Consider the following 288358-nt stretch of genomic DNA (forward strand, 5'->3'; position numbering starts at 1 on the left):
TTTGCAAAATAGCAGAAAAGCACAGTGTGTCAGGCCTTCCAGCTTACATTATAGGGAAGAAGACCCCTCTGCAGCATCTTGACAGCAGGACCTCTGTGATTTTAGCATTTCTCCAGGAAGGGAGAGATGTCCATATAGCATGACAGTAACCAAATCATGCTGTAAGTTGAGTGGTATAGCAAATGACCTTAAAGGAGGAGAGCCCACTTCACTGTGTGGCTTACACCGCCCTGGAATGCAGAGGGCTGCAACTGAAGTAATGTGGTCTGAAGTGAAATTACCCAATAATGGCTTGTAATAAACAGCAGACTCCATGTGTGAAATCTAATGCGATATTCGCCCTCAAATAAAGTGTTAACTTTAAAAATCAGACACAAAAAAGGTTTTGCTTTTTCAGAACACATTCTTGCTGTCATTTAAGGGCCAATACTGGAGTCACACATCTCGTTATGGCTGCATTACAACCAGGAAGCTTCCAGTCTACAGCCTCCAAGCAGATTCTCTTTAGGGTTCCAAAAGTTTTCTCAGCTCTTTGAGCAGTCCTGTTGTGGATTACAGGCTCAGACTTTGCCCTGTGTGTTAGAATGTTACCCTGAAATTGCACAACACGTTTGGAACTTTATTCGCCATTTAGAATGGCTGTAAAGTAAATACAAAACCTTAAAATTCATAATTGGAAATCTGTAAGTCCTTTAAACCTTTTTCATGCTTGAAGCTACTAAATTGCCTTTGCAATAATAGCTCCTTAATTTTCAGCATTTATAAGTAACTTCAGTTTGGTTGTATTATATGTACACCTCTCCCAGCTTCAGTCAATGGAAAATCATTGTTCTCTGAAGGATAGACACACATTGTAAACTCAAACATTCGTTTAAGGTAATTAATAACGACCAGAAAAAGGAAAGGAGTTATGTGCCATGAAAGCTATAACTCTCTGTAAGAATTCACAGGTCAACGTACTGGATTTACTTGTTTTCAATACCAGCTGTGCACTAAGGAAAGCCATGACTACTTTGCTACTTTGGTAGTTAGTCTGATAGGTGCGTTTGAAAACCATTATGTATAGGAAAGTGGAAGACTCTGCAATAAAAATAGAATCTTAAAGGACTATTATGTGGAAGTGATTATTTAGAATATACATAAATTTTTCTGGTGTTGTTAAAGTGTCCAGATTATCGAAACATCCCCTGAGCACCAATAGTTAAAAGTGGAATACTTTTTTATTTAAGTTTATTTGTTTGAGAGAGAGAGAGAGAGAGAGAGAGCACGTGCCCAAGCGGGGGAGGGGCAGAAACAGAGGGAGAGAGAGAATCCCAAACAGGCTCTGTGCTGCCAGTACAGAGTCTGACGTGGGGCTTGTTCCCACAAACCGTGAGATCATGACCTAAGCTGAAATCAAGAGTCAGATGCTTAGCTGACTGAGACACCCAGGCACCCCAAAAGTAGAATACTTTTGATAGACATTAATTAAAATGGATTTGCATACTCCTTGTATGTTGAATATAATTCAACTTTTTAAAACAAATTTTTTTTAAATGTTTATTTTTGACAGAGAGAAAGAGAGCAGGAGCAGGGGAGAAGCAGAGAGAGAAGGAGACACAGAATCTGAAGCAGGATCCAGGCTCTGAGTTACGAGCGCGGAACCCAACATGGGGCTCAAACTCACAAACCGTGAGATCATGACCTGAGCCAGAGTGGGATGCTCAACTGACTGAGCCACCCAGGCACCCCTATAATTTAACTTTTTAATGAACCAGCTTGAATGTCAAAATTGTGGGGCTGGGTGTTAAGTGGCATAAAAAGAAACAAGGAAATAATATCTTCTTTCCCCACAAAAAAACCTCCTCTTCCTTTTGATGCCATGCATCATGTTTTCTAGGGAAGGTATATATGTGGGTGCTATCTTTAATCCTCTCCCCTGCCATCCAATCAACTCTGCTATCTGAACGCCTCTTGAAATGCCTGCTGGTGATCTTCACCAATACCACTACCGTAGTTCAGGCCATTAATATCTCTTGGCTAGATGGTAGAATGAGTTTTCTAAATGGCCTTCCTGCCTTTATGCAGTCTGACCACCCTGAAGTCCACTCTCCCTTTTATAGCCAGAGTGATCCTTCTAAAAATGCACATCTGATCTAATCATTCCCTCGTTTAAAACCCTTTAATGGCTTCCTATTGCTCTCAGAATAAAACCCGGCTCCTTAATGTGGCCTCCTTAGAGGCCCTTCATGATACAATCTCTATTACCTCTGTTTTTTGTCTGCTTGATGTAGCTGTGTCTGATAGATCGTTAAAATCTCCCACTCAGACAGTGGGCTTGTCAATTTCTCTTTGTACTTCTGGTGGTTTTGCTTTCTGTAATTGAAAGCTATGTTATTAGGTACATTCAACTTCTTGGTAGCGACCCTCTTTATTTCGTTTGGTTTAGAAGACTTTTTTGTCTGATATTATTAATGCTTCATCAGCTTTCTTTTTGATAGCATTTTGATAATTTATCTTTTTTATCCTTTTATGTCCCGTATTTCTGTGGTTTAGTTTGGGGAGTCATTTGCTATCATCAAACCAGCTTGATACCCTATCTGTCTTTAATAAGTAATTTAAATCTGTTTAGTTATTCTCCTTGCTGATGTATTTGTATGTAATCTTACTATTCCATTTTGTGTGTTTTGTCATGCCTTTCTTTTCTTTTTTTTTCTCCTTCTTTTCCTTCTTTTGAATGATCGGTTTTCTGTATTAAATTTCCCTAATCCTTGGCCATTCTTTTCTCTCTGCAGATTTAGAAGTTCTAGATCAGCTTTTTATTAATATAAAATATCCTATTCAGACAAAGTCATTATGTTTATACCTCTCCCAAACATGACAAGGGATTGAACATGCTTGAACCATCCATTGTACATTTTCTTCCTTCTTGTTATTTTTTTTTAACACTAAAGTAGTTATTTTTAATTTTACCATCACCTTTTTTTTTTTTTTTTTAATTTTTTTTTTCAACGTTTATTTATTTTTGGGGACAGAGACAGAGCATGAACGGGCGAGGGCCAGAGAGAGAGGGAGACACAGAATGGAAACAGGCTCCAGGCTCTGAGCTATCAGCCCAGAGCCCGACGCGGGGCTCGAACTCAGGGACCGCGAGATCGTGACCTGGCTGATGTCGGAGGCTTAACCGACTGCGCCACCCAGGCGCCCCACCATCACCTTTTATTAATTCCTTCCCTCACCAGTATCTCTTGAACCCAGTGCTTTCCCTCTGGGCTTATTTTTTTCTCACCGGGAAAGGGGAAAGGACATTCTTCAGTTCTTTTGGTACAGGTCTGTGGGTGGTAGATTCTGTTAGTCTTTTACAATTGAAAATGTCTTTGTCTTGACGTGTCCCTTAAATGGAAATCTAATTCTTGCATGATAGTATTCCATTTAACTTTTTTTTTTAATTTTTTTTTAACGTTTATTTATTTTTTGGGGGACAGAGAGACACAGAGCATGAACGGGGGAGGGGCAGAGAGAGAGGGAGACACAGAATCAGAAACAGGCTCCAGGCTCTGAGCCAGCAGCCCAGAGCCCGACGCGGGGCTCGAACCCACGGACCGCGAGATCGTGACCTGGCTGAAGTCGGACGCTTAACCGACTGCGCCACCCAGGCGCCCCATAACTTTTAAGATATTTCATTGTTTTCTTGTTTCTGTTGCTTTTGAGAAGTCTAGTTATATTCTCTTTGTAGATAACCAATGTTTTCCCTTTGGTAATTTGAGATTATATCTTCATCCTTATTGCTCTGTAGTTTCACTCTAATGCGACAGAAGTATGAGTTTACTTTCATTTATCTTGAGCGGTACACACGGTATTCTGATGTTTTGATTAGAAAATCTTCAATCATTTCTTCTTCTTCTTCTTTTTAATAGCAGTTTCTCCACTCTGCCCTTCAGTTTTCAGTTTTTCCTTCTGGAACTCCTATTAGACATATGTTGGAGCCACACCATAGAAAACCCATGAATCTTAATTTTTTTTGGTTCACATTTCAAAATCTCTTTATATTTCTATACTGTGTTCTGGGTGAATTATTCAGTACATGCCTTTAATTCATTACTTTTTCTCTTCAACTCTGACCAGCTCCAGACTTAATGTCATCTATTGATTTTCTTATTTCAGTAACCATACTTTTATATTTAAGATTTCTATTTGTTCTATTTCACATTTATCTGTTATTTATTCAGCTTGCATTTGTTCCCTAATTTCTTGTCCTTTAAAAATGTCCCTAATTTCTGGGCACCTGACTGGCTCAGTCAGTTAAGAGTCTGACTTCAGCTCTGGTCATGATCTTGCAGTTCCTGAGTTTGAGCCCCGTGGTAGGTTCTGTGCTGACAGCTCAGAGCCTGGAGCTGCTTCGCATTCTGTGTCTCCTTCTCTCTGCACCTCCCCGGTTCATGCTCTGTCTCTCAATAATAAATAAGCATTAAAAAAATAAAAATAAAATAAAAAATAAAATGTCCCTAATTTCTTGTCATTTATCTCTTTGAGAATGCAAAAAAAGTAATATTTTAATATTGTATTTATTTTATTAATATTTATTTTAATATTTACTATTTCAATAATTAAGTTCCATAGAGTTAATTTTATCTAGCGTAAATTCATGTTCTGAGTGGGGCGCCTGGGTGGCTCAGTCGGTTAAGCGGCCGACTTCGGCACAGGTCATGATCTCGCGGTCTGTGAGTTCAAGCCCTGCGTTGGGCTCTGTGCTGACAGCTCAGAGCCTGGAGCCTGCTTTGGATTCTGTGTCTCCCTCTCTCTCTGCCCCTCCCCTGCTCATGCACTGTCTCTTTCTCTCTCTGTCAAAAATAAATAAACATTAAAAAAAAATTCATGTTCTGAGTGTTCATTCTTTTGGTCATTTTTCTCAGTGTTAGATATGGATATGTGCTTGGAACTTGGTGGTCAGGCTCATATTGAGTGGGAAGTTTTTATTTGCTGTTTTCTGTTTTAGTTTAGTGTCGGGTTCCCCTCCCCCCCCCCCTTCACTTACCCTGTGCTCACCCCTCTATGTTCAGTGACTTTTGCCTCCACCTGCCTCCCTGGATCTCCATTCTAGAAACGGGTCTACTGCTGGCATTTTGATGTTTCTACCCAACAGTGATATTGGGGCTATTGCAGAACCAGTCCCTTGGCCACCTGCTTGGCTTGGTTCCTGATTCCAAGGCTGTGTCTTTGTCCTTCTGCTTCCCCAGGCCGTGGGTTGGCAGCAGTTTATTTTCAGCCTTCTTTCATGAGCTCCTGATTTCAAGAACCAAGCCTGGCTTCTGTCTTCCACCTTGTTTGGAGCATCTTTAATTCCTGTCACCTTGCAGGAGACAAAAATCTTGGCTTTCAGACCTGAGACCCCAGTAGGCCTGTGGCTTCAGACTTGCTAAGTGCTTTCTGCAGACATTTTTATTCCATTTCTGATCTATGAAAGGGGTTATTTGTTTCTGAGCCTGGTTATACCTTTCCGGTTTTCTCTTTCTATGTTTTAATTATCATTGCTATTTGTGTGGAGTAAAGGGAATGGATCAAAGCATGACCTTACTGCACCAACTTGAACAGAAGTCCTTCTGCGTTTACCTCTCTGGATTTGTCTCTCACCATCCCTCACTCTATGTTCTAGCCATAAATTCATTACTTTAGAGGATCAATAAATTGCATACCCTTTCTCCCCACCCCGCCTCCCCGACTTTTGGATGAAGTAAGACATAGGGGACGGTCAAGTGGAGATTGAAAAAAAAAAATGCCACCTTTATTACAAGATAAAGCTAATAAAGAGCAAGGTTCTCGATCTGTAACCCAAAAGGGCTTGCTGACATTCTGTACCAGCTTCCAGCTCCCACAGAATTTAGCCTCCAAACACCATACCAAAGGTGAAAGTTGGGTCTGCAAAGCAGACACATTTACCCAAGATCACTGTCTGCACTGTCTGTGGCAGGAGAACAAGAGAACGAGTCCTCAGTAATTGAGGCCTTTTAATAGATTAGCTCCATCCAGTAAAGAACTATATACAAGCCACAGAACGTAATGGTACTCGCCAATCAAGAAACTCACTCCTGAGTGTGAAGGATAGCTATGTAAGGAGCCAAAAGTCATATTCTAATGGAACACTCTCCTACCCACCCCCTGTAAAGATATGCCTCTAAAACATGCCATGTTCTTCTTCCTTCCCTTCATGTCTTTTTACAGGCTCTTCCCACTTCTTCCATCTGCCAACTCCTTCTTCTCCTGATGCCTATGGTAAAACCATAGGTAATATTTACTGAATCCCCACTATGGAGAAGTACAACCTTATGAGGTTTGTGTTTTAAATGTAATCTTATAGATGGAGAAACTAAGCATAAGGAAGGATTCCAATGTTTCCAAGATCACGCAGGTAGGATGGCGGAAGCAGGATTGGGCCCAAGATTCTTTTAGTTACAGAACCTATATGCCTTTCATTATATGCAGCTGCCCTCCATTTTATTCATCTTGGGATATTTAGAACACAGCATAGCACCAGTAGAGAGTGGATGCTCAATAATATTTAATGAATGAATGTATAAATCAATGAAACATAGTCTCAAGTTAACTGCCTTGAGTGGATTAAAAACAACTTTAATATGAGGATTTATAAAGAATGCTTAACTTCCTTTGGCATCAGACTGCGTTTTATCAAGGTGGATGAGAGCATCCACTTGGAAGGCTTCTGTAGTGGCTGCGAGGCTCTGCTGTCACTCCTGTCCACCCCTTTCAATTTTAGGTCTTCTCCTCCAGCTCTTCAAGAAGACAGTTTTTGTCTCTTGGTTCTATCTCACTTTTGTCCCTGGCCCAAGTCTGCTGGCCTCCTGAAAGAGTGATCCTTTACACTGGCAAAACTACTGATGCTTCGTCATGTACAGCCTCCATATGGTACCTCCATGCAGACATGCTGTGTATTAGCCAAGACTCTACACTGCAAGCCACAGACACTAATTCTGATGAGAAAAGAAATGTGTAAGCAATGAGAAAAGCTTGGGTAACTGAGAAGTTCAAAGGATGAACTAGCCTTAGATATGGCTGGATACAGAGCAGAAGTAATTTGTATGAGCCCAGTGAAGCTTAGGCTTCTGGGTTCCTCCTTGCTTGGCCCTTTCTTGGGCTCTGGGAGAGGTCCCAGCAACGTGTTTAAATAGTCATAGGTTTTTCTAAAATTAGAAAATCTCACTTTCCCAGTTCAAGAGTACTGAGGGATTAGGGCCAGGCAGCTAAGCTATTGATTGGAAGAGTAGGCAGGGAAGGGGTCTGGATAAGTGGCAGGAAAAAGCAGCAACTATTGCATATTCTGCTCCCTAGGTTGGAACACCACCCTTCTCTCCTCCTGGTTACTTAAAGGCTCACTTCAGGTGGCACTTGATTCAGGAGCCTTCCCTGATGCACTCCCAATCTCTCCTCCCCCCCCCCGCCCCCACTCTGGTGCCCTTTGAGTGATCCCACAAACCCTTGGGGCTTTATTCTAATATAATTCTCCCCGGTTTGTAATTGTCAGTGTTCAGCTATCTCCCCATACCAGACTGGGAGCTCACTGAAATAGGGATTCTGATTTAATTTTCCAAATCTCTAGCACCTCGTAGGGGATGTCACACAGTAGTCCTTCAACAAATGTGTCTTTTATAAACAGATGAGCCACAAAGACTTTGGCTCTGGTGAGGCAGCTGAAGCTTTTATGGCTTTGCTGATTTTTCATAGAGCTAACTTGAGAGTTTCGTAACATTGAACTTGAGTTTATCCCTACCCTCCGAGGAAAAAAAGCTTCACAGAACAATGCAAGAGCAGAAAGAACAGGCTCTCTATGCATTTAGTGGTCATATCTGATGATTTCCTCTCTAACATCTTTCTTGGATACTTTGGGAACCAGGTGAAACTAGGAAGGAACAGGTTATTTAAGTAAACCAAAAACCTCTTTTTTGCATATCAGGTATATGCATTTTTTTTCTTTTTTTTTTTTTTCTCTAGCATATAACCTCAATTTCAATGAAAACAGAGCTAGATGGTATTTGTGTGTGTGTGTGTCTGTGTATAATAGGTGTTAAAATTGTTTTGATAATGGAAAACTTAACAGATGACTGAACAAAGACAAATAATTTTTACAGTGTAATATGTAGGTAGATCTTAGCAATGGTCCTATAAATCCGAAATACGTATGGATAAATTTTGTTTCACTAGGAATTTAAGAAGTCATATTTACTAAAATATCAATTAATGTATATGGATTTATAAAAGGGAAATCACCACTTTATCTGACACTTTGGAATCTCGTCTATATCTCTGATCAAAGTATAACTACTCTTTGAAAATAAGATATTCTGTTTGCACTCTCTAGACTGAAATCCTTCCCTGTAACATATATTTACATATATTTCATGTATTCTCTGCTTTCTGTTGATTTCCCCCAGATGTGTTTTAACCTTGATACAACGGAGTCCATCTATTTGAAACCTGACCTCAACTTTCTCAAGTACCAGTTTCTTTAACATTATTTATTTAATAATAAAAGCAACACAAACAGAACACAGGGGGAAAATCATATGTAATACCAACATCCTAACACAACAGCTATAATTATTTTTCAAATCTTACCTTTTAATCTTTTATTTTATATACTTGTAATTATAATGTATGAATTAAATTTGCAACTTGCTTTAAAAATCCCCACAAAACAGTCCTGCTGCTTTTATAACTTATTGAAAGGGACCTAGTCTCTAGAAGAGAATACACGCACACACTAAATATATATATCTAATTTTTTTACACACTATTTTTTGATGCTTGTAATTATAATAACTGATAGTATTCTCAATGCCTTCAGAATTGCAGACTGCGTTTAGACATCTGTAATGACCCCTAATTTATTTTATTATTTTTTAATTTTAGGGAGAGAGTGAGAGAGTGTGCTAGTTGGGCAGGGGCGGGGTCGGAGAGGGAGAGAGAGAATCTCAAGCAGGCTCCATGCGCAGTGCAGAGTCTGATGGAGGTTCCCATCCCACAACCCTGGGATCATGACCTGAGACAAAATCAAGAGTTGGACGCTCAACTTACTGAGCCACCCAGGTGCCCCTAACCCTGAATTTAAATAATGACATTTTTACTTTCCTGAAGGAAAAATGGATTTTGCAAAAAAGGCAAGGGCAAGAAAGAGGAAGGGGGACATATAACCCTTTTCCAGAAGCTATAGCCTTTTCCAGGTTGAACCTGCCTAAGTCACATTAGATTATGGCGTGTTTCCTGATTGATCTCTCCAGTGTTAATGATTTGGTGTCAACTTAAAAGATACTCACTTTTCAAGATTCACATAACTTGCTACATCATTCACAGCTCAATATTTATTTCCCCTCATCTTTTCATGGAAAAGAATGACCTCATCAGTAGGAAACTCATGTTTCTTCTCCTTTGGCTTCCAGACAGGCTCAGCTTTAGAAACTTATTCATAACATTGTAGGGCCTTTCTTAAACCTACTCTTTACAAGTGTCCCAACACGGACCTCACTTTGGATTCAGCACACTTAACTACCAGCCTGACTCGGTGAAATCGTGAGGGGGGGGGGGGCTCCCTTAACATTTTTATCTCTTTGATACAGTGAAGCATGGCAAGTGACAATGACTTCTTTTGTCATATTGTAGGTAGTTAGATATGCAGGGCTTCTGAAAATAGTGCAGACTGGAATGTACTTTGACTTGTGCCAATGAACATGAGGATTCTTTTGCTTGATTTTTGAGCTAAGACTGTCCTTTTCTCCCCTGCCATTTAAGGGCCTCCTCTCTAATCCCCAGCTACCAGTGAGGATGTGCCCAGAAAGAATGACAATTTATCTTAATAGAATAAAACTCAACGTGAAAGTAAGTTGCAAGCGACAGTATACATAGTATAATTTTTTTTTTTATTTTTTTTATTTAATCACAACATGGTTCTTCTCAACGCTACGGATGAAGGGATTGCTTTTAGGCCTGGATTTCAACAATATCGCCCTTTTGGGTTTTAGCACCTCCTCGTTCGTACTTGCCTTTTTTTTTTTTTTTTTAACGTTTATTTTTGAGACAGAGAGAGACAGAGCATGAGTGGGGGAGGGTCAGAGAGAGAGAGGGAGACACAGAATCTGAAACAGGCTCCAGGCTCTGCACTGTCAGCACAGAGCCCGACACGGGTCTCGAACCCAGGGACAGTAAGATCATGACCTGAGCCGAAGTCGGACGCTTAACCGACTGAGCCAACCAGGCGCCCCCCACCCCTTTTTTTAAATGGGAGTGGAGGTGCTCAGGAGTGTGAAGAGATCACGGGAGAACAATGTATTGCCGAAATTGAACCCCGAGGGGACTGAGGTCATATGGGGTCATACGGGCTGGGGTCACACGTTCCTCAGAATGGAAGCCCTAAGGAATGGGCAAGGTCGCCATTCTTAACACGGAGCCAGGCACACGGCCCGAGCTCAGTATTGATGAGCGAGCCTAGGGTGCCCAGCAGTGTGTACATCGGCTGCATGGAAGAAGTTTGAGAGCCGGCCGTTGAGCCCTAGGTATGGACGGTCTATACCACAAGACTCCCCGCGAAGCAAGATTAAACGCCAGAGCCCGTTAATTCTGGTAAGCCTTAACTGAGGTGAAACCTTCGCGACCTGAGCCCTCCTCCCGCTCCCCAAAGCCGGGTCAGGGCCACGAACCGGCGATGGCAAAGCGCCTGCCAGCGGCGAAGTTGGCAGCGAGGCGCAGCCGGCGACCCTCGCCCACCGCGCGCCCAGACGACGGAGGCAGGACGCTTCCGGGGGGGCGCGCGGGCGGCGGGCGGCGGGCGGCGGGCGGGCGCTGGAGCCCGCAGCGGCGCGAGGCCAGAGCGCGGGCCGGGCGGGGCGGGGCCGGGAGCGTGCGCGCGCACCTCACACTCCGGCGCCCGGGGACGCCCACTCGCGAGTCGGGGCGGCAGGCCGGCCCGCGCCATCCGATCCCTCGCACGCCGGGTCCCTCGCAGGCGTGTGCCCAACGGGTGTCGGCCTCCTGCTGTCTGCGCTCTCCGGGCCTCAGAGGCAGGGGCCGAGGACCGGGCCGCAGCCCCGCACCGCGTGGACGCGCCGCCTCTCCCGCAGCCGCCGCCGCTGCGAGCGACCGGAGGCGGCGCCGAGGAGGCCCCCACGGCGGCCGGCGAGGACGGAGACGGGGCCGACCTCTGCCCGCCCGAGGCGCGGCCGCTCCCGCGCGCCCGGGGCCGCCGCCTCCCCAGCGCCGAGCGAGGAATGAGCAGGCGCCTGCCCCTGGCTTTCGGACCGAGGGGCCGAGGCTCGGCTTCTTCCCACGCCGCAGAGCCGCGGGGGCCCGGTCACCGCGGCGGGGCGCGGCGGGGTCAGCGGCGGCCTCGTCCGGGGAGCAGGCGCCGGGGTTAACTTCGGCGGCGGCGGCGGCGGCGGCGAGCGGGAGGCGGAGCCGGGCGGGGGCGGCCGCCGCGCCTCCCCTCCCCCCGCACACGCCGGGGCTTCTCAGTGGCCGCCCGAGGAGGAAGTTCCGCTCCCCGCCAGACCCGTGCGCTAGCAACAGCGGCGGCGGCGGCTGCGAGGGCGCAGGCTTTTGGGGGCGCGAATGCCCTTCGTGCCGGCCGTCGAGGGGGCAGCGTCGGAGCTCTCCCCGGAGCCGGGAGCCTGGGGGCGGCGTCGGGAGGCGCGGGCGTGCGAGACCCCCTCCCTGCGACTTCGCCCGGCGCCGCTGCTTCGCCTTCCCGGCGAGGCGGGAGACCTCCCTCCCCGTTGGCAGACTTCCGAGGAGCCCCTTATTTTTCCACCACCGAGGTGAAGAGATTCTGAAATCGAAGCATCAGGGGTGGTTAAAGTGAACCTTCTGCAACTCCTCGGATCTGGTCAGGCTCCCGTTTGGGGCGGCAGACCACATTGGAGCATCTCACTGGGGTGCCGGAATGGAAGACCCCACCTTGCATCCTTTCTGCAGCGTTGCTTGCCTCGTCCGCCGTTAGGAATGAAGAGGAGACTTGTGATAACCCGAGGAGGTACTGAAAGCCAAATGGCAGAGAAAATATCACAGGACACAAACTAGTGATCGTGTGGGGGCCACACACGTTTTTGAATGTAATTGGACGAGCGTGAAAGAGGTGCCCTATTAAAAAGCACAACAGTCCTTTAAGAGGAGCAAAATTGAGTTTCTCCATTTTTGCCAAGATTTTGAAGACTGTTCAATGTATTGTCCATTTGATATAAGATGATAACTTTATAAAATATTCTGCCCGAGAGCGTAAACGATGACTACCCCGGCCCTGCTCCCTTTATCTGGACGAAGGATACCACCTCTGAACCTGGGGCCGCCTTCCTTTCCGCACCACAGGGCTACCTTGAGACTTTCTGAGAAGTTTATCCTCCTCCTTATTCTAAGTGCCTTCATCACCCTGTGTTTTGGGGCATTCTTCTTCCTTCCAGACTCTTCAAAACACAAACGCTTTGATCTGGGTTTGGAAGATGTGTTAATTCCCCATGTAGATGCCAGCAAAGGGGCCAAAAACCCTGGAGTCTTCCTGATCCATGGACCTGATGAACATAGACACAGGTTTGTTTATTTCAGGAGTTCTGATATTAACATTTGGCAGAGCAAGGTATGGTTTATTGCATCAGGCGGGTCTTAAAATTTTTCCTTGTTGTTGTTGCAGTAAAATGTAATTTTCCTCCAGTCGTTAGAGTTGTAGTTATTTCAGAACTGATAGAATGGAACCACAGACGGGAAGGGCTCCTAGAGCCTAGTCCTCCAGCTCCTTTGTTTTATAGAGGAGAAACGTTTGTGCTCAGAGATGTAGTGCCTCATATGAACGTTTGGGAATGGAGGTATGAAAATTTAATCTAAAGAAATGATGACCTATGCTGCGCCTTCATTTATTAAGAATGTGTTGCATTCAGTCTTAGTGCCACCCTGTGAAATAGACCCATTGAATCCTGACCGCTTCTGTGAGTTTGTTCTCTCCCAGAGGGCTCTTATTCTCTGGCTTGTAGTTAAAGCTTAGTAGTGAATCTTAGCTTTTTAGGAAGGCAAACTATGGGCAGAATATACCTGTGGTGTCTTAGCCTACAGAAATAGACTGATTCCTGTTATTGTCAGGGACCTGTTTTGGTGCTCCATATGGAATTAGTTACGTTAAAAATATCATTGAATCTTACACTTTGTGTTTTGTAACAAGATTTGGTTATATATTTTAATTTATTTTTTATAATGTGTGAGATGGAGTGTGTCAGGGAACTGTTGCAGTTTATTTGGTTAAAGGGATCACATTCTTTCAGATCACCGAATTGAGGGGAGCGCTCGGTGATTATAGCCAAATTGGGGTAAAATGGGAGCTCTAGTGACTGTCTCTTTAAATCATTTATGCAATTTGTGTCAGAAGAAGAGTTCGGGAAAGTAGTTTATTTTTCTCAAACCTACATTTTTTTTTTAACTGTTAAATTCCCTCTTTTCCCTGTTTCTTAAAATAATTTTTGAGTGTGTGAAAAAAACTATGTGTTTGAATGCTGTTTTCAACTGACACTAGTTTTAACTTTTTATTAAGTAGGAGGTTTTTGGAAAAGCTGAGGTTCAAATGTGAGCCTAAGTTAAATACTTGGGATAATGCAGTGTTGTAATGACAGCTGGTTTTCCCTTATTCTCAATCTTGTTAATTCATTATTTTCTTCCTGATTCTTTGACTTTTGGCTGAACCTTATGGAGTAGTTACTTCTAAAACTGTTTCATGCCATTATTCTGTAACTAAATTTGGACCTTTTGCCATCATTTTCATCTTCTGTACTCTTTTGCATCAGTTCCTTCTATTTTGCCCTTTGCCCTTCGCGACTTCGAGAAAATCTGATGTGATCTGTGAAATATGTTGCTGAAAAATTAGCACTGAAACTACTATTTTCCTGGAGGAACCTTAGTTCCCATGATTTTTATAGAAGCTCTGATAAATATTTGAAAATAAAGGGTGTTAAGACTGGCTTCAGATTTTTTTTTTGACAACCACGCATAAACATTGTTTAACTCTATAATTATACTAATCCGTCACATACTGAGCAGTTTTCTTAACATTTTAAGTGTGGTCTGAAGGTTAAAATATATACAGTATATGGCAACATCCTAGTTTAGAAATATTCACATAGAAAGATTCTCAGTTAAGTGGAGTTAAAATTTAAGATTTGAATGAGAATAGGTATGTCCATCTTATTCATGTTTTAAAAAGCCCACTTAAATCTCTCAAACAAAAATTCTTAAATTAATAGGACCTGTGAATGCATATGCTTGTGTATTGCTATCCCAAATTCTTGGGTTCCTGAGTTTGGAATTAGAGGGTTGGTTATTGAGTTCTCATAGTAAGGGATGGTGGGTGAGCCAGATCCTGAGTTTTGGATAGTAAGAGTCCAGGTAGCAAATGATACTTGTGAGAGTTTACTCCAGTCTATTTAGTTCCTGAATTTAGGAAAACAAGAATTCACATAGTGAGGGTTCGGGTGAAGAGGGATCCCTGTATTACCTCTATACATATTTCTGTGCTTATATCAGTTTGTTTTTATCTTTGTTTTGTATGTCATTGATTGTTGCTTACCATATCTTAAAGCACAGTCTACCAATTTCTAATTTGAGCAATGAAATCCATTTCAAAGCAGAGATCATTCAAATAACAAGTTTAAAATGTGAGACATAAAACATCAAGCTAATGCAGACACATTATAAAAATCATGCAGAAAGATAGTATTTTAACAGAGTTAGTTGGTGCTAAAATCATACGTATTTTGGGTGTGGGTCAAAAAAACATCTTGCTTAATTTGAAAAGTACAAGTTGATAATTTATCTTAATTTTGTGTATGTGTAGAAGGGTGCAGGGTAGAGGGATGAGGAACCTTACTTTAATGGATAAGTAATGGAAAATAAATCATGGCCATTATTTCTTATTCACAGTATTTAAGGGGTACTTGTTGCATTGACTTTTCTTTATTAATGAGTTAGCTTAGTATTGTAGTTAGGTGCTTAAGTTCTGAGTCTTGACTACATAGATTCATGCCCTAGTTTGTCACTGATTTAGATGTATGATCTTGAATAAATTTTCATACTCTGTGCCTAAGTTGCTTCCTCTGGGTGACGGCATTTACTTTACAGATTGTTATATTGAATGAGATAGTAACATACAAAGTACTCAAAATAGTTCTTAGTATTTAGTAAGTGGTCAATAAATATTAGGAATTATTATCAATAATTATTGTTTTAATTGAATTACTTTAATATTGAGGCCACTTTAAATACCATACATGTTTCTGAAAAGTTAGAATCAGATTAATATTTTAAAAGCATACCAGAATCTTGTTGTCTAAAGGAACATTTAAAAAAAAATTTTTTTTTCAATGTTTATTTATTTTGAGACAGAGAGAGACAGAGCATGAAGGGGGGAAGGTCAGAGAGGGAGACACAGAATCCAAAGCAGGCTCCAGGCTCTGAGCTGTCAGCACAGAGCCCAACGTGGGGCTCGAACTCACGACTTGAGCCGAAGTCCGACGCTCAACCAGCTGAGCCACCCAGGCGCCCCAAAGGAACATTTTATAACCTAAGTAGTTAGTGACAAATGTGTATTGTGTGTCTACTGTGTGTCAGGCCCTGCTTTAATGGAGCTTCCCATCTAGGAGGATGATGGGCATTAAATAAGTAAATTTATTGTTGAAGTATGAGGAATGTTATGAAGTTGTACTCAGTGCTGTCAGAGTACATAATGGTGCGATTTATCCCTGTGGATTGGGGTCGTGGGACAGGCAGTGCCAATAGGGAAGGCTTCGTTGAGGAAGCAGTGACTGGCTCAGAGACTTAGAACTAGTAGATTGCTAAGTGAACTAGAGATGTGGGAAAAAGTGGTCAAAGCAGAGGATACAACATGTGTGAGAACCCTAAGAAAAAAGCCTGGCACCATTGAGGACCTGAGAAATGTTCGGTATGGCTGGTGTGGGCTAGGTGAAGACTACATGAGAGGTCAGATTTGGCCTTCTTGTTGTTCAAAAAGTATGGGTTAGTTGCCAGCTTTCACATATCAGGAGATTTCCCACGAAAGTCTAGATTTCTGATTTCTCTTGAAAAAATTAGAGGCTATGGTATTTTCAGATGGCAATTTTCAGATTCAGATCAGAATCCCTGGGCAGGCTCCTGGAGAGTCTGCAGTTAAGTATTTTGGTCTTTATCTTGAGTACTGTAGGAAACCAATAAAGGGTTTTCATGAAAGCAGGGCAATGCCATAATCATTTTTTAAAAATTTAAATAATCACTATGATTGCAGTGTAAACACTGGATTGGAGAGGAGGAGGAAGAAATGTAAAATTAGGAGAGTCTAGGTCACAGAGGAGATTGGCTTAGACCACACTGGTGATAGTGGAGGAGAGAAATTCGTGGAGAAAAGTGGTTGATTCACAAGATGTTGAAGTGTTAAGTTTCACAGAAGTTGATTGTCAATTGAATATGGGGGCTAAGGGAGGAGGAGGAGGCAGTCCAGGATAACTCCCAGTTTCTGGGTGACATGGCTATGGATTACTAAGACGTATATACTATGTGGAATGAATAATTTATATGATTGATATTATATAAGAATTTAAGATAAAGCATTTTCATGGAAAAACCTGTATGTTCCCTTCTATTAAGTGGTTCACAAACAGTCCATAGTTTTCAGATGATAATAACGTAAAACGCATAGTTTGATGTTGCTGATAGTTTTAACATCTGTGATTTCAAGGTAACTAAAACAGGGGTCAGTTATCACACAACATGAATGTTGTTATAAATATACACTGGATATACATAAAGTATCATGTTCATAATTTGTGTACATAATAGATCTATCTAATTAAAATTTTACTTATTACCTTCATTTTTGAAACTGACATTTTATATAATGGCATTGTATAAATGGGCTTTGTGGTTTTGTTTTGTTTTTTAAATATTTATTTGAATTGCCAATGTGTTTCATCCTCTAGTCAGGATTTTGTTAGTATGAATTGAATACTTGAAGGTATGTTAACTTCTGATAGTTTCCTCAAACAGAAAGAACAAACAGGCTTTGGAGTTAAAGGGACCTAAAGTTGCATCTTGGTTTTACTAACTAGCTGTGAGACATTTTACTAGACATAATCACTATTGACCCTGTGCTGGCCAATGTGGTAGTCACTAATGGCATGTTGTTTTTGAACTTGAAATGTATCTAGTCCAGATTGCAGTGTGCTTTAGTGAGAGTTTCTTAAGATTTTCATGTCATGATTTGTATTTTTTGCTTGATTGAGTTTTGCTTTTTATTGCATGAGTAGAGATTTAAAATCTCACTATTGTCATTTTAATTTTAATATCCTTCCTTATTTCATCCCTCTTCCATGCCTTTCCCCCCTTATCCTGTTCTTAGGGCATTCTGCTCCTGTTTGGGGGAGGTTACATCATTTAAGTCTGCTGGACTTTCCCTTGTAATGTATTTACCCCTTTTGGCTGGTGGTTCTTTTTACCACTTCCCTTTAATCAGAGTCTGTTTAAAGGAACGTCTGTATATACTTGATATTTACCAACAGTCTGATATAGATGCCTTTATTGTGTGGGTGTGTGTGTGTACATGTATATGTGTATTTGTGTGTGTATGTATATGTGTGTGTGTGTATGTCTATTTTTATTGAGTGAATACCCTTTTCACCTGGGTAGTTGGAGGACAAGTTGATCTGTGCAGCTCTCAGTGTAATTTCCTCTATTCTGCTGTGATACTAGCATCTTTAGTCCTCTCACTGTTTTGGTGCTAGAGAACATTTTTATGTAATTCCTGAAATGAGAGTAAGTTGGCTGCATGGACAGCTACTGAGGTTTTTGTTGTCTTGTCCCTTATCACCTAGAAATCAGTTTTTCATTCTATTTCCCATGCACTTCTCCCATCTCTAGGAGTTGCTCTCTAACTAACTAGTTCGATAATAAGGTAAGAATTGGGAAGAGACTGTGGGGAAAGACCAGTTAAACAGTGAGTGCTCTGACTGGAGGACTCTGTCCCATTTTTCCATTGGGACAGACCCTTTTACAATTGGGGTAGGGTAGTAGTTTGGTCATTTTTTTTTTTTTTTCAACGTTTATTTATTTTTGGGACAGAGAGACAGAGCATGAACGGGGGAGGGGCAGAGAGAGAGGGAGACACAGAATCGGAAACAGGCTCCAGGCTCTGAGCCATCAGCCCAGAGCCTGACGCGGGGCTCAAACTCACGGACCGCGAGATCGTGACCCGGCTGAAGTTGGACGCTTAACCGACTGCACCACCCAGGCGCCCCGAGTAGTTTGGTCATTTTTTGTTGCATGAGGTGAGGCTTGATTCTGGACACTCCAAGTGTGGTTATAAGTTAGTAAAGAATTCTTCCAAATTCTGATATGATGGCTCTTATTTCTTTGGTAATCTGAGGTTTTGTCATTTTCTGCATCTTTCATAGGTATTGATAGTGATTTGGAAGAGGCTGTGTTTGGGGCTGCTCATCAGATGACATTTTGTATATTACTTAAAGTCTAATTCTGATCCTAAGCCAAATGACAGTGACCTTGCTTTTATTAGTTCAGCATTACAAAATCACTGAATATGTTAGTATATTTTTCATTTTTCTCCAAAATGAATAAAATATCAGTATGGTTTGGTTAAAATGCAGAATGCCAAGGTATAAATGCTGATTTTCATGTTGGTCAGTGAGTGTTGGAAATTCCAGGAGATGACCTACTGTACAGTGCTCCACAAGTTGAATGTTAATATGTTAACGGTATTTATTGGTTGAAGTTAAATGTTTTAAGGAAATCAGATTTGTTCAAGCATTAGTTTATTTTTTTTTTAAAAGCTATGGCAGCCTTTCCAGAATTTCTCTTGGGTTTTATAAAAAGTGTTCTAGGGCTATGAAATGTTTATTTACTCTTATTAATATTTCTTGGATTTTCTTATTTTAAAGGATCAAACATAATCTAAGAATATTCCTTCCAAATTATTAACATTGTCTTATGTATGTTACATGTAGCCTCTAGAACATGTAGTTTAAAATTCGATTTTATTTTTTATCAGCATCGCTTGTTGTAAATCTATGCTTCAGTTACTTTCAGTGATTTGCATTTAATCTTATTTCCTGATAGTGTTTTCTGATCTACAGGGTTCTTGTTAATATTAACTAATCATCACAGCTGAGATTGCCCAAATCCACTTACGGGTTTATTCCCTTACCTCCCCTGCCTGTGGGTAGTGTTTTTCCCGTGTACTTTATCTTTCTCACGTATGTCTGTGATTGCATATTTACAGTCATTTGCTTACTTCTCGGTCTCTCCTAAAAGAGCATGGGCTCCTTGAGGGAAAATGACTGTCTTTTATTTATCTTTATATCTCCAATGCTTGAAGTACACTTGGTCCTTAATAAAAGTATATACCTATTGAATAAATGATGTTTCATGGCAAGGTGACAAATTCCCCAAGAGAAGGTATAAACAAAACACCAGGAAGAATTGAAAAGTAAGAAGCAAAAGTAGGAGGAATGATGTCTTAAAGTGAGAAGCATATAGTCGTTAATAAAGGCCCTTTATAAAAAATAATTTAAAAAATTAGGGAAGAATTCCTGTTGACCCTATCTACAACATACTTATTCCTATCAACGTACCTAAGGTATTTTACATGCCCTCAAATTGAATTTCTCCTTTTTTTTAAAAAAAAATTTTTTTTTAACGTTTATTTATTTTTGAGACAGAGACAGAGCATGAATGGGGGAGGGGCAGAGAGAGAGGGAGACACAGAATCCAAAGCAGGCTCCAGGCTCTGAGCCATCAGCCCAGAGCCCAATGCGGGGCTCGAACTCACAGACCGCGAGATCGTGACCTGAGCTGAAGTCGGATGCTTAACTGACTGAGCCACCCAGGCGCCCCTGAATTTCTCCTTTTTTAGGAAAAAAGGAGGAAAACAATGGAGAGCCTGCGATCAGTGTTTTCACATGTTTAACCTTTAGTTTTCACATCAGACCTGTTAAGTTAGGTATTACTAACCTAATTTTTACAAATATAGATATTATAAAATTGGATCATGCTGAAAGTTGGCACGTCAGAAACTAAACATGTTCCCCCCCTCCACCCCCCAATCTGTGGTTTCTCTGTCCTCCGTTCAGTTACCTGCAGTCAACTGTGGTCTGGGGGCAGATGATTCTCCTTCTGACGTGTAAGGTCAGTAGCAGCCTAACACTAGGTCATCTCATCTCATCACACAAGTATCTTATCATCGTACATCATCATCATAAGAAGTATGAGTGTGCTACAGTAAGGTATTTTGAGACAGAGAGGGTGACCACATTCATATAACTTTTTATTACAATATATTGTTATTCTAGTTTGTTATGAGTTATTGTTGTTAATCTTTTACTGTGCCTAATTTATAAATTAAACTTTATCATAGGTATGTATAGGAAAACAATGGTGTATATAGGGTTTGTTACTATCTGTGGTTTCAGGCATCCTTTAGGGGTCTTGGAACTTATCCCCCACAGAGAAGGGGGACTACTGTTTTCAAAATCGGTAGTACATGGTAAACATGAATTGATTAGCTGGGCAAATGTTCTGTTTACTACTGTTTGAAAATGCTAAAAAATTTTAGATTATGGTTTGGGTTGACACTACACATTCATTGGCCAGAACAATCATTTACTATTTTTATTTTCCATTTAACTGTGTACATTCTTTGAGAAAAGTTTATTTATTAAAAGAAATTTTTTTTGAATGTTTATTTTTGAGAGAGAGAGAGAGCGAGAGCACCAGAGAGAGAGAGACAGAGTGTGAGCAGGGGAGGGGCAGAGACAGGGAGACCCAGAATTCAAAGCAGGCTCCAGGCTTTGAGCTTTCAGCACAGAGCCTGACGTGGGGCTCAAAATCATGAGCCATGAGATCACGACCTGAGCTGAAGTTGGACGCTTAACCCACTGAGCCACCAGGCACCCCAGAAAAGTTTATTTTGATTGCCATTGAACTTTGCTGGAACATGTTTTCCTTTTAGAACATGGCTGTAGTGAAGAATTTACAGATTAGGTTTTAGGATTTATTATAAGAAAAATCTCCTTTAAAGATTATTGATTTCAGTGATTTATCTTGGAATTTTTGTAATCCAGGAGAAAGGCATTATTGTATATTTAAAAGAACATTGGGCTTGGCGTGCTGGGTGGCTCAGTTGGTTGTGTCTGACTTCGGCTCAGGTCATGATCTCATGATGTGTGAATTCGAGCCCCACACGGGCTCTCTGCTGTCAGCACAGAGCTGGCTTTGGATCCTCTGTCCCTGTCTCTCTGCCTCTACCCCATTTGTTCTCTCTCTCAAAAATAAACAAACATAAAACAAACAAACACCCCTTCGGCTCAGTGTTAAGAGATAGGAGCTCTAGTTTCAGCATCGTCCTTACTTGTTAGAATGTATTTAGATAAGCTGTTTAATTTCCCTGTGCCTATTTATGAAATAAGGGAATTGATTGAATCTTTAGATTGCTTCCAGCTCATACATACGAAATGCTAATAATTTCATGAAGTATGGAACTGAAGAATGTGCAGTAATTTAAGATATCACAAATACTATGAAAACAAAATGTGTTCTAAATAGGAATTAGCAGTGTCATTTTTATATATAAAAATTAAGGTTAAAAATCATTTTATATGTGACTATAATTCATTTATATATTCTATAATGAAATTTGTGCCAATTTAAAAAGTGTAAATGAATGAAATGCTATTTTATACATTCTTGATTCTCTTATGTTTGAAAAGTATTTATTGAACTTTTTTTTTTTTTTACATTTTATATGCTGGCCTGAATGAAGGTAATAGGTATATTTACAGAAGTATTTCCAGGTGTCATTTTTGAGCCCAGTTAACAATCCCATCTCTTAATTTGGTATCTAAGTCTTTAGGATAGATGCTGTGGAAAACAAGCATCCCTGAGTAAGTCAGGCCTCAGACCTGTGAAGGCTCTTATTACCCTTGATGGAAAATTTTCCTTGATTTTCTAACATTAATACTGAGAGATGCCTTTGAAAGTGTCCATTCTCTTTTATTTCCCATATCTAAACAAGAACTTTAAGGACAAGTTATGTAAAGAGTTAAAGAAACAAAAGGACATGAAGTAATCTGGAGACTACAAAGAACAATGTGTATATTGTTTTTCCTTTTGCATTTTTGACATTTACATATTTATAAAATCAACCTTTATTACCTATGCAGATCTCTTGGCCTCTCCTTAGTGATAACGAGGTTACTGTTAAAAAAACACTGGTCACACTCATTTATTCAGCAAGGGTTTTTGAGTATTTATTATGTGCTAAGCATTATACTAAGTATTGGGGATTATGGAAGATTAATTTTGACTTGGACACTACTCAGAAATTTAAATCTTAGATTCAAATCTTAACATCATTCTTAGAGTATATATTATCGATACCTTTTCACCTAGGTGAGCCTCTGGCGCATGCATTTAGGTCATTGGCATTTTTTTTGAGAGGTCAGATAAGTTGCCGTCTTCTCTTTCCTCCCCTTTGTTTTTTCCTAGTGAATTTATGTCATTAATTTATCCATTTCTGGAATATGGACTGTGTTATCTGGAAATAAGGTGCAGTTCTTTTTCAGTCAAGAACTAGGCACTGGCATCTGAAAAAAATATGCCAGCCACTTGAGATGTGGCACAATTGCGTATATTTAGGTGTCTAAAACTGTCTATATAACTATATATATTTTATTTGTAAAGTTCTGTGTGCCATACATGACCTTTTAAATTACTTGGCAGTAAGGTGGCATCAGATACAAGGACATATTTGTTGGTATGTATCTGTAATGCATGTAATAATAAATGTGAATAATTTTTCTCTTAATGAGTGATGCCATTAATAAACATTTATCTTTTCATGACCTGGATTTTTCCCTCTACTTAAAAAGATTGGTAATAACCTTGAACATTGAGTGGCTGGTCCTTCTTGCACTTGCACTGTTTGTAAGTCTAAATTAATAGAATTTTTATGAGGAACAACTTGATAGTATTAGCTAATTTAAAGTGCATATCTTTGGTTCAGTACTTCTGAGAACTTATTCTTGGGAAATCTTCACATCACTGCACAAAAAGATGTTCCAATGTGTATGTAAACCACAATTTCTTTATCCATTCATTGAGGAAAGCACCTGTTGAGATGAGCACTGGGTGTTGTATGGAAACCAATTTGACAATAAATTTCATATTAAAGAAAAAAAAAGATGTTCCAAGAATATCCCTTGAAGCTATAACATGACATTTTTAAATGATTTAAATGTCTGTCAACAGGGGATTACTTACGTAAATGGTAATAGATCCCAGTATGTGCATAGTTCTTTTTTTTTTTTTTTCTTTTTTTAACCCCCTCTGGATCTTTCTGGTTATTCCTGAAAGCACCACACTGTTCTAATTTCATAGTTTTATAATAGTATGTTTTGATATCTGGTATGAGTTCTCTGTAATGTTGTTTTTTAAAGAGTTATAAGCATAAATAAAAGTCTTCATAATATTACTGTCACTGTAGGTGCTATTTAAAATGTTAACATTTTCCTTTTTTAGCTGAAAATTACCCTTCTTGAGGCAAACCTCTAGTCTGAGTTTGACATTGTCTTAAGTACATGGTTTTATACTTCTACAGCATATATATTGATATAAACTATCTCTATAAATAAGTATAAATATATAATTATAATATAGTTTTGCATGTTCTTAAACACAGTGTATATCATTCTGCAAGTTTTCTTTTTGCTCGTCATTCTTTTAACAATTTATGTATGTTTCTAATTGGGCTGTGGCTCAATTATTTTATTTACTTAGTCCATTTTATGAGTAAACCTCAAATTGTTTGTATATTCCCCTGTTGATAGATTCTTTGGTTAATTTCATACTATTGCTGCAGAAACCTTCTTGTACATGTATTCTTGGGCACGTATTTTTTCTCCAAGGTAGAAACTTAGTAATAGAACTGAGTTGTAAAGTTGGTATATCATTGACTCAAAATTGTTTTGTTAAATTGTCTCAAAAGTGAGTGTACCAATTTAAACTCCTACCTGCATCTTCGTAAATGATGGTATTGTTAGATTTTAAAAAATCTTTACCAATATGATGCCAATTTTAGTTTTTATTTCCAATTACTAGTAAGGTAGAACTGTTTTTTTTTCTTGTTTTTTTTTTTTTTTTTTTTTTTTTTTTTTAACGTTGTTGGCTGGATTTCCTAGTCTTTAAGTTGCTGGTTTACATTTTTTTTGCCAATTTTTCTTTTGGGTTTTTTTCCTTTTTCTTTGTATGAATTATACATTCTGAGTGAATTCTTTGTTAGTTATATGCATTATACATATCTTCTTGTAATGGATGCCTTAGTTTTATACTTTGTTGATGGTGTCTTTGATTTTACAGAAGTGGAAAATTTTAATGTAATTGAAATTGTTAATATTTTTCTTTATGGTATTGCCTTTTGAATTTTGCTTAAGGAATACTTTTATACCCTGAAGTTATAGTGACCTATATTTTCAGTTGTGGCAGTTTTAAAGTTTTGTTTTTTACATCTAGGGATTTAACCTACATGGTTTTGACTTTTGTGTATGAATGATGAGGTAGGGATTGAGTTTAGATTTTTCCATACAGGTGTCCGATTTTCCCTCTGCTACTTATTGAAGAATCTGTCCTTTCCCACAGATTTGTAATGTCATTTCTTCTGTAAAGCTACTTTTCATATTTTCATAGGTTTGTTTCTGGCTTCTCTGTGTCCTTTTGCATATTTCTTTTGCATTAGCATGGCTTGCTGTTTTAAGAAGTATAAAAATGAATGTGGCATTATGTAAGCCTTGATATCAGATAATGCTATGGGCCGAATGTTTGTGTCCTCCCAAAAATCGCATGTTGAAATCCTGATTCTCAGTGTGATGGTATGAGGAGGGTGGGGCCTTTGGGAGGTAATTAGGTTATGAGAGTGAAACCCTCATGAACGGGATTAGTGCCCTTATGAAAAGATAGGAGAGAGCTTGCTTTGTCTTTTGCTCATTCCACCATGTGAGGAGTTGGCAGTCAGCAGCCTGGAAGAGGGTTCTTACCAGAACCTGACATACTGGCACCCTGATTATGAGGTGGGTTTTACCTTGGTTTGAGTCTAAACTCTTCTGTAAGTATGTATTTCTTCAAGCAAGGTAACCTTTGCATAACGTAAAATTAATCATCTTAAAAGTGAACAATTTGCTGGCATTTAATACATGCACAGTGTCGTGCAATCACCACCTCTAATTCCAAAACATTTTCGTTCCCCAAAAGGAAGCTCCATATCCATTAAGCAGTTACTCCTCACTCTGTCCTCTCCACCAGTCCCTAGCAGATTACCAGTCTGCTTTCTGTCTCTAAGGATCTATCTTTTTTTTTTTTAAGTTGATTTATTTATTTTGAGAGAGAGTGAGAGAGCACGTGCTGGCTCATGTAGGCTCAGGACCTGAGCCAAAATCAGGAGTCAGCCGCTTAACTGACTGAGCCATTCAAGTACCCCAGGATTTATCTCTTCTGGTAAATGTTACGACCGATGTGGTATATGGTTCACATAAACACAGTCATGCTATATATAAGACCCCTTGTGTCTGGCTTCTTCGTGTAGCATAATGTTTTTGAGACTAATCCACATTTTAGCTTCATTCCTTTTTATGGCTAAGTGATACTCCATTGTTTTTATAGGTGATTTGTATATGCGGTTACCTGGTGATGGACATTTGGATTGTTCCCACCCTTTGGCTGTTGTGAATAGGACAGCTGTGAACATGTGTGTACATGCATTTGAGTACCTGTTTTTAATTCTCTTGGGTATATCGCAAGGAGTGGACTTTCTGGGTCATATGGTAATTATATGTTTCACATTTTGAGGAACTGCCAAACTGTTTTCCATGGCAGCTGAATCATTTTACATTACCATTAGCAATGTCTGCAGGTTCCAATTTCTCCACACATATGCCAACATTTAAAAAAAATTCTGTCCATCCTAGTGTGTAAAGTGGTATCTCATTGTAGTTTTCATTTCCATTTCCCTAATGACTACTGATACTGAACATCTTTTCATGTGCTTTTTGGCCATTTGCATATCTTTTTAGAGGAATGTCCACCCAAGTCCTTGGTCTTTAAATTTAAAAAAATTGGGTGGTTTGTCTTTTTTGTTACTGAGTGGTAAGACATCTTTGTATCTTTTGGATACTAGACCCTTATCAGATTGATGGTTTGTAAATATTTTTGCCTTTTGTGTAGATTATCTTTCACTTAAAAACATTCTTTCATGTAAATAGTTTTTAATTTTCATGAAGCTCAGAGGTTTTTGTTGCTTGATGCTTTTCATGTCATATTTAAGAATCCATTATCAAACCAAGGTCATGAAGATCTATTCTTGTTTTCTTAAGACTTTTATGATTATAACTTTTTAAAAAAAGTTTATTTATTTATTTTGAGGGAGAGAGGGAGAGAGAAAGAATCCCAAGCAGGCTGTGTACTGTCAGCACAGAGCCTGATATGGGGCTTGATTTCACAAACAGTGAGATCATGACCTGAGCCAAAATCAAGAGTTGGGTGCTTAATTGACTGAGCCACCCAGGTGCCCCCATTTTAACTTTTATATTTAGGTTGTGGATTTTGAATTTTTGTGTATGGTGTGAGAAAGGGGTCCAACTTCATTATTTTGTATGTGGCTCTTCAGTTTTCCTTGCACCATTTGCTGAAGAGACTGTTTTATTGGCCTCTTTTTTAAAGATCATTTGGCTGTACTAGTAGGAGTCTATTTCTGTACACTGTTCTATTCCTTTCATCTATATATGTTTGTCCTTATGCCAGTACCATACTGATTTGATTACTGAACCTTTGTAGCAAGTTTTGAAATTAGGAATGTGAATGCTCCAATGTTGTTACTCTTTTTCAGAATTGTTTTGATGATTGTTGGACCACTTGTAATTCCTTATGAATTTGAGGATCAGCTTTTCAGTTTCTGCAAAAACAGCTCTTGTAGTTTTGATAGGGATTTTGTTGAATCTGTAGATTGCTCATTTTAACAATAGTAAGTCTTCCAGTCCGTGACTGTGATACATCTTTCCATTGTTTATATGTTCTTCATTTTCTTTCAGCAATATGTGTAGTTTTCAGTGCACAAGTATTTCAGCTCCTTAGTTAAATTTATTCCTAGGTATTCTTTTATGTGCTATTATGAGTGGAATTGTTTTCTTAATTTCCTCTTGGATTTTTCCTTTGTGATGTATAGAAACATAACTGACTTTTGTGTGTTGAGCTTGTGGTCTCAATTTTACTGAATTCATTTATTATCCATAGTAGTCATTTTGTGGATTCTTTGAAATTTTCTGTTTTTTATATGTCATCTGTGAATAGAGATAGTTTTACTTCTTCCTTTCCAATTTGGATGCCTTTAATTTCTTTTTTCTTGCCTGATTGCTCTGGCTAGAACTTAAGAGTTCAGTGTTGATGAGCAGTGGTGAAAGTGGGCATCTTTGCCTTATTCTTGATCTTGGGAAAGCTTTTAGTCTTTCACCCGTTGAGTATGATAATAGCTGTGAAGTTTTCATAAGTGCCCTGTATCTATCATGTTGAGGAAGTTTCTTCATATTCTTAGTTTGCTGTATGTTTATCAGGAAAGGGTGTTGGGTTTTGTCAAATGCTTTTTCTGTATCAGTTGAGATGCTTATGTATTTTATTCCCTTTGTTCCACTAATGTGGTATATTACATTTTGTGATTTTCTTTTTTTATTAAAAAAATTTTTTTAATGTTTATTTCTGAGACAGAGAGAGACAGAGCATGAGTGGGGGAGGGGCAGAGAGAGAAGGAGACACAGAATCAGAAGCAGGCTCCAGGCTCTGAGCTGTCAGCACAGAGCCCGACGCGGGGCTCGAACTCACAGACTGCAAGATCATGACCTGAGCTGAAGTCGGACACTCAACTGACTGAGCCACCTAGGCGCCCCCATTTTGCGATTTTCTTAGTTGAACCATCTTTGCATTTCTGGATAAAGTCCACTTGCTCATGGTTTATATAGCCATTTTAATATGCTGTTGGGATTAGTTTGCTAGTCTTTTGTAGAGGTTATTTGCATTTATATTTATAAAGGGTGTTGATCTGTAGTTTTCTTGTGGTGTCTTTGGCTTTGATAAACAGAGTAACACTAGCTTAATGGAACAAGTTAAGAAGTGTTCTTGCCTCTATTTTTTGAAAGAGTTTAAGGAGGATTGGTGTTAATTCTTTATTTAAAAAAAATTTTTTTTTAAATGTTTATTTATTTTTGAGACAGAGCACGAACGGGAGAGGGTCAGAGAGAGAGGGAGAGACAGAATCTGAAGCAGGCTCCAGGCTCTGAGCTGTCAGCCCAGAGCCCGATGCGGGGCTCTAACTCACAGACCGCGAGATCATGACCTGAGCCGAAGTCGGACGCTTAACCAGCTGAGCCATCCAGGCGCCCCTGGTGTTAATTCTTTAAACATGGTGGAATTCACTTCTGAAACCATCTGGTCCTGGGCCTTTCTTTGTTGGGAGGTCCTGGCCTTTCTTGATTCCTGATTCAAGCTCCTTACCTGTTCCAGGTCTATTTCGATTTTGTTTCTGCTTGAGTCACTTTTTGCAGTTTGGTGTTTCTAGGAATGTGTCCAGCTCATCCAGGTTTTCTGATCTGGTGGTGTACACTTGTTTATAGTACTGTCTTTTAATCTTTTTTATTTCTGTAAGGCCAGCAGTAATGTTTTCATTTTTATTTCGGATTTTAGTTACTTACATCATCTATGCTTTTTTGTCATTTGGTGAAGGGATTGTCAGATTTGTCCGTCTTTTTTCAAAGAACTAACTGGATTTTATTGATTCTCTTTGTTTTTCTATTTTCTATTTTATTTATCTCTAATCTTTATTGATTTTTTTTTCTGCTAGCTTTGTGTTTAGTGTGCTTTTTTCCTAGTTTTTAAGTTGTAAAGTTACATTTTTACTTTGAAATCTTCTTTTAAGTGTAGGCATTTTATTGCTGTTAATTTTTCTCTGAGGACTGCTTTTTTTGTATCCCATAACTTTGGTATGTTGTATTTTTGTTTTCATTTGTCTCCTATTTTCTAACTTGCTGTGTGATTTCTTTTTTGACCAGTTGATTGTTTCAGTGTGTTGTTTAATTTCCACATATTTTTGAACTGTCATTTTCCTTCTGTTACTGATTTCTAACTTCATTATGGTCAGTGAAGATACTTTGTATGATTTAATCTCTTTACATTTATTGAGAATTATTTTGTGGTCTAACGTATGGTTTACCTAGGAGAATGTTCCATGTGCACCTGAGAAGAATGCACATTTTGTTGTTGTTGGGTAGTGTTTTATATATGTTTGTTAGGTCTAGTGGTTTTATAGTGTTGTTCAACTCTCCTCTAGATGTTCTAGCTGTTGTTGAAAGTGGAGTATGGAAATCTCCAACAATTGTAAAATTGCCTTTTACTTTCTTCAGTCCTATCAATGCTTGCTTCATATATTATGGGGTTCTGCTGTTTGGTGTTTATAAGTGTTACATATATGTTTATAATTGCTACATCTTGCTGATGAATTGATTTCCGTAAGTATTTTAGAATTAGGTTATCAAGATCTCATCCTTCTGCTTTCCAGTCTCTTTTTGTACTCCTCTTGGTTGAACCTAATAGGAGACCAGTTGAGAGATAATTTGCAGAGTCTAAGCCCCAGGATCATGAGGCAGAGTATAGAGGAGTAGATTTAGAATTTAAGATTTAGGTTTACTCACTGGTGTTATCTGGCTTCCCTGTTTTTAGTGTATGGACTTTAATCAGATCCAGATGAGCAGTCAGTGAAGCAGTCTATGAGGGGCCTCTTTTTGTAGAATTGGAGTTGAATGGCCAGCAGCTCACCTGAGGCAAAGTGGATCCCTGTTGGGTTGGGCCTTTTCTCCGGAGAGCCTAGTAGTCTCCGTCAGGTGATGCTTTTAGATTGGGCAGGTGATCAGGAGGACCTCTTCGCAGGAGTGACTGAGGCAGGCCCTCTCAGCCTTTGCTGGAAGTTAGAGCAGTTCTCAACTCAGGCACGTGAATAGCTTTGCAGGAGAGCAGGCTGTGTAGGTTCGTGCCAGGTCTCAGGTCTCTTCCCACATTCCTGAAAGTAATTTCTATATCAGTGAGTAATAGTAAATAGAAATTCTGCGTTGGTTGACTGCCTTGTTGCTTTTTGCCTTGTTCTCATTTATGCCATATTCAGAATAACTTGGAGTTTATTTATTTATTAAAAAAAAATTTTTTTTTTCAACATTTTTTATTTATTTTGGGGACAGAGAGAGACAGAGCATGAATGGGGGAGGGGCAGAGAGAGAGGGAGACACAGAATCGGAAACAGGCTCCAGGCTCCGAGCCATCAGCCCAGAGCCTGACGCGGGGCTCGAACTCACCGACCGCGAGATCATGACCTGGCTGAAGTCGGACGCTTAACCGACTGCGCCACCCAGGCGCCCCAAGAATAACTTGGAGTTTAAAGCATTAGGTGGGACTCGTCTGTTTTTCAGTGGTGTTGGTGCGTCAGAATATTTCATTCTACGCTGGTTAGAATTGCCTTAGCAACATTTGAGAGTGAGTCAAAGGCATGAGCTTAGGTCATAGTCCCAGAATACCTGTTCCGTTTGCATTAAAAATATTGCAGGAGAGGAATTTTGGATACAAACAGTAGAAACCAGGTGTAATGCATGTCAAAAAAGATATTAATTAGAAGGATATTGGTTGGCTTTCAGAATTGGCATAAAGGCTGGAGAACGAGGTTTGGAAAATAGGCATTAAAGGAAGCTGGGTATGCAGAACCATAGTGAGGGCGAAGAAGCAGTTAGTGTACCACTGTCAGTGCTGCTGGTCACTGAGCATGGGTTATGGCTTTGCTACCTTTTGACCTTGGATTCCTCTGCTTCCTGAGTTCTTATTTTTAAAATTGAGTCCTTGCTTTTTTATGTCCGTTACTTCAGCTCTGTAGTCCCAGCCAGAGAATCTGATTGCCTAAGTGTAGGTCATGGGCTTTTGTCTTGCTGTTAGATGATAGACAAACTATCTTCAACGTTCTGACTTTTATGTGAAGAGAAGGGATTCTGCTTCCAATATACTGGTGAATCATTTAATTTAGATAAGGGGTTGCATATTGACATCTTAAGCATAGAGTAAATTGAAAAGAACTGTAAGTTTTACTACAGTGACTTGTGTTATAGTTGAGGATGACGTTCTTACTTGTGCTGCTTAGAAATGTGGATATAAATAGACTTTCTAGACTGTACCCTTTCAGTATTTTCTGTGCAGGGGTTTAAAACAAGGGCCAGTACTGCTCCCCTTAGAGGGTTTTTGGAAACATGGGGACATTTTTTTACTGGTCACACTGATGGGAAGGGTAGCATTATTGGCAGTTAGTGAATGGGGACCAAGAATCCTAACCACTGCACAGTGCCCTGGTAGTCCACACAACAAACACTTGAATTCTTGCCCCAAATGCCCATAGTGCATTTGAGAAACACTGAATTGTATGGATTATCTTAATGAAGGGCTGCAAATTATTACCCATCTCATTTACTTCACTGTATACACCCTCTAGTTTGAACTTTATTTCTTGCTTCCTTGCTTTGTTTCTTGGTACTTTTCCTTAGTTCAAAGGACTTTATTCCTTTTTCAAGCCAAAAAAAAAAAAATATCTGGCTTCAGCACTTATATAAAAAATAAATCAAAATGGATCAAAGACCTAATGTAAGAGCTAAAACTATAAAACTCTTAGAAGAAAACTTACGGGAAAAGCTTCATGACATTGGATTTGGCAGTGATTTCTTGGATATGATAGCAAAAGCACAGGCAACAAAAGAAAAACATAGGTAAGTGGGACTTCATGAAAATTAAGACCGTTTGTGCGATCATTAGTTAGTGGACTGCAGGGTTTGGAGCTGAGGATGGGGAGCTGTCTATATCTACTTGGGCTGCCATAACAAAATACCGGAGAGTGGATGGCTTAAATAACAGAGACTTATTTCTCACAGTTTTAGAGGCTGGACATTCTAAGGTTAAGATCTAGCAGTGTTTGGTTTCAGGGGAAGTCTCTTTTCCTGGCTTGCAGGTGGCCGCTTTCTTTCTGTGTCCTCATGTGACCTTTCTTCTGTGCTTAGGGTGGGACAGGAGGGGTCCATGGAGGGGAAGAGAGAGAGAGAGAGAGAGAGCAAAAGATTTCTCTTCTTAGAAGGCCACTGATCCCATCATGAGGGCCTTTACTCTTACAATGCCGTCTAACCCTGATTACGTCCCAAAGGCCCCATTTCCAAATACCATCGTGTTCGGAGTTAGTTTCAACATTAGAGTTTTTAGTGATGTGAACATTCAGTCTATGAATTTTTAGGGACACATTCATTGTAAGACATAATGTCCAAATAATTTAGGCAGGCCACAGAAACAAGTTGTCAGTTTGAAGAGGCTAGGTGGAGAAGGAGGATGTCAGCCAAGAATTAGAGAAACAAGAGAGAAGGAAGGTTCAAAACTAGAAAATGGGAATGCAGAGCTTAGAGAAATGATCTGGAACAAAGAGGGATGGCTACAGCTTTTGTTCCTGAATCTTACTGTTTCCAGTGTAGGTAAGGGTACTTGGTAAAGATGCTTTTGGTGAATATAGTGGCTTTGGACCAGGGGCTGCGATAAAACCTGAATGGATAATGAATGTTTTGCTCCATAGGAAAAAAATGAATAACTTAATAAAAACTTTTGATTTTTATTTATTTTAAAAATTCTATTTTAAGTTTTTGTTTTTGTTTTATTTTGGGGGGAGCAGAAAGAGGAAGAGAGAATCCCAAGCAGGCTCTGTGCTGTCAGTGCAGAGCCTGATTCAGGGCTTGATCTCAGAAACCTTGAGACCATGACCTGAGCTGGAATCAGGAGTTGGGGGCTTAACTGACTTAGCCACCCAGGCGCCCCACAAAACCTTTTTAGAAAGAACATTTAGAGGGGCTCCTGGGTGGGTCAGTTGAGCATCTGACTTCAGCTCAGGTCATGATCTCACAGTTTGTGAGTTTGAGCCCCGCATTAGTCTCTCTGCTGTCAGCACAGAGCCTGCTTTGGATCCTCTGTCCCCATCTCTCTCTGCCCCTCCCCCCCTCAAAAATAAGTAAGACATTAAAAAAAGTACTAAAAAATAACACTTAGGGTAAACTTTTTATGTCTTCACAGATGACCGACCGATAGTGACGTTTTGAACCAATGATTTCTGTCTTCCTGTTTTTTTTGCTGATTTTTTTTTTTAATTGAAATGTAGTGGACACACACGGTGTTAACTTTAGTTTCAGGTGTACAGCACAGTTATTCGACCAGAGGAGTCTGTATACATATGCTTTGCTCACCACCAGCGTAGTTGCTGTCTGTCACCATGCGGTGCTATTACAGTACCATCGACTGTAGGCCCTGTGCCTTACCTTTCACCCTGGTGACTTATTCCTTCCATGACTGGGAGCCTGTACCTCCCACTCCCTCTCATCTGTTTTGTCCGTCCCCCACCACCCTCCCCTCTGACGGTCACCAGTTCTTTGCATTTATGGGTCTGTTTCTGTGCATTTTGTTTGTTCATTAGTTTTGTTTTTAGATTACATATCTAAGTGAAATCATATAGTATTTGACTTTGTCTGACTTATTTCTCTTAGCATAATACCTTCTAGGCCTGTCCATGTTGTTGCAAGTGGCAAAAACTCATTTTTTTAATGGCCAAGTAATATTGTGTTGTGTATTTATCCCACATTCATACATTTATTGATGGATACTTAGGTTTCTTTCATATATTGATACTGGAAATAATGCTGCAATAAACACAGGCTTGCATGTGTGACTTGATGATTATAGTATATTAGTGTTGCTTCTGGTCTCTCTCCACTTATGGTTACTTTTTGATGACTATGATTTTGGTGGGAGAGTATCTTTATAATAATCAGAAAACCATCAACATTTTTTCTTTATACTTTTTTTTATTAAAAAATATTTTTTCAAGTTTATTTTGAGAGAGGGAGAGAGAGAGAGAGACAAAGGGAGACATTGCTCAAGCAAGGGAGCAGAAGGAAGAAAGAGAGAGAGGGAGAAAGAGAAAGAATCCCAGCAGGCTCCACACTGTCAACACAGAGCCCAGTGTGGGGCTTGATCTCACAAACTGAGATCGTGACCTGAGCTAAAATCAAGAGTCTGATGCTTAACCATCTGAGCCACCCAGGCGCCCCTGTTCTTTATACATTTTTAGCTAATCGAAAGGACTACTTACAATACTAAATCACCTACACGGTGCTTGGGTGACTCAGTCAGTTAAGTGCCCGACTTTGGCTCAGGTCATGATCTCACGGATTGTGAGTTAGAGCCCCGCATCGGGCTCTGTGCCGACAGCTCAGAACCTGGTGCCTGCATCAGATCCTGTGTCTCCCTCTCTGTCCCTCCGCAGCTCGCGCTGTGTCTTTTTCTGTCTCTCAAATGAATAAACATTAAAAAAATTAAAAAAAAATAACTGAGTCAACTTCTAAGACAAATAACATTATGAAATAAAAGTCTATATTGAAGCTGAAAGAAACAAAAGGGTGGGAGTTACTGGGTGCATGCTTAGTTCCTTCTTTTTCTTTTGAGATTTATGTCCATTTTTAGTTTTTGATTCATTGAGGATAGCCAGGCTTTGTTTTATTTAGAATCTCCATTCTGGGGTAGAGATTTTACTATTGCCTTATTACATATTTTTAAATGGTAAGAAAACACTTTGCATTTCTTATAAGGTTTGTTTTATAATGGGTTTTTGCATATATGATCTAGTTATATGTATGTCTGCATTATCTGTGCTTAGATTTTAATCTCAGGCTCTAGCAAAACCTGAAGGAAGAGAAGTAAATTGACAAAATGTGTTTTTTGCCTTCAAAATAAACCGTAAAAATTGAAACCAATTTTAAGCAGAGAGCTTAAAAATAAGACACATGAGAGAGTTAAGCAAAAACAGTAACAAGACAAAGCAGGTCATTATATAATGATAAAACTGTCAATTCATCAAGAAGATAAAACAATTATATATGTATCCAACATCACAGCACTTAAATGAAGCAAACTAAAATATCTGAAAGGGGAAGTAGAAACCTATACTATAATAGTAGGAGACTTCAATATCCCATTTTAACTATGGGTAGATGATCCAGACAGAATTAACAAGGAAACTTGCATTTGAACCGTACTTGAGACCAGTGGATGTAACATACACAGAGCATTCCATCCAGCAGCAGTAGAGTACCCATCCATCTCAAGTGTACACAGAACATTTTCCAGGATAGATTGTATGATAAATCACACAACAAGTCAATAAATTTAAGAATATTAAAATCATACCAAATATCTTTTTTTTTTTAATAACAATGGTATGAAACTAGAAATCAATTATAAAACAAAAGCTGGAGAATTCATAAATATGTTGAAATTCAACAAAATACTCTTGAACAATCAGTGGGTTGAAGAAGAAATCCAAAGGGAAATCAAAAAAATACCTTGAAACATAAAATGGAAACACAACATACCAAAACTTACAGGATGCTGTAAAGGCAGTTCTGGGAGGGAAGTTTATGGTGATAAACTCCTACATTAAATAAAAAAAAAGATCTTATATAGCCTAACTTTAAACCTCAAGAAACTAAGAAAAGGGGAAACAAAGCCTAAAGTTAAAAGAAGGAAATAAAAAGATCAGAACAAAAAGAAATGGAGATCAGAAAACCAATAGAAAAACTCAGCCAAACTAAAAGCTGTTTTTTTGAAAATATGAAATGGACAAACCTTTAGCTAGACTACTAAAGTGAAGACTCAAATAAATTCAGAAATTAAAGAGTACACAACTGATACTGCTGATATGCAAAGGATTGTAAGGGAGTACTGAGAACAATTAAATGCCAACAAATTGGATAGCCTAGAAGATTTGATACATCATGGAAACCTACAACCTGTCAAGTCTGGATCATGAAGAAGGAGGAAATTAAATCAGTAATAAAACAAACAAGGAAAAGTCCAGGACCAGAGGGTTTCATGGGTGAAATCTACCACAGACTTTTAAGGAAAAATTAACATCAGTCCTTCTCAAACTTTTCAGAATTTTGAAAAGGAGGGAATACTCCCAAACTCATTTAATAAGGCCAGCATTATTCTGATTTCAAAGCCAGGCAGGGACACTTCAAGTAAAGAAAATTGCAGGTCACTATGCCTGAGGAAAGAACTGCAGAAATCTCAAGAAAGTATTAGCAAACCACATTCAGCCTCACATTGAAAAGATCATACACCATGATCACCTGGGATTTGTTCCTGGAATGCAAGGGTGGCCCCAAATATGCAAATCAATATATGTGATACACCACATTAACAGAATGAAAGATAAAAGTCATATGATCATCTCAGTAGATGCAGAAGAAGCATTTGACAAAATACAACATCCTTTCATGATAAAAACTTGCAATAAATTGGGTATAGAAGGAACATACCACAACATAATAAAAGCCATGTATTATAAGCTCACAGCTAACATCATATTCAACAGTGAAAAATGAAATCTTTTCCTCTAAGATCAGGAATAAGGCAGTAGTGTTCAATCTAACCACCTGTATTCAACATAGTACCGGAAATCCTAGCCAGGGTGAGCAGGCAAAATAAATAAAAGGCATCCAAATTGGAAAGGAAGAAGTATAATTGGTCTTTGCAGATGATATGATCGTATGTATAGAAAATCCTAAAGACTCCATCATAAAAAACTGTGAGGACTAATCAATGAATTCAGTAAAGTTGCAGGATATAAAATCAATATATAGAAATCAGTCATGTTTCTATACACTAACAACAAAGTATCTAAAAATGAAGTAAAGCAATCCCATTCACAATAGCATCAAAAAGAATAAAATACTCAGGGATAAATTTAACCAAGGAGGTGAAAGATCTGTCAATGAGAACTATTAAGACTTTGATAAAAGAACTTGGAGAGACACAAATAAATGGGAAGATATACCTGCTCATGGATTGCAAGAGTTAATATAGTTAAAATGTCTTGTGCTACCTGAAGCTATCCATAGACATTTGGTGCAGTCCCTATCAAAGTTCAAATGGCATTTTTTCACAGAATTAGAAGAAAAAAAATCCTAAGATTCATATGGAGTCACAAAAGACCCTAAATAGCCAAAGCACTCTTGAGAAAGAGCGACAAAGCTGGAGGCATCACACTTACTGACTTCAGACTATACTTGAGAGCTGTAGTAATCAAAACAGTATGGTCCTGGCATAAAAATAGACACATAGACCGATGGAACAGAATCAAGAGAAATAAACCATTACAGTATTTGAGAAGGGAGTCAGAAATATTCAATGGAAAGAATAGTGTCCTCAATAAATGGTGTTGGGGGGTGCCTGGGTGGCGCAGTCGGTTAAGCGTCCGACTTCAGCCAGGTCACGATCTTGCGGTCCGTGAGTTCGAACCCCGCATCGGGCTCTGGGCTGATGGCTCAGAGCCTGGAGCCTATTTCCGATTCTGTGTCTCCCTCTCTCTCTGCCCCTCCCCCGTTCATGCTCTGTCTCTCTCTGTCCCCAAAATAAATAAACGTTGAAAAAAAAATTAAAAAAAAAATAAAAAAAATAAATGGTGTTGGGAAAACTGGATAACCACATACAGAAGAGTGGACTTATGCCACTCAAAAAAATTTACTCCAAGTGGACTATAGCCTTAAACATAAGACCTGAAACAGTCAGACTTACAGAAGAAAACAGGGGGAAAGATCCTTGACATTTTTGCCTTTTTCAGTGATTTTTTTGGGAAATGACATTAAAAGCACAAACAAAAGCAAAAATTAATAACTGGACTACATCAAACTAAAAAGCTTCTGTGCAGCAGAAGAAACATTCAACAAAATGAAAAGGTGACCTACAGAATGGGCAAAAATATTTGGAAATCATATTGTTGATAAGGGGTTAATATCCAAAGTACATAAAGAACTCATACAACTCAGTAGCAAAAAACCCAAACAATACAACTAAAAAATGGACAGGGGAACTGAATAGATTTTTCCAAAGAAGACATACAAATGGCCAAAAGATATGTGAAAAGATACCTAATATCACTAATCATCAGAGAAATGCAAATCAAAAGCACAGTGAAATACCATTTCAGGTGCTAGAGGTTTGTTGTCAAAAAGACAAGAGATATAACAAGTGTTAGGATGTGGAGAAAAGGGACCCCTTGTACACTATGGTAGGAGTGTGAATTGATAATGACACTAAGGAACGTGGTATGAAGGTTCCTCCAAAAGTTAGAACTGACGCACCGTAAGATCCAGCAGTCCCGCTTCTGGGTATATGTTGAAAGGGAATGGAAACAGGATCTTGACAGGATATTGGCACTGTCATGTTTACTGCAGCATCATTCACGATAGCCAGGATATGGTGACAATCTACGTGTTTGTCAGTTTGGATACATGGATAAAGAAGATGTATGTATACATATGGCAGAATATTTTTTTCCCATGTGAAAGAAGTACATGCTGTCATTTGTGACAGCGTGGATGGACTTTGAGGGCCTTACGCTCAGTGAAATAAGTCAGAGAAAGGCAAATGTATCACTTGTAAGTAGAATATAAAAAGGCCCAAATCGTAGAAACAGAGATTTAGAATTGTGGTTTTCAGGGGTGGGGGAAATGGGGAGATGTTGGTTAGAGGGTACAAACTTCCAATTGTAAAAGGAAGAAGTTCTGGGGATCTAATATACAGCAGTATATACTTGGAAGTTATTAAGAGGGTGGGTCTTAAATGTTCCTACCACAAATAAGAAATGGTGATTCTGTGACATGATAGAGATGTTAGGTAATGCTCTGGTGGTTATCATGTTGCCACATATAAATCTGTCAAATCAACATGTATTCCTGAAATTTAATTTACAGTGCTCTGTGTCAGTTATATCTCAAAGGGGAATATGGAGAATGCTGGATTTTCTGTGCTGGATAGCGATAACTTGTGAGTGGGATTTTGATGACTGAGTATGACTCATCAGGGACAGAATAGGGAAGATTCCAGAAGGAGGGGTTACCATGTGTATAGTCCGAAAGGTGCAAAATCGCAAAATATGATTAGGCCTTGGGTTATGGATTTTCTACAGTCCTGTCTGCATTAATACAGTTTTATTTCCTCCTTTCTTAACTAATTGCCTATTTTTTCTTGGCCTTTTGCACTGACTAGAATCTCTCATACATTTTTGAATAGAAATAGAGTGGGCATCGTTCCCCTTGTTCCTCAACTTCTAGGGGGGAAAGCATTTAGATTTTCACCATTAAGGATGATGTTAGCTGTAGGTTTTTCATAGATGCCCTTTATCAGATTAGGAAGTTCCCTTACATTGTTAGTTTGCTGAGAGTTTTTTGTTTTTGTTTTTTTAATCAGGAATAGGAATTGGGATTTGGCCAAATGTCTTTTCTGTATCTATTGAGATGATCGATCATGCAGTCATTTCTTAAAAGTCTGTTAATATGGTAAATTGCATCTTTTGGTTTTTGAATTTAATGCCATTTAGTCATTACGTATTTTTTAAATCATAGAAGTGTTTTTCTATGTTCACAAGGAGCAATTATTTATTTATTATTTCTGTCTGGTTTGGTATCAAGGTAATGTTGCCCTCATGAAATGAGAAGTATCCCCTCTTCTGTTTCCTGAGTTTCTGTGGAGCTGAGACTAATTCTTCCCTAAATACTTGGTAGAGTTCACTGTTGAAATCATCTGAACTGGAGTTTTCTGTAGAAAGGTTTAAGTATACATTCAGTTCCTTTAACAGATACTTGCTTTTCAGGTAATCTAGGTCCTCTTGACTCCACTTAAGTATTATTATTTTTTTTAAAAAACAAGAAATGTAGATTGTTGACTTTTTGATGTAACTTAGTAAAAAAATAGTCCCTTACGATAACTTTAATATTTGTAGTATTATAGTTTTGCTGGTGCTTTCATTCTAGTTTTTATAATTTGTGGCTTCTCTTTTTACCCTTTCTTAATGGTATTGTCAGAAGTTTATTTTTTTTTAATTTTTTATATGTTTATTTCTGAGACAGAGCATGAGTGGGGGAGGGGCAGAGAGAGAGGGAGACACAGAATCAGAAGCAGGCTCCAGGCTTTGAGCTGTCAGCACAGAGCTCAACGCGGGGCTCGAACTCACAAATCGTGAGATCATGACCTGAGCTGAAGTCCGTCGCTCAACCGACTGAGCCACCCGGGCGCCCCAGAAATTTATTTTTTTAAATCTCAGCGTGAGCTTTTTGCTTCATTGGTTTTGCTCAATGTTCAGTTTTCTGTTTTCTTTTTCATTTTTATTACTCCCTTTCTTCTGCTGACTTTAGGTTTAATTTTCTCTTTTTCTGTTAAGTAGAACCTGAGGCCCTTTATGTAAGATCTTTCTAATATGGATTGGTTGTGTTGTAACTGTCCCTCTAACCTTTCTTCTTTTCTTCATACTTGCATTTTCGTGCTGTGAATTTTCTGTAAGGATTCCTGTAGCTTCATTTACAAATTTTGATGTTTCTATTATCTTTTAGTTGAAGGCACTTTCTAATTTAAAATTTTAAAAAATAGCTTTATTGAGATCTGATTCACATACCATACAGTTCAACCCCTGAAAGTGTACAATTCAGTGGTGGTTAGTATATGAGCTCTTACGTGCATCCATCACTATAGTCATCTCGTATCCCTTTTTTTAAAAGTGTTTTTACATGTTTATTTTGAGAGTGCAAGTGAGCGAGTGTGTGTGAGTGGGGTCGGGGCAGAGAGAGAGAGAGAGAGAGGGAGAGAGGCTGTCCACACTGAGCACAGAGCTGGATGTGGGGCTTGATCCCACCAACCATGAGATCATGACCTGAGCTGAAATCAGGAGTTGGAGGCCTAACTGACTGACCCATCCAGGTGCCCCCGTCTGGTATCACTTTTCATTTTTTTTAGAATCTTGATTATTGAGAGATGTATTACTCTATTCTTTAAATATTTGGAGATGCTCTGGATACCTTCATGTTATTGATTGCCACTTTAATTCTAGTGAGGGCAAAAAACATACTCTGTATGGGTTGACTCGTTTTAAATGTATTGAGACTTGTTTTACAGCCCAGAAAATGGTCTGTGTTGGTAAATGTTCTGTTTGCATTTGAACAGAATGTGTGTTTTGCTGTTGTTCGGTAGTGTGTTTTCTAAATGTCAGTTAGGTTAGGTTGGTTGATGGTGTGTTGTCTGCCTTTCATGGCCTTACTGACTTTCCTTCTACTTCTTTTATGAATCATTGAATGAAAGGTGTTGAATTTGCCTAATATGCTATGGATTTGTCTACTTCTTTTATTTCTGTCAGTTTCGCTTCACATATTTCGAAACCCTTTGATTAGGTATATAATGTTTACATTGTTATATTCTCTTGCTATATTCTCATGATGTATTGACCCTGTTATTATAAAACCCTCTTCTTCCCTGCTCTGAAAACTGCTGTCTGGTAGCAGAATAACTGCTCCTGGTTTTTAATAAACATCTTTATGAGGTTTACTTTACATACCATAAAGTTCACCCATGTGAGTGAGCAGTTAGGTGGGAGCTTCAGCTCCTCTGGAGGCTGATGATTTCCAAATCCATGTCTTCAGCCCTGGACATCTGCTTGCTCTGTTGACTTTTTAAACATAGCATGTGTAGAACCATACCTACTCGTTTTTTTCTCATCTTTCCCTTTACTCAAGGTCACTGTAGTTAGTTAATGCTAGTTAACTACCCCTTTCTATCCAGTCACTATAGTAAAAAAACCTATCATTTAATTTTTTCCCATTCATGTTTAATCACTTATCTAAATATTATTGGCCTTGCCTTTCTAAGATTTCTGATATTTGGTCCCGCTTCTGCATATCTACTTTAGATGGATTTTTATTAGGTCCTTATCTTTTTTTTTTTTTTTTTTTTGCTTGAGAGGCTGTTGTGATCTCTTAACTCCCATTTCCTGTATCATCTTCCTCCCTAACCCCCTACCCCCAAGTAGTCAGTCCTCAACAGGCAGGTTTTTGTTTTTGTTTTTGTTTTTGTTTTTTTAAGATTTAAGTACAGGTGTGTCATCAGGATGCAGTGCAAGCTCTGTTCATGATTGAGCTTTTGTCTTCTCTGGCTTCCTTGTTATGTCCGGTCTGTTTTATTCTACCCTCTCTCACCACACACACTATCATTTAGCATCCAAAGCAATTTATTTGCTAACTGGTGTGTTGTGTCACTTCTTCTCTATCTTTATACACTATCCCGTCTATACCTCTCTTGCCTTTATTTTCTTCATCTGCCTGGCAAACTCATGTTTTTCCTTTTAATTTGTATTTGAAGATCATGCATTTCTTTTTAAAAATTTTTTAATGTTTATTTATTTTGGGGGGTTGGCAAGAGAGGAGAGAGAGAATCCCAAGCAGGCTCTGTGCTGACAGCCTGGGCTCCATCCCACGAGCCATAAGATCATAACTTGAGTTGATACCAAGAGTTGGATGCTTAACTGACTGAGCCACGCAGGCACCCCGAAGATCATGCATTAGAAATGCTATTGTGCTATGTAAATCTTCTCAAGGCATACTTGTGTGCTTAGAAAATACCTTTTCTGTGGATATCTTACTTCTTCTGTCTAGCCTACAGTACCTCTCCTGTCTACAACCTACAATACCTGTAGTTACTTACTTCCTTTGTTGTGATCCACTCATCTTATATTTACTTTGTTTACATATTTATTGGATTATTAGCTCCCTCACATTTGGTAGCTGTTTGTTGATTATCACTGAATTAAGCTGAACTTAATTCATTGACTGATAACTATTGACTTAATCTGAAATTACCATGAATGCAACCCCAAATTCCCTAAAATGTAGGTTTCTCCTGTTTCTACTGAATGATTTGTATAATTTTTATTCTTTAATAATAGGTAAATTACATGGATTGAATTTTCTCATGTTAAGCTGTTCTTATTTCTGGGATGAGTCCAATTAGTTATGATGAATTATTTTTTTTCTATGTTTTATTATTGCTGATTAACTTTGCTAATATTTTAATTAAAAAGAATCTGTGTTCGTGAATGAACCTAGCCTGTGAGTGTCCCTTTTTCATAGTAATCATTCAGTTCTGTTTTGGACATGTTGAATTGGAGGTGTTTGGCATGGTGTCTTACATGCTGTTAGAAATTTGGATTTGGAGTACTTAGTAACCTGGTAAAGGCTGACCGTGTGTTTTTGTTTTTCATATAATAGTTGAGAAAACGGTTGGTGTTGAATAGGAGGAATACATAGAGTGAGAACAGAATTGAGAATGGAATACAACATTTTGGGGCGGATTGATGGTGGTAAAGCCAGTGTGTGATCAACAGTTTGAAAGGCAAGTATGAGGAAGAGGTAGTTTCAAAGGAGAACTCCGTTGTTGGTTTTTAACTGTCATGGATAGACGAATGATGTGAGGTTAAGGAAAATGGAAACAGCAAGTGTGGTACTTTTTGAAAAAGTATAGTGGGTAGAAGGAAGGGAGACACCAATGAATGTGGAGACAGGCACTTCTTTGAGGGAAGGTTTTAGTTTTTTTTAAGGGTGGATGGAACTTCATGTTTGTTAGGTGAAGAGTAGAGAGGAAGAGAATGAGCATAAAGGGGAAGTATTTGTATATCTGCTTAAATCTTTGCCAAATAAGATTTCAGTGTGATCTTAGGTATCCTCATGTAATTGAAGCTGTATTTGCCCTTTACAATGTTTCCAAACATGACTTATTTTAATACTCTAATTGGAGACTGAAATTTATCACCTGGTTAGTTTCTTTCTGGCAGATCACCCCTCAGATACTAATGAAAGCCTGAGGGAAAGAGAACATGTAGGTTGGAGAGTGGCTCAGTTAATATTAGGTCATTTTACCAAACATAAAAGTCACAAAACAACAGTGGCTTAAGCAAGATAAAAGTTTATTTCTGATCATACAAATTCTGTAGGGCAGCTTCAGTAAGGGAGGCTGAGAAGTAGAGTTTTATTTAGCAGGAGCATGTGCTTAGCTAAAAATTGAGGGCTCTAGGATGAAAGAAGAAGGGAGAAAAGATTGAGAAATAGTGTTTGTATCTGCACAGTAAGAGACAAACCCTTTAATACAATTCATCTCTTCTATGAAAGGCACTATTTGCATAAATACATATGTCAAAATGCCTATGTTTGTGTCTACTCTACTTACTAGCTTTATGACCCTGAACAGATTACTTAATTTTTCTCTTTGTGCCTTAGTATTTTCCTAACAAGATGGAGTACAGTGCTTAATAGAGGGTGCCTCATAAATTGGTGTCAGAATTAAATAAGTAACCGACTAAGCCAGTATCTTGTATATCTAAGCCACAACAATTATTAGTTTTTTGTCATTCGCCTTTGCCTTTCAAGGATCGAGGATATATGGAAGGACAAAACAAAACAAGACAATAGTAGCAAAGAAACCAAACCTTACGTTAGGTGTCAAGTATCAAAGAGTGAGTTAAATATTACACATTAAATATAATTGAAAAAAGCAATTTCAGATCTCATGAGAACCTATAGATGTAAGGCCAAATTTTGTTGGAAGCCTTGGAAGGTATTCAGAGTTAGTCAAATGGCAAAGTTCTCCACAAGACAACCTCAGTTCTGCCAGGACCTGCAATTTCAGGGGTCTCCTACCACCGCCCTCAGGCCTGATCATTTGCTAGCACTCACAGAACTTACTGAAAGCTGTTACATTCATGAGAGAGTTATAGATTACAGGGGAAGGATAGAGTTTATAGTCAGACTTCACATTGGGTGAAGTCCAGGAAGGTTCCAAACATGGGGCTTCTGGTATCCTGTCCTTGTGAAGTCAGGACGTTAGTCTCTCCCCATCAGTGTGTGCCAGTACATATGCCAGCCAGTAAGCTTGCCTGAGCTTTGGTGTCCAGAGTTTTTATTAAGGCTTTGTTATGGCATGATTAATTGATTGTCCACATGACTTAAGTCAGTCTCCGTGAAACTGTTTGACCCAGAACCCTCACCCTAAGTCATACTGTTGGTGTTTCTAGAGTGGCCAGCCCTGCCTCTGGGACTGTCTGATGTGGCCGGCCCCACCCTGTGATCAAGTGTGGCCAGCACCCACTATACACAAGGACGTTTTCATCAGGTATGCGAGAAATTGAGGACAAAGGCCAGACTTCCCTTTAGACAAGGCTGGATTCTTTACTAAACAAAAAGATACAAGTCACTGATGGAAAGGTACAGACATACACAGGTGGAGGTTCACATGGTTATCTGTTGAAGATATCAAAGTTAAAAAAATCTTGAAAATATGTGAGTAAAAGATCAAGTAGGTGAAAATAAACACCCGAAAGAGTTGATTCAGCTGGTATAAACATCTAGAGATTTGGCCACTAAAAATTTGAGGTGCCCCTTGAAAGGACACTGATGAAATGAAAATAAAAAATGGAAGAAAACTAGCAGAGAGGTTAGGATGTTGGATATTATTAATGGAATACTTTTACTTACCTTGGATATCACTAGCCGAGTGGTGTAGTCAGGGTAGTATTAATATGTGTTTTCCCCAAAAATACTGATCTCGGAGGTTTTTAGTGATTTGTGCCAGATTGCAGAGTAAGTTGGGGCAGAGCTGGAAAGAGAATTGTCTCCTGACTTTTGGATTAAGTACTTTTACTCTGAGTATTTTTTCTCCCCAACTATAAAACAGTTCTTCTTGCCACCCCATTGACAAGAGGTCTGACTCAATTCCTTGGACTCTGGAGTTCCTCTTAGGGACTAGACTGGTCTTTCTTTGCACTTCAGTTCATGGTGTTTATTCTGTGGTGACTATACTCACTAAATTGCTAAACAAATAATTATTTGGGACAAATGCAAATTTATAGGTCTTTTAGATTTTCAAAATGTTTTTGAATAAAGCTCTGCACAATGTTGCAGCACTGTAGGTTCTGGTGAACACCGTTTGGATGCCATTAACAATGAACTGGAATAATGTGACTGGGGCTTTTGTACAGAGTACTGAAATTTAGAGGGTTCAAATTTTTATTTTTATTTTATTATTTTTTAAATGTTTATTTTTGAGATAGAGAGCGAGCAAGCAAGGGAAGGGCAGAGAGAGAGAGAGAGAGAGAGAGAGTCAGCGCAGAGCCTGATGTGGGACTAGAACTCACAACCATGAGATCATGACCTGAGCCACAATCAAGAAGCAGATGCTTAACTGACTGAGTCACGCAGGCGTCCCCAATTTTTATTTTTAAAAATAACTTTTAAAGTATAATTTGAAAATTGTTCACATATGTTGCTATCAAATATCTTCTTCACTTTCAGAGAAATAATAGATATTAGCATTTAAATAATAGTAAATGAAAATAAGTTTCTCTACACTCATGCCCACTATTATTTCTAAGGTAATCCTGAAGACCCCAACTGGTATTATGGACATATAGGCAAAGGAGTCAGGGCTGGAAGAGAAAGGGCACAGCCCTCTCCTAGTTCTGCAGGAGGCTGGCCCCATTTTAAGAGCATTTGGTGCCCTCTAAGTCCTTGTAGGTTTGCCCAGAAGCTGTTGTGTCATTCAGTGGAGGGAAGCCGAGAAGTTGCAGGATGTCTCTGGGTGTTGGTCCTGGTACCTGAGAGTGCTGATGTTAGCCCAAATCATTAAATGGCTCGGGGGGGGGGGGGGTAGGGTAGGTAGTAAAGGAAGGAAGAAAACTGAGTTGATAAAGACTTTTCTATACTCTTAGACTCCTGTGTCATCTCATCTACTCCTGACAACAGTCTTGGGAGGTTGGTGGGGAAAAGGAGGCTCAGAGAGGTGACATCCATCTAATGCCACACAGCAAAAAAATGGCAGGGTTCTCCCAAGGGCTTGTTTGGTTGATGGCATAGTTGGAGGGTTATCTTCTGTGGCGGCGTGTTTCATGGCATGCTAAAAGTGGTGTGTGAAGAAAATGGGGACTGTGACTAAATAAAGTTAGGAGGTGTTAGGCACCTTTATTGCGGGACTTCTCAGAGCCTTTAAAATAACCCTGTGCATTGTGAAGCTTTGGAGAGGAACATAGAATGTATTGTGGCCCGTATTTCTCCCTTGCTCCCAGGGTAGGCTCTAGAAAGTGGCATGTAATACCCAACTTTGTGGAGGTGCACTGGTGGGAGAAGATGCTTTCCTCAGTGATGTCACAGATGAGCCACTGCAAACATGGTGGGGGCTTCCGTGGTGACATGGTGCTTGGAGCTAGAGGCGGAAAGTGTAGTTCCCTATAGAGACTCTCCCACTTGTCATCAGGACAGAAACTGCCCTTGAAAGAACTGGTCTTCTCTGTTTGATGTGCTTCTTTGTTGGTGCTTAGTCCTAGGCCTTTGCCTTCCTGGCCATGTACCTGTCTGCTCACTGAGTGAGTGACTTGGAAAAATTCTTAGATGGAAGTGACAGAACACCCCACTGTTTCAACCCCCCTGTCTGAAATTAGGGGACTGACCGGTAAAGGCCCTGGCAGCAACCCAGTGATATCAGTAGGCACTTTACCTCTTTGTTGTCTTTTCTCAGCCGTGTTGGCCGTTTGTCCCCAGGCTTCCTGCGTTTTGACTATCATAGCTTTAGGCGTCACAGCCACATTTGGAGACTGGAATCTGTGTTCAGGTAGATTTGGTCTTAGTAGCTAACAGGCTCTTTTCTCAAATGGTTCTGTCCGTTTTTTAATCCCAAAAGGAAAATATTTCCCAGTAGTCCTCTTTTGTCTCTGTAGTTGGAAAAAGGTTATGCGACCACCTCTAGCTACAGGGGCGTGTGAGAAAGACTTGGTTGGCATAGACACATCATGGTCTCTTCTCTGGGGCTAGGCACAGGGTTTCTGTGTCGTAAGGGGAGGGAGAGGGACTGGAAGGCTGTTGGGCGGTGCTTGCCTGTGTCTGCCTTGTTATCTGAGACTCTGTTTGGCTCCCCCCTGCTGCATTCTTCTCACCTCCAGTCTGTCTGCAGGCCCCATGGCTGCTTTCTCCCTGCCCTCAAGTTCCCTTGTGTTGCCCTGACTGTCTGTGTTGCTCTCTCCCCTCTTTTCTCTCTCATGTTTTCCTCATCACCCCTTCTTACTGCTAGCAATCCAGTTTTTTCTCTAAACATTTAACAATTTAATTTTTTTTTTTAATTTTTTTTTCAACGTTTATTTATTTTTGGGACAGAGAGAGACAGAGCATGAATGGGGGAGGGGCAGAGAGAGAGGGAGACACAGAATCGGAAATAGGCTCCAGGCTCTGAGCCATCAGCCCAGAGCCTGACGCAGGGCTCGAACTCCCAGACCGCGAGATCGTGACCTGGCTGAAGTCGGACGCTCACCCGACTGCGCCACCCAGGCGCCCCAACAATTTAATTTTTAATATTAGACTGTAAATTGATATTTTTCTCGATGTACACTTCTGTGATTTTTAAACACACGTACATATTCCCATAGTCACTATAATTGGGATACGTAACAATGCTATCATCCCAAAAAACTCTCGTGTTATTCCTTTATAGCCAACCCTTCCCCCATCTGTAACTCCTGGCAACCACTGATTTATTCACCATCCTTACATTTTTGTCTTTTTGAGAATGTCACGTTAAAAAAAAAAAAATCTAGAATGTAACCTTTTGAGACTGGCTTCTTTCACTCACATAGTAATACCTTTGAAATTCATTCAAGTGTAGATGAATTGTTTATTTCTTTTTATTGCAAGTAGTATTCCATATTGTGGCTATACCAAGTAGAAACACTGGTTTGTTTATTTACTTGTTGGAGGACACCTGGGTTGTTTCCAGTTTTTGCCTATTATGGGTAAAGCCGTCACCAACTTTCCTGTATAGGATCCCCCCCCCCCCCCCCCCCGCCAATTTTTAGCAATTGTGGTAAAATACATGTAACATCTATCACGTTAGCTATTTTTAAGCATACGGTGCAGTGGTAGTAAATGCTGTCATATTGTTGAGCCGCCATCTCCAGAACTCTCTCATCTTGTAGGAGCTGCAGCTGTACCCATTAACCAGGAACTTCCCATTTCCCTTTCCCCTGTCCTTCGGCAGCCACCATTCTCCTTTCTAGGATTTTGACTACTCTGAGTGTCTCATATGGGTGGAATCATACAGTTCTTGTCTTTCTGCCATGGGCTGTGTATAGGTTTTTGTGTCAACATAAGCCTTCGCTTCTCCAGGATAAGTGTCCAGTGCAGTTGCCGAATTTTGTGATAGTCGCGTGTTTAGTTTCTTAAGAAACCACTAACCTTTTCCAGAGTGGCTGTACCATTTTATATTCCCACCAGCAATGTTGTGGATCCAGCTGTGTGCAGAGTTTGAATTAAATTTCTGGAGAGGGGACTCTGCTGACTGTGGAGTTAGATATTTACCCTTAGAGGAGTCATCATTGGCTGATTTGGAAAATAGTAACTACCACTCTTGTATTCATTCGTGTGGATTGGGGCAGATGTGTGGAGAGATCGAGCTCTCACAAAACTAGGGCTGGGTGAAAGACCCTGTAGGCGTCCCCTGCGGTAGTGGTTTCCAAATCTGTGTGCATACCAGAATTCCTCAGAGGATTTCTTAATAATACACATTCATGGGTTTCATACAGACCTACCGAATTGGAATCTGTATTTTTAACGAGGGCTCAAGGGAGTTTTAAGCATTCTGCCCACATCAGTTGGGAATTGTGTTTTCAGATCTATGGTATTTCCAAAATGTGAAAGTTTTAGAAGCATGTCTTGTACTATGTAACAAATGAAAAATTTCCTGAGCTCTTATCTTTTCCGCTTATCTCTTTCCTTGACCCCATATTTATATTTTTGTCCCCTCTTCATACTTAATTCTGTTACTAATTTTCTCTCCCCCATCTAGTTTTCTCTCTGGGTTGTCTCTCTGCCCCTCTCCCCCTCCCTTCTCTCCTTCTCCCACTTTTCCTTTTTCATGTGTCTCCTGACAAGTTACCAATTGCTCTTTTGGTCCTGCAATTATAACTTTCTTTCTAGGTTCCCTCTTCTCCAGGCTTGTAGAGTGTTTACTGTTTAGCACCCAGGGCTTATACCAAGTTACATGTATCCTGTAGGGGCAGATAGAGCTGGGTCTCTCACAGATCATCCTTACCTTTTAATGGCAGGAGTAGAAAACATCTACCAGGGTTTGGTGGAGGAAACTTTACATTTTATATTGAAGTAATTAAGGGTTATTCTTAACTAGTCTTTTTTTCTTCTCCCAGGGAAGAAGAAGAACGTTTGAGAAATAAAATTCGAGCTGATCACGAGAAGGCCCTGGAAGAAGCAAAAGAAAAATTAAAAAAGTCGAGAGAGGAAATCCGAGCAGAAATTCAGACAGAGAAAAATAAGGTAGTCCAAGAAATGAAGACAAAAGAGAAGAAGCCACTGCCACCAGTCCCTATACCAAATCTAATAGGAATAGATGGTGGAGACCCAGAAGATAATGACATAAGAAAGAAAAGGGAAAAAATTAAAGAGGTAATAAGCCGAGATTTATGATATGGAATGGTTATGGCGTTTGACTGGATTTTAATATATATGAACATTTGTATCATCTACGGTGTCATACTTTTTCTTGTTTGTTTTTGGGTCATGGTCGTGGTTCAGATTCCAAGTTGGCAGTAAAGGCTAGAACTCACTCTTTCTTAATATGGATTGTAATATTATTGGACACTTAAAATTTTGATATAATGTTTGGATTGTTACACCATTCTGTATTGAGAGATCTTTTGATAGTCAGCATTTTATAAATAATGTAGACTAGATCTGTAAATAATTTATCATTGAATAGGAAATTTCTTAAGGGTTTACTTACAAGGGACTCTGCTAGATACTATGCAAATCTCCTCATAAACATGCTCCTGAAAAGTTAACATTACATCTGCCATCTTTTAAGGAATGGGTCATGAAACCCCTCAACCACACTGCAGATTCCTTCCAAACAGTCTCAATGGATTGAGGAATGGGAAGCGGTTGACCTCAGAATTCTTTAAATTGTTTAATCTCAGAAGTCTTTCAATTTGTTATTCTAGGAGTTACTTGGAGATAAAGACAATAACAGAGAGGGGGAAGTCTGGTGAAGATTACAGTTAAATTTTGTTAATTAGAACTGCTAATTCTTGGTAGAGTTTGCAGTTGCAGTGCCTGTGAAAAAAAGATTTTGTCAGGTTGTAACAGCATCAACAATATTTCAAAGGGATTGTTTATCATAAAATAAGACAATAAGTTTAGTTCAAATAGTCAGATATGTATTCAAATATATTCTAATAATGAACATGGAAGATTTAGTAGATTCTTTAAGCTTGACCTTATGAATTAGTGTAAGAACTGGACCTTGATGGAATTGTGAAATAGAACTGTACTCTGGATCCTGGAGTCTGTTTTATGCACTGGCTGCTAAAGGATTTAGACTGTATGGGGGAAACGTTGACAAACGTTTTTGTTGTTGTTTGTTTTTTGAGATGCCTGACTTTTTTTTTTTTAGATGTCATTAGAATTTATTGAAATATTTTCTTATGTATGTAATAATTCAAATAACAGTGTGTGTTTAGAAGACTCCCAAGACCACCTACAGCCTCAGTGATTGCTAGAAGTACTCCCAGAACTCAGCAAAGCTGTTATATTCATGATTTTGGTTTATTACAGCAGTAGGCAACAGATTAAAATTAGTAATAGAAAAAGCTTATAGGACAGAGTCCAGGAGACATCAGATGCAAGTTACTAGTTGTCCTTTTCCGGTGGACACCACTTAATTCTTCCAGCAGTGTTGTGTGATGCTGTGTATGAAATATCACCAACAAGGGAAGTTCACCTGAGCCTTGGTGTCCAGGGTTTTTGTTTGAGATTCATTCTTTAGGCGTGGCTGAACTTAGTTCTCCCAAGTCCTCCAAAGATCAGGCTGATACCATGTGGCCCAAGGCTGCCACCATAAATCACATTGTGAACATGAACTGACATGGCCCAAAGCTTCATTTAAATGAAGATATTCTTGACAGACAGGATAATAAAATTTTAGCAGTTATTTTCCAGGAGTCTGGCACAGGACATATCTTTCTTTAGGATGTATAGGGTTTGGACAACTCAGACCTGGTGAGTTAACCCTTTAGAGCACACCACATTATCCGGTATTTTTACAAGCCATTGCCTGTATAGGCTCCTATTAAACATTATCGATACTGGCTTAACACACAGAGAAAGTTGAAATTTAAGCTGGTGGTGAAAGAAGCTAACAAGGGGCAAGGTGATACGAATGGCAGGATACCTGAGCATTTCAAGAATTAGAGACATTGTTTACCTCTGAAGGCAGGGGTATAATGAAATTGGAAAGGGATTATTTGAAAATTTTAAGAGGTGCTCTTAACTCCTAGATCCTCAGTTCTCTAATTTTGGCATCCTAGCTGCTGCCCTCCCTTCCCCAACAGAACACTAAAGTTTACCTTTTGGAGGGATGAATTAGGGAAGATCTGGATTTGGGGAACACCAGGTATGGCTGAGGGAAAACAAAAAAAGTGGCTAAGGTGGAGGGAATTAAGTGAAAAATGTTCTGAATATGTTAAGACTGCTTTCTTGTGAGCTCTCAGAATTCTGACAGCCAGGTGTGTATTCAATAAGCAGGAGAGTGGATGACTTCTCTTTGAAGAGACTGGCCCAAGACAAAAGAGTCTTCTACACTGTTCCTCAGTGAAACACCACTGGGTGTCACCTGTGCTCCCTAACTAAGATGAGGCTCAGTTCAAGTCCTGCTTGTTTACTGATAGCCTTTAATTATCATTTGTTTCCCTCTTAAGTGAAGAACAAAGATCACCAGGCATTTCAGGAAAGTTTCTCACATTAGAGAATAAAACAGATGGAAGAAAGGAATTCAGAGAATACAGAAACAATACAGGGGGGAGAAAAAAACAAAAGCATTAACATCATTGGAGTGACAAAAAATGGAACTCATAAAGTGAGAAAAATAAGTTCTGAAAAGGAACATTTATAGCATACGAAGGAGCTTTTTGGAAATAAAAAGTGTGAAAGAATTTTAAAATTCAGTAGAAGAGTTGGAAGATACAATTGAGCAAATCTATCAGTAGAACAAAGAGATTGAGAAAACAAGAAAATAAGATCAGTCAAGAACATCTAACAGGTGATTAGATAGAGGAAAAAGGAGGAGAAGAAATCAAAGAAACAATTTAAGAAAAAATTGGCTGAAACTAAAGAATGTGAGTTTACAGATTGAGAGGACCTGTCAGGCATAGAACAACAGTGAGCAACAAACAAACAAACAAACAAAAAAACAAAAAGAGAGACTTCTACTGAAATTTTAGAAAAATAGGCATTCAAAAACAGATTCTAGGGGCACTTGGGTGGCTCAGTCAGTTAAGTGTCCAACTCTTGATTTTGGCTCAGATCATGATCTCACAGTTGTGAGATCAAGCCTGTGTTGGGCTCTGTGCTGGACATAGAGTCTGCTTAAGATTGTCTCTCTCTCTTTCTCTCTCTCTCTTTCTTTCTCTCTCTCTCCATCTCCCTCCATCCCTCCCTCTCCCCCCTTCCCCTCTCCCTGTCTCTTTCTACCCGTACCCCCTACACACATGCACACTCCTTCTCAAAAAAAAAAAAATAATAATAATAGTGATCCTAAAAGTTTAGGGAGAAAAAAAGGCTCCACTCAAAAGATGGGATTGTACATAATGGCACCTGAGATTCCTCAGTCACAATTTTGGAAACTGGAAGAGAGTGGAGCAATGGCTTAGAAAGAATGATCTATTTAGCCAATTTATGAATCAAATCTGAGAGTAAATTTAGTCATTTTCTCAGATTGCTATCGGAAAATATGCTTCAGCACAAAAATAGGAAGAGAAGGGCTTTTGGCAATAGGGGATCTGTCACTAGAGAGAGAAAGGAAGGGCGCTCTCCGGATGGTGAATAAGGGACTCAGCAGGGTGACTGCTGTGCTTTGGGCAGAGCTTAGAGCTGGAGGGTGGAGAGCTTCAGGAAGGATTGGTACATCAGAGAATAAAACGGAACTGATAGTCTTATCTGGTGTGTTTGATTATACTGAGACAAGTTTTGAAGCTCAAGTATAATTTGGAAGTAAATTCAGAATCGATACATTAAAAACCTAAGCAAACAAAGAACTCAAACCCTCAGACAAGTAGGTAACAGCAGGAAAAACAAAAGTTGAATAAAATAGAGTGATAATTATAAGAAAAGCATGTTGTTATTTAAATTGGGAGGATGTGGGCGGGAGAAATCTATGTGGGGAAGTTTACGTGGAGATAGTAGTGGCATAAGAAAGCTAAATTACCGTAACTATAGGAGAGTACAGTAAATATCTAAATGCTGAAATAGCACTGTAGACTATATTTCAGAATATAGTCTTAGATAGAAAAAAACAGGTGAAAGAGTTAATTGCCCCAGGAGAGTGGGAATTATGAGTGGGGAAGATATGGCAGACTATTAGATTTCTTTTAAGAATCAGCTTTATTGAGGCGTAATGTGTATACAATTAAATGTACCTGTTTTAAGAGTACTGCTTGTTAAAAATATAAAAGAGTACTGCTTGGTTATGGGTTTTGACAGATGTATACACCTGTATAACAGCGACTATTATCAAGATGTGAATACGTTTACAGTCTCAAAATGGCTTTCTTGTGCCCTTCTCTGGTCAGTCTACTCTTTGGTCCCAGGCAACCACCGATCTGTTTCTAGTCATTGCAGATTAGACTGGTCTTTTCTAGAGTTTCAGTGAAGTGGAATCATAAAGTATGTGATATTTTGTTTCTGCACTTTTGCTCAGCATGATTTTTTTGAGATTCATCTATGTAGATTGCACATGAAGGTAATTTTTATCTTAACAGTATTCTGTTATATGCAGGTACCGTAGTTTGTTTTATTTATTCACCTGTTGAATGGTTGTTCAACATCTGATCCAGTTTTTGGCTATTAGGAATAAAGTTGGCAATGAGCACTTTTGTGTCAGTATTTGTGTGGGTACATGTTTAAGTTTTAGTTTTGACATTCCACTCTGTGATCTGTTGCCAGTTAATTTTTTATTGTCTGAAGTAAGGGTACACTTCAGTTTTTGCCTGTAGGGCTTTCTAGCTGTTCAGCATCATTTGTTGAAATGATCCTTTTCCTATTGAATTACCTTGGCACTTTATTTTATTTTTTTTTTCAATATATGAAGTTTATTGTCAAATTGGTTTCCATACAACACCCAGTGCTCATCCCAGAAGGTGCCCTCCTCAATACCCATCACCCACCCTCCCCTCCCTCCCACCCTCCATCAACCCTCAGTTTGTTCTCAGTTTTTAAGAGTCTCTTATGCTTTGGCTCTCTCCCACTCTAACCTCTTTTTTTTTTTTTTCCTTCCCCCCCTCCCCCATGGGTTTCCGTTAAGTTTCTCAGGATCCACATAAGAGTGAAAACGTATGGTATCTATCTTTCTCTGTATGGCTTATTTCACTTAGCATCACACTCTCCAGTTCCATCCACGTTGCTACAAAGGGCCATATTTCGTTCTTTCTCATTGCCATATAGAACTCCATTGTGTATATAAACCACAATTTCTTTATCCATTCATCAGTTGATGGACAGGCTCTTTCCATAATTTGGCTATTATTGAGAGTGCTGCTATGAACATTGGGGTACAAGTGCCCCTATGCATCAGTACTCCTGTATCCCTTGGGTAAATTCCTAGCAGTGCTATTCCTGGGTCATAGGGTAGGTCTATTTTTAATTTTCTGAGGAACCTCCACACTGTTTTCCAGAGTGGCTGCACCAGTTTGCATTCCCACCACCAGTGCAAGAGGGTTCCCATTTCTCCACATCCTCTCCAGCATCTATAGTCTCCTGATTTGTTCATTTTGGTCACTCTGACTGGCGTGAGGTGATATCTGAGTGTGGTTTTGATTTGTATTTCCCTGATAAGGAGCAACGTTGAGCATCTTTTCATGCTTGGCACTTTGTTTAAAATCAAATGACAGATTCAGTAGATGTTGAGGCTCTTTCTGGATTCCTACCTGTTCCATTAATCTGTATACTTATCCTTAATGCCAGTAGGACACTGTATTAAAGACTTTAACTTAATAGTAAGCTTTGAAATCAGGTTAAATCCTCAAACTGTGTTCTTTTTAAAAATTGTTTTCGTGTTTCTGGGTCCTTTGCCTTTCTAGAATTCACTTTTTTTACGTAAAATAAAAGGTTGCTGGGTTTTGATTGGGATTTTACTGAATTTGTAGATGAATTGAGAAGAATTGTTATCTTAACAGTATTCAGTGTTCCATGAGCATGTTACATGTTTCCACTTATTTAGGTTTTCTTTAATTTGTCAGTGTTTATAGTTCTTCATATATAATTTCTTGCACATATTATGTTTATTCCTAAATATTTCATGTTTTTTGATGCTATTATAAATGGACTTGTTTTTTAATTTCCATTTCTGGTGTTTATTACTAGCATATAGAAATATATTTGACTTTAGTTTTCTTTTTTTTTTTTTTTAATTTTTCTTTTTTCAACGTTTATTTATTTTTTGGGACAGAGAGAGACAGAGCATGAACGGGGGAGAGGCAGAGAGAGAGGGAGACACAGAATCGGAAACAGGCTCCAGGCTCTGAGCCATCAGCCCAGAGCCTGACGCGGGGCTCGAACTCACGGACTGCGAGATCGTGACCTGGCTGAAGTTGGACGCTTAACTGACTGTGCCACCCAGGCGCCCCTTGACTTTAGTTTTCTGAACTTGTATCCCTGTTAATTTTATTGAAGTCATTATAGTTCTAGTGGGTTATTATTATTATTTTTTAGATTGCTTAGGATTCTCCTTATACATAGTAATGTCCTCTGTGAATAGAGGTGCTTTTCCTTTATACTTTTTGATTGTTATGCCTTTTATTTCTTGTTATACTGGCTAGGACTTCCAGTACATTATTGAAAATAAATGTGGAGAATGGACATACTTGATTTGTTATCAACTTGAAGGGTTAAGAATTTAGTCTTAAGTATGATGTCAGCTGTAGGTTTTTTGAAGATCCCCTTTATTAGATGGCGGGCATTTCCTTATAGTTTATTGAGAGTTTTTATCATGGATGGCTGTTGAATCTTGTCAAGTGCTTCGTCTGCCTCTATGAAAATGATCGTATGATGTTTTTCCTTTTATTCTAGTAACGTGGATTCTGTTGATTGGCTTTTGAATGTTAAATTAGTCTAGGTTAAAACTAGGTTTTACTGTACTTGGTCATTATGTAGTATCCTCTCTAGATTGCTAATTTTGGTTAAAGAATTTTGCATCTGTTTTTGAGATACACTGGTTTTCAGTTTTGTTGTAATATCTTTGTCTGGTTTTGGTGTGTGAATAATGCAAGCTGTAAAAAAGCAAGTTGAGGAATATTTGAATGACTGATATACTGTTAAATGAATAGATTTTTTATATACCACAGTCCACTATTAAATAATTCACCTGTTGTATAATTAACAAACTAGTTGATAGTTCAAACTAGTTGATATAAAAAAAAATATTTACTAGCTAAGTGGCTGTAAACTAGGGCTTCGAGCTTGGCTAAATCCAAGTCTGTAGGTGTTATTGTCAATAATATTCATTTTATCCTTTCGTTTAGTATCTCCACGTTGGGAGAGTGTTAGCCCCCATCAGCCCAAGATAATGTGTTACACAGACCTTGAGATTGCAAAATGAGAGAGTCCCTTTATCTCCTAGTGTCTATAACAATATGCATAGAAGGACTTGATTGCCACTACTTGAATCACAGTTACCTAGTCACTGTGATTAGGTCAGGGTTGGCAAACTACAACCCACAGGCCAAATTCTGCCTGCTGTCTATTTTTTTAAAATAAAATTTAGTTGGAGAAGGTATATCCATTTGTTTATGTATTGTCTAACGCTACTTTTGTGCTATGGTAGCTGCGTTAAGTAATTGCTAGAGACGGTATGGACTGCAAAGCCTGAAGTATTTATTTTAAAGAAGGATTTTGCTGATCTTCAGCCTAAGGGTAAGGAGTTCTCTAGTAATTGGTTGTGGAATCAGAGCCCCTTGATTGACAGTGCCGTCGTGATCACAGGGAGGGAAGGGGAGCTATTCCCCAAAGAATTGGCAGTTCCTCAAAGGAAAGAGTGCTGAACAGACACCTTCTTCCCCAATAAAAAGAACTTGTCTTTTATACCCAAGTTTTTCTTCTCTTGTGTAGACTGAGGTTAAACATGATGATGTGGGTTATTACGCTAGTAAAAAAATGTTAATAGAATAATACTCTGATATAGGAGGTAACAGGAAGAATGGGTAAGGCTGCAGTGATAGATGATATAGATCGATGAAATAACGGTCTGTGAGTGATGTTAATTGATGGATTATAATTTTTCTTTTCTCAGATGATGAAACATGCCTGGGATAATTATAGGATATATGGATGGGGACATAATGAACTCAGACCCATTGCAAGGAAAGGACACTCCACTAATATCTTTGGTAAGTTTACCTCTTCTAACTACTGTATCCATCCTTAAAACGGAATCTAAGTTCTTAAGTACTTTCTAAAACCTGAACATTTCTATTATAATTTGAAGCAACATGTATTTTTTTTTTTTGCAAGCTTCAGTCAAGATTTCATGCTAGTTGCTTTAGAATATACAGATAATGTGGTAGATTTTCTACCTCTACAGATGTTGTAGTCATTTATCAGTGTTTTGAAGCTTTTTCTGCACTTTTTTCTTTAATGTCAGGGAAGTTAGGTACCTATTTGTAATTCTCTTTCTTCAGCACAGTTCTGATACCCCCCGCATTATGAGGGGGAAGAGACGTGAAAGAAAGCAGTAGTGCTCTGTATATATAAAAAAGTCACATGCCCAAGGTGATTTGGTTGGTAAGGTGAGTGGGTGATATTGTACACTCACAATTCCAAGGGAAAGATTCATTTGTTTGTGGATGGAGGTCTGGGGAAGAGCTGTGTTCAGCCTGAGTTCACTCTAACTTTCTAGGTCTCTTGAGCTCACTTCTACTTGTTAAACGTCTCCATTTCAAAAAGTACTTAACAACTTTTACTTAACCTAAGGATAAGTCTTGAGAATCATCAAGCTGTTATTTATTATAGTCTTCACCTCTTTCCCGCATTCTCAATTTTTCTTGATGTAATGGGTATCTTTTAAGTAATAATAGGTGAAGTTAAGAAAATATTGAAGTAGGGAGGCACATGGACTAGTTATTTGCAGGGTAGTTATCTTTGCTAATTGTAATGTGCCACCACAGTAACCTAAATCACAGCATTTTTCCTCGTGACATTTGAAAGAGTTTTTCTAATGCTATGATTTCTCTTGTAATTTGTTGCTTGCTTATTTTCTGTAAAACATAAAATGTCTGAAAAGATCATTTCTCTTGGGTTTCAGAGGTGTTGGAATCGAGGAATAATGGAAAAAATTTTTCTTTAGGTCATCAAAGACACCAGAAATATCTTAATACAGTTAACTTAGAATCTGTCACCTAATGAAATAAAGCATATTTCCTTAGCAAAGGTTACAAATGGAAAAGTTCCCATTGTTTTGTGGATGCCACAGTGTGAGACATTAGTGCAGGAAAAGACATTTTATGTTTAATGGTTAATTAAAATTAGATCCTCTTTTCAAGTAAATATTTTTTTCAGTATTAAACTCTTTGGTAAACAGTCCTTCTAAAGGATTAGAGTAATAAATGTGTAAAATAAAAGTTGCATGTTAATTTTCTACTTCTTTTTTAAACCGTATTTCTCAGAACATATACTGTATTAACATTTATCAGATGGATACGGGTCCTAGGCAAAATAGTTGGTAAGTTTATTAATTTTGAGAGAGAGAGACAGAGCAACCAGGGGAGAGGTGGAGAGAGAGAAAATCCCAAGCAGGCTCCTCGCTGACAGCGCTGTGCCTGACGCAGGGCTGGAACTCACAAACCCTGTGATCATGACCTAAGCTGAGACCAAGAATCTGATGCTTAACTGACTGAGCCACCCAGGTGCCCCTGTTTTGTTTTGTGTTGTTTCGTTTTACTTTAGGAGAAGTCTAACTGAGTGGTAATAGTTCTGAGTGTCTCATTTGATGTCCCAAATTCAGTATGTCTTTAAGAATCAGAATCTTAGAATTGAAAGAAACTTCAAAAGTCTAGCCTCTCTATTATGGTAGGAACATACAGGCGAGTATTGAACCTTTACTTACAGTATTTGAGATTACATGGAAAAGAACTTAAAAACGTGTTCTTTTCCATTTTACTAGCTTCAATTATTAAAAAATTCTTTTATGTGGTAACTGAAATAAGCATTCCTCTGACTTCTATCTGGTTAGTCCTTGGCATCATAGGATTCTTTATGTGCAGATAACAGAAAATCCATTTCAAAATGGCTTAAACTAAAGTAAATTTAATCAGCTCAATGAAGTCCTAGCATAGATGGGAGTCCAACTAAGCTTTTTATTTATGTCTTTTCTCCGTTTTCCTCTGTGTGTTGATATCTTCAGGCTGGCTTCTTAGCAGGACGGCTGCCTCAGTGTGAAGCTGTATATATACGTACTACCACATCTGTAGAGCAGAGAGCACTTGGTTTTCGTAGAAACTTTGTTGACTCATTGTTTTTTGTCTCACATTGGCTTTTGTGCCCATCCTCGAACCAAATGCTACTTCCAGAAGGATGGCATATATTCTTTTGGTGTTGCCCCGTGAAGGCAAACTCCTGGAGCTAGTGAGTGAGAAGAAAATGTTGCTGGATGTAAATTAGCACTGATACTAGTTATTCCAACAGTGATTAATGGAATGAATTCTTTTTACTTAGATATACTGAAGAATTAAGAGTTTTGTTAGGAATAGGTCTTCTCGCCCTTAAAGGGAAGAATTTTGATTTGGAAAAGAGTGTTAACTTTGCAGTGCTTTTTGAAGTGTGCCTTTATTTTCTCTATACGTGTCTGTGTCTGTGTATGTAGGTATGTTTATGTATAAATTCTTCTTGCTATTTCTAACTTAACTGGCTTATGACTTCTAATATTTTGTTGAGGATTTTTGTACTTATCTTTTGCATTTATATTGCTTTGTATTTTTCTTACATTATCTTTGCTTGTTTTGGTATCCAGGTAATGTCTCATAAAATGAATTTGGAAGTGTTCTCTGCTCTTTATTTTTCCGGAAGATATTGTTTAACATTGATTTTATTTTCTTCTTCAGTGTTGATAGTATTCACCAGTGAAGCCATCTGCATCTAGAGATCCCCCCCCCCCCCCCCGGGAGGTTTTTAAACTGAAAATTCAGTTTCTTTAACAGTAAGGACCAATCAGCTTATCTACAGTTGACTCTTGAACAACATGGGTTTGAACTGCATGGGTCTACTTTATATATAGGGTGTTTTTGGGGTTTTTTTTGGTTTTTTTTTTTGATAAATACAGTACAGTAGTGTGAATGCATTTTCTCTTATGATTTTATTAATAACTTTTTTCTATCATATTTTATTGTAAGAATGTAGTTTAATTATAAACTAAATTTAATTCTAAACATTGTCTATTAAGACAGTGTGTGTTAATCAACTATTATCAGTAGGCTTCTAGTAAACAGTAGTAGGCTATTAGTACTTAGGTTTTTGGGGAGTCAAGTTATATGAGTTTTTGACTGCATTGTGGTCAGCATCCTTAACCCTAGGCTTCTTCAAGGACCAACTGTATTTCTTCCAGGGTGAGTTTTGGTAGTTTATGGTTTTTGAGGAATTGGTCCATTTCATCTTAGTTATTGATTTTATGTGCATAGAGTGTTTGGAGTATTGCCTTGCTATCTTTTGGATGTCTGTGGCAGCTGTAGAGATAATCCCCTTTCATTCCTGATATTAGTAATTCATATTTTCTCTCTTTCTCTTTGTCCTGCTAGAAGCTTGGTTTCATTGATCTTTTTAAAAAATTTATCATGGTTCACTTTATTTTTTTATTCAAGTAATAACATAGAGTGTATACTAATTTCTAGTGTAGAATATAATGACTCAGCAATTCTGTACGTTAGTCAGTGCTCATCGTGGTAAGTGTACTCCTTAATCCTCTTTACCTCTTTCATCCATCCCCTGCCCACCTTCCCTCTGGCAACCACCAGTTTGTTCTCTGTGTGTTTTTTGTTTGTCTCTTTTATTTTGTTTTATTTCTTAAATTCCACATATGAGTGAAATCATATGGTATTTGTCTTCCTCAAGCTGACTTATTTCACTTAGTATTGTATCCTCTTGATCCATCCATGTTGTTGCAAATGGCAAGATTTCATTCTTTTTGATGGCTGAGTAATTTTCTGTTGTATTGCTTTTATCTTGGCTTTTATAAATAATGCTGCAATAAACATAGGAGTGCACATATCTTTTTAAATTTGTGTTTCCATTTTCTTTGGATAAATACCCAGTAGTGGAATTACTGGATCATATGATAATTCTATTTTTCATTTATTGAGGAACCTCCATACTGTTTTTCACAGTTGGTGCACCAGTCTGTATTCCCACTAATAGTACATGAGGGTTCCTTTTTCTTCACATCCTCGTCATCCCTTGTTATTTCTTATGTTTTTGGTTTTAGCCATTATGACAGGTGTGAGGTGCTATAACTCATTGTGGCTTTGATTTGCATTTTCCTGATGATGAGCAATGTTGAGCATCCTTTCATGTGTCTGCTGTCCATCTATATGTCTTCTTTGGAAAAATGTCTATTTGTTGATCTTTTTAATATTTTCTTTATGTTTTTCATTTCTTTGATTTCTGCTCTTTACCATTTTGTTTCTTTTGCAGTTTTGAGTTGATTTAGCTCTTGCTTTTCAAATTGCTCTAAGTGGAAGCCTGGAGTGTGGATTTGAGATCCTTTTCTCCAATGTAAGCATTTGGTGCTGTACATTTCCTGTAGGTGCTGCTTTAGTTGTATGCTAAAGATTTTGGTATGTTGTGTTTCACTTTCCATTTAATTCAATATGTTTTAAAATTTCTCTTGAGGAACCCTCTTGCCCTGTTGGTGAGAATGCAAGCTGATGCACCCGCTCTGGAGAATAGTATGGAGGTCCCTCAAAAAGTTACAAACAGAACTACCCTATGATTCAGCAGTTGCATTAGTATTAGCAGGTATTTGCCCCAAGGATACCAAAATACTAATTTGAAGGGATACAGGCGCCTCGATGTTTATAGCAGCATTATTTAAAATAACAAATTATGGAAAGAGCCTAAATGTCCACTGACTGGATGAATGGATAAGGAAGATGTGGTATATATATACAATGGAATGTTACTCAGTCATCAACAGAATGAGATTTTGCCATTTGCAGAGATGTGGATGGAGCTACAGAATATTTTGCTAAGTGAAATAAAGTCAGTCAGAGAAAGACAAATACCATATGATTTCACTCTTGTGTGGAATTTAAGAAACAGAACAAATGAACATGGGGGGAAGAAGAGGCAAACCAAGAAACAGATTCTTTTAACCATAGAGAGCAAACTGATGACTATCTGAGGGTTGGGGGTACAGGGATGGGTGAAATAGGTGATGGAGATTATGGAGGGCACTCGTTGTGATGAGCACTGGGTGTCCTGTGTAAGTATTGAATCACTAAATTCTACACCTGAAACTAATATCGCACTGTATGTTAGCTAACTGGAATTTTCAAACAAAAACTTAATTAATAAAAATAGAAGCTCATGGGAAAAGCCATGTATTTTTCAGCTTGGGGAAGAAAAGTTTCCCTTGAGTAAGTTGTTTAATTTTCAAATGTTCAGAGATTTTCCTTTTATCTTTCTGTCACTGAATTTTAGTTTAATTCCTTTATGGTCAGAGAACACTGTATTTCAGTTCTTTTAAATTGTTGAAGATTTACTTTATGATCCAAAATATAGTCTGTCTTAGTGAATGTTCCATTTGTGCTTGAAAAGAATATATACAAGTGTAGTCTGCTGTTATTGAGTAGAATGTTCTCTTGATGTTAGTTAGATGCCATTGGTTAATGGAGTTGTTCAGACTTCCTCTGTGCTTGCTAAATTTCTGTCTAGTAGTTCTATTACTCACTGAGAGAAGGGTGTTGAAGTCTTCAACTGTAATTTTGGATTTGTCTCCTAACCTCATTCAGTTTTGTCAGTTTTTGCTTCATACATTTCTTATATTCATATATTCTTGTTAAGTGTTTACACCTTTAGGATTGTTATATCTTCTTGGTAGTACCACAAAAGCCTTAATACCATAACCAGACACTGATATTACAAGCAAAGGAAACTGTAGACCTATGCCCCTCATGGATATAGACACAAAAATCTTTAACCATGTATTAGTAAATCTAATTCAGCAAATGTAAAATGAATAGTAACTAATGATTATTACATGGTCGGTTTAATATCTAGAAGTTAGTCGATGTAATTGAAAATATTAAGGGAATAAAAGAAGAACCATATGATCATTTCAGTAGATGCAGAGAAAGCATTTAACAACACTCAGGATCAATCCATTATAAAAACTCTTAGCAGACTTGGTTAGAAGGGAACTTCTTCAACCTGATTAAAGACATTAAAACACACACCCCAAGATGAAACAAATGGAAAAAATTTGCCACATGCCTCGTGTTGAAAGACTATATATTTTCCCCTAAGATTGTGAATTAGGCAAGGATGTCTGCTCTCTCACTTTGTGTAACTTTGTAGATGAGCTCCTAACCAGTACATTAAAGCAAGGAAAAGACAAAAGTATAAAGTTTGGAAATGAAGAAGTAATACTGTCTTTACTTGTAGTCAACGTGATTATTCATGCAGAAAGTCTTAAGAAATCTACTAAAAAACAACAATAAAGTCCTAGGTTGAATACAATTTAGTAAGGTCATAGGATACAAGTTTAATATACAAAATAAATTATATTAAAAAAATTTTTTTAAGTTTATTTATTTTGAGAGAGGGAATGTGCGAGTGGGGTAGGGGCAGAGAGAGAGAGGGTGAGAGAGAATCCCAAGCAGGCTCAGAGCCTGCTGTGGGGTTCAAACTCGTGAACTGCAAGATCATGACCTGAGCCAAAATCAAGATCTGGATGCTTAACCAGCTGAGACACCCAGGCGCCCCAATAGATTGTATTTCTGTATAGTGGTAAATAGTCAAAATGCAGTTTAAAAATAATGTCATTTGTAGTAGCATCAAAAAATATGAACTGCACGTAGGTGAATTTAACAAAATATGTGTAAAATTCACACACTTAAAACTGTGATTATTGAGAGAAGTTTGAAAGGACAGAGATGCCATGTTTATGAATTGGAATACTCAGTATTATTGAGGTGGCCCAATCAAAATGACTTTTTGTGTAAATTGATAGTCTGACTCTAAAAATCTGTATAAAAATGCAAAGCTTGGGCAATAGTAAGAATAGTTTTTTAAAAGGAAGAACAAAGTTGAAGGATTTATATTACCTTATTTTAAGATTTACTGTAAAGCTGCAGTAATGAAGGCAGTATGGTTTTAGTGTAAGGACAGACACAGAGATCAGTGGCAAAGAACAGAACTCGGAGTGCATGTACATTATACATGGTTAATTAATTTTCAGTAAAGTTGCTTAGGTAAGTCTGTGACTAAACAGGATAGTCTTTCCAATAAATCATGCTGGATCAGCTACATATTCATATAGAAAAATCACAAACCTTGATTCTTCATTGTACATAAAAATTAACTTGAAATGGATCATAGATCTAAGCATAAAAGCAAAAAGTATAAAACTTTCAGTAGAAAGCATTGGAGAAAATCTTTGTGACTTTGAGGTAAGAAAAGAGGTTTTAGAATACAAAAAGCATAAGCCACAAAAGGAGAAAAATGGATAAATTGGACTTCATAAAAATTTCTGCTCTCTGAAAGACATTAATAAAAAGGTAAGTAAGCCCCAAAACTTGGAGAATGTGTTTATGACACACACACAAACACACGTGGATGTATTTAGAATATATAAATAATTACATGCCAAAGAAAGTTTATGCATAGTCAGTAAGCACATTAGTTGTCAGAGAAATTAAAATTGAGACCACAACATAACATCCTATACATTCATATTAGAACGCGTAAAATTACAAAGACCAGCAATACCGAATACTGACAAGGAGGGTGGAACAGCTAGAACTCTCATCCATTGTTGCTGCGTGTATAAAGTGGTAGCTCTGGAGAGCTCTTGCACACTGTCCTGTAGAGTTCAACGTCAATTACCATACAGCTTGGCAATTTTACTCCCAAATATGTCCATGATGCTCACAAATGAGATCAGATAGTAGTTTTATTTTTCTTACTGAGATTTTTGCATCCGTGGTATGCAGAATCCATAAATTGAATTTAAACTCCCTTTTCCTTTGTTCTATGAAAGTTTATGTAGGAGTTGCTATCCTTAAAATTAGGGTAGAATCTATTCTATGGAACTTCCAGAGTGTGATACTTTTATAGTGGGTAGCTCTTTGAGAACTTCACAGTTTCCTCTGTTTGTTGGTCTGTTTTGCTTGTTTGGATTTTATGTTTATTTCATAAGTCAGAATTATATATAAAACATATATTTTTATATAGTATACATTACTATTTATATTAAACATAATGCATATATTCTTAGAAAATCATCAGTTTCACTCATTTTTTTTCAAATTTATTGGTACAATATAACTAAAGTGGCCTTTTTATACTTAATTTCTTCAGTATCTGTGTGTTGATGCAGTTTTTTTTTTAATGTTTATTTTTGAGAGAGAGAGAGAGAGCGCGCGAGCGCACAAGTGGGGGAGGAGCAGAGAAAGGGAGATACAGGATCTGAAGCAGGTTCCAGGCTCTGAGCTGTCAGCACAGATCCCGACGTGGGGCTCGAACTCATGAATCGTGCGATCATGACCTGAGCCGAAGTCATCCTAGGTGCCCAATCCAGTTTTATTTTGTACTTTTGTATTCCCTGACTACTTTTTAGAATTTGTTTAGTGATAGAGTCATTGTATAGTTTTTTTAATAAAACTATCTTTTGAGTTTTATATTTTTGACAGTTTTCTTTGTTTCTAATTTGTTAATTTTTGCCTTTTCTGATTCTTTTACTTTTTGCTCAAGTTTATCATTCTTTTTCTTCCTTAGAATGTTGTGAATTCAATTATTTTCATTTGTTCTTATTAAATACTATAAAATTTTCACGTTATGAGTTTTTCTAACAGCTTCATTAGTTGAATCCTATGTTCTCACAATAAAATTTATTAATGTTTTATATGTTTTACAATGTTGTGTTTCACTTCTTCTTTGACCCAAGGGTAGTTTTAGATTTTTAAAAACTTTTTCCAGTTGAAATCTTGAGTTGTCTAGGTAAATAATCCTAGGTAGTAATAGCCAGGAACTCCCAATTTTGCCTTTCTCTTCCTTGGTCTGTTTAGCCCATGGCACAAACCTCTTCTTGTGGAACTAACCAGAATTGGTACAGAACAGGTGGGTCTGGACTTTGTTTTCCAGAGTAGTCAGCACCTTAGAGGAATGTGCACTTCCAGGACTCCATAAATAACTAGAGAACTGAAGCATAACTCTCTATAAAAATTGAAATAACAAAAATAGGTACTCTTAAGGATTTAAAATAAGCATGATAAATATTTTGGATGAAATACTAATATAAAGAGATACATACTTAAGCAGAGAATTGGAGGTAAGGAGTTTGGGGGTATAAGCCATCATTTGGTACTTTATGTTGAAGAGTTGATAAAATATTTGTTATCCTAATAAAAAGCTGAGGAACAAAGAAAAGTAAAAGGAAAGTATGTAATAACCCAGAACAAAAATTCTAGTTAATGTCAACATAAGAGAGCTAAATGGGGAGAAGACCTAGGAACTTACCAGAGTGTGGTGGAATACTTGTCTTGTTAGTGGGAAGATAATACTTCCTGATAAGTTGAAGAAATTATTAGAATCACATGAAGAAGATGTGGTGTCAGTTAAGGACATTATAAGGACGAATTTTTATAACTTTAAAGCATCAGGAGAAAACGCTGTTTACCCACTGGTAAAAGGAATGAAAGAGGGAAAGAAAGAATAATAACGAAGTAATGACAAATGCTGAATCCTAAAATACCATTAAGATAACTTGTCGATAAGACACAGCCGAGTTTAATGCTAACTGTGGAATGTAGATCACTACCTAACCAGAGCCTTAGTAACCTGTCAGAGGACAAAGTTGAGATATTTATTGAGATTTTAAGTCTGGGTTAAGATGAGCCCTTCAGTTGGGGTAGGGGTGGGTACTTGGTTATGATTAGGTAAGGACCATAATATAATAGTTTTGGATTGATAAGCAGAGAATTGGAGGTAAGGAGTTTGGGGGTATAAGCCATCATTTGGTACTTTATGTTGAAGAGTTGACAGGTCTTTCAGAAAGTTCCTGGAATGAACAGTAAAATAATTTTGCAACTTTTATCCTTTTATCTTTCTGGCAAGGATAACAGTAAACTCATGTTGATGAAGACAGTGTAATAATGAAGCCGTTTTAATGTAGATACTAACGAGTGTGGATGATTTTCATTCTCAGAAGATAGAAGTAATTGAGGAGGACTCATCTGCTGTTACTTATATTTTTTTTACTGTGCTGTTATATTTGTTTTAGATTGTATTCAGGATTTTTGGAGTTTTATTTGTTACTAAGAGTGACCTATTTTCTTGTCATATGTTTACAGTGTCTAGTTTTGATATCAGCTAGTTTTGTTGAATTTGTTCCTCCCTGAATTGTTTTCCTTTAACATCAGGTTTCTCTCTCTCTTGAAGATAGGTAGATCTTACTATTTTAATTTTTTCTACTTCCATTTTGTTTAATACCTTCTTTTTCAATATGATTAACCTGCTTTTTCATTGTTAAGGATTGTTATAGTTTCTGTTTTACTGTGGTCTTTTAGTCTTATTGTGCTTTTATTAATATTTCTAAGTATTTTTTTTGCTCCTTCTGTGAATTTGTACCAGAAGAACGTGGTTCTTATGACTTAGCTTATCATCTTGAACCATCCTCCCCATTTCCTGAGTTAATCCTTTTTTTAAAAAAAAATTTATCTCTGTTAAGTAGATAGAGATCTCATACTGTGACCAGGAAGAAAATGAAGGAGAACTATAATTTTAGTTTCCTTTATCTTCCTATTAGTTGTCAACATGCCATCTTTAGGAATAGCTATTAAACAGTGTATATTATTTATTCTTAAGGAAGAGTGAACCATGTTGGGTATTCTTTTTGGTCCTTATAGTTCTACTTTGATTTTTACATATTAAAAAATTAAAACAGACCTTGTGTGAAGGGCGTGTTTTTAATGACAGTTTTCCCCCCCCCCACCCCAAATATAGGAAGTTCACAAATGGGTGCTACCATAGTAGATGCTTTGGATACCCTTTATATCATGGGACTGCATGATGAATTCCGAGATGGGCAAAAATGGATTGAACACAACCTTGATTTCAGTGTGGTGAGTATACAGTTGATGACTTCTTTGATCAACTCTGCAAAGACCGTGTCTAATAAACATAGTAGTTTTGAGCATTTTACTAGCAGTTTAAGGAAATCATAAATTCCGTGTCCTCCTTTGGGATTAGAGTGGTTATTTAACTTTTACATAAAATACATACCCTTTCTCATCTTCCTTTCGCTTTTCTTGATGTTATCATTTGAGGCGTGTGTTCAGTGTGTTAAGCAGTAGTTACAAAAAAAAAACCCACATTGAACTAGAAATACCAGGAATGCATAAACTCCTTTATAAACAATTAAGCATTTTGTTATTTTTAAAAGATTCAATAATTCAGTGCAGGTTTAATGAGCCTTCATAACTAGGCCTATGCCCATGCCTCCAGCATTTTGCATAGTTGATAAGTGATGCGGCTGAAGTTTGAAGACCAGCACGGCTACATCCTAGCTGTGTGACTTGGGAACATTCCTTATTCCTTCTGAATGTGTCATAAAATTGCTATCGCAATGCAGTATTGTAAGGATTATTTGAGATAATCCGATACACGTTAAGTACTCAGTAAATGGTAGCAATTGTTTTCCTTATTACCAGTATTCACCCACAAGGTGTATGGGCTGTTTTGTTTTACTCATTATCACCTTTCATGACAAGTGTGATTGTTCTTCTTTTTGACTATAGTCAGAAGTCACTCTTTTACTGTGTTGTTTTTGTTTTTTTTTTTCCTTTGGCAGACCCAATTTGTCATTCAAATTGTGATTTAAATCCACAATTATTTTTTCTTCTCATGCTTTCCTGATGCTAACCGCACAAATCTGGATTACTTTCTTTTATATGATTCTAGCATTTTGGACATATATCAGTTACCACTTGGGTTTAAGTTCGTGAGTGGCAGAAAATCTAATATAAAAGAGCTTAAATATAGATATGTGTTTCTCTTTCATGAAAATTAGGCACAGAGACCAGCAGCTTAGGGGTGGCTTAGATAGATCCTTGATCCTCAGGGATCTAAGATCCTTTGTCTTGTTGCTTTCTCAGTGTGTAGCTTCAACCTCGTGGTACAAGACGGCTTCTTGATAAGGTGGGTCAACCTTCCAGTTGTAGAAAAGAGGAAGGATCCATGACTCTCCTGTGAGAACACCTTCCAGGAGTGGGTTACCCTGATTTTGCTTGTATGCTGTTGAGTAGATCTGACACATACAGCCCAACCTTGATGCAAAAGGAGGCTGAAAAATTTAGTCTTTTTTTTTTTTTTCCTCTCTCTGTTTGGCCATGTAGTCCTTATAGGATGTGCTTCTTGTTTAAGAAATCCCTACTCCAAGGTCATGAGGATAAATTCTTGTGTTTCATTCTAAATTTTTTAAAGTTGGGCTTTTGCATTTAGGTCTTTAATCCACATAAAATTGATTTCGTATGTAGGGTGAGCTGGACAGGCAGCAGTTTATTCTAGCACCATTCGTTTCCCTGCTGTTTATACATGGCCACACGGGTCACAGGGGCCTCTTCTTTTCTTTTGGCTTTTTTCTTTATGCTTATGACATCAATACTTAACTGTCTTAACTATGATATTTTTATAGGAAGTTTGATATCTGATCTTGTTCTACCAGGAAATTATCTTAGCAGTTCTCTGCTCTTTGTTCCTGTAAGCTCTGGGGTGCTGTTGACATTTTGATGAGTCTTGCATTCAATTTACAGATTAATTTGGAGAGAATTGGCATCTGTACGGTCTCAAATACTCCTGTCCCCTAACATGGCAGCTTTGTAAGGCCTAATAATATGCTGGTATATCATTGTGTCAGTTGGCTCAGTCAGGAGCCAGAACTGTGCCATTTATTTTAATTAGAGGATTTAATGTTTACAGTTGTTAACCAAGTAATGGGAAACTGAAAAGGCAAAGAGAACATTGTGGTATCACAAGAGATAGTAGCTATAGTAAACACCTACCTCCCTGGGACTCTGAGAACAGTGGGAAGAAGTTGGGACTATTAAACTTGAGTAATTTGGAACTCTGTTTCTGGTACTTTAGGAACTCTTAAGAGGGCTTTTTTTTAGAGCTGGGACTCGGACCTCTAAGGAGATGGTACCTACCTAGTGCTTGGTATTTCTAAGGGCCACAGGGAGGCTGGTTTAAAGAAAGTGTGTGTGGCAGGGAAACTGTAACCTGGAACCAACAGCCACTGCCAGGGTGAAGAACCATGACTCATTTGACACTGTCCAAAACCGGAGGTAAATTGGAAGGAATAAGTCCTTTCTCCTTCTTCCAGCTGTACGTTATCTTTGTAAAACTTCCTGTTGGCATGGCCCATCATGGAGCCAGCTGGCTAACGAGACATATGTTCACACAGTTCCAATTCCAGGATACCAAAGTAGAGTATAGAAGGATAAATTTGAACCTGAGGAGAAAGAGCTTAATAATTAGCGCAGTCATTTGCCATCCCCTTACTTTTAACCTTTCTGTGTCCTGTGGTTTAGCTGTATATTTTACATGTAGTATGTATTTGAATTTTGTTATTTTTATCCAGTCTTGGAGTCTTTTAACTGTCAAGTTTGGAATATTTACATTTATTGTGATAATGTGTATTTGGAGTTGGGTCTTCATCTGTGTTTTTCAACCTGTGTTATTATTGTACTTTTCATTGTTTTTATTTTCTGTTTTCCTTCTTTTGGATTAAATTACTTCTTGGCTCTTTTTCCCTCTACTACTTTGACATTTTACTTGTCATTTCCACTCATTTTGGGGTTATCCTTAAAATTTCATGTGCATACTTCTCACAGTTTAAAATGAACCGGTTTCTTCATCCTCCTTCTGAAGACCATAAGGATCTTAGAATGCTTTAATTTAGCTCATCTCCCTCTTGTCTTATGTGTAATCATTGTCTAGCTGGTTCCAACTCGTATTTGAAACTTCCAAATTAAGGAGTGAATGGATGGATGACTGACAAATGAAGGAATAAAGAAATAATTCATTCATTAAATGCCTCCTCTGTGACAGGTGCTCTTCTGGCTTATGTGAATGTAGTAATGAGCAAAACTTCTTCTTGAGTTTGTACTCTAGTTTTGGGAGAAAACCAGTAAATAAATATTCAAGTCCTGTTTAATATATCAGTTGGTGATAAGTGCTGTGGAGAACAATAAAGGGGAGCAAGTAGGATTGGAGTAAGTGGTGGTGTGGGGTTGCTATTTACATGGGATAGCTAGTGAGAGGGACTCTTTGGTGACATTTCTGAGGAGAGACCCAATGGAAGCCATTTGGATATAAGGCTCTCTCATAATAGATACTATAGTTGAGTGTAGAATATAGTTGTGTGGAGGTTGATTATTTTCTCTTAACCTTTGAAGGGTACAATTCCATTGACTTCCTGTTTCTGTCATACTATTGAAAACTATGCTGTCAATCTAATATTTCACAAATAATCTGTATTTTTCCCCTTGTTTTCATTTTTTCTATTTTTCTGCATTCTATAATTGCATTACCATGTGTCCATGTGTGGATTATTCTTTAAAGGACTCGTAATGTTCCATCAGTCTGAAGACTTATGTTTTTATCACTTCTGGAAGATTTGCAATCATTACTCCTTTGAATAATGCCTGTCTTCCATTCTCTCCCTTCTCTCCCTCTAGAACTTCTCTTCTGTGTCTCTTGTGAAGGAAGGTCTGAATTTTACAAATATAGAATTATATGTAATTAGATGTTGATAAGTGTTAATTGGGGAAATAATGGAGGCTAAGAGATATTAGTGATGAAGGTGTACTTTATTATTTTATATTGTGTGGTTAGAAAAACTTCCTGTTTGGAGACCTGTAAGTAAAGCATAAAGACTGAGTTTGGTAATTCTTGAACAGCCAGTAGAACCATTTGGTAATAAAAGTCAAGAGATGTTGAAAGGAGATGATGTCAGACAGGTAGTGGGGAATCTGATTATGTTGGGTCTTACCAGTTATTTTACTCTGAGTGTAACCAGAAGTTATTGTAAGAGTTTGTACACAACAGTAACCTGACCTGACTTAAAATGTAAGAGGTTCACTCTGCCTGCAGGGTGCTGAATAAATAGATTATAAGGAGGAAGGTAAGGCTGAAACCAGGGAAACTGTTTAAGAAGGTTATTGTTTTGGTGAGTTATAGAGGCCTGCCCCCCCTCCCTCTTTTGCTGCTTCTCTGTATTTAGTGACTGTCGCTCTGTGCCCTGCAGTATGCTGTGTAGTGGGAATATATGAAGTAATGTAAAGCATTTTGCTTTTATGGATGGGGTGGGAGGAGATATAGGTTACTAAAAAATTCCATTGTGAAAATTCTATTTTGGAGATATATAGTTGTGTTAGCAAATTATGTGTTCTACCTATAAATGTTGGAAAGGCCTTAGGGGATAATATATATTTTCTTTTAATGTTTATTAAAAATTAGTTATGAACGTTATCTTTATTATTTATTTAGGGAGAGAGAGAGAGCGCACATGCATACACACAAACAGTGGAGGAGCAGAGAGAGAGGGAGAGAGAAAATCCCAAGCAGGCTCCGCCCTGTCAGTGCAGAGCCCAACCCTGGGCTTGAACCCACGAACTGTGAGATCATGACCTGAGCCAAAATTAGAAGGCAGACAGTTGACTGAGCCACTCAGGCGCCCCATGAACGTTACCTTTATATTATTCAGTTGTGTGTATTGTGTGACTTCTTTGCTCATGTTGTCTGCCACTTCTACTTTTCTTTCCATGTAATTAGAATTTTTCTTATTTATGTCTGTATCTAAATACAAACATGTAGACTTTATATGGCAAGGTTATTAATACTGCTATATTTGTGCCAAATTTCCTTCTGTTTTTTGTTTGCCTTTGAATTTTGTTCATAATTTTTTCTTCTAGGTAATTGTCATTCTGGGGAAATTCAGGTCTTTGTGTTTGGTATCAATACAGTTGGTTTTATGCTTACAAAGTACCTGCTTTGTCAAGGAAATTCATGTTGTCACATTTTCTTCTACTTTTTTATTGTAATTTTTTCTACATTTATTTCTAAGTTATTTGGATATCGTTTTGAGAGAGAGAGAGATGTATCTGAAATGAGTATCCAAATTTCTAACCTAGGAGCCAGTTTTTCAACATTATTAATTGAATAATCCATCATCCTATCATTTTTTGGTGCCTCTGTTAACATTTATTAAATTTTTATACATACTAGGAAAAAATACTTAAAATTCATGAGAAATATAAGTAAAAATGGGTAGTATGCTGTAATGGAGGGAAAGGGATCAGTAGACAGACTGATATTCCAGAATTCAAGAAGTGGAGGCTCTCTTGAGAGACTAGTCAAGAGCATCAAATATCTTGATAATTTCACAGTGCTATGTAAGGTACACACAAATGGTTTCAGCCAATAGGAAGCCATGGTGGGGAGGTGGCTTCCCCTCCGTGGGGAGGGGAGTTTCAGTAACATTAATAATAATAGGGGAGTTTCAGTAACATTAATAAACGGGAGGTGAGATTGCAGTTGCGTGAGAAATGAAGATGTGGAAAGCAGAAAAAACCATCCTCCACAGGGTGTTTGTGAGAAACTTATGAAGAATTGAAAATATTTGGAAACTATAAAGCTTTAATGTGTATGTGAATATTTTCAATATGTTTTCACAGAATTCAGAGGTGTCTGTGTTTGAAGTCAACATTCGATTTATTGGAGGCCTGCTTGCAGCGTATTACCTTTCGGGAGAAGAGGTGAGCCACTCAAGTAATACATTATTTGGAGGAAGGGCTCTGAATGGACTTTAATAAAATAATGAAAGATTCCCCTAACAGCATATTGTTTTGCTTAATTGACTAATATTGAGCACATGTAAAGGTTTGCTGAGAGAGCTGGCTGCTTCAGGTGGAACTGGCCTTGGGAAGAATGATTTTGCCATTTTGAGAATCTCAGTAAAACAAGTAAAATCACAGGTCCTATCTCTGTATATACCCCTTCTCCTTTGCAGGAGCAATCCTTCTCCAGGATTTTGCCACCGCAATTAATCACATGGTCGAAACAAGGAGCAGGGGGGCAGTTAATAAGATCAGAATTAAGGAATGAATCAGGTTGCATGAATATGGATCCTCCTAAGACCAAAAATTAATTATTAAAACTGCCTGATTGGAAATTGAATGCAAGTTTTTGCTGTAAATTTAAAAAAACAACACAGGAACAACTCTGAATTCTCCTTTCCAGAAGTCTTGGTGTATGTAATACACACAGACTTGTGACCTGCTGTGATGGGAAAGTGGGTGTGGGAAATTCCTTTTTGCTACTACTCCGGTGTGGGTTAAAGGATGGGGTTTGGAGGGTAGGTGAAAGAGAACCTAAAGGAAGAGCTTATAAGTCATTTCTGCTTCATTTCCTGAGAAACTTACATATTTAATTGGTTTGTTGATCTAAATGATTGTAAGAGCTCTCTGTAAATTTAAGAAAATTCATCTTTTGTTGTATATGTTGTTAAAGATGGATTTCTTTGTTGTTGGTGTTTAAGAAATATTTGCCTAATCAAGGTCAGGAAGATTTTGTCATGTTTTCTTCTAATAGTATTATGGTTTTACTGTTAACTTTTAAACCTATAATTCATTTTGAGTTGATTTCTATACATGCTGTGAGGTATAGGTTGAGCTTTCTTTTTTTCCTTCTGGATATCCAAAAATTCTAGCAACATTTGTTGAAAAGACTCTCCTTTATTTAATTGACTTTGTTCTCCTCTTGAAATCCATTAACCATGTATGTGTGAGTCGACTTCTAGACTGTGTGCTGTTGCTTTGCATGTGTTTGTCCTTTTGCTACACTGTGTGAACTACACTGTGTTCGTTGTTATGGAAGTCTTGAAATCGGGTTGTGTGAGTCTTCCAACTTTGTTCCTTTTCAGAATTGTTGTGGCTATTCCAGGTACTTTATTTTCTATATAAACTTCAGAATCAGTTGCTGATTTCTACAAAATATTCTACTGGGATTTTGATGGAGGTTACTTTGAATCTATACATGAATTTAGGGAAAATTGATATCTTAACAAATATGGAATCTTCCAAGCCATGAACATGATGTATCCTCCTTTCATTTTCTTCCTTGGTGTTTCTAGTTTTTAGCATGTAGATATTTTACATATTTTGATAGATTTATACATATTTTATGCTTTTTGGTTCTAAGTTGTACTATATTTTTTATTTCAATTTCCAGTTGTTTATTGCCGGTGGATATAAATACAATTGATTTGAAAGTAAGTTTTAATAAAGATTTAAATTTTCAGCTGATGTAGGACATTTTGTTTATCACTAGATAACTTCCTGATGCTTATCACTTTTAAAAATACTGTAAAATATACATAACAGAAGTTTCCATTTACCATTTTTTTTATAAATTTTTTTTAACGTTTATTTATTTTTGAGACACAGAGAGACAGAGCATGAATGGGGGAGGGGCAGAGAGAGAGGGAGACACAGAATCAGAAGCAGGCTCCAGGCTCTGAGCCATCAGCCCAGAGCCCGACGTGGGGCTCGAACTCACGGACTGCGAGATCATGACCTGAGCTGAAGTCGGACGCTTAACCGACTGAGCCACCCAGGCGCCCCCTCCATTTACCATTTTTAAGTATATGATTACATGGCATTAAGAACAACATTCATGTTGTGCAGTATACAGTTGATTTTTATATTGACCTTTGTACCCTGAGATTTTCTTAAATTCACTAATTCTAGTTGCTTTTAAATAGATTTTAATAGATTGGGAATTTTTTTTGTAAACGAGTATGTCATCAGTGAATAGTTCTATTTCTCTGTATAGGGAACAATTTCATTTGTGTAGTTCTTTTCTTTCTTTGTCTTGCTTTACATCCTTATCAATTTCCTGATCTTACAGGAAGAACATTTAGTCTTTCACCATTAAGCATAAATGTTAGGCATAGGTTTTTGGTAGATACCCTTTATCACCTTGAAGAAGATCTTTTCCATTCCTAGTTTGCTAAGATTTTGTGTGTGTGTGTGTGTGTGTGTGTGTGTGTGTGTGTGTGAATGGATGTTGAACGTTGTCAAATGTTTTTGTGGTATTTAATAAGATGATTATACACATATGATTTTTCTTTTATCTGTTGATATTGGTTGATTTTTGAATGTCAAACCAAGCTTGCACTTTTGGGAAGAAACCCCAAAATGGTCATGGTGTATTATCTTTTTATATACTGCCAGAATTAATTTGAAACATTGTTGAGAATTTTTTCCACTTATATTCATGTGGGATATTTATCTATATGTAGTTTTAATGTCTTCGTGTGTGTGTGTGTGTGTGTGTGTGTGTGTGTGTGTGTGTTTTATATAAGAGTAATGCTGACTTCCTAATATGAGTTGGGAAGTATTTCCTCTTTTCTTCTTCTTCTGGAGAAGTTAGTGTATAGTTGACATTATTTCTCCTTTACTTGTTTGGGAAAATAAATACCCTTCTGAAGCCATGCGGTTGGAGTTTTTTGTTTTTGTTTTTTCACTTAAGTTTTAAAACTATTCTATTTCTTTGGTAGATATAGTACTGTTCAGGTTATTTCTTCTTGAGTAGTTTTTGTAGTTTGTGTATTTCAGGGAATTTCTGTTTCCTCTCAGTTGTGTAGATAGTAGACATAAAGTTGTTTGTAATATTCCCTTATTATCCTTTTCCTATCTGTGGAATCGCTAGTAGTGTCTCCTGTTTCACCTCTTTTTGTCAGTCTAGATAGGTGTATTAATATTATTGATCTTTTCAAAGAACTTGGTTTTACTGATTTTTCTCTATTTCATGCAATTTTATACCTGCTTTCGTTCTTGTTTACTTCCTTCTGCTTGCTTTGAGGTTTATTTGCTCCCTTTTTTTCTTCCAGTTTTTTAGATTTGGAGCTTAGATCATTAATATGACACCTTTCTTTCTTTTTTTAAAAAAATATAAGGGGCGCCTGGGTGACTAAGTCGCTTAAGCATCCAACTTCGGCTAAGGTTATGATCTCACAGTTTGTGAGTTTGAGCCCTGTGTCAGGCTCTGTGCTGACAGCTCAGAGTCTGCAACTGCTTCAGATTGTGTGTCTCCCTCTCTCTCTCTGCCCCTCCCCTGCTCACGCTCTGTCTCTCTCAAAAAGAAAAAATAAATAAAATAAATAAATAAATAAATAAATAAATAAATAAATAACAGCAGTGCCGTAAATTCACTTCTCAGCCCTTCTTTAGCTGCATCCTCTGAATTTTGATATATTTTCATTTTCCTTTAATTCAAAATATTTTCTGATTTTCCTTCCCTTTGATTCTGGAGTTATTTAGAAGTATATTTAAAATTTTTCAAATATTTCAGGGTTTCCATATATCTTTCAGTCGTTTCTAGTTCCAATTATTTTGTTTGTTGTTTTTGTTTGTTTATTTTAAGTAAGCTTCACTCCTAGTGCAATGCCCAACACAGGGCTTGAACTCAGGACCCTGAGATCAAGACCTGAGCTGAGAACAAGAGTTGGAAGCTTAACTTCTAGTTTAATTTTTTTTATGTTTTTTTTCAATATATGAAGTTTATTGTCAAATTGGTTTCCATACAACACCCAGTGCTCATCCCAAAAGGTGCCCTCCCCAATACCCATCACCCACCCTCCCTACCTCCCACACCCCATCAACTCTCAGTTTGTTCTCAGTTTTTAAGAGTCTCTTATGCTTTGGCTCTCTTCCACTCTAACCTCTTTTTTTTTTTTTTTTCCTTCCCCTCCCCCATGGGTTTCTGTTAAGTTTCTCAGGATCCATATGAAAACCGTATGGTATCTGTCTTTGTCTGTATGGCTTATTTCACTTAGCATCACACTCTCCAGTTCCATCCATGTAGCTACAAAGGGCCAAATTTCATTCTTTCTCATTGCCATGTAGTACTCCATTGTGTATATAAATGACAATTTTTTTGTCCATTCATCAGTTGATGGACATTTAGGCTCTTTCCATAATTTGGCTATTGTTGAGAGTGCTGCTATAAATATTGGGGTACAAGTGCCCCTATGCATCAGTACTCCTGTATCCCTTGGGTAAATTCCTAGCAGTGCTATTGCTGGGTCATAGGGCAGGTCTATTTTTAATTTTCTGAGGAACCTCCACACTGTTTTCCAGAGTGGCTGCACCAATTTGCATTCCCACCAACAGTGCAAGAGGGTTCCTGTTTCTCTAGTTAATTTTTGTAGGCAGGTAATATGGGTCAGAATATGGCCTGCTTGAAAAAGAATGTGTACTTGAAAAGAATGTATATTCTGTTGTGGTTCTGGTAAAAAAAAAATCAATGAAGTCAAGGCAGTTCATAGTGTTGCTCAGATCTTCTGTAATTTTACTAATTTTGTGTCTACTTGGTCTGTCAAATACTAGGTGAGGAGTCTTGAAACCTCCAAATATAATTATGGGTTTGCCTGTTTCTCCTTTCAGTCCTACCAGTTTTTACTTTATGTATTTTGGAGGCTAATTCTTAGGTATACACCTATTTTATGATTTTTCTGTCTTTTTGGTTGATCCTTTTATTTAAAAATTTTTCTTTTTATCCTTGGTCACATTCTCTGTTCTTAAGTCTAGTTCCTCTGATACTGATACAGTCACTCTGGCTTTATTTTTTGTAATGTGTGCATCGTACATCTTTTACCCTATATGTTTTTATATTTAAAGTTGGTTTTCCTATAGAAAGCTTTGACAGTCTCGTTTTAATTTGCCTGTTTAGACCATGTAGATTCAATATAATTACAGATACAGTTGCATTAAAATCTGTAACATTGTTAGTTGTATCCCATTTGACCCATCTGTTCCTCATTCCTCTTTTGTTTTTTTCTGCCTAATAAAAAAAAAATGCCTGTTAATCTTTCAGTCATTTTTGTTGGTCTTCATTTCTCTGTAGGTTCAGCTTTCTGTCTGGTATATATTCCTTTTGTGTGAAGGGCTTCGTTTAACTTTTTGTACAGTGCACATCTCCTGGTTGTGCAGTCTCTCGGTTTCTGTTGGTTGGGAAGTCTATTTCTTCAGTTTTGAAAGACATTTTCTTTGTGTTACAGAATTTGGATTGACTATTTTTCCTTTCAACACTTTAAAGATGTCACTGCATTAGCTTTTAGAGTTTGCACAGTTTGTGATGAGAAGTCTGCTTTAATTCTTTGTTCCTCTATATGTAATGTGTCTTTTCCCCCGCTTTGGCTGCCTTTAAGATAATTTGTTCATATTTTATTGTGTATGAAGAATCTGAGTGATTTTACTTTTCTTTTTTTGGAGGGGCGAGTAGGACTTATTTATCTTGCTTGAGGTTCTCTGAGCTTCTTAGATGTATGGTCTGATATCTTATTCATTATCTTTTAAAATGTTTTTCTGCCTCTTCTGAAGTTCCAATTATACATTCATCAGACTCTTTGAGATTGTCTCATAGCTCTTGAAATAGGTATTCTTTTTTACCCCACCCACTGCTTTTTTATTCCTTGTGTTCCAGTTTGGGTAATTTTTATAGAGCTATCTTCAAGTATACTGATTTTTTTTCTTTTTTTCTCAGCTCCATTGAATCTACTTTTGAGCCTATTGAAGGCTTTCTGCGTCTCTGTTACTTTGATTTAAAAAAAATATATATTTCTAGAGGGTCGCCTGGGTGGCTCAGTCGGTTAAGCGTCTGACTTCGGCTCAGGTCATGATCTAATGGTTTGTGGGTTCAAGCCCCTTGTCGGGTGCTGTGCACATAGCCTGCTTCAGATTCTGTCTCCATCTCTCTCTGCCCCTCCCTCACTCACGCTGTCTCTCTCAAATATAAATAAACATTTAAAAAATTATTTCTGGTATTTCATTTGACTTAATAATTTCTGTTTCTCTGCCACAGGTCCTCCTTGTCTTCATGCTTGCTACCTTATCCCCAAACTAGGTCTTTGAACGTGGTAATCATAGTCACTTTAAATTCTCAGATTGTTTTAACCTCACCAAGCTTGGTTTGTCACTTGCTTTGTCTCTATAAAGTGGATTATTTTTTCTTGCCTTCGTAAGGTGTTTCATAATTTTTGATTGAATGCCAAACATCATGTGTGGGACAGTAGAGACTGAGGTTAATGGTATTCATGCCTGGAGCAGCGTGCCTGTGCTGTTTGTGTCGGGAGTTCAGTGAGTTTAGACTGGGATGGAACCAGATTCTGATTTTTCGTTGCTGAGATGAGCCACAGTGCACCGCTAGCTTCAGATTCCTCTAACATTACCCTGTATTTAGGGTGGGCCCAGTCGGCGAGTTTTGTTAATGTTCTGGCTCTGTCCTCAGCTTTAGGCATTTCCTGTAGGCCTGCGCCTCAGAGGGGGTCTCTGTCGACCCTGCCCTGCCTCCCCCAGGCTTGGGCTGCTGTTACTCTGCTTACTAACGTTTATGTCCATACTCTTTTCTGTTTTGATCTCCAAATATTGGCAGCCACGAATTCACACTAATAGCTCTAATTTCAGCGCAACACCATAAGGTTTATTCTGGCTTTCTGCCTTTTCATTTTTCGCACTCTTTTCTGATAGTGTGAAACCTGCCTACTATTATTCCTCATATATTAACCCACTTGCCTCGTCCTGCTGTATGAAATCACTTTGCTGCCCTCAGCAGGCTGCCTGCCACCTTGTTCAGTGCATCTTCCTCACACGGACCCTCTAGGATTTTATTCCCCTTTACTTGGCTGGCTTCCCTTTCCTCACGTTGGTCTGAGCCCCTCTCCGGGACAGTGCTGTGTGCACCCTACACATACCTTTTGGGCACAGACCCCTGGCTTCAGGAGCTTCTGGATTGAAATATTAAATAATGAAAGGAGGAAGAAAATGGAACTGTTTTGATGCCTTCAGTTTCAGATTTGTTTCCAAATTAGACATTATAAGATGTCTTTGAGAAAGGAGAGCATTTTTTCCCCCATATTTCCATGCTTACCTGAGCATGTACTGAGTTTTTGGGGTGTAGCTGACAAGCTTGATTCATTTTAGTATCAAAAGGCACATGATTCAAAATTAATTATGAGCAGCTTATGAAAGAGAAGTGCCAGCCTTGGCCGTTTCACATTAGGTTCCTGGTCTGAAAGTTGAAGCAAAATGTTGAGAGTTTGGTTGTTACTGTCATAGGAAAACAGTAATAACATGCTGAAAAAGTGTATGATGTTGCCAGTATTTTCATTTTTGCTGTTTTTATGCATCAGACTTCCAGAATAAACATTTCAAAGTGGAGAGAAGCACATAGCTTTGGAGATGAGAGGCTCGAGTCCCTACTCTGCCTCCTTTTCGTGCTATTTGGCAAGCTGTTTACCTCTGTAACTTCATTGTTTTCATCTATGAAAACGTGAGAGCGTTCACCTGAGAGTTGTTGCAAGGATTCAGTTGTGTGACCGTGCCTAACATAGTGCCTGACTCAGTAGATCCTGCTTTACTTTTCTTCCTCCTTTGACTTTCTCTCAAGTGGTAACTAGTCTGTGTTGCTAAGGGGTGCTGGATCCTTTTACTTATTTGAGGTAGACGTCATAAATCGATTTCTTAGGACATAGTCTACTCAGGTACATATAAAGAGAACATGTTTTACTTTTCTGACTTTTTCATACAGTGGAATTTTACTGACCTTTTTATACTTCTCTTGATCATTTTACGTCGAAAACTATGATTCATAACTATTCTGGAAAAGCAATAGTAAATTTCAGATCTGCTAAAAATGAATTAAACATTGAAAAATAATTCGAATATGACATTACTGTAATACTGGATGTACAAGAAATTCCTACATCTTACATAAGCCAGAAAATTAATTTGTAACTTGGCAAAGTGCATCTCTTATGTTAAGGTAGTCTGTAACTAGAATAAAGAACATTGACATGCGTTCTGTTTTCTGGTACAGGGAACCAAATAAGGGTTACATGTCATCTCACAAAGTGTTCCTCTCTCCTGTTGATTTATTAATATAATAAATGTGAAACTTTATCATTTTATTTCTCAGAGCAAGCCTATTTATATTAAGTATTCACAAGTTAAAAAAAATCTTGATGATTTATTATGTTTACTTGATGTTAGCCTCTAATATATGACATTTCTTTTACAGGATTGTCTCTTCTCATTTTTTTAATGGTTATCAAAGTGGTATCCCTCCCTTAGTAAGATAATAACGTAATTTATGTGGATAACTGCATCTGAAATCTGTCAGATAGAATAGAGAAATGGTTATGTGGAGTTTAATCCATGTTTTACAGATAATAAAAAGAAAGTAAACAACAACAACAAAATCTATCTTCACTAAAACACAAATGTTCTCTGTTGCCTATAGTTTAGGATCGTTTCTGAATAAGCTCAGGGAGACTTTCTAAGCAAATAGAATAGCCCTTTTTGACCCAGATATTTCCTGGTTTAAATATTAGTCATCTCTGTTTTTACTGCACTAATTCTCATTTTATTTTTGGAAAACCTGATATTCCTCCAGGAATTGCTGCTATTTCCATGGAAAATTTGACCTCTTCCTTCTCTATAGACATGCTGGTAATTGGGCAAAATATTCCACTAAGCTTTGCTCCCCAGATAACCTTTTTAAAATACACTAACATTTTCCTCTTAAAGGTGTGAGTTCATCTACATATCTGTACACATTCTTACATGTTTAACGTTATGCCAATACCCATCGTAGTGGATGTCATGATTATGGTTATTGGTTTGTCAAATCAGAAGACAAGAATTTGGAGCTAGCTACCCCGGGAGCTAGAAATCTAGGAGTGAAATCCAGGGCAGGAAGGAGCCACGGAGGAGAAGCTCAAAATTCTGCATACATGAAACTACGTGTTTAGACCACATTGTTTTATTTCCTATGTGTTTATAGACCTCTACCGTAATTTTATGTGTAAGATGGACTCTAACCCTTCAACATTCTCTGCCTGGTAAAGAACTTCAAGGACCAGCTCAAAGATTATTTTATTTATTTTAAGTAGCTCATTTACCTATAAGGAAATGCACTCACTTTAATTGTATGGATGTAATTAAAGGTATAGTTTAAATTTTTTAAAATATAATTTATTGTCAAATTGGCTTACATATAAACACCCAGTGCTCATCCCAACAAGTGCCCTCCTCAATGCCCATCATCCATTTTCCCCTCTTCCCCATCTTCCCCATCCCCCATCTACCCTCAGTTTGTTCTCTGTGTTTAAGAATCTCTTGTTGGTTTGCCTCCCCCCCCCCCCATCTCTGTTTGTAACTATTTTTTCCCCTTTCCTTCCCCGTGGACTTTTGTTAAGTTTCTCAAGTGTATGGTTTAAATTTTAACAAATGTGTGATAAGCTTTTGGAGGGAATATAAATGATCCAAACTTTTTGGAAAATAATTTGGTGGTGTCCAGTAAACATTTAAGATATAAAATTCTCTTTGACAGGGGATCCCACTTCTAGGGATATATTATCTAAAAGTAACAATGTGGATGCTTAAGAAATACTTAGCAGGATATTTTATTGCAGTAGTGTTTTTAGTAGCCAGTGTTTGAACAGACCTGATTCATCTAGAGGGGAATGGTTGAATAAATTAATACATCTCTTACTATAGAATACTTACTATAGAATATTATAGAATACTATACAACTGTGTACACAAGTTTGATGTATTTTATCTAGGAAAAATATGCTTGATGTATTAAATGACAAAAGTAAGTTACAGACCAATAGTTAGAGCTTACCGTGCGTGCGTGCGTGTGTGTGTGTGTGTGTGTGTGTGTGTGTGAGTTCTGTCCCTCCAGTTAATTAACCATTGTGGTATTTGGGGGCAAGAAATAATGGCTTCTTGGACTCCGATGGGTTACAGAGATGAGAGATTAAATGATTTCAAGGGATTTGGGAGGCAGTTCCAAAGGATTGGGCGGGGGTGGGGGCTGTGGGTGGGATGAGGCAGAGGAGGAGTTGGTTTCAGGGTTTTGGTACTAGACTAATGGTGGGACAGTTACTAGAAATTGAGCATTTTAAGAACATTAATTTGGGAGAGGAAGATCATCAGTTCATTTTAAGTATTTCGAGTGCGAGGGGAGTTTGCTCTGTTTAAGTGGAAATAGGTAGTAAGCAGATGTAATGGGGCTGGTGCTCATTGGAGAAGTCCTGATGAGAAATACAAAGTTGGGAATCAGTGGCTGTGTAGCTGATAATTGAAAGCAAGCACATGTGAAATTGCTCAGGGAGACAATTTAGACTAGGAAGAGAGGGGGACCTGGAATCAAGCCTGGAGGAACACAGTATGAAAAGGTCAGGTATGAGAAGTCTGACTCAGTGAAGGAGGCAGAGAGATTGTGGGGTGTCTGAACACGAGGGAAGAAGGTATTTTAAGGAGGAACTGGTCAATAATGACTAAGCGATCGATGCTGAAATGTACAGCTAATTGTTAGCAAGATCCATTTCAATGAAATGATGGGGGCAGAAGCCATGTTGAAATAGTATGAGGAGTGAGTGGGAGGAGAGGAAAAGGATACAGTAAATTAGACAGTTTTGTAAAAATTGAAAAGGTACTTGTGTGACTATGTTAGTAGCAGGAAAAGACAGAATAAAAATCTAACCACTTAACAGTTGTGTGTCCTTAAAGGATGGAAATGAATCAAAGTATTTGGTTCAGAATACAGGAACTGTATATGAGTTTTAGAAGTTTTCATCTTCCTGGTTTTTAAAATAAGCAAATATAGTAATAACAAAATATTTATGTATGTATCAGCCAGTGTCCAAATAAGAGACAGAAACTGCCAGTTATTTGAACAGATAGAATTTAATATACAGAATTGTTAACTAGGCATAAAGTTACCTAGGTAAGTGCAAGATTAAAAAGAATTTTCTAAAGTATCATGGAGGTGGCTCCTACAGGAGGGCAACCAGGGCTGAGGGAATATGGGGAAGAGGTTTTAACTCCTAAATCTTAGAAACCGTAAGGGGAAGGGCTAAGCAGAGCTGAAATTCAGACCTCTGATGACAGTGTGCTGGCAGGTCGGTGCTCCCGCTGCTGTCTCCAGTGAGGACTGAGGGTGATGAAGCTGGTTCTGCAAGCATTGGAAGAGAGTGGATTCACTACTGCTACAGGAAGGCAGCACTGCTGCTGACGTGGGGGGGGGGGGGGTAGGAAGGCAAAACAACATAGCACCTGAGCGTCCCTGCACACCTTTGCCAGGAAGACCACAAATACAAGGCCTTGACTGCTCTTTACCCAGGTCATTAGGGCCATGCCTGCAGGCATGAATTAATCTCATCAAGTAGGCTTGCTTTCACTTACTGTAAAAGACATTCTCCAAGCTCAGTGTTCTTCCCCTGCAGCACAGTCCACTGTGTGTGCAGGAATCCATCGGGGACCCTTTGGATCATACCTGTGAGATTGAGGTGGGGCTGAGGGTGGGCCAGGTACAGCCAGTGTAGATAAACTCAGATCTTTGGCTGACACTTTGCTGTGAATAATATTCAGTTCTCTGCCTCTGACCCAGTTGTCAGAGATATTCACGATCTTGTAGACATTCATGAAAATGTGGTAGGCTGACTTGTTAGTTTGTAAATGGCATAAATCTTGGATTTCATCATGAGTTTGGAAATACTGTTTGTAGGCTCATTTTGAGTGAGAGAGAGAGAGAGAGAGAGAGAGAGAGAGAGAGAGTGTGTGTGTGTGTGTGTGTGTGTGTGTGTGTGTGTGAATATGTTTCTACCTCTTAACCTACAGTTTTGTAGTAACCTTCACTTGGTCCTAAGGAACACTTATCTAGCCCTTAAGGATGTTTCTGTTCATGGTGATGATGAAAATTCATCCAGAATGAAATAAAATGAATCAAAGAGAGAAATTAAGAAAAAGAGAGAAATTAAGAAGAAGGGATATTAAAAAAGAGAGACACAGAGTGAGAGGTTTCAAAGAATGTTTAGTGGGAACTTCAGATGAGTTTAATGGGATAAATGATAGAAAGTCAATATTGGAAAAGATACCAAGAATAAGGAGGAAATATGAAAAGCTGCTAAAGAGAAAGGGCTGATTACTTACAGAAGGATGACAGCTGACAGCAGAGTGCTCAATAGCAAGAGAAGCCAGAAGATGTTGGAGTGATTATCTTTAGACCACTAAGATAAAGTAACTGACAACTCAGGTTTTATATCAGCCCAAACTGTCATTCAAAACGGAGGATGTAAGATACAGGACAGAAAGATATGCAATGAATTAGTGAAATATTTTGAGGAATTTAATTATTGGCTACAGAAGGTAAGATTAAATAATGCAAGGTGTGGGAATGCCTTTTGTCTTCCTCTGTGTCTGTATCGCGATGTCAGTATCTAGATATCTGTGTCTCTAATTAGTGGAATAGTCAAGCAAGAACATGGACCCTGGAGCTGGACTGCCTAGGCTTAAATTCAGGCTTACCACTTCCTAGTTGTATGACCTTGGGCAAATTAAGTTATTTGTTTTAAACCTCAGTTTCCTAACCTGTAAAATGGGAGTAACAGTATTTATCTCACTGGGGTGTTGTGAGAATTGATTGGGTTTAATATGTGTTTGTCATTATCATCATTGTCATCATCTCAACATTTCTGTAGAAGATCTTAAGCTCTTAAAACCTTGGCATGTTAGCCTCAGATATTTCGGGGATTTGGGTTGGTGTGGAAGAGAAAGGAGATAGTTTACTTGCTTATTATAAATCTCTGTGCTTTTTGGCTTCCTAAATTGATTCATTCAACACTTGTTGAGTACTGGTTATAGCCTCGGCACTCTTTTAAGTTCTGAGAATAAAACAGTGAATAAAACCGCTTCTGCCCATCTATGGTTTACATTCTACTTGTGGGGGTAACAGGAATGAACAGGGTAGGTATGTGAGAGCATGTGTGTGTTTGCACACGTAGACCTACACATACGTGCACTGTTACTGGTAAGCAGTAAGGGGAAAAACAGAGCATGGAAGAGGATGAAGGGGTTTTAATTTCAAATTGGATGTGTGTCAGGGAGTGTGTGCAAGAGTAGCATTTGTATAGAGAGCTGAAGGACATAAGAGAGAGCCATGAGAACATCTTTTTATAAGAGCATTTATTAGAAAGGGATAGCAAAGGGAGAGACAGCGAAGCAAAAGCATAACTGGCATTCTCAGAGAACAACAAAAAAGGTTAGTGGGGCTGAAGTAGGTTGCTGGAAGAGAAAGGAAGGAGAGAGTGAGGCACAGAAGTCATAGAGATTCATTGCTTATAAAGATTTAGAGCCTCTTAAAGGACTTTTACCCTGAATGGCCTAGGGAGTCATTTGGGCATTCTAAACTCTTCACTTCTGTATTCTCACTCTGCTAGGTTGAAAACAGGCTAGAAGAATATTCTGTTACTAATTTAATTCAGTAAAGAAAAACAATTAAAAGTACCCATGCATTTAATATCACCTCCCTTCTCAATAATCTACAGTAGTTCTGTGTTATCAGTTGTGTTACTTTAAGTTTCATTGTTTCTATTTTAAGGTTGTTTGTAATCTTGCCACATTCTATCTGTTTAACCCCATTTCTTGCAGTTCTTCCACACCCAGGAATAATTCTTCTGGTCCTAAGTCTTCTTAGGAAGTTTTAGCATTGTCCCATTGCCCACCATTTGTTCTGGTAAAAATAACTGGGGAATTTCACATAATGCACATTGGACGCATAAAAGTTTTTCTGTAAATAAATGAAATGTTGTAGAAGTCTTAATATTGTTGAGCCTCTTAAACATGTGAAATAATTGATGTGCACTCATGATTGTATCCATCAAGAATCATAATAGCAGAGGGGCGCCTGGGTGGCTCAGTCAGTTAAGCATCTGACTCCGGCTCAGGTCATGATCTTGTGGTCCGTGAGTTCGAGCCCCGCATCAGGCTCTGTGCTGACAGCTCAGAGCCTGGAGCCTGTTTCAGATTCTGTGTCTCCCTCTCTCTCTGACCCTCCCCCATTCATGCTGTCTCTCCCTGTCTGAAAAATAAATAAACGTTGTTAAAAAAAAAAAAAAAAAGAATCATAATAGCAGAAAACAGAATCTGTTTTACCTAGTGATTTATTACAGGGTTCTGACTCCTTAACAGAATCTTTGGGAGGGCCATGACATCAGGTATTTTTGTTATAATACAGCTTGGAACCATGCAGCCAGGAGAAATGCCCAAACATACTGTGTATCTAATTGAGCACCAATTCCATTGCCTTGATTACTCACAGGGTCCCTATGAAGACAGAGACCAGTCATTCAAACTTCTTTTAGAGCCACCAGAAGAACCAGATACCTTCACCACTGTGCTTGCAAGGCCACTGCCTCAGATCACTTACTTCTTCCTTCCAAATATTGCATATTTAAGGATGCTTGGCAATGTTGATGCCATTATGTAGTTTTTTACCCTTTCCAGTATTTGAAGGTGTGCTTGAAAGGAGATTTGGATGAGTGTTGAGTATCTATCACATTCATAATAAAAGAAATGAAAATAAAAATGATAACGGAGTCTCCTTTTTCAACTACATATCTACCTTGGTTTACGGCGGGGTCATGTCCTGGTAAACCCATCAAAAACTGAAAATACTGTAAATTGGAAATGCATTTAAATGTGTTGAGAACACCTGCATTAGCCTACAGTTGTGCAAAATCATAATGTACCTTATAATAAAGTTTTTTATAATGAAGTATTGAGTAGTTCCTCTAATTTATTGAATGTTGTACTGAAAGCAAAAGACGGAATGGCTGTGTAGTGCAGATGGATTGAAAGTATATCAGTTGTTCACCCTCACCTCCCCACGGGTGACCGGGACCTGCGGTTTGCTGCCTACGCTCAGCATCACAAGGGAGTATCTACCACATATCCCTAGCCTGGGAAAGATCAGAATTTATAGTTGGTTTCTCCTGAACACATATCACTTTCACACCATTGTAAAGTTGATAAATTGTAAGATGTTCATTGTCAATTGTAAAATCGGGAGCTGTCTGTATGAGATTGGCAGCAATCAAAATTTTGATGACTTTTGTGTTAACAAGAATCCAGGGAAATGACTACTGATACCTTCTGATAGGAATATGGATTAGCAAAGTGTGTGGAAGACAATTGGCATTAACTATGAAAATTACAAACGAATATACCCATCAATACTTTGGTTCCCCTTTGAGAATTTATCTTACCTAGTCACATAGTTTGGAAACATATGTCTGTCACATAGGGGACTGACTAAATTACAGTATATCCATACAAGGAGAAATTCTGCAGCCACTCAAGAGAAGGTTATGGTAGACCTTTGTGGACTGATTTGGAAAGATCTCCAAGGTTCAGTAAAGTGAAAGATGCAAGTTCAGGATAGAGTGCATGATAGTCCATGTTTCAGAGAGAGACAAAGACAAAGATTCTGTGTGTGTGCGTGTGTGTGTGTATGTGTGTGTGTAAACTGTTAATAGCATTTCTGTTTCTGCGAAAGTCAGAAAATGAGGATTTGATGTGACAAGGCTAGGAACCATGTATACAATGGAACTAATTTAGTGCAAGGTATTTACTAGACATTTAAGAAGCTGATAGCTGCCTGCATTGTAGAAGGAACTGTGTAGTGGAGAAATCGGACTGGAAAAGAGACTTATTTTTTACTTTGACACTTTTTGGATTTTGTATTACTTGCCTGCATTGTGGAAAAGTAATATGTTTTAAATTAGCTGTTGCTGCTGTCTACCAAAATATTTGTGAAAATGAGAAATGTAGGGCTATAATTTATTTATCATTAAAGAGTTTGTATGTTTGTGAATATATTGAGATAAGCATACTATATAAGGAAATTTTTCTCTGTGATTTTGGGGTGTTTTGGGGGGCTGTGTACTAGAACTGGTTACTATGTATGTTATCTGCTATTGATGGCTCCAATTAGTTGAAAATTAGAACATATCTTTTGGAAGTTTACTTCTGGAAGGGAAAGGAGAATGCTTTCTGTTTAGAAAAGTTTATGTTTGTAAGCATTTTACCATTTTGGATATTAGTTTTTTGTTTGTTTTGAGAGAGTGAGAAAGAGAGCGTGAGCAGGGCAGGCAGGGGCAGAGAGAGGGAGAGAGAGAATCTTGAGCAGGCCCCGTGCCTGACGTGGGGCTCTATCTCATGACTGTGAGATAGACCTGAGCTGAAATTAAGAGTCGGACGCCCAACTGACTGAGCCACCCAGGCACCACAAACATTAATTTTTGTATGTAGGAAAGATGTAGTATAAAAACAAATCCGTGATGTTAACATTAGGTAAGAACTTCGTCCCTTTGTCCTCATGGTAAACAGAAGTAGTACTGTTCACTATATAATGTAACTAGACTTTATTAAGGTAAAAATGTTAACATAAGGGGACCAGTTTACATTTGCTCTCCTGAATATGAGATGAATATGAGAAAATTGTTAAAACTTTAACTTTGGGGTGTCTGGGTGGCTCAGTCGGTTGAGCGTCCAACTCCTGATTTTGGCTCAGGTCATGATCCTAGAGTCGTGGGATCAAGCCTCGTGTGGGGCTCTGCACTGGGCATGGAGCCTGCTCGAGATTCTCTCTCTCCCTCTGCTCCTCCCCAGTTCATGTACTCACATGCACATGATCTCTCTAGAAACAAAAACTAACCTTAAATTGTTACATTTTTCTTGAGACTTTTACGTCAAAGTAGGCATTCAAGGAAATGGTAAATTGTTGATGTATGAGAATATGTAATTACAAGTTTTGCTAAGAAGTTTTGCCTCATTTAAGGAACCTTGCAAAAACATCTTAACATCATATTTCTTTGTTAGCTTGTGTGTATTTCCCTCTGATATCTTCTACCCCCCAGTAATGTTGGGGTGCTTTGTTTAATATAACCTCAACATATAACTTTGATCTGTTCCAGACCTTCAACTCCTTATTTGAAGAGTTGAATAATATTTTATCAAAAATATTTGACTGCAGGGGACGGATGGAAGCTGAAATATCTGATGAGTTTGAAATCAATTTGAGAGAAGATAGGCTTGAAGCCTATAGGAGAATGTGCCTTTTTTCCTACTAGGTTATTGTGACCCAGTCTCATTTTGGAGCCTTTAAGTCAACAGTCTCCAAAGGTGGGATAGAGAGGCATATCCATTTGGATATGCTAAGAATATTAGAAAGTTTACTCTGAATATCTTGGTAGTAGTACATGATTTTAAAAGTTTGGAAACCACTGATACTAGTGTAGTTTATTGTTTCATACCCAAAATAGCAGTAGTTGAAGCATTTATAACTCTCAGACTTGGAATGTGAACTCAGACCTTTTCTTTTTAATAATGTGGATAGATGTTGATGGAAAATGTTGAGACATAATCATGCTTACAGTAATTCAAGGGCATTTATCCAAATCTTTGTTTTAATATTTGTGCTAAGCTTGTATACCATCGGATGGACATTTCATAACCTGACATTTCTTAGACTTTTGCCAGCTGAAAATACAGATAATATTAACACTAAAACCACATCCTTCCCTTTCAGTTAATTATAATTTCAGGCCATTACATACTCAGCTTTCCTCAGTATCCAGTTTACAAACGTTTTCTCTGATTGCTGTATGCTTCATGGTACCAAAGAGATGCCCTTTTTTCTCCTTGTACTTCTGTGTAGTATGTGACCTGTGAGAGATCAGCAAATGACAATGGCTTTAATTTATGAATGGGTGGCTATAATTTTTTTTATAAAAAGTTCCTTTATGTTGTTTTGATCTCAGATATTCAAGATTAAAGCAGTTCAGCTGGCTGAGAAACTCCTTCCTGCCTTTAACACACCTACTGGGATTCCTTGGGCAATGGTGAATCTGAAAAGGTAAATTTTATTTTTATGTGGTTATTCCTGTTCTGAAAGAATGAGATTAACTTAGTGTTAGAAATTACTAATGATCACCCCTCCCCATACTTTATAAGACTTAAATTGTTTTTCTCTACATATATGCAGAAATATATTTCTTTAAAACATTCTTTGGTTTTTTGTTTTGTTTTTCTCTACATATATGCAGAAATATATTTCTTTAAAACATTCTTTGGTTTTTTGTTTTGTTTTGTTTGAAAGTTCTTCACTTTGGAACAATTCATCTGCCTTAACTGTATTCCGGTTTCTACTGCTTGCTTCTCTAAGTGTAAATTTCTCTTCCTTACCTGTATGTTTCTTTTATTTGCTTATTCTTTTCCATTTCATGTTGTAATGGATTCAAAGTGCTTTGCCTCTTTAATTTTTTTGTGTACCACCTGTTGACCTTCTAAGTCATAATGGAACACAAATGTGCCTTAAAACCAGGCCTTCCTATTATTGAATGATCAGGGAGAAAATAATTCATGATGTTGACCCTAGGATTCTTATTATGGTGTTTGTACTGTTGAAGTTCAAAGTGAACTCTTCAACATTCTTTGCAGTATGTTCCATTCTGATAGAAAACACTGGTTTCACTTAGAAATAGATGAAAGAAAAAATTTTGATAACTTTATAAATCATGCAAAGATATATAATTAAAATTAAAAAAATTGGGTAATGTCAGTATATCTAACTGGCATTGAAATAATTTATGCTGACTGAAATTTTTACTGCGTACATTTTTCTCCAAATGAAATTTATTATTCCTCTCAATGTTGGAGCTTGGAAATTACATGAAAATTTGACTCTTGTTCTTGCTGCCAGGCCCTTTAGAATGAAGGTTGGGAACACTTATTTTTCTGGAATCATGATTCTGTAACAACTTTATTTGAAAAAAGTGATCTATTTTAATTATTTCTTTATAATGGAGAGCTGTATAGAGTTTAGATTTCCATTGAGAAATTAGCATTTAATGCTGAACATTAAATTTAACTTCACTGTTCTCTCATTTCATGCTCTATCTATAATATAAATTACCTCCTTGTGAGGGGGATAATTTGGCTGGAGTTCCACAGTGACCTACACAAAAGGAGATGGCCAAACGACGTACTACATCTGTTCTCATTCCTTATTTTTAAGACAGATTTTCTGAGGTTTCCGTCAGTACCATTGTCAGAATCCTATAACTTTCCTAAATGATAAGAATTATTATTAATTTAAAATTTAATTATGAGTTGAAGAAAGCGAAGAAAGACTGCAGGACTTTTTTCTTAAATCATAAAACCTCAAACTCAGATCGAGCTGAAAGTGGGAAGGCATTCAACGATCATTGTCTTGAACATTTTATAAATTTAATTTTCACTTACTTTCTCTGTGTATATTCACACAAATACACATTTTATTTGAGTTTAGATCATAACTAATTATTTACCTATTTTTTTAAAGCTTTTTCTTTTTCTTTTTCTTTTGGTTGAGCTCTGCACGTGTCCCACACGTAGGCTTTCCTCCTCTCTTGTTGCCTGAAAACCAACCTATGTTAGCCCCACATGTTTACCTTCTACAGCATGGTACAGGCTCTGGGGCAAGTTTAAAAATTTTGTGTGTTTTTTTGGATGCTTGCTTTTGTGCCTCTTACTTTTCTCACTCAACAGTATCTCAGGGAAATACTCTTCCAGATCATCTGATAAAGCTCTAAGTCAGTCTTCCTGATGACTACTTAGTGAAACGTATTTAGTGTAACCTAAAATACATTGGTTACAATGCTATACATAGGTCGTACCATAATTTATTCAGTCATTGCCTTATCAATGGTATTTGTTTCCATTATTTTGCTACCATAAACATTTTTAACAATAGTATCCTATTATATATGTCCTCTTGTAGTGAGAATTTTTCTCTGAAAATGATTCTCAAGAATATGATTGCTGGATCAGAGGCTGTGTGTCTTTTTTTTTTTTTTTTTTAAGCTTATTCATTTATTTTTGAGAGAGAGAAAGAGCACAAACAGGGTAGGGGCAGAGTGAGAGAGGGGGACAGGAGACAGAGAATCCCAAGCAGGCTCCGCACTGCCAGCGAAGCTCTACGCGGAGCTCGAACTCGTAACCCCAAGATCATGACTGGGGCCAAAATCAAGAGTCGGACGCTTAACTGATTGAGCCATCTAGGCGCCCCATGGCTGTATGTGGGACAGATTCTCAAATGTAGGATTGCTGGATCAAAGGGTATATGCATTTTACATTTAATAGTTACTCCCAAAATGTTTTCCAAAAAGACTATAGTTTCATCATATTTCTACCTACAATGTGTGAGAGTACCTAAATGTCTGCAGGTGTAAGTTCTGCTTAATTTTTGATGGACTGATGGCTATAAAGTGTTACTCATTGTTATTTTCATTTTTGTTTTCTGACTAGTGAACTTGAGCATCATTTTCATAAATTTATTGGACATTTAGACTTTTTTTGCTTTATTTATAATTTTTTATTCATAAGTTTTAAATTTTTATATATTCAAATATGTCTTCTGTAACATTTGGGTTTACAGTTTTTGTTAAAAAGATTGTCTCCTATATTTTTTATGTCTTCTAGATTTCTAGTAAAGTTTTTATAATACTGCTTTTTAAAAAAAATTTCATCACGTACATATAGTGTTAGCTGCAGATTTCTTATCAATTGCCTTTGTCAGGTTGAGGAAATTCCTTCTCTCCCTATTTTACTTAGAGTTTTTATCATGAGTGGATGTTGAGAAATGCCAGATGACTCTTTTTCTTCATCTGTGATGATCATAACATTTTTCACCTTTATTCTGTTAATATGGTAAATTATTGTTAGATTTTCAAATGTTCAACCAACTTTGAATTCCTGGGATAGTCCTTGGCCATAATATATTATCTTCTTTAATGTATAGCTGTGTTTGGTATTAGAGTTATCTGGTTTCATAAAATGAAGTAGGAAATAGTCTCTCTTCCTCTGTTTTCTGAAAGCACTGGTGTTACTTCTTCCTTAAATATTTGATAGATTCACCTACACAACCATCTGGGCTAGAAGTTTTCTTGTGGGAAGATTTTAATAACATATTCAACTATATGTATGTATGTATGTATATACATACATATTTCATACATGTATATTCAACATACCTTATATATGTGATATAAATGTATATATGGATATTCAGATTTTATTTTCATTTTGTGTCAGGTTAATAGTATTCATAAGGAATTTATCCATTTCATGGAAGTTATCAAAGACTTTGGTGTGCAGTTGTACATGTTACTTTCTTAGGCCTTTCATGTTTCTAGGCTTTATAGTGATAACCCCTCTTTCAGTCTTGATACTGGTAATTTGTTTTCTCCTTTTATCAATCCTGGTAGGCATTTATCAGTTTTATTAATCTTTTCAAAGAACTGACTTTTGTCTTTAACTGCATTTAGTAACATTAATTCTATGATTTATGTTTTCTGTCTCATTGATTTCAATTTTTTTTCCTCTTCTGTACTTACTTAGCTCTTTTTAAAGCTTTTACATTGGAACTCTAGGTCTTTGATTTTTACCTCTTTTTTCCCTAATAAGCATTTTTTTCTGTAAGAATTTTATTTATTTGCTTATTTTTATAAGAATTTTAAAGCTGTAAATTTCATCCCAGAAATTTTAATTTTTTCATTTTTCAGTTAAAAGTATTTTATAATTTTCCTTAGAATATCCTCTATGACAAATCAGTTATTTCTTTTTTAAAAATATAATTGATTGTCAAATTGGCTTACATACAACACCCAGTGGTCATCCCAAGTGCCCTCCTCCATTCCCATCACCCATTTCCCCCTCTCCCCCACCCCCATCCACCCTCAGTTTTTTCTCTGTATTTAAGAGTCTCTCATGGTTTGCCTCTCTCCCTCTCTGTTTATAACTATTTTTTCTCCTTCCCTTACCCCCTTATCTTCTGATAAGTTTCTCAAGATCCACATATGAGTGAAAACATCAAATACTATCTTTCTCTGATTTATTTCAATTAGTATAATACCTTCCAGTTCCATCCACGCTGCTGCAAATGGCAGGATTTCATTCTTTCTCATTGCCAAGTAGTATTCCATTGTATATATAAACCACATATTTATCCATTTATCGATTGGTGGACATTTGGGCTCTTTCCATAATTTGGCTATTGTTGAAAGTGCTGCTATAAACATTGGGGTACATGTGCCCCTATGCATCAGCACTCCTGTATCCCTTGGGTAAATTCCTAGTAGTGCTATTGCTGGGTTGTAGGGTAGTTCTATTTTTAATTTTCTGAGGAACCTCCACACTGTTTCCCAGAGTGCCTGCACCAGTCTGCATTCCCACCAACAGTGCAAGAGGGTTCCCATTTCTCCACATCCTCGCCAGCATCTGTATTTTCCTGCAAATCAGTTATTCCGATTGTGTTGTTTAATTTGCCAAATTTTAGAATCAGGGAGGTTTCTTAGATACCTTATTGTTTTGATTTCTAATTTAATTGTGATCAGCGAAGATATTAGGTATAATTTCAATCTCTTCAAATGTATTGTGTCTTGTTTGTGGCTCAGCATATGGTTTTTGTTGGTAAATACACTTGAATCTGTATTCTGCAGTTGTTGGGGTAATGTTCTATGTTAGGTTAAGCTACTTGGTGGTGTTGTTTAGATTATCTATGTCTTTCTGGATTTTTAATTAACTTAAGTTAATTAATGGTATACTTCTTTTATGAGTTGCTGAGATGAAGTATTAAACTATTTCCAACTGTGATTATGGAGTTATCTACTTCACTCTATTTCTGTCAGATTTTTGCCTCCTGTATTTTGAAGATTTACTCTTAGGTATTACATGTTTATGATTTGTCTTTCTGATGACTTTACCCTTTTATCATTATGATGTGCTCCTCTTCATGTCTGGTAATATTTTTGCTTGGAAGTTTGTTTTATCAGATGTTAATCTAGCTACTCCACCTTTCTTATGCTTACTACTTTCCTGATGTATTCTTTTTACTTTCAGCCTAACCATATTATAATTTTAGTTCTTTTGAAGACAGCATGTAGTTGGACTTTGCCGGTATGAAAATAACTGCCTTCTAATCAATTAACATGAAGTGTAATTATTGCTGCAGTCTGATTTAAGTTCTGTTTTTTTTTATTTATTTTATTTTATTTTTTAAATTTACATCCAAGTTAGTTGGCATGTAGTGCAACAGTGATATCAGCAGTAGATTCTTTAATGCCCCTTACCCATTTAGCCCATCTCCCTTCCCACAACCCCTCCAGCAACCCTCTGTTTGTTCTCCATATTTAAGAGTCTCTTCTGTTTTGTCCCCCTCCCTGTTTTTACATTATTTTTGCTTCCCTTCCCTTGTGTTCATCTGTTCTGTGTCTTAAAGTCCTCATTTGAGTGAAGTCATGTGATATTTGTCTTTCTCTGACTATTTTCGCTTAACATAATACCCTCTATTTCCATCCACGTAGTTGCAAATGGCAAGATTTCATTCTTTTTGATTGCCGAGTAATACTCCATTGTGTGTGTGTGTATACATATATATACACACATATATACATATGTGTATGTGTGTGTATACATATATATACATGTGTGTGTGTATGTATATATATGTATACACACACACACGAAGTATTAAACTGTTTCCAACTGTGATTGTGGAATTATCTATTTCACATACACACATACACACACACACCACATCTTTATCCATTTATCCATCCATGGACATTTGGGCTCTTTGCATACTTTGGCTATTGTTGATAGTGCTGCTATCAATTGGGGTGCATGTGCCCCTTTGAAACAGAATACCTGTATGCCTTGGATAAATACCTAGTAGTGTAATTGCTGGGTCGTAGGGTAACTCTATTTTTAATTATTTGAGGAACCTCCATACTGTTTTCCAGAGTGGTTGCACCAGTTTGCATTCCCACCAACAGTGCAAAAGAGATCCTCTTTCTCCGCATCCTCGCCAACATCTGTTGTTGCCTGAGTTGTTAATGTTAGCCATTCTGACAGGTGTCAGGTGGTATCTCATTGTGGTTTTGATTTCTATTTCCCTGATGATGAGTGGTGTTGAGCATTTTTTCATGTGTCAGTTGGCCATCTGGATGTCTTCTTTGGAGAAGTGTCTATTCGTGTCTTTTGCCCATTTCTTCACTGGATTATTTGTTTTTTGGGTGTTGAGTTGGGTAAGTTCTTTATAGATATTGGATACTAACCCTTTATCTGATATGTCGTTTGCAAATATCTTCTCCCATTCCGTCGGTTGCCTTTTAGTTTTGCTGATAGTTTCATTCTTTGCTGTGCAGAAGCTTTTGATTTTGATGAGGTCCCAATAGTTCATGGTTGCTTTTGTTTCCCTTGCCTCTGGAGACATGTTGAGTAAGAAGTTGCTGCAGCCAAGATCAAAGGGATTTTTTTGCCTGCTTTCTCCTGGAGGATTTTGGTGGCTTCTGTCTTACATTTAGGTCTTTCATCCATTTTGAGTTTATTTTTGTGTATGGTGTAAGAAAGTGGTCTAGGTTCATTTTTCTGCATGTCGCTGAACAGTTTTCCCAGCACCACTTGCTGAAGAAACTGTCTTTATTCCATTGGCTATTTTTTCCTGCTTTGTCAAAGATTAGTTGGCCGTATGTTTGTGGGTCCATTTCTGGGTTCTCTGTTCTATTCCGTTGATCTGAGTGTCTGTTCTTGTGCCAGTACCATACTGTCTTGATGATTACAGCTTTGTAATACAGCTTAACGTCCAGGATTGTGATGCCTCCTGCTTTGGTTTTCTTTTTCAAGATTGCTTTGGTTATTCAGGGTCTTTTCTGGTTCCATACACATTTTAGGATTGTTTGTTCTAGCTCTGTGAAGAATACTGGTGTTATTTTGATAGGGATTGCTTTGAATATGTAGATTGCTTTGGGTAGTATTGACATTTTAACAATATTTGTTCTTCCTATCCAGGAGCATGGAATAATTTTCCATTTTTTTGTGTCTTCTTCAATTTCTTTCTATAGTTCTTCAAAAGCTTTCTGTAGTTTTCAGTGTATAGATTTTTCACCTCTTTGGTTAGATTTATTACTAATTATTTTATGGTTTTTGGTGTAAGTTCTGTTTTTCCTTCCTTCATTTCCTTTGTCCTAACATCTTTTGAATTGACAAATGTTGTAGAATTCTGCTTTACTTTATTAGTGCTTTTATTTAACTAATTTATCATATTTTGGGGGTGGTTGCTATAAAATCATGGGGTACAAAATTTTTCATTTAACAGAGTTAATATTGTACTACTTATGTATAGTAACATTTCAACCCTACTTTTCCATTCATCTCCTCCCTCCCATCCTTTATATGCCATAGTTGTGAAATGAATTGCATTTAATACACTCTAAATCTCAAAACGCATTATTAAAATATTAGTTTAAACAGACCTATTTACTTTATAGAATTGAGGAGAATGATATTCTAGTATTTACCCAGTTACTATATCTAGTACTCTTTATTTCTCTCTGAAGATCTGACCTTTCTTTAATCTGGTACCACTTCATTTCAGCCTGAAGAACCTTAGTATTTCTTGTAATGCTCATTTGTAGGCTTGAATTCTCACTTGAATTTCTTTGTTTGAAAAGTGTTTTATAAAAAAGTTTTTTATTCTTAAAGGATTTTATTTTTAGTGTATGTAAAATTTTTAATTGGTGAGTTTTTCTACCCTTCAAAAACATTGTTTCTTTCTCCTATGTTTTCCATGGTTTCTCATATGTTTTCCATTGTTTCTGATTAAGTCATAATTTAAATGATTGTTGTCATATACATATATAGTCTTTTTCCTCTGAATCCTTTTAAGATTTTTTTTATTTTTGGTTTTCAGGAGTTCAATTAAGAGGTGCCTCAGGTTTATTTTGGTTGTTGTTGCTTTTGTATCCTCCTTAGGCTTTGTGGATGAGCTTGTTGAATCTGAATATTTAGGTCTTTCACCAAATATAATGGTAAAATTTTGGCCATTAATTCTTCAAATGTTTTTTTCTTCCCCTTTCTTTACCTCCTTCTGAAATGTCATTTACTTGTATTTCAGAATTTTTGTTTTTGTGTCATGGTCCCTGAAGTCTTTGTTTATAGTTTTCAATCATTTTTTTTCCCTATGTTCTTCAGACTGAATAATTTCCACTGATCTGTCTTCATGTCTTCATGACTCTTTCCTAAGTTGCTCTAATCTGCTCTTAAACCCATGCAGTGGAGTTTTTAGAATTTTGATCTGATTCTTTTCTCATTCTGTTTCTGAGATAGAGATTTTCTGTCTTTTCATTCATTGTGAACACACCTGTATTTCATAAAGCACAGTTAGAATACCTGGTTTAAAGTCTTACTATTTCTAACACTTGGGCCATCTTGGAGTTGGTGTCATTGATTAGCTTTTCACTTGAGGCTAGGTAACATTTTGAATGAATCTGGGACATTCTGAAAGTTTTGTTATGGAAATTCTGGATTCTGTTATGATTAGGTGTGTGTATGTGTGTGTGTGTGTGTGTGTGTGTGTGTGTGTGAGAGAGAGAGAGAGAGAGAGAGAGAGAGAGAGGGAGAGAGGGATTTAAGTAGTCCTTTAACTTCGTTCTTAGTTGGATTCAAACTTCAAACAATGTCTCAATTCATTTCATTTCTTTATCTTTAACCTGTATTGCTCCAGAGCATTGTTTCTGTTTTCAAGCATTCCTGATTCGCATGGCAGCCAGGGACAAACTTCATATACAGAACTAGAGGCTTCCCCTTTCTTGCTCTTTTCTCCCCAGCATTCTTTCTCCCTCTTTGTTCAGCAGCTGTAATTGCTGCAAAAACTGGCTTCTGATTCTTTAAGACAGAAGGACTGCAAGTTTTCTGTCAGATTTTCTCTGTTCTGCCTAGTATGGGCTTTGAATTTGGGGTAAAAGCTGTAAGAAAGTGTGAAACTTACCCCATACTTGCCCATATTTGCAAGTTTCCACTGTCCTTGGAATCTGACCACTTTTGTTTTATTCTCCAGTGACTTTAGGCCAGTTTGTATTTCATCTAGAGTTTATAATTTTTTTCTGCAGGAAAGATTAGTTAACTCATTAGAAGATCTCTGGGTCATAATGAGAGCAGAAATTAGAAAAAATTTGTTAGATTTATTCATAGATTCTTGGTTTTTAATTTTCTGCAGGAGAGGTTAAATTTTTTTTTTTTCAACGTTTATTTATTTTTGGGACAGAGAGAGACAGAGCATGAACGGGGGAGGGGCAGAGAGAGAGGGAGACACAGAATCGGAAACAGGCTCCAGGCTCTGAGCCATCCGCCCAGAGCCCGACGCGGGGCTCGAACTCCCGGACCGCGAGATCGTGACCTAGCTGAAGTCGGATGCTTAACCGGCTGCGCCACCCAGGCGCCCCCAGGAGAGGTTAGTTAAGTCATTAGAAGATCTCAGGGTCATAATGAGAGCAGAGATTAGGAAAATTTTGTTAGATTTATTCATAGATTCTTTGTTTAAAAAACACTATAATAAATGGTATTATTTAAAATTTTTCATTCCCTACTGCTGGAACATAGAATATAGTTGTTTTTGTAAACTTATTTTGAATTCGGTGATCTTGCTGAATTTGAATCCTCTTGTTTAATAGCAATAATTTATCAGAGATTTCTTTATATACAGGCATCTCACCTATGAATAGGGACAGTTTTGGTTTTACCCCCTCCCCCTTACTTTACTGGTTAGAACTTACAGCAATAGTATTGAATAGAAATAGTGACCCAAGGATACTCTTGTTTAGTGGAAAGTGAGTTTTTACCATTAAGTGTGATGCTAGTCATAAGACATTTCTATTATTGCTAATATTTTAAGAGGTTCTTTTTTAAAATTATGTATTGTTGAACTTTTTCCAAGCAATTTTTCTGTAGTTATTGAAATGTTGACAAGAATTTTGCTCCTAAATCTTTTTATTCCAGACATCCACATGGATTTGTTTTTCAATGAGAAACCATTATAGCATTCAAGAAACAAATCCAGTTTGATCAGGATGTACTATTCTGTTTCTATATTGCTGGATTTTAGTTGCTGATATGTTGTTTGGGGTCATTGTATCTTTTTCACACATGAGATTGGTCTGCACTTTTTAATACTCTTGTCTGGCTTTGATATCTAGGTTCTCTTTCAAAACATGTTGGGTAGTGATTCTTCTCATGAAGAGTCTGTTTAAGATATTTACTAATTTAATTTAATTTAATTTAATTTAATTTTGTAATCCCAAGATTCTTGGTAGACACTTCTGGTAAAGTTACTTGGTTCCAGATTTTATTTTGAGTAAGTTTTGATACTGCTGATTTACTGTCTTTTGACACTTAATAAGTTACATTAATTAGATCATGTTTCTGTTTTCTATTTAAGTAAATTTTAGTAATTTATGTGTTCATAAGCCTCTGTCCATCAGGCACAGTATATATTACACTCTTGTATTATTTGTTTACTCTCTGTGTTATCTGTTATGTATTTTCCTTTTTATACTGATATCATACATTCAGTAAAAGATAGCATTTAAATTTTTGCTGAACTCTCCTAAGCAATATACTATAGATATGTTAGATGAATAACACAGTTTTTGTTTATTTTTTAATAGGAAGTACAAAAAGTGAATCTTTGTAGCATGGTACATTTATAAACATGATCTTATTTAATTCTAACAATATCCATGTGAAATAGATATCTTTACTTTATAGATGAGGGAATTGGACATCAAAAGGGCACACCTGGGTTTGTCTCCTGACATTTGATCAGTGCTTCTATCAATTTTCTTTTCTTCTAAGTTTTTATTTAAATTCCAGTTAGTTAACATACAGTGTAATATTAGTTTCAGATGTACCATATAATGATTCAACACTTTTTTTTTTACATCATCTGGTGTTCACAACAGGTATACTCCTTAATCTCCATCACCTATTTAGCCCATCCCCGACCTGCCTTCCCTCTGGTAATCATCAGTTTGTTCTGTATAGTTGAGTCTGTTTCTTGTTTTTTTCTCTCTTTCTGTCGTCCTTTCCTTGCTTGTTTTGTTCCTTAGATTCCACATATTAATAAAATCACATAGTATTTGTGATTTCTCTGATGGACCTATTTTGCTTAGTATGATACTCTCTCATTCCATCCATGTCATTGCAGATGGCAAGATTTCATTCTTTGTTATGGCTGAGTAATATTCCATTTTGTGTGTGTGTGAATGAATGTGTGTGTGTGTGTGTGTATGTGTGTGTGTGTGTGTATGCATATATGTATGTGTCTACGTTTGCATATATATATGTATGTATGTGTGTATTTGTATACATACACACCACTTCTTTATCCATTCATCAGTCGAAGGACACTTGGGCTACTTCCATAATTTGGCTATAGTAGATAATGCTGCTATAAACATTGCAGTCCATGTACCTCTCTGAATTAGTAATTTTGTGCTCTCTGGGTAAATACCTCATAGTGCAATTGCTGGATCATAGGGTAGTTCTATTTTTAACTTTTGAGGAAGCTCCATAGTGTTTTCCAGAGTACCAGATTGTACCAGATTGCATTCCTACCATCAGTGCAGGAGGGTTCCCCTTTCTCCATATCCTTGCCAATGCCTGTTGTTTCTTATGTTGTTGATTTTAGCCATTCTGACAGGTGTGAGGTGATAACCTCATTGTAGTTTTGATTTGCATTTCCCTCATGGTAAGTGATGTTGAGTATCTTTTCATGTGTCTGTTGGCCATCTGTATATCTTCCTTGGAAAAATGTCTGTTCATGTCTTCTGCCCATTTTTTAATTGGATTATTCATTTTGGGGGTGTTGAGTTTTATAAGTTCTTTATATATTGAATATTAACCCTTTTTCAGCTGTTATTTGCAAATAACTTCTCCCATTCCATAGGTTGTCTTTTAGTTTTATTGATTGTTTCCTTCACTGTGCAGTAGCTTTTTATTTTGATGAAGTCCCAATAGTTTATTTTTGCTTTTGTTTGCCTTGCCTCGGGAGACGTATCTAGAAAGAAGTTGCTATGGCCAATGTCAAAGAAGTTATTTCCTGTACTCTTTTCCAGGATTTTTATGGTTTCAGGTTTCACGTTTAGGTCTTTAATCCATTTTGAATTTATTTTTGTGTATGGTGTAAGAAAGTGGTCCAGTATCATTCTTCTGCATGTTGCTGTCTGGTTTCCCAAGTCCATTTGTTGAAGAGAAGGTCTTGGATATTCTTTCCTGCTTTGTTGAAGATTATTTGACCATATAGTTGTGGGTTCATATCTGGGTTTTCTATTCTGTTCTATTGTTCCATGTGTCTATTTTTTGTGCCGGTACCATACTGTTCTGATCACTACAGCTTTGTCATATAACTTGAAGTCCAGAATTGTGATGCTCCCAGGTTTGCTTTTCTTTTTCAAGGTTGTTTTGACTATTTTGGGTCTTTTGTGGTTCCATACAAATTTTAGGACTGTTTGTTCTAGCTGTGTGAAAAATGCTATTGATATTTTGATAGGGCTTGCACTAAATATGTAGATTGCTTTGGGTAGTATAGACATTTTAATGATATTTGTTTTTCTAATCCAAGAGCATGGGCTGTCTTTCCATTTCTTTGTGTCTTCTTAAGTTTCTTTCATCAATGTTTTATTTATTTATTTATTTATTTATTTATTTTAATTTTTTTTAACGTTTATTTATTTTTGAGACAGAGAGAGACACAGCATGAATGGGGGAGGGGCAGAGAGAGAGGGAGACACAGAATTGGAAGCAGGCTCCAGGCTCTGAGCCATCAGCCCAGAGCCCGACGCGGGGCTCGAACTCGCGGACCGCGAGATCATGACCTGAGCTGAAGTCGGACGCTTAACTGACTGAGCCACCCAGGCGCCCCATCATCAATGTTTTATATTTTTCAGAGTATTAGGTCTTTGACCTCTTTAGTTAGGTTTATTCCTAGGTATGTTGTTACTTCTGGTGCAGTTGTAAATGGGATTGATTTCCTTAATTTCTCTTTTTGCTGCTTCATTATTGTTGTATAGAAACGCAACAGATTTCACTCAGTTTTTACTGTCAGAGGACAAGTTGGGGCTGCATTATTGTGATTTTCAGTGGGATGGCACCTGGCAGGTACCCAGATGTTTTGTTATAAAGTAGAAGGCATCCGTGTGCAATAAACATGATATGAGATCATCAGAAAAAAGAAGGCTTGTCTTTGTTTAAGAAGATCAGGGTGTTTTCATGGAGTGCTTTAATTTGCTTTTATAAAGAAGTATGATACTAATTGGTGATACAAATGGGGTAGGGCATTTTGAGTGGAGGAAGTAGTCTAACCAAAAGGAGATGTGGAGATGAGAAAATATAGGAGATGAGAAAATATAGGGGAGAAAATTGAACTTTTAGAGGAAGGGCTGGTGATGAAATATGGGGAACCAGTATATAAGAACCTCCAAATGCCTCTGCTAATCCTTTAAGTAAGGAGATTTATGAAAGGGCAGAAGTGGCATTTCTGTAAAGAGGCTTAACCTTTAACTGGAAAGCTTGCCTTGGAGTTAACTGAGATAAATTTTATTATCTGGAGATTGAAGGAAGATCTTGAGAGAGTGTATTTGAAATTCTTTTCTCTTCTCTGTAAAAGTAGGAAAATGTACATAGGAAATAAGAAGGTTACTTCACTTCTGGAGGGTTAACTCACAGAACAGATTGGAAGCACTTGGAGTTTTTTGCCTTCCTGAAGGCAACAGCATTCAAAGGCAGCGTTGTTTAACCCCTACATTAGATTGAATTCTCTTGCTCTGTACATCCATCCAACAGAACCATGCGTGTTTTTTTCACCACCATATTCATATCACTTAATGTGGTGACTACAGTCAAATGACACCTATCCCAGATAGAAGTCTGATAAGCAATAGTATGATTCTTCCATGGTTGGCAAAAGCACAGTGAATGAAGCTAAACTGAGCCCCGCAAAAAAACAAAACAAAACAAAACCATATTTGGAAGGTTCCATTAAAAACAGAGCAGAAGGAACCACACAGAGATTAAGTTTCCTAGCCAACAGTTTTGGTGTCCTCCACATAAACCTCAAACTGCCGTGTCACTGAATTTCTTCAGCTTGACCCCAGAAGGAAATTCTATTATACGTAGCTCAGTGAAGGGTTCTAAGAGGAAATTGTCTACTTGGGGTAAATATGTAATTTAGATGGGCCTCTCATTGTTCAAGAAGGAGTAAGGAGGTAAAAATTAGGACCTTTAAAAAACAAACAGAATGAAAGAGACAAAAAGAAAAAAAAACCCACCCCAAACAGATCCTTAACTATGGAGAACAAACAGATGGTTACTAGAGGGAAAGTGGGTAGCTGGTAGGTGAAAAACGTGATGATTAAGAGTACTCTTATCATAGGGTGCCTGGGTTGGCTCAGTCAGTTGAGCATCCAACTCTTGTTTCAGCTCAGGTCATGATCTCAGTTTCATGAGTTCAAGCCCCACGTCGGGCTCTGCACTGGCAGCGTGGAGCCTGTTGGGATTCACTCTCTCTCCCCCTCTCTCTGCCCCTGCCCAACTTGCACTGTCTCTGTCTCTCTCAAATAAATAAACTGCAAAAAAAAGTACACTTATAATGTGAGTACTGAGTAATGTGTAGAATTGTTGAGTCATGTACTCAACTTATTTTAAACATATGCTTGCTTCGCTTGAAATTTTCAATCATGTTGAACTTAAAGCACTTATAAGACATCATCATAAAATTTAAGGGGAATAACCAACTAGAAAAATGTTAATAGCACTAGTGGTATTAATAGCATATGACTGTCATTCTTAATATATAAATCTGGTTAAAGATAAATGTAAAAAATCTTCAGTCACTTTAGTGATCAAAAACATTTAGATTGGAAATAAGACTGTATTTTCTTACCTAGAAAATTGACAAAAAGAAAATTGTATTGTTTAGGACTGACAAAGTGAAGAAATGATGAACCACATATAGTTGTTAGAATTGGAAATTGTAGTAACTTGGAAGATAGATTAGCAGTAGGTTTTAGAAACTTTGAAATATGCTTGCCCTTTGACCTTGTAATTTCACTTCTAGAAATTTATCTTAATACAAATAGGTGAAAGTATTTACAAAGGTTTAATTGTAAGGATGCTTATAGCAGTGATGTTTATATTAATGAAAATAGAATGTACATTAAATACAGAATAGTGGCATGTCCATATACTGAAATGTGACACAGCCATTTGAAATGGTGTTCTGGAAGTGAACTTTTGAAAAAAAAAGATAATACTCGTGACGTGAGTGTTCAATGACGTGCATGTGCACACTGGGTGGGGGCAGAGAGAGAGGGAGAGAGAGAATCCCAAGCAGGCTCTGCACTGTCAGCACAGAACCCAACATGGGGCTCAATCTCATGATCCTAATGCCGAAATCAAGAGTCGAACCCTTAACTGGCTGAGCCACCCAGGCGCCCCTACTAAATCTTTAAGAACTTTATAATAGTAATGATTATGAAAATACTATGATTCATTTAAAATGAATCTGATATTAATGAACAGTTAAATTATTTCCAGAATTTTGCTATTAAAAAACACTAGAAGAGGGGCGCCTGGGTGGCGGAGTCAGTTAAGCGTCCGACTTCAGCCAGGTCACGATCTCGCGGTCCGTGAGTTCGAGCCCCGCATCAGGCTCTGGGCTGATGGCTCAGAGCCTGGAGCCTGTTTCCGATTCTGTGTCTCTCTGTCCCAAAAGTAAACGTTGAAAAAAAAAAATTAAAAAAAAAAAAACACTAGAAGAAATGTCCTGCATATGTTGGGAATCATATGTATGTGTACATGTGTGTACATGTATATGTGGTAGGATGTCTTTGGTAGAAAGGCTGGATCAGAGTTACGTGCATTTTTGTATTGAAAGACACAAAGAGAATATACCAGTAGACATTTCCACAATAAGTGTGTGAGAGTGCATCTTATCTAACATTTTCAAATAGGGTTTATTTTTATCAGATAGAGACAAAATGAAATCTTAATTTTCACTTCACTGATTTTTGAGTGAGGTTGGGTACATTTTATTCAGTGCACAGCTTTCTTATATCTTTTTCTGTTTTCTAGTGGATATTTTAAAGTATACACTAGATTTAAGATTTAAATCAATCTTCAAGATATTTTTGTATATTAGCTAAATCAGTAGTTTGTCATATATGTTGCAAATACTTTTTGCTACTATTTATGGGAGGCTTTTCTTCAAAGATTTACATGTTTTCTAGTATAATAATGGTTTAATTTTTCTCTTATAACTTTGATCCATTTGGAATGTGTTGTGGTATAGAAAGGAAGATAAAAACTGAGCTTTTTTTTTTTTGAGATGTTTAGGTTTTTGCTCTGACACTGAAGTAATAATTTTATGATAAAATATAATAAAATATAAAAAGTATTTCCAAATATATGTGAATCTGTCTTCTAGATCTTATTCTGTTACATTAATTAGTGTATTTATTTTAGTTCTGCATCAATTTAATTACTGTGTTATAATTGCTTTACTGTCGGGTTGTACTGGTCCCTTTAGTGTCCTGTTTTTCAGTATCAGCTTTGCTGACATGTTTATTTTCTTTCTATGAAATTTAGAATTATTGTGTCCAGTTTAATTTTTTTGATCTTTGATATTTGGGTTTGCACTAAATTTAGAAATTATTTTAGGGGACATCTTTACATTAAATATTCCTTTCCTGTATAATAAGCTATGTCTTTTCATTTATTTAAATCTTGTTCTATGTCAGTCAGTAGAGGTATAGGCTTCTTTTACATAGATTCTGAACATTTAAGGTCACTTAAAAATGCTTAACCTTTTAAATATTTATTGGTACTTTGGGGGACATAAATTCTAGAGGAAAACATAGAAAATGACTTTATGTCTTCTGGGCACCTAAAGATTTCTTTTTTTTTTTTTAATTTTTTTTTAACATTTGTTCATTTTTTGAGAGACAAGAGAGAGAGCACAAGCAGGGAAGGGGCAGAGAGAGGGGGAGACACAGAATCTGAAGCAGGCTCCAGGCTCTGAGCTGTCAGCACAGAGCCCTATGCGAGGCTTGAACTCAGGAAACGCGAGATCATGACCTGAGCGGAAGTCGGACGCTTAACCGACTGAGCCACCCAAGTGCCCCAAAAGATTTCTAACATAATAAAAAGCCTGGAAGTTGTACAGCTTTGATTAAATACAAAATTTAATGAAATGTTAGAGACATCACATTAAAATCAAGAATAAGAAAGTATTTCACATTTTTCTGGAGGTTTTAACAAGGGTAACCAAATAGGAAAAAGGAATAATATGAAGATATGGATTGGAGACAAAATTTATAGTTAATAGCAGATCATATGATTGCTTTCCTACAAGAAAAAGAAGATGATCAATTGAAAACCCATTGGAATAATAAAGAGTTGAATACATTGGTCAGTTAAAAAATTAAAACGTCTTTTGAACACTAAGGATATGAGGTTGGAAACTGTGCAGAAAGCTCATGCCTTAGTAAAGAACTAAACTAGCCACAGAGTAAAGACAATATAGATTTGTCTTAGCAGAGCCTGGAAATAATCCTTGAAAGAGCTAAGCTGTCCACAAGTTATTTAACTGTCAAGAGAAAATTGAAAATGCTTTAAAGGAAGGTAATAAAATTCATACATTCAGGAGAATGTAACCTATAATCAGGAGGAAAACAATTGTCAGTAGAAACATGCACAAATAACAGGTGATGCAGATTGCAGTAAAGGACTTTAAAATAGTTATTATAAGTATGCTCAGGGATTTAAAGGGAAATATGAACCAGATGAGAAGAGAGATTTTATAAAGGACTGAATGGAATTTGTAGTGCTGAGAAATAATATGAAATAAACAATTCGCTTGACCGGCTCAGCAGCAAATTTGACACCACGTCAGACAAAATCCATGAACTTGAAGACATGGAGGTAGAAACCACCCAAACGGAAGCACAGAAAGAAAAATGAAAGGAACGTAGCCAGTGTAGCTGGTGACCTGCAGGACAATATCCAGATGTTTAGCATACACATAATGGAGTAGTTGGGGGTGGGGAGGGAGCAGGAAGAGGGCAGAAAAACTATTCAAAGAAGAAATGGCCCCAAATTTTCCACATTCGATGAACTACTATAAACCCATCGGTCCCAGAAACTTGATGAAACCCAAATAAGGTAAAGTAAAGAAGCCTTAATGAATGGGTGAAAATCAATGAAAAAAAAAATCTTTTTTTTTTTTTTTTTTAACACCAGAGGAAAAATGACATTACGCACAAGGAACAAGGTTAGAAGTACTGCTTGCTTCTTGTCTGAGGCAGTACAAGCCAGAAGACAATGGAATGCATCTTGAAAGTGCTGAAAGAGAACAGTCAGTCTAGAATTCTGTGATCACTGACAATAGTTTTCAAAACCATAAGACACTCTTAAATACTGAGAATAAACAGGGTTGGTGGGGGGTGGGGGAGAAGGCAAAGTGGGTGATGGTCATTGAGGAGGGTACTTGTTGGGATGAGCACTGGGTGTTGTATGGAAACCAGTTTGACAAGAAATTATATTTAAAAAAAACCTGAAGGTGAAATCAAGACATTTGAAGACAGACAAAAGCTTAAAGAATTTTTTGCCAACAGGACTCTGTTACCAGAAATGTTAAAGGAACTTTTAATGACATTAGGTGGAAAGGCAGAGCTACATAAAGCAATGGAAGAACAGCTAAAAGAGTAAATACATAAATAAAAAATATAAAAAGCCTGCTTTTTGTTGTCTTAACAGTTTTCTTTAAAAGATAATTGGCTATTTAAAGCAAGCATAATAACGTCACACTGGAGGTCTGTAATATACGTGGAAGAGAAGTGTGTGATGACACTAGCACAGAGGATGACACGAGGGTATTGTCGTGTTGTTACATTATGTGGGAAGGGCTGTGAGATTTGCAAGTATACTGTGATCGGTTATTGGTACCTATGGTAATCTGTAAAGCAGTCATACACACAAAAAATAAGCCAGTGAAGAAATGGAATTACTAAAGAACACTCAGTCCAGATGAAGGCAGGAAAGAGGACTAAAGACCTGATCGTAAAAAATAGACATCAAAAAAGCAAAATATTAAGTCTGTGTTGCTGGAATATAAAATGATATAGCCAGTTTGCAAAACAGTTTTATACAGTTAAAACAGAATTATTATATGACCCAGAAAGTGTACTCCTAAGATAAATACATGACCAAGAGAAACGAAAGCATATGTTTGTACAGAGGTGGTTCATAACCACCTTATTCCTAATAGCCCCAAACTGTAAACAACGCCAGGGTTTATCTAACAGGTGCATAACTAAATAGTTGTGGTATTAAAACAATGGAGCACCACCTTGTAATAAAGAGAATTGAACTACTGGAGATGGCAATATAGATAAATCTCAGAGATGTGGTGCATGAAAGAGTCAAATGCCCAAGAATGTATGCTGTGTGATTATGTTCACATAAAATTCTGGAACATACAGAACTAATGAATAATGTGAGAAAGTAGATGAATGGTTTGTTTGAGACTGGGTGGAGGGAAAGTGTGATTTGACTGCAAAGGTGTATGAGGACAGGATTGGAGAGATTGGCTTGATTCTTACCCCAGTGTATTCATTTGCCAAAACTCTTGAAACTCTGTGTCTAAATTGATGCATTTCTGTATTAAGTCATACCTCAGTGTGTTTCTTTGAAAAGAAAAATAAATAGACCAGAGTTGACTGAGGGGCTATGAAAAAAAAAAGCCACAAAAAATATCACTGATCTGTAATTGAAGACATTCTTAAATTTGAAAAAATATTAGACACAAAACGTTTGGAAAACATAGAAAATTAAAAACAGAAATAAATGACCAATCAATATACGAAGTGAAGTTAAATCCTAATGTAGTAATTCAAATTATGCTTGTGTAGGTATGAAATTTTCTGAAAGACTAGATGAGAAAGAACAAAGGTTAGCTTTGGAGCTGGGAAGTAATGGACGAAGTACAGGACTTAGAGGGAGACTTTTTACTTTGTGCTATGTTCCATATCTTTTTTTTCTTTAAGTTTTTATTTAAATTCCAGTTAGTTAACATGCAGTGTAACATTACTTTCAGGTGTGCATCATGGTGAGTCAGCACTTCCATACCATCACCTGATACTCATCAGGACAAGTGCACTCCTTAATCCCCATCACCTCTTCAGCCCATCCCCACATCCCTTCCCCTCTGGGAACCATCTGTTCTCTGTAGTTAAAAGTCTGTTTCATATCTTTTGAATTTTAAATCATTGACTCTGTGACCTTTCCCTTCTCCCCCATTGAGTGAAATGTAACAAAAATAAGATTTCACATTAAAATAAAAATAAAGGAAACCATTGCATTTATTTTTTGCCAAATAGGGAAGGCTTTATTTTTTTTAATGTCACCTCTTGTGGATAAGGATGTGGGAAGGTCATTCTTACATCACAGCTTTCCTTGTACCTAGCATCCTTGAAGAAGCATCTGTCAATATCTATCAGAATCCCTTAAAACCTATTCCTTTTGACCCAGCAATTCCACCTCTGGCAGTTTCCTATAAGGAAGTGATTGGAGGCACGGACTGAGACATATATGAAATGGTATTTATCATAGCATATTTCATGAAAACAGAGACATAAGTACATATTGAATGTCCAAGAGGAACGTGATTGGGTAGCAGATTTTGGTAGTACATAAGAAAGTAATGTGCACCCGCTTAAATGGTGTCATGGGGAAAATATTTACGTTACACTAAATTTAAAAAACATGTTATGCCATTCATATAATGAGGGTAACCAGTAAGCGTTTTATTTATAAGTGTACAATTAAGGGTACAATTACACTCAAGAGTGAATGGAGGAGCAATTAAATTATTTACTTAATTTCTCACATTTAAAGACTGACAAATTAGTTTTATTTTATTGGGTGACCTTTCATATAGTTCTGTTCAAAAATGATTTCTCAAAATGAAACCATTTCTAAACACACACAGACCTATATCCTTGTATATTTATCTAAATTTGAAATTATTGGCACCTTCAGTTGACTCTTTTGTATGCTTTTATTTGAGAAGGTATTCTCTCTACAGTTGCTCAGAGGAAGTTCTGCTCAAAAGTAGAATATTCTCACTTCTCCATTTTTTTGCAATTTAAAATGTGTAAATATTTTAGCCTGACTATTTTCACAGATGTGATTCTTTTCACTCAGAGTATTTTCTACATAAAACTTTTTTTTTTTAATTCAAGCATAATGAACATACCTTGTTATATTAGTTTCAGGTATATGTTATAGTGATTCAGCAGTTCTAAACATTTCTCAGTGTTCATCAGCCAGTCTGCCCACCCACCTCTCCTCTGGCAACCACTAGTTTGTGCTCTGTATTTAAGAGTTTTTGTTTTTTGTATCTTTTCCTTTGTTCATTTGTTTTGTTACTTAAATTTCATATACGAGTGAACTCATATGGTATTTGTCTTTCTCTGACTTACTTCACTTAGCATTATGCTCTCTAGATGCAACCATGTTGTTGCAAATGGCAAGATTTAATTTTTTATAGTTGAGTAATATTTCGTTGTATCTATATCTATATATATATACCATATCTTTTTAATCCAGTGGAAAAATTGGGTTGCTTCTCTATCTTGGCTTTTGTAAATAATGCTGCAGTAAACGTGTGGGTGCATATATCTTTTTGAATTAGCATTTTCATATTCTTTGGGTAAATACCCAGTAGTGGAATTACTAGATCATATGGAAATTCTATTTTTAACTTTTGAGGAACCTCCATAGTGTTTCCACAGTGGCTGCGTCAGCTTGCATTCCCATCAGTGGTGTCAGACGGTTCCTGTTTCTTCACATCCTCGCCAATACCTTTTCTTTCTTGTGTCGTTGATTTTAGCCATTTTGACAGGTGTGATGATGAGTGATGTTGAGCATCTTTTCATGTATCTGTTAACTCTTGTTCTGTTTTCTTTGGAAAATTGTCCATTCAAGTCCACTGTCCATTTTTTAATTGGATTATTTGGGGGTTTTTTGGTGTAAAACTTCTATTTTTAATTGGCTTTAGTATTTCTTCCAATTTAGCTGATGCAAAATCATAAGTCTTCTCAATTTTTTTCCACTGAAGTATATATAAATATATTTAATTTAAAATAGGAGCTCCATCAAGAGTCTTCCTATAAATCAAGATATACCCATTTAAACATTATACATTGGTTGAATTTACGTCATTTAATTTTTTAGTTCCTTCTTTGCTGAGGTAAATTTCAGTGTCAACCTGTTCACGTGCTTTATTTTTTTTTTTAATATGAAATTTATTATTAAATTGGTTTCCCTACAACACCCAGTGCTCATCCCAACAGGTGCCCTCCTCAGTGCCCATCACCCACTTCCCCCTCCCTCCTACCCCCCCCCCATCAACTCTCAGTTTATTCTCATTTTTTTAAGAGTCTCTATGGTTTGACTTCCTCCCTCTCTAACTTTTTTTTTTTCCTTCCCCTCCCCCATGGTCTTCTGTTAAGTTTCTCAGGATTCACATAAGAGTGAAAACATATGGTATCTGTCTTTCTCTGTGTGACTTATTTGTTTTTAATCATTGCAATACGCTAAAAACTTTATTTCATTCCTTGAATTCATTGATTAAAGATTTTCAATGGACTTTGAACAAAACAAAAACAAAATATAGATCACTTATTATGAAAAACATTTAACACGATGTAGGACACAGGTTGATTTGCCTTGTAAATCAGCAGAAGCTTATCAAACATTTTTAAACTCCAGTTGCTGGTGGTCAGTCCAGAGAGATCATGGTTTTTTGCTTGGTTGTTTGTTTTTGTTTTTTGGTAGTCATTACATATTTTTTGTTCAGTTTCTCTGATACATATATGTACATTTTAATATCTACCCCTTTTATTTTTGATTAGTTGAAAATTACAGCATTTTGATGAAATGATGATCTGGTTGTTTTTGGCAGCTCATCACCTCACCAGTGTTATACCTTCTTCTTAGGGTTTTTTTTTTAACTTTTTTATTTTTCCAAGTTGTTGGAATATAGGTAGATATCAAATTTAACATTTTAGATCGTTCCTGTGAGGTTGGGTGTCAAGTATGTGAACATCTTGTTTAGAATTTAGTGTTTTGAAAAGTGTTTCAATGCACTTCTTCTCAGTGCATTCAATGTTGGGACCTTTGGACAAAGTTTTTAGGTAAGAGGAAGCTGTTAGACTTCCTAGGGACTTTGTGTTTATACTTGACCACATTGTAATCCATTCACCGCACTGATACCTAGGTAGTCTTTCTTAATGGTACGCTTTATTCCTTACATATGATATATTTCTTAAAATCCTTCATGACCTTCCATTACACTCAGAATTTTTTTTTTTTTTAATTTAGCATGGCCTTACCAGAATTCTTGTGTAGTCTGGACTATATCTAGCTGTCGAACCTCATCCTGTATCATTCACTTCCCCTTCCTGAGCTGTAGCCACACCAGCCACCTTCCTTTTCCTCGGGGTCATTGCATTTGTTGTTTCCTCTACTGGGATTTCTCTTCTTCCAGATCTGTTCGTCACTGGCTCTTTCTCCTAATATAGGTTTCAGTGCCAATTGTGTCATTTCAGAAACAGTTTCTCTGAACACTATATATAAAGAACCTTTTAACTTACCTTCTATCACTAGTACTCAGTATTCTAATTTCTGTATGAAATTATCACTATTTAAAATGGTCTTATTTAATGTAGGAGCAGGAATGTTATATGTCAGGTTCAATACTGTATCTCCCAGAGCATACTAGGCACTTAATATTTGGAAATGAATGACTGTTCTGTGTAGTTTACTGTATTCGTATTTCTTCTTTGATTCTCACTTCTAGCTACAAAAAAAAAATTTGTGGTATTTTCCTAGCGTATTTTCAAAGCCAATATGAAAATAGCACCAAATAATTAAAGAACTTTATCTATTTTAATGTTTTCTCAAGACAGATAAATAATAATGTATATTGAATTGGCGGCATACAAGTGGGTATAAAATAAGAGAAAGATTTGTATTTTTACTTCCTCCTGAAAGTAGAAAAGACCCTGGAGAATGGTTTAGAGTTCTCATAGAAATAATCCATGAGCTCTGCTACTTGAATAATTAACCTAGACTTCCTGTTCCAACCGTATCAAACTAATCCTCCCATAACAAAACCAATCATAACAGCTAAGCAAGGCAGTTTAATGGCATTGGAGCAACTAACTGAGGGAGGACTTCTAGGAGAAGGTCACATCCATATAAATGTTGGCTTTTTTCCTGAGGACATGTTTTAAATCATTGTGCAGGCAGAGAGGCCAAGCCTCAAGGGGTGGTCATTTGGGGCAGAGGAGACTATGCTCAGGTAGAGTTGCCAGAGTGGCTGAGGCATGAGAGGCAAAATCTCAAGACAGGAAGGAATTGCAGAGAAATTTCTAAGCCCAGCAATTTATACATTTCCCTCAAATTGTTGGCTGATTCTGTAACTTTATGTGCATGGGGGCAAGACTCAAGGAAACTTAGAAGGAAATCATGGTTAGAGGCTAAAGGGCAAAGAAAAAAATGTAACAGCCACATGGTACTGGGGAGAAAGATATTAGTGTTTAAGGCTGCCAAGGTAAAGGGCGCTTGTTAACACCCCAGACTTCCAGCTGCAGTCCCAGAGGGCACTCCCTAGAAATAGAGGTAAAATGGAAATAGACTCCCCTTAAGTCTGCCTGCACTCAACCTGTGTTTCAGAAGGAACTTAACCTTTAGAAAGAATATAATGTTCAAAGTGTCTGTGCTTTTTCATTTATATAGTCTAGCTTCCAGTAAATTATAAGGCAGGCTGAAAAAAGGCAGGAAGATACCCTAGGAATATATAAGCACAAAAAAAGATGTACATAAGATTATTCACTGTCAAAGTCTTTACTAATAGCAAAATATTAGAAAAATGCTGAAGGACCACCAACAGAGGATTGATTAAATTATGTTTGTGTAATATAGTGGTGTTTTACACATGTATATCAGAATTTGGGGCAGGACAGTTCTTTATTGTATGACACTGACTTAACCATTCTCAGGCACGTTACATCTTTGGCCCTAACACAATAAACGTAAATTGCACCTTCAAGGTTCGATACAACTCAGAATGCTCTCACACATTTTCATATGCCTCTGGGGTGGGGCATTCAAATTGAAAATCATTAATACCATAGAATTTTGTACAGTTGTTTAAAAAAAAAATGAGAAAGTTGTTGATGAGCCAATTATGGAAAGACCCCTGCAGTGTATCTTAAAATGCAAGATGCCGAGCAGTATGTATACTTTGCTATATTTTGTGTAATAGAGGAGGAAATAATAGATATTTGGATTGCTTATATATGCATAGTAATACATAAGAAACTAATGCAAGTGATTATCTGTGGGGCCTGATAGGGTGAAGAGACGTGAGATTTCAGGGATGAAATCTATTTACTTACTGTATACTTTCCTGTATTGTTTTGATTTTTAAAACATGTGGATATAGTACCTATTCAAAAAAAGTTATAAATAATAATCTGTTAGATATAAACAAACTATTGTGTTCGATATAATAATCTCTAAAAGAATTAAAGTTTATGTACTCATTACAAAAATGTTCTGGTCTTTTTCCAATTCTGTCTCCTTTGACCTTTGCCTTCCCTCAGTGGAGTAGGGCGGAACTGGGGCTGGGCATCTGCAGGTAGCAGCATTCTTGCCGAATTTGGTACACTGCACATGGAGTTTGTCCACCTCAGCTACCTGACAGGGGACCCCGTCTACTACAAGAAGGTCAGTTTTCTCACCGCCTTCTCTTTGTTTATCATAAAAGAGTTCTTTAAGATTTACCGAACGATCATTGCTTGGAAAATGTTTGCCTTTCCAGGAAGGTGTATGTCAGTACTCTGGGCCCCCCCCCCCTTTTTTTTTTCTTTTTAAACTATCTAAAGGAATGTCCATTCTCTTTACAATATTTACTGTTATTTGAGAAGTGTAACCACTAGTAGTTTTGTGAAAATTCTGTTGCCATCTCTATTCAGCATCATGTTGCAGTGTCCCTAGCCCCAGAACAAGAAAAACAAAGTGAACAGAAAGTTAAAGAATTGAATTGAATTGAAAAGGAAGAAGGAAAAAAAATAATCATTCACAGATTACATGATTATCCACCTGAAATCTTAAAATAATCTGTATTTAAACTATTAGAAATAAGAGCATATTTATAGTTTTGAATAGAAGATCAATATACGTATGAAAAATCACCAGCATTTCTCTGCACCAACTACAACAGGCAAGAAAGTATCAGTGTTAACAAACATATGTGGTAGGAACTTTACGTGATGGGAGCAAGAGTGTAACTTCCTTACAAATAAGCTTAACAAAAGATAAATAAAGTTCAAAACACTTGAATGACATTGAGGAGGACCTAAGTAAATGGAGAAGGATGTTCTGTTCATGTACAGCTAAACAGTATCATAAAAACTTTAGTCTTTTCCAGATTGATCTGTAGTGTTAATTCAGTGCCACTTAGAACTCCAGTGGCTTCTTTTAAAAAAATGAAACTTGACAAGATTCTTCTAGAATTTATATAGAGGAGAAATGTGGAGTGGGTTTGCATTACCCATATCGACACTCACAGGGAAGTGTTGGTGCATAAAGACAAATAGACTGATGAACAGAATAAATGTTCCTTAAATAGATCCATATATATGTGGAAACATTGTAACAGGGGCAGCATTGCAGATTATAACCATTTGAGGAGCATTAAAGGCTTAAATTTAAAAGACAAATCTAGTGAAGTTGAAAATACATATACCCTGTGACCCAGCAATTCCACTCTTTGATATGTACATTTATACCATACTATACATAGAATAATCATTTGCATTAGCAATTTATATAATAAAATTCAGTACAGCAGTAGGAAGAATTGAATTATATTTATCAATTAAAAGAATATGATACAACCTTTTTTAAAAAGTTAAAAACAAGCAGAGCTGAATAATATGTTTTGTATGGGAATTCAGAAGTGATGAACATAAAACTCAGAGCTGTGAGTACATCCAGGACAGAGTCCGTGCTCTGTAAATGTATAAACAGTGCAGCAAAGGTGTTTGTAGTGTTGCATTTCTTAAATTGGGATGTGAGTGGAATCTGTGTATATTCCTTTCTATGTGTGAGCTGTTTCATCGGTTGAGAAGAATTTGCAGGTAAAGACAGCAGTGAAGGAAGACACAAAATTTTTCTTTTCCTGATGAAATTAACAAAAATCTTAAAGACCGGCAAACATTTATCCATAGCAATGAAAGGAGGAGAGGCTGCAGTCTCATGTCATAAGTATGTGACAGCCAAGAAGCAGAAAGCTTGTGGCATGGTACTTAAGTCTGTTTCCCACCTTGTTCTCAACCCTTACTGGGCAAAGGAAGCACGTCATCAGATTCCTGGCACTCCCCATCAGTCCGTCTCACAGAGGACACCAGTGCGGAGGGTGTGGGGTGTTCACTTGTCCACAGCTCCCGAGGGGTCTTGCCTCCATCTTCCCTGAACACTGGGACTCCAGATCTCAGATTGTGTCCAGGAGGGGAGGAATACTCCCCTCTCACCCACCCGACACAGTAGGGATGAATTCAGAGACACTGCAGCTGTAACATATCAAACCAAAGTTCACGTCAGAGCCGACCCTGTTAAACGTGAGCAAGACGCAGAGGGAAAACGTGGCAAGTATATAAACATACTGCAACAGGGTAGTAACAAAACCGTGGTGGTAAATAGCATGTAAGAGACTGATAAAGAACCCACTTTCAAATTTCATGAAGTCACTGTAATTTATACTATAATAGCAAGTGAACTCAGTAAAATTATAACTCAAAAGAAATAATGATACAAAAAGATTGCAGAACTGAAGAAACAAATTGAGATCTTAAAACGTTATATTTCTATTAATAAATAAACGAAAAACAACAAAGCAGTGACTTTATATAATTGAAAAACGATTTACTAACGTGGAAAAGCAGGAGACCATCATAGTGGAAACCAAGAAAAAGCATGAAGAGATTAAAAGCTGATAAATGTATAAAATGAAGGTAATCTAGCATATGGTATTTCTGAAGTAGAGGATCTGACAGATAGGAATCACCTAAAAGTGACAGGAAGGAGAGAGAGAACTGCAAATTCCCTTTTTAACAGAATTGAGAGATACTTGATATTTCACACCACAAAATAAGAGAAAAGGTTGCCGTAATCAAGGGCAGAGAGGTTTGGGAAACAAGAGAGGATATTTGTGGCTGCAGATTTCAAGAATAAAAAACCAGAAGAGCATAGTTCCCTGAAATAAATGGTATGTCTAGAGGTGCAGAACCGAAGTCCTCATTAGCAGCATTGAGAACAGGGTCACGGACTGATGGTGGGTGCTTCTTTGGACCCTTCTACAGGCGTGTTGAGAAGCTAGGATAACAGAATTCTCAGGAAACTTTGGTGAGGGAAGAGAATGCATGACACATTTTCTTTTATGAGCAGTGCTACCGCATTGCTAGTCTCGGTTATCTGGGGAAAAGCAAAGGCGTCCGGTCTCTTCCTGGCCTTTTATGTCATCCTTGTGTAAATAGCTGGTTCAAGGAAAATAACAATGAGTAATTCATCAGGAAAGAACAAGGATAGAATTTATACAGAGGTATATTATCAGAAAAAAAGAGGGAAGGAACAGGATATATAAGAGATGCCCAAAAAATACTTCTCAGGAAATAGCAATTAAATCCTGACCGAACATTGCCATGAGAGGGAAGATAATGAAGCCCTCCTCTCTGTGAAACGAGTGTATCAACAGAAATAGAGTGCTCAGAGACAGTTAAGATGTGCTATTGGTAACAAATTGCAAAAAAACAGTTACCACCAAAAATGAAAGCCAAATTGGAAGCAGTACAAAGGAGGTGTTCAAAGACAATGATGGACTTAGAAGACAAAATTGAGATAAGCTAGTAAAGGTATCGACAGTAAAAAAGAGATGGATAAAAAGATTCAGAAAGGAAAGGCAGCTGAAAGAGGCAGAGAGGATTCAACGTACGCCTAATTTTCAGAAGACAAAAGAAGGTAATATTTTATTATCCCTAATGGCATCATTTCAAACTGCCTAATCGTGGTTCACGGAATTATTCAGATTGGGATTGTACATAGAGTTGGTCTCAGCCTTGAAAGAACACAGACAACACACCATCCTTGGGCCAGTTCCTAAAACCGCCTAATGACAAAGTCCAGCCAAATGAAAGATGACCAAGACATTGTCCTAACAGGATTTGTGCTGTGCTCAAGCCAGAAAATAATGAAGTATATATAAGGTTCTGTGAAGATGTTTCCCCAAGTCATGCATACTGAGCAGGTTATCCTTCAGAGGTAAAAGGAACATTCTCAAATAAGAATACAAGGAGTAGAATACATTTGTGCACTCTCAAAATCCATCCAGTGTATAGATGAATGCAGATAAAGTCCCTGAGAAAGTTTCTAGCTTCTTAATATATTTTTGTGATTTCTTTCCTCCGTAGCTTTAGGGAGATCTTTCAGGAATCAAAATTTGGGGGATTTTAGGAATTTTCAGGATTTCTATTATGGGATCGATATTTAGAGTTCAGTAATTTAGTTCACTTTTTCACCTATTCAGGTTAGTTTCATACTTCTTATTATAAATGTCCTTTTATGATTCCATTTCTTTGAAATTATTTCTGTTTTTATATTTAGATATGTACATATTAAATGTGTCTGGAATGATGTGTATTACTGATGTTTCTGATGGTTATTTCTGGATAGTAAAATGTTGGCATTTAAATTAGTTTTTTTCTGTGCTCTTCATATTTTCAATTGTTTCTTGAATTTTAAATAATGGTGGTATATCATCTGGTAAAAATAACGAGTCATTTATAAAGTAGAAGCCTTTCCTGACCACTACCACCACCACCACCACCACCACCACACACAGACACACAGACACAGACACAGACACACACACACACACACACACACACACACACACACACACACGGGAGATGGTGTAGGTTCTGAGTGAGGAAAAACCACAAAGCCTAGTTGACATTTACTTTATTAATTGTATTCTTTATTTTTGTTAAGGTCATGCATATTCGGAAACTACTTCAGAAAATGGATCGTCCAAATGGTCTTTATCCAAATTATTTGAACCCAAGAACAGGTCGCTGGGTCAGTGTAAGTATTTCTAGTACAGCCGATGCTATGTCAAAAGGTTATTTGTCTGGAGACTAGCTTGATGTAGTGAAAAGTCCATCACACATATGGTTGGAACCCCTCAGCTTCTAACCCTGTGATCTGCTAGTGCCATTACCTTTGGCAAATTTCTAATCTTTGGTCGCTTCAGTTTTTCTACGTGTAAATGGAAACACTAATAACCTGTGTCACAAGCAGTATTTTACTCCATTGATGTGTAAGTACTTTGTTAAAAATAGTGCCGCCTTTGCAAAAAAAAAAAAAAAAAAAGGTTCCCCCTATTTATAAACCCTAGCTTCATGTAAATAAGAGCATTGCTTTGGATAGGTATTTATTAAAGGAATATGAAGAACAAACAAGGGTCTTAAATGATTAGAAAGGGGGGGCGCAGTTGCTCTTGGACAAGATTTGTCCAGTCATTTTAACAGAAGATACCAGGTCTTATTATTCAGATTCTGTGCCAAATGCTTGGATGAAACTAGAGATGAGGGATAACTATGTAGAACTTGGTCTGAGTTTAGGGAGCTCCCAGGCCAGCAGGGGAAGCAGACACACTTCAAAGTCGTTGGAGCTGGAATATAATGTGGTAAGTGTCACGGTACAGACATGTACCAGTTGTGATGTGAGACTGGCAGAAGTGACTTCCTCGGTGAGGAGAAGGTATTTTGTTTGATGAGAGGGTGATATTTTAAAGCTTTAGAATTGATCTTCGAAGGAATAGATTTTTTTAAAATAACAAATGTTGCGGCGCCTGGGTGGCTCAGTCGGTTAAGCATCCGACTTCGGCTCAGGTCATGATCTCATGGTTCGTGGGTTCGAGCCCCACATCGGGCTCTGTGCTGACAGCTTAGAGCCTGGAGCCTGCTTTGGGTTCTGTGTCTCCCTCTCTCTCTGTTCCTCCCCTGCTCTCACTCTGTCTCTCTCTCAAAAATAAAGGTTTAAAAAAATTTTTTAAACAATAAATGTTTATTTGGAAATGTGGAACTTGCAGAATTGAAATAAAATATGGGTTTACCAATGGTATTCTCTCTTGAAAGATAGAGAACGAAAACAAAGAGTAGAACGTGTTACTTTGCCCCTAGTATGACATAGTTGGGTTATTTTTGAGACTAATGAAATCATAATGAAACAGTAGAAAATGAGGTGAAAATAACAATCTCTTAATTTTATGTATGGAAAATAATGTTTAATCCATCAGTGAGAAATTATGCTGGTGTTTGCTACCAAGAGTAGGAAAACATTTGTCATGGAATCTTGGGGGCTCCTCTCAAGGAAATTGTCTTTTATTTTGTGAAAGGAAAGCACAGTGGTCAGTAGAGTTGTGTCTTTCGTGGATCTGGGAATAAATCTCAGTCTTTGGTTCCTCTTCTGTACTTTTCTTTTTCCTCTTCTGGAATTCTTTACATGTAGCTCATTTTTGTCTTTATTTTGAAGAAAATACAAGATCTGTGCCTCTACTGAGTGGAAATGATACTTTTTTGGAAAAAACAAAACCCCAAAGACAGCATTGCTAAAATATAAAAATGTGCTTTTCTTATTCCAGATAAGGATGACTGGTTTGGATGTCTGCTTAGTAACTTGGGTGAATTTTATTAAAATTCTAAAGTACATTTCCCTCTTAGAGTTTTATTAAGATTTGGGAATAACTCTAATATCAGTAAAAAATTATGTTCAGTTCCTTCTTTACATCATATGCCAGTGTATGTTCTATAATGTAAAGCTTAACTTGAACTGTAAAAAATAACAACATAAAAATACTAGATTTTTTTTTTTTTTTTTTGTAATCGGGAAAACCTTCTCCTTAAAGAAAAGGTATCAGTTTTTACTATCCAAATGTTAACCTCTTACATTTCCTAGGAAAGGCATATAACAAGCTAAGGAAATACATTTGATTGTATTTGGAAAACAGAGTGTTCATATCTTCTGTATATCAAGAACTCTTATAAGATAATAAGAAAAAAGATAATCATCCTTAATAGAAAGATACACTGAGAAAAATCGGTTCATGAAAAAACAGAACACAAATGGACAATAAACAGATGTGCATTTTTAATCCTAAAAGTGGTGTTACTGAAGATATGTGGTATATGGAGACAATGTAATGTGACAACATCCTCTTTCTGTACAGACTGGTACTATATATATAAATTCTATATAATTTACTATATAAATTCTATAGTAGAATTTGCAACACTACCATCTTTGGTGTCCTATTTGTAGAGATCTTTGTCCCTCTCTTCCCGCTTCACCACCACCATAAATCAATGCAGCTTTTATTTTATTTATTTTATTGAAGTGTAGTTGACATACAATATTATACGGTTGACCTTTGAACAATGTGGAGATTAGGGGCACAGTCGGAAGTGGGAGTTTGACTCCCACCCAAAACTTAACTACCAGGAGCCTAGTAGTTGACTGAAAAGCCTTACCAATAACAAACAGTTGATTAACACAAATTTTGTGTGTTATATTCTTAAAGTAAAGCTACATAAAATATTAAGAATATCACAAGGAATAGTAAATACATTTACAGTACTATACTGTATTGAAAAAAAATCTGCATGTAAATGGACCTGCACAGTTTAAACCCATGTTGTTCAAGGGTCAACTGGATTAGTTTCAGGTATACAACATAGTGATTCCCAATGCAGCTTTTAAACAGAAGACACTATTCTTTATCTATTAAATTAATAAAGGAAATGGGCATATCCCTGTATCCAGAGCTTCAAAAACTGAAAAATTTGTATGCCCTTTGAACCAGTGACTTATTTCTAGGTATTTATTCCAAAGAAATTTGGACATATATATATACATATATATGTTTCTATATATATGTATATATACACACACACATACACACACACACACACACACACATATATATATATAAAGTTTATTTGCAATAACTTTGAAGTTTTTTATAATATGAATAATTTGGAACATTCTAAACCAGTCTTGTCCAATAGAACTTTCTGTAATGAGAAAAATGTTCTATATCTGTGCTATCTGTATAGGCGTCACTAAATGCATATGCTGTTGAACACTGGAAATGTTAGTACAGATGTAGAGCTGCATTTAAATTTTATTTACTTTTAGCTAATTTAAGTAAATAGCTACTTGTGACTAGTGCCTGTTGCATTGGACAGTGCAGTTTTAAACATCCTATGAAAGAGATTTAGTTAAATAAATTGTAGTACCTTCAGATATAATATACTATGCAGCCATTAAAAGTTAGGTTACAGAATACTTGGCTTAGATAAATATGTTATCTGTGTTTTTTCCTTAATGCTTGTTTTTATTTTCTTCTTTTTATCTGTATTAATCTAAATTTGATAATGGACATCTATCAGTTTTAAAGTAAGATTAAAAACATTTTTTTAAAGCAGCTTTATTGAGAAACAGCACATGTGCCATATAATTTACCCATTCAGAATATACAGTTGAATGGGTTTTAGTATTTATAACCATCCTCAACATCAACTTTAGAACATTTTCATTAACCCCCAAAGGAATCCTGTACCATTTAGCTATCACCCATCTATTTGCCTATTCCCCACTCTCCGCAGCTTTCAACGTTTATTTATTTTTGGGACAGAGAGAGACAGAGCATGAACGGGGGAGGGGCAGAGAGAGAGGGAGACACAGAATCGGAAACAGGCTCCAGGCTCTGAGCCATCAGCCCAGAGCCCGACGCGGGGCTCGAACTCACGGGCCGCGAGATCGTGACCTGGCTGAAGTCGGACACTTAACCGACTGCGCCACCCAGGCGCCCCACTCTCCGCAGCTTTAAACAACTACTAATCTATTCTTGTGTCTCTCTAGATTTGTCTGTTCTAGACTTCTCATGTCATCCACATACTGTGTGGTCTTTTGTGATTGGCCTCTTTGATTTAGCAAAATGTTTTAAAGATTCTTCCATATTATACCTTGTATCAGTACTTGGATTTTTTAATGCCTGAATAATTCTCCCATTTTATGGATATACCACTGTTGTTTATCCATTCATCAGCTGATGACTTTGGGGTTGCTTCCACCAGGTTATTTTTCACTGTTGTTCCTTTTTTTTATTGATTGATAGTTGACATACAATATTATATTAGTTTCAGGTATACCACATAGTGGTTCTGTGTTTTTATACATTATGAAATCATCACCTTGATAGGTCTAGTTACTGTCTCTGTACAAAGTTATTACTATATTACTGACTGTATTCCCCTATGCTATACATCATATTTCCACGACTTGTTTATTTTATAACTGGAAGTTTGTAAATCTTAATCCCCTTCACGTGTTTCTCCCATTGGCCCCCCCCCCCTTTCTGGCAACCACTAGTTCTGTGTATCTGTGAGTCACTTTTTCTTTAATTTTGTTTGTTTTTTTTAGATTCCACATATAAGTGAAATTATACAGTATTTTTTTTCTCTGTATGACTTCTTTCACTTTGCATAATACGCTCCAAGTCTGTCTATATTGTCACAGACGGCAAGATCTTATTCTTTTTTGTGGCCAAGTAATAGTCCATTATATATGCACTACATCTTCTTTATTTATTCTTCTATGGATAAACACTGAGGTTGCTTCCATATCTTGGCTATTGTAAATAATGCTACAATGAACTTAGAGGTATGTACATCTTTTTGAATTAATGTTTTTGTTTTTAATTTTTGAGAAACCTCCATACTGTTTTCTGTAGTGGCTACAGCAATGTACATCCCTACCAACAATGCACAAGGGGGTCCCTTTTCTCCACATCCTTATGAGCACTTGTTATTTCTTGACTTTTTGATAATAGCCATTCTGACAGATGTAAGGTAGTATCTCATTATGGTTTTGGTGTGCATTTCCTTGATAATTAGTTACGTTGAGCATCTTTTCATGTACCTGTTGGCCATCTTTATGTCTTCTCTAGAAAAATGTCTCTTCAGATACTCTGCACATTTTTTAATTGGGTTATTTGTTTTGTTTTTTTGTTATTGAGTTGTATGAGTTCTTTATGTATTTTGGATATCAACCCCTCACCAGGTATATCGATAGCAGATATTTTCTTCCCACTCAGTAGGTTGCCTTTTCATTTGGTTGATGGTTTCCTTCACGGTGCACAAATATTTTTTAAATCTATTTTTGATGTTTTATTTATTTTTGAGAGGGAGAGGGAGAGAGTGGGAGCAGAGGAGGGGCAGAGAGAGACAGACAGAATCTGAAGCAGGCTCCAGGCTCTGAGCTGTCAGCACAGAGCCCAACATGGGACTTGAACCCATGAACTGCAAGATCATGATGTGAGCTAAAGTCGGACACTTAACTGACTGAGCCACCTGGGCACCCCACAAATATTTTTTTAAGTTTAATTATCTATTTTGAGAGAGGTGGAGAGAGCAGGTGTGGGGAAGGGGCAGAGAGAGAGGGAGAGATGGAATCTCAAGCAGGCTCCCTGTTGTCAGCGCAAAGCCCAACACGGGGCTCAAACTCATGAATTGTGAGATCATGACCTCAGTCAAAATCAAGAGTTGGCTGCTTAACCAGCTGAGCCACCCAGGCATCCCTGTGCACAAACATTTTTAAATAAAAAAGAGGATGTCATTTTCCACATCAAAATCTTAGAATACTGAAAAAAAATAACTCACTGTCTGAGAATTGCCAGCCTTTAAAATGATGAACAGTATAGCATTCACAGCATCTTAATTATTAAAAATACAACTTTTTCTCTTAAATAGTACTGTGAAAATTGAGTAATGACATGAAAAAGAATGAAATTGGGCCCTTACTTTATATACAAAACTTAGCTCAAAATGCATCAAAGACCCTAAAAATAAGAAATAAATTATAAAACTCTTAGGAGGAAACAGGGACAAATCTTTATGACCTTGGATTTGGCAGTGGTTTTTTTCAGAAGCAGAAGCAACAAAAGAAAAAGTAGTAGATAAATTGGATTGTATTAAAAGTAAAAACTTGTGCATCAAAGGACTGTCATGACAGTGGAAGACAACCCACAGAATATGAGAAAATATTTGCAAATCACATATCTGATAAGAGTTTAATATCCAGAATTTATGAAGAACTTCTACAACTCAGCAACGAAAAGATGGTTAAAAAATGGGCAAAGAACTTGAATAGACATTTCTCCAAAGAAGATCTGCAAGTGGAAAATAAACATGTGAAAAAGATGCTCGTTATCGTTAGTCATTAGGGAAAGGCAAGTCAAAAAAGCACTATGAGATTCCACTTCATACCTACTATGATGGCTGTCATCAAAAAGACAGAAAATATGTGTAAGCAAAGGTGGGGAGAAATTGGAATCCTTATACATCGCTGCTGGGAACGTACACCGTGAAAAACAATTTGGTAGTTCCTCAAAAAGTTAACTACAGAAAACCCACTGTGATCCAGCAATTTAACTCCTGAGTATATACCCCAAAGTTTGAAAGTAAGGACTGAGATACTTGTATGCTAACGTTCACACAACCGTTATGCACAGTAGCCAAAGTAGAAACACCCAAAGTGTCCAACAGATGAATGAACGAACACATTGTGGCACATGCACACAATGGAGCATCGTTTGGCTGTGACAGGAATGAAGAGCTGCCACACGCTGCCACACAGATGAGCCTGGAAGGCATTGTGATAAATGAAAAAGCCCAGTCACAAGAAGGACAAGTCCTGTATGATTGCACTTTACCAAATAGTCTAAAGCAGTCAAGTTCATAGTCAGAAAGTGGATTAGTGGTTGAGACTTGGGTGAAAGGGGAGGTGGGAATTATTACTCCACAGGTACAGAGTTTCTCTTTGGGATGATGAAAAAGTTTTGGAAATAGAGCTGTACAACATTGTGAATGTAATTAATGCTCCTGAATGGTACACTTAAAGCATGATTAAAGTGGCAACTTTCACGTTACATATATTTCGTCACAATTAAAAAATGGCAATAAAATATTTCATTCTTCCTTTTCTTCTCACAATAAATTCAAATTACTTCTTCAGAATATATTCACACATAGCAGTTATTAATTTTGAGAATGTTACAGAAAGAACAATTCACTGGTTATTTTAGCAAGGGGACTTCAAAATCCTAGGGAAACTATCCTAATATCCTTTTAGCAGCTGTGGTCTTCACTAAATTGTCCAATTTGTTCCTTTTAATGTTTTTGTATATTTTATATCAGCTTCAGAAAAGTGTATCAAATCCATTATTGTCTTTGAGCACTATACATCTGTCACATCTATAAATAGTCTGCAAAACAAACAGTGAATCGAACTGAAATTTAACAATCCAGCTTTGGCTGACTGTATTGTAATTAGAGTAATGGTGGTGTCTGCGACATGCACATAGCAATCACAGAGAATAATTACTGGTAATTACCTTCAGGAAAAGTACTTGGCAACAGATATAAAAGAACATAGTAAGGAACCTAGATTTAAAGGCACATTATTAGTATTTTTTTCTCTTTTCTCCTCTTTGTTTTCTCACTGGCTTTCCAAGCACAGGGCTTAGCCTATGCCATATAATGACTAAAGGGAAGAAAATATAGGAAATTGTTCATTACAGATTCAGTATGTTTTATACTACTAAATTAAAAATCATGGAAAAAACAAGTATGGGTATGAGTTAGAAGACTAACCCTGGCTTTCCTGCTTAATAATTTACTGTAATAATTTAGATGAGTTATTTAACTTCTTCATGCTTTTTGTTTCTTCATCTGTTCTCATTATCCTTTTCTAATAGGATGATCATGTAGGTCATATTTTTGAGGTACTGTGTTTGAAAATGCCTCATAATCCATGACATGATACAAATATCAGCTTTTATTCTAGAATTTCCTATAAGAAAACTTCAAAAAATACGTTCCGTTAGAAACCTGCCATTAACTTAATAACATGCTGAGGCAGATCGTACGAATCATTGATATTTAGTAGTGCTTTATGATGTGTTATCAATGTCTACATCTCCAAAGGACCTGAGAGTGACATGGTTCATCAGATTTGACACCTGGGAAGACATGATTCAGTGGTTTAGCAAGGTCAGACTACTGGGTGATAAATTCTGAGGTTACCATGAATCTCAGGCTTCGGCTGTTTATTCATTTATTAAGCATATAATCTTCAACTAGAGCAACAGCTTAGAAGAGCTGGAGAGAACCTCTTTGTTGTCCTAGAGCCTTGGTAACTTAGAACTAAATCTGTAAACCCTGGCAGTAATTCACAGACCTAAACAACATCTCCCCTAAATCATGATACCAAAGACTTTTGCCTTTCTCTGCTAATTCCCCTGTTATTTTACCTCCTTTAATTCCTGTATGTCTCCGTTATCTTGTTTTCTTTCCTGCTCATTTGTTAATCCTTTCTGTAGATGACACCATGCCTAGAAATATTTGTGGGTGGCTAGGACAAAATAGAAAATGCCCAATGTGTTACTTGAATGACTCTTGGGTAAGTGTCATGCCCCAACGTACCATTTGTGTTCTTTAATCACTCCCTGCAAACTCCCATGGCTCAAATCTGTTTCATATATTGATAACTCCCAAGTGTATATCCCCAGTCTCTCGGGATTTCCACATACCTGATTGTCTGTTTGTCACATCTATTTGGATATCCAGCTAGTGCCTCAAATTCCACATGCCCCAAATTTAAACTCCTTCTACTTTAAATCATTTCCTCCTTCAGTATTATCAATTTCAGTGAAGAGCACCATTGTTCACCCATTTGCCCAGCCAGAAATCTAGACATCATCCATGATTTCTCTTTTTTCACTTTTTTTTTTCAGTAAACATCTGATAGGTTTCAAACTCAAAGAGTATAGTATCTTCAAGAAAGATTATTCAGTTTTAAGATGTTAATAAACATTTAAATTCAGTTGAAGGGTAGATATTATAGATAAAACCAGCCAAGAGGGGGAGGATTCCTGAGAAGGAAGCAGAAGTAGGTAGGGTCCAGAGCTAGATGGAGTATGTAGAGAAGGGGTATTTCTTCCTCTTTAATAAGCAAAGCGAACAGATAAAATGATAGTTGGGGGTGCAACAAGTTGAAAGATACGTTTTTAGGGTTTCCTCTCTCCCCCATCAGTGGTCTATATTTTTCTGTGAATTAGGAAGCAGGGTTGTATGCTGAGAGTAGGCAGAAGGTAGAGCTGTAGGGGACTTTTGAAGAAGAGATTTCAAATACCTGCTTTAAGGACTGGGAAAGAACAGTAATCAAGAAGTCACGCTAAAGTTGACAGGCAATGTTGGGGTTCTCATTCATGGTGAAAGTTGCGAATTTGGGGATAATAGTAGAGCAGACTGACAACTGGGCTAGTGTTTTACCTGGTTGGGTGCAACAAAACAATGGAGCAAGGATCCTGAATATTTGGACAAGAGGATTGGTGACCTGTTGCTTCTTTTCGTATCCAGCCTAGACTGCATAGAATCCAAACCAATGGGGGAGTATTTGAGTACTTTACCTTCTATTTTATCTGTCCTTCAAATCCCAAAACTTGTATCAACCCAGCCATCTACCTTTCCCATTTGTAGACTCAGCTGAGCATTGCTGATGAAAATCATCTGTAGTTATGTTGAAGTTGCTATAAATTTATAATTTCCAATTCCACCTGGATCTTTTGTACCTCTGACAGTTCTTTGATCAGTTTACTTCTCTTGCTTACTCTTCCAAATCTTCTATACAAACCTCCTATCCATCCCCAACTCACTTTTGACCATTTCCTTATTTTCAGTTTCCTGAGCAATTTTATTTAGGTATATCTTGATTAAAAAGTTTTATGGTGTATTTATAGAGGTTTAAAAAAATTTTTTTTGAATTCCAGTGTGATTCTCAGTATTTTTTAAATGGAGTTAAGTTTGTTGCATTACTGATAGGACTAATTTCAGGTATCTTTTTTGTTTTGTTTACTTGCTTTTTTAATAACAGCTTTATTAAGGTAGAGTCAGGGAGCCTGGGTGGCTCAGTAAGTTAAGTGTCCCGATTCGATTTCAGCTCAGGTCATGATCTCACAGTTTGTGAGATCTAGCCCTGCGTTGGGCTCTGCACTGAGAGTGCAGAGCCTGCTTGTGATTCTCTCTCTCCGTCTCTGCCCCTCCCCTGCTTGCATGCCCGCTCTAAATAAACAAACAGGTGTCATTGACATATAATAAACGGTACATGTTTAAAGTGTACAGTTTGGTAAGTTTTTAAATGAGTATATACCTATGGAATCATCACTGCAATCAAAATAATGAACCTATCTATCACCTCTAAAGGTTTCCTCATCCCCCTTTATGATTCTTCTTTCACTCCCCTTCTCACTTCTTCCTTAAGCAACTGCTGATCTGCTTTCTTTCGTCATAGATACATTTGCATTTGTAGAGCTTTGTATAAATGGAATCCTTTGTATGCTTTATTTTTGTCTGGCTTCTTTCACAGAGCATGATTATTTTGAGATTTGCCCATGCCGTGTTTATCAGTAGTTCTGAGTAGAGTTCTACTTTCTAGAATACCGTGATTTGTTTCTCCGTTCACCTGTTGATGATCATTTGGGCTGTTTCCACTTTGGGGTTATCACAGACAAAGTGCTATGAGCATTGACATACAAGCCTTCATGTTGACGTACGTTGTCATTTTTGTTGAGTGAAGACCTGGGAGTGAATGTTTGTATCATAATGGTAGGTGTGTATGCTTAACTTAGTAAAAATTGTCCAACTCTTTTCTGAAGTGGATGTACCATATTCCATTCCCATGAGCAGCGTTCCTCCACACATGCACCAGCACTTGACATGGTCAGCCTTTTCCTTTTAGCCACTGTAATAGGTGATTAACACTTCCCAAATCACCAGTGAGATGTCTTTTTCATGAGCTACTTCCCATCCATTTATCTTCTTTGGTGAATTATCTGATCAGACCCCTCTCCGGTTGCCCATTTTGTAAATGGATGTTTTCTCTCAGTCTTTGACTTGTCTTTTCATTCTTTAACAATGTTAAAGAAAAAATATTCCAATTATGAAGTGCCATTTTATCAGTCTTTTTTAATGAATTATTCTTTTGTGTCATATCTAAGAAATCTTTGTCTAACTCAAGGCCACAAAATTTCCTCCTGTGTTTTCTTCTAAAAGTTGCAGAGCTTTAGGTTTTATATTTTGGTCTGTGATCTGCTTTCAGTTGATTTTTATATAGGTATCAAAGTTCTTTTTTTTTTTTCTTTCGTTCTTTTTTTTTTTTTCTCTTTTGCATGTGGGTGTCTGATTATTCCATACATCCATTTGTTGAAAAGACTGTCTTTTCTCCACTGCATTGGCTTTGGCTTTGCACCTTTGTCAGAAATCAGTTGTACATATAGGTATAAGTTTTTGGATTCTTTTCTGTTCTGATGGCCTATTTATGTATTATTATGCCAATGCCATGCTGTTTTGATTACTCTAGCTTTATTACGGGTATTGAAATCAAGTAGGATTAGCCCTCTGAGTTTTTTCTTTCTCCAAACTGTCTTGGTTATCTAAGTCCTTTACATTTCCATATTAATTTTAGCGTCACTTTGTCAGTATTTATAGAAAACCCTGCTGGTATTTTGATTGGGAAATCATTTGGGGGAAATCGACATCTTAACACTGTTTGACAGTTGACATCTTCCGGCCTGTGCACAGCTTGTATCAGTCTCAACATTTATTTAGGTATTCTTCACCACTTCTCTCAAATATTCTGTCGCTTTCTGTGCACAGGTCTTTCATGTGTTTCACCAGATTTACCTGTAGATGTTTCATATTATTGATGCTGTTAAAAATGATACTTTAAATTCCAGTTTCTTATATTTTGTTGCTAAAATATGGAAATAAAATTGATTTAGTATGTTCATCTTGTGTCTGCAACTTGCTAACCTCAATATTTAGTTCTAGTAGCTTTTTTGTAGATTCCATTGAATTTTCTTCATAGATGACCTTATTATCTCTACGTAAAGATAGCTTACATCTTTGTTTCCAATATGAATGCCATTTATTTAAATTTAATTCATTTCTTTTTTGGCCTTTGCACCTGCTAGAGCCCATAGGGAAGTGTTGAAGAAAAGTGATGAAAGGGAGCGGCCTTGCTTGATTTCTAATCTTAGGGAGAAAGCATTCAGTCTTTAACGGTAGGGTTTGGTTTTTTTTGTAGATGCCCTTTGTGATATTGAGGGAGTTCCTTTTTCCTGGTTTGCTTAAAATTTTTTTTATCAGGAATGTATTTTAAATATTTTGTGTGTGCATCTATTTTCTTCTTTGGTTTATTGAATAGAGTGAATCACATTGATTTATCTTATTTTTTTAATGTTTATTTTTGAGATAGAGACAGAGCATGAGCGGGGGGTGGGTAGAGAGAGGGAGATTCTCTCCCAGGTCTGAGCTGTCAGCACAGAGCCAGATGCAGGGCTTGAACCCATGAACCGCGAGATCATGACCTGAGCCAAAGTCAGATGCTTAACTGACTGAGCCACCCAGGCACCCCACATAATTGATTTTGAATGTTAAACCTTCTCTGCATTTCTAGAATAAATCATACGTATTTATTCTAGATGTTCATGATGTATTAGCCTTTCAATATTTTCTTATAATTGATTTGTTAAATGAGAGATATTCCTCTGTAGGTTTCTTTTTTGTCTTTGTCTGGTTTTAGTACTATTACCATGCTGGCCTCAGAGTGAGTTGTGAAGTATTCCCTCCTCCTCAGTTTTATTGTTGTTTCCTTGAATGTTTGATAGAATTCACCAACATAGCTATCCGAGTCTGGAGTTTTCTGGGGGGAAGGTTTTTAAGTACAATTTCAATTTCTTTGACAGATGGAAGGTTGTTCATATTATCTATTTCTTCTTGAGTGAGTTTTGGTAATTTTGGTCTATCAGAATTTGTCCATTTCATCTAGTTTTGAAAATTTATTGCCATAAAGTTGTTCATAATACTCCCTTATCCTTTTAAAATCTGTAGGTTCTGTTTCACTGATTTTTACCCCAACCTTTATTATTTGTCTTTTTTTTTAACCTACTTTTGTGTTTAATTTCCTTTTCCTTTTCTAGATTCTAAGGTAGAAGCTGAAGTCATTGATATGAAACCTTTTTTTTTTCTAATAGGGTTTCATGCTGTTAATTTTCCCTTGTGTACTGCTTTAGTGGCATCCCACAAATGCTGATATGTTGTGTTTTCATTATCATGTGAGTTTACAGTTATTATCAAATTTGGAAAAATTTTGGCCATTATTTCTTCAAATAGTTTTTCTGTCGTGTCTCTCTTTCAGAGAGTCTAATTATTTGTGTAGTGACCCACTTAGTTCACTGATACTTGTTTCTGTTTAAAAAAATTTTTTTTTGTTTCATGTTCAGTAATTTCTGTTGCAGTGCCTTCAAGTTCACTGATCTTTTTGTATGTATTATCTGATTCCTTCCACTGTATTTAATCCCTTCCACTGTATTTGTTTGTCTCTAACACAGTAGTTTTCATCTTTAGAAATTCATTTTGGATCTTTTTATATTTTCCTTGTCTCTCTACTTGCCTATTTGGATATAGGTAACACAGTTCTAATAACTTCTAATATTCTTCTCTGGTCACTGTACCATTTGTGTCAATTCTAGATAAAGTTTTGACTGGTTCCTTATTCTCATTGTGAGTTGTTTCTTTCCTGCTTCTTTGCATACATGGTAATCTTGGATTAGGTGTCAGACATTGTCAGTTTTACCTTGCTTGAGTGCCAGATAGTTTCCTTTTCCTAGAAATCGTCTTGAGTTTTGTTCAGGGATACAGTTAAGTTACTTGGAAACTATTGGACCTTTTCCTGTGTTGATTTTATGATTTATTAGGGGAATCTGGTGCCTTGCACTCAGTGCTAGGGCTAATTATCCCCTCCTGTGTTCTCTGGTCTAATTCCCCATGAAGTATGAATTTTTCTAGTCTGGCTCAGGGGAAGAGGCATTATTACCAGTAGGCTCTTTGTGAGCCCAAGACAGTCCTTTTGTGCTATTTTCTCCCAGTATCAGGTAGTTTCCTCACATATGTGTGCTACTCAGTACTCTGCTGGATACTCAAGGGAACCCTTTGCAGATACCTAGTTTCTCTTTCTGTGCAGGTCTCCTCTCTGGCACCTTGGTCTGGGAACCCTGGCTGCCTTGGACTTTCTGGACTGTGTTATTTTCTTCTCCCTGTGCTTCTGCCAGGAAACTTTCTTGAGGCAGTAATCTGGGGCAGTCATGGGACTCACCTTGTTTATTTTCCATATCTCACAGATCACCGTCCTTTGTTGCCTGATGCTCAGTATCTTGAAAACCATCATTTCATGTACATGTCCATTGGTTTTGGCTGTTTTAGGTTACAGAGTAAACTCAGTCACTGGTTACTCCATCTGGGTCCAAAACACAAGTCTTTCTAAGTCAGTTTCTGTTTATTTAGGGTTTTTTCTATTTATTATACATTCTTAAAATATCTTCCCTATGCTGCCTTAAGTCTTTAGTTTCATTGTCTTTTTCTTTACTGGTTTCAAAAACATACATATATTTTCATCTTTTCTAACAATTGCCCTTGAATTTTAACTTGCACCCTGATTTTTTGTATTTTTCTAATGACATTTAGAATTAATCATTACTGTATCTTCCCTCTGAACAAGATGTGAAGCACACTTCTATTGTTCCATTGCCTAACCTCATCATGAACTTGTTGTTCAAGGTATTCATTTCTTTGTTCCCTATTGCCCCTTGTATGTCTCATTCTGTTCTTCTAGGTCTTAAAAAAATTTTTTTTAATGTTTATTTATTTTTGAGAGAGAGAAGGCACACAAGCTTGAGAGACGCAGAGAGAGAGGGGGAGATGCAGAGAGAGAGAGGGAGACACAGACTCTGAAGCAAGCTCTAGGCTCCCAAGCTGTTAGCACAGAGCTTGACACAGGGCTCAAACTCACGAACTGTGAGATCGTGACCTGAGCCAAAGTTGGACACCTAACTGGCTGAGCCACCCAGGTGCCCCTCTATTCTTCTAGTTTTCAAAAATTGCAGTTATTCCCAGAAGTATTCTGGTAGTTTTTAAAAAGTTGGTCACCGTACGCTTTACCTCCCTTCACCCAGGTGACCTTGCTTCCTAAGTCAAAGTGAAAGTAAAGATCCTTATGTAGGAGATCTCTGCCTCTCAGCTCATTTAGTCACTGGGCTTTTCTCTGTTTTTCTAGCCTCAGACAGTCCTGGGTAGGATTTTCCTTTGACCTGTGTTTTGTATTATGTCTTCTTTCAACTCTTGAACTCTTTTCTTTCTTGGTGTTCCCATTTTAATTTTACCATGTGTTACACTCCTGGTTCCTTTCTCAGTTGCCGGGAAGTCCTTGTCTCTATTTCCTTGATTCTTCATTATCATAGCCCCTTCTAGCAAACACTCCACCTCTCTTCTTCCTATCATGACGTAGCCTTTTGAAGAAATGTTTGTATTCGTTGGTTTTTCTTGTTGGCCTTCTGTTCACTTCTTAATACGTTGCATTCTGGGCTCTGCTTTCTATCACTCCACTAAAAGCAATTTCTTATGTGGGCCAGTAGACTGGTCCAAAAAGGACAGTGTGTGAGTTGGCTATTTCTGTATAACAAACCACTCTAAATTTAGTGGCTTGAAACTTTCTTATTTCTTCAAAATCTACAGGTTGGCTGAGAGGCCAGTCTTGTCTGGACTTACTCATGTGTCTCAGCGAGCAGTCAGGTTGGCTGAAGACTGGCTGATCTAGCACGGCCCCGTCCGGGGAGACACAGCCCTGCTCCCTAGGGTTTCTCACCATCTATTAGGGGCTATACCATGCATCTTTCCCTGACAGTAGCAAGGTCCCATAAAAAGAAGTGGAGCATGTAAGGCCTGTTGAGGGTTGGACTTGAAACCAGCATGATGTTACTTTTTACCACATTCACACAAGGCCAGTGTGCTTAAAGGGATGGGAATTTGTTTCATATTCTTTTTCACCTAGCTTCTTAAATGTTGATATTTCCAGGAATTCTTCTTATCCTTTCCATTTGTGCCTCACAGACCTCCTCTCTTTTTACAGGATGAACTGTGTCCTATATATCAGTGAAATCTGAATCAGCAATAGGCAAACTGCGTCAGGCTACCCTCTGGCCTGCATTTGTTCGGCCTACAAATTAAAAATAGGTTTCTTTTTTCGATGTTTTTTAAGGGTTTAAACTGTCATCATCACCGTCAACAACAACAACAAAACAGAGGAGCACGCAGCAGAGGCTGTATATTATCCGGCCCTTTACGGAAAAAATTGTCCCTCCACCCCCCTCCTGATAGAAGTCAGTATTTCATTACTGATTTTTCTTGGGCTTTAAACTTAAAACCTCCCATGTACAGGATATTTGTTTCCTGATTGTTTGGGGGTATCTTAAACTCACTAGGTACAAAATTGAGCTTATTGTCTCTACTTTAAAACTTATTCCTCATTGTGATTCCTTATTTTACCCACACTTTACATAGCCTGGCCTGTGCCAGAAACTTGACAGTGTGGCCAGATTCCTGTCCTGTTGTTTTTACCTTCTTAGTAACTCTAAAATCGGTTCCTTGATTTCTTCTTCCCTTTAGTTAATTTGGGCCTTCTGTTCTCTCCCTTATTTCTGCCTTGTGTGATTTAGTCATCTTCTCTGACTTGTAAATTTTATTTGATGTATTGGGACTGAAAAGTGGCTGTTAACTTGTAGAGTACCATTTTGCTTCGGCTCTGTGCGGGAAGCTAAAGCCAGAATGTAGGGGAATAAGGAGCAAGCAGCAGCCTTAAGTTCAAACTCTTTTAAGAGAGGAGAGGACTAGGAATTTACCCAAGGGATACAGGAGTACTGATGCATAGGGGCACTTGTACCCCAATGTTTATAGCAGCACTCTCAACAATAGCCAAATTATGGAAAGAGCCTAAATGTCCATCAACTGATGAATGGATTAAAAAATTGTGGTTTATATACACAATGGAGTACTACGTGGCAATGAGAAAGAATGAAATATGGCCCTTTGTAGCAACATGGATGGAAGTGGAGAGTGTGATGCTAAGTGAAATAAGCCATACAGAGAAAGACAGATACCATATGGTTTCACTCTTATGTGGATCCTGAGAAACTTAACAGAAACCCATGGGGGAGGGAAAGGAAAAAAAAAAAAAGAGGTTAGAGTGGAAGAGAGCCAAAGCATAAGAGACTGTTAAAAACTGAGAACAAACTGAGGGTTGATGGGGGGTGGGAGGGAGGGGAGGGTGGGTGATGGGTATTGAGGAGGGCACCTTTTGGGATGAGCACTGGGTGTTGTATGGAAACCAATTTGACAATAAACTTCATATATTGGAAAAAAAAAAAAGAATAAAATTAATTAATTAATTAAAAATTTAAAAAAAAGAGAGAGGAGAGGAATGGAGTTTGGGCATTTGGGTATTTTTACAAAATACATTCTTACTACAGTCCCCTGAGTAGTTTGAAATATTGTATCTGGACAGTGAGCTGTGAGAAAATTAAAAAGCTCTCAGTGCAAAGATGTGTTTACAGAAGGTTAAAAACTCCAAAAAGAAAATCTTAATACAAAGGGGTTTTTTTTTGCATATTTCTGATAATTCATAGGAATGAGGTGTTTTAAGTTTTTTAAACTTATATTTTCAGTGGATTTTCCATGTAAGATATTGAATATACTACAATTATAGACATCTTCATGTTGGGGGAAATTAGGAAGGTGTTTAAAACTGTATACCTGCAAATTTTAGTAAAACTTGCAAGAATGAGGGCTTCAAGTAGTTAATGCATTCATTCTGTAAACCTTTTTTTGTTGAATTTGTAAGTATTAGGTGTTACGCTAGGTATTACTGTTTCTCCCATAATTATTTGTTTCCTTAAACTGAAAACAAGTGAGAGACTGAAGATGGAATCATTTTTTTAATGAAAAAATACCTTAAAAGAAAAAAGAAAAAATACCTTAAAGACAAGTTATTATAATTGTGAAAATCTTTTAATACTTGAAAATGGAAAGTCAGCCATTTGTTTAATAATTACTCATTGAGTACTCTGTAAGTAAGAATCGTGTGAGGTGCTATAGGATATATAAAGAAACTTAAGCCAACGAGTGTCTCTTGTCAAGTTGCTCACAGTTTAGCAGAGAGTCTAATTTCCTTTAAGGCATTTCAGATTCATTAGCTATTTTTTTTTTCATTTTTCTTTTTTTTTAACTTTTTTTTCTCATCTGTTTTGAAATAGGTGTGTTAAAATCTTATATATTTGCCAACTCCTCAGTGCAAATTGATCAGTTTGGGCTTTATATATTAATTTCTTTCTCTTAGTATACTTTTTTAAAAAAAACTTTTAGTGTTTATTTTTGAGAGAGAGAGAGCACCAGCAGGGGAGGAGCAGAGAGAGAGGGAAAATAGAACCCCAGGCAGGCTCCAGGCTCCTAGCTGTCAGCACAGAGCCGGACACGGGGCTCAAACTCCTGAACTGTGGATAATGACCTGAGCCGAAGTTGGAGGCTTAACCACCTGAGCTACCCAGGTGCCCCTCTCTTAGTATACTTTTAAAATATACTTATTTTATAATTGCTTTCAGAAGATAGCTGCATTATTTGCTTTTTCGTGGTATGGTAAATTCTATTAACATAGTTGAATTCTTTCATAACTCATTTTCCTTATGTGCATTGGAGTTTTTTTATTTGTTTTTGAGGAGGCGGGGGCACAAGTGAGCAAGGGGCGGAGAGAGGGGGAGAATCCCAGGAGGGGCAGGGAGAGAGAGAAAGAGAAGCAGGGCTCACCCGATGCAGGACTCGAATTCATGAACCATGAGATCATGACCTAAGCTGAAGTCAGATGCTTAAAGACTGAGCCCCCAGGCGCACTGCATTGGAGTTTCATTTGCAAGCTCAATTTGAGTGAGAGCTTCATGAAGTGTATGTTTTTCTTTCCACTTTCATTACTTCTCCATTCCTGGAAGTTTTATTAATGCCTCCACTGGCTCATCGGTCTAGAACTTACTCTTTTTCATGCTGGAATCTCAGCTCTCCCAAGGGTATTATACATCTATTTTCCCCAATATATAGCAATTTATCCCAGTCTCAATCATAACAGCTGTTTCCGCTTCCTTCTGCTAGTCTAGGAGTCCCCACCATGAGTGAGTGCTTTGAACCCCATTATGTTGGAGGAGGGAAACTTCTAGATGTCTTTATTTACTTCACTTTCAAGAAATAGAAACTTCTGCTTTTAACACAATGAGTTTCTTTGTATTTCTTATGTATTACAGTTTGTATTTTGTTTTCAAGTGTGGAAATGCCTTTTAATATTATTTCAACCTTTGTTGTTGATGTGTGTTTCAGGGAAGGGGCAGGATTTTGCATGAAGTTAAAAGATCATCTTGATAATAGTCATTATAAAACTATGACAGGTTTTAAAAAAATTATTCCATAAACCACCTAAAATCATCTTGAATTACGTGGTTGCAAGCTTACAAGTTGCACATAGTCTAGAAATACTGGAGTAAACAAAGATTCTCTAAGTTCCCACCTGCTTTGATTTTTATTCATGATAGGACAACAGTGGGAGCAGATTAGGAGACAGGGGAATGAGAAATCCAACATATACAGCATTAACAAATTATGCAGAAACAATTCAACTTGAGAAAGCTTTGTTAGGACTTCTGCCCCATGGTGGAAGATTGAACTATAACTTCACCACTGTGGCCAGCCGTCCTCATTGAGACCACAATGAAATGAAAGTATAGAAAAATGTAGAAAACAACCCAAGATGGTAGAGAAATTTGGTGATAAACGGGAGATCATAATGGACAAGGTATTTCAACAAATTAGCATAATGCATTCTGGCTGGGACTGTGTGAGTAGAAGCAAGAAAGGCACACCTAGAATATACTACAAGAACACTACAAAAACCGTAACTGATCTAGTTCCAGAGAGGTTCAGAGTTCATAAACTGTAAGTACATGTAATTGAATAATGAGTAAAAAGTAGAGCTAAAATCTAGGTATAAGATCGTTAAAGGGAACATGGGCTCCACTTAAAATTCTTATGCACCAGCTCATTCTGACATTTACTAGTAGGCATAACTACATAGCACTTCTTATTTTATTTTTAATTTTTTAATGCTTATTTATTTTCGAGAGAGAAAGAGAGAGAACAGGAGTGGGGGAGGGGCAGAGAGGAGACACAGAATCTGAAGCAGGCTCCAGGCTCTGAGCTGTCAGCACATAGCCCGACACAGGGCTCAAACTCACAGACCATGAGATCATGACCTGAGCCAAAGTTGGACGCCCAACTGACTGAGCCACCCAGATGCCTTGAGCACTTATTTTTAAGAAATTTAATGATTTCATTGAGAAGAAAGGTGAAAATTTTCCATATGGATGTTAATAACCCAGAATAAAGCCTCCCTTTATTCTGAAATTCGAGCAGATCCAATTTCACAACGAGTACCATTTTCCCGACTCTAAAGCAAAGCCTCGCACATAGCCCACCTTTCCTCAACTTAGCCTACACAGAAAGCATCCAGTCAGAATTCCCACTCAAGAGAGAGACCTTGTGACCAATAAGTCTGCTCAGTGAGAGAGTACCTACTGTTTGGTAGAGAAAAGCCCACACTAGCTACTGAGAACTTCATTCTTAAGTACAGATAAATAAATTATGGTTGATTGGTGCAGTGGGATATCAAACAGCAGTGTATATATATAGCCACATGGTTGAGTCTTAAGCATTGAGATCTGGAAGACTGATGCAAGAGAATATATGATACCTTTGTTAAACATACCAGTAGACAAAACTAAATAGTAGCAGATGAGAGAGGGTAGTAGATGATAGCCATGTAAAATAAGTGACTACCCCAAAAGTCAAGATAGTGGTTCACCTTTGAGGATGTGGGAATTGTAATTGAGAAAGGATATGTGAAAGGCTTTTGGAGTACTGACATTCTTCTGAGTAGAAATTATACAGATGTTCTCTATAATGAGCATAACATTTATGTTTTATATGCTTTTCTGTGCACATGTTAAATTTCGCAGAAAAAAAAATTATTAAAGTCAAACAGGGATCCTAGAGGAAACTGAAGTAATTCTATAAATAAACATATCTGTTTATTTTGGAGAATTCTAAGAAGATGATGTGTTCATAAAATAAGAACAGGGTACATTGAAAAAGAAAGAATTAGAGGACAGAAAGGAAGTAAAAGGTATAATTGCTTACATTAAAAACCTCAGTGAAAGGACTAAAAGAAAAAATTGATTTTTTTTAAAAATCCCAGAATATAGAAACAAAGAGACTGATTTGAGAGAGAAGGGTAATATAAAATCAATCCAAGGGGTCCAATTTCCAACTAATGAGAGTTTCAGAAGAGAGAAACAAAACTGAAGAAAATAAACAATAGAAGAGAATTTTCTCAGAGCTGAAAGATACTAATCTTTAGCACAATGAATGTAGGAAAAAAATTAACCAGTATCAAAATGAAGATGTAAAGCTTGGAAAAATGAGTTGAGTGTGAGGAAGGGGGCATTGAGAGAGAACACCTTGAGCCTATAAAACAGCATCGCCAGTGTTTCTCACTCATGATACTTGTGTTACAGGACACTGGAACAGTACCTTTGAGAACCTCTGAGGGAAAATGATTTCCAACCTTGAATTTGATATCTTTATAAAATAAAATTAAGAAGCTCATAATAAAGCTACAATCCACATAGTCTTTCTTGGGAAATCATAGAAGAATATGATTCAGTACAACAGGCGTGAACTAAGACAAAGTATTGAGGAAATAATGGGTTTAACTTAGGAAAGCAGGAAAAGAGAAGTCTGAAGGTGATAGCTTAGGAGGAAGGTCTCTAGGGTGATGAAATGCAGGAGTGACTCAGTGTAAGTGACATGACTGAGGGGATGGGAAGAATAAAAATGGTGAGAGACGTGCTCGCTTCGGCAGCACATATACTAAAAAATGGTGAGAGAAAAAGATAGGAGACGAAAGGAAGGCAACTAGAAAATCTGGGGGATGAAACCTAAAAGCTATATGAGAAAGTCATGGTTAAAATAAGAGGACAACTACAGTAAGGCATGTTTTTAAGCAGTTGATTGAAGTCTAAGACAAGACTGGGCAGCTGGTAAGATAGTTATGGTATCATTTGCTGAGTGAGTCCAGGATGTTTTGACATAGCCACAAAATTGAGGTAGCAGTGTTGATGGGGATATCTTGTCATACTTGTTTGGATATAGCTGCTTTAAAATAGTTGCTTGCCAAATATAAAATGACTCCATTCTTGTTCATTAGCAAATCATGTACCTAAAAGGCATCCCTAAATCTTTCTCTGTCCTATATGTTCATTAAATATGAGGGACATTCCCTGTCTACTTAGTTTCATATTGTTTTAATATTTTATATGTTATCTTTAATGATTTCCAGTAACCATAAAATATTTAAATCTTTTAGAATTAATTTAGCATCTAAGTATAATTTATCCTCTCAGCCCATCATCATATTTTACCATCATTATAAAATTCTTAAATGTAAGCGTGATGAGTATTGAAAACTATTAGAAATTCAATCGTGATTTTCTTGTGGAGTCCGAAGCTTAGAGTAAGGGATCGTTGTACCTGTCTTCTGTTCCCCTAAGTGTCTTCTCTGATACTCAAACACTTAATGCTGGAGACTGAGGAAGCCTATGCAAGGCAGAGGGGTCCTTCTTCTAGACATTTAGATGGAAAACAAAGGAAATCATTAAGCTACCAAATCATTCTTGAGAGTATATGGCCGTTTTATGTGAACTTGACAAATCATTTAGTGATTGAGGTCAGAAAAATGGTTATCTTTGGAAGTTGGGTATTGATTGTGAGGGCCACATGAGGCAGATTTTTGGAATGCTGGAAATGCATTGTATTTTCATCTTGGTGGTGGATTTGTGGGTGTATACATATGTGAAATTCATCATGTGCACTAATGACTAGTGGGAAAAAAGTGAGAAAAGAGCATTTGAGATGCAGGCTACTGAAGGTACAAGCAAATTACTACAGTATTAGCAGACATGTTCTTGAAAGTGACTGGTAGACTTCCCCCCATTTATTACTTTCTGTAACAAAAAAATGATTTAATTACACAAGTTACATGTAGTCCAGTAATACATAAGTATGCAAAATAAAAACTGAAGGACTACTTTCTGAGATGTAATTACTCTGCACAGTTGTCTTCTCATACCTTTTCTATGTGTACAGTAATATTCTTTGAAAATACAAATTTTAGCAGTATCAAACTATATTATTCTGAAACTTGTCCTTCCCTTACTTAACAGCATGTAATAGATATCCTTCAATATCTGGTACAGATTGCAGATTCATCTGATTCTGTTTAATGATTGCATGTTCTGTTACATATTTGTAGTTTATGATTTGTTTGTACTATAATTTATGTAGCTACTTCTCTAGACTTTTGAAGTTATCTTATGTTTAATGAATATAGTGCTCTGATGAAGTGTTTGTTTTTATATCTATACTTGTGTGTTTGTGCAAGTATTTGTTATAGGATAATTCCAGAAGTAGAAAGCCTACTTAAATTTTGAAAGCTACTATAAAACTTCCCTCCATTCCCAGCAACTTTGAACCATAACTTTATCCACATTGGGCGCTAACAATTTTTAACATGTTTGCCAGGGTGCCTGGGTGGTTCGGTTGGTAAAGTGTCCGACTCTTGATCTCGGCTCAGGTCATGATCTCACTGTTTGTGAGATCGAGCCCTGCTGTCAGCCCAGAACCTGCTTGGAATTCTCTCTCTCCCTCTCTCTCTGCCCCTTCGCCGCTCTCACTTGCTCTCAAAATAAATAAACTTAAAAAAAAAAAAAACTTTGAAAAATGTTTGCCAATTAAATCAACAAAATGAAACCTCATTGTTTTAATTTGCTTTTCTCTGGTCACTGATGGAGTTGAACTTCCTTTTTTACGTTAATTATCAATTTGTGTTACTTTTTTTAAATTACTTGTGTGTGCTCGGTAGCAATTGTCCTTATTTAATTATCAGGCTTCTTTGTACAGGGCATTAACCCTTACTTCTGTTCTATGTGTTGCATATATCTGTTCCTATTCTATTTCTTGCCTTACAGATTCATTTATGGTAGCTTGTACCATATATCGCTATAAATCTTTTTCTTTGTGGCTCCTTTGTTTTGCCAAAGAAGATCATTCGCTAAAGAAGGGCAGACATTTTATTATATTTTTTTCTGGTGTACTTACAGTTTTCTGTTTTACTGTTAAGTCATTAATCCACCACAAATTTATATTTATGAGCTACAGATAAAAACATTAATATGCATTTTCCCCCAAGCAGAAAACCAGTTGTTCCACAAACCACCCAGGGGTCTGTCCTTTCCCCGAGAAAGTAGAAAACCAGCGCTGGTACTCCATGAATGATTGACAGCTCGCAAAAGTGTGCTGTTTTTCTTTTCATGCAGGGAGGATATGTGTTTTTAAACAAAGCTTAAGAATGTAGGGCAGGGCTTGTCAAAAGTCAGGGATAAAAGAGTACGGTTGCCTTGGGAGTTATGATGTTGCCTTGGATAGGATTAAAAGTGCAGGGCATTATTACCAAGGAATTCTTGGACTTATTTTAATCTGCTGTCTATAGAATAGAAATCACCATTAACCACCCTATGGAAAAAATGGGCTCTTTTTGGTTAACATCAGATTTAGGTATATCTCATATTTAATCTTCTAGCTTGTATAGTTTAAGTCCTTATCATATGAAAGATAATTGTTTTCAGTTCTGGAAAAGCTTGGTTGTGTGACAATGTACAAACTACATGGCTGAAGAAAAAGACTCCTAAATATGTGAAATACCTCATCCAGCAGGAAGAGACTTCTGGAAAATTGGGTACCCACGTAGAGGAGAGTGATGAGAGTATACTTTTGCTCAACTGAATTTGAAGTAGGCTGGAAGTAAGGCTGTCAGTATAATTTTAAATGACTGACCAGTAATAGTCATTATAATTGAGAAAGATTATTGAATTGCCTTCTGTCTTCTCTTTCCTCCACCTTCACCCTTCTCTTTTCCTTTCGTTACAGATCATACGTCAGTTGGCGGGCTGGGAGACAGTTTTTATGAATACTTACTGAAAGCATGGTTGATGTCAGATAAAACAGACCATGAGGCAAGGAAAATGTATGATGATGCTATTGAGGTAATTCTTGTCACAACAGTTGCCTGCTTAACATTCTGAATATATGCTATGTTTCATAGTGACCAGTGAACACCTTACATGCGTTTTATTATATGCCCTCCCTATAGAGTTTTAGAATTTTAATATAAAAATCTTACATTGTTTTCATTTTTGGGGGCATTTTGTTACTTTTTTCTTCTTCTAAATATAATTTTATTGTTGGGGCGCCTGGGTGGCTCAGTCGGTTGAGCATCCGACTTCGGTTCAGGTCATGATCTCACAGTCTGTGGGTTCGAGCCCCGCTTTGGGCTCTGTGCTGTCAGTTCAGAGCCTGGAGCCTGCTTCAGACTCTGTGTAACCCCCCCTCTGCCCCCTCCCCCGCTCAAGCTCTGTCTCTGTCTCTCAAAAATTAATGAATAAACATTAAACATTAATGAATAAACATTAAACAAATTTTTAAATATAATTTATTGTCAAGTTAACATACAGTGTATACAGTGTGCTCTTGGTTTTGGGAGTAGATTCCCATGATTCATTAAAGAAATTGTTGAAGAATTTAGTGTAACATATTTATGTATGGAAACTTAATTACATTTAGTTATTATCTACACAGACTGAAAAAACTTCTGACGTCACGTATACATTTCCATAAACATTTCTTCTTTCAAATGACATTGAACCTACACATGGAAAGCCTTATGGATAAATACTAAGGGCAAAACACTTATCTAGTACTTTCCACATGCCAGGTGCTGTTGTAACCCCTTTTATGTATATGAAAGCAAATAATCTTTACTATCATTTTACACATGAGGACCTTACGGCACAAAGAGGTTGAATAATTGCTGACAGTCACATATCTAGTATGTGATGGAGCCTGGAACTGAACAGTCTGGCTCCAGGGCCTGTGCTTTTAACCACTTGACTGTTTCATATTTATGTAACCTTTTACCACAGTGTTGTGACAGCTTAAAATTGGAACAGGTTTCAGTCTTGGAAGCACTTGTATGCGATATTACCAAGCAAAAACTGTGAGATAGAGAAGTGTGTTAACCACTTAAGTTATTTGCTTTCTGATCCACTATAACCCCATAGCCCTTTAGTGATTTTAATCAGTTTTTAAAGTTACATATAAACATTTCTTTTAATTTGTTACTCATTTATTTTTAATGAAGTATTGTCGACACATTATGTGTCATTAATTTTCAGGTATAAAACAGTGATTTGACAAGTCGGTACATAATGCTATGCTCACCATTGACTTTTATCCCTTTTATGCTCACCATTGACTTTTATCGCTCCTTTTATCCCTGTGACTTACTCATTCCATGACTGGAAGCCTATATCTGACTCTTCTTCACCCATTTTGCCCATCCTTCTCTCCCCTTATTCCTGATATTCTTGAGTTTTGTTTTTTCTCCTTTTTTGTTTTTTTTTTGGATCAAAGCTGTTTGTGATTTTCAAAGAGACACATTTAGGCTTTGTTGATTGTGTATATATTTCATATATATTAACACTATTCAGAGTTACAGTTGTTTTGTTTTTAAAGTAAAGCAAAAATCTTATCCTTTTTATATCCTTACTTTTTAGGGAACTAATTTCCTGTAGTTGTTTAACTCAGAGGAGTGAAACTAATACTTGGCATATAGTGTTCTTTCCATTGTGGGCAGTCAATAAATGTTTCTTGAGGAGGCATTTATTGGTGCCTTACATGTAGAAAACGTGCTAGATGCCACGAGACTCACAAAGATAAAAAACATTTTCCTTGCACTGGAAAAACTAACCTTTTCTTTTGTGCCTCAGTGTACTGTGGTTAAAAGAACAACAAAAACTTGTAAATCAAGCATTTATTGACTGTAAGCGACACTTAACAGGCCTTGTGAAGTATAACATGATGAATAAGGCATACTCCTTATAGTTCTGAAACAAACCTCATCATTATAAAGAATACACAATAGATTTTTCCAAAGCTGTTACTGAACTTGTCAGAGAACAATCTACAAACATGTGGGTTAATTCTTTTATTCCTCTTTATTGTCAGGAAAGTATATTTTCTAATCAGATGTAATACTTTTTACCTTTTCACCAAAGAGAACTGAATTTATGAAGTTATACTTTTCCCTAGAAGTATCACTAAAGGTAGAAAATTAATTTATAGCCCCATTTAGCAAAGTCTGAGAACATAGTCCAAAGGAACAAAGCTCTTAGAAATCTCATTTTTTTAATGTTTATTTATTTTTGAGAGAGAGACCAGACAGGGAACGAGCAGGGGAGGGAGGGGCAGAGAGAGACACACACACACAAAATCCGGAGCAGATTCCAGGCTCTGAGCTGTGAGCACAAAGCCCGACGCGGGGCTTGAACCCACGAATCATGAGATCATGACCTGAGCTCAAGGCAGGCACCCAACCGACTGAACTACCTAGGTGCCCCAAAAATCCCATTTTTAAAGTTAAATGTGATTGTTGGACTCTATTTTATGTTACATTCAAGTTTAATACAAAATATTTTTCTTGCCATCCCTACATCTTGTGAGTAAAATTGACATTCCAGTAGGATGGACTGTGTTTGTCACTTGGTCTCTCATAGCCATGGCACAACACCCAAAATAAGTGCCTAAGTTGGCAAAGTAAGGGGCTATGGAGTTAAGTTTGAACCTTTAACTAGTTTTGTAAGCTTTATAACTTATAAGATGCCTCATCTACTAGTACCTTCTTAAAGTACTTTGACAAGAGATATAGTTATATGGAAAAGGAGAAACCATTTTAACTGTCAAAATCCCATTTTTAGATTAACTTCGATATTCTTCATCTTCAGTTTTATTGTATGAAATAGAAAATAAATTGGTAGAGTCTTTTGGGTTAAACTTGCTATATAACTCTATTAATTTATTTCTATTCATGATCTCAATTGATTATTATGAATTCCATTTAGCTCAAGAAGAAAAAAACCTATAATACAGGTGGTGTGTTGAAAGGTAGTCTTTAGGCCAGTCTTCCCTCTTCCACCTTGTCTTTGTCGTAGTAATGATGGGGTATTTGTTCAAGATTATATGCAACTTGTTTACTCTCCAAAACTTACTTACTATAAATTAACTCTTCCGGCTTGGGAAAGTTACCAGTTTGTAGAATATCCTATTACCAAGGTTTTATGATAAGTAGAAGGATGTAGTAACACTAACACTTTGCTTCTAAAATTTTAACTATCTTCTCTTTCTCGTAGGCTATAGAGAAACATCTTATTAAGAAGTCCCGAGGAGGTCTCACCTTTATTGGAGAGTGGAAAAATGGGCACTTAGAAAAGAAGATGGGGCATTTGGCCTGTTTTGCTGGGGGAATGTTTGCACTAGGAGCAGATGGTTCCAGAATGGATAAAGCTGGTCATTATTTAGAGCTAGGGGCAGAAATTGCACGTACATGTCATGAGTCATATGACAGAACTGGTAAGAGTATTAATAACACTAACTACTTAGACTAAAATAACCTCTAAGTTAAAAATATGTCCAGAAATTAGAAGGAAAATATATGGGCAGTTTTCGCTTTAAAATAGGTTATTCTAACACAGTAAATCATTTTCTTAAGACCTTGAATTTTTCATTCTGGAAATGTATTCCTGAATCATTTTTTTCAATTCTGAATTCTACTACTGACTTTGTTAATAAAGATTTTGAAGAAATTGTTTTAGTGACAAGAGGTGGGGATGACAAATGACATTTGGGGATGTATGGGATTACATTATTTAGTATAGTAAGAATCCATTTTAGCCATTCATTTCAGCTTCTGTAGGACTAGTTACTTAAAAGAACACAAAACCTGATTTAGATTACTGGCTTGTCTATACTCTTGTGAAAATAAGAGTGACCAAAAGATAATAGTAGTTATTTGAATGTATAATTGTTATCTAGGTATCTAGTAGTCTCTTAGTCAGTTTACCAGTAATTTTAGAGTTGATTGTGCGTTTAATTAAAAAGATCCTCTGTATTGCTTTAGGCACATATGTAATATTTTGGGGCTTCAGTGTCCTTACCTCAAAAATGAGTTGGTTTTCAGTGGTGAAAAAAATTGGTTCTTGGGGGTGAAAAAAAATCTTTTTTTCTTTTTTTGTATACAGTCATAGATACAGTCATTTATATACAGTCATAGATAAACAGTGTATATTTATCATTAAAATTTCACAGAGAGAGAAGACAATTAGGTTTTTTATTTATTTTTTTATTAAAAAAAGAGAACATGAGCAGGAGAAGGGCAGAGAGAGAAGGAGACACAGATTCCAAAGTAGGCTCCAGGCTCTGAGCTGTCACCACAGATCCCGCTAAGGGGCTCAAACTCACATACCATGAGATTGTGACCTGAGCCAAAGTCCGACGTTTAACAGACTGAGCCACCCAGGCGCCCCAACAATTAGATTTTTAAACATCCTGAAAAAGGACTGAGAAATACTGAAGTAGACCTTCCAAGATTTTTTTCTGGTTTTAAAAATGTGTTTCTATATGAAATAATGGACAATGAGTTCCCAGAAAAAGTAAACACTAGTAATTTCTATTTGTGATTTCAGAAATTGAATTGTTGCTTTTATTAAATAACTGAATTTCCATCTTAGGGTTGCTGTGCCACCAGGTACCATGACACAGGTGTGACTGGCTTAAAATTTATCCTAGTTCATTTTAGTTCAGGTTACTTCAGGTTGCTTTTATATAATGAGGAATTGAATTTATGGTGAAATTGACCCTTCAGTTCTCTCACTAAGTAAGGCAGAGATTCCATTTCTTGACAAACTACAGCTAAGTCAAAAGGACATTGAAGTAGAAGTTATTTTAGGGTGGTTTAGTGTTGGTATGTAGTACGTAGAAAGTCAGTGATCTAAGTTATAAATAGAAGCTAAATTATATTATGTTAATAATATAGAGTATCAAATATATATTTAAAATGCAGCTAAAATTAGTAAAACATTGAGGACCACTATGGCTATTCAGTGTATGTACTAGGACCCATGATAATAAGACTTATTATGTAGGTCTTGGCCACAAATCCGCTAATAGATATAAAACAGTAGGATTTCATACAGACGTATTAAAAATATGATATGCTGGGGCGCCTGGGTGGCGCAGTCGGTTGGGCGTCCGACTTCAGCCAGGTCACGATCTCGCGGTCCGTGAGTTCGAGCCCCGCGTCGGGCTCTGGGCTGATGGCTCAGAGCCTGGAGCCTGTTTCCGATTCTGTGTCTCCCTCTCTCTCTGCCCCTCCCCCGTTCATGCTCTGTCTCCCTCTGTCCCAAAAATAAATAAATGTTGAAAAAAAAAATTTAAAAAAAAATGCAAAATTAAAAAAAAAAATGATATGCTGTAGTTAGTATAATTAATCATTCACTCCATTAAACATGGAGCACCTATTATGTGCCAAGCATTATGCTAGATGCTTACAGGTGGAATTGTGAATAAGACCTGTCCCTTGCCTTTGAGAAATCCATAGAATACCAGAGTTATGAGAGGATTCCCTGACTTGCACATTTTGTAATGACATTGCTGATGCTGATATGAAATACTGTGATATTATAGAAAGAAAATGTGGCCTAGGATTCAAAAGTCCCATGTTCCACTATTTATTATCTATGAACCTTAGGCAAGTCATTTAACCTGCCTAAGTCTCAGGTGCTCCATCTGCAAAACAATGGGATAACAATACCTATTCTGTCTTCCTCAGAATGCTGTTGTGAGTATAAATGAAATTTTAAACCATCCAGTCTATTGTTGTTGCTGTCATACTTGTTCTGATTGTCATTCTCACATTGCAAGTCAATGAACCTGTGGCCCTCTTTGCCATGGTATGCCCAAAAAGATTACTCTTTGATTTGTGTCCTGTATTTTCAAATCTTTCACTGTTTTTACTCATCTTTAATCTCAGTTTAGATCCTTGAATTAAAAGGCAAGATTCTAGTGTTGCTTCCTTCCCACTTGGTTATTATATCTTATGTGTTTTGGTATAGCTGTGCTGTATTTTTGGCCACCTTGTTTAAAAATACCTGTTCACTTCTTAGCAGTTATTTCAGCTAAATTCACACAATAATTACTTTGGAATTTCACTTTCATTTGTTGTTGGAATTAGAATTAATGTTAATTCAAAGTTTGGTAATCTTTATATATTCTGCCTTATTGATGAGCATGGCCTGCAGCTTAATAATTTAGCTGGGTTTGTAGGAAACATTTCTCAGTCTGTTCGTGAAACTGAGCAGTAACTTAGCTTAGTTTCAGACAACATTGTTTTAGCTTATTCTGAGGTATAATGCAGAATTGGTGCCAAACAAGATGGTAGACTTCCAAAACATAGTACTATTCTTTCTTTTTCTAGGTTTCTAGATTTAAAAAAAAAAAAAAAAAAAACTACTGAACATCAATAAAATGACTTTTATTTAATTTACTTCTTATGAAAGTTGGGTAAGATCTTCCCTAGACCACGTACTATCACATCTGGGGGAAATTTTAATATTTAGATACGTTTAACGTATCCAATGGAAAAGAGATCCATTGGACATGAGTTTTAGACATACTTTAAGAGTTTCTTCAACTATTTTTTTTTTGGAAGTTAATAGGAGGGAAATAGTTTAAGTTCTTCCCTTATTATTAACTTAAACTGTAGTCAAATTGCCTGTCCCAGAATATTCCTTACGCTTTTTTATTTTTTCTTGTATTTATTTTGTTGACCTGAGTATGCTTATTTTTCCTGAGATCTCTACAGATTCTACATATCTGGAAGAATCTTATGACTTGCAGACTAATCTATGCCTTCTTTAAATGTACTTTTTAGTGTCTTACTGTTGACCTTTGTCATATTTGACATTTTACTTTAATTTTTTTTATTTGTGCATATCTCTTTCCTTTGCCTACATTAGATGATTTTTGCATCCTCTTAGAGTTCTTTTTGTATCCCAGCACTAAATTATTTATGGTTTCAACTCAGTTTTTACTTGTTGGAAATGAAGTATCAAGTCTAAGTGGGAAATTAAAGGTAGAAAATAGAAATTAAATGCAAGATAGATTGTTAGGAAATTATATTTTACGTTTCTTAAAACAGCACTAAGAAATGATGCCTTAGAAACATGAAAACCAGCGATTTGACCAGAGTAATGGATGTAATGTGTGTATAATTTGGGCTTGTACATTTTTATTTGCCAGCTCCTCACAAAACAGATATGTTCTCTCTCTGGTGTGCTTTATTTGTGAATTTATGAATGACCAATAAGTGAGACATAATTTTTAGTGAGAAGTTAAAAATATTAGTTCCATGCAGCCAATTTCTACTTCAAATTCAGGCAATATTATCATTACAGAAGTTATCTAATTTAAAGTTAGCCTTAAGATTAACATTTAAAAATTCCATATAATCAGTTCTTAGCATCCAGTCTTTGAGAAAGGAAAGACATAAGAAATTCAGATCAAATGACTTCCTGTACTTGTATTAGATTGGCATCATTAGGATGTTTGACTTTTATAGTCATTTTAAAAGCATTTATTAAAATGCCAAATCATATTTGATCGTATGCTGACTTTGTCAATAAGCTGGCTAGAAGTTCTGTAACAAAAAATACTGAGGATTTGTTGGTTAATCCTAATCTCAGATCCCATTGAGGAGCTGGTCAAACCTTTATGTGCACACAGAGTTTTGCATACAGAGGCTTCTCAGCACAACACAACACAACACAACACAACACAACACAACACAACACAACACAACACAATGTCTTCTTCTTTCAGAGCCCGCCAGAGATAGAATTCATGACCTTCAGGTTGAAGTCCTGTGCTTGAGTTCTACTTTAGTTCTCTAAGACTTAGCAATACACTTTTCTGGATCACATGTTTTGCTTTCAGTAGAATTATCTACCATTGGTACAATGTTTTTTGGTTTTGTGTTTTCTCTTGGGAGTGGTAGATGGTGATAAAGACTGTTTTTCACAATTGTATGTGATTATTTAGAGCTTACGTTGTCTCCCTTGTAAGGCTGAAATTTGGCCACAGCAACACATGTCATGACAGCACCTATGGCATGATTCTGTTTATGGTCTACCAGCGTTATCATTCTTATTTTACCTTTTCTTTTCTGAGAAAATATAAAAATTTCCAGCATTTTTTGAAAGATTAGAGACCTTGAAACTGTTTGCCACCAACAAATGGAAAGAATGACCGCTGAGAGTGGTAATTGTGTGTGACTCCAGCATCCCAATGGAAGATGACTTTATATTGGCCAAAGTTAGGGTGCTAGGCGTGATTAGAAAGAGTTAATTAAAAAGACTTTCATGTAGTTCTATATTCTAGCCTGAGTGGAAATCATATCATTCACAGAATAGTATGTAGCGTTGAAGTATATGTGTAATGGCGCTATTTTATTCAAACTGATAAATGAGCACCACAGGTAAAATTCTTGGTGATTGGCAATTTGAATCTCTTTCTTGCTATATATACAGAGGCTATAGGATAAAAGAGTTTATTTTTAAAACTGGTTTAAGTTTTAAAATATATCGCATTTTGTATACTATAGTATGCTTGAAGAGTATATAACTTATATCTAAATCTAATTCAAGATCTGAGCTCTACAGTGTTTTCCTATATATGTGTGTTATATTAAAAGGACTTTAAAATTGTCTTGACTTTTAAAAAAATAGTTCTGTACAATACAATTATCTGTCTCATTTTATTTTGGAACAAAACAGATTATGTAATGTGCTTACATCTAGCTTTGCATTTGTTTCCAGAGGATTACTAGACTTGTCAGTATAGTTAGATTCAGCAGTATGTTGTTGAACGTTATGTATGAGAAATACTTCGTGTCAGGATAGTAGGAATATTTGTAAGTCTATTACAAGAAAACCAAATGTAGATCTTTTAAAGTCACTGGTTTTGCAAAACAGCAAGAATAAAAATAAAACAAAATGGAACTAACTTTACATTATACCCCATGTTTTGGGGGGAGAAAGAAGCTCTAGTGAACAAACACAAGTAGCTTATTGTGCTCATTTGTTTCTTTGGTCACGTTACAGCATTAAAGCTGGGTCCTGAGTCGTTCAAGTTTGATGGTGCGGTAGAGGCTGTGGCCGTCCGGCAGGCTGAAAAGTATTACATCCTCCGTCCAGAAGTAATTGAAACCTATTGGTACCTATGGCGATTCACTCACGATCCAAGATACAGGCAGTGGGGCTGGGAAGCAGCACTGGTAAATAAGCCAATATTTCATTTTATGTGCGTGAGCGCTAAATCAAGCTTTCCCATTGTGCCATCCGTGTTGCCTCATGTTCGGGAACCATAGTGCTCCTGCCAATTATGTGATGGAAAAACTCTGTGACTCGATTTCTAAGTTTCTTAAGCAATAGAAGGAAAATCCGATTTAGTTCTTGAATAAAACTATTTTCCTATGGGTGTGCACTCCTTCTTCTTGAATAACTATAAAGTGTCATTTAAAAGGCATTGTGAGTTTCAGTATGATTATATAGTTTCTGTACTTGACAATTAATGCTTAACCCTAGGGGGAGAAAAAAAAAATCGTAAAATTGCCCAGACTTACAATTACCTGGGTAGATTACCCTGTATTTGCTTGTGTTCCAGGTAATTTCTTAGTAACCACCAAATGAAGAATCAGTGAATTGTTAAAATTTTTCTAGGTTGAAAGACTTTATTTACTTATCTATTAATGAGAAAATTTTAATGGTTAGTAAGTAAAGGAAGCAAGCAGTTGATTCCTAAAAGACTAGCCTTTCAGAGAACAAGGTGGCTGTCAGTACCTGGGGAGGAAGAAAAATATTAGTCTTCTCATGAAAGTATAGCTTATTCCCAGGAGTGAGGGAGCATTTATTGTCTGAGATATGCTAATTGTGATAAATAGCACTAATTATGATGAATGTGCAGCCTAGATGACATTGTAGGTGAGATAAGTAGTGTCAGTAACTTGCTCAAGTAAGAATGGGCAAGATAGGTTTTCCGGCAGAACATAGACCAGTTTATGTAAAAAGAAGGTTTCACAGTGGCCACCAGAGGGAGTGAAGTTTGGAGCCGTTATGTAGATGGTCTTACATGCCAGATCAAGGGATGTGTCCTTTACCCAGTGGTTCAGGAATAACACACACACACACACACACACACACACACACACGCGCGCGCGCGCACTCACAACCAGACACCTCTCCCAGTTACTACATAAGTGTTTCTCATACAGGAGGTGGAGATAGAAAGTCCTTTGCCTGTCTAAACAGCCTGTCAGATCTTTTTCCTCATCATGTCCTGCCCACCAAGACCAACTAACTGGAAGAGTCCATTCTAGGATTACTAAACGTTTTTTAAAGAGAAAGGAGCCACTAAAGGCTATTTAGTGGGGAGTGACCGAACAAAGGCTCTGATTATAAGCTGCAAATTGCTGGATTTGGGAGACCGCTACCAGTGATCTAGGAGCAGTGTGATAAAGACTTGCACTACAGTGAGGCCACTTCTGTGTCATTTGTCATTCAGACCTGGATAGTCTTTGTGGAGTTTAACAAAAAGAACATTAGCGGAGACAGGTGGTTACATTGAACGGGAAGGGATGCTGCATTTGTTGATGCTGCTTTTCACTGGCCTCTTACTTCCAGAATTCCAGACAGGATCATAACTGCTGGTGAATTCTCTTTACAGAGTCCTGCCACAGTTGGGAAGATAACCAACTGTTGTCACAGTGGTTCGAGAATAGGACACACACACTTGTGTGAATAGCAGTGGCTTACTAATGCTCATGTACATTAAGCAATATTGTATATGCGAGAAATAGGTAAAGCAACCCTGCGATGTCTGACTTGAATGTCTCCTAATATTTAATGATTCTTATTCAGAGGAATAAGAAAGATTTATCTGAATCACGTGGGGCAGCAGAGTGGGGGGTGGTGGCAGAAACCTGTCCACTCAGTGAGAAACACTGTAGGATAATCTATCCTTTTCTTAAGGTTCTGTTTTCCTGTGCACCTTCTTAAAGTATGGCCCTACTCTGTCTATTAAAAAGAGGTTTCACGAGCTCAGGCTTTAACCTAAGTCTGTCGAATGACAGGAGTTAGAATGTTGTTTTTACAGTCTAGATAGACACACAAATTCCAAATATAGAGAACAAGAACTGAAATAATTATACTTTAAATTCAAGGTTCAGAAGTATGCCATGATGCAGAAAAGGGGGGCAAAGACAAAAGAGGACGAGTCACCTCTTAAATAGAAGTTGCTTTCTTCCCTATCACTGGCCTCCCTGTTGGGTATGAAGAAGGTAAAGGGAAGACAGGCTGAGACTGAAGAATGGTATCTCGTATGTCTTCTGTAGCCTTAGCTATTCCAGTCACGTCTTCAAACTTCCAAACTTGAATATATTTGCATGAAAACTTGCCTCCAAGAAATGACTCTAAATGGCTTAAAGATTAGTCATGCCTCCCTGCTACTTTCTCAGTATCCTTAAACTGCTCTGATAGCTTTCTGGTGGTAAAGACACATGATCATTGCGCAGAATGTGGCATTTAAAAACTCTTGAATTCAAAATACATTTAAAATATTTAGATAGAAAAAAGCCCCAAACTGTTTGGTAAGAAGACTTTTAAAACCCAGCTGTAATTAAAATGGAATTATATAAAAACGAACAGCTTGATTAAATAAAAACTTTCAGTGTTAATTAGCTTTTCATTAGAAAGGAGAGAGACCAGAAGAATAAGAAAATTAGCAAGACTAGGAACAAAAAGCCATGGCAGTAATGATTAAATAACTATGCCTTCATTAGACAGTATCTCAGGGTTAGGTAGAAAAAGAAAAGAACCATGTGTAATTCAACTTCTCATGAATGGCTTAATTTTAGAGTATGATATACACCTGCATAAGCAGGATATTTGGTTGCTCTGAATTAAAGATAGGGTTTGGAGGGGCACCTGGGTGGCTCAGTCAGTTAAGCGTCTGACTCTTGATTTCATCTCAGGTCATGATCTCACGGTTCCTAAGATCGAGCCTTGTGACAGCACAGAGCCTGCTTGGATTCTCTCTCTCCCTCTCTCTCTGCACCCCCCCCCCTTGTGTGTGCTCTCTTGCTCGCTGTCTCAAAATAAACTTTTTAAGAAAACAGGGTTTTGAATGAGTTCTCTCTCTCTCTCTCAAACTTTAAAAAAACAGGGTTTTGAATGGATTCCATTGGATTGAGTATATTTTATTTAGGCACGTTCAAAAGCTGGAAGAAGAGCTATAAATTAAGAGTTTTAGCTCCGAGTTGGACAGCAGAGCGCAGTAGTTAGCAATAATGTAGAGCAACTCACCCTTTGCCTTAGTTTTCCTGTGGGAAAAGTGGAGCCTCCTAAGACAACCTCATGGGTTGTTGGGAGATTTCAATGATACATGTGAAGCTCTTAGAAGAGCCTTGACTTGGAGCAAATACATCCTAATGGTTGGCTCTTAACATGGTAATTCTTGTTGTAGTGGGTATGTGGATGGCTGCTTCCTGCCAGTTGGTACCACCTGTAATGTCTAACTGCTAGGATTGTAATGTAGCATCTGTCATGTAGTATGTTTGCAGTAAATATTACCTCCTTGCTTATTACTATGGAGAGCAGAGCTCTTAGGTAATACTTTTCTTTAAGCTTGTTTTGGGTGGTTTATCCTTAGAAGTGAAAAAATTCCCTTTGAAAATTTTAATTAAGACTGACCGCCCTTGATTTGTTAGAATTAATGAGGTTTTATTATGCCAGACAGGTCTCTAATTCAGTGTGAATAGCCCAAACTTGACTTTCCTCAGTTAGGAAAATAGAAGATGCTTTTAAAAGATTGAAGAGTTTTGGAGGGGGAAAAGTTCCACAGGAAACAGATCCCTCCGTTAATTTTTCCAGTGTGAGAATATTCCCATTCAGTAATAAGTTTTATTCTTAACCTGTCAAATCCTCAGATAGATCTTTGTGAACTTTTGACTGGGGTTCCTTAATTTGTCCCCAAGACGTGAAATTGTGTGGAATTGATTCTTCTGTCTGGTCTCTCTCACAGGCTATTGAGAAGTATTGCCGAGTGAGCGGCGGGTTTTCCGGGGTGAAGGACGTGTACTCGTCTACTCCTACCCACGACGATGTGCAGCAGAGTTTCTTTCTCGCTGAGACGTTGAAGTAAGTGGATGCCTTTAAATACTCTGTTTTTACTGTAGGCAGGTGTCGCTGCGTGGTCTCTGCTTGAGGAGTTACGACTGGTGGCCTGTGACACCAGATTCTATTACAAATATCTTTTTCTGTAATCTGGTCTTAAATTGTTAGCTGCATCTCCAGAAGAATGACTTAAACTATGAGGTAGGTATTTTGTCCACTAAGAGTTGAGTACCTTTGCTTTGTTCTCGGCTCTGTGGGATGCGTTAGAATCACCTGGAAGACTCCTGAAAGCATCGGTAACGAGGCCGCAACTGCACAGTTTCTCCTGTGGTGGACCTAGCGCAGGACCTGAGAATTTGCGTTTCTGGCAAACTCCCCGCTGACCCTGGTCCTGCTGGTCCTGGGACTGCACCTGAACCCCCTGCTCGCACTAACGAAGTCCATTAGGCATAATAACGGAGTTGTGATGGTACTAGAGGGTATATGACCACAGTCATCCCTCCTCTCTGTAAGGGTTCCTGTAAAGATACACATAAAAGGAACAATGGAAAAGAAAGACCAGTGTTGTTTGGGCTTGTACTCAGAACTCCAGGCAGAGCTCCAGAAACTGGCACCTTACATGTGTCCACTTCCCTGCGGATCTCCCAAGTAAATCTCTTTTGATACCCTCTCGTAAATTTCATATTTCTATTTCCTGTGTTTGTACCTGAGTGCCTCAGAAACAAACTTTATTTGTTCAAAAAAAAAAAAAAAAGTTTATTTCCAGGCATTGTTCAGGCTAATTGTGGATGTATCAGCAGACAAAAAGGACAAAAATCCCTACCCTCCTGGAGTCTGCATTCTACTCTACTTCTGGCGTATGTGTTGGGACATTACAATCGAAATGTACCTATCGCAGACTAAGTTTCTGATCTCAAATGGCCATCTTATTCTGGTTTTTCCTTTAGTGTCCCTAGCACTCGTATTTTCCCACCTTTTCTTCATGTACATTATAAACTTATTTCTTTTTTCTCTAATATATCATTAACTCTTTACGATTCGTGTTACATTGTTTCTTTATTTTGTCCCCTCCTTTCCCTATCTGTGACTGATCCTAACCCAAACCCTTACTGCTGCTGATGGTTTAGAACATCTGCTCAGTAGTCAGCCCCCCGGCCTCTGGTCCTTCCTTGTTGGGCTCACCCTGCATGGTTAGACTGGGACCGTGTGAGGTAGAGCACTGGGTGAGAAGGCAAAACCACAGCAGCTTTAGTTACACACTTGCTGTAAGCTGGGAGAGTGTGTCAGAATAAAGTTTCTTTGTTTTCAGTTTTCATAGCCATAAACGGTGGACTTTGACCCAAAGTATCTAAGATCTCTTATTTTTTTTTTTTTTTTTAGACCAGGAAATTGTAAGGATGGCACAGTGACTATTTGTGTATCCATACACATACACACACACGTATATACTCCCTTTCATTTTATTGTCTGTTTCATGTTTTATTGGCTCTGATGGGAATGCCTTTACCATTTCTATCAATTAATGCCCCTCTCTTATTTCTAAATTGAGTTCAGATCTCACTTCTTGCAGATTGGCTTTCATAATTAATTCTCAGATTCCTCTTCAGTGTCCCCATTAGGACATGAGATGGAGTTGCAAATGTGTGGCATGCTGCCTTTCCCCTTCCAGTTACATATATGGAATATTACCAGCTGACCTTGGTACTGTCCACTGCCAAGTTCAGGAAGAATCCTTCTCAACACAGCACTCTAGGTAACCAATTATATATATATAATTTGCATATATATATATATATAATTGCCACAATACTCACTTTCACAAAAACACATATACGTTTTTGAATCAATAAAAGTGAAAAGGGTGAGACAAGAAGAATCAGATAATTATAACAAAATCTAGGCTACAGAATTATCACAGTTGAGTACTACATCAGCACTGAGCCTCCTGGTAGCAAAAAGGAAGCATCTTGCTCAGTGTCATTTTCATCTTTGTGAGTTGGGAGAACATATGACTTTGACAAATGAGACCAATTTTTTCTTACTGCTAAATTATAAGATGACCTAATTTCATAGCTTGTTATTAAGTACTGAACTATTAGATGAACCACATAAAAATGCCCTTTTTAAAAGTCAACAACAGTGAAATACTGGCAGTTTTATAGGGCTCATCCTAGTACATAATGGCAGATATCTTCAAACACTGACGTTTTATAGAAGATGCAAAACTCTTAATGTGACTTATTCTTTATGAAAACTGATGGCATAATGTAGAATGCATTTGAATCAAGACATTTCTGTGAAGACTAATGTAGTTGTAGGTTTATATTTTTCTTACTATTAAGATAGAGCTTGAAACTCTATAGAGGAATGAAGATTAGTATGACTTCATAGATTTTTCTCAAATACCAATTAATTTAAACAGGCTTTTATCAGAAGCTGAGTAGCTGTTGACTGAAGATTGTATATTCTATCAAGCGGTTCATATTTATTGTCCATTCATTAAAGGGCAGTAATCCGTGTGTTTTGGCTATCAGAGATGGCAACTGATTGGCTTGGGAGCAGCAGAGTTAAATGTAATAGCATGTGTTCTTGACCTAGTTGAGGGCTGTTTTACCTTTTACATATTATTGTCCTACAGCTATAGCTACACATTTTTCTCCAGAAGGTAAAATGCTGTGTCCTCTGTTTCTTTTGTTTGCCTCAGTAGTTGCCAATGTGTTTATTTCTATAGCATACATACTGATGGCATGATAAAAACTATGTAATGAGCAAGGTCAGGGATAGATTCCTTCGAGGCCTCTTTCCTTAAAACTCTAACATTCTAACAGAGGAAATAAAACACATGCAGGTTTGCAAAAAATGTTAAATATAGTTAAGTGTACAAGAGAAATGTTAATAAAGTGAGCAGTCCTCCAGAGGAGGAAGTGTTTACTTAACCTAGAAAGCAGAAAGGAAGACTTCATGGAAGTGGTGGCATTTAAACCAGACTTGAAGGCAAAATGGGTAGAGTAGGATGACTTAGTATTCGGGGAATAGCTGTAAGGCAGACAGTGACATATGAAGGATGAGATTCAGGTGCTCTAGAGGGTGTAATTGACAAGTGCTAGTATCTTACTAGATATAGGGAGATCCAGAAAGAAGGAAGAGTAGGAGATAACATTTCAGTTTTCAGTGTGGGTAACTGTAAGGATTATGACACCAAGTTGCAAGAAGAAGTAGATTTTCAGAAAAGATAATGAGTTACTTTTGACATATGTTCCCAAGAGGCATTTGCAAATATAGATCTGGAGCTCAAAATACAAGTGCAGGAAGCTTTTGAGGATGAAGAGAAAAGAAAGCATATATCTGATGTTTGAAGATGGCTACATGTAACAAAGGAGGCGTTCCAGGTTAGCTTGGCAGAGCGAACACTTGATTTATCCTCCAGTCTCTCATGAAAGCCATTAAAATGACTATAGAGGGCTAAGCAGGTGCAATGTTCAAGGACAAAAAGAATGAGAAAGAAATCAACAGAGACGAGATGTCAGCAAATTTTTAGAAGATGGAAAACAGAGAAAGCTAAGTACCTGCATTAGGAGAAGTTAACTGGAAGCAAACTGGTGAGTGCTTTAGAACTTTGGAAAAACGCAGGACTTGACATGGTAGGATTGAAAACTGTAGAATTTTTAAGTAAGTTTATAGAACGAGTAGCTAGACCCCAGTCCCCCCCTGCCTCATCTCATCTCTACCACGAATGAAACCAGAGATGTCTTGTCTGAAGAGGTCAAATCACGGAGGCTGTGGGCTGCTGGGATGGCAAGCCCAGCTGAAGGTAGTAGATGGGAGATTGGAGGGCTCCTTTCCGGGGAAATGGATTTGCCTGCAAGAAGAAAATCCAGAGGCACTGCTATGTGAGCCTCCCTCAGCAAAATGGCCATTTCCTCCCCCATCCCCGAGTGGTGCAACCACCAGGAAATGCCAACATGCCTACGGTGTCTAGTCAGCATTTGGGGCTTCACTTTTAAATGTTAATGGGCAGTATTGACTTAGAAATATTTGTCAAAATAAGTATGTAAGATATGTGCATGTTTATGTCTGTATGTTATACTTCAAGTGTTTAAAGTTTGTTTAAAAAACAAAATATGAATACAACAAGGTAATTCAAGAAAATATCCCAGAACTGAAGGACATTAGTTTCCAGATTGAAAGCAGCCATCAAGATTCCAGCACAGTGGATGAAAACAGACCCGCAACAAGGCACAAGGCCATATTCAGAACACTTGCGGGTAAAGGAAAGATCCAGCAGCTTCCAAAGAGAGGGGGAATAAAAGTCTGAGAAAAATGATCTGACATCAGGCGGAGCTTCAGACTTCTCAAGAACAACAGTGAAAGCTAGAAGCAGTGGAGCAGTTGATTCAAAATTCTGAGAGAAAATTCCAACTTAGAATTCGAAGTTTCTAGTCATGCAGGGTCTCACAAACCTACTTTCTCAGTTAACGTCTTGGAGGATATGTGCCATCAACACTGAGTAGAAACCAAAAAAGAAGACATGGAATTAGGGAACAAATGAAGGAAAGATCAAGAGGTTTATCAGTCTAGATTGAATGGGACAGAAGGCCCTGGAGGGATTTTCTCAAGATTGAATTTGTAGAATATTTATATCTGCATATTTTAAGAGGAGATTTAGGCTCTTGAAAATGGTGGCATATTATTAGTAATACAAGGCAGTCTGCTCTTTAGGTGAGGGGAGGGGTTATGGAAGAAAGGAAAAGCCAGCCTTGACTAGCTTTCAGCTCAGGAGGAATTGCTAAACTTGAAGCGTTTTGTTTGGAGTCTGGACTGTTATACAGAAATAGGAGGCAATACCACTGTGCCATACTTGCAAGAAAGAGTCTTTGATAACGGGTTTGTTTGCTCTGAGGACTGTTTTTTTCATTGGTTTTTAGCGACGTAGCAGGTGATCCAGGGCCCCTTAAGTTACAACAATTCCAAGAAACATATCAGTACCTCAGTATCTACATCTGTTAACCTAGGTCTTGTTTGGCTTTCATCGGATCTCAGCACAGTGCTGTTGGCATCTTGATTCGAAGGTCTGATAAGTGTACTTGTTGAAGACGCATTCCCATCTTTTTCTGCGTTCCTATATATTAGGCATTAAAGGCTGCAAGAAATCACAGGTTATTGGAACCATGGTCCTCTTAAAAGTTTGTTATTGAAAGAGAAACACTGTAAAGGCCAAGCTTGCCACCACAGTGTGTCTGCCTTCGGTGGGAAAATCTCTGGGGGCAGAAGTTATGTTTTGTGTGGCTTCCTGTGAATCCTCCTTATGTACTTTTTCCCCCTTCCTATCTCTTAAAATTCAAACTTCGAATATAATAGCAAAATTCTGGAAAACTATGTAAGAATAGGTCAAGAGTCTTAGAGCTATAGAAAAAAATTTATGTACAAGGGTGTTTAGTGCATTTATAAAAATAAAGAGTTATTATATGTTTAGTAACAGTTGGATGGTTAAATAAATTATGGCACATCCACAGTGGATATTATGGATCCAGTAATAGAGACTCCTCATGGTATAATTAGTAGGCTATTACCTGCACATATACACATATAAATATATACATGTATATATATATACACACATGTATAGATAAAGCATGTAGATAAATGTCTTCATATGTATTTCCACATCAAAACATTGTTTTTACTTTTGTAATCAGAAAAAAACCAGAGTCTTTTAAGTAAATTCAACTACAACCATATTTTCTTGCCTCAAATTTAATTGCTGTTTTTGTGCCTAGAATCAAAAGGAATTTTTTGAGCTGCAAGAAAATTTAGAGGTCATTCATTCCAACAGAAACCACCACAATCCATTTCTTCCTCCTACACACATTCCCAGTGCTAAAAGTATCTTTACAACATACAGAGTATTGTGTCATAAAGTCTTCTGTTAATCTTTTTGGTTGATGGGCAGCTCACTGCCTCAGAAGGCCAACCGGTGCCACTGTTCAAAAGCCTTTCTTATTAGAAAACTCTTTCTTACATTGAGTTAAAATCTGCTTCACTGTGAGCTCCATTCAGTGATACATGTTTTGCCCTTTGGAAGTATACAGTCTGCTGCATATTTGCCAGGCTAAAGATTGCAGGTTTGTGTACTATTTCTTTCTATGGCACTGGTCTGCTTGCCTTCTGTGAACGTGAGTCCATGGTTTTCTGGACTGAACACTGCATTTAAGATGTGGTTAAACCAGTTCAGGTTACCAATCCCTACTTTGGTCATTATACTCACATCAATGCAAGATAATACTCTTTTCTATTTTCTAGTAACCCTGTCAGCATAGCTTGAAATTTTGCTATTGGTCGTTTTTTTTTTTTTTAATGTTTATTTTTGAGAAAGACAGAGTGCAGGCAGGGGAGGGGCAGAGAGAGCGGGAGACAGAAAATCTGAAGCAGTCTCCTACTGTCAGCACAGAGCCCTACGTGGAGCTCAAAACCCATGAACCAAGATAATGACCTGAGCTGAAGTTGGGATGCTTAACTGACTGAGCCACCCAGGCGCCCCAGTCTGGTTTGTTTTTGTTTTTTTTTTTTAACATGAACTAAGATAATTACTTTCTTCTATTTGATGTAATTAATTTTATTTCACTTTATCTTTATCCTTATTAAATTTTACTTTGTTAGATTTAACATATTCTGATTTGTTGAAATTTTTTGAACTGTTGCGTTTTTCATTTAATGTATTAGCTCTTCTAGCTTTGTGACACTCACAGATTTAATGTCTTCTCTATATATACCAAATTCATCAGATCATACAAACATCTCTACCAGTACATATTTGTCTGTCTTATCCCAACTCTTTCCCGTAGTAACTATGTGGACAAGTTACTGAATTTTCTGCCTCAGGTTTATCATATGTAAAAAGAAAATTAATAATAGTATCACCTGAAAGGGTTGTTATGGAAATTAATATAGTGAAGCACTTAGAATTATATCTGGCACAAAATACACGGTAGCAGGTGGAAAGTCATTGCAGGATGGTTGTGCTAATAGTTGGGGAAAGAAGCTAGATGCGAAGCAAAGGAGAACAAGGGCAGACTGGAACTCACAAGGACAAATGATCCCTTATCTGTGTCTCGTGGCCTCCGACTTTGATAAGCAGCTAATTTGCAGAAGAAGCTGGCACCCTTTGCCATGGGACTATATATGTGTGGCTTAAGAACTGGAAAAATGACTGAGGAGCTCCAACAGGAGTGGCAGGTGTTGAAGGTCTGGCAGCCTCCCCACCCTGCAAGGTGAGCCAGGCAGTCACCGGCAAGTGCATCGTGTTAACAGCACATGGCAACACTAGACTCCTCTGACGCTTGGTGGGTGCCGCCATACTTCGGCCTCCGGCTCACGTGCAGGGTCTGTCTTCTGTAGCCAGCTCTAACCCACGAGCATACAGAGAAAGTGGTTCTGACAAATGTAGTTCTAGCTTAGCTGTGTTTGACAAAGTACACAGTCACTGCAGGGACAAGCCCTTCCAGACAATAAAAGAAATTATAAGCTACTTTATATCATATAGTATGCAATATTATACATAGAGGATCATTTAAAAACTGTTAATAAAGCTATAAAAACCAAGAGGTTAGTAGTGGTACAAGAGTAAATGGAGCAGTGGAACAAAACAGAGTTCAGAAATAAGCCCTCTTGTGTGTGGGAATTTCATCTTTGTAGAAAATCCATCCAGATCATTGAAGAAAAGTTAGTTACTAGAGGATACTAGGAAAACTGTTCATTAGGAAAGAGTCATGGCTAGTTCGCTGGATCCCTGCTAAATACCAAAAAATGATCTTACATAGAACATGCTTTAAATATAAAAAATGAAATAAAATCATGAAAAAAGTCGGAAATGTTTGTTCCCAACTCTGGGGGTGAGGACGCATGGCACAAACCCCAGAAATTGTAGAAGGAAAAGATAAAACATTTCAGCCACTTGAAAATGGAAAACATCCGCAAGGGGAAAAAAAAGAACACTAAAGTAAAAGGTGGCATGCTGGGAAAACATATTTGCAATTCATTTGATAGTAGAATAACTGAAATTTGAAATTAAGGAACAAAGGCTAAGCTAAAATAAGTAAAGGCAGTTCACTGAAAATAAAGTTGGACAATACTGTAAACACATGAAAACTAAATGTTTGACCCACTCATAGAGAAATGACGTAAATTAATAATCAAATATTATGTTTTACTATCAGATTACTTCAGATTTTAAAAATTTATATTCTGGTGTGGGCAGGGATATAAGGATCTAGTCATACAGGAGGGGTGAGAGTGTTGTTTGATGTGGGGGGTAAAGATCATTGGGAACGAACCTATTGAAATACGAAGTTCACATTAATTTTGCTCCAGTAGTCCTGCTTTTCGAACTGTCCTGCAGGTATACTCCACCAGGTGAGAAAGAGGGATGAAAAAGATGCCTCTTGCCTCCACATTGTCGACCTTCTTTGCCCCTATATTGAATAATTGAGATTAAGTGCTGCATGTACCTTTTCAGTCACGTCTCCTGCTGAACCACTTAGCAGGTCTATACCTGCTTACTATGCATTTTCACTTACGTGTCCTTCTCTTGCTGTCCCTTCTGCATGCGATTCCTCATTCCTTTTTTTATCCCTAACAAACTCTTAACTAGGTTTTCAAGGTGTAGCTTAGATATCACTGTCTGTGAGTTCTCTCCAACACTAAGGCAGAATTAATCGATCCTTAAGTATACTAAAGATACTTCCTTGTCCTAATAGTCTACAGGAAATATTAATGCCCTAGAGTTTAGTTTCACGTTTGGGTTACAGTATACACTCAACAAATGTTTGTTGAATGATACAGAATGAACAGCTTAGCTCTTGTCATATTTAAAATTAGTTGTGTAAACATCTTTTTCCTCTATATTGTGCAGTTCCTCAAAAATCAAGGCCAAATGGATTGTTTTTAATATAGCTTTTTTTTAATCATAAAAATAAAATGTGGATATGGCAAAATGAATTAAACAGAAAAAAAACAGAGAAGAAAAATTTCTCTGGATTCCACATCCAGTCTCACTTCCCAAAGATAACTATTATTCAACAGTTCTTGAGGTATCCTTTTAGAGGTTTTCAGGGTATAAGCAAACATGTAAAAATATATATTTATAATGTGTATCCTTTTAATAGCCTTTTCCCCCCTCCCCTTCCCACAGATGCAATCATGTATACCTGCTGTTCTGAGACTTGCAATTTTCATCTTACTCTTTATCTAGAAAAGGTTTCCATATGGACACATAAATCCACTGAGGAGTATGTCATTTGCTTAATCAGTACTCTATTGTTAGACATAGAAGTTCGTTCTAGTTTTTTGCTGTTATAAACGTTTCAGTGAGTATCCTTTTATATATAACTCTGCTCCCTGTATGAATATAAATAGTCATTTATATTCCTTACAGTAGAATGGCTGGGTCAAGGGGCATGTGCATTTGAGTTACGATCATTTTAGTTAAACAGAGTTAAGTCTAGAGAGCTAACTCTTCACAAAACTTCTCACAGATGGAAAGCTCTGAAAGTTCAGGGAAAAAAAAGTATTTTAGAAAATTAACTGGTTAGAAACATGAGAATTGAGAATATTCTGAGAAGTAACAAAATATTTAGATAGTACTTGATACGTAAAGTAAGTTTTGAATGAGTAGGCTTTTAAAAATTTTTTTTTTTCAACGTTTATTTATTTTTGGGACAGAGAGAGACAGCGCATGAACGGGGGAGGGGCAGAGAGAGAGGGAGACACAGCATCGGAAACAGGCTCCAGGCTCCGAGCCATCAGCCCAGAGCCCGACGCGGGGCTCGAACTCACGGACCGCGAGATCGTGACCTGGCTGAAGTCGGACGCTTAACCGACTGCGCCACCCAGGCGCCCCATGAGTAGGCTTTTTAGAAGTCAGTCTTAAATTATTTTGAATTTTTAAGTGATTTCAAAATAAACTTAAGAGAATAAGTCACTTGATTTTTTTTCTATAGGTTAAGAACACAGATAGAAAGTCAAAACAGTTGGAAGCCCTTAGGAAATTAATAGGGATAAAGGTTTCAGAATTTGCTCACCCTTTTAAACTATTATTTCCTGGGGTTCTTAATTCTACCTCTTTACTCTTGATGTGTCCTTATCTACTAAGTAAATGGTGATCAGAATATAGAGATGACACACTGTAGTGTATGAAATAATTCATCCAACAAATACTTGATGCCTCATGTGTGCCTTTGCTGTTTTATGTGCCAGAGATACAGCAGTGAATGTATAGAGAACAGTCTTGACACCAAGGAACTCACATATTGTGTTCACACTCCCCTTGACTTCCAACTGCTGTGTTTTTTGAGTGCCTGTCTGTAAAAATAGGCCCTGTGTATATATATCATCTGTACTTTCCATTATTCTCTCGTCTTTCCTTTATTTTTTTCAGCACTATTCCCACCTGATACATGCATTTGTTTTTTTATCTGTCTCTACCAGTAAGTAGAATGTAAGCTTCGTAACTGCAGGAACTTTTCCTTTTAACTACTGTCACCTCCCTAGCACCCAGTACGCAGTGTAAGAGACACTCAATAAATATGTGTTACGTAAGAACAAAGTTGGCTATTTGCATCTGTACTCTGATGCTCTTAGGTCGTAGTTTGTTTTTCCAGCCTCATTGAGATCTAATTGACATACAGTGTTGTGTAAATGTAAGGTGTACAGAATGATTATTTAATACATCTATCTTAATTGTAATATGATTACCACCCGTAGTGTTAGCTAATGCCTCCATCATGTCACGTACTTAACCATTTCTCTTTTGTGAGAACGTTTAAGATCTCTCTCAGCCACTTTCAGGTATATAATACAGCATTGTTGACTGTAATCTAATCCTCTACATTAGATCCCCAGAACTCACCTTCCAACTAGAAGTTTCTACACAAGTATGGCCTTTGAAGATTCCACTTATGGATATTGTACAATCTTTGTCTTTTCTTGTCTGACTTATCTCACTTAGCAAAGTTCCCTCAAGGTCCATCCATGTTGCAAATGGCAGGAAATCATCTCTCTTAGGGCTGAATAGTATTTCTGTGTGTGTGTGTGTGTGTGTATGTGTGTGTGTTTTATACATACCATGTCTTCTTTATCCATTCATTAGTTGGTAGACACATAGGTTATTTCCATATCTTGGCTATTGTGAAGCTTAACGGTGCAATAAACAAGGGAATGCGGATATTTCTTTGATACACTGTTTCTATTTCCTGTGGATGCATACCCAAAAGTGGGATTACTGGATCATAAGGCATTTTTATTTTTAATTTTTTGAGGAATCTCCATAGTGTTTTCCATAACAGCTGGACCAGTTTACATTCCCACCAATAGCACGCAACATCTCTCTTGTTTTTTTGATGACAGCCATTTTAACAGATGTGAGTTGATATCATTATGGTTTTGATTTGCATTTCCCTGATGATTGGTGATGTTGAGCGTGTTTGCATGTGCCCGTTCATCATTTGTATGGTTTTTCTGGACAGATGTCTATTTAGTTCTTTGGCCCACTTTTTAATTGTTTCATTTTTGTTATTGAGTCATATGAGATCTTTATATATTTTCTATGTTAACCCTTTATCATATATGCAATTTACAAATATTTTCTCTGATTCTATAGGTTGTCCTCCATTTTGTGTGTGTGTGTGTGTGTGTGTGTGTGCATGTGTGTGGTTTTACTCTGCAGAAACCTTTTAGTTTGGTGTAGTTCCATTTACTTATTTTTGCGTTTGTTTTCTGCACTTTGGTGTCATAGCCAAAAAATCATTGCTGAGGCACAAGTCAAGGAGCTCTTTCTGTGTTTTCTTCTAGGAGTTTTGCAGTTTCAGGTGTTAAATGGTAGTTTTTAGTTGTGTCATTTTATCATTTCTAATTATATATATTTTTAAATTTTTTTCATGTTTTATCCATTTTGAGAGAGAGAGAGAGAGAGAGAGAGAGAGAGAGCGAGCGAGAGCAGGGGAGGAGCAGAGAGAGAGAGGGAGACACAGAATCCAAAGCAGGCTCCACGGCCTGGAGCCTGATGTGGGGCTCGAACTCATGAACCATGAGATCATGACCTGAGCTGTAGTCAGACGTTTTAACTGACTGAGCCACCCAGGCACCCTCTAATTATATTTTTAAGGCACTCCCTGATCATCCTATATAAAATTTCAGATTGCTCCCTTTTCCCGTATCATTTCCCCTTACTTCACCTTTACTCCACAGCACCCAACTTCTAACATACTATGTCATTTCCAAAGGCATTCCCCAACTTAGAGTATAAGCATATACTATATAAGCATAAGGGCAGTGATTTTTGTATATTTTAGTTATTCTATCTCTGTATCTATGGTGGGACCACACCTACTTGTTTCAGAATTAAGTATCTGTTAAATAAAAGATTGAATTATTTGATTCCAAGAGAGACAGCTGAAAAAGAACAATTTTATACGGTCTTGCAAAAATGGGAACAGGAGAAGAGACCTACTTTATTTCTTGGTTGAGGCTCCAGGCTTAAATTCAGAATTCAGTTAGTGCTAGAAGATCGCTCACAGTGAATGCGTGAAGGAGTTGATGAAGCAGGAAGAAAAGGCCCAGGACCTTTGAAATGAGATGTGAAAAGTGAGGGCGTCAGGGCAGTGGACCTGCTTTCAGTAGAGGCAGAGGTTGAGATGCCCACGTGAAGGAGAGCGGAAACCATGCACGCCAACTAGTGCTGGAAGTTTTGGTGCACCTGGGACCGAGGTTCTGAAGCTTGCGCTTGCTCAGAATCACCTGGAAAGCTTGTAAAACAAGATTGCTGGGCTCTGTCACCAAAGTCTGATTAGTCGTGTTGAGTGGGGCCTAAAAATCTGCACTTGTAACAAGATTCCAGGTGATGCTGATGCTCCTGGTCTAGGGAATCACACTCTGAGAACCCCTGACACCTGTGAATCAGTAAACCATTATGGAAGAAGTTAGGGATCAAGGAATTCCTTGCACTGACGAGGTATAGCCAGTACACCTTGAGGTCGGGTGGGCAAGTCATTGCCAAGTGCCTGTTCATGTGATCCAGTCTCCTCAAATGGTATACTGGAGGACCAAAACCATGGTCTCCCTGTGTTCTGATTCCTCTTAGGATGTCCCACAGTGTCACGGTGCAATCCAAATGTTAGACAGGAGGGACACACACATACACAGAGTGAATATCACTTTCACCATGAAGCATTTTTTTCAGTGTCAAAACTGTGTACTTTGAAACATCCTTGCCTTTTTTTTTCCCTGCAGCAGAGGGAGCTACAACCCAAATTGTATTTATGTGGCAGTAACACATAATAAGGTTATTTTCCTTTTTCGTCCTTTTCCTTTAGCCTTCTTTATTTTAACTTTAAAAATCCACTGTATTGAAGTATTTTATATGTGTAGTTCATTGTCTTGGGCAAATATATAAGCCTGGGTAACGACCACCCCAGTCACTCTGGAACATTTCCATCCTAGTCTTGCAGTGATGGTGGTTTTCACCCCACCTCCAATGCTTAGCTGCTTTTGATCACTGTAGGTTGCCTGTCTGGCACTTCATATAATTGGGATCATGTAGTATGCACTTATTTGGGTCTGCTAACTTTTTCAGCGTAATGTTTTTTAGATTAATCAGTGTTGTTGCATGTATCACTTTTTTCTTTGGTAAGTAGTATTCTGTTGTATGGATATACTGTGTTTTGTGTATCTGTTATCTCTCTATTTATTTTTTTGGTTGTAAAACTTGAGTTTATTTATAGAAAAACACATGGTACCATATAATTTTTTTCCTGAGGAAGTCTTAGCATATATACATGGTTATGCTGTTTAGAACAGCCCCAACCAAAATAATGCCCTGGCATATTATTTTTTTAGTATGTATGTATTTTAAGTTTTTACTTAAATTCCAGTTAGTTAACATATAGTGTAATATTGGTTTCAGGAGCAGAATTTATTGATTCATCATCTACATACAACACTTAGTGCTCATCACAAGTGCCCTCCATAATGCCCATCACCCACTTAGCCCATCCCCTGCCCATCTTGTCTCCAGAAACCTTCAGTTTGTTCTCTATAGTTAAGAGTCTCAGGGCGCCTGGGTGGCTCAGTCAGTTGAAGGACCCACTCTTGATTTTGGCTCAGGTCATGGTCCCAGGGTGATGGGATTGAGCCCTGCATGGAGCCTGCTTGAGACTGACTCTCTCTCTCTCTCTCTCTCTCTCTCTCTCTCTCTCTCTCTCTGTGTGTGTGTGTGTGTGTGTGTGTGCGTGTGTGTGTGTGTGCGTGTGTGCCCCTCTACCCCTGTTCACACTCTGTGTCTCTCTCTCTAAAATTAAAAAAAAAAATTAAAAGAACCTCTTTTTTTAATTTAAAAAAATATTTTATTCATTTATTTTTGAGAGAGAAGGAGAGTGCAAATGGGGGAGAAGGACAGAGAGAGAAGGAGACACAGAATCCGAAGCAGGCTCCAGGCCCTGAGCTGTCAGTACAGAGCCCGACGTGGTGCTCAAACTCATAAACCATGAGATCATGACCTGAGCCAAAGTCAGATCCTCAACTGACTGAGCCACCTAGGTACCCCCCGCCCCGAAAAAAAGAGTCTCTTATAGTTTGCTTCCCTCTCTTTTTTTCTCCCCTTCCCCTATATTCATCTGTTTTGGTTCTTAAATTCCACGTATGAGTGAAATCATATGGTATTTGTCTTTCTCTGACTTATTTTGCTTAGCATTATACTCTCTAAATCCATCCACGTCATTGAAAATGGCAAAATTCATTCTTTTTTATGGCTAAGTAATATTCCATTGTGTGTATATATAATATACACCACACCTTCTTTATCCATTCATCAATCAATGGATCTGTCTTCTTTTTGATGGCATTAGTCATGTGCTTTTGAAAGGAATCAGGGAAAGAAGAGGAATTATGTTTGTTTGCCATTTGATTACATGTATCTAGCTCTTAATTTTTTTCTTTCTAGGAATTTTTTAATTCTTCCCTTAAAAGTAATGGTATCTAATTGCTGTTATCAAATAAACAATTATTACTAAATAGTTTGCCATTATTAAATAAAATATTTAAATATTTTAATCTTGGTGCTTCTTAGAGATGGTAAAGAAGAACCCATAGCAGTCAAAATTTGTGGCACCGGTCTTCCTGTCAAAACTCAAGTAAATATCATTGCCTAAAGTTTGTTATTCAAAATTTGAAATGCCTTTTAAAAATTTCTAGTGAGACTTCCAGTTCTCCCTTTGCAAATAATTTTACTAATCAAGTTTTTTCTTGATATTTTAGCTAGGTTTGCTAATTAGCTGCTCTTTCTAGAGAGAATATTTTAGAATGATAAAACTAGTAATACATGAGGAGAGTAATAGACTTGTGACCAGGAAATATACCAGAATGCTAATAGTAGCATCTAGGAGGTAAGTATGTATGTATGGGTTTCACTGTAAAATTCTTTCAAAGTTTCTGAGGTGTGAAGGTTTTATAGTAAAATACTAGAGCGGGGAGGAGGGGAAAGCTAGTGAATTGTTGCACAGGACAGATATTGTTACAAATGTTGCTATCCTGTCCTCTGGTAGTTCTGGTTTTGCTTTTTATAGCTCCTGTTATCTGCCTGCACCTGTAAAGTTATTCTCAGTATAAGCAAATGAAAGCCCAGTTAGCCAGCTATCAGACTATTAAAGCTTATCCCCTAGTGAACAAGGTTTTGAAGTAGGTTCAAAGACAGTTCTGATAATGGTTTTGTCAATAAAGCATCAAGGGTAGTATGACTTTTAAGTTCATAAGCAAAAGTGTCTAAGTAGTATATTTGAGAGAGAGGCAGGAATCAATGAGATGATTGGGGTGAGGATTGTTAGCCTAGGAAAAAATAATTCAAGAGGGAAGTCTGGGAAAACAGAGCCACTGTTCCCTTCCAGTTATCTTTTATCTTGTCTGTAACTGGATCCTAAAGTTAACCTCCTGCCATGAGAGAAGGACTGTTTTTCCAGCTGGATGAGGAAAGTAGCATATGAGGTCTCCTGTTCTGTGCTGTTCTCTGCTCTGACAGCTGATTTGCAAACTAAGTCCAATTCAAAAGTATTTGTTAAGTAACCGCTCTCTTTCCAGAATTGTGCGATTTGGGAATTAAAGCATATGAAACATAATACCGTATGAGGAACTTGCAGGCTAATTAAGAAATCTCTTCCTTCTGGCAACGGGCAAATTCAATAAAAGTACAGAGTATATAGTCAAGTACCAAATAGAATATAAGTCTTTTAGATTCAAAGAAGGGAACTTTGGCTTGGGCTAGAGCAGTCATGAAGAAAGTTTGAGATAATGCTAAATGATACCTGATATGTTAATAGGTGAGGCAAAGCAGAAAGTCATTTCATGAAAAGAGATCCAGCTTGAGAAAAGAAATGCTACCTCTCTTTAAAAAGACAGTAAGAGGGGCTCCTGGGTGGCTCAGTCAGCTAGGCGTCCGACTTCACCCCAGGTCACGATCTTGCGTTTCATGAGTTCAAGCCCCGCGTCGGGCTCTGTGCTGACAGCTCAGAGCGTGGAGCCTGCTTCGGATTCTGTGTCTCCCCTTCTCTCTCTGCCCCTCCCCTGCTTGTGCTCTCTCTCTGTCTCTCAAAAAAATGAATAAATATTAAAAATAAATAAATAATAAATAAATAAATAAATAAATAAATAAATAAATAAAAAAGACAGGAAGAAAACTAGACTGACTAAAGAATATTCATTAGAAGTAATGGGAGATAGGCTTCTAAAATCAAAATCAGGGAAGCAACTGTATGGATGAACATTGAGAACATCATGTTAAACGAAACGAGCCAGTCACAAAAAGACACACTGTTAGGATTCCACTTACATGAAGTACCAGTGACCAAGCTGATTGATAGGAAGAGAAAGGAGAAGGTGGTTACCAGGTGCTGGGGGTAAGGGAAGGGGGAATGTTGCTTTCAAAGGTATAGAGTTTCAGTTTGGCAAGGTGAAAGAGTTCAAGAATCTGTTTCACAATAGTGTGAATATAGCAACACTGCTCAGCTTAAAAATGGTTCAGATGGTAAATTTCTTTGTCTCTTTTTTAAAGTGGACACACAGTGTTCCATTCGTGTCAGGTGTGCAACATGCTGCTTCAACAGGTCCCTGTATGCTGTGCTCACTGCAAGTGTAGCTGCCATCTGTCACCATACCATGCTGTTACAGTACCATTGCCCACATTGCCTGTTGTGTACCTTTTATCCACATTATCCATTTATTCATTTTATAACTGGAAGCTGGTTTCCCTCTCCCCTCCCCCATTTTACCCATTCCTCCACCACCTCCCCTTTGGCAACCATCAGTTTGTTCTCTGTGTGGGTCTGTTTCTGCTTTTTGCTTGTTTATTCCTTTATTTATTTATATTTATTTTTGATTCCATCGATGAGTGAAATCAGAGGGCATGTATCATTCTCTGACTGATTCCACTTAACATAATACCCTCCAGGCCCATCCATGCTGTCACAAATGGCAGGCTCTCATACAATGGTAAATTTTATATTGTGTGTTTTCTTACCACAATAAAAAAAAAAAAAAAAAAAAAAGAAGCAATGGCACACTAAAAAGGGAATCATAAGATAAAATGCAAAGCATCTACACTTTAACTCCAACCTCTTCCTCCAATCCTTATAACCTATACTGAAATTAAAGGAAAACCAATATGGCAGGAGAACATTAGAGCCCTAAAGGAAGAAAAGTAACTTATTTTAAATGACTGTAAGGATCCTAAGAAATTACATATCAAGGTGCTACTGCAAATGTAATATTATAATCAGTATTCTTTCAGGAATGATGGAGGGAAACAACAGAATAGATAGCTAATTTTATCAACTTTTATTTATTTTTGGGACAGAGAGAGCCAGAGCATGAACGGGGGAGGGGCAGAGAGAGAGGGAGACACAGAATCAGAAACAGGCTCCAGGCTCTGAGCCATCAGCCCAGAGCCCGACGCGGGGCTCGAACTCACGGACCGCGAGATCGTGACCTGGCTGAAGTCGGACGCTTAACCGACTGCGCCACCCAGGCGCCCCAAGATAGCTAATTTTAAAGAAGGGGAAAAGTTGGATTGAGGAAAATAAAAGTAGATGGATTTAATGTCCATTTTCACGAAATTCTAGAAAGTCATGATATGAAGACTCTGGAGAAGAATTAATAATCAAGAAAAACCAGAAAGGCTTCCTCAGAACAAGTTCTTGGTCCACCAACTCTAATGTCCTTTGTGGATTGGTTTAATAATAGAGGATTAAGTGATTCCATGAACATAGGTACATGGAATTCAGCAAATTATTTGGCAAAGTATCTCAAACTGGAAGAGCAGGCCTCTTCCTCTAAGATGAAGTCACAAGGTTCAGAATTTACCCTTCCACCCAAAGCAAACAGATAAATAATATAGGATACAGAGGCTTTCAAAACACCGGAGAGGAGGCAGTGAAGGGATGTGATCTCTGAGAGATGGGAGACAAACGAGCAGCCCAGGGTTTGCCCCAGCTTGCCGCCTCCATAAGTTTCTGGGCCACAGCATAGGGCGGGGTACCTGAGGCACAGTCCCCCTAAGGAGTTGGAATTGTGAGTCCAACGAAACTAAGATAGATGGTGTTCACAGGAGAGAGCTGCACAGAGAGAACCCGGGAGAATCCCCAAGAGTATTCAGCAGAGGAAAGAAACAATGCCTGAGTTTGGGGGAAAGAATCATCTATGAGGGTTAAAGGGAACAGCTTACGGTGATCACACAAGGCTCAGGAACAGTCAGTGCCTATTCCCAATAGCCTGGCTGGAAAATCTCATAATTTCACAGGGTACTGAGTAGAGTACTTGGGACAGTCCTGCCTCAGTTGTGGGGAACAATTTATTGCTTCGGATCTACGTAATAAATCACAGACATAAGTCCTGAAGGGATCAAGCTGTTTCCAAGTAACTTAACTATATATCTGGACAAAACTCAAGATTTATAGGAATACAAAATTATCCATCAACCAAATGTCTGGCATCCAGCCAAAGATACCATGTGTACAGTAAGGCAGGAAAACATGGTCAACAATGAAAATAATCAACTGAAACTAAGAATTCATATAGCTGTTAGAATTAGCAGATGACATTAAAACAGTTGTTTTGATTATATTCCATATATTCAAAAACTTAAGAAGAGACATGGAAGATATAAAAACCCAAATCAAACTTCTAGAAATGGAAACTGCAATGTCTGTGTTGAAAAAAATACCATATAGAATTAATAGTAAATTAGACATTGTAAAAGAAAAGATTAGTGAACTTGAAGACATTGCAATTAAAATAAAAATGAAATGAGCAAAAAAAAAGAATCTTATAAAAATGCAGAGAGTATTGGTGAGCTGTGTAACAACTATAGGCGGCCTAAAATATGTGAAATTGAAGTTTCTGAAGGAGAGGATAGAGAAATGGATTAAAAAAATATATTGGCCCAAATCTTTCCAAACTTGATGTAAACTCTACACCCACACATCCAAGAAGCTGAATAAACTCCAAGGACAAGAAACACGAAGACTACTTACTTCACTAAGGCACCTTAAAATCAGTTGATAATGAAAAGAATCTGAAAAGCAACCAGAGGAAAAAAGACAAGTTAGGTAAAAAGGAGCAAATATAAGAATGGCAACAGGGTGCTCATTGAAAACAAGACTAATATTCCTCATATATATATGGTTTTAGCAAATCAAATCTAACAACCTATTAAACAGGTAATACATCATGACCAACTGGATTTATTTATCCCAGGCATGGAGATTTGATTTAACATTTGAAAATCAGTGAGCTGAAAAAGAAAAACATATGATCACTTCAATAGACCTAGAAAAGTTATTTGACAAAATTGAACTCCTTTCCTGATAAGACTCTTAGCGAACCAGGAATGCATAGGAACTCCCTCAACCTGATAAAGGGCATAAGGGAAAAACCTACAGCTGACCTCATACTGAAAAACTGAATGTGTTCCTCCTAAGATCAGGAATAAGATAAAGATGTCTGCCTGTTCTCTTCACTTCTATTTAGTCTTGGACTGGAGTTTCTAGCTAGTATAGTCAGCCAAGAAAAAGAAACAAAAGATATCCAGACTAGAAAGGAAGAAGGAAAACAATCATTTTTCTCATTAAAAAAAAAAAACCCTGTGATTATCAGCATAGGAAATTCTAAGGAGTTCTCAGAAAGTTGCTAAAATTAATAAGCATTTAGCAGAGTTGCAAACGCAAGATTAAGATGTCAGAATTAATTATGTATATACTAACAATAAACCATCAAATTGAAACTTAAACCACTTAACAATAGTGTAACGTTATAAAATATTTAGGGGTGAACCTTGACAAGAGACGTAAAAGACCTGAACACTGGACACTAAAACTCAGTGCTGAAAGAAATTAAAGATCTAATTAAATGGAGAGATTCACTTGGGTGATGGACTCAGTATTATTAATTCTCCCCAGATTGATCAATCTGTAGATTAAATGAAATCCCATTCGAAATCTCAAGAGGCTTTTTTATAGAAATTAATAAGATGTTTTTAAATTTAACGTTGAAATGTGAAGAACCTAGGGGCGCCTGGGTGGCGCAGTCGGTTAAGCGTCCGACTTCAGCCAGGTCACGATCTCGCGGTCCATGAGTTCGAGCCCCGCGTCAGGCTCTGGGCTGATGGCTCAGAGCCTGGAGCCTGTTTCCGATTCTGTGTCTCCCTCTCTCTCTGACCCTCCCCCGTTCATGCTCTGTCTCTCTCTGTCCCAAAAATAAATAAACATTGAAAAAAAAAATTAAAAAAAAAAAAAAAAGAAATGTGAAGAACCTAGAATAACCAAAACAAATTTGAAAAAGAACACGGTTGAAAGCCTAACACTTCCTGGTTTCAAGACTTACTATAAAGCTATGATAATCAAAACACAGTGATATTGGTATAATGCTAGGTAAATATATCAATGGAGCAAAATAGAGTCCAGAGAAAACCTGAGATATATTTGAGCACCTGAGTTTTGACAGGTACAAAGGCATTGTGATGAGAAAAAAACAGGCTTTTCAACAAAAGGTGCTAGAATAATTTCTGTATGCATAAACAAAAAAATCTGTTCAAGGGGCGCCTAGGTGGCGAAGTCGTTTAAGCGTCTGACTCTTGGTTTAGGCTCAGATCACGATCTCACAGTTTGTGAGTTCGAGCCCCGCATCAGACTCTGCTCTGACAGTGGGGTAGCCTACTTGGGATTCTCTCTCTCCCTCTCTGTTCACCCCCCTCTGTCTTTCTTTCAAATAAATAAACTTCAAAAAAAATCAGTTCAAGATGGATCATAGACCTAAATTTAAAACCAACAACTTTTAGTAGAAAATGTAGAAGAAAATCTTTGTGATCTTTGGCTAGGCAAAGATTTCTTAAATAACTACACCAGAAGCATGATACCTAAAAGAATGACTTGATCACTTTGTCTAAAAATTTTTATATATCTACTTTTTGAAAAATGTTTTTAAGTTTATTTATTCTTGAGAGACAGAGCATGAGTTAGGGAGGGGCAGAGAGAGAAGACTCAGAATCTGAAGCAGGCTCCAGGCTCTGAGCTGATCCAGACTCTGAGCTGTCAGTGCACAGCCTGATGCGGGGCTCTGACTCACAAACTGCGAGATCATGACCTGAGCCAAAGTCAGACACTCAACCGACTGAGCCACCCAGGCGCCCCTAAAATTAAAAAAATATCTACTCTTTGGAATATGTTTGAAAGAGTATGAAAGAAAGCAAAGGAATGAGGAGATACGGCACACACTTGCAAAGTATGTAACTCACAAGAGACTTCTATCTGGGCTATATGACAAATTCTAAAAACTCAAAAATAAGATAACATGCAACCCAGTTTAAAACCTGGCAAAAGAACAGATACTTCATAAAAGATACAAGGATGGTAAATATGTTCATGGAAAAAATGCGTAACATGATCAAGTACAAATTAAAACTGTAGTGAGATACTACTATACATGTATTAGACCATCAAAATAGACCCACACCTGAAGAAATGTTGCCCTTCACTTTCGGACTTTGGACTTGTAGGGAGATGTAAGGTGTGGAGCATCATTTGAAGAGAAAGTCAAAAAAATCATGGAGATCCTGATTACTGGGGGAAAAATTGGCACTCAAGTCTTCTGCCAACCCAGAAAATCCTCTCCACAAATATAGCAGCAAAAGAAACCATTTAAAAAAATATTTTTATCGTTTAATAAGCGCTAAACCAGATTGCAATTTGCATCACAGGCAGATTGCAAAGACAGAAAATCTCACCTTCCCATATAACCAGGCGGATACAATCCATTATATACATGTTCTGAAGATAAGTGTAACTCGTCCTTAAATAAGAGTACTCTCTCCACAGCACCATTTGCCATACATGGTTCGTTCTAAATTCACGTGGTAATTGGGGTGGCCATCTATGTTAATTAGTTGTCTTTATCCAAAGGAAAAATCATATACTTCCTTCTCTGTGACACGGGGTAGTAAAGCTTTGGAGAAAAGGCACCTAAGCTAGCTTCCCACAGTGATAGAGACATTGGGGTGCATCTTCCTCGACGTTTACATTACAAAAGCAGGCCTTTAGAAAAAACTAAATTGTAAAGCTGGCTTTTAAAAAGATGTACCTGTGTTTCAGGGGGACAATTAAAAGTTTTCTCAAGGCAGTGATCTAAGAAAAAGGGAAAGAAAGATAAGGTCTTTTGGCACCAGGAAAAACTTAACATTTCGTTATTAACCTTTACAAAACCTTTGCAACCCAGATTGTGTTTGGTGTACTGCTGAATTAACCATCCTTTGTCGCTGTCTTCCTCTGGGCTTTTTGTTATAGGAGCAGACCTCCTTTGTTTATGCTTATCCTATAGGATACCTAACCTCTGCATCCTAACTTAGGCAGCCCCTAAAAGCAGAGGAAAAGGAGTCCCTTCCAACTCCCTTATATCTCAAGATAAAGCCTAAGCCATTGCAGTGATCAGAAATGTCTGCTTTCTTCAGTTTATCCTTAAAAAAAAATGCATGTTTATTTTGCACTTGAATTTGTAATGTGCCCACATTAGTTTTAATATTCTTTTTCTTCCCCACCCCTTCCCCCTAAGAAAAAAAACTTTAAGATTTGAGAAAAGATGTGGGGAAGAGCAGAGAGGGGCAGGTCTTTTGGAGAGATTAATAATGGCATGTTTTAATGTGTTACCTTTTAGAATATAATTTCCACTGAGTATCTTCAATTTAATTTGATTTCTAACCAGTCTGTTCCAAAGACATTATTTAAACATTACTAGTATAAACAAAATGGAAGTTTTAAGTACATTATTTTTTCAGTCTAAGGTTTTTTTTAGAAGTTACATGAGCATATACATGCAAGCCTCTTTGAATTGTAACATCTTCCCATAATATACTAGATATTAGCATAGTTAAGAAGAATAAATGAGTCATCAAGGCTCGGTTGATAAGTAAATAAAGCAGTCAGTAAGCACACATTAACTTGACAGTTGGTTCTGTGAGCCTTACCATTTCTCTGTCGACCTTAAATTTGTCTCCTCAGATTTGCTGGACTTTTCTGTCTGTAAAAACTTGCCTGTTTGGTTACTGCCAACACTTGGGGGCACCACCACCTCCACTGAATACCTTGTCTTTAGATAAGAGACAGCTAGAAGAGACATATGTGAACAACATTGAAAATTAGCTCTGGGCGGGGGGGGGGGGGGGGGGGTGGGGAGGCGGGGCGGGGCGCCTGGGTGGCTCAATTAAGCCTCCAGCTCCTGATCTCGGCTCAGGTTATGATCTCTTGAGTTTCACGTTTCGTGAGTTCGAGCCCTGTGTTGGGCTTTGTGCTGACAGGGCAGACCTGCTTGGAATTCTCTCTCTACCCCTCCCCAACTTGTGCCTGTGAATGGGTGCTGTCTCTCTCTCAAAATAAACAAACTTAAAAAAAAAAAACAACTCTAAAAATTAAGCTCCACATCCATTCAAACTGAAATGTACTTAATAGCACCTTTTTATATACCTACAGGCTTTGTCAGTGCTGTTTGTCATCTATTAAAACCATAGTTTAAGAAAAATGCTTAGTAGAGGAAAAATTGTAGTGTGGTAACTAATTTAGAGTGTAGACTTTGCTCAACTTTCACAGCAAAACTCACTCTTCTCCAGTTGTTCTGTTTTCAAAATCCCGGTGAAAAATCCTCTTCTGAATGTGTAATCCAAAGTTGAAAAGAATGTTTAGCTATATTATTTTAATTTCAAACATTGATTTTATTACAAATTTGTGAGAATGTATGTGGTGTGTGTTTATGTGAGTGTGTGTGTGTGTGTGTGTGTGTGTGTGTCACTGTACGTCTAAGCCCTGCTCTCCAGTCTTACTCCAGACCCCTTGGCCCAAGGAAGCCAGCAGCGTTTAAGGGCCAAAGGTATCCTGGAGGTTGGGGGTGAAAGTTGTATTAGTTCCCAGCACTGCCTTAACAAGTGACCACACACTTGGTGGAATAACGGAGTTTGAAACCACTTCCCACTGAAGGTTTTCCTTTGCTGGTGGCGGCATCACTTTAATCTTCGCCTCTGGCTGCACATGACCTTCTTCCCTGTGCGCGCGCGTGTGTGTGTGTGTGTGTGTGTGTGTCCAAATCTCCCTGTCCTTTCTCCTGTAAAGATACAAGTCATTGGATTTAGGGCCCACCCTAAATCCAGGATGATTTCATCTCAAGATCCTTGACTGATTAATTCCCAAAGACCCTCTTTCCAAATAAGGTCACATTCAGAGTCTCTAGGTGGACATGAGTAGGGGGCCACTGTTCAACCCACTACAGTAGTTTTTAATTAAAATCCATTTTTAAAATGATGGTTTAAGAATAATATCACTTTGATTATCTAAAACGTCCGCATTCGTTATTTTCTTTATTTTTTACAACCTGTGTTGGTATCCGCTATGTTTCCATAGCGTCTCCCATGGAAAGGAATCATTTTGCTGGAAACTCTTGAATTTTCTGTCTCAAAGAGTGATGAGGTTAGAGCGAGCCTGATGCATCGGCTCATTTAACAAGAGCCGTGGGATCGTACCGAGCCTAGCATTCCTGGACACGTCAGTGCCCCGAGCTCCACTGTGCTCCTAGTCCCAGAGTTAGCAGACCCGGCAGAGCTTCTTGCTATGCCCAGCCAAGTCTGCTTTTTCATTTCCAACGTCTCTGCCCATGACCTGGTGAATAAATCCGAGTCCGGCAGGTCTCAAGGTGTAGGGACAGGGAGTGAGGTTGGAAGCCTGTGACTGTCCATCCAGCTCTACCAGTTACAAAGTTGGTGTACAGTCCCTGTTTATCTCAGTGCTGTGTTTTTACTCTGCCATCTAGAACTGTAATAGTAATCAGAAAAAGATTAATGTGCCTGTTTTTAAAATAGGGATTTCAGCAAAACCACTCTAAAGGAATTCTTCCGTGAAGCCTGATGCTAGGCCCAGCTAGTTATTGCTGAAATGAAGAGTTAGAACCCAGATTTCCTGACTCAGTACAGTTGGTTTTTTTATGCTCACTTTGATAACCCTTTAACAGAATTCAGATTAGAATGTGCCGAACATTATGAGTAAAAGTTATTGTTTGTGTCAGCCCTGTCATTTTGATTTCCAAGTGACCATCATCGCTTGCAGTGCCCGTGGAGAGGTCAGGAGTCTTGCTTTCATATAAACAATGTTACTACCTATTCAGAGCAATTCGAGATTCTTAGACCTCCTGTAAATCCATAGTGTTTCTGAAATTTTTATTTAACACTGCAGTAACTGCTCAAAGTATTAATACTTTGAGTAATACTAAAGTACTAAGTACTTTAATATTATATAATCTATATAATATAATATATAATATAATATATATTATATAGAATATAATATAGAGTATTATATATAATGTATATGTTATATATTATTCTATATTATATTATATTATATAGAATAATATATAATATAATATTATATAGAATAATATATAATATAGAATATTCTATATTCTATATTATATTATTATATATTATATTTATAAATATATATAATATAATAATATATAATATATAGAATATAATATAATATATTAAAATATATTAAATGTAATTAAATATATTAAATACAATAAAATATATGTAATATATAATATAATACAGAATATTATATATAATATATAATATTCTGTATTATATTATATTATATTAATTATATCATAAAGTACTTAATACTAAAGTATTAAGAGTATATAAAAGTCCTTGCTGGGGCGCCTGGGTGGCTCAGCCAGTTAAGCGTCTGACTCTTGATTTTCGCTCAGGTCATGATCTTGAGGTTCCTGAATTCCAGCCCCACATCGGGCTCTGTGCTGACAGCATGGAGCCTGCTTGGGATTCTCTCTCCTTCTCTCTTCCCCTCCCCCGTTCTCATGCTCACTCTTACGGTCTCAAAATAAGTAAACTTAAAAAGTCCTTTCTGTGTCCAAATAACGTACTAGTTAGTGCCTCAGTGTCTGCTAATAAATGTGAATTGATTAATTTCTAGTTGTCCTATGAACTGTAATTGGCCAAAACATATGACCGATGTTACATGTGACTCTTAAAAGAACATGAAATACTATGAAGCGGTTGTTTCATCCCGTTTCACAGCACTGTTGTCTGATGTGCTTCAGACAGGTGGGTAGGGCTTGTTTTCTAACCATCTTACTTCCAAAGTCTAGTTGTGCATCTTACTGGATTTTCTCACACACTGCACTCTTCTAGAACTCATTGTGACTGTGTTTCAGATGATGTGAGTGACTGCGTGACTGAGTTTCATTGTGTGATGTTTTTCATCAAAGCTGTTCAAAGTAGGTTATTGGTTTCTTCTGCCACTGTAGCTAGATCACATGATCTTCTTGTTGAATTCTAATCAAAGCTCATTTTTTCTCTCTTTTATTTTCAGATATTTGTATCTGCTGTTCTCCAGTGACGACCTTTTACCTTTAGACCACTGGGTATTCAATACAGAGGCTCATCCTCTGCCCGTGTTACATTTAGCCAACACCACACTTTCAGGAAATCCTGCTGTTCGATGAAAAGCAGCTCCAGAAAGACCATTCTCCCCTGTGTTTTGTTTACATGGACCACTACAGAAATCAGTCTGGAGGGGGGGCTTTTGGAAACCTGGACCTCATAAGTCAACATGGCAGGGTGAAACATGACTGTGCCCCACAAGACTTTGCAACTTGTAGATATCTCAACTTTGAAATGATTCCATTTTATACCTGACCAAAACATATTCTGGTATGTGTAGGACAGCGACCTGACACGCTTTGTTTCGTAAGGAGATGGTCACATGGGAAATCATGCCTGTTACTACTGTACTGTTTTTAGAGTCCTGGCATCCGGAGACCAGACTGCCTGAGAATAAGCCAAGAATGCGGAGCACCTTGTCGAAGTGAGGGATGGCCTTTGGAACTGATTATACATTTGTTCCTTCCAAAGTGGAGCAGCTTTCGAATCAGATATTTACTCATCGTTTATCCCTTTTTTCTCCATTTTTAATGGAAGGAACTAAAACAAACAACAAAAGAGCAGTGGAACCGCATCAAGAGCCAGAGGTCTGGCAAAAGACAACAAAAGTACCTGTTCCTGTCTCAGTTTTCAGGTTCCCCGTTGGACGATCAGACTGGCAGCCATTTCAACTCTCAGTCTATTCCATTGAAATCTCTTGGTTAAATTTGATTTTTTCTGGGGGCATGATCTCACAAAGAATACTCTTCAAGTCTTCGTCTCCATACGGAATCATTGAAACTGTTGTTTATCGAAACCACTACTCACGAGCCTGGGTTTGGGATTTCGTGCATGTTGATCAGTCTAGTGTTGGTAGCATGACGACAAGTGGGGGAAATGCTGCAGTTTGTTGCCTTGAAACCCGTTTTGAGAGAAAGCCTTGGTTTTGTTGGTAGGAGATTTTTTTCCCCAAACCAGCAAATCTACCAAGTGAATTTTATCCACTTTAACCTTCTTACAAATTTAGTAAAATCCCTCAACTTACAACTCTCTGTGGCTTGGCACAATTCGCTATACTATTATGCAGCTCCAAATTTACCTTGATGAGCCAAATTACTTTTAGAACCTTATGAAATCAAAAACAAAATACAGTGAAACTTGCTCATACATTCTATCTGAAATGGGAACAGGGGGATCCTGTATTATCTCGTCAGATGAGTGAACTTTTCACAAATATTTTATGTCAAAAATAAAATTCAGCTTTTATTTTCTCCAAGGATATTTATAGAAATCCAAAGAATTAATCAGAACCACTTCAAAGTCATTTTTAGTGATAAAAGTGTGGTATAATTAATCATATTAACTAAATTTGGGATATATCTAAGGGAGTTTCTCTTACCATAAATAGATTTTGCAGTGATATTTATTTTTAAAGAAATTACTATTTCTTCATATTTGGGGGGAGGAACTGAAATTTTATCAAGAACTGTATTGTAAGATAAATATGATTGTAAGTTTTCTGTCCCTTGAATTTATGTCACAGTGCAAGACACTTTTTCTTCTTTACGTTTAATACAAACAGCTTCCATTGACAATAAAAGTTGGGAGCATTATAATCAGTCTAGTATTTACTCTGAACTTGAAGATTTCATGAAACAGTGTTTGTGCAAGAAACCCACCTTGGAATTCTGAAGGCTTATTTTCTTATTTTGATAGCTTTTCTTTTTCATCTCTTATTAGCACGTAGCAGATTTTAATTGGAGAAAAGATTTAATAAATTAACATAATTAAGTATTTTCTAAGGGTGATCATCTTACGCCACGAATAGTCCTCACAGTTCAGCAGTCGATCCATAAATGATAACCAAACCCGAGATTTTTCAGGATACATAGGAAATAAGGATGTGGAGCCAGTTGCATTATTTAAGTTTTTAAGAGAGTTAAATTTTAGCACACATTTTGAAATTATAGTATCTTTTACTACTTGAAAAGTTAAAATTTTGAAATGAGAAGGGGAGATGACTAACCTGAGAAAGGGAGAATATTTGGTTCTCAAAAAAACGTTAGCCTTCCTCCTAAAAGTAGCATAAGCCCACTTAGGAGTCACTAAAAAACGTGAACCCCTTGAGGTGGCGAAGACCCAGAGCCGCTGAGTAGACGGCAGCGAGTCTGCCCGTATCCTGTTCAGAAGAGGGCAGAGTAAGGGGCCTTCTTGGTCTCCCAGAAGCTTCTCAAGGAAAGAGAAGACAGAGCCTCCGCCCCCTCGGCTGACTGGGGCTTAAGAGAAGGCAGAGAGGTGCGTGAGTATGGCCCTTTCTGTGCAAGTGAAGAATCCGGAGAGGGGCAGGGGAAGCTTCGGTCGTCTTCACTGCCTGCTCCCTCCCTGTGATGGTAAGACTAGAGCCGACCCCAACGCTTCCTTTGTTTTCTTCTCTGGATACCAAAGGCAATTAAAGTCAGCTACAAAGGACTGGCCAGTGTCATGTTTTGTTTTTATTACAGATTTTTAAAATTATTTCCTCCAGAATCAATCCTTGTCCTGTATTCTGCTTAGTTTCCAAGAGTATTTACTTTCTTCCATCCCTCACAGTCCTTTGCATTTCGTAGACCTTATTCCTCAGGTTAAAATACTCATTACACGTCTAAGACTCTCTGCAAAGAACCTAGAGATGCTCCTTTCCAGATGCCTCTTCAGAGAGCTGACACCCCGCTTTGTGCCTTTGGCGTAAGTGTGCTGAGTAGGCCGATCAGTTGGCACATGAAAGGAAAAAATGGAGGTTGAACACCCCTCTCCCTTCTGCGTTTCTCTTTTAGAATTTTAGACTCATGCTTTTTTGTCGAAACTGGTATAAAATTGATAAAACCAAGCGAGTGCGGTCCTAACCAAGAAGTCTCAGCGCAGAAAAGGCCCCGGTCAGAGGGTTCGTTCTTTCTGTCCTGTGTCTGGCACCACCTTACTTCTGTCTTTGAGCAGATGTTTATATGTAAATGTAAAACCTGGATATTGGAGGAGTGTGTTCCTTTTGTGGAATGTTGATCCTCATTCTCCGTGATGTCATCTGAGGCACCCCAGGGTGCCACGGGGTTTGGAATCGGGACCATCAGCTTCTCCTCTCCACTCTCCATTGCCAAAGTCTTTGTCAGAGCCACAGATCTGTCGATAAAAGATTGCGCTTGCCATTCTCATTATGCAGCTTCCCCTCAAGCCTGGATTTCCATGAATGAATGCGTGAGCGAGTGAGAGAATGAGTGTGCAAACACGGAGTACCTTGTAGGTGCCGAGCTTTATGCCAGGCACTCGCGACGTCAGTCACAGGCAAAGCGTCAGACGTTTTGTGATTCCAGTGGCATGCATACCATTTTCACTGTTTCCCAGTCTGAATCATATTACAAAATCCCTAATTTTATACGTCACTTAAAGAGGAAAAGAAATGGTTTATATTTTAAGCAACGTGTTACTATATAATACTAAGTTGAGCTATAATTGTAGCTAATAACTAAAGCCTCTTGGAAAATGTTAAAGACACACTTCTGATGCAACTTTGACTAAAATATTTACTTTCAAAGTAAATTAAAGCATTCTTCTTTTGCTATATCGCCCTAATTATATAATTAAAAATTAATGTTTTATAGAAACGCTGGTTATTTTATATTCACGTACATTTTGTCATGGGTCAAGTTTGCAGTTGTACGTTGTTTTTGCTCTGCCAACGGCCCTACTGATGGTCCCATGCTGTTGAATATAAAGAAAAATATACTAAAATATTTCTAAGTTCCAAATAATAGTTTCTAGTAATTGTGTTTTGAATTTTTATTTTCCTTTAGGTCTCCTTCCCTTCAAATTGCCTAACTCCTGTCTTATCCACCCTTTACATAGATACATACATAAACACAATTATACACAGATTTTTAATATGGTCTGTGTTTGTTGACAAACACTAGCAAACACAGTTGTTAGTAAGTTTTGGCTACACACATTCTAAGCAGAATAGTTGAGTAACCAGATTATGATCTGGAGATATTTTAGTGTACTTATTCGGGCTCAAGAACACAGGTGAAGATGATTTTCTGTTAACTTCAGCCCATTCAGATCATGATGGAAACATTCTTTGACCTCTCACGGGTCAGCAAGCTTTTCCGTAAAGGGCCAGATGGTATTTTGGGCTTTCTACACCGTACGGTCTCTCTCTACTACTCAGCTCTGCCATTGGAACGTATGAAAGTTGGTGGAGACATTATGTAAGTGAAGGAGTATAGCTGCGTTCCAATCAGACTTGATTGACAAAAGCATGGGGAGCTGGGTTTGGCCCCCGGGTCATAATCGTTAACCCTTGATCCCACGTTTAATTTCTGTAAGACCCTGTAATCCTTGATCTGCATCTTTTCTCTGTGTTTGGGTTACGCAATTCATTTTTGAAGCAGAAAGGTGTGTGTCTGTACGATTGTAAACCGAACACTGTATGTTTTGCTGTCTTGAAAATAGATGCACTCTTCTGGACTCCGTTCAGGTCGCAGTATGATACGACTGTCATGAAAGAGGCAATTTCGTTTGTTTTGGGGGCGTGGCACTTGCCTTGCCTTGTCATTTAATGCCACGGTTCCAGACCCCATGTAAAAAGGAGGGTCTCTGTGGTGTCCAAATATTCTGTTCTCTCCAAGTTCTGCCTGCTCATTGACCTTTGGACCAGGACTCTGGATTGCTGGAGCTGGAAAAACTCCTCCACTTGAGTACTTTTAGATCCCTCCAATGAGAATAAGCTAGAATCTGACCTCTGTGCTGCAAAAACCAATCTCTTGAAAAATTTTAAGCAACAGAAAATGGGTTACGTGCCTCATTTGCCGTTTGGCAGCCACTATCCCTCTTTTAGACTGCAGGATGGTACCGCTTCTGTTCCCTCGTGAACAGCCTAAATCTGAGGAGTGTAGACAAAAGATCTGTCCAAAAGGAGAGTTCTCTTGTACTGCATAACTTGACTCAAATCCTGTACAAGCCAGTACCATTATTTCAGAGTGTCTATATACATCATATCTAAATTAAGGCGTCCCTCAATCTCAGCCTTACATTTCCAATGTGTAACAGCTCATCTCCTACACTTGGCTCGGGCCCAGCAGCACTCATGAAACGACTCAAAGTTACACGACTCCCTGTCACTAGTAGATAGGTTGCAGCGCACCAGTCACCGTGTGAGAGAGATTTTTCACTAAGGAGTTTATCAAGTAGGTATTTCACTAGTTTGGGAAATTCTAGAGGGAAAGCCTATAACTGAGCTACCTTTCTAGGTCCGACATCCACAGACGGCTTCGGTTCAGCGTGGACGCGAAGCGTGTGGATGCACACGGACACATAAGCCCACATACGTACATGTTAATAGGCAGAAGATTTTAAACAGTTGGCAGATGTCTTAGCAGCTATTGAATGCTACAGAATTCTGCAAATTGCTTACCAGAACATAGAGAGAAGCTCAGCTTGCTCTTGGGAAAAATTATTTCTTTGAAAACAAATTAGTTTGGGTTGGATTAACTAAATAAGGCACCCCCAGTTTTAATTACTAGATTTGGAGATTGAAATGCCATTCCGCAATCTCACTGGTCTCAAATTCACTGATAAAACTTTTCCCTCAGCTAGTGAGTGGGGTAAGTATAACCTCTTAAAATCGGTACCCACTGGCCACTCTTGAACTGATTTCCAGTCATGTCCTCCATATGTAATTTTTATAAGTTCAAGGTAATACTGTATATTAAAGATCAAATAAAGATGTTCCTTCAGTGAAAGTCTCTGTTCATCCTTCATTTGTACCCACTGATCGCAACACAGTTTGGTGTTCCTACTTACACATCTTTGGCTTTTTCGGTAGCTGGTAATCTTCAGTCTCCCACCTCCAGAGAGGATTTCTTTGGGTTCAGCTCATCTTCACATTTATTGATGTTATAGAAAGGGGAAGAGCTTGAGACAGGGGTAGTTTTTACCCCATCTGATTTTGAGAAGACCAACTATAGACCGATGTAACAATCTTAACGGTAGTGCTGTGCCTGGTACCTCGTCTAGTCCAACCTCTGAGGTCATCAAGCTTCAATCTCACCTTAATCACTGGACCTCATTCTGTCACCTTAAAATATGACCTGATTCTTGGGCAAAAGCCTCGGGGGCTTGAGTAGGATCCGCTGGACTACATACAGAGAGTGGTTTAATCTACTGATGCCGTAAAGATGGGATATTTAAAACCCTGAGCCCATGTGGCATCCAGTTAGGTAATGGGAAAACCTTCTGAAGCAGCAGCTAATTTACACCCTCGGGGTCTCTTTCTTTCCAGCACAGTCAATGTCAACTTAATCAACATTTTAAGCTTGGAAATTTACGTTGCCAGTGTACCAAAATGCATTGTGGGCTTACCTTTTCAAGACCAACTTAAAATAGGATCAGATACAAGAACAAGGATCTCCAAATGACTATGATTTGATAAAATCTGGGCCTGTCTGCCAGATAACCTGAAATTTCCACCAGTATTTTACTGGGTTGCAAAAGACTGTCACCATGCAAATAGGCTTCGTGTTAAGAGAATGGGTTCAGCATAGAAGGCATCATAGATGGGTGATTGCCAGGGACTAGGGGGTGGGGAAATGGGGGGAAATGTTGGCCAAAGGGCACAAGCCTCTATAAGGTAAATACGTTCTGGGGATGTAATGTACCGATGGTGACCATCGGTCATTTTATTAATGACCGTATTCTAATTAATACCATATTCCATACTTGAAACTTGCTAAGAAAGTAGAAGTTTTAGTGTTCTCACCACACACACAGAAGTATGTAAGATGATGGATATGTTAACCTTATTGTGATTATCATTGCACAATATATATCAGAGAGCAAATCATATGCACCTTGAGTTTGTACCACATACATCAATAAAGCTGTTTTAAAAAAAAAAATAGGTAAAAAACTTTTTTAAAAAAAAAGCTTTGCTGAGATATAAGTGGCATACCACATAAGATGAGACTGTAGGTCATTGTCTGACCTAACAATTTCTTTTTATTTTGTGGTAAAACATCACATAAAATTTGCCCTTTTAACCAGTTTTTTTTTTTAATTTTTTTTTTCAACGTTTATTTATTTTTGGGACAGAGAGAGACAGAGCATGAATGGGGGAGGGGCAGAGAGAGAGGGAGACACAGAATCGGAAACAGGCTCCAGGCTCCGAGCCATCAGCCCAGAGCCCGATGCGGGGCTCGAACTCACGGACCGCGAGATCGTGACCTGGCTGAAGTCGGACGCTCAACCGACTGCGCCACCCAGGCGCCCCTTAACCAGTTTTAAGCATACCGTCGCTTGGCATTAATAGTTACATTAATGATGTTGTGTAACCGCCATCACTGTCTCCAAAACGTGCCTTTCACTGCAGATAATCTCTATAACCATTAAGAAATAACTCCCCATTCTCCCCTTGCAAAAAATCCCAGTTTCTTAACACCAAGGGAAATCACAATTTTCTTGTTGGTAAAAGCAGGATAGTACAGGATTTTTAGAATTCTCTTTTGAGAAAAATCCATATACCTGGCCTGAAATGAGCTCACGAGTTCATTTAGTTTTTAATGACTTTTATTAGCAGATCCAAGTCATCATTTCTGAAGGAATAGAAATTGTTTTTTAATAAGGAGGGGAAGGGCAGTTAGAACAGGGCAGTAAAGGGACACGTGGGTGGCTCAGTCAGTTGAGGTCTGATGCTTGATCTCGGCTCAGGTCATGATCCCAGGGGTGTGGGATGGAGCCCTGTGTGGGGCTCTGTGCTGAATGTGGAGCCTGCTTAAGATTCTCTCTCTGCCTGCCTTTGCCCCTCCCCTGCTCACGCTCTCTCTCTGTAAACCAAAAAAAAAGGGGGAGGAGGAGGGGGCGGCGGAGGAGGAGAAAAGAACAGGGCAGTAAAGAGCCCAGAAAACCATCTAGCTCTACCCCTCTTCATTGTATACATAAAGAAATTAAAACCAAAAGAGGGGTAAAATAAAGGCATTAGATGATCTTTAAGATGGTTTTCCAGTTTCATCGTTCATGATTCTATGAAATAAGACTTGCGCAGTTTTGCTTTAAAAAAGTTTAATAGCAAGCAAATATGTTCATAATGTGAACCAAGCAGTTTGTTGAAGCAGTTTAAAAACCATTGAAGTCACTTTTTTGCTCACATACACAGAAAAACAAAACAAAACACTAAAAGTGGCATTTATCTTTGTGGGGTAAGATGTAAGAATTTTATGGTATTTGTTCAACTTTAAAGAAAAAACAGCTTCATTGAGGTGGGATTTACATATGGCTTTCCCGTTTTAGGTGGGAATTTTAGTGCTTGTTGAGTAAGCTTAGAGGCTCCTACAACACTCTCATAAGCCACAAAGACCCTGCCTGCCCATTGGCAATCAGTCTTCATTCCTAGCCTAGCCTCTGACAACCACTAATCTACGTTGTGTCTTTATAGATTTGCCTTTTCTGGACATTTCGTATAAATGGCATCATTCATAGGTGGTCTTTTGCATGTGGCTTCTTTAACCTAGCAAAACGTTTCAAGCTTTATCCATGCGGTAGCAAGTATCAGGAGTTTGTTCCTTTTTGTTGCTGGAAATAACTTCATTGTATGGGATATACCATATTTTGTTTATCCACTCACCAAGGGACGAAGGTTTGGATCGTCTCCACTTTTTGGCTATTGTGAAAACGCTGTCAGGAACATTTGCATAAAAGTCGTTGCGCGGACATACTTTTTCATTTCTCTCGGGTATGCACTTAGGAGTGGAATTGCTAGGTAATAAGTAAAGTTATGGGTAACTCTTGAAGAAACTACCAAACTGTCTTCCAAAATGTTTTTTTTCCATTCCCATCAGCTGTGTACAAGGGGAGAGGATCAGTTTCTCCACATCCCCCACCAACGTTTGTTATTTTTGATCTTTTTTATAGCTGTTTTAGTGGGTGTGGAGTTGTAGCTCAATGTAGTTTTAATTTGCATTTCCCTAATGACTAATGGTTGACTCTCTATGCTCTTAGCCACTCGTGTGTCTTTTGTAAAATGTCTGCTCAAATATTATGCCCATTTAAAAAAAATAGGATTGTCTGTCTTACTGAGTTGTAAGAGCTCTTTCTGTATTCCATATTTATTTTCTTTAACATTGTGGTTTTTCTCTCCATTTTTTTCTAAATGTTGCATTTACTGTTTGTGAGACACATGAGTGGGGGAGGTGCAAAGAGAGGGGGACAGAGAACCCCAGCGGGCTCTGTGCTGACAGGCTGACGGCAGTGAGCCCGACGCGGGGCTCGAATTCACGAACTTCGAGATCGTGGCCTGAGCTGAAGTCGGATGCTCAACCAACTGAGCCGCCCAGGCGCTGCATTTTTAATGGTGTATTTTGAAATACAAAATATTTTGATTTCGATAATGGACAGTTTACCAACATTTTGTTTTACAGATTGTCCTCTTTTTTTTTTTTTTTTTTTTTTTTTTGCCTAATCCAAGGTTACAGAAACTTGAGACCTATGTTTTCTCCTAAAAGTTTTATAATTTTAGCTCTTACATTTTAGGTCTCCGATCCATTTTGAATTAATTTTTCATGTATGGTAACGGTCTACAGTCATTTTTGCATGTGAGTATTTAATTATCCTAGTACTACTTATTGAAAAGATTGCTCTTTCCCTATTAAAATTGCTTTGATACCTTTGTGAAATATCCATTGATCATAAATGTGAGATTCTATTGCCGAATTCTTAATTATTTTTCCTTTGATCTATGTCTTTCTTTGTGCCGATACCACATTAGGTTGATTACTATTGTTTTAGGGCAGTGGTTCTCAACCAAGGGGTAATTTTGCCCTACCTCCCCATTTGGCAATGTCTGAAGACATTTTTATTTTTTGAAAGAGAGAGAGAGAGAGAGAGAGAGAGAGAGAGAGAATCTGAAGCAGGCTCCACACTCAGCACAGAGCTGGACACCAGGCTCAATCCCACGACCCCGGGATCATGACCTGAGCTGAAATCAAGAGTCTGATGCTCAACCAAGTCACCCAGGAGCCGCTGAAGACATTTTTGATTGTCATGACTGTGGGGCAGGGGAGTGCTGCTGACATTAGTGGGTGAAGACGGGGGACAGAGATAGTATTTATTCACTCCTTTCCCCACCTTGATAATAGCTTACTCTTCGGTTTGTTGGCATAGCTTACAATTTTTACTAAAAAGAGGACATTTCATGTAATACGTTTTTATAACGACTATGGATTCGGATCTGTTCTCCTCCACCCAAGGAGGTGGTGATGGTTGCTATTGCCATGTTTTGTGTAGTGCTTTCCTTGCACTAATTGTATGGACGTTGTCTTTCCTGGCCACCGAGGTCTCTGCTCAGTTTTGTACTTTTTTTTTTTTTTAATGCTTATTTATTTTTGAGAGAGACAGAGACAGAGTGTGAGCGGGGGAGGGGCAGAGAGAAGGGGAGACAGAATCTGAAGGAGGCTCCAGGCTCCGAGCAAGCTATCAGCACAGAGCCTGACGCGGGGCGCGAACTCACAAACTGTGAGATCATGACCTGAGCCGACGTCGGACGCTTAACCGACTGAGCCACCCAGGCGCCCCTCAGTTTTGTACTTTTAAATCTTACTTCTATTTTTAGATCTGGCTTCCCAGAGTCATCCCTGTGTCAGCATTACTTAGAGGTCAGTCAATAATTTGTCAAAAGTTGTACTCAAATACCTTGGCCAGTGGAGCTGTGTGTAGGTTGGGGAACCCATTCAAAGTTCAGGAAGTTTACATACCTTCCCTAGCTTTTGACCTTAGGCCCTCGTGTGTGTGTGTGTGTGTGTGTGTGTGTGTGTGTATGCGTGCGGGCTGCCTGTATCCAAGGTCTCACATTCAGCCAAGAATGTATATAAAAGGTCTGGGGCTCCTTCTGGTCTCGCTGAATGTGTGCTCTGCTCGGCCCTGCTTTTGTGTGCAGCCTACCGGACCGCCAGGGATGTGTGGCCAGCTAGAGTGTGGTTGTGTCACTCCACAAATCTAGCTCCCTGCTACATTTCTGGCCAGTGTGCCGGCGTGTTGATTGTCCCCACCAGAATTCAAACCTCAGGCTAGCTGCATTCACCTTTCCCGTTCATTGGCCACTGAGATGGCTTCTGTTGCTAACAATGCCCAAGGGAGTGTTTTTCTGCACACCACTCTCAACCAAGTGGTCCCCTCCCAGCTTGTCCTGCTCTGCTAGATAGACCTGCCACTAGGAAGGGGCTGGAAGAGGGCAGGAGCAGTCCTAGGCTAAAATACCACAGGCACACTGTTCTTACCCCCAAGTCAGAGATTTTTCTTCAATAAGCACTTGTTGATCTATTGAACACCTTTGCTCAACTTCAAGAAATGTCCGTTTTGTTACTTTTGGGGGGGGGGGAAGGATCTCTCCTCACTCTGCCATTTGCCATTCCAGGAATAAATAGAAGATGGATGGATGGATGGATGGATGGAAGGAAGGATATCTTTATGGACATTCTTCATAAATTTCTCTACAAATTGTAGCCTTCTTAAAAGCTTTATTCTTTAATCCTGTTCATCGTTTGTGTTCCCACATACTGAAAATTTTACAGAACTTTCCTCAACTTTCCCCAGTTTCAAGAGACTTCTTGCATATTTGTACATCCATCGTTCTTTATACCGTTGTGCCCTACCTTCATTGTGGACACGCCTTTACTTCCTCAACTAGATTGTCAGCGGCTTAAGGGCGTAGCCAGTATACTAGTCACCTTTTTAATCCACTTAACAACCTAAATATGTGTTGAACGAACCCCCAGTTCTCAGACCTCGGTACTTACCACCAGACCAGACTGCCCCATTTAAGGCGGATTATAGTCCATTCCTCTTGATTTGGAGTTTTCTATCAACAAAAACTTTATCAAAGCCACAGACACTAAGAAAAGTCTAAGTGTCATAAAAGGGATATGGTATGCATTGTGTCCTTTTTATGCAAATGTGCTGTTGACACACAGAATGTCAGGAAAGCCTAGTGGGAGGAACAGGGATCTCTTGATTAGTTAGGACTCCAAAATTCTAGACCTTAGTCTTCCCCTGACTGATTGCAAGGCCTTACATAAGTCATTCAACTTTTCTGGAGCTCGGTGCATGTTCTATAAAATGAAGGACCTGGCCTAGAAAATTTGAATATGATGCATAAAAAAATTAAATGGTTATTATGTTCTGCACACATGTATTGAACTTCCACGGTTTCCAGAAGCTCTAAAAAGCTTCGAATATACACAAATCAAAATAAAATCTGGGGCGCCTGGGTGACTCAGTCTGTTGAGCGTCCGACTTCGGCTCAGGTCATGATCTCACGGTTTGTGGGTTCGAGCTCCGTGTCAGGCTCTGTGCTGATGGCTCAGAGCCCAGAGCCTGCTTCCGATTCTGTCTCCCTCTCTCTCTGCCTCTCCCCTGCTCATGCCCTCTCTCTGTCTCAAAAATAAAGATAAACATTAAAAAAAATTTTTTTAAAAATCACCCTCAACCAGGGACTGGCCTGCTTGATATCGTGACAAATGCTCTAAGAGTGGAATACATTGTGTCTTATATACAGCAGGAGGAGCACGTAATCAAGCTTAGGATGGGTTTGGAGGGGAGAGGATCACCAAGAGAGATTCTTCAGGAGCTGATATTTGAACTAAATTGTAAGAGGAAGTGGGTTTGAAGATAAGGAGGAAAGGAGGCATTTGATAAGGCAAAGAAAGATACCTGAAGAAGCAGGGGGTATGATTTCCAAAGGTGGGAAGACTAGCCTTGAACTTGAGAAAGGACATCCACTTCACAGAGACCCACGAAACAATGCTGTTCTCTTCAGGCCCCGAGACTGCATTGCCCATGGCCCGCATTAGGCCCACAGGGGGCCCCACCAAGGGTCCCGGGAGTGCCTCTCCCTTCTGAAAGCCTGGGTTCAGCCGTCTCCAAGGAAAGACAAAAAAAGACTTCACCTAGGAAGTGGTTGAGGGACTCTCCTGAAAATGTCTTTCAAAAATACTCATTAAAACTTTGACTCCAAAACGAGGAAGCGTGGCCTCTGTGTTTTCAAACAGTTCAGCGGCAGGAAGCCAGAAATGCAGGCCACTAGAGGGCGATGGTCTCAATTTACTTTATTTTTATTTATTTGCTCTTCAGCAGGCTGAAGCCTGTGAGGCCAGAGCCGCAGTGAAACCTCTTGTGTGTTTCAATACACCCTAACGTCAGCTAACAGAGGATGCCACAGCTCCTGCTGCGGGACAAAACTGACACTGAGGCTTCTCTGGGACCTACAGCGGTCCCACCTGCCCCGGAGCTCATGCCGCGCAGAAACCAAGTCAGCGATGGGATGTTTGCCGAACAGAAGACAAACGTCGCCTGAAAAAGACTTTTCCATTTCCCTCCAAACATGCCCCTCCTTCCTTTAAACCCTTTGAACTTCTAGGTAAGAGTCGTTAGAAGATGAAAAATAGCTCCGTCAGAAGACAGACCTAGGAAAATTCTAATTCCAACCCTACAAATGATTTTAGCTCAACAGATATATTGTGGAACGGTCTATGTAATGACGTTTCATAAATGAAATTGTAATCGCCCGCCGGTTTTCCTCTTTATACAGCTCTGCTTATGTCCTTTCGGAATTATTTTTTCTTTGAACATTTACTTAGCCTCCATGTGCCAGAACCGTGCCCGGCACTGGAGATACGGCATCAACTCTGGCAATTGGGGATCCACTTGTGGCTAGAAGAGGTTAGATGGGCAAGCCGGAGAGCACGCTCCCTAGGAAAGGTGTGCACCTGTTGCCACCGGAGCTTGGGAGACGGCACTGCGGGGGTGCGGGCGGGAGGATGTGCCAGGGCGACCACGAGCCCTGACTGTGAGTCCTCCCTGTCTGCGAAGTGAGTGTTCCTAAGCAAGGGCAAGGTTTGAGGGCGAGGGCTGCACCTTTGGGAGTAGGCAGGGCTCCTAGGCGGCCAGCAGAGCGCAGAGGAACCCAAACCACCCTCACTCGGAGGAAGCACAAGCCTGAAGTTTGAGGGATGGGGAGCTTGTTGGATGTGGGAGGAGCCGGGCTGCAGCACACAGGGAAAGACATTCTAGGAAAAGCGAGCGTCAAATTTAAGACACAGAGGCAAGGAGGAGAGTGCATGTTACAGCCACCAGCCCGTCCAGGCAGGGCTGTAGGGTAGTCAGCGCGGTACGTGGCGGGGTCCAGCGAGCTGGGGGCAGACCAGAGACGTGCCCGGGCCCAGTCACCTGACAGCCGGCCATCTACTGCAAAGAGCTGGGCTTTTATTGGAGCCAGAGAGAGCCCTGGGTGACGGAGCGGGCGAGACCGATCGCTCTGTGTTTTTAAGGGGTCTGCGTGGACAACCCATGGTTGGGGGCAGGCCGTTAAGAGGCTACTGAATTAATCCAGGTGAGGAGCTGTGATGACTCAGACCAGTAGTGAGGACAGTGAGTTGGTCTGTATTCTGAAGGAAAAGCCAACGCGATTTGTTCATTGATTGGCGATCACCGCGTGCAGAAGAGACAAGTCAAGGTCGGCTCCCAAGTGTTTGACCAGAGCGATGGCAGGATGGAGTTACCCTTCGCTGAATGGGAAAGACGAAGATCTGGGAGGGGTGCGGTGAGGGGTTTGCTGGAGTTCACCAGAGTCCAGGCTGGAGGGGGAACCTTAGCTACCTAGCCACATGGCCGCCTTGCGGTCACACGGGGGGACACTCAGCAGCAAGAGAGGGAAGCCTTGGGGGAGTGGGGTGGGGGACTGAGGTCCAGGGGAAGAGAGTGAAGACCGTGGCTGAAGGGGGTGGGAGACACCACCACACGAGTGCTGGGAATCCACCACTGGGCTCGGCAACCTGGGCTCATTGGTGACCTTGACAGAGACTCTTCTGTGGAACGGTGGGGACCAAAGCCAGTTCGGGGCAGGATCAAGAAGACGCGGGAGGGGAAGAGATGGAGACCAGTGTCAACAACTCTTCAGAAGAGTTTTGCTGCAATGAGGAGCATGAAAACAGGCCGTAGCCACGCAAAAGAGGCTCGGGACCAAGGACAGGTTTTCTTTTAGAAGGACATACTGTGACGTGTTCCAATGGAAACATCCAGGAGGGAGAATCTGCTGTTGGGAGGAAGGGTGGCCACTGGAGCCGTGTGGCTAGGGGGGTAAGGGTGTGCGATGGTTGCTGCCCAGGAGAAGGTGGAGGAGGTGGGATCTAAAGAGATTTAAGGAGAAAGGAGGTGAGAAAAGGCATCAGAAACAGTTTTAGGGGAAACGGGAAATACGGGAGACTGAGGAAGGTGCCCCCGTTTCATCATCTGCTGTAAGAACTCTACCAGCCATCTTCCATCAATGCTCACACCAAGGGCCATTGAAAAAGCCAAATGGAATTTTAACAAGGAAAGAGAAATCTTTTTAAAAGCGTTGAAGAACTAAAAGCTAGCAGAGTATCATCAGACCCAAATCTGGAAGCCGTGAACCCAAAGAAGTCAGGCCCACGCTCAAGGCCACCTTTGACCCAAGGGCATTTGGTGATAGGGAAGAAACTGCTGGGGCACTGAGTTCCTCAGGGGCACCGGAGTGGGGCATCCAATTCAGCTGCCCACACGGATTCCCCGTCCTTCTGGCTCCCCCTCAGTTCTCTGTGCGTCTGTGGGACACTGCCGGGCACCCCTCTGGGCACCGCGGGGACAGGACACAACCCTGAGTGTGGGGGGAGGGGCAGCTCAGGCCGTGGTCCCTGAGGGCCCAGGTGAGAATAAATGCACAGGTGACCCAGAAGCTGACTGATCCACTCCCCTCACTATCCCCTCCTGCTCTGGAAGATGGAAAGCCTGTGGCGCAAAGGGGTGGGGGGGAGAAAACCACAGGACCAGGTGGGAGGGGCCGGGCCTTCCAGGGTTCCGCATGTGGGTGTCCACACCACCCTCTCCCCCGCCCCTGTGGGTGCCACTGCCTTGTTGACCTCTTGGAGCAGGGAGCTGGGGGGGGGGGGCACCCCAAGGTCTCATATCTGACCTTGCACTTCAGAGGCCCTCTCCGCTCACAGGCCAGCCTTCAGTGGAGCCCACAAGCCCACGTCCGTGCCCACGCCAAGTCTGGTCATTTTTCTAGCCTCTCACTTACCGCTCCTGGCTTCACTTTACTGGCACCAGAACGGGCGGCTCAGCTGGCAGACAGGGGAGGGAAATCAACGGGGCCCGCAGGAGCCAGCGGGCCCCAGAAGGGACATATGCAGCATGTGCCTGGAGGATGGGGCAGGGGAGGTAGGGAAGCCGGGTGGGGCGTGTGCGAGAGTGTGAGGCATATATAGGTAAAGGGGCTTATTCTTGGTGTGTGTTGATGTCCTGGGCCGGCCCTGGGGTCCCACCTCTCTTGACTGCAGGAAGCACAGCCGATGTGGGCCAGCAAGAACCTCTAGAGTCCTGTGCTGAGTGAGGGGCATTTTATTTATTTATTTATTTTTAATGTCTAACATTTTTGAGAGACAAAGCACAAGCAGGGAAGGGGCAGAGGGGCGGGGGACACAGGATCCAAAGCAGGCTCCAGGCTCCGAGCTGTCAGCACAGAGCCCAACACGGGGCTCGAACCCACGAACAGTGAGATCGTGACCTGAGCCAGAGTCGGACGCTTAACCGACTGAGCCTCCCAGGCGCCCCTAGCAAAGGGCATCCCAAGCCAGAAAGAATGAGGTCAAAGGCAGGCATCGAAACCCCCGCTCTGCATGTAGGGCTGAAGCAGCCCCCACCCCCGCTTCCTAGTCAAGGTCGGCAGAAGTGGTGGAAGAGATGCCTGGTGTGGCTTTGGGCCCAGGGCTGTCAGTGTTCAGTGCACGGAGCGGGAATCAGGCACAAGGGACTTATGACAAGAATATACAGGGACTCAGACCGTCTACAGAAAGCTGGAGGCACAGGCTTGGAGAATGGGTAGGCACCAGGGATTCAGGAAGCCGGGCCACAGACACCCCTGGGCAGGAGGCCACCGTCAGACACGGTCTCCATCGTGGGACCATCGCGGCCTATTCTTAGCGACCCCTTGCTTTGCAACGTCACGCGAGGTTTGAAGTTTAGGTTCGGGTGAACAGTGGAGAGGGGGCAGCAGGGGGCAGCTTTTGTCCTCTGAGGCTCATGTCTCAAGGGATTCTGTAAACCTTGGAAGGCTGTCTGGGTGCTGGCAAGCAGCACCAACAGAAAAGACAGATGATCCATAAAGTCAAACCCTCGAGGTTCAAATCTCAGGTCCGGGATGTGCTCGCCGCGTGACCGTGAGCCATGGATCGACCATCCCTAAGGCTCAATCTGCTCATCTGAAAAATGGTATAATTCCCCTCGAATAGGGTGGTTGTGGCGATCAAAGAGCCTGTTCCCCACACGGCATCACAAGGCCGGACCCGCTGAGGCTCAGAGCACCTTGCTCCCTGAACAGCTGTCCTGCTGGCCGGGAGCCAGGCCGAGGGGTCGGGTCTTCACTCAGAGACACCATTCGGCTCCAGCCTTGCTCAATGAACTCCCAGTCTATGTGGCTTTTACAGGTGACAGTGGTTGCATACATCCTGTGAAGCCTAGATCCCTCGGTAACTCAGGCTCTTGTTATTCAGCTTGACAAAACGCCCTTGTATTCCAGGCCCTTCTGAAATGCCAGGCGCCCCAATAATCACATGACAAACATCATCTTATGCAATCCTCGTGACAAAGCATGAGGTAGGTACTCTGGTAGCTCCCGTTTTCAGGTGAGGAAACTGAGCCTCAAAGAGCCTGAGTAGTTTCCCCATGATGCTTTGACATGAGAGCCCATTCTCCTCACCGCTAGGCCGCACCACCTCTGGCAGTGGCTAATGGAGTCTGCCTGTGGGCCCAGCCCCGGCCACCTTGGCTCTTAGAGCACGAAGCCAGCCTACCCCCAGCGCCAGTGGCCACTGGGAATGTTACAGGGACCCGGCCATCTCCTTCAGAGCTGGGTGGGCCCCTTCTTCCGCATTCTGGTCCAAGCGTGTTGCCGGGGGCTACATGAGTCCGGCTGGAGCTCTGGGCTCTCCACGGGGATGTGCACCCAACAAGAGCTCAGGCCTCTGGCCAGCCTCCTCCGCTGGGGCGCAGAGGAAGCAGCAGCACAGTCCCGCCGCCCACGTGGCCATGCTGTGTGCTCTATGTGGTCCCCAAAGAGGTCTGGAATGAGCAGAGGACCGGAGACCCCTGGAGGCCTCCCAGGCGTGTCAAGGAACTTCTCCAGAAAAGGGCACCAGCGTGACGCATCAGTGCGCGCTTCACCCTGGGTATCCAGGGCCCGGCGCCCTTCAGACCAAAGAGCGGGGAAAGGCAGCCGGTGGGCGCAGGACGCAGGATGGAGGCAAGCAGGTCGCACCTGGCTCCCGCGCGGATGGTTTCGTTTTACTCCTGTGATGAAATGTTTCTAAGAAACACAAAATGAAACATTTCTGAGGGTTGGGTATTTTTCCACTTGGCAAACGCCTGTGATTTATAGGGCACAGGTGACTCCTCCCTTGCTCTAGTCCTTTCCTTCTTCCTCCTCCCCGCCCCGCCCCGCCATTCCCTGTCAGCCCCGCTCAGTTCCAGTTGAGCCATGCAGCCCAGCTTCCCCGGGTCGGGTCGGGACGGAGAGCAGCTGCAGAGACCTGCCACCAGCGCCCCCTAGAGCCGGCAGCACGTGCCAGCCGCTGGCACAGCCTGCGGAAAAGTAAGACAGGGAGTCTTGCGTCCTCTGTGGCCCTTCCAGGAGCCAGTATAGGCCAGAAGAGACCAACACCAGGAGAGCAGAGGATGCAAAGGGGCAAAGCCACCCAGCACCCATAGCCACAGGGCGCTTGGAGGTTCCCTTAGTTCTCACCTTGGGCTTAAGAACCAAGAGCCTCTGCTTAAAAGAAGCTAGAATTTTTTTTTTTTTTTTAAATCTAGCTTGAAGGGGTCCTGGGGACTGTCCTTGGAGACAATTTGCAAATAGAAAACAGAAAAATAAAAAGAGGGAGAGAGAGGTAGGGGAGGGAGAGGTAGGGGAGGGAGGTTTTGTCAAATTCATTCATGCGACATTTATTTACAAAGCACATTCTGTAATCATTAGTGCTGAGTTAGTGGAGAGTTTACAAAGATTGTTATAGTTAGTGCCTGGGCTCAAGGACCTATCGCTATAGTGTCACTTTTGCCCTGCTCTCAGGATGATCAGAATCAAAAAAAAAAAAAATACCCTGGAAAGAGCTTTATCCCATCTAGTCTCTGTCAATAAATTTTAAATCTGGTTTGTTTTGGGTCAGGTGACTCAGCTGACAATTAGACTAAAGATATTTTTTTTTAATGTTCATTTTTGAGAGAGAGAGAGACAGAGTGTGAGCAGGGGTGGGGCAGAGAGAGGGAGACACAGAATCCCAAGCAGGCTCCAGGCTCCACACTGTCAGCCCGACGCGGGGCTCAAACCCACAAACTGTGAGATCATGACCCAAGCCCAAGTCAGGCGCTTAACCGACTGAGCCACCCAGACGCCCCTAGGCCAAAGGTATTTTTAAGTAGAGTTAGTGGCCATAAAAGACATGACATGCTGTGGACAGCGAGGGTAAGACCACACAGCTGGAAATCAGGAAGACTTTATGAAGGAGACCACATTAGAGAGTTAATACACCCCTCCTCAACTCTGCCCCCCCTTCTGTCTCTCTGTCCTATCCCAGCCAAGTATTTATTCACTCACTGGGTCATTCGTGCACACATTCAGCAAATACCTATGAAGCTCCAAGGTGTCCTAGGCCCTGTGCTAGACTCGAGCATACAGTGGGGAGTGGCACAGATCAAGTCCCAACCGCTTGTGTGCCTTCGCGTAGGCGGGCATGGGTGAAAGACACCGACCAATGAATGGGTAAGCATCCCGCCAGGTCGGTGATGGTGAGTGTTGTAAATTAAAATAAAATAGGGTGCAGGGATCACAGAGCGAGTGTACACAGGGGAGGCCTGTGTGTCCATTGCAAATACAGCGTCAGAGAAGTCCTCTCCGAGGTCTGAGGTGGAGACATTTGAACAAGGACCCGAACAAAGTGGCAGAGTGAGCCTGGGGGCTCTGGCGGAAGAGTGTTCCAGGCAGAGGGAACTGGCGAGCGTAAGGTCCCTGGGGTAGGAACACGATTGCTGGCCAGACGGCAGGAGCATTGTGAACGGGTGGAAAGGTGGGTGGAGAGGCAAGGGAGGGGACAGGTCAGTGAGGGCCCCCCGTGAGGAGTTTGGGTGGTGTCCCAAGGGTGATGGGAGGCTGCGGGAGGATTTCGACAGGGACTCCGACAATCCGTAAAAGGTCAAGGAGGGAAGCAAGGAGCACTTGTGGAGTATTTTCAATTTGAGGAACGAAAAGTGGAGTTGACCTTTCTGATACAAGGAAATGGCAAGAGGAGTGAGGCTGGGGGTGGGGACTGCAGGGGCTCAGCCAGGGACATACCAAGTTTAAAATGCCCCTAGGTATATCTGAGTGGAGACACTGGGCAGGCGCTTAGATCTGAACTTCAGGGACCAGTCAGAAACACCCACGGCCACGCAGAAGGCAAGGTGGGTGAGGACCACCAAGAGTTCGTTCAGATTTGGTCTGCAGGAAACTTCTAGAAGTTCCTTTGCTGGAGCAACATCAGCAGAATAATGAGATAAAAGCCAATTCGCGGGTGTGAAGACAGTGAGTATAGATTACTCTTTCAGAAGAACCAACTTTGGCTTCGTTGGTTCTCTTTTCCTTTGATTTCTATTACATTAATTTCCACCCTTATCTTTATTTACTTCCTTCTATGGTCCTCGGGTCTTCTGTTCCGCTCATTTCTTAGGGTGGAGCCTTACCTAATTAATTTTCAGTCTCCCTTCTGTTCTGATCCAAGCGTTTAGGATATAAACGTTTGCAAACATCACATATGCTGTGCTGCACATGTTTTAATATGTGGCGATTTCACCATTGTTTAGTTTTGAGTATTTCTAAACTTCCGTTAGGAATTCTTCTTTGACGTCCTCCTGTCTTATCCCCAACAAGGATACAATTACAAAGATAAGTTTACTACAGAAAGGCAAAAAAAAAAATGACAGATCCAAGTAATACAGAAATGGAAATCCAAATAAGAAGTGTAACCATTGCAGTGAAAAATCACATTCAATAAAGTAAACAGAAGATTAGACATACTGAAACAGAATTTATTCAGAGCACAGCAAAGGAACAGAAGAATGTGGGGAAAAATGAAAGAGAAATGAAAAGACGTCAAAGAGAGAATGAAGCCTATTATGCCTGATTGGAGTTCTGGAAGGAGAATAAAGATAAAATGGAGCAGAGGCAATCAATATTAAGGAAATCCCAGGAATGATGAAAAACACAGATGAACCCACAGATCCGGGAAGCATAACATATGGTAAGCAGGATAAATTGAAACCAAATTCATGCCTAGACATCCTGTATTGAAATGGCAGGACATCAAAGACAGAGAGAAGACCTTGAAAGCCACCAGAGAGAAAATACAGATCCCTTGAGAAAGACAGTTAGAAGCAAGTTAACTTCTCAACAGAGCAATGGACACCAGAAGATTGACCATAAAGGGTTGAGCGAATATAGCTGTCACCCTAGATCTGTGCACTCAGTAACAGTACTGTTCCAGACGAAGGGCAAAATAGCTGTAGGAAGCAAAATTGAGAGCATTTCCCATCAAGAGAACGATTCCAAAGAATAAACTTCAAGGAAGAAAATGATGCCAACCCAATGGTATGCTATGCAAGAAAAAACAGTAAGCATTTAAGTGTTACTATATCAATAAACGCAAAACAGTTTTCCCCTGAGTTAAATATTCTAAATATTTTCTTAAATGTTTATTTATTTTTAAAGAGAAAGACAGAGCACGAGCAGGGGAGGGGCAGAGAGAGAGAGAGGGAGACACAGGATCCAAAGCAGGCTCCAGACTCTGAACTGTCAGCACAGAGCCCGACGCGGGGCTTGAACTCACGGACCGTGAGATCATGACCTGTGCTGAAGTCGGACGCTTATCCAACTGAGCCACCCAGGGGCCCCTGAATTAGATATTGTAAATAGCACCATGTGAGTTCAGAGAAGGAGGAATGTGGAGGGGAGGTAGAGAGAGCTCAGCTGTAAGATTTCCGGTTAAATATGTGCGGTACACTTTGACCACTAGAAGGACAGAAATAACACGTGAACATTTCAAAGGTGGAGAGACAGAAAAATATGAAATAAAGGAAACAACTTGATTTTTTTTTTTTTAAGGCAAGAATGGAGAATGGCAGGAATGGTCTGGATAAACTAAAGCAGTGCCAGGCTATATATGCAATGCACAACTAAATGATAAGTCCGTACACAAGTTAAATGCCCCCAATCGAGAGGTTTACCGTAAGAGAGCGGCAAGTCAGACCGGAGCTTTGGGACGATGAGGCTGCCCCCCGTGGCGTGTGCACCGGGGCGGGAAGCTTCTCCACAGTCTGGGCCGGAAACGATCAGGACCCGAGCTGAGGCTGTGGCAGTGACCAGGGGCCGGCGGGGCCGGCTGGGGAGAATGAAAAAGTCATCTCAGTCGTCCTGACAGAAAGCCAACAGTGGCCACGCTCTTCCAATCAGAATGCCAGCCACGGGCCCCTGGTCTCAAACCGGGAAATGTAACCGTTTGTGCCAAAACCAGGCCAGAATTCTGAGCTCCATATCAGGGCCTCCAGGACTGTGAGAGGTTCACCTTCTCTTACTTACAAGTGACATAATTAGTGTCCCAGACTGTCTGGGCCTCCCGATCCAGCCACTGAGGGAGGGGACTGTCCAATCGTCCTGTTGAAAACCTCTCTCTTGCAATTCTCACTTGAGTCTCTGCTCTCTCAGAAACTAACAGCACACTAGGGAGAGAGAGAGAGACACACACACGATATTTTAAAACGACCAACGCCAATGTTATTGCAATAAAAATTCCTCCCACATGAACAAAGCTTGGCTGATTTCAAGTCCCTGCTCTCCCAAGTTCTTCACAGCTCACCTCAAAATAATAAGAGATCCTATTATTTCAGTCGGCTGGGAAGGTATTATTTTTCGCATTTCCTTTTACTGATGAGGAGACGGCGACCCAGAAACTGACGTGGCCTGCCTGAGTTCACTCAACGGTGGGAAAGGAAGCCGGCTCCTCTGGTGTGGGCTGGTTTCTCTTTCTGCTGGGTGATACAAGGGAGTCAGTGGGAAAGAAATGGGCCGACCCCCTGCCTGTATTTCCATCCGCCCCCACTCGTCTTGCCTCTTCTTTAGGTAAAAGGGTTTGTTTGGTTGTTTTCTTTTTTTTTTCCCCAAGAGATAAGGAAAATTTTGAGATCAATATAAGATCTTGTATTTGGATCTTAACAGATTTCTCAAGTGTGGGCAGCAGTAGGCAGTTCCTGAGAAAAAGACCAACATCCAAGTAAGAGTAGGTTCCTGAAAGAGAACATAGAAGAGGGGGGGGGTCTCAAACAAATAAAGAGAATTTCCCCAACCTAACAAAACACGAGCTCACACACACTGAAAAGATGCTCTGGGTACCCATCACAAAATGAAAGACGACCTATCCGAAACTGACATTTCTGAACACTATCAGCAAACAAACAGAACCTGAAGAGCTTCGAGAGAGAGTCAGAGTATAAAAGTCATATTAAAAGGATCAGGAATGGGTTTGGGTTCCCCAGCAGTCACCCTGGATGAGGGGACATATGGATCATTGCTTTTCATGTTCTGTGGGAGAGTGATGTCCAACCTAGAATTCTACATTTGGCCGAACTGTCAAGCATGAGGCTGAAATAAGCACATTTTCAGACGAGCAAGGTCTTAAAAATTTACCACCTGACGAGAGACGCTTGCGAAATGGCCAAGCGAGCATCAGTGTTTGGCTGAAGCCGAAAATCACCATCTGAGAGACACACGGCTACATCAGAAATTTTCGTTTAAAAAGTTTGCCTATCGATATAATTTTATTACTAAAAGCTTTCGTTAGAGGTCGAGTTTGAAAGTCTGGCATTTTCGTCAGCACTTCAGGCTGCTAGATTATTCCTGTGGTCATTATATCTGTCATACAAACAGATGCTGACTTTGAATTGAGCTTTCGTGGTGGAGAAAACTAATTTTAGTGTCTCCTTGCCGGCACAGGGTACCCCTGAAGGTGACATTGATTAATCGTTCCTCTTCTCTATAGTTAACTCAGGTAATGCTTGTTTCCTTGTTCAACTCCTACTTGAAGATTTGGTTGCCGGGGCGCCTGGGTGGCTCAGTCGGTTAAGCATCCGACTTCAGCTCAGGTCACGATCTCACGGTCCATGAGTTCGAGCCCCGCGTCAGGCTCTGGGCTGATGGCTCGGAGCCTGGAGCCTGCTTCGGATTCTGTGTCTCCCTCTCTCTCTGCCCCTCCCCCGTTCATGCTCTGTCTCTCTGTCTCAAAAATAAAATAAACGTTAAGAAAGGTTAAAAAAAAAAAAGACTTGGTTGCCAATAAAGATGCTCTTTCCTGGAAATAGCATGGAAGTTTTGTACTGTTGCAGTATTTTCATAAAGAAAACAAATATTTGTTCTCACACAAATATGTTTTTTTTTAAAGGCTTGGATACACAGGTGTGAAAATGAAGTAACAGAAGTGGGTTTCAGAATAACAAAGTCTTCTATAAATTTTCATCTGCATCTAAAACTTATTGCATGCACAGCAATTTCTGCATCTTCCCTGGAGAAGAACAAAAGGAGGATCTTTTAAACAGGCATAATTTAAGAAAATGTTGTTCTCTCAAGGTATTTCATTCTGGTTACTTCTCCAGCAGAGTCTAGCAAATGAATTAATTTCTCTGCAATTAACCAGGGGATGTTAGCTAATCCCACGAAGCTGGTGTTACTACCTCAGGCATACAAGATTAGGTCATTTTTTTTAAATGTCAAGCCGTCTTTTATAGGTCATAGCTCCTTTTCCATCTGTTTGACCATCTCATATAAGTAAATGACAAAACAATTCCAAAGACATGCAGTTTCTCTTCAGGGGAAGAACCATGAAAATGGCCCATTATCTTTTTTGCTTCAGCCTGTAATTCTGTTAAAATATACAGTTTCAATTACATTCTTTTTTTAAAAATTTATTTATTTATTTATTTATTTACTTTTGAGAGAGAGAGATAGAGAGAGAGGGCACAAGCCGGGGAGGGGCAGAGAGAGAGAGGGAGACACAGAATCCGAAGCAAGCTTCAGACTCTGAGCCATCAGCACAGAGCCCGATGCGAGGCTTGAACCCACGAACCATGAGATCATGACCTGAGCCAAAGTTGAATGCCTGAGCCACCCAGGTGCTCCTGTAATTACATTCTTAATACATAACTTAAGGATGCGTGCAAAATGTTTTGCTTGTGATGCCTACGTCACTTATTATCTTCACTGTGATTTTTCTATTGTCAGTCTAAAGGTTGATTTTCTGTTCTATAAATGTGTCTTCTACCAGTTTTGCCATTCTTTCGGTAAGCATGCCTTTCCCCACTCCCCCACCCCTGCCTTACTCCTTGACAAGCAACTTTTATTTTACTTTATTATTTTAGTTCCTGGAAGTCCTTACCTTATGAAAAGGAAAAACACAATTGTTTCCTCTACTGTTTCCTTTCACTACTATTTTCACCAATACTTCTGGTCACGAAATGGGTGGATTTTTTTCTCACACCAACCAATTCTCCAACACCTGCTGGATGTCCTACGATTCTATTCAGTTCAGACACCATTTACTGGGAGGCAGATCCCATGGGTCAAGGGTTCAGTCCCACAAGACTGTTCTCCCTTAATACAGCCATAGCAAGTGTGAGTCCTCAGGTTACCCACATTTCTGTCTGACTTGGCTACAAATTAGGGGTTCCCACAACCCCCCCCTTAGGTTTGATAATTTGCTATAATGGCTCATAGAACTCAGGAAAACAATTATGTTTACTGGTTTACTATGCAATAAAGGGTATGATAAAGGATACAGATGGATAGCAGATGAAGAGATACACAAAGAGGTCCAGAAGGGTCCTGAGAGCAAGAGCCTCTCTCTCTGTGCAGTTGTGGTGTACCACCCTCCTGGCACATAAATGTGTTCACCAACATGGACGCTCTCTGAACCCCCCAGTTCAAGGATTTTTGTTGAAGTTTCATCACATAGGCATGATTGATTAGTAACTCAATTTCCAGTCCTGCTTCCTTCCCTGGAGGATGAGGGTGGGGCTGAAAGTTCCAAGCTTTGGTTGGTCTTGGTGACCATTGTGCATCCTGAAGCCATCTAGAAGTCCACCAAGTGTCACCTTATTAGAACAAAGGTATTCCTACCACCCAGGAAATTCCAAGGGATATGGGAACTCTGTGTCAGGAACTGGAATCAAGGACCAAATATTAGGATAGAAGATGTTCCTAGCACTTTTATTGCTTAGGAATTTATTAAGGTTTTAGATCTATTATATATATATATATATATATATAAATTATAATATATATATTATATAAATATATATAGATCTATTTATATATATAGATCTATTTATATATAAATTTATATATATTTATATATTTAAATTTAAATATAAATATATTTATATAAATACATATATTTATATATCTATAGATCTATTTATTAAGGTTTAGATCTATTATATATATATAGATCTATTATATATATATATACACATATATACATATATATAATGTACCATATATGTATACTTATTATACTTATTATATATTATATATGCTTATTATATATATAATAAGATATATCTATATCTATATCTATATCTATACCTATCTATCTATCTATATATATCTTATTGTATCACAATATTATACCATATCTGGGAAGCAGTAGAAGTACTAACTTATGGTGGTAGACTTTAATAAGTCAAAGACCCTTGTCAATTGTAAGGATAATAATATAAAAAAGCTAGTGGATGGAAGAAAAAAATGATAAAAAAAATATACTTATTAATGTACTAAAAGACAAAAAGGAGAGAAAATGCCACACAGATCAGTTGAGATGAGTAAAAAATAAATAATGAGATGACAGATTTAAACCCAAATATGTCAACAATTACATTAAATATAAATGAACTACATACTGTAATTAAAAGCAAAGATAGTCAGAATTTTTAAAAACAAACAAAATAAGCCATATGATGCTGTCAGTAGATTCTATTGAAATATAAGGATAAGAAATGTTAAGAGCAATAACATGTTTTTTTAAAAAAAGCAATAAACTAGACTAAGGTACACCATGGAAATACTAATCAAAAAAAATCTGGGTTTATTACATTAATATCAGAAGGATTACCAATATTGCCATTTCTGCATAGCAGATAATTAGAAGTTTTTTAGTGTCATGGTTTTTTTTCAACCTGAAATTCATTGCTTGAACAAATCTCAAAAATACATCATCCTTGAGTACTGAAAATTGATGGCAGTCTATTCAGATCTTTTAACAAGTATATTGTGTGCATTTTTCTCCAAGGACTCAAAACCATGAGAAACTATCTTAAAGCACTTTTAAGATGATGTCTATCACTTTGAAATCTGATAAGTGAAAAGAAAATGTGTTGTTTACCTCGTTTTTTCCCCTAAAAATTCTTTTTGGTACATTATTTACATATTATGTTTAGATAGAAGATGATTTATTGTGGTTGGTGTTGTACATGATTTTGATTTTTTTCCTTCTTATGAAATGTTGAGGGGACAAAAATACATCCTTAGAAGCCATAATAAGCATTCTCGAAATACCTTTGGCCTAAGTGGAATTAAATAACCAAAAGCTAAATATAGTTCTTAAAGTTTATTTTGTTAGTGTTAAGAGTGCTAGTACATCAAGCTATTCTATAACGATTTGAATTACGCTCTATTATTCTTTCTCTCAGTATTTAACTTTTTATTGACACTTTTGGTTCATAAATTTTTTTCCTATAGTTATCCTTCTAACCCATCCTATCTTGCCCTTCATATCAGCTGACAACCTATTTCCTATATAGTTAGCTATTTGTTTTTAACAATTGTTTTTGTGCATAAAACCACTTGTTAATTGTCATAGCATTTAAATTTCACAATAGTAGATACACATTTATATTTGACTTTTTTATAGAATTAAAACATACAAGGTACACAAAGACATTCTCACTCCAAAATCCATCTAAAACGATTATTCACAAAGATGCATATTCTAATATAACAATTCTCTGAACGGCACGACTTACTCCTATGACTGACATTTTTGCACTCATTATATATGATGGTAACTCTCAAGGTCACGTAATTATGGATCATCACAAACTTGTGGATGCCAGACATCATGCTGGAGTATGCATTTGGCTCTTTGGCCTTCGTAAGGCTAAGGCTTAATACTAACGCCAAAATTGAACTAATTCGCACCCTGTGCAAACTGTTCTCCATTTCTGAGGCGGTCGCCTACCAAAACAAAGGCGTAAAACAAGAAGGAAACGTGAAATCCGTGAAACCAGAGTTCCATCTTAATGAAGGCAGGAAGAAAACCTCCAAATGACAATGAAAGGAGATTTTAGGACAACAGCAATGCGTCAGTCCTGAGTGGAGCAGGTTAAAAGGAATCAGAGATCCCTCTCCAGGCAACTGAAACTGACAGAAAACCTGATGTGTCTGAATGATCGAGGGGAGTTTTAGCTGGATAGCGGAGAGTAAGTTTGCGTGAGTCATATGTATGTGGAAAACTGTATGAGACACAAGCTCTGTGAGCCTCTCCTCGCCATACCTGCAGCTGGGCCAAGCAGCCAGCCTCCCAGGCTTTGTCTCCACTCGCTACTTCCAGTGTCAGGTAAACTACTACACCCCAGACTGGGGTAAGTGGGAGCTCGTGGACGCACTGGATAATCCAACCTGGAAGTGCAAGGGAGTAGATTCACATGGGGTGAATTTTACCAAATGAGAAACCAGAGACAAGAAGGAGCCAGGCGGAGAAATTCTCTTTTCTTCTTTTCTTCCACAGAGGACACGGGGCCCGGTTTAACCTGTCGTTTCATCTGGAGAAATCACGGGGGCATCTGCCGTCCAGCAACCCGTTGCTCGTAGTGGCTCTTTGTGTTACCGAGTGCACTAACACACCACTTTGCGTTGCTACCCACCTTTCCTTCTTCCCTTCCTTTCTCCCCATCCTTGATAACCTGGATTTGCATCTCCCAAATAAAGTTTATGCAGCGTTGTCTGTACTTCAGATTCTACTTTTTAAAGGATTTGGGCTAAGATTAAAATAAACAAGAAACCGATATGGAAACTCAAAGTAGCGTTAAGACATAAAAAATACTAGTAGAGGACGTGGCTCAGCCATTAATAGCGTTGAATCGTAACGCTGTAAATACTTGCGACGCCTGGGTGGCTCAGTCGGTTAAGCGTCCGATTTCGGCTCAGGGCATGATCTCACAGGACTGTGAGTTCGAGCCCCGCGTCGGGCTCTGTGCTGACAGCTCAGAGCCTGGAGCTTGCTTTGGATTCTGTGTCCCCCTGCTCTCTCTGCTCCTCCCCCACTCATGCTCTGTCTCACTTTGTCTCTCAAAAAGAAATGTGAAAAAAATTAAAAAAGAATAACACTGTAAATACTAAATATCCAACACACTCTGAGCTGTAGCTCCATAGGAAGAGGGGTTGGTGGAGGATGATTGGGATGTACGGTGGTTCTGGTTAAAGACACCCAAATTCTCATCTTCCATCGTGAGAGGTTAATTAGACTACAAAAATCTGAAAAATGGAGAATTGTAAAAATTAAAGGAAAAAACTAATGGATTTGAGGAAGAATTGCCTTTCGAGACGGGGAGATAGGAAATGGAAGACAATTCTTTTTCAAGTCTCACCGAGTTAACCAACTCAGCCACTTCCCTGTGACTTCAATCTTAAAAGATACCTTCGAGAGTGCATCACGAATGCTAGTTATGATAAACAGCAGTGATGTGGTTTTACTGCGGTTTACTATATAATCAAATTAGGGTAAATGTATGTTTTTGGTTTTAAAAAAACTTCCACTGTCCTGAAATAACTGTGCCATTTCTCATCGCCTCCAGCATTTGGGACTTTCCCGCATGATGCCGCCTCTGAGGTATGGCCACCTTGGCAGAACTTCACGGCCAACAGCAATGGGTAGGAAGAGGCTATGGGGCCCTGTGTCCCCTGCAGTGGTGTGTAGGAGCCTGGGGTTGGCGCTGTGTGACTCAGACCCAATGCACACCCCTCACCCTAAGGCCACTCAGACGCAAGGCTTCCACCTGCCCCGGGAAGACGACTCTGCCCTATACCCTGCAGGTATCAAGCTCCTTGCCAACTCTGCAGCCAAGCCAAATCAGAAGCCAAACAAAAGCAGGGCACAGAGTAACTTGAAGCAGGCTGGAGTGGGAGCTTCTTCTATGCCAGCAAAGCAGCCTCACGATGTCTCAGGATGGTGTTCAGTCTGGCACCCAGGATGGCAATACTTAGTGCATGCACCACATCTGAGGTAGACAATCCTGTTGGACCGGGAGGCACCAACTATGGAGGAGGAGAATGAACACCCGTGAAGCCCCCACTAAGTGCCAGGTGCCCCGATGGCTGCTTTATGTGCGCTCTCTCTAAGCCCCACAACGCCTCTGCAGGGTAAACCTTGTTGTTCCATCTTGCAGATGGACCTGAGGTTCAGAGAGGTTAGGTAACTGGCCAAAAGGCACCCAGCCCTAAGGGGAGACTCGAGGATCCATCCAGCTTCAGAGTCCCATGTTTTCCCACTAACATTCCATGGGGCCCTTACCAGAAAGAAGCCTAAGGCGGGCAGCCTGCTGGAGATTGAGAACTAGCAGTCAGTGTGGAGGTTCCCAAAGCAAAGCGTTCCAGAATCTGCCATCGGATCACTGCCACATGACTGGGCTAGAGGGATAACCCCTGGCCAACAGCAACACCTGGAAAGCTTCTGCAGACGGCCTTCAACGCCATCACTGTCGTTATCAGAGTCATTGTTATATCGAACACGGCCGGACACCTGACAACTTGCACATCCCTTCTTTTCTTTGAACTGGCATCGCCCCGGGAAGTAGATGTGATGATTCTGCCCGTTTTTCAGATGAACAAGTTGAAACACAGCGAAATCCTTTCTCCCGAACCTTCCTTTCTCGGGAGCCACCTTTGGGCCCCAGCACTGAAGGGGCGGCCTCTCTGAGGCACGGGGTGGGAGGGCACGGAGCGGGCTCCCCGTCCCAGGCAGCAGGGACCCTGCCAAGCATTTGTGGGTGTGAGTGAGGTGAGGGAGGAAGGAGCCAGGCCGAGTGGATTACTGAGCATTTGAACTCAGCCTCAGAACAGCAAATATTGATTCAAGAAGCTGCCCAAAGAAGCTGACATTTTTATAGTCAACAAATAAAACAGAGCCCCTCCCAGCCCCCCCCCCCCCTTAATCAAAGGCCCTTTCTCTGTGCAGCTGCCAGGACACATTTGTCATCTGCGCCTGGGAAGAGGAGGAAGAGCTGGTGGGAAATGTCCACAGGGGCCCGGCTGATGTCAGCACTTCACCTTTAGAGAGAACAGAGAGCCCCAGGCCCCAGGGGTGGGACCTCAGGGAGTCAGGCAGCCGGCCCAACAGGTGCCAGGGTCCCCTGAGGCAGAGCAGAGCCTGGCACCCGAGTCCCCAAAGGCAACAGACACACTCCCCTCCACAGCTTCCTCCTGGGGTGGCTCTTTGGCCGTTTGCCACAGTGTGGGGCCCCTCACGCATGGGCTAGGAGCCCAAGGCCCAAAGACAGAAATGCCTCTCCAAGGTAAACAGCGAGAAAACAGTAAGGTCTGCACAGCTCCTTGGTTTCAAGGCACAGGGGAGGGTCAGCTCTCACCAAGCTGGAAACTGGAGGTAATCACCCGGCAGCCAGCTGTCCCTGCCCTCCCGGCCTCTGCCTCCATGACCGAAAGCCTGGCCTTCATGCCGCCGTCTTAATACTTTGCTCGGGTCCCTCTACTCGGAGTCCCTACCTCCCCAGACCCTTCTGGGACACACCGCTCATCGTTCATGCCTTGCTCACTTGTCACCCTCGCTGCACCTACACCTGCCCCTTCAGGTGGGCAGAAATCATTGCTTCCCTCCCAGTGCTCCCCAAAGCACAGAGTACTTCTGGTCTCTTCCCCCTGTGAATGTTTCACCTTGGGTGAGTCATCCCTTGGGCACTTGTCCCTCAGTCTTTCCAGGCCAGGAGCTCCATTAAAAGCAGGACCTGTTCTTGATCCCCTCCTGTCGCCCCAGGGAGCTTACAAAAGTGCCTGGCACTTGGCAGGTGCTCAGCTCGTGTCCAGTGGGATGAAATCAGAAGAATTAAGGTTTGGGGCACCTGGGTGGCTCAGTCGGTAAGCGTCCGACTTCAGCTTAGGTCATGATCTCATGGTTCGTGAGTCCGAGCCCCGCATCGGGCTCTGTGCTGACAGCTCAGAGCCTGGAGCCTGCTTCGGATTCTGTGTCTCCCTCTCTCTCTGCTCCTCTCCAGCTCACACTCTCTCTCTCTCTCTCTCAAAGATAAATAAACATTAAAAAAAAAAATTAAAAAAAAAAAAAACAAGAAGAAAAAGAAGGTTTGCAAGGAAGAAATCTGAGAAGTGAATTCGGCTGCATCTGGGCCAGGGCAGGAAGGTGACTGCACCCCAGGCAGGCCCACCTCAGGACCGAGGCTTATGGCCTTTGTTGCTTGACTTGTCCATTCTTATCCACTTCTCCATCACCAAGGAGCTGAGTTTATTTTCCGGGTCAGGCTGCTGGGAAGGGCTGCAGGAGAGCCCGTGGCCCCGTGCTCCACCTGGAGCTTCTGGAGCGCACCATGGCGTGTGGCCAGGGGAACCCAAGAGGCCTCTCCACGTGCACCCTGGTCTGCAGGCCACACGACTTTGGACTCCAGGCAGTCAAGGGCCACTCTTCTCAGGACTGGTCCCCGGTAGGACCAGAGAAAGCTGCGGAGCCCGTCCCTGCTGGTCACCAGGGCTCTTCACCTCCTGGGCAGGAACAGGATGAAGGCCCTGGTGGTTGGGTGTGTGCCTGGAGCTAGTTCAGGGCCGAAGTGGCATAGATCCCTGCTGAGATAGACATGTACGGGGTCTGTTTCATCCCGAGGACCCTCTCTTCTCCCAAGGAGGCAGTTCTGTGCCCTGAGGCCAATTGGGGACCAGCAGCCAGGCTCTGTGCCACCCTCCACACGAGGCCTCTGCACCTGGGTGTCTCCCAGGCAATGGCCCCACGTGTCACCATCTCTCAGGCAGTGGGAAGGGGAGAGAGGGCATGCCGGGCCCCCAGCTGGGCGTTAGGAAAGGACCCGGAGGTGTTTTTGTTCACATGTGTCAGCTTGAACTTGGACACGTGGCCACACCTACTGCAAGGGCATGTGGGAAATGCCGTTTCTGGCACAGCAGCTGTGTGCCCAGCCTCAACTCAGCCAGGCTGACTATTCAAGTGAAAAAGACAGTATGGATCCTGGGGATCCACACTTACCATCCGGCTTCACCCAGTGCCTGGGGCTCCTGGTCCCCCCAGCCGGATGGACCTGAGGACCTTTCTTCTCCACTCACCACCTACCTCCCAGCTGGGAAAGACCTTGGGTAAAACATGTCTCTCTCTTCAGGGCTTCCCTTTCCTCATCTGTGAAAGAAGGGATTTAGACCCAGTGATCACTGGGGTTCCTTCCAACGCTGACATATGACAGCTGTGGTTATGGGCAAGTTATTTAACCTCTTTGGGTTTCAATTTCCTCATCTAGAAAAGAGAGACAAACATAGTTCTTGCCTCAGAAGGTTGTTGTGAAATCATCTAGGGTTATGCCTGACATATAAGAAATAATCTATAAATGTTTGCTATAATCAAAGTAACCGGAGTTCTGCCTGTCATTCCCTAGGAAGAATCAGGAGAACGTGTTCACGCCAGGACAAGTACTTGGCACAAGTCCTGTCATTATCTTCCCTCCTGGTCTCTCCAAGGTTTAGGCTGCTGTCTGGAACATTGTATGTGTGCCAAAGTGAATTCTAGATCCTGTGGCTGGCAAGTAGAGGAGGTGTTTGGGGACAGGGGGTGGGCTATGGGACCGCCTTACACAAGACCACATTCGGGGCCTCTGGAGGTTCCCCAGGAGACATGGGGCAGGTCTCCCTAGCCGGATTTCCCCCACAGGCTGGCCGGACACTTCCAAATGAGCTGGGTGGCCAGCACACACGGGGACCAAGCAAGGCCAGCAAACCTGGAGGCCTCCAAGTCTGCTCCGGGGGGAGCCGCCCTCCCCAGGGTCCATGGATGTCTGCCTGAACCTCAGGCTCCAGGCTGCAGGGCAACTTCCCGCTTAGCAACTAATGGACCTAGGAGTGCTCAGACACCTGCTTTCCACTCTTGCAGACCAATGCCCAGCATCACCTTGGTGACCGAATGGAGAGGGCAGAGGGGTAGGGAGGGCCGGTGGGGGGAGCACCATCTGCCTAGGTAGCCCGGAGAGGCGCCCACTGCTGGGGCTCAGGCAGGACCCAGGGTGGGGCAATGACCACGGCTGTCCTCAGGGGACCTTGTCGAGCCGTGTGCAGCGCTCATAGACAACGCAGAGAAATGGCAGCCTGAGACCCGGATTTGCAGTGTTCTGGCTCATGGCCCTACAGTGTCCTCGGATTTTTCCACCACACAGTCTGATGAGTCTGAAGGGGAAGCAGTATGTAATCCGAGGGGGCTGGGAAGGCCTATATGGGCCACGTATCTACCCTCGGCCCTGTCACAGGCCCTGAGACACGAGGATCAGGATGAAACCAGGTCACCTTACTCAGAAGACCTCTTGCCTACCCAATTGCTTATTGCAGCCATTTTATAGATGAGGAGCCCGAGACTCAGGAAGGTGAAGGGACTCGCAAAGGTCACATAACTTGGAAGCCAGGTCATGAGCCTCCAGGCGTGGGGCTCGGCTCTCCGTCCTGCAGGCCTGTGCAGCGAGGATCCGTTCCTCAAACCAGTCCTTAATGCCACCGTCCTACCGCCGACACAGCTCTGGGCAAGGGTCACTGAAGAATGATAGCTAATAATTATTAAATATTTAACTTTTTCTGTCTTTGATCTCTGGTGATCAAACAGCAGCCCTGGGCCAGGTGCTGGGGATTAAGATAGCAGCAAAGCAGGGACTCTGCCCTGCAGGACTCAAAACTTCTGGGTGGTAGTGCCTACCGAGTGCTCAGGGACGAGTTGGTGGCACCTTCATTGGCATCCTTGGGTAAATAGTAATAAGAATGATAAACCTATTGTACAGGAATAAAACGTGTGGCCTTTCCCTTCGCCTCTTCTGTGTCTGCTGCCAGCCTCCAGGTTCATCCAGGGCCGTCCCTTTCTTCTGGGAGGATGAGGATTGTCACAGCAGGAATACAAAGGAGAGAACATCACGGCGCCGGCTCTTATGGTCCCTTCCGGAGACAAAAGTTGTGCAAGCCATCTGTATGCATTTACAAAACCAAGGAGTCTTGAGAGGAAAAAAAAGGGTTTTTTGTTTTTTTTTTGCAAACCCAAATTTGATCACGTCTGCTTATTCAACAAGTATTTCCGGGGAAGCCATGTTGGGTCACACAAGCTGTTGTAGATACTAAAGTCGTTTCCCGTATCCGGTGGGAAAGGAGGCCAGACAAAGAGTGAGTCAGGCCCTCACTGACTCAGGAGGGGTTGGGATGACCCTGCCTTGTGAGATTTGGCAGGGGGGGCAGGCATGGAAGGTAGAGGTCGGGACCAGGGGTCCCAGGGAAGAAGGGGAGCCAGGGTGGGGAGTGAGCCCTGCCCATGCACCCGCAGGTTCCCTGGTTTGCGCTGCCCACAGAACAGGTCTGCACACTGTCTGCACCAGCCACTGTGGAGCCCCCGTGCTGTCTGCTGCGTCCTGGGCCACAGCGTGAGAGGGGCCCATCCACACCACTAGGCCTCTGGGCCTGGGTGGAAACTTCTTGTCCTGTGACCAAGGTCACCATGGCAAAGTATTAATCTTCCTGAGCCCCAGGTTTCTTGTCTTGTGAAATGCGGTTAGGACTCTGCTTTTCCTGGAATGTCCTGTGTCCTCTTCTGTGCTTACACCTCAGAACAGGTTACTAGAAGTGCAAGTCCCGGGTCAAAGGGCCTCAGCACTGTTAAGATTGGTGCCACATATGGCCAATCAGTTTTCCAGAGAGGTCGCACCCACCGAAGAGTCCTCCAGCGGTGGGCAAAAGCCCTCCTTTTTCCTTCGTCCTCTTCGACATGGAAAGGTAGCATTTCCATATTGTTTTCCATTTGGTGGGTAAAAAAAAAAAAAAAAAAAAGCATCTCGCTGGGGAGATTAAGCATGGTGTGCCAGTTCAAGTGCAGGTTCTGGGGGCAGACTGCTGGGCACAGCCACAGCCCTGTCCCCTACAGGCTCTGTGACCTTGGGTGCGTTCCTTGGCCAATTTTTTCATCTGTAGGATGGGGATACATCACGGAATTGTTGCAAGGCTTAAAAATGATAATGCAAGCTACGTGGAAGATAATACATGTTTAATCAATGTATCATTTCCATGTCTTTGGTTAATGGTAAAGTTGAATTTTCTTTTGCATTTCTTGTCTTTCTTCTCCAACAAAGAATGTGTTTGTCTTCTGCCCACTCTTCTATTGGAATACAGGACTTCTTCTTGCTGATCTTTTTAATACGTCTTTATCTGTTAATTATATTAACACTGGATCTTCTAATTTTTAATACTAGATCACAGTAGAGGCACCTGGGAGCTTCTCAAACTCCCAGAGTGAGGTCTGGGGATTAGAATTAGCACTCCCCCCTCCCTCGGTGGCCAGGGTTCAGACATGGTTGTCTGTGTTAGTATCATCACTTGCTGGCTGACTTTGTCTTTCAGGTCCTGTAGTTCTAGTGTTTACGGGTGCAGCCATGTTTATCTTTCTTTACCTTTATGGTGTCTTCAGTATCTTTCAGGCCTAAGAAGCTCTTTGCTACTCAAAGAGCCACATATTTCTTCTGGTTTCCTGAGATGGCCTCATCTCGCACTTCCTGGGTGATCTTAACAGGTCGCTGAACTCGGCTGAGCTTCCGGTTCCCCAAAATGAGGGGGTGGGGCTCAATCAGACTCTTCCAAGTTCTTCTGAGATGCTTTGTGGAAATACCGCTTCCAGGCCAAAGAAGTGTGGAAAATGCCCGTTCCGTCAAACATTCTGAGAAACAGTACAGTAAAGCCAAGTGACTCAGCAAATCCACTCCTGGGTCTATGCCCAAGAGAACTGAAAACATATGTCCTCACAGAACTTGTCCCCGACGTTCATGGCAGCATTGCTGGTGACAGTCAAGCAGAGGATACAACCCAAATGTCCCAGAGCTGATGCGTGGACAAATCCCCACACAGCAGATAAATCCATCGTAAGAAGGAATGAAGTCTTGATTCAGGCTAAACACGAGTCTTAAAAACTTGCAGAACGATAGACGCTGGCCACGAAAGACCACGCAGCATCATTCCATTGCTCGAAATGTGCAGATTAGGCAAATCTGTAGAGACGGAGAGCGGATTAGTGGTTGCCTGGGGCAGAGGGAGTTGGTGGGGAGTGAGGAATGATGGCTGATGGGGACAGGGTTTGGTTTTGGGGTAATAAGAATACTCTAAAATGAGAGTGTATTGATGGTGTATAACTCGGTGAATACACCCCAAACCACTGAACCATCCAGTTTAAAGGGACGGATTTTATGGCATGTGAATTATATTTTATAAAGCTGCTTAAAGAAAGGAAAGGAAAGAAAGGTTAGGACTTTGGAAGAGCCGGGTACTTCCCAGCTCCATGCTTGCCTAAGCCCAGGACCTTGAGCAAAGTTTTTAAATTCACATCGTTGGGCCTTAGTTCCCTCATCTGCAAAACAGGCCCCTAGCACGGCTTTGCATCGTACGTTTGAAAGGCCACTTCTACATTCGCTCCCTGTGGCCCCTCCAGGAAGAGGAATCTGAGGCCTTGCGAAGGTAACTTGCCTCGGTTCACGCAGCGCTGAGTGGCGGGGTCTGAATTCCCGTCGGGCCCAGCCAGGGTCCCGGGTCGCTGAGAGGTTTGCAGCAATAACGTCCAAGATACTCTCCGGGACATGGAAGGCTCAATGCGAACGTGAAGTATGTGCTAGCCAGTGAGCATGGGAGAGGGGAGGTCTGGGAGAGTCACACCTACACCCACTTCCTCTGAGGCTAGACCAGCATTTCTGTTTCAACCTGTGGCCCCAGACCCACCAGTGCAACCACTCCAAGTCCTGTGCTCCTTCTTGTTAAAATGGGAGGCTGGCCCTTAGCTCAGGGGAGCTGGTGGGAGCCAATGAGAATAGCAGCCCCTTTACTGAGTACCGACGAGGTGGCCTGCCCTCTACCAGCCTCAATGCCTTGTTTAAGGTTCCCGAGGTCCTGTGAGTTAGGTGGGGTCACTCCCCTTCCCAGAGGTCTCTTTTCCACTTCATTTTATGCCCGGTGTTAAATAGTCTTCGACTAGGTTATCCAAAGCTGTATAATAGTTGGTCATTGGCATATACTTCCTTTAACTATTTCCCTAGTGTTTGACATTTCTACCTGTTTTATTCTAGATACAATCGAGGCTATGGTGGACAAACCTCCACTTAAAATTGTGTACACCTCTCTGCTTATTTCCTTGATGTGGATTCCTGGAAGTGGGTTTACGACTAGGTGAAAGGGTATGAGCTCATTTACTGCTCTTCATTGCAGGTCGCCGAGTGCTTTCTAGAAAAGAGAGGCTGAGACATCTACACTCCCAAGAGCAGGGCTGGTGATGCCCGGGGAGGCAGATAAGTAACCAGCCTGGGCCTCGTCCATTTGGATGATCCCCTGGAAACTGACCTTACCCAAACCAACACTAGTTAGAATGTATGTTACCTAGTAGCTGTAACTAGTCAATTCCATCGGTCTATTCTGCGGGTCTGTGGAAATCCCCAGGGCACCTTCCCACAGAACCCTAACTGGCAAGGCAGACAATAAACCAAGAGCATGTTATTTTTCCTGTTCATAGTCTCAGTCAGAAGCTTTGTACTGAGATCTAGGTGTCCTTTGCTGCATGAAAATGCCAGTCCTGGTAAGAAATACAGGATTTTGAATCGGTCATCACCAAACCAGCCAATCAAAATAATTCCTAACATTTATTATCTACTCAATAAATTGTGTGTGTTAGTTAATTTAAATCTGATAATAATCCTATGAGGTAGACTTTATTATTATGCCCATTTTAACAGTGGGATGAGGAAATGAAGGCGCAGAAAGGTTGAGTAGCTTTTCTAAGGTCACACAGTAAGCAGGTGATGGATGGGAGAGCTGATTTGATTCCAGACAGTCTGACTTTATGGGTCACACCGTCACCCACCACACCGTATTGCCATGCTGCCTGCCCTAGGCAGTGGGCACTGTTGGTCCGCCAGTCTGCAATTAGCTGAAGGGTGCAGAGGCCTGAGACCCCATGAGTGGGGTGGCCTCTGGTGAATTCTTTTCAGAACAGCACATGACAGAAGCTTCGGGAACAACTGAGGCAATCTACTGAGATGCTGGTGTTCATCAGAGGACGCAAGGTGTAACCGAGATGGAAAATGGTTTTCATCTATTTTCCTCTGCGTTCAGTAAAGGGGCACGTTCCTTGGGGCTCTTCCCTGTGCTACCAACAGTGAGCAGTACGAAGAACCGATGTGGCCACCAGGATGCCCCCGGTGCTGCCCAGCTGCGCAGGTTCTTGCCCCCTCCCTCGGCCCTCAGCCAGCTGCAGGAGTGAGGCGTTGTGGGCATGCGTGCGTGCACCTGGGGCGCTGGTGGCGCTCTGGGCAGGGAGGAAGCCCTGCGCTGGCCTGGCACCCAATCAGGCACGGGCTCAGAGAGGTGGCCAATGGCCTGGAATGGTAAGTGAACAGATGCTCAGTTAAAGTCCTCTCTCTATCCCAAGCCCCCACAGGACTGTCAGCTGTGTACGTCCACTGTCGTGTCCCCAGGGCCCAACGCCATGTGACGCGTGGAGATGGGGCAGTGAGATTGTCAAACATAAGAACTGAGGATTCAGTTATTTTGGAGTTAGGAAAAAAGACATCCATCCCGAGGAAGGGGAAGTGAGGAGACAGCGGCGGGAGGAAGTGAAGGGAGCCTCTGCGTGTGGGGACACAGTGACAAGGTGGTTAGAGGCCATGCCAGGTGAAGGAGGCGCGTGAGCGGAGCAGGGGGTACAGGTGAGGGTATGGGCTGGTGCAGAGAGAAGAGGTTGGCAGGTGCACGGGGGTACCTACCCATCCAGGGACCCCTCCTGGGGTCCAGGAACACCTGAGGGCTTGTTCCACTGGAGTGCTGGGCCCACCCCCAGGGTTTCTGATTCTGCAGGTCTGGGAAGAGGCCCAAGAATCTGCACTGCTAACCATTCCTGCAAAGCATTGGGCTTGGCCCTCCTGGATGCCTTGGGACAGGCTGACCCTTCACCCCAGGCGGAGCCCAGGGCTCCGGAGCATCACCGCGCGGTGGCGGTGGGGTTTCCCTGCCAGCATAGGAGGCTGCCGCAAGCGATGGGGGCAGACAGGGCATGAGGCTCCTCTGCGGTTTCCTGCCCACACTCCCGCCACACCTGTCCTCCTCCAGAGGTGCGGTCTTTGAGCACACACAGTGCAAATGAGACCCCAGGAGTAGCACAAAACCGGGCCCCAGGGAGCGCGGCCCCGTGACTGACTCACTGGAAATAAGGTGCACCTTCGTCCCCTGTCTCCACCAGCCCGCACACCACTGTGGATGCCAGCAGTGGGTCAGGTTGCAGGGAGTGCCAGGAGGGGAGGCTTTAGAATTGGAGACTCCTCCCATAAGCAAACTCCTGAGAGATGTTGGACACATTCAAATCCACATTCACATGCTCTGGGATGAGAGAACCAACTCAAACGCTGATCCCTGGAAGGGAACCCCTGAGGCCACTGTGACACCACCTTCACTCGCCCTGGCTGTGGCGACGGGGAACAGGTATCCTCACACTGGAGACCTAGGGAATTAGGGCAGAGACCAGGGGAAGCAGCACCCCTGTAGCATGGTTTCAAGTTCTGCCTCTGTAGCTTGTGCTCCTGTGCAAGGGTCCTGGGGTTCTTGTTCCTCAAGGGCCCAACCCCACAGGCCCAGCCTGCCCTCGATCCAGCCCTCCTCTGGGATTTGGGGTGGGGGGTAGGGACCAGGGATCCCATTAGGCCACAGGTGCTCAAACGTAAGTGCATATCAGAATCACCTGGACGGCTTGTTAAAACAGGCTGCTGGGCCCACACCCAGAGTCTCCGATTCAGTAGGTTTGGGGTGGGGCCTATGAGTCTGCATCTCTAATCGGTTCCTGCACTTTGAGAACCACTGTATTAGGTTCTCTCAAGTCCACCCCAAACGGTGCTAGGGCCTGGCACCATTCGGACCTCATGTCAACAGCACAGGGCTCTGGGAGCCTCTGCTGGCTGGTGATTGTCATGTGGCTCCGTGTGCAGGCCCTCAACACCTGCTGTCACTGCAATGGCTGCTTTCTGTCACGGTTCTGTCACATGGACCTTCCCTTCTGCTGCTCCTCCCAGAACCACCTCTGCATCCTTAGCCCTCAACTCCGGAGGGGTGCCCAAGCCTGGCCCGAACTTCTGGGGTCTCTTGTCCCATGGAGAGAAAGGGCACACGCATTCTTTTCTCCTTTGCTTTTTTCGCAGGGCACAGCTCCATCAGCCTTTTGGGCCTCTGCAGAGCCCGTCTGCCACACTCACCCCAGGATTGCTTCCCTCCTCCCAGGGCCTCTGTTTGACAAGGGCCACCCTCTGTGTCTCTGAAGCCCTGCCCCCGAGCACACCCATCTCTGCCTCCCTGGCCTTGGGCTTTATCTCTTGGGCTCTGTTTTGGCCAGGATCCCTTATCCCGAGCTTTCCTCCAGCTCCACAAAGGGGGCAGTTAAGGGAAGGGCTGGAGGCTCCGGAACGTGTGGGTCCCGGTGGGAAAGTCTTGCCTCCTACAAAGTACATACGAAGCGATTATTTAACAAAGGGAAAGGTAATAAAGGAGCTCAATAAATATTTGTTGAAGAAGGGAACACAAAGGCTACTTTCCATGATGCACACTCAAAACCGCCTCTTATGAGAAAGCACTTTGATTCCGAGAGCCTTGCAGGTGTGCATGCAAAGTGGGAATGGGAGCCCCCTGGAAGGGCATTTCTTGGGCAAAGGGGTTTCTAATGAGTTCCATGGCAGCTAGTGTCCCGAGCTAGTAAGTGCCACATGCCCCAGGGGGGACCCGGCGACAATACGCTTGGCAAGCACCAAAGCGAGTAACTCTGTGCGGTCCTTGTATTCGGGGACTGTCCCCGAGCCTGCACTGAGAAGGGGGTTGTGTCAGGCCTCCAGGATGCTGCCCGAGCCCATCGGCCCTGGGGCTTGTGTCTGCTGGACATCTGTGTAGGAACTTGGGGAAGCTTAAAGGTGAGAGTGGGAAAAAGTAAATCAACAAAAGCGGGGACAGGAATGAAGGTCGTTTTTATTTTCTCCCAGAGCCTCTCCCAGCCCGGAGGTACCAGCCATTTGTGCCCAAGAAGCAGAGAGTTGCCACCCAAGCTTCTATCAGCCAGGCCAGAGAGAGGGTCCTCCTTCCCGGACTCCCAAAGGGATGCTGGGGCCTTGGGGGTAACCTCTGAGGACCACGACTAGACGGACGAGCTGGGGATCAGAGGTCTCCTTGTGAACACACGCGCACGTGCACTTGTGCAAACACATACACGTGCTGGGGCTGTGCGTGTGGCGAGCCCCGCAGCTCTCAGCCATCCTGCCTGGGACTCATGAGCCAGAAGAAGACTCTGGCAGGAATATGGGCAGACAGGTGGACGGGAGTTCGGAGAGGCGTCCCCGGCAGCCTCAGCTCATGCTCTTCTCCTGCTCTGTCATCAGGCCCCCGGCGGGGGGGGGAGCAGCACAGAGCGGGAGTCAGAAGGAGAGCTGGCAGCCAGAGACCTTGGGGTCTGCAGTGACCCGGATCCTTCCCCTCTTGCACAAACCACTGTTCAGGTGGCTCGCAGCCAGATCCCTTTGTTCTGTTTGAGGACTTACGTCCCCCCCAGGGGCTTGGTCAAGGGAGGGGAAGGTGGGAAGGCTCAGGAGGTATAGACTGAGGGGTGGAGAAGGGGGTTGTAAGGTGGGGAGTCTGGGGGGGCTTCTGACTGTCCTAGTTGTTCTGGAGAGAAGCTAGTAAGGGAAGGGGTTCAGAGGGAGAAGGGTAGAGAGGAAAGCAAAGCTGGGTTCCCCTGGAGACCCTGACGATGGCCCATGTGGGCCCAGAAAACCAAATGCCTGTGTTAATAGTCATCCAACAGCGCCTAAGCTGGCCCTTCCCCCCCGGTAAGTGGGTGTGTGGTGGTGAGGCCTCCTCTGACATCCTCCTCTGACATCCTCCTTGCCCACAGGTTAGGCCTGCCCATTACAGTGGCCCCCACCCCTCGACCACTGGGGAACCCTGCCCTTGCCCCTTGCAGCCTTCAAACATCCAGAATGAAAGGGGCACTGAGTAGAGATGGATGCTGTTGGGGTGAAGGGAATGGTCCCCCCACGTCCCTTGGGTTGGAGTTCCCAGGTCTTTGCTGGGGAGACACAGACATCCCATTACCCAGACATGGGCAAGCACCTTAGCTTTCCTTCTCAGCAGTGCTGGCCATGAGGGCCGCATTTGTCTAACAGTAACCACACTTCCTGTTGCCCTGGCTGTCACCCCAGGGAGACCTGACTTATCACCTTTCCATTCTTGGTGGCCTTCGTTGCTTCATCTTTGTGGCCTCCCTGACCAGACTGTCAGCCCCGGGCCACCCTCACCGTCCACTGTTCCTCTCAGCAGGCCTGCTGCTTCACAGCTCAGGGGCCTTTGTAGGCGTTGCTCCCTCCTTCCAGAATGGTCCTCCAGTTCCTCTCTGCTTATTACCACCCACTGTTCTCTCAGATCTTCCAACCAGGTCAAACCTTCTTTTTATGAGCACCATGTCCTTGTTCTTGGAAGCATTTTCCATTGCTGAATTTTGCTTGGGTTGTGCTGTCCAGTTAACGCCTGCTTCCCTGACTAGGCTGCAAAGCTTCATGACAACTCGGTTGTAGGCCCCGACCCCAGTATCCCCAGTGCCAAGCAGTGAGCAAGATTCTGTAGACATTTGTTGGATGGATGGATGGATGGACGGATGGATGGATGCTTTTCACTCTCTGCATGTTTGCCAGCCCTGGTGCTGAAAGGGATGTCCCTTGGTGGCCCCCCAACCAAACAACAGTTGACTGAACTTGGGACTGCTTGCTTTGGCCGATTCAGCCATGAGCCCTGGGGACCACAGGTGGGAGGGCGATATTCTTCCAAAAGCTGAACTCTGGCACCCTTGGCCTGGTCGGACCCTCTCTCTTAGACCCTGCAAGCTGCTATAACAAAAACATTACAGACTGGTGACTTGAACATCAACACATGCTCTCTCACAGTCCTAGAGGCTGGGAAGTCCAAGATCTAGGTCCCGGAAGATTCCATGCTTCCTGAGATCCCCTTCCTGGTTCATAGGTGGTTGTCTTCTCGGGATGTCCTCCCATGGTGGAAGGGGCCAGGGAGCTCTCTTTTATAAACGCACTAACACCCTCCTGGAGGGCTCCACCCTCACCACCTAATCTCCTCCCAGAGCCCCATGTCCAAATACTATCACCCTGGGGATTAGGATTGAACATAGGAACTCTTGGGGGACACAAACATCCAGTCTGAAACACTCTTTCACCCGCCATCCAGGGCAACCCCGCCTGGGAATCCGGCCCTCGCAGGGGCACATGGACGAGTCACAGGAGCAGACGCGGGATGCACCCTGCCCTTCGTTGGGACTGCTTGAGCCTTGATTTGCCATGGAACCTTGTGCACTCACTTAACTCTCCCACCTCATCCCCTCGTCTGCTCTGACACCCCGCAAGCCCGCTGGTGAGATGGACCATAGTCATGTGCAGACACTTGAGGGAACTGTTGGAAGTACCACCTGCTGCATAGACGTCAGAGGCCCTGCAGCTGGTGAACCACAGTCACAGGGCTCTGTGGTACTCAGGCTCAACATAAAGTTTCCCAGAATCTTCTCTGTTTTGTGCTCCCATCTGCCCTTGGCTCAGACCCTCTGAGGCGCCACTGTCCTTTCCTTGGGCTGACCCTACTCCCACCCCAGGCCCTGCCAGGCTTACTGGCCTTAGCCTGGGAGACATGGCTCCCCTGCCCTGAGCCCCAGGCCTGTCCCATGGCTCCTGGCCACCACAGCCCCACGCACCCCATCCCTTCAGTGAGGACTTTCCTCACAGCGTCCCCCTCCTTCCTTGGTTTCCAAGGTGGTGCTGACCTGGGAGCAGGAAGACACGGTTTGAGTCCAGCTGCGGGCAGTGACTCGCGCTCTGGGACTCTGCTCCCTGTCTGTGAAACACGACCCAGTCCCCCTGCAGGCTGTAGCGAAGAGACAATGAGGACGTGTGCGAAGCGCTGGCTCCAGGCCTGGAAATGTGGGGTTCACTCCCCTCGGACAGTCTCCCTTCTCCTCACAGCTCTGTTCTCAAGCCTCCAAAGCTGTGTCACCTAACCCCCAGTGACGCACACAGATAAGGCATGTAAGGCCTCCGCCTGTCAACCTCACTTAATCTCCTCTGAGTTGCTCACTAGGCTTTTTCTACCCTCCTCCCTTGCTCCTGAGGACAGAGGAGGCAGACGGGCTGCTAGCTCGTGCCCAGCCTGGAGCCTGTGGTGTCAGGTGGGAGCGGAGAGAACCCGGCATCGGCCAGCGTGTGGGACTGCACACACCTAGCGAGTCCCTGCCCTGAAGCATGTGAGCCCCGGAGACAGGCTTGTCCCAGCCAAATCCACGGGGAGCTTGGCTGGGCCCCCCTCCTGCAGCCTGGGGGACAGCCACCACCGCAGACAGCTACACATCCCTCGGACGTGATTCAGTGGTAATCAAAGCCATTTAATCCCCACCCACTGCATGTAGAGCACCTCCTGGGTGCCAGGAAGTGAGGGGGGACCTGGGGGTGCAGAGGCGAGCGTATCCGCATCCCTGCCTTCCCCCGGCTTCCAGATGCCGACAAGCACGAGCTATGCTGCTGGCGTAGCTGTAGACGTTTGAGGGAAGACGACAGGCACACGCACGTGTGCACCCGCACACACGCAGCTCTGCTTCCGTGCACCTGCTCTGCCCTCTCCACCGTGGCCGGTTTGCGGCTCCTTGAACCCTGCACAATCCTGCCGGCCACGCTCTTGCCTCCCGGTGTCTGTTGTCTGGGACACTCTTTTATGATGTTAGGTTTACAGTCCAATTCAAGTAAGAGTAAGAGTCACCGTTTATAAGTGTCCAGCTCAGCGGGTTTGGACAAATGCATGCGACTGCATAACCCCCACCGTGGTCAAAACATAGAACATTTCCACGACCCCAGGAAGTTCCCTCAGTTATCCACGTGGCTGGCTCCTCTTCCCCTGGGGTCTTATGTCAGGCACCGCTGGCACTTACTCCCCGCTTAATCCCCAGCACGCCCCCCTAAAACCAAACATCATATGCATATGCGTGTGCGTACAAGGTATACTTTCCATCCAGTCTGTGAACAAAACAGACCGTTTCGCTCATGGTTGTATCCCCGGGGCTCTGTTATTGAAACTCAGAACTCCGAGCCTGAGAGGAAAGTAAAAGAGGTGTGGGGCCCGGGGCTGTGAACACTGGGGGCTCCTCCCGCACTCAGTGGGGACAGACAGGGATGGCAGCAGGTGGAGAAGGGAGGCCAGGACATTCAATGCGAGTGATGAGAAGCGGCTGAAGAGACAAGCAGAGGGCATCAAGTCTGCCGGGCTGGGAGTTCTCGTGCCTTCGACCCCTGCCTCATTCCCCCAAGCTGCCTCTTCTAGGGGAAGGGTGACACGGGGAGAGTCTTAAACGGGGTCTTCCCTGGGGGCAGGGCTGGAAGAGCGCCAGCCCCTAGAGGCTGGATGTTGGACTCTAGGTGGGAGGGGACCGAGGCTGAGATTGAACCTGGGCGGTGGGTCAGGGAGGAGAGACTCAAGGGAGGGCCGGAGCTTCTCTTCTGGCTGCTCCAGCTCACAAGTGCCAGCCTCTCAGGGCCGGCCACACTCTGCTTTTTCATTCTTCACGCTTCTGGCACGTCAGATGCCCTCCACCTGCTGGGATGCCTTTCTCATGGCAGGACCCCAGGAGGTGACTCGTGAGCCCCTCTGGAAACTTCTTTCTGACTCCCCATGCCTGAAGGTGGCCCATCCTGAGGCTATGTGATGTTTGGAGCTTTGTCTTGATGTCCCTCTTGGACGTCTGGCCCCATAGAGGGCTCGGACTGGGGTTTAGATTTGCTTCGACAGGGTTGAGGGCGGGCATGAAGGATTAGCCAAAAGACGTCATTGTTGTAGCTGAGCTTTCACGGAGTGCCAAACTCTGTGACAGGAGCTGGGGACGTAGAGATGGACCAGACATTCTCCCTGCCCTGAGCAGAGCGAGGGAAGATGGCATAGCCAACAAACCACAACACAGAGAGACGCACAGGTGCAAAGTGCAAAGTGTGGGACACCACAAGGAGGCATGATTGACTATGGGAGGGAGTGTTCAGGGAAAGCCTCATGGAGGAGGTGACATTCAAGTGGAGGTTTTGAAGGATAAATATGGGTTCACTCACGGTATATAGTAGGGAAGGTAGGCAGGCATTCTAGCAGAAGGAATAGCTCTATCTGCAAGGCCTGGAAGGTCTGAAGGTACGTGATGGGTACAGAGCTATGATCATTGATGAGGTCTTGCTGGGTTGCTTGGGCGGCCAAGGGTCACTCCTGGGAGCAAGGCATTCATCTTGGAGAATAGTGTGGGCAATTCTTCACTGATTGCCTTGCAGTACGTACTAGTCTGATTGGCATTCGAGGGCATTCTGCATCCTGCCATCCTTTCTCCATGACCTCTTCTCTTTCTAACTCCCTCACCGGGCACTGTGTTTGCCCCTTCTAAGATAGTCTAGCACCGGGCGCAAGGCACTGCGGGACCTCCCCAGCCATGCAGCGGGCTCTCCAGCTGCGTCAGCAGCTCACAGAGAGGCGAGGTGCAGGGCAGGGACCTCAGGAGACAGTTGATGCCCAAGGGATGAGAGGGGACCTCTCTGTGGTGGCAGGACCCAGCTGGGAAGCTAGGCCTACAAAAGGAAAGACAGTCTCCCCCACTGCTTCCTAATCACCACGTGGGGCTCAGAGCAGGACCCCACTTTGGAGGGCACCTGGGGTACCAGCAGGGTGGCTGGTCAGAACCAGGAATAAGAGCCCCGGGCAGAGAAGATGCAGCTATGACTGGGGGCGGGGGGGGGGGGAGGGTGTGGGGGTAGGGCAACACCACCAGTTAGGGATACGAGCCTGGGGCAGCAGTACGGGGGTTCAGAGTGGACCAGTAGGAAGGAAAACCGGCTTAATCACCTTGGGATGGGGGTGTTTCACACTTCAAGGCCTCGGCCAGCGTGACAGGTTTCATACCCGTCCCTAGTCTTATTTGGGGCTTCCCACGTGCCAGGCACTCTGCTGTGTGTTTTGAAAACATCGCCTCACCCAGTCTTCGTACCGGCTCTGCGTGGGAGGTGCTGGTACCATCCCGTCTTTGAGATGAGAAACCGCGGCATGGGGCCAAGGCCGAGAAACCATAAGAGGTGGCGTGGCTAGGAGCTGTGCCCCTCGACCACTGCACAGTGCCACCCCGCCCCCAGGGCACACTGCCTGCCCACCCCTCTGCTCCCCCCCTTTCCTGCACTGTTTGCTGATGGGGGATGGGCTGGACCAGCTCAAGGTAGTGGCTGGGTGAACAGGGCTGCTTGGAGCTCAGCCATCCTGCTCCGCCCTCTCCCCTCCCCCAGCTAAGCAGAGCCCAGGGCTTGGGCGTCTGAAAATTGGGTTGGCCCTCCTGGGGCCGAGAAGCCTCCCGGAGCTGAGTCACAGAGATTTCCTTGGGATTAACGATCCTCTGAGGTCCAGGGTACCTGGTCGTGGTGGAGGCTGTTGGCTCTTCCAGCCAGGCATTAATCCTAGCGAAATACTTGGTATTTCCAGTCATTCCGGCTGGAATTAAACTTGAATCAAACCCCCAAAAAGCACAGCCAGGAGAATGTGAGCAAAGTTGCCAAAGAAGCCAGGCATCTGGCCTGTTCAGATGCTGGTCTCGATTCTCAGGAACTGGGGGCCATTCGTGCCCTGTGCCCGGGAAGCAGGAGGAGAGGAGGACCGAGGACCCCACCACACTCCCAAATACCCTCCCCACCTTCGGCCCCACCTTGTAAACTGCCCAGCAGTCAAGTCACAGGCCTCTCAGCCAAGTAGCCAGGGCGAGGCAGTGGGGGGCCAGAGTTCTGGGGTCTAACCCGGATTCTGTTATCACAAGGCCTTTGCCCAGGGACATGAGATTATAGTTGGTGGCAGACAGGCAGCCCAGCTGAGTGACTGGGAGCATGGGTGCTAGAGCCACGGGGCCTAACCCTGACACCATCCCCCCCGGTGTGACCGCTGGCCGATGACCCTCTGGGTCTTGGCTTCCTCACTTGGAAAAACAAGAGAAGAGATACCTCTCTGGCTGATTGTGAATATTAAGTGGGTTAATACACACGAGGCGCTTAAATCGGGGCCCGGCTTGTAGTAAGTACTGTGTGTTAGCTGTTATTACTCTTGGGGCCTCAGTTTCCTCACCTACAAGACGGGGCCAGGGGAAGGACTTGGACCGCCAAGGGCCCTCTTCATGCCGGTGTCCTCTGCCTGAGAAGAAGGCCCTGACTTCCTACCCTGCGTGGGAGGAAGTGGGTGGACAGACAGCATCACACATTCCACCAGCCACACCCTGTTTAGGGGCTGTGCATGCATGGAACGTGCGTGTGCGTCTGTATTTGTGTATGTGTGTTTATTTGTATATATATGCATGTGTGCGTGTGTGGATGAGCGTGTTTGTCTAGGTATGTATATATGTGTTTGTGCTGTGTGTATAAATATAAACACACATGTACACACACGCACACGTGTGCATGTATAGGTGCGTGCATGGGTGGGTGCATGTGTGCGTGCGTGTGTGCACGTGTGTATGGTGTATGTGTGTCCAGGTAGAGAGTACAGAGAACCCGGCCATTTCGCTTCTTTGTTCAAGTGCAGATGGGAATGTGCACCCACCTCACCTTGTGCCTTGGCACCAACCTGCCTGGGGGGGCAGTGGGAGTGACCCAAGCCCAAGAAGGAGGGGTGGAAAAGTGGGGGTAGAAGGTGACGGAGACAGATGCAAGTGTTCTAACCAAGGAGACGTACCAGGATGCAGAATGGAGGAGCTGAAGAGGAACAGCAAGGCCGGTACTCAGCAGTGGACCCTACCCACTAAATAAGCTCGTATGTCACAGAGAGGCACAAAAAGCTCAGAGAGGTCGAGGAACCTGCCTGAAGTCATCAGTGGTCAAGCCAGGGCTCGAGAGCGGGTCTATCTGATCCCCAGGACCTGGCTTCCTCACCACCCTGGGCTGCCCCTCGGGAAAGGCAGACAGACGGGACAGGGACAGTGCCTGGGGCCTCACTCTGTCCGGCTCTAGCACAAGGAGTGGTCGAGGCTCCAAAGTGTTGGATGACCGTGCCCCCAGGTCTGGTGGGGGGGGCACTGCTGAGGAGAAGAGTGCTCTGGAGGAGCCCCCAGAAACCGGGGCAGCCAGTGGGCTCCCTGGGGCAGTGAGGTGGGTCAAAAAGGGCCAGGGTATTTGAATTTCAGACACAAGGGCATTTGTATTTGTATTTTATTTTATTTTTTTATATTTGATCTTTTGGGGGTTTTTCCCCCCTATTTTTAAATTTTTTAATTTAAATCTTAGTTAGCCAACATATGGGGCGGTATTGGTTTCAGGAATAGAACTCAGTGATTCAGCACTTGCATAAAACACCCAGTGCCCATCACCACAATGCCCTCCTTAATGCCCATCACAGGCTACTTGTAGTTGAGTTCAGCTTATGATGCGTTATCTTTGGGCAAGTCAAATCACCTTTCTCAGTTGGTTCAGCTGCTGCTACTCCGACCCCGGCCTCAGAGGAAGAAGCGGTATCACACTGAGGTTAAGAGTACAGCCTTTAGTGCCTTTATTTATCACTGTTGCAACTGCTATCATTTCATAAAGGTGTTGGAACAAAGCCGGCTTGCACAGAGGAGACTGCTGAGCGGACCAAGGGAGCAGGTTGTATTACTGTATGCCCTGTCCATGCCTACCATCCCTTTGAGAGTAGCATATATGCTTACCTTCCTGACTTTGGACTTAACCACGTGACGTGATTTGGCCAGTGGAGTGTGAATGGATGGGAGCCACAGCTGACAGTCACCCACATGTGATGGGAGTGAAAAAGAAATGTTTGTTGTCGTCGCGAACCCCTGGGATTTGGGGGTTGCTTGTTACCACAGCCAAATGGATTCGTACAAACAGTGTTAAGAAGAAGAAGGGGTCCAAGGTATCTCGTGCCCTACTGGAGAGGACAAGAGCCAAGTCTTGGAAACTGAAGTCAAGGAAGGGATTGAAGGGGGCCAAACACACGCATGCACATTCAGCCATGCACAGGTACACACAAAACACAAGGAAACCCTTAATATTGTCTGCCCTTCACTTCCATGAGACATTGTAGTACTTAGCAGGTCCCTGGAGCTAGCCAGCTTTCCCACAAGGTCTCTTCACCCCACCCCACCCCACCCATCCCACCCCACCCCAGGAGCTCCTCCTTTGCTCCTGGCCTTGATTTCTGGGTTGTTCTCATTGAGACAGACCAAGAAGCCCTTTGCCTTGGCTTCTGTTTTGTTTGCTTTCACTTGTGCCATCCTGTTGTGGACAAGAAGGAAGCACGCCAACATCAGCCCCTGCCACAGACCAAGGGAAACATTTCCCAGCCTCCGGTTGGATGTGGTTCCCTTCCCGTGGGTCTTCCTTCCAGAGCCAGGTCTGTAAACTTGGGGATCAAATGTTTTGTTGCCGCACTCTGTCCAGCCCACAAGAGGTTTTACTCAGAGGGGACTGGAGAGGGCAGGGGCTGAGAGGTTGCCTGCCCTCTGATCCCAGCAGGGCTCCCAGTTGGGCGCAGAGGGTCTGGCGGATGCCGCCATCTTGCTTTTGGAAGAGGGGCTGCTCACAGATTCTGACCTCACTGGTCCGGGCAAGTTTTCCATTTGGAGTGCTTTCCATTCCAGGAGGCAAAGCAAACATCTGGTCACACAGTTCCCTTCTCTCCTGCCAGCTACCCCACTCAGGGATTCTAGACATTTGTTCCATCATTTCTTCATTTTCTTTCCATACCATCTAGCTGAACTTTGGCTGTTTCTATCTTTTCTCCCATCCAGGCAGCCATTCACAGCCTCTCCCCTCCTTGTGTCTGCTCCTGGCCCTGACGGGAATTTTCCTGTGGCTTTCTGTGGTCTCTGACCCTATAATTTACCACCCAGAGCCTGCAGGCTCTCCCTGCACCAAAGACTTTCCAAGCAGATCCTGGTCCAGTGTGGTGGCTCGGGGTGCCTGTCACAAAAGTCCTCGGAGAAGCCACCTCTGTGGCCCAGCAGCACTCCAGCCCCCACCCAGCTCGTGGCAGCTCACGGCAGCTCTGTCCTCGTGTTTGGTGTTCTGGGGGTGCTTGCGGACTAGAGGCCCGCTCAGGCAGCCTCGGGCGCTGCTGGCAGGATGCGTGGGGCAGGACTTGTGGAGAGCGGCCTCTTGGGCCCGCCACCCCAGCCTCTCTCCTCTCCTCTCCGTCTCATTTGCTCTTGCTTGCACAGGGTGTCTGGGACGTTATGGCTTCTGTTTAGCCATCCCTCGGGGCGAGGGGTTGGGGGGTGTCTCTCGTCACCGCTGCCGCATTCTCCCGACCGGGGCCATCTCCACGCAGCTGCTACCAAAACCCCCAAGACGATCTGACTGGGGCAGTTCTTTCTTTCTGGCATCTGGTCCTAGCTGGACAGAGTGCCGTGCCAGGCCACCTCACGGGTCTCTGGTGTCCTGATGACCATGTGTGGCTGTTCTGGAGTTAGGTGCTGAGCCTCAGGTCAACCGGTTATCTGTGGCCACAGTCGCATGGTCACACGACCCACAGCATAGCAGCCGGTGGATAAGGGACCATCTGAGGCTGCTCTGTTCAGCATGCAGCGTGGGTGTCGGGGGTGCTCGTGGACCCTGCCCCCACCGACCAGCACCCCCCCACTGCATCAGGCCTGGTCCACCAGTCAAGAGCTCTACTATCTGTCCCCCATCAGACTAGCCCAGTTTTTTCCTCCTCCTGCTTGACACATGCCACCCCTCCAGCAGGGCAGTTCCTCCTGTTTGTCCCCAGCTCCCCCTGCCCCGAGTCCCCTTGCCATCTACCCGCTACTCAAAGCTCCTCCTTTGAAGCTTCACTCACCCTTCTTTTCCAGGGTGCCCCTTGGTCCTGCCATGGGGACTGGCCCTTGCCCATGGTTTGTCCTGCACTGTTCTCCATGTGGCATCACCACACTGCTCCTCGGTGGGGTTGACACTTGGCAAGGGCCACTGCGGACTGGAGCCATCACTACCACAGTGCCCCACTGTCACCCCCGCTTTCCTCCCATGGTCCAGCATCTGCAGGACAGGAGCTCTCCTTCTGGTGGAGAGATCAGACCGGAAGCCGGGAATGGTTCAACAGCAACAGCAGGATTTGTGGGGTCAGATCGTGCCACTTCCTTGCTTAAAACCTTCCAGTGCTTTCTGTGTGCACCAGAAGTCGCAGGGAGCCCTGTGTGTAGCCTGCAAGCGTCTGCATGACCCAGTCCCCGCTGACGTCCTCAACTTTCTTTCAAGCCTCACTCCCCAGCCCGCCCTGAACTACCACCCTGGCTTTTCAGTTCCTTAAAGACACCAGTGTGCCTCCTCAGCCAATCTCTAAGCTCCATAGTGCGAAGCTTTTTGGCCCTCACGGTGCCTGAGAAGATGCGCAGCACCCATAGGCGTTCAATAAATATTTTTGAGTGATGAAGTGAGCAGTCTGTGCATTGATGGGAATGCAGGGGAAAAGCACTAGGCACATATGAGGAGGCAGGTGGAGGCCGGCAAGGCCAGACCAGAGAAGGGCAGCGTGGGAAGCAGATCGACGGGGGTTCGGGTCAGACTGGGAGGCTCTCGTGGCCAGGCTGGAAGTCTGGTCTGACCCCATAGCCTGCAGCCAGGTCTGGGGTGTCTCACCGAGGAAGGAGTGTGAGCAATTCAAGAAGACGACTTTGGCAGCCACGGACAGGACGGATAGAAGTATGAGAAACCTGGGAGCCACGAGACAGGTTGGGAGTCTTTGGAAACACCCCAGGGCTGGCTAAGGAGGCACGCAGACTTGGGGGACAGGTGGCTCGAGAATAGCCGGCTATGGAGGCCCGGTGGGGGGTCAGCTGGGCTTGCTGGTAGAGTGGAGAAGGAACCAAGTCCAGGAAGGTGGGGACTCGGGTCTCTCCACAGGTGCCACACCCTGATTTCCAGGGGGGCAAAGGAATGGCAGAGCCTGGAGCAGGGGGCAGGTTACCAGACCAAGAGTACAGGACAGTGGCCATGTCGGTGGGGCATGGGCTTTGCCTGAAGTCCAACAGCCCCAGCTCTGTCGCTTACTAGCTGGCTTAACTTGGCTAAGCACTTAATATCTCTGCACCTCAGTTTCCTTATCTGTCCCATGGGAACAATAATGTCCCTAAAGTAATGCAGGCAGAGAGCACAGCACAATCCCCAATACGCAGTCGGCCCCAGCTTAAATAGTAACCCTCTTTTGTAACGAATACAGTCAAAGCTTGGTTTGCGAGCATAATTCATTCCGGAAACCAGCTTGTCATCCAAAGCACTTGTACATCAAAGCGAATTTCCCCATAAAAACTAATGGAAACTCAGATGATTCGCTCCACAGCCCAAAAAATATTCACATAAAGATTATTAGAATACTGTAATATAATATGAAATAATAAAGGAAATGCAAATATGAAGAAAAATAAACACATTAACCTGCACTTACCTTTGAAAACCTTCGTGGCTGGTGTGAGGGAGACCAGAGAGACGAGGGTTATTGTGTAGGGCGACTTTCACTATCACTAATGGAATCACTGCTGTCTATTGGCTCAATGGAATCTTTTTCTTTTCGTGCAACTTTAGCAAGGAACCTGTCCAATGACACTTGCTTTTGCTTCCTTTTGAGGGTTTCATGGAAATGTGACATTACCTCGTCGTTAAACAGACTCATCGCTCGTACTGCTACAGCCTTCGGGTGATGCCTTTCTACAAAATTCTGCACTGTTTCCCACATTCTGCACATCTCCCTAATCTCATTGGAAGTGAGGGATTCCTCTGCCTTTTTCTCCTCCTCTGCAGACAAGATAAGGACATAAACTTCTTATAAAATCTTGCAATCTCAGCCACTCCCATACCTCATTCGTACTTCTTGATGATTTCCTTCTCAACTTTCACCGTAAATATCTCCTCACTGCCTTTCTTTTCAACCTTTTTCTGCACGGGGGCCATTGTATATACTCCCACGGATGTCTATTACAGTACAGATTAATAAACTCTTGTCATATGCTGTATTTTATGTAACTGGAAATAAATAACGCAGTAGAGGAAAGGGTCTGTATCTGCAGGCAGCCTGACCTAGAATGAAGCAAAACCTTCCTAAGCTTACTCTTGTATGCAAAAATAAAGGACTGTTCAAAGGTGCTTTGAAGTGACAAAAAAATACACAAGTGCCAGTTGTGGGCACCTTCCGATGTTCTGAAAAATCACTGACTTCTGCCAAACACCAAGCCTGAGACTAAGCATCTGAGCATGGGAGGCAATCACCCACAATCCCGCAGCAAGAGGGAGAGAGAGAGAGAGAAGAACCATTGGCTCCGTTGTGATCATGTGACATTCAGCCTCGCGTACTGTTCATATTGCAAGACATCGCTCGTTTATCAAGTTAAAATTTATTAGAAACGTTTGCCCGTCTTGCGGAACACTCGCAGAACAAGTTACTCGTGATCCAAGGTTTTGCTGTACTATTAATAAAATAATAATAATGTTGGGGCGCCTGGGTGGCGCAGTCGGTTAAGCGTCCGACTTCAGCCAGGTCACGATCTCGCAGTCCGTGAGTTCGAGCCCCGCGTCAGGCTCCGGGCTGATGGCTCGGAGCCTGGAGCCTGTTTCCGATGCTGTGTCTCCCTCTCTCTCTGCCCCTCCCCCGTTCATGCTCTGTTTCTCTCTGTCCCAAAAATAAATAAAAAACGTTGAAAAAAAAATTTTTTTTAAATAATAATAATGTTAATCCCACAGACTGGGGGCCCTAGAAGGACTCCCGCTTCAAGACTTAGGCACAAGAGCTCATTTGCAGAATGAGGTTCCCGGGAGTCTATGAGCCAGGCCTTGGTCTGTGTCTGGGTTCTCAGGAAGCTCGTTAAGCCCCTCCATGGGGACTGAAGGCCTGGGGTGGACGAGCCTGAACATTGTGAACTGGTCTCAGCTGTGAGGAGCTGGGGGGCAGAGGGAACAGAGGTGGGGGGGGGGATGATGCTGCCAGGGCCCATGTTCCAGTTCGGTGTCTCACTGCTCCTTGGGAATGCTGCCCACAAAACATGTGACTGAGGCAGCAGGGGACACGACTGCCTTCAGGCCTGGCTGAGGATTCTAGTCACCCGGAGCTCCCTGTCTGCAGGCAGAGGAGAGGAACGGCCACGCCTAGTGACCGAAGTGGCCGCTCCATCGGCCGGAGAGGTTTCTCAGGCTCCCCTATAAGTGGGGCAGCTCTCACGCTTCTGTGGAGCATCTTGGCTCCACCCTGCTTTCTGGAACGTGGGCTTGCCTCGCCTGGGCACCGGCTCACCATCACGTTGCATTTGTCTGACACCAGCACTTGGAAAGGGAGTCGACAGCTCTGACTTAGAGCCGAGAGCGAGCCTGGGCTTCTACGCAGTGGGTTCTCGGGCCGTTCCTGAACTGCTCTGCGCTGCCTTTTGCACATCGAAAAACACACAGAGAATGCTTGCTGAGTCCTCCGTTTGCAAGTTTCGTAAGTGCTAGCTAATTGTTAAAATTCATCAAGACGCTGTCTGATCACACATCACCCTGACAATAAAGCTGTGGTCCGGATGAGGCAGGTAGTGTTAGCCCTGTTTTACAGAGGACGTCCAGAGAGGTTACGTAGCTGGCTGATTTTCACATAAGCCCAAGTCTTTCCGCCTAGAAGCTGGTGCTCTGCTCTCTATGCCAGGGGTTTTCCAAAGAACCCCTCTGGATGCTTAAGATTCTGATTTAGAAGGCAGGGGGTGGGTTCGAGAAACGATCTTTAACAATCCCCGCCCCCCCAGATGGCAGTGTGAGGAGCATTTGTAAAGCTCCAAGCTGAGGCTGTTGTACTCAAGCCCCTCAGGAGAAAAGGAAACTAACGAGTTGCCCTGCAAATAGTGAAACATTCCCAAAAGAGAAATCTGCCTCTCCCCAGGCCGCGGCATCAAGCTCCGAGAAAGGAGCTGGAAAGGGGCTGTATCAGAGCTGCCCAGGACTCTGGAGTATGCCCCCTGCCCTCAAAAATTCTAGAAAGGCATTGCTCTTCAACAGCCAGCCCTGGAGCTGGATGATGTGCACTCAGATGCTCTCTCCTCGGCTTTCTGGCCTTGCGGCTTTGACAAGTCATTTAACCTCTCTTGCCTCAGTTTTTCCAAATAAAATCCTCCAAGGAAACAGCCTTTGGTACAGCACTTAATCACTGTGAGCTACTAGTATGAATATTGTTGTCATTGACTCCGGCAGCCTCTCCTTTTAGCTGCTCCTTCCCCACAGCTTATGGCCAGACCCAGCTGGGAAGAAACAGGCACAGGGACTAGTGTGGCGATGAGGCAAACCCAACAGAAGAACTGGGTCAGCGTTGCTCCAAAGCTCTGGAATCCTCTCTCAGAGACTTCCCTTGTGTGACTGGGGGCCCATGGAGCGCTGGCCAGGTGATGCGACAAGCCAGGCCGTGACCCCACCCTCCGCTGACACTGCCCAATGCTGCCCTGGACATGATGGCCACTACAAAGCTAGCCTTGCTTTTTTCTCGACACGCACCGCAGAGGAGGGGCACGGTGGGTGGCAGAGACACGTGGTTTCTCAGAGCTGTGTCTCCCCTACACAATGCAAGACAAGTGGGGACTCTCATCAGTGTGGTGGCAAGAGGCACCGGTCAGGACAGACAAGTGGGTGCCCAGAGGAGCTGTGCACTCTTTTTTAAAAAAAAAAAAAAGTTTTTTTTTAATGTTTATTTATTATTGAGAGACAGAGAGACAGAGCACGAGCAGGGGAGGGGCAGAGAGAGGAGGAGACACAGAATCCAAAGCAGGCTCCAGGCTCTGAGCTGTCAGCACAGAGCCCGACGCGGGGCTCGAACTCACAAACCGCGAGATCATGACCTGAGCCCAAGTCGGACGCTCAACCGACTGAGCCACCCAGGCGCCACAAGGAGGTGTGCACTCTTCCTCCCACGCTCCTGGTGTTAGGGAGACACGGCTAATGTTCCTAGTGCTGATAGCTGTGCCTTCATCTCAGGCTTTCTCCATCACCACCAACTCTGTTCTGCTTAGATGGCTGACCTGGGGAATTTGTTCAGTGCGAAACAAATAGAAATGGATTTTGTATTGGATCACTGGCAGCGAGGATTTCGTGTTGGGTCATGGGCAGCGAGGCAGCACCAAGACCAGGCGTCACTCTACAGAAACATGAATGCCAATTCCCTCACCCGCACACACAGACTACAGGCCAGAAGGGCACGGGAGCTCCTCGCCATGTGGTTGGGGACCCCAAGGCTCAGAAGCAATCCCACCAAGATCCCCAGCTTGTTTTGTGCAGGACAGACAGAATCCTCAGATGTTCGCCAGGGTCGTAGGCTTAATTGGGTAGAAGCTGGTTTGCCCTGAACTGGAATTATTAAACAGGAAGATTGTAAAGTAACTTTCTAATCGTCAAAGATTTAAGTATGCCTAGTGGAGTTCGGGGATTGCCAGATGCTCTGTATAAAGCGGCCATCCTCAAACACGAATGTGTGTAAGACCAGCCAAACAACCGATTGTTACCATCTCTCAGCTATTTGCCCTATGGCTGGATACCAACCCTTGGAATACTACTTAAAAAACCAAAGTGTAGGACCTAAGAGTCCTTGCGGAATCTGCGTGAGGTGTCTGCGCAGTTGGGGTGTCGGTGCGGAAACACACTCCCCGCTGACAGGTGTCGTGTTTGGGGCCAAACAACAGGGTCCGGAAGGCTTCCAGGCAGAGGGCTGGTCCCGTTGAAAGAGGAAGGAGGCGGGGGTGCGGGTGTTGGGGTGCGGGCCAGCTAGGCTACACTCGCTCATCAGTGAACATTCTGAACGGAAGGTCCTAAGCTGGTATTTCTTCAGGACATTCGAAGTGAGGTTCCTTCCTGCAGACAGCGCCCCCTGACAAGTACGGTTCTTCAAGGGAGATTGCGGACAGATTCTGTCACCCACGCCCACCCTTCCCATGCCTTTGAGAGCGGCACCTCATAGACTTTATTCTCCTCAAGGCCCCGATGAGGTGGGTATTATTTGTCCCCATTTGTCAGAAGAGGAAAGGGAGGCCCAGAGAGATGAAAAACCTTGCCAACGGCCATGCAGCCGGCAAGTGGCAGAGCAAGGCTATGCATCCAGGCCTCCCTGACAGCAAACCCTTCTTCTTAGCCCGGGTTTCTTGAGGTGTGGTCCTTGGTCATTTGGGTCAGAACTACTGGGGGGACTCGTCAAAATCGAAGACCCCGGAATGGAAGCCTCTGGGGCTGGGACATGGGAATGTATACCACAAGTATGCCGGGTGATTCCAATGGTCTTGAAGTTCGAAGAACAAAGTCCTCCATGAAGGAACCAACAACGCCCATGGATGGGAAGCCCTCTCTTGGTGCTTCGGGTCAAGACCCGCGGGCAGGGCTTCCGTCCCAGGAGCTTAGCTGTCTCCAGTGTGATGGACGCACCTCTTCCCCAGGTAACTGACACCAGGACTGATGGGACCCTGTGGTGACAGCCCCATCTGTACCCCCAGTAGGTGCGGCGTGCTGACTCAGCACAACGGCCAGAGCCTCTTCTGGCCGCGGTTACGGCGGGTCACTCCCCTTCTGCTGTGACTTTCCGCCATCCATGCTGTCACAGCTCCCACCGGCAAGATGGAGGGAGCGGTCTCACCTCGCCCAGGTGGATGTGAGCAAGTTGGCTCCAAAATCAGCTTCTCCACGCCGTCGTAGGATGCCTGTCCCCAGGGGCTGGGCCCTGACAGGCAGCTCGCCCTCTGCTTTAGCTAATTTGTGAAGATTGGGACCCATGCGGTGACAAAACTTGCTCTGTACAGTGTGCAAGCTCCAGGCCTGTGATTCTTTGAGGCTCTTTCATACAAAAACAAGCCCTTTGGGAGACAGGCTATCACAGCTCCCAGGCTCTACTAGCACAATAATCCCTTTGCTTTGGGGATGGCACCAGCTTGATGGGGAAGGATCTTTGGCCTAGGATGGGTGGGTCCGAAACAAGACAATGAAAAAGGAGGGAGGGAAAAGCCTATGCCCGCATATGGCTGTGTCACACTGCTACGTGTAGATCTGCCCGCCGTCCCTGTAGCTGATGGCCCCAGGCTCTTGACCGCCCCCGCCCCCCCCCCCCCCCCCCCCCCCCCCCCCCCCCCCCCCCCCCCCCGCTGTTCCCGGAGTACTCCTGTGATCCCATCCCTGTGACTGCCACTGAGCACATCTGGCCCGGGGAGGCCAGCCTAGAAGCCACCAGAGAGAAAACGCGTGCCCACGTAGAATTGCCGGTGCCTACCTGCCCCTCAGACTTCCTCTCTGGGAGTTTAAATTCTCGACGGCCCACGCGTTGGGAATTCGTGGTGGGAGGAGCCTCTAGAAAAGAAAAGAGCAAAGTCTTATTAATTATCAGAGATCATTAATATGCGCCGAGGGGTCAGGGAGAAAAGGGAGTCCCTGGAGCTGCCATCACATTTTCGTTCCCCAACCAGGTGCCAGGCACCGTGAGGACAGCTGTCCCCTGTCTGGGGTCTCTGCGAGGCTCCTGTCTCCTCGGGACCCCAGCAGCTCTCACACAAGCCTTCGCGGTCTGCAGCCTAGGGAGAGAGCCTGGTCTGCCACCACCTCAGGTGGAACTCTTTCCCACCACTCCCTGTAGTGGTGGCCGGTGGCTCCAGAAGAAGGAAGGAAACAAATATCAACAAGGCACCGTGGTATGACAGTCACTTAAAAAAAACTTATTTATCTATTTATTTATTTTTGAGAGACAGAGAGAGAGAGAGAGACAAAGAGCGAGCAGGGGAAGGGCAGAGAGAGAGGGAGACACAGAATCCGAAGCAGGCTCCGGGCTCGGAGCTGTCAGCACAGAGCCCTATGTGGGGCTCGAACTCACAAACTGCGAGATCAGGACCTGAGCCAAAGTGGGACGCTTAACCGACTGAGCCACCCAGGTGTCCCTGTTTATTTATTTTTGACAGAGACAGAGAGAGAGAGAGCACAATCAGGGGCGGGGCAGAGAGAGAGAGAGGACACAAAGTGGTCTCTGTGCTGAGAGCGGAACCATCCGGTACGGGGCTCGAACCCACAAACCGGGAAATCATGACCCAAGCCGAAATCGGATGCGTAACCGACTGAGCCACCCAAGCGCCCCTGACAGGGACTTTCTGACATCAGGTGGTTTGTTTTGCATAATCTTCAAGGTCCCTCAGAGAGACAGGGAGGGTGACCCTATTTATGGATGAGCACCCTAAGGGCCTGAGGGCAGAGTGACAGTATTTAGACTCTCCAGCCCTTGTTCATGGCCCTGCTCTTCTTGTGTTATGTATGTGATGACCAGCATGGACTGGCCCTGTGTTTCCCTGCTACAGTTTCTGAAAACAACAACAATAACCACAACAAACAAACAAAACAGACGTTGGTGTCCTCCCTGAGGGCCCTGGGGACAAACAGCCCCTGCAACGCTTCTGAGGACACTGCACAAATGGGCTCTGGGCACATCAGGCTAAAAGGGACCCTGGAGATCTTCTAGAACATTCCCCAACCCTTGTCGGGAGAGGACACTGAGTCTCAGGGAGGGGAAGTCTCTTGGGACTGTCTCTAGATAACATTTTTTGAAAACTTCCTGTTTGCCTTACATACTCATGAGTGAACATGAATTAACTCATTTAATCCTCATGACGCCCTGATGAGAGAGGTTCTCTTATTATCACCATCTTATTAAGATAAGGCAACTGAGATTTAGCAAGGTCAAATGATGCTTTCAGAGAAACAGGCAGGGATGCCTGGGTGGCTTAGGTGGTTGAGTGTCCAGCTGTGGCTCAGGTCATGATCTCACAGTTTGTGGGTTCGAGGCCTGTGTTGGGCTTTGCACTGACAGCTCAGAGCCTGGAGCCTGCTTCAGATTCTGCATCTCCCTCTCTCTGCCCCTCCCCAGCTCATGCTGTCTCTCTCTCTCTCTCAAAAACAAGGAAACGTTAAAGAAAGAAAGAAAGAAAGAAAGAAAGAAAGAAAGAAAGAAAGAAAGAAAGAGGCAGAGCTGGGACTTGAATGCAGCCAGTCTGATCTGGAAGCCCATCCTTCCAAGCACCATGTGAACCATGCCCTTCAATGCCGTTGCTTTTGTCCTGCTGCAGAGAATTGGCAGTCGAGCTGGCTTAACTATCATCATGGTGTGTGTTGTGCTCCCCTCCTAGGCCTCTGTTTTCCTTGACACTTGAGAAACTTTGGTTGGTTGCTAAGGCTAAAATTACTTTTTTTTAATGTTTATTTATTTTTTGAGAGAGAGAGAGAGAGAGAGAAAGAGAGCCAGGAAGGGGCAGAGAGAGAGGGAGAGAGAATCCCAAGCAGGCTCTGCACTATCAACACAGAGCCCAATGCAGGGCTCGAACTCACGAACTGTGAAACCATGACCTGAGCTGAAACCAAGAGTCAGACGCTTAACTGACTGAGCCCCCCAGGCATCGCTAAGGCTACAACTTCTGATGGTTGGTCACTACACAGTAAATCAGGGAAGGACAGTTTTATTTGTAAAGAAAAACAACGGTAGTATGAGAACTGCCTATGTGGAAGGAGGAACAAGGGGACTTTGGGACAATGAAGGGAGATGTCGTTTGGAAGTTCAGCTTGACGGAGGGTGATGTGCAATCAGGGTCGTCCTTAAATTGCCAGACTTAACAATTTTTGTTTGGTCGACACGACGGTCCTTTTCTCTGTGTGACAGTGTCTGAGGTGGAAAGAACAGTTATTTACCATGTCAGACGCTCTTGGTTGCTAAGTATCAGAAAATACAGTTCAATTAGCTAATGCACAGGGAATTGTGGGCCACTGAAGAGAAATGTTTGGTGGCAGTGTGGCTTTCTGACATAGCTGTCCTGGAGTTGATGGTCCCACTCTTGCCGGTGAGTAGGTCTCGTTACATGTCGCCTTCTCTCAAGACAGCAAACAATGGCACCCATTCCGCAACTCACATCTACACATCATCCTGCCCAGACAGGAGGTGAATGTTCACCACTTCCCTCCCTCCAACCACTGAACACAGGCGTGAGATAACTTCTTATCCCTGAATGATCCCGGGGCAAGGGGATGGAAGTAAACTGATGGCTTGGGACCACCGTTAGGATACTGGGGGTGCCCACATCAATTCTACTCAAGCATCATGGCCGTTCCCCAGTCAGGGAAGGAGAAATGGATAGTGGGCACCAGCCTAGAATTCTCACTACATACATTTCCTATTTTCTTTTCACTTTTTAAAACAATTATTTTTTTAATTATAGTGGACACACAGTGTTACATTTCAGGTGTACAATATAGGGATTCCACAAGTCTGGTGTGTTCACAAATGTAGCTACCGTCTGTCACCACACAATGCGATTACAATGCCATTGGCTCTATTCTCAGTGCTGTACTTTTTAGCCTTGTGATTTATCTATTCCATCACTGGAAACCTGTATTTTCCGCTACACTTCACCCATTTTGCCCAATCCCAGTACCCTATCCCCTGGCAGCCATCAGTTTGTTCTCTGTATTTATGGCTCTGTTTCTCCCATTTGTTTGTTTATTCATTTGTTTTATTTTATTCTTTTTAGATTTCACATATAAGAGAAATAGGATGTTTATCTCAGTCTGACTTATTTCACTTGGCATAATAGCCTCTAGGCCCATCCATGTTGTCACAAGTGCAAGATCTCAATCCTTTTTATGGCTGAGTGATTTTTTTTTTCACTTTTAAGTAAGGAATATCAAGGATTTTATACTATTCCCTAGTGTTAGGTTTTAGTCTTTCCCCGTGACTGGCTAAAATTCATTTGCTACAATTCCCAATGTCCATTAATTAAAAAGCAATTACTATTACCTCCCATTTCATAGACCAAAAAAGGGCATACTGCAATCATGTTTTATAAATCTTGTCAGATAATTAAAACTGTACTATTCTACCGAAAATCACTTCTACTCTTTCTCACAAATGAGATGACATATATTAAGAGGGCCATCTTTAAACTGATACTCTCAAATCCCTGGAGAATTTGAACCCTGACCTACTACAGACTTGGCCCAGGGCTTCTGGATAAGATGAGCAGGGCCACCCTGGCCATAAGCAGGTCCATAAGGTGGCCAGAGGCAGGGAAGCCCACAGTCCTCCCCAAAGCCAAGAAAACGGACCAGATGACTTCTCTGGGTTCCTTTGGGCTCTACTCTTCTCTTGTGTAGAATCTGCCTTACACCGTCTTATGAATTAGGCAAGAAAACTAGTGGTGATAAATTTTATCCAGTAATCCAATGGGATCCCTTTCTCTGAACCCAGTGGTTCGCAGTGGTTCTCAAACTTTTTGTCTCAAGACCCCTTCACAGGACCCCGTAGGACCCCCTTGAGAACACCAAAGAACTTTTGTTTATGTGAATTATTTCTATGGGTATTTACTATATGAGACACTCAAACTGAGGAAGTTTTAATGTTTATTTATTTCTTTTTTGAGAGAGAGAGAGAGCGAGCGAGCACGCAAGCAGGGGAGGGGCAGAGAGAGAGAGGGAGATAGAGAATCCCAAGCAGGCTTTGCGCTGTCAGCACAGAGCCAACCGCTGGGCTCGAGTTCATGAACCCTTTGACCATGACCTGAGCCTAAATCGAGTTGGATGCTTCACTGACTGAGCCACCCAGGTGCCCCCAAGCTAAGGAAGTTTTAAAACACACAGCACACTTTCCATTAGCCTCAGACCAATGTCATGAAGTGTCATACAGCCTCTGGAGACTCCAGTGTGCATTGCTAAGAGAATGAGAATTCAAAAGGCAAAAAACGACTTAGAACTATTATTAAAGCAGTTTTATTTTAAGGTTTTTTTTTTAAGTTTATTTATTTTGGGAGAGAGTGCAAATGGGGGAGGGACAGAGAGACAGGAGAGAGAGACAGAGAATCTCAAGCAGGCTCCGTGCTGACAACACAGATCCTGACACGGGGCTTGATCCCATGAAACCTGCAATCATGACCTGAGCCAAAATCAAGAGTCAGACACCCAACCAACTGAGCCAGCCAGGTGCTCCCTGTTAGTCAAGTAGTTTTGATCCCAGACTCATTGTAGTCGAACGTAGATTTTGAGAAAACGCACCTTCGAATCAGACTGTCTGGGTTCACATTCAAGCTTATCCTCATGCCTCAGTTTCTTCAGCTACAAAAGGAGGAGGATCATAATACAATTTACCTCATGGGGCTGCTGGAAGATTAAACAATATAAATGCCATAAGGAACTTAGAACAGCACCAGTATATAGTAAATACTATCTATTATTAATAAACAGCAATCACTATTGGTCTAAAATTTGAGCTTCTAAGTCACTATTATAAATGTAGATCTTTGTGTCTCCCGCATGGGGCTTGCCTCTCTGCCTGGTCTATGGATACTGGTGTGTGCCCCTCAGCCCCCGTGAGGCTGTGAGCTCCCGGAGGCCAGTCCTCTGGACTCCTCCCTGGTGCCCGGCACTGTGTCTTACATCAGGAAGGAGGCCACATTGACCGAATAACTGAAGGTCTGGCTCTGCCTCAAAGGAGCAGAGAAGTCAGAGCTCGTAGCCAGGGCTCCCAACTCAGTGTGTTGAGGGCAACACCACAAAATAACAGCTCACCCCTTCGCTGTGGTCAAGGAGAGAATTAACACAGAACACTGCGTTTTCTAGATCTGGAACTCTAGAAATTGAACTCATCAATGCACATAGGAAAGCACATTGGGCAGCCTCCATTCGTCCATCTAGACCCTCTCTGCTCCCTTCCAACTCCCCACTCTGTGTCTCAGGGAGGCTGACCTCTGGGGACTGCACCTACCTGCCTTCTGCTTGAGCTTGGCCACAGGGGGACACAGTCAAGGAGATCAGAGAGCACGGGGAATGAGAAGCCACGTGTTTTTCCTCCGGCTCCAGGTCACCGTTCACCTAGAGGCTACGGCTCCCATCAGGCAGCCCCTTCCTAGCTGCCTGTGTGTGTTAGCGCACACACGTGCACACACACTCGGATGGAAGGAAGTGTTAACGGGAATGTTGTTGTGTGCTTAGCAGTGATGTATCTCTTCCTTCTGCTTCTCTACATTTTCCGATTTTTAGACAATGCAATATGAATTATTTATGTTAAAAACCCATGTAAGAAATAAAGGATCACAGGTTTTTGAAATCCAGTTGTTTCTAAGAGGATTCAAGCCATCGGATCCACGTCCTTTGGGGGTAGATCTGGGCCCCGATCCACTTTGGCTGAGGGAAACTAAAGACACTGGCCATTACCCCTAGATCAGGTGTCATGGGGATTAATGAGATAAACATGTCTGCAGCTTGGAATTCTTAATGTGATTAAAAAGAAAATAAGAGGCCCATTCTCATTCCTTGGCTTTGAGGTGGCCCTTTGACCTTGGCTGCCTGGATCTTGCTGCCGTCCTGACTGCTATGGCCATGCCAGGTGTGTAGTACAAGCAAGGGCGCAGGAGGATAGCTCAGCCCGGTGGCCTTCAAGCTTCAGCGTGCACAGCATCATCTCCTCACACGCTAAATGCAGATTCCAAGGCATTGGAATAGGGCCCCAACAGGGCCAAGATGGGTCCCAGGAATCTCATCTTAAAGAAGCTGGCTCTCCTCTACTCCAGCACGCATACACATTGTGAGGAATGGAAGAGTCTTGGCCACTAAGTTTTGGGTACAAGTCCTTTGGACTCTCATTCCGAAGACTCAGTGAGCAGAGGAAGGGAGGAGGGGGGGGGGGGCGGGTGGCTCACAGGGGGAGTCAGCGGAGGCCCAAACCAACCTGGTCATCACCAGGAGGAAACCCACAAGTGGGACATTGAATCTGCCTGGGCGATTAGTGCTCCGGAAACCACGGGGACCCACTGGAGGCTTTGACTGATGCTGTGTTCTTTTCCATTTCTTCTCTGATTACATTGATCCTGTACTTTTGCTGATGTTGTGACAGTCTAATTATAGACTTCTAGGCTGCTGAGCAAACAGTCGTCCCCTCTCGGTAAATCCGCCTGTTACACAAGCGCCAGCTCTGGGACACTGTCATTATATGCAGCCAACCCCATGATGTGCTGGGCAGGCCCACCACATGCTCGTTACCTCCTTCATGTCACTGCTGGAGCCGTAGGCGTTGCAGGTAAGTCCTTTTATTTATTTATTTATTTGTTTGTTTATTTATTTATTTATTTTTACAGACAGGTAAACTCAGGCTTAGAGTGGTGGCTAATACAACGCAGAGCCAGGAATGCAAACCGAGACTTGGTGGGGAGTGGGGTGGGGGTGGGGGCGGGCGTTACCCAAGACCTCTTTCTTTTTTTTTTTTCTTTTCTTTTCACTCTCACACCAAACATCCACTCAGGGCCTATTCTGAGAATTTTGAAGAGGAAAAGCGTCACCTGGCCAGGACCAGAGAATATTGGCAGGGTAGCGTGAACTGGATGGCCTCCATCCTTGAAGCTTCTCAAGAATCCATTTCTTGGTCCTCCAATTTGTAGACTTGTCTGTGTGTCTGTGTCCCCGAGCTAGATGGATCAAAGGGTGCTGATTCACTCAAGCAACGCTCATAAGAGATGGCTGTAAAGGCTGAAAGGAAAAGGTACGTGTTCTGGCCATCTAGCGTCTGAACAGCCTGCCTCTGTTTGGAGAATCCCCTGGGTTAAGAGGTAGAGCCGACTGTCTAGAGTTAAAGCTGAAAATATCACATAATCTGTTTCTGAGCCATCTTTGCAACCAGGGCTTGGGCACACCATCTGGGCTCTGCCTATCAGATGCTCCCACCCAGATTTTGAATCAGAAGCTAGTGGTAGGAAGAAACAGAGACACAAAGATTCCAGTTGCCAATGGGTGGCAGCCACAGTGGTGGTCCAGTTTGCAAAGGCAGTAGTGGCCGCATGAGACATGTCTGTCAGGACGTCATGGCATCTTCCCTGGACCAGTTCTGCAGTATGATCTTTGAGCCTTGTTCCTGCTAGCAGAGCTCATTGGCTAAACTCTCCAGCCAGCCTACAGATGCTATGGGCTCCCCAGTATCTTCCCAGTAAATTTCATTTTGCTTATGTCTTCCAGAGTCATTTTTGAATGCTTGCAACTCCAAATCCAGGCTGCCGTGAGCACTGGGAGACCAATGTTTGAACACTGCGAACGACAGCTGGCAGGTAGGTGAGTTGGCCATTCCTAGCAGGTGGGCAGCGTCTTCTTCTGGCAAACGATGTGGGAATGATCGGAGTCTCTTTCCCAATAGGCATGGACTTCAGTGCCAGGAGTTTCAGGCATTACAACAGGTGGTGAGAGAGACATTCAGGATCTAAATGCAAGTCAGTTTCAGAGTGGACACGGTTGGTCAGGAGATATGAAATGATCAGCTAACAATTTACACTTTCATGGAATCCCTTTTCCCTGAAGGGGGATAAGAAATCTGTGGCTCCAGAAGTGAATGTATCCACAACAAAGTGTTGAGAATTTACCCCCCTCATCAGACTTGCTTGCCAAGCCATCCTGATAGTAAAAAAAAAAGAGAAAGGGCCCACGGTTGACAAAGAGAGAAATACTGTAAAGGGGCAACTGCTTTTGGGGCTCCTGGGTGGCTCAGTCAGTTGAGCGTCTGACTCTTGATTTTGGTTCAGGTCATGATCTCAGGGTTGTGGGATCAAGCTCCGTGTTGGGCTCTGAACATGGAGCCTGCTTGGGATTCTCTCTCTCTTTTTCTCTCTCTCTCTCTCTCCCTCTGTCCCTCTCCCTCACGTATGTGTACTCTATCTCTCTCCCCCTCTGTCCCTCTCCCTCACATGTGCATTCTCTCTCTCTTTCTCAAAAAAAAAAAAAAAAGATTTAAAAAAGAGGGGACAGCTGCTTTCACATGCATTCACTCCGTCATCTGATTGGGGCATACCTCCACAAAGCAGAGAGGTTAATTACCCTTCCCATTTTTGGATTTAGAAGCTAAGACTCAGAGAGGTTGAGCCATCTGTCAGGGATATGAGCCATCTGACTAACTCCTATATCCTTTGCTCAGTGAACACCGTCAGGAAGGTGGGCAGGAAGGGTATCTAGAGACACTAGCTCAGAGAGATGAGCTGGTACTACTCATATTTGGCGTCTTCCTTTCTCCGGAAGTGCCGCCATCACCCTCTCCCCCTTTCTGGGTCCCTATCTTACTCTTTTCGTGCTGCCTTGGCTCCCCAGGGCCTCCAAGGCCATGATATGCTGGGGCCTGCCATTAGAACACTGCCCAAAGATGCAGCCGGTTCCCTCCTTCCTGCCCCAACACATCTGACTAGTCGTAGGTCCATTCCTCCTGTGCTTTGCTCTAAATAAAATGCACACCTTCTTACTCCAAGCCAAGTTCTCTTTCTGCAACACCCAAGAAAAATTATTGACCTGAAGGAGCCTGAGAAGAGAGAGAGATTTACTGGCAAGAGTTCTAGGTGGGAGGTGGAAAGCCAAGTCACGCCTTGGCCCCACCAGACACTCACTAGGATGCAGACAGTGCCACCGTGGTGGTTTTGAAACAGGGCCACAGTGCTGTGGTGCTCCTCCGCTTCTTGATCTACATGCTGGTGACACAGGGTGGGTCAGTTTGTACAAATGTATTGAGCCGTGCTTTTGCGATTTGTGTGCTTCTCTATACGTCAGTGTACACAATTGAAACCTCACTTAAAAATCGTAAGAAAGATAAGATAAGATATTCTCTATACGTCAGTGTACACAATTGAAACCTCACTTAAAAATCGTAAGAAAGATAAGATATTTAGAGGAGGGTATTTTGGTAAGTGTTTATCATGGTGGTCCACCTTGAGATAAGGTAATACAAAAACTTAAGACTCAAGAAACTAATAAATGAGGATATCTGGGCACTAAACAGAAGTGAGGTTTTTGCCCTACAAAAATAATTGATAATGGAGTTTCTTTGCTTCCCTAAATATTTAAAATAAGATTCTATTGAGACATAAAACATTTTCAGGGGCATGGCCGCAAGTGAGAAACACCTGCATTTTAAAGACTACTTCCTCTCTCTGGTTTTTCTTTCCTCAGTTTTCCCGGGTACAGATAAGTGAACCGCTCAAAATGCAAAGGTCGTTAAACTATTTTGATTGGATGTGTTCCAGCAGGAGCTGGAATTTGGCAAGGAGGCTCTAATAATCTTGACAAGACAGTTTCAATATCTGGTTCTGTGCCCAACGGACAATGACGTCCCGAGAGTCCTTCCGGCTCTAGGATGCCACAGTTTTATGAGGTAGAAAGAACAATGTGTATTTTATAAAACAACATAGACAAACAAACAAACACAATCAGAAACAAAATTCTAGGAAAGTCAAGTGATGCCCCAAGAATAAAAAGGGGCCCAAGGAAACATATATACATCTACATGAATAATTAATTTCTTTTCTGGCTCTTGGTTCTCCCCTCCTCCCTAATGGTCAAAGTTACCTAACGGTCAGGAAGCTGAACAAGATTTTACTTAAACAAAGGCAAAACCAAACCATGCCAGATCAAATTCTAAGTAAGAATTTCTGAACTGTGTTTTACCTTGAGGCTACTTGTGTTAATGGTATCCACAAGGTACTGAAAAAATAGAAACAGTCCAAGAGTCAATGTAATATAAAATTTTGCATTGAGTTTATTGTGATCATGTGCTTGGGTTTTTCTGGACATTTTAGATTTTTAAGCAACTGGCTGCTTTGTTCTCTGAATTTTTCATTCAACCAATATTCATTCATTCATTCATCCATTCATTCATTCATTCATTCAACAAAACTACTTGCCATTGGTGCTGATCTAATTGGGTAGCCAAAAAGGACAATAAATCTTGATCCCAAACTGCACAAAAAATTAATTTGAGATGAATCATAGACCTAAATGTGAAGGTTAAAGCAATCCAGTTCCTAGAAGAAAATAAAGGCGATGATACTTATGGCCTTATACCACATAAAGGTTTGTTAAACAGGACATAGAAAGCTCTAGTCATAAAAAAATAAGATGAATGAAGTAGACTTCTTTAATCTGAAGAATTTCTGTTTGTCAAAAGATAACATTCAGAGAATGAAAAGAAAGTCACAGACTGAGAGAAGATATGTGTAATGCGTATATTGGGTAAAGGACTCACCCAGAATATGTAAAGAACTCTTACAGATCACTAAGATAGACAACTCTTTACAAATAGGCAAAAGACTTGGACAGACACTTCACTGAAAAGGTATCACATGGCCAGTAAGCACATAAAAAGTTGTGCAACATCACTAATCATCAGGTAAATGTAAATTTAAATCACAATGAAATACACACCCGCTTTTTTGAGTTGAAGAGACTGACGATACCAACACTGGCAAAGATGTGGAGGGCAACTGGCAGTGTCTTATCCCTGGTTGGAATGCAAATTATTATATCACTTCAGGAAACTATCTGGCAGTATATTTAAAGCTTAACATGTATATATTCTGTGATCTTGCAATTCCAATCCTGAATATAAATCCAATATAAAAGCATGTACATGTAGGCCCGACGGTACAAAGTTTCAGTTATGCTGGATGGATAAGTTCCGAGGACCCAAGGTACAGCATGGTGACTATAATTAATAATACTATATTATGTGCTTGAAATTTGCAAAGAGAGTTGATTTTAAGCACTCTCACTATACACACACACACACACACACACACACACATACACAAAGTAACTAGGTGAAGTGCTGGCTGTGTTAATTAGGTTGGTTATGGTAACCATATCACAATGTATATGTATATCAAAAGATCATGTAATTCACTTTAAATATATACAATTCTTCTTTGTCAACTATATCTCAAGGAAACTAGAAAAACGTGATAGTTTGTAGCAACTTCATTCATGATAGACAAAAACATGATGCAACCCAAACATCCACCAGGAGAATGAGTATATAAATCACTGAATATTTATATAAGTAAGTAATATACAGCAATGGAAAAGAACGAATCATAGTCACATGCAACAAAATGGATGACTATTACACGGGGCGCCTGGGGGGCTCAGCCGGTTAAGCATCTGACTTCAGCTCAGGTCATGATCTTGCAGTTCGTGCATTCGAGCCTCAAGTCAGGCTCTGTGCTGACAGCTCAGAGCCTGGAGCCTGCTTCAGATTCTGTGTCTCCCTCTCTCTCTCTCTGCCCTTCCCCCACTCATGCTCTGTCTCTCCTTCTGTCAAAAGTAAATAAACATTAAAAACAGTTTTTAAATGGCCGAATATTACAGACACACTGCTGAGTGAAAGAAGCCAGACACAAAAATGCGCATACATGTAATTCATCCACATCAAGTTCAAACACTGGAAAACTAATCTATGGTGATAGAGGTTACAATAGTGTTACCTCTCGTGGGACACTGAATGGGAAGGGTCACTAGAAAGCTGGAGATATTCTACATCTTGATCTGGTTGGTAGCCCCATGAGAGAACACATATGTAGAAATTCATCATTGTGTACACACCAGCTTTGTGCACTATACTGAATTTTTATACCTCGAAAAGTGAAAAAAAAAAAAATCAGACCATATATCCGGATTTCATGTCCAACAATGGAGTCACTGTGACTGTCCCTAAAAGCATGCATACTGATACACTATCGTATTAACATTGCAGGAGACCTCCCTTCCCCCCATTCGAGCGCTCTTGAGATATTGAGAGACGTTGATATTTCAGGTAGGGATGGAAGGGGAGGGATAGAGAAATACTGCATCTGGGAAGTAATCTTTTTCTCCACCACTCAGTAGAAGACGAGTACAAGCTCAATAAATGTTTATTGACAAACAACATGAGCTGCTGTTTGATATAAACATCTACCATACGCTTTACAACAGAGGCTGCCACTAACAGGTTTCTATGTTCTTCTTTAATACTTAAGTAAACTCAGAAAGCGGTTAGTCCCGTCGTACAGGTGAAGAAACAGATTAATGGAGGGTTGGTTAACTTTGTTGCCAAAAGCCTTACAGATATAGGTGGTGAGTGCAGATCCCAACCCAGACTGCTCTGAATTTAGAAGCTGGACTCTACACTGCTGGCTATGGAACGAGTGGATGGTGTCCAAGCCCCGCTTGCAATGTTATATAACATACAAGGCATTTCGAGCAGGGCCCAAGCTGTCGCGGTTGCCAGGCTTGGCGACGAATTCCTCAAGGCCCGCAGGCCCACTAACCGCGCACAGGTGGTAACTAAGCCAGAGAACCAATGGCGCCGGCCCTTTCCCCGATGGCCTCCAGGCAATTTGCTCGGGGCAAAGGGAAGCTGCTCCCCCGGCCCAGAAACGCTATGTTTTTTTTTTCCACTTCAAAACACACGCCAGAGGTAGGCGTAGGAGTTTCACTCTCCACTCCTGGAGAGAGAGAGAACCAACGCGAAAATCCTCAGAAAAGCAAGAGAAAAAGAGGCCTGAAAGAGGCCTGAGAGGGAGTGGAAGCAGGACGGAGATGGGAAAAGCCTGGGAGGAAGAGTTCTATGGTAGCAGGAGCAGCAAAGAGCATGGTGGAAAGTAGAAAGAGAGTGTCGGTAACTCCGAAGTTAAGGGGGCGTCAACCCGGGCGCCCTGTGTTGCGCCTGCGCAGTGCTACCTCCTTCAGCACCCCGCCCCTTCCCGCCGCCGAAGATTTACTGGTCTCCCGGCAACCATTCACCCGAGGAGCCAATCAGAGGGCAGCTTTCGCCCTGCCCTCGCCGTCAGCGCCCAGGCGGAAGGACCCCGTGGGCTCGGCTCCGCCCCTCCCCGCCCCTCGCTCCCCCGGGAAGGCAGGCTTAGGGGCGGGGGTGGGGGCGGGGGTAGCCCGCGGGGGCGTGGTCAGGCCGTATAAGAACGGAGGGGGCGGCGGCAAGACCGCTCACTCGGTGCCGCTGCTTGGGGGCTGTAGTGACCGCGCCGCTCCTGCTGGGGGCTGCCCTCGCCAAGGACCTACCTCTGTCGTCTCCTCTTCCGCCGCCCAGGTGAGTCCCAGGCCCCCTCCCCTGAAGGTGCGAGGAAGGGGCGGCCCCAGAGAACCGCGCGCTCCGCCTTCGGGGGGGTCTGTGCCAGCCGAGCGGAGCTCTCAAGTCTTCCCAGAGCCTGGTGGGGGCGCGGGAGCCGGAGGGGAGGTGCAGACAGGTGCCGGGCCCCTCCGGCTCCTGCGACAGCACACCTCCCCCGCCCCCCCGCCCCGTGAGGACCAGTCGAGACGCCCCGAGAGGGAGCTACAACTTTCCAGAGACTTCGGCCGGGGCTTGGCAAACTTGGGCGAGTTCCTGCTCCGCGCGTCCCGCGGGCGGGGCGGCCGAAGAGTGGGCGATGGGGCCCTGCAGCTCCGTCCCGGCCCGACGACGCCCCCGCCGCCCCCGCCCCGCCTGCGCTCCCGCGGGCACGCCGCCGCCGCCGGCCGGCCGAGCGCGAATTCGAACGCGGCGGTTTTGGGAGGCGCAGTTGGAGACGCAGCGGTCAGGGGCTCGTCTCCGGCCGGCGAGGGGAGGGGCGCTGCCCCGGCTCGGCGCCAAGCCCCGGGGTTTGAGACCAGGGCAGAGATCCCTAACTTTCCGTGGACTCACACTAGGCTGCGGACACCGTGAGCCGCAAAGTGGTCCAAGCGAGTGACTTCTGCGCTGCGCTTCTCCTGGAAACTTCTCGGGAATACGGGGTCTGTGCCCTGCCTGGTCCCTCCCCTTTTAGGAATGAAACTTGCTTACCCGTGTAGACTGAAAGCCTGACAGTGAGTTGACTCGGCTGGCCAGCGGTGCGGCCGCCGCGGGAGGCTGCCCCAGATCGCAGAGGTGGGAGGAGAGTCAGAGGAGGGTTGTGAACTCGACCGCTGTGGGTTGGGAGGCTGTACGCCTAAACACAGAACGCAGGTGGGAGAGAAAACAAAACTGCGCTACCTCGCAGGGAGGGAGAACTTCCCGGAGAAGAGCCTGGGAAGTTTCCCTGGAGGACTCGCCGGCTCACCCATCCTCAAGAACCAACCGATAAGCCTGGACCCCGGAGGAGGGATCAGCTGTGTCCCCTCCCCCCCCCCCCTTTTTTTTTGTCTGGAGGAAGGTTTCTGCACGGCTGCCAAAGCCCTTGTCTTAGGTGGCGACCTGCTGCCTTTTTAAACTTTTTTCTTTAATTTTTTTTATGGAGTTATAGCATGCAAGCAATGGAGTGCTTTAAAGTGCACTACTGCAGTCAGCGTTTATGCAGACTGTTGTAATCATTTGTATTGTGACGGTCGATATTCGGGCTATTTGGTAGGTGGGTTAGGAACCTGAACCTCCTCAGGAAAAAAAAGAAGATTATTAAATCCTTCTAAAGTAGACTCCTGGCTTGGCCCAGCTGCCCTCCAAGGGGGTGGGGTGATGAGAGTGGCCATTGTTGGCTACACTAACCTTTCCACGGGAGTAACTTGGCAAAGAAGCCGGCAAGGAAGCAAGCCAGGCAGCCTGGGGCGCTGCGGGTGGGGGTGGGGTGAGGTAGGAGCGCTTACCAAGAATTGTGCTGTGTCTTAAATCCCCAAAGGTATTTTTGAGGGAGTGAGACCCACACGTGAGACCCTGCCATTGAAGGGGGTGCGGTGTGGACTGGAGAATGCTGACTTTTCTCTTCGCTTTCAGGGAAGCGGTCTGAGCTGTACCAGCAGGGGTTCTGTCCTTTGACATTCTTGTTTGTGAAGATGGAAACCTTAATATCTCTGGAGTCAAGCTTTTACTTGAGATAACTGAAACCTTGTGTCTTAAGGTATACGCATATCTTTAGAGTTCGTTTATTCTCATCTCAATAAGGAGTTTTTAGAAAGAAGGTTTTGGTAGATTGTATACAGTCGTTCAGGTAGCTGTAGGGAGAGCCCCATAACATAGCATGAACATTAAAAACAAACAAACAAAAAAAGAAAGTTTTTTTTCTCCACCAGGAGGCCTCTCAATCGTTACCCAAAACAAAGGTCCCTAGTTTCAGAACAGGGTATACACAGCGCCGACAGCAGCACTCTATGTTGAGTTTCTTCCACAATACCTACCTTGTATCCAGAGATTAAGTTGGGGTACCTCTGAGGGGAACGACTTGGATCTTGCCCGTTTGTCAGAATGAGTGTGATTTAGTTGAGCACCCATGGTTCTCCCTCCTTGGTTTCCTCAGCTGTACTGTGAGTACAAGTAGCTCACGAAATCCCCTCCTGAGTTACAGCACCCCTCACCCTGCTTTTCTCAATAGGCCCCACTTGGCCTCCATCCCTCAGGGTTCAAGGCCAGGGCAAGTTGTGCACAACTCGCACTACCCATCAAAGAACAGAGAAGTCCTCGTACTTCTGAAAGCCCAGAGAACCGCCTAGCAATGAAGATAACTTAGCGTGGACTGGGGTGCCCTTGTTCTTCCAGTGCCTGCAATCAGACACATTTGATACAAAGTTAGAAAACGACATGATTTTTTAAAACTGCTCAAGTAAGTGGTACCTTGCCTTCATCTTGGAGATGTTGGTGCAGGGGGCCAGTCACCAAAGAATGACCAGCCAAGGGCTCCGAATGGATGTGGTAAACCTTTATTGTGTTACCAGGAGATGTTGTGGAAGCCCAAGACTAGTTTGATGAGTTAAGTTAAACTTGTTGTGTTGGGTTTCTTGGTCTCACAACAGGTGTGTGTGTGTGTGTGTGTGTGTGTGTGTGTGTGTGTGTTTAGGGGTTCAAGGGAAGTAATATGGAGTCCAAGGTGTTACTTGGGATAAAACATTACTTTGGTTAGATAAGGTTCGTTGCTTTTTTGTGATGTCACTGAAATACACAAGACAGTATAGAAAAATGTGTCCTGCCATCTTGGTGTTTTGACTGTAGCCTACCAAGTTGGCATAAGCTATATTATGATGAAGCAGCCACCTCTGTGTCTAAAGAAATGTTCATGTGTTTGAAGAAAACAGATACAGCGGTAGTGCTGATCTCCTGTGATGCTTCTAAGACTTCTGGTCTCAAGCCTTTTTATCCTTTTACTGCATGTATGATAAGGAAGCTCTTATTTGGAATCTAAATGGTTTAGAGGAAGCATCTTTGTATAACCCAGCTATGTAAGAAAAAGCCTCAGGAATTGTTTAGAATCAGTGGATTTTGTACAGCTGGCCCCTGTAGCCTCTCCTAGAACTGTTTGCAGAACTTTTTGGAATAACAGGAAAAAGCTAATATGAAGATACACTTGCTGATTTTAAGTAACTCCGTGTAGCCTATGTTTTAGTCGTAGAGCCTTGCGGAGTCTCGGTCCCCGAACTGCATCAAGTGTTTATTTCTTGGGTAACAGTGATTGAGCCAGTAAGTAGTTAAACGCTCCCCAGGCCGCAGTGTATGCCAGGTGCTGCAGGGGCCAAGGCAGCGATAGGTGAAAAGGCCTGGGGAGGTGCTCTGGAGAATGCAGGGGAGCTGGGTTGGCTTCAGAAGGTCTGGGCACTTGGGTTTTGCTCGATTGTCTTTGCCGCTGGCTTGTGAGCCCCAGGAAGGTGGGGGTCTGTGCTCACTGCTGAATCCCCAGCACCTAGAGCCGGGCCTGGTGCACAGACAGTGCTCCTGTTAACTGGATACAGTGCTCTGCTAGCATTCAGCTGCCATTGCTCTCAGAGAGGGAAGTGCACTTTAGGTAGATATCCTTTTGGTGGGTTAAGGTGCCGGAAGCTTTTTGGGTTGGATGCTTCCAGCCTAAAGTGCCGGGTGGCGTCTGGGCCTTTTTCTGAATGGTGGCCTCAGTTGGCCGGGCTTGGAGCTGAAGGGCAGGGACTACCAATTGGCCAGCAGCTGAAATCCCTTAAGCTGAGCTCCGGACCTGCTCTCTCCCGGCACTTCCCCTCCTACCCATCCACCCCAACCCCAGCCTCACATGGCTCGCTCAGCCTTTCTCTCTCCAGTTCACTAGGCTGCTAGTTCTGCTGACCTTTTATCTTTTTAACTTTTTGTTTCCCACTGCCGTCACTGACCTGGTTCGGGGCCCTGTAGACAGTGACTCCGTGAGAGCAGTAGTGAGCCTCTCTGGCCAGTCGCACATCCCAGGCCCCTCAAACACCACCTGAAGGACTCCCAGGAACTGCCCATCCCTCTGGATGCTGAGTTCCTTTTCAGGACCTGTACCCTTCTGACTTTCCGTCTATTCTCCACTTCCCTTGGATGAGTCTGCCTAACTGCCCTCCCTTGCCTCACAGAATTCATACTCAGCTGCTTGAACAACTCAGTCTCACCAAACTACATTTTTGGCCAGCTTTAGACCCTTCTGAGAGGCTCTGATGTTACCCCACCTGAGGGTCCTCATATCTCATTACTCGCCTCTTCTGTGCTTTACCGGATGAACACACAAAGTCCATAACTGTCTCCCTATTCACTCGCGGAGGACCCATTTTGAGAAGAAAACTCTCCATGAATCTCGAACCGCTCCCACCCCGTCACGTTGCCATACATCTCTCTCCCCTGGCTTAGCCCTTGCGAGAGTGGGAGAAAGGGTAATGCTCCACCTTGCCTGGCTGTCTACACCCCACCCCCAAACACATCCCTGACCGGTGCTCGTGGTGGTTGGGGAGGTGGGCATCGCAGCCGGCTGACCGTGCGTGGTCTCAGCCAGTTGTGGCCTTCACGTGGAGTAACTGTAAGGTGGCTGCGGTGGGAAGAGTGCAGATGCAGGGGGAGACACGAAGTGGACACTAAGTGAGCACCTGCCACGTGTCCAGGCACTGGTGGCCACTTGTCCCCAGGCTGGGAGCGAGCGCTGCTGCGGTCTCTGGTGCCCAGGCCTCTCGTGCTCTTTAGTCTTCCCTCCCCCCGGCCTCTGAGGCTGCATTGACTTGTGACAGTGCTCAAGTTTGGGTCCTGGCTGTGCCTTTCCTGCTTCAGGCCTCTGTTTCTTCGTTGTATGAGGGTGGTAGACCAGTGCCATCCAGTAGAAATAGGAGAGCCACAGTTAAGTTTTTAGAAGTCCTCAAAAAGCTAAAATAGGTGAAAAGAGTTTTAATAATTTTACCCATCATGGGTTAAAGAGGCCCCCCCCCATGTCCTTAAGATGGGTCCAAGCCACGATGTTATTTGTGATCTTGTAATGCCACGGAGATGTCATGGCAAATGGTGACCTCTCCATATGTAATCAACATAAAGAATATAAATGAGATTTTACTCTTTTTTTTTTTTTTTTCCTCATACTGAGTCCTTGAAATCCAGGGTGTATTTTAGATTCCCAGCATGTCTCAAAGTGGACTTGTCCCATTTCAAGTGCTCAAGGGCCACATGAGGCTTGTGGATACGGTATTGAGCAGCATGGGTCCACACCAGCTGTCCAGTGTCTCCCTCTCAAATTCAGATTCTGCATGAGTGGGAGCCAAGAGGTAGCAACAGCAAGTTATGGAAGAAGAGTGTGAGCTAGGCTGTGAGCACCACAAGGGCAGGGGTCTTTGTCTCTTGCTTACCAATGAACTGATCGTAAACTCCTGGAATGGCGATTGGAACATAGTAAGCCCTCAGATACTGGGAAGAACGAAGGGAAATGCAGTCATCGTGGCCAACTTGCTGCTACCCATTTACCCTGGGAGTCAGTCCTGAGACTAAAACACAGGATATTTGATTTCTAGCCCAGTGCTCATTCTTCCATTTTTTGGTGGTTTCTTAGAGAATAATTACAAGGAAATAGAATTTCAAAGAACTGCAGAGGAAATCTGACACTGGCAGGGGACCAGGACTCCACCCGTTTATCAACAATTAAGATTTATCAATGACCAAAATTTGAAAATGCAAGAGGAAGTAACTTTCAAGCAAGGGGTGTCTGAGTTGCCAAATGACACCAACACATGACTCGGTAAATGCTAGCTTAACCATCCTAGTGGGCCGTATTCATGGCGTGCAAAGCTCCACACATGTAGGGATACCAAATTCAAGGTGGCTTGGCTGCCTCAGGTGCAGTTGGTACAGGAATAGGTACCACCCCATGGTCTTCTCCTTCACTTTAATGCATCCCTCCATCCCTCATGCTGCCCATCCACCTAAATGTCCATTCTTCACACATTTTTAAGGTCAGAGGGACCCTTGAGCCTGGTGATGTTACACTCAGGCTGCTGCTGTGCTCAGACCTGGAGGTCAGGTGTCTGCTACAGGGACGGGTCTGTGCAAGACCGAAACCTGGATGGATTGTGCATAATTAGTATCCTCACAGGCATGGAAGCCAGTTCACACTCAGACATATGTGAATGGGGTGTGTGTATGTGTCTAAAGTATGATAAGTGCTACACTCCAGCTTGTCCCTTTCCTGATAAGGCTCAGGGATGCTGCTAGTGACGGGACAGCAAACTGAGGCCCTCCTTCTGGAAACCTGACAACTGTTCAAAGTTCTAAGCTGGAGAGTCAGGTGGGATGCAACCCTTGATAGACCCCAGAGGCCAGCAGCCCTTGGACCCTGTGGACTGTATGTAAACTTGCTCATTCTCGTGGTAAACAGCCTCCTAGGAGTCCTTCTATTTTCTCAGTATAGTCAATCTCTAAAATGGTGGGGCCAGCTCTGGAGATCTCTTTAAATGAGTCAGACCAGTAGCCTCTCTGATTTAGAAAGAGGCAATTGGTAGGAGGAAGTGGGGCGCCAAGCTGAACAGGGATTATTTCCAGTTCGAGTGGTGTGCGTAGGGCGTAATATTGCTGACACCTTGGAAAAATCATGACTTCTATGCTCAGCTTCCACGTAAAGATGTCTGTGTTCTGTGCTTGTGAATGTTTACATCTGTGATGCCTTCGGGGTATTCCTTCAAGCACTCCCAACTGTGGTGTCCCAACTGTCTGGGCCCATGTTTTGATTCCATCTTGCTCTGTTTTGCAGCCAGAGCGTGAGTTCTCCCAGCGTTATCTCTCCAGCCACACTTGCTTACGCATCCTATTTTGAAAGACGGGCTAGTGCCTTCCGCGTGGAGTCTTCTGAGGGCTGGTGTCTGTGGACAGAGCCCGATCTCTGATACCCACTAGGACCGTATGCTGGCAGAGATGGGAGGAACTTGTGAGGGCCTCCCCCAACCCCCAAACTCAAAGCTCGGAGCAAAGCTGGGGTCACTGGGGTCTGTGGCCCGCTTCTGCTCCCGTCCAGGACACCCCATTTCCTTCAGCTCAGGCAGCACCCCTGTTGCCATGGGAATCACGCCAAATTTTTTCACTGTAGTACACGATGGTGTTGAATGGCTGAGAGGGTGCTGATAACCCTGAGAAAATAGATTGAGACGCCCGGCTGAATGTGACCAAGCTAAGAGTGAGAACAGACCATCTGCACGATGGGCTGTGTCACCGACTTAGAAACGTCTTCTCTGGGCACAGTTCTGTGGCACAGGGTGGTTGTTTGTTTGTGGGTGTTTTGAGTGGGCAACTGTAAAAATAACTTCTTAGAAAAAGCTAGCACAATATATTTTATTGTCCTTTTAATAAACAAGGCATTATACGGTTCTCCTGCTTTGGGCAGCCTACTAATGTGAAGTCTTACTTCGTGTACGTTTACATTAAGCACCGATGTGCCTCTCGGTTGTCTGTAACATTGTGTTTGGGGCAGAGGGGTCAGAACATGGCCCCCTCCCTGGTGGTGAGGGGCTGGCGGCTGGCAGACAGGGGCTTCCTCGGGCTGCCCCCTGGGCCTTGGTAACTGCTGGCCTTCACGAGACATTCAAGGATTAAGGGAGGATTTCTCTTCAGAAAAAAAGAATCTACTTTGGCCCTGGTTTGTTCCCTTTCTGCCCGCTGATCTGCTGTGTTTATCAAGTCCACGGTCATGCAGAGTGCCCAGCTTTTTTCTCGAGGGCATAGGAACGTCAAGGGCCAAACTCTGTGCGGTTGGGAAAAGTAACAGGTGTGCAGGCTCAGTTTCAGCACGTGTGTGTTCGTTAGTCTGTTCCAGGCTGTTTTGTGTTCAGTTCTGTTCCAGCTCTCCTTCCCCAGGTAGCCCGAGGGGTTCCCGTCACTTCTTGCAAACTTACCTACCTTCTCTCTGCAGCTCCAGTTGGGTTGTCAGTTCCTGGGATCTGAGAAAATGGCCCTCTTGTCTTCAGAGTGTCCTGTTCTGTGGCTTTATCAGTAGATCGACACTGCTGACCTTCTAGCCAGCAGAGTGCATCCTGCAGCTGTCCCTGAGCCCTCTGCGAGCCACAGCCTCGTGGCCTGGCTGGCATCGGGGAGCCCCCTCAACGTGCGGAACGAGGCCTTCACCTCACAGCCATTGCTCCTTTGAAACAAACCTGAGCGCCATGATTACCATTTTTATCCATAATTACCTTCAATTCTGGTGGCTCCAGCCAGGCTGCATGCCTCCCCGAATCCAGGGTGATCTTGAGGGAGAGGGTCTCTGTACTGACAGCTGTTAGGTAACTCACGCTCTGAGTGTTTCTGCCTCTGCTTCCGGTACCTGCCATCTGGCCTGCCTCACTCAGGGGCCTCAGCACATCTAGCCAGCTTCCTTCCCACCATCCTATAAAAAGACCTTTGTACCTTTCCCCTCTTGCCTTCTTTTTGCTGCCGTCTACTTTCTTACTTTCTACAACTACCTGAGCAACTAGCTTGTCTTCAGGGCCCTACCCCAGTCCCAAGACGTGCGCCCCATCCAACTCCTAGGAAGCCTCTCAGTGGCTTTTGTGCCACTTCCCGGCAAGGCATCCGTGGACAGTTCACACTTTGTGTAACCTCTTTGTTCCCCAGTCCCCTCACCTGCAAAGTAGGGATAATAGTATCTCCCTTGTAGCCTCGGTGTACGTGTCAGATGATTTGATCCAGATAAAGCTGGATCAGATAGGGTTTGGTGGTTCATGTTAGGGCACCTGGCTCGCCATCTGGTCACATTTGGTGTCTCCAGGCTGTGGCCCTCTCTACATGAAGAGGCCCTGGAGGGCTGTGCACCTGCTAGTCCCGGCTAGGAGCTTCTGAGGAAGTGGTAAGTGGTTTCTGAGTGTGTAGGACTGGTAAGATGTTTCTATTATGAAACAGCTGATGCGTGTCCTCGTTGAGAAATCCGATTCCCCACACTGTGGCCAATGAATCAACTTCTCTGGTGCCTCTCTGAAGGGCACTTCTAAACCACCTTGGCGTCCTTGAAGATGAACACTGACTCCTGTCCTTTGCTCAACTTCAGTCTGCTCTAAAGCAGGCAATAAAGGGTGATTGATGCAAGCTTTGCTCTTTTCAGCGTATGTGGTAGACATAAGGTGTCATGGTCCTTTTTTGGATAGGACCAATACGGTCTCTCTTTTAGAAGCGATCGCTGTAGGGGATCAAGAACTGGTCATCCCAGTGCATCCGTGGGCTTGTAGCATGAGCCTGCTGCCCTGTCCCCACCTCCCACCCTGCCAGCAGCTGGGCGAGCTTGGTGGGAGCCGTTGCCGGTTCCAGGAGTTCGAACCTTAGCTCTGGAGTTGAGGATCTGGAGTCCATTCACTGAATCTTTTCTAATCCTTGTTCCTTAATTTGCACGCAGGGGACATTGGTGGCTTCCTCGGAGTGCTTGTGAGGGTTAACTGGGAGTGGGTGTGAAGTGGTTATACTGAGCACCCTTGGTTTTGCATGCACATCTGCACCTTTGTTTTATAAGGGAAAAGAGGACCAGAGTTGTGGTTCTCATTCACTCAGGTTGCTGAAAGAATTGGTGAGACAGAATATGATGTTGTGTCTTGCATCCTTTTTCACTTCCGCTTAAACTCCAGGTTTTTATATGCAGTGATGCAGTTTCTTTTTCCTTCGTGTCCTCTGTTGGACATTGGAGGGGGAAGAGGCCTGCCGCGGGTGCACGGGTCCCCTCTCAGCCAGGAGCTGGGGACAGCAGGTGTCTTTGTTCTGCACACACACCTCCGGTAGTCTGTCACCAGGCTTGGTCCATTGCCCATGGTTGGGTCTCTGACCTGGAGCTGGAAAGCATTACTAGGAAGGTCCAGGCTTTGGGGTTAACATCCAGTAACAGTGAAAGGAAATGTTGTCATCAAAGGAATGTTGAAATGTGTTTGAGGTCCCTCCGTATCCTTACACCCCAGCAGGGTCAGAGGAAGAGGGCGTTGCTCAGCTCTCTCTGAAGTGGATGGGAGGTCTGCCATAGCTGAGACCCTCCGTTCACACCTCAGCATTTCCATGAAACCTTTGGGACCATACCTTCTAGAGCTTTCGTGTTAAGTATCGTAGACCAAGACTTAAATACACACTGTCCTTAACTTTGTAGATGTACATCTCCACATGTACCGAGAACTCTCCAGACGGTGTCTGTGCCTAACACCAGGCATAAATAGGACTCAGTGATGATTTGTAAGCCCTTGACCATAAGACCCAGAAGTGTTACACATGCTCTTCTCCAACCTGTCTGCCCATCTGTCCTGCTTGTGCTCTTGAGTCCTCCCCATGCTTTCAGTCTCCATCGCTCTTGTTTCTGGGATCCAGATAAGCTATAAAGCAGGACTAGAAATAGCTAGCTTTCTCTCTCTCTCTCTCTCTCTCTCTCTCCTGTTTTCTTTTCAATTAAGGCCTAATCATAAGTTTTCAGATCAACCTCCCTTTGAGGGCCTCTGTCCCAGGCCATGGGAAACATGGGTAAATTAGACATGAACTTGTCCTTAGGGAACTTGGTATAATCTTCTTTGGGCTTAGTCGGTCTTTTCCTCTCACCTTTTGCTGTCATTTCTGCAAACGTGCTTTCTTCCAGTGTTCATGTTCCACCTGTCCACTGCAGCCAGATGAGAGAAGAGAAGGGAATTCAGGGCACCTGAAGTAGGTGGTCATCACGAGTCCCACTTTCCAGAAGATTAAGTACTTTGAACTGAGGAGGCAATTGGCCATCCTCACCTGTAAAAAGATGCCTGAATTTCCAAATCAGTGAGAAATCCTGGTTCCCACCTTGCCCAGTTTCTACTGTGCAAAAATACAATAAATCTGCTTCTCAGGCTGTAAGAGGAAAATCATACACTTTAGTTTGAATTTACCAGCCTTCACACTGATTTTTTTTTTTCCTAGTCATTATTCTGCTAATTCTGCTGAACAGAATTGGCCTTGAACCTGGGCCTTTCATGAATTGGGAATGTGTGTTTCACAATATCAGGGTTGATTTCAAGTGGTTAATTAAAACTCAAACTGTCGCACTAAGCTCTGGTGCATTATCTAAGCCCTCAGGGCCTGAAAGTTGGAGGATTTATTCTAGTAATACCAGTGTTCGTTGGAGTAACTAAAAAAATATACTTTCGATATTTGAAATTGCTTGGATGGCTGAGAGAAAACAAAGAGTTCCTTTGTAATAATCACCAATAACTTATAATTTGGGGCTCTTCTAATGAGCTAAGTACCAAATGTGAATCCAGCCCAAATTTGAGCCTTCGCTCGCTTGAGCTCCTCTGTTTCTGAGTCATGAACACTGGAAGAATTAAGAGCTACACCATAGATTTGTCACTCGCCAGTTCCACAACATGCTTCTATAGGGGCTACTTTTTTCTGAAAGTTAACTCCGCTGTTCACACGTGTGTCACAAGAAGCTGGCATAGAAGATGCCAACCACGACCTCTTAGAGGCCTGGAGAAGTATTGGTTGCATGTAGTAGGGGTCTTCCCATGGTAGCCAGCAGTCAACGTAATAGCATCATCAGGGTCGCTATACTATGTCTGAAATGTGAAATAGCAATTCTTACAAAACTACGAAGAACACTTTGGATTACAAACCTGGAATGGCACTAGGTGAGGTGGCTTATCCATTATTTTGGAAGTCTGGAGGATTTTTGACAAACAATGGACATCTTCTTTTGAACAGTAGGGAAAGAGAAACTTGACTAAAAGCCATTCTAGGAGAAAACCAGTCCCTCCTCCCCAGCTCGCACCTAGAGATCAACATTTAAGGCTCAGAGGGGAAGTTTCTATGTGTATTTGATTGGGGCACGTGGACATAGAGACGCGGGAAGTGATAGGAAAGGGATGGAAGGAATCAGGTAGCAGGGGAGTGAGCAGGCTCATGGGGGAAAGATTTTAGGAAATGGCTCATGAGATTTTAACAGTTCTCAACTAATACGTGGGAAGGTTCTAAATTCAAAAAGTAAGTTTTCTTCGTCCCATCTCCCAGTCCAGAGGCAGGTTGAACTACTTGTGTTTCCTTCCAGAGGTCTGTATGATTGTACACGCATGGGCTTGTGCTTTTACACACACAGCGTTGGTTTTCTCTGAATAAGTCTCAACTAGAATTTCACATTCATACAGATTGAGCCGTTCTTTGGACAACTGCCATCTAAGTGTATGCTATCGTATACATGCACTAAGTCATTTAACCTTCTGCTGAGGACTCTGTACCTTCATAAATAATTCTCCAGCATCCTTGTTCACCCTCGCAAGTATACCCACAGGATAAGATCAAAAGGACCTAGAAGTAGAATTGGTATGGAGAATACGTCCACTTAAAACAGGACATCCACACTGTTCTTCAGAGAGAACTCATGGGCAGGGTGCCCAAAGGTATCTGCTGCTTGATCTCTGCTAACCTGATGGGGAAGGATGATACACTGAAGTTTTAGCACGCCCATCCCTTAACGTGAGGGTGACTGTGTCAGGCATCTGAGTTCGTGCCCTTCGCCCCTTCTTCCATTGGGGTGCCAGTCTTCCTGATTTGTAGGAGCTCATCCTTCATTGATGAAACGAGCACTTTGCCTCATCATGCAAATATTTTCCTAGCCTGCTCGTGTGATGTCTTTGTGGTGCTTTTACCATGTAGGTGTTTTTTTGTGTGTGTCAGACTTTTGTGACTTTGAGATTTTACGTGACTTAGAAAGGACTGCCTACTCTATGTACGTGTATGTAAATTCCATGTTTCCCTAGAACCCATAAAGTTTCGTCCTCTTGTGCTTAAGTCTAATTCATCCATCCAGATCTTAGTTTGGCACAAGACGAGGAGCCACTTTATTTTCTTTTTTTAATCTAGATAACTATCACATGTCTAGACTTTTGCTCTCTACTATTTCTCTCTATGTTTTCTCTCTCCTGTATCATATGCCAACTCCCTTTATGTGTTGGATTTTAAAAATTCTGTTCCATCAGTTTGTCTTTTTGTACCAATACCACATTGTTTCAATTATTGTGGCTTCATAATATCTCTTATGGGGCTAATATGTACATCATTCTTGTTTCTTATAACTTTTCTGGCCATTCATGCCCCTCCTCCCATATGAACCTTACAAATTTTCAATCTAAAACAGATTCTAACTTTGAACCAAGTTTAGAGATTTAAAAATACATGAAAAGTCTCCTGTATATGTCATCCCCTTCCCTCCCCAGTCCCTTCCTGGAGGAGGAATGATGGCTTCCATCAGATTCTCACTGGATTTAGATGTTCCTCCTGTAGGACCACTGTTCTAAAGGTGGCAATAGTCCTGCCTTTAATTTAGAAAAATTTTTCCCCCACAACTCCTTTAAAGAAAAAAAAAAAAAAGTATGAGTCAAAAGTCATTCCTATAGTTATTTTCCTCTGCCACATTGAGGTTCTTCCTAGAGGTATCACAATAAATTGTTCCTTCTCTTCCAAGTACTGATTCAACTGCGACTCCTCTGTCACTGTGACTTCTCCTACCTTGTATTGTAAACACGAGACTCAGAAGCACAATAACAGGTAACGCACAAGGTAGAGCAAAGTGTGTTTTCATAGGTAGGTCAGCACAGCCGACGGAAAGCTGTGTCACCGAATCACAGGTGGCTTAGCGGTGTCTCAAAACAAAGCTAGCGCCAGACCTTTCCATGGCCATTTGGACTGAACTGGGCAGCACCCTATGTTGTTAGGCATAGCGTACTGGTCACCGATGCTGATCACTGAGGGGCCACAAAGAACCAAACGTACAGAGAGCACATTAAAAAGACGCCCCACATCTGACTTGAAGCCAAGTGCTAGCCACAATAAACATTCAGTATTTCATCACAAATTTTTGTTATCCTTAACCTAGGAGTGCTTTGGTAGAATGATCTAGGTAGTCGAGGGCTTTTTAATGTTGTCCAGACAGGTTTGAAGGGAAACTTTTGTCTGCCCACTGGCAAGTATTCTCCTGTGGCAAGCACAAGAGTGCTCATCCCTAAATTGGGCTTCCTAGAGCCTGCTTGGATCACGTGACCGCCCCTCCTGTTGCGAGCCAAGCAGATTCGGCCCCTTAACCTACGTAGTGAAGGGAGCCTGTGCTGTGGCTTGAGTGGTGCATGATGGCCAGACTGGACAACTTGCTAGGTCTTGGCTGCATGCCACCTTCCGCCCCTAAATCCCCAGCCCAGAGCCCATGTTGCCTTTCTGTCAACTTAGGTCCCCTCCCCATCAGGGAACTCTTCTGTGGCCTTCTTGTCCTCCCCAATCAAGGGACACTCCTTTCTTCTACCTGTACGTTCCATTTTCTTTCTAGCGCATATGGCCCTATATTGCTATGTTGTGTTTGCACCCACCTTCTTCGTGGCCAGCTCCTGGAAAGCCGGTCTCGGTGTGTCCAGTGGTGCCCCCCCACCGGTGAGTGACAACCATCCCACTGACCTGAGCGATTAAGGCGAGGATTCCTGGCACCAGCGCGAGGCTAAAAATCCACATTGGAACCTCAGGACCGTGCACGGTGGGTGTGCACGCAAAGACAGCGGTTTCCAAACCATAAAACCGCAGCAGTTGTTGGGATGGGTTTTACGTGTGCCTCGCCAGTCAGGAAGGTGAAGGGGGCAGGAAGACTCTGCGCTCTCACTGAAGTCCAAGGATAGCACCTTGACATTTTGTTTCTGCTCTTACGTCTGTCTAGCTAACATTTGACCCATGTGGATCCCCAAGCACCTTGACTTTCTAATACGGCAGTATTTGTTTTTACATATCAGGATTTCCAGAGATCTGTTGTGTTTCATTTTCTGAAACGTATCACTTAGTCGGAGATTACTTTGGTAACTGCGGTTCTAACAAGTGACGCGTGACGCAGGATGTTTTTCTCTTAGGACTGAGAGCTAACTTCATTCTCCTTGGGTAGCTTTGAGGTACTCGATTTCAACATCCAGTCAGATCACACTGCCCCGAGGAAGTTTTCCCACCTTGCGCAGAGGGCCTCTTAGCTGGCAGAGCTGTTCCTTCACCACGCTGACCCCAGCCTTTGTCGCCAAGAATTTTGTCATTCAGACAGCTCCTTGGTGTCCTACTCTGGATAACCGAGGTGCTTAACTCTAGGGCAGGCCATTCCCGGAAGTGAAAAGGACATGGGATTCTTGCTCACAAGGTGTCTGTGTCCGTGGTACTGGCAGGACTGATCCGACTTCCTTTCCTTGGTGTGCAGGCAGCCCAGAAGGGAATCTTCACCTCCTCACGGAGTGCAGGAGGTCTTTCTCTGCGGGGTCTTGTGTTCAAGGTGTGGGGGTTGTAGCTTATTTAGCAGCCAGTTCAAGATGTAGTCAGTCATGCAAAAGCAGGAGAGGTAATTCTATTAAAAAAAAAAAAAAAAAAAAAAGGAAGAGTAGCAAATCCCGTAGGCCCTCTACTGAGTCATGCTGTGTTTAGGTCGCTTTGTTTAACGAGTTTGTCCACTTGCCTTTGCACACACCACCCTCTCGCAGACACACCAGCCAGCCCCACATCAGACAGAGTTCTGAGGTCCTCAGATTTGGGAGAGGGTAGGTTTAGGTGTGTTCTGTCCTCCCTCCGCACAGGCACCACTCCCACATACTTCTCCAGAATATCAGCAACACCCAGCAGCGGGTGCTGATTGTTGCTGTCACGCGGGACAGCATTCAGAGATCAACCAGCCCCTTCTCTGAGTCCCTCGAGGTGCTGGGCCGCGTAAGAGTGACTCCTAACTCTGCTTCTCACCCCCTCACTTTTCAGTTTCCCTGCAAGAACACCCCCCGAGATGGCAGAGGAGAACAGCAATACCAGGGACTGCCTGTCCTCCAGCGTGCTCAGCTGGGATCAGGTCAGCCGTCTGCATGAGGTCCTGACCGAGGTCGTACCCATCCACGGACGAGGCAACTTTCCGACCTTGGAGATAACTCTGAAGGACATCGTCCAGACCGTGCGCAGCCGGCTGGAGGAGGCGGGCATCAAAGTGCAGGACGTCCGGCTGAACGGCTCTGCGGCTGGCCACGTCTTGGTCAAAGACAACGGCCTGGGTTGCAAAGACCTGGACCTCATCTTTCATGTGGCTCTTCCCACAGAGGCGGAGTTTCAGCTGGTCAGAGATGTGGTGCTGTGCTCCCTCCTGAACTTCCTGCCGGAGGGTGTGAACAAGCTCAAGATCAGCCCGGTCACCCTGAAGGAGGCCTACGTCCAGAAACTGGTGAAGGTCTGCACGGACACGGACCGCTGGAGCCTGATTTCCCTCTCCAACAAGAACGGGAGGAACGTGGAGCTGAAATTCGTCGACTCCATCCGGCGCCAGTTCGAGTTCAGCGTGGACTCTTTTCAGATCATCTTGGATTCGTTGCTCTTTTTCTACGACTGCTCCACTAGCCCCATCTCTGAGCACCTCCACCCCACGGTGATCGGGGAGAGCGTGTACGGGGACTTTGAGGAAGCCTTCGACCACCTGCAGAACAGACTGATCGCCACCAAGAACCCCGAAGAGATCCGGGGCGGGGGGCTGCTCAAGTACAGCAACCTCCTGGTGCGGGACTTCAGGCCCACGGACCAGGAGGAGATCAAAACTCTAGAGCGTTACATGTGCTCCAGGTTTTTCATCGACTTCCCGGACATCCTCGAACAGCAAAGGAAGCTGGAGACCTACCTTCAAAACCACTTTGCCGAGGAAGAGAGGAGCAAGTACGACTACCTCATGATCCTTCGCAGGGTGGTGAACGAGAGCACCGTGTGCCTCATGGGGCACGAGCGGAGGCAGACCCTGAACCTCATCTCCCTCCTGGCCTTGCGCGTGCTGGCAGAACAAAACATCATCCCCAACGCCACCAACGTCACCTGCTACTACCAGCCAGCTCCGTACGTCAGCGACGGCAACTTCAACAACTACTACGTTGCCCACCCCCCAGTTACCTACAGCCAGCCGTACCCTACCTGGCTACCCTGTAACTAACCCTGAGACCTGAGGGTTTCCACAGCGGGGACCCCAATAGGGCAAGGGCTCTCAGGTAGGGGAGCCTCCTTCTAGATGTAGGTGTTTGGCTTTTAAAGGGGAACTCAGCTCTGATTTCTGCTTATTTTGTTCTTTGTGCACCCATTGGAATGGGTCTACAGTATATCATGAGCCAACCCTGAAGGGACCCCATCATTCCAGTGCCACTTTGGAAACCGCTATAGGAAGTAGGACCCATCCACATCTTTCCGAGAGAGACACTAACATGTCACGTCTCAAACATCCGCGCGGGGACATTTGGAGCTCTGTGCGCTAATAGAATCTGGGCAAGTTCCTGGGCGGTGTTTCTCACTCGGGCCTACGGTTGGCTCTGTTGGCCCTCACTTGGGGTTCTCAGCTGTTAGGTGAAAGTTGTGGTGATAGTCTATTTTCTTGTACCAATTTTAGCCAGGCAGAAAATGGTGGACATGAGAGTGGTCTCGTGACTGCATTTTTCTGTTCGGGAGACTGAATTGCGTATGTTTATTCCCTGTTAGCAGAGCTGAGGATTTCTTCTCATCAATAAACCAAAGCCGGTAGCTGGAGAATTGAGATCTGGTTGAAAGTGGTTTATGGTTTAGATGTTGTGCTCTCACGAGGATTTGTGAGATATTGCTGAGGGGGGAAAAAAAAAGACCTTTGCTTGAAATGTAACTTGAAAACAAAATAAAATGTGGAACATAATGTTAAAAGCAGAATTGTGGTGGGGGTGGGGAGGGGCTGATTGTAAATAGGAAACATGAATGTTCTTTTTCTTTTTTTTTCTTTAAGGAATTCTTATTGAATGACACCTCCCCCCCCCGCCCGCCCCCCGCCCGCCCCCAGCAGCTTATCACTTTAGTTTTGCTCTTCCTAAGACGAAGGATTGTCCAGAGTCCTTGCAGTAACTGACGCGAGGGTCTTCCCATGTTTTAATTGGAAACCCATTTTGGTCACATTCCGAGTATGACCAGCTGTTTTTCTCGAGTACCTTGGCTGATTACTTTTTGTTTGTTTTTGTTCTTTACTCAAAAAATAGCGATTTCCCTCCCCGGACTTTTTTGGACAGCAAATGAATTCAGGAATTTCAACAGGGCTGAATGATCTGTGGGACGACCTGCTGTGGTGGGCAGAGTTCTTTGGCTGAAAACTGCTTTGGAATTGAACCTGCCGCCCCTGTGGCGTGCGTGAGGTAGAGGCTTCGCGCTCACCCGGGCCTTGTGTGCGCGGCGTGACTAATTCTGGTGTGTTCTGGGAAGAATGGAGTACATGAAGAATGTCTTCCTTATTCTGGTAGATTTGACCGTACTTGTTTCTCGTCTGCACTTTAGAAGGAAAACAGTGTTACTCTCCAGTCTAAAGCAAGCTCAGTGAATGGGGGCGTTCTGGGCTGCTGCCCTCCCAGTAGATTGTGAGTTTTGAAACTTCTGTGGGATCTCTTAGAAAGCATCACTCTAGGGCACTAAGGGCAAAGGAACTCAGTAGCACCAGCCAGCTTGCTCTATAGAGTGACTTCATCAAATCCACACTCCTGATTTTTCCTTTCTTCCGTGGCCATAGAATTCCCCAGCCCTGAGTGATTGCTTTCCTTTTTTCCTTGCTTTAGACAGTGAAGTTACCTTACGGCTTAGCAGAAACCGAGTGATTTACCTTTTTCTGAAGATGGTATTTTCAGGGTGTTTTTTTTTTTTTTGTTTTGGAATGTGAGATCTTGGTCCTCTTAAAGCAGATTGGTCATGACTGAACCCCGAGGCTTAGCTGGTATCCATGTTGTCCTACGCTAGGTGAATAGAAGCCACTTCTGTGGGCAACCAGCTCCTGCAACCAGCTCCTGTTGCCCTGTGAATCGCAGTCACATTTGAATTCACTGGCTTTGAGTCCAGGCCAAGTTCTACACTGAGGGTGGGGGGTGGGGGCCCGGCATGCTTCAGGGTTAAAAGGGGGGCAATGAGGACTGAATCCCAACTTTGAAAACTACATGTTCCTCCGTGACATTGAAAGGCTGCCATTGTGGTTGGATGGCAACATCTTTGCACAAAAGTGACAGATATGTTTAACCAGAGCTTTGAGATGTGATGGAGCCACGAACGTAAGCACTTTGCTAACAGAAGTCAGTGCTGCTCTACTAGAAGGCTTGACCATCAGGGTGACGAGGCTCCAGATGAAGATAGGATCAGAGAACCACATCAAGTAATTAAATTTCCAGTTTGCCCTTGGAGTTCTTTCTGCTTCTATTTTTTTTTTTTGCTATCCGGTACTAGTCCTCCTCTGAGGAGGGAGGGAAGCACAGAAATTGCTAGAAATTTCCAGGTTTGCGCCCCCCACCCCCTGCCCCAGTTCTTTACTACCGTTGCACGATGACTACCTTTGGTACAGTCTGCTTACCTGAAGTTTTTGGCCAGCCCAGCTGTCTTGAAGTTTGAAAGGAGACACATGTTCTAGAACCATCGGGGTAAAAAGCCGCACTGACCAAAGCTGCACTTTTAAAACCCCGCCCTGGTCCGGTGATGTCTCTACCTGTTCTACAAGCTTTGCCAGCCTCAGAATAGACCAGGTAACCTTGAATTTCAGGTGTTTGGAAAGTCCAGCTGAAACCTGCCTTTCACACTGCTCACACAAGCACCAGGTACCCTGAGCTGGTACTGAGACCAGTGGTTCTTCTCTTTTGTGTGTTGAGTAACATGAAACTTGGCAGTGGCTAAGGGCACTAAAGTTCAAGTACAAATTCTAATATAAATCTAAGCAATCCCTTTTTGCTTCAGGACTCCACAGAGTTCTCTGATGCTTTCTGCAAGTACGCAGCTTGTTTTCCTGGCCTGCTGCTTGGAATCCGTTTGAGCAGCAGCGAGATTAAAACAGTACCGTTTCCCCTTGTGTTGGCAGAAAGGCCCAGTCTGAATTCCTGGCCTGGCGCTTCAGTCTCACCCTCAAATTTTACTTTGGCAAGAAGACACGATTCCTCACTCAACTTCAACTCTGAAACTAAACTCTCCGTCACTAACACCTTCAAATCAGGGTCCCTGCTAACCGCATGTGGGCTGTATCCTGGCCCACACTCGGGAGCACCTGGCAGCATGTGGGGCAAGGGGGGGTGGAGGGGGGGAGTCGGGTAGGAAAGACGCTGGGTCCCTGCTGGGTGCTCACAGATGTGGTTTGGCGGTCAAGCGCCCCCACCCCACCCAGTTTGATTTTTTTTTTCCCCTTGGGGACTTGAGTCACTGTGAGCTGTGTGCGAACCCGCTTTTTGGGGTGACACATTCACAGTCCCATCGCTGATGCCCTGAATCTGCTTGTCCTTCCACGTCCGTGCGAGCACTAGCTGCTTACCTGCATGGTAGGTGAGGGTTTTAACTCGCACTGCTTTGGTGACTTTGAGAAATGGTGCCGCTGAAGAGCAGCTTCCTAACTGTAGGAACACCTCCTTTCTAGTTAACTTCCTGGTACTGGTGCCTTGTTTTACGACGCAGCTAGATTCTGGGCTCAAATGTGTTGATAGCTATCCCTGTGTGGGGAGAGAGCCTGTCGCTCACCGGGGCCATTATTTCCTGGGTGCCCGACTGGGGCTGTATACCAGGGAGAACCCTTCGGTTGGCTTCTCCGAGGTCAAGAACTTCCATTTGCCAGGGGTAGATTCGGATCCTTAATCTGGCAGAGACCAGAATGTCACAGCTGGTTTTGGAACCTATTCCAGTTCAGCCAATTCCATTCAGAGGACCAAGGGAGGTACGTAGGGAGGATGTATTTTAAACCTGGCAACTTTGCCGGGTTATTTGTGGAGACTCCCCAAGGTGAGGACCAGGAAAGAAAATGTTTTGTGTGTGTGTGGTTTTTTTGTGGGGTTTTTTTTGTTTTTGTTTTGTTTTTGTGAGTTCTAAATCTTGTTTACCTATCACTTTTTCAAAAATAGTTTAAGCGTAAGCTAAAGAAAATGCTTGGAGGTTTGCCTGGGCTGGTGCGAGTTGGTACAAAATTGTCATGTGTGTTTGTATAGGGAGGTGAGAAGACCATCCATTAAAGAGGAAGTCATTAAATAAGATGGATAGGTGGGCGTTTTAAAACTGAAGACATCTGGTCTTTTTTTTTTTTTTTGATGGATAAAAAAAATAGCTGCTTCAGAAAAATTAAGAGTTTTTAGCTAGTAATTTCCAAATTGATATAGATGAAAAGTAAGATACTCATTAGACTGAATTGGAAGCTTTTTGTTATTCTGCATTTGCAAAGCCTTCGAAATGTTCATTCTTCAGTGATGCCTAAGATGCGTGAGGTTTCCTCTTTGGTGTGATGGTCACTGACCTCCTTATGTGATGAAGGTGAAATCACTTGTCAATGCAAACTGTATTAGAAGTTAATGAATTAAAGCTTTGAGTTTGAGAAATAAAGATATATTTAAAAAACCCCAAAACCTTGTCATGCTCCTTTCTTTGTGTCTCCTCCATGGTGAGTGAACCTACTAAAGATTTCAGGAAACGTGTTGTGTGATGGCAGGGGGTGGGGCAGTTATGATCATTCTCAGCCTTAGATACTTCTCTGAAAGATGAGGCTTTCTCTCCGGAAGAGGTATGTGCTCACCTTGGGGCCATAAGTCGCTTAATCCTGGGGCTCTCCTCCAAGGTGCCTGAGTGATCTGAGCTTCGTTACCCTAGCTTCTCTGCTAATGCCTACATTCGGTGATTCGGTCCTGGAATCTGCCTTTACTGGCATCTTGTTTGATTCAGTGTTAAAGGCTAGGTTCTCTTGAGCTTGACCTTGACCCCAAACCAAATAAGGGAACCAAAATGACTTTAGCTATACTATATACAATGGCCACCATGGTTTCTTCAGGTTTTGTTGTTTTTTTTTTTTTTTTTAAAGTACAGAAGTGAACAGTGGTGTTCAAGTGGTAGGTGTTTGGAGGATGTACTGTAGACCTTGCCTGGTAACCAGCTTCCTGAATCTTCTGAGCCAGTTCACAACCTGTGCACCCCCAGCCCTGCCCCTGCCATGACCTCTCTTCTGTGCTGAGTGTAACTCCCATGGTCTTCTCTGTAACTGTCCTCAGAAAACATCCACCTTTGTGTAACATCCTTCCCCAACCTTGTCTTCAACTCTCTTCATGCACCCCTCCTCATCAAACCTCTCGGTCTGAGGATAAGAATTCTCTGGGGTCCGAGGGGTGTGAGGTCCTTCCCCGTCACTTGTCTGGAGTGCATGCTCGGTGGTCTTTCTCCCCTGAAACCCCACTGCCAGCCCACACCATCAGTGTGGCCTCTCCACCTGCTCGCACAGGCTACACTCTGGATCTAGAACTGCTCAGGAAGGTTGGAGGGACTTTGTCTCTTCTCCCCACACCATCACAAGCATGGAGAGCAATACTTTTCCATCTTAGCTTTGCCGAAGAGCCAACTCCGGGATCCTTTCCCTCCTCCTCCACGCCGTGTGTTCCTTCTGAAATGTCCCTCCACTTCTGCCTTTGTGGCAGAAGTGCCTTGAGCCTTTGCCTGGGCCATTTCATATGTCTTGTCGCTTGTCTCCCTTCTGTGTTTCTTCACTCACCCAAGGGCTCTTTCTAAAACAGGTGTGCCTGTGCCCCTCCCCTACATTCAAACCCGCTTAAGACCCTACCCTGCAAGGGCCAATGTCAGGCTTAAAAACATGAGGAGTCCTGTATGGCCCCAGCCTGCCTTCCCAGCCCCTCACCTCCTCTACTAGGGGGCCTTCTTCCAGGCTCTGGGCACACAGCTCTGCCCATGCAGCCCTGCCATGCAGTGGGCCTCTCCAGGGACCCCCTGGGCGGTCACACCTCCGGCTTCCCCCACCTGCTGTTTCTGTTAGCACATCCGCGAGGCTCCACCCCGCCTCCGCAGACATGGTCAACACCTGTGTGTTTCATTCCCCCCCCACCCCCCCACCCCCCGACAGCCGCCCACACAGCTGGCCAGAGGTCTGGTGCCTCAAATGTTGAACCCGGTGTCTTCATCCCTGGAGGACTTGGACTTGGGCCACTAGCAGCGACACGGCTGAGTCCTGGATATTAACCTGGATGTGTTGTAATGCCTCCTTCTAGTGCCAGAAAACACGGCAGTCCAAGGCATTGTCCGGACCAATATTTACACACAGAGCACCTTGTGTGGGAAGCGGTGGTGGTCAGTTCCCTGGAATAAGCCGTCATGTCCTGGACGCTGCAACACTATTGATCGCAGGCTCTGGACCTCCTGAGCAAGGTCAATACTTACGGCCGCAACCTTCCCCTCTGCTGTGTCCTTCCTACCTGCCCACCCCCTCGCGCCCCCACAGATCTTCCCTTCTGGGGCTTTAGTAGAACTTCTCTCGTGTGGCCTCCGAATGTTAATGGCTCGGTGCTGGAGTGCTGCTTCCCTTGCTACCTCGAACACCCAGGATTCTGGAAGGATTTTTTCAACTAGTGGGGAGTTTTTTCTCCACCGCCAGTAGTGAGTTGGGTGGGCTAATAACACACCTGGCTGTAATTTGGGATTACTATCTGTTGGAAGATGCTAGGAAGCACTTCGAGAACCAAACAACCTTTGGGAGAAGCAAAGGCCAAAGCTTTGGTGCGACACGCCCTCTCCTCCCTTACCTGGGCCTGCGACTTCCTTCTTTCCCGAGGCCTTCAGTTCCCTGTGCACCTGAAGGCAGGGAGAATTGAGAGGCAAGGGAGGGGTGGAGCCCGGTCTGGGGCCCGGTCAGAAGCTAGATGGCCCCATGGTGAGGGCCTGGTCCACCACCCAGTCCTGCCCCAAAGCTGAGGGTGGAGGGTGAGGTGGGTACGCTCCTGCCCTGACGATACAGCAGAGCCGGGCCCAGCGCTGGCTTCTTGCCTCCAGGCCCCATGCTTGCTTCTGCACCACAGGGGCTGTGTCCCTGGTCCAGGGGTAAATGCTATCCAGAAGAATGTGCTGGCCTAGCAGATGGGCCACACTTCTCTTGGCTGCTTGACTGGCATCCCTCTCGAGCACATTTCTGTGATTGCTGCCAAAAAGACAGGGAAGGCGGGCACAACAGGAGGCTTGGTTTCATGCCTATGCAGGTAATCCCTCACCTAGCTCAGAGCTATCTGCCACCTGTTGTGGCCGTGACTGCACCACAGGTCTACTGACCCCAGGGCTTTTTCATCAACACAAGTCAACCCTCGGGCTGCTTTTTACTGTAGGAAGTTTCTTAAAAGTGGTCCTAGTGGGAGCGGCTCAGTCAGTTAAGTGTCCGACTCTTGATTCCAGTCATGATCTCACAGTTCGTGAGTTCGAGCCCCATGTCAGGCTCTGTGCTGACAGCATGGAGCCTGCTTGGGATTCTCTCTCTCCCTCTCTCTCTCTGTCCCTCCCCCTGCTTGTGCTCTCTTGAAATTAAAATAAACATCTAAAAATCATAATAAAGATAAAATAGAAGTGGTCCTAGGGGAAGGCAGGAGAAGTGAGTCACCCACCTTCTTTCAGATGCTCCTGCTGGGAAGGAGGAGTCCGAGGCTGGGGTGTGTTTGAGGGATAGATGGTGACAGCTCAGCAGCAACTTGGTTCTGATTCTCCTGAAGCCTCCAAGTCCACTCAACCTGGGTAGCGTGGGAGCCTTTGCTCCGTGGGGTGTTTTGGAAAGTAAAGCCATGGGAAACTGAGTGACAGTCGTTCACATTTGGCTTTCGTTAGGATTTAGCAAGTACACGTTACAAAAATGTCAGCTTGTGGACCTGGGGACCCTGGGGGGGTGGGTAGCAGCATCTCCGCTTTAGACAAGAGGGTGGAAGCTCCAAACACTGCGGAGTTGCCCGGGGTTACTTACCCTGAGATGGGCACAGCCTGTGCACCAACACCTGACTCCAAGGCCCCACTCTTCCCACCGCCATAAACCCTGCTGGCACTCCGTAAGCCATGCGTCGCCGTGCAGGTGTGCACCATGACACCGGTCCCCTCTCAAGGGCCGAAGACGCGTTGAGTCGCCCGCAGGCCTCGCTTTGTGACGCAGGTTGCCGAGTGACGTGCTGCAGGCTCGCTAACACGTTTAGGGAATATCACAGAGCGCTGAGTCCTGTGCCCCGAGATGTGACAGTTACGTTTACAGGGGAAACCAACACGTCACACGGCTGGCAGAGCCAGGGCCGGGCCACGGGGTGTCTGACTTCGGGGCGCAAGCTTTTAGTCCTTCTACGACATGCTATTCTGCTTTCAACCTGTATTTTTCAGGACAGCACATGGAAGGGACAGGGGCAAGTGTGCTTTCCAACAGGAGCTTTTGAGGGGCATGACTCCCCTGCAGGGTCCGTGGTTGGCAAGCAGCATATTAAATGGGGGCCAAAAAAGATGGATTAGTGGAAAAGGAAAATTAAGCCAACTGACTAAGCTAAAATAGGGTGCCTATATTGGATTGTGGCTTGGCAGAAGATTTTCAAGTTAGAATTGAAATGG

At 41.5% G+C, this 288358-nt stretch overlaps 2 protein-coding genes across 5 annotated transcripts; both read left to right on the forward strand.

Moving 5' to 3' along the window:
• Positions 1-11863: 11863 nt before the first annotated feature.
• On the forward strand, positions 11864-191046 carry MAN1A2 (mannosidase alpha class 1A member 2). The gene is made up of 14 exons (XM_043575954.1): positions 11864-12561; positions 50264-50519; positions 58411-58507; positions 69330-69448; positions 75062-75142; positions 93058-93152; positions 118843-118966; positions 123287-123373; positions 128550-128556; positions 148384-148499; positions 151701-151920; positions 157506-157678; positions 161482-161597; positions 188528-191046. Exons 1-14 carry the CDS (start codon positions 12260-12262, stop codon positions 188658-188660), a joined length of 1926 nt encoding a protein of 641 aa, XP_043431889.1. The 5' UTR covers positions 11864-12259; the 3' UTR covers positions 188661-191046.
• Positions 191047-262734: 71688 nt separating this feature from the next.
• TENT5C (terminal nucleotidyltransferase 5C) lies at positions 262735-284367 on the forward strand. Of its 4 annotated transcripts, XM_043575958.1 has the most exons (4): positions 262735-262945; positions 264578-264701; positions 273603-273667; positions 278747-284367. In XM_043575958.1, the coding sequence occupies exon 4, from the start codon at positions 278772-278774 to the stop codon at positions 279945-279947; it is 1176 nt and encodes a 391-aa protein (XP_043431893.1). In that variant the 5' UTR covers positions 262735-262945; positions 264578-264701; positions 273603-273667; positions 278747-278771; the 3' UTR covers positions 279948-284367. The 4 variants fall into 4 exon arrangements, with proteins under 4 accessions (XP_043431893.1, XP_043431890.1, XP_043431891.1 ...); XM_043575955.1 differs by lacking the exon at positions 273603-273667 and having other exon boundaries at positions 262736-262945; XM_043575957.1 differs by lacking the exons at positions 262735-262945; positions 273603-273667 and adding an exon at positions 263446-263625.
• The last annotated feature ends 3991 nt before the right edge of the window (positions 284368-288358 follow it).

The sequence above is a fragment of the Prionailurus bengalensis genome, chromosome C1 (genome assembly GCF_016509475.1).
Source record: "Prionailurus bengalensis isolate Pbe53 chromosome C1, Fcat_Pben_1.1_paternal_pri, whole genome shotgun sequence".
NCBI classification, from domain to species: domain Eukaryota; kingdom Metazoa; phylum Chordata; class Mammalia; order Carnivora; family Felidae; genus Prionailurus; species Prionailurus bengalensis.

Coding starts and splice junctions, on each gene's coding strand:
- TENT5C (XM_043575958.1), top strand. CDS start 278,772: ATGGCAGAGGAGAACAGCAATACCAGGGACTGCCTGTCCTCCAGCGTG.
- MAN1A2 (XM_043575954.1), top strand. CDS start 12,260: ATGACTACCCCGGCCCTGCTCCCTTTATCTGGACGAAGGATACCACCT. Junction 58,508..69,329: donor ACACTCCACTAATATCTTTG/GTAAGTTTACCT, acceptor CCCCAAATATAG/GAAGTTCACAAATGGGTGCT. Junction 75,143..93,057: donor ATTACCTTTCGGGAGAAGAG/GTGAGCCACTCA, acceptor TTTTGATCTCAG/ATATTCAAGATTAAAGCAGT.